Genomic DNA, 275,630 nt, shown 5'->3' with positions numbered 1-275,630 from the left:
CCTCAGTGGGAGCTTCTGCCTCCTCGGGAGGAGCTGGGAAGCCTGGAGGGGTCAGTTTGCAGGAGTGCCCACCCCGGGCTATAGTCTGACCCCAGCTGGCAGGAGAAAGGGCAATCTCTTCCCAAATTTGCCAGGCAAAGACCCTTGGTGATGATGCAACAGATCTCACCATGCAGCATCCCTTGGGCAACCTGGAGTTAAAAATAACTTTCCCTTGTGCGGTGGGAGGCAGCAGAGATGGGGTAATTTTAACTACAGCTGTTACATCTTGTTCTGAGCCTTAATGAGGAAATCATGAAATCCTGCCCACTTCAGAACTTTTTGCTCCTAGTGATGAGGCCGGTGAATGCTGTGTTTGAAAAGTCCAGCCTTTACTGACCCCTTAGTGCCACATTATCTGGATGAAGTGCAGGGATTTCCCAGTTAAAATCATTCCACAGCCAGGAAGTCGCACAGCTTCGCGGGAGCTGGTCCCAAGCCCATGCCTCAGCTCCCACATCCTGGCAGAGGTCTGGCCCAGGCTTCCTCCCAGGTCTCAGCCCTGTGAGTCTGGCTGAGACTCACCATCCTGGGCTAACAGTTCAGAAACAGGGCTGCTCCGGAAACAGAAAAGAGGAAAGGACCACTCTTCTTCAGACAGTGTTAAATAGCTGAGCACAGGGTGTCTTCCCCAGCTGAATTAAATATAACAATTACATAGATACTCAATTAAATATATGAGTGGCTCAGTTGCTGAGCTACAAAGTCAAATCCCTGTCTGTACTGAGGCTGGACTGAAGCCAAGGGGCCTTGCTGCAAGACATATGTGCAGCTGCTGGCACTTGTGGACTACAGCTTTGGAAGGAAAGTATCTTCCCATCAAACAAGAAGGGAATCATAAGCATAACACACGGAAGAGCTGATGACACTTCCATGGGGAGATGCCACTCAGGAGCACGGCACTGGTTTCTCTGCCTTTCCCAACAGCGGTGTAGGCTTGCTGTGCAGCCTTGGGGTGCTGCAGACTTACACTGGTGCTTCCCCATGCAAGATGCAGCTTTGGTACCACCAAATCAGCGAGCAGCGAGTTCTTCCTCACCGTGCATGAGTGCAAGGAGCAGGAGATGCCAGGGCCAGGAGCAGCCCGTGCACCCCTCACACAGATGGCAGGTAGCACTGGCAGTGCCACCCCTTGCTCCTCACCACCCGTCACCGGAGCATCCCAACCCTCGCTGGGTGGTGGGTCAAAGAGGTGCTGTGAACGTGCCCTAAATTTGGCAGTCAGCTGGGGTAGCCTGTGCTCTGACAGCCGGACAGACTGACAGCCTGGAGCAGGCTCACCACCCTCCCCTGCCAGCAGAGCCATGAGGGTGGCGGTGGCAAACACGGGGTCCCAGCTTGGCCTCTGTTACCGGGGACTTCCCCCCACGACCACGCAGAGAGGGACATGCAGTGGCACAGCTGCCATTCTGCAGCTCCCCTGCAGCAGAGGTAGTTGTCTACCACCTTCTACCTTCCAGAGGGCCCCAGGACTTCAGGACTGCCTGGAAAACTGCAGATCAGGCTGCTCTGCTTCCGTAGCCAGAACATGGCGCACTGCGGTGTGCGGGAGGCGTAGGGGTGAGGAGCCTGGTTCAGATGTAGGTTGCTATCTTTAAATAATTTTTGCTAACCCAGTGTTTTGTTTGCTACTGAGTGTGGTTATTTGAAGATGCCTTTTTGTCAGCATCTGTCCTCGATCACAAATGAGTCCCTCTGTCTTTCTGGGGCTCTACCACCATATGAACCTGTCCGCAAGCTCCTCCAGTCATCCTGTCCCCTCCCTTCCCAAGCACAAGGTTGTGTAATTATTTGTGTGATGTGGGACATCTTTAGCAGAAAACCTTGGGAGACCTGTCCTCACCTCCCACATGAGTCCTGGGGAAACAGAGCTCTCCCAAAGTGGGGGTGCTCTGGTTTCACAGCCACACAGCAGGTGGGTCATCCCACCTGCAAACTGGTTGGGATCTGGCTACGGTGCCAAGGAGCTGTGCCCTGGGAGCCACAGCCTCTGCAGCCACCCCAGGCATGTGCAGCCCTCAGCAGGGACTTGGCCCGTCCTCCCTTTGCATTTCTGACAAGCTTCAATGTGCTGGTCCCTGGAGTGTTTGCTCCCCTCACTGCTTACCTCTCCATCAGCATATGGGCTGGGCACTGACAAGGGCTCCTGCCTTTCCCAAGGGAGAAGACGACATAGAAGACTAAAATCCCCCCTCCTGGACTTGCACACATATTCATCCTTGAGCACAACCTTATTTTATTTTCCATCCAGAATCACAAGCTGGGAAGTAACAGGAGCCTGTTCTCCCCCGCCCCAAACACCCCCCAGACCTCACACAAAACCCCCAGAAAGCTTTCAGCTGGAGCTGGGGGTGAAAGTGTTCCCGTCCTCTTTTCTCCCTCTGCTGTGAATGTCAGAGCAGCAGTGTAAAAAAATGTGGTAATATCCGGAGTGATCACTGCAGTGGTATTTCTGACTTTGCCTGGAGCACGACGGACCATAAATCTTGCAAGATAACATGTTGACACAGAGACTTTGAGCCAGTTTTTCAGGCCTTAGGAGTCTGAATGCTGCCGGCACATCTGAACTAGCCCACCCAGGACTGGGCATTGCTAGCACAGAAATCTGCAGGTTTCTGTTGCACCCATGAACACAGGGTGAGTATTCACTTCTTCCCCTATCATGAGATCTTGGAGGTATTGTGGGAAATCCTACTAGGATCCAGTCCACAACACGGTGAAATTGAAGGATTTGTTGTCATGAGACTGAAAGTATAACTGGTCTGAAGGAGAGACCAGGAAAAATTACAGATCATGTCAACAGAAGCTTTGGGTTATTGTGTTACTTCTGGATCTGCAATGAGTTGGAAACCACTGAGAAAGATCTTATTCCCTGATGGATCCCAGCCCAGCTGGGATCCCCTGCCCAGCCCATGGCCCAGGATCCCATTTCAGCCCTGCCTGTGGCTGTTAGTCCCCCCCGGGCTGGGGATGGAGGATGCTGGTCTTCAGCCCCACAGGGCTGGATGGACCCCTGCAACCCTGCCTACCTCTCTCTCCACTGGGCAGAGCCCATGATGCTGCTGAGGACAAGAGCAGCACTCAGGGCCAAGGGGTGGATCTGTTCTGATGGGGAACGCTCCTGGCAGCCCTGATGCTGCTCTCGCTCAACCTGCTGCACTCAGGAGTGGCACCAGGAGGTCACCTCCTCCCTCCTTATCCTGGCTCTGCTTCCTGACGCTGCTGCTGCTCAGTGCTGAGAGGTCCCTGCTGTCCCCCTGTAGGCAGCCGATGTGCCTCTGGCAGGGTGCTGCCATGCAGCAGGGGGTGCTGGGCCAGCAGAAGCGGAGGGAGCTGCTTTCCTCTGGCTCGCCAGCGCTTCCCCTGAAACTCCTCTGGATGACACCCTGCTCCCTGCCTCTCCGAGCCTGCTCCGTGAGGATTAGCCATGCTTGGCAGAGCGCTTTGCAGATGAGGAAATTGCCCTCCACCCCACAGAGACAGGGATTTGCATTCCTTTTGCTGATGCTCTGGGCCAGCTCTGCCTCTCTGTTACTTATGAGTTTTATGTAGCATCAAATCGGAGCAACGTGCTGTTCTTCCAGCTCACCTGCTGTGGAGCAGCACTTCTTACGATCAATGCCTGGAAAGCCAGGCTCTGTGCAGGAGAGAGAGGGCTAAACCCCTGGCACGGCACAGCCTGGCACAACCCAGCCCTGCTTGTACCGCTGCTGCCACAGCAGCGGCTCCCAGGGATGCAGCCCTTCCTCCTCCTCCTCATCCCTTGTTTCCTTCTGAACACTTCCTTTGTTTCTCAGCTCATGGGTTAATTGCTCTGCCAGATCAATGCACTTCCAACTGTGCTCTGGCACTAATGGGCGAGGGGCTCAGAGGGGTGAATGTCCCAGCGGGGCAGAAAGTGGCTCCCAGGCTCCTCTCGGCAGTGCCCCTGGTTTTGTCATGGTACGTGTGGCTTTGTGCCCTGCCAGACTGACCTCCCTCTGTGCCAAGGGGCTCGCCAGCACAGGGGTAACTGGTGTGTGGGAAGCCCTGGTGGGCACAGGATAGAGGCCAGCTCCTCTGCGTGGGGTGACACACTCAGGACTGGGGATTTGGCGGCCCAGGGGTCCCAGGTGCAGGGATGCCCCTGTGTATTGCAGTGCTCTGTGGCTTTGGGGGTGTCGAGTCTTCTTTTTGTTGCTGAAGAGGAGACAGAAGTGCACAGGCAGGTGCACAGGGTCTTTGACAGATTTTTCTCAGCTGTAGTTTGCCATCCAACTCATTTCCATGCCTGGGGGACAGTGACCATCCCTGTCTGAGCTCTCTGAGTGCTCAGCACCAAAGCCCAGGGATGTACCCACAGCTGGGGCTGGTGGCCCTTGCAAGGCAAGGGGAGCCACTGACAGGGACATGAAAGGCACCTCAACAAGTTGTGAGACTTTTTTTTCCCTGTTGTTCTTTAAAGCAAGTTTCCCTTGCAGACTCAGCCGGCCCAGGACCGCAGGGCTGGGTGTGCTGGGAGGGCAGCAAGGCACAGGGATGCTGCAAGGTGAGACAGGCACACAGGGACATGGCAGGGGTGTCACAAGGGACAGTGTGGCATCTTGGAGGCTACAGGGGCACAGGGCAGTCTGCCACGGGATGGGGGTGGGTGTGTGTGGCTGAGCAGTGAGTTGCTGTGTGCTCCCAAGGGGCTTGGAAAGCTAAAGCAGCCCTGCCTGCAGCCCCACCAGTGATGGCAGGGAGCAGGCTCACCCTGAGAACAGCTTTCCCATGTGCAGTGTTTCCCCTCAGCCAGAGCAGCCCTGGGAAGCTCTGGGCCCACGCTGTGCTGACGCCAGAACCTCCCACCCCGGCACTGCCAGAAACCACTCAGCTCTAACCCGCTGCTGAGAACGACACAACAGTGTGACCTGAGCAGATTTGCCGCACCGTCTGCAGCCGGCTCCTGTCCCAGTTGCCGCAGGAGGGCTGTGGGGTGGTGGGTGGGAGGACGGGCTATCCCCAAGGTGCTGTCCCTGGATTGAAACCCCCGGGGCCCTCGAGGGGAGCTGGCAGGGCATCCCCTGTTCCTGGGGTGAGCTGGCAGCAAAGCCCCTCTTGTGCATCAGCTCGGCCCTCTTGTGTGGAGGAGGCTGTGGGGATGAGGTAGGCAGATACCCAGGCTCCTTGGCTTTCGGCATTAGGCCATTGCTCATCCCTTCCCCCGGTGCAGCCCAAGGGTTTTTTTAGCTTGTCTGCAGGCCCAGGCACCCCCTGGAGCCGCAGCATGCAGTGCCTTACAGGTGTCCTGTGCCCTGCAGTCACCCCACAGATGCGATGGGTGTTGGTGCTGTGTGCCACAAGCACTGGGTGTCCTGAGCACTGGGTGGAGGTGAGCAACTGTCCCCAGGCCCTGGAAAGGTCCCTTTCAGCCCTGGCAGATGAGAACAAGGGGTGACACATCCTCCAGAGACAATTCAGCTGCCAGCACAAAGCGCGGACAGAGCCGAGCCGCACGCTGGTGCTGCTGGCCATGCACGGGCTGGTACCCGCCACCGGGCTGAGCCCCAGCCCCCGCCTGCTGCCCTGAAAGGCTCTTTGTGGCCCCAGCTGCTGTGGTCGGACCCTGTGCCATCTGCCTCCACTTCCAGTCCCCTGCTCGTGGCAGGATCCTCCTGCGCACAGATGCTTTTGTGACATTCTGACCCACTGTAGTCGTGCTCTGATTTGCACTGTAACAGAAACCCAAGCCAAAATCCTCCAGAAATTACTCAGGGTCAAGAGTGGAGCCCCAGCAACATGCAGTTTTTTGGGTTTGCTCTAGATGTGGCCACTCTCAAGCTGTGCTAGGCAGAAGGTCTCATTTGCCAGTGTCTGGGGTATGATTCTCTCCCAGGATGTGCATCCCATCCAAACACCACACATCCCACATGGTGCTGGGGGTCACCAGGTCCATTCCCTAAAAAAGATCCATGCCAGAGCTGCTCACGTTGCCCTGAGGTCTGTGTCCAGGAGTCAACCTGGCCCTGGGTGCACACTTGTGCACAGCTCTGCCCAGCAGCACTGGGGCTTTGCTTTGCTGCTCTGTTTGGTGCTCCATGGGATGGAAGATTTGCTGCTAATGCTGTTACTTGTGAGTAAACAGGGCCTTAGGTGTTCCTAGGCTGGGCTTAGTGGTAGTGTGTGCCTGGCACAGGCAGGGGATCGCACCAGGGAAGCAGAAGTTGGGCAGATGTCCTGGTATCTGAGAATAACACCAGGCATTTTTCTTTCCCATTCCAGGGAAATGTTGGTGCCGTGGAGGACTGTATCTTCTGACTGCTATTTCCCTTCTATTCTTTAGAAAAAAAATCCAGGCATGCTAACTCCATCCCAGAGATGGAAAAAATGTACCCAAATTTCCAGCCCAGCTGATAGCCAGGTCTCCCAGGAGGCAGGACACACAATACAGCCTTTGTGCTTGGCATCTCCGGGGGATGCCCACCAGGCTGAGCTCCTGCTCCTGGAAAACACCGCTCTGGCACTGCCTCCCTCCCAGCCACCCACCTCCCAGACAGGGGAGACAGGACTGCTGAGATCGCTGAGATCTTTGAAATGTGCCTTTTGATAGGATTCATCCTGGTTTGATACAGCAGAGAGGAAGGGAATCCACAAGGAATTACCCAGGGGCCTGTAGATGTCTGTTAGACCACAGCGAGGATGAAAGCAGATGAGCTTTTTTTAGGACTGGGCTGAAACACTCGTTAAGATCCGCTCCCAGCAGTGCTTTGAGCTGAGCTGGCAGCTTTGATCCTAAGTGCGGTGGGAGAGCTCGCAGGAGCTCTTGTAGCGCTGCAGCAGGCAGACAGGAGATTTTGAGCTAATAACAGCGTTACCAAAGAAATCACAACTGTTTTGGAGGATTTTTGTAAACAAAGACAGCAAACAGGAAGGGCTGGATTTTTGGCCAGCTGGTACTCAGGTGGTGGTTGTGTCTTAAGCTGCAACTGCACCAGTGCATATAGCAACCCCATGGAAGAATTTTTAAAACATCACATTCCTTAAATGACCTAATTTTGAAAGTGGCATGAGTGCTGTCAGTGGCAAAACCTGGTGAAGCTTCTGCAGCAGCAGCAGCCCCTGAGCAGCCAGGGGGAAATGCAGGCTTGGAGATGCTCCCCCCAGCCTGGGGGTCTGTGCCCTTGGGGCAAGCTGTGGGTCACCTAGCTCAGGCTGTGATCCCTCTGACCGCTGGATCCTTGTCACCTTCCCACCTTTTCGGGTTGAGCCCTTTTCCACCCTGATTACAGGCCTGGCTGGAAATGCAGATGACTCGTGGTTTCGGTGTGAGTCACAGAAGGTTTGGTGGCTTTCCTCTCCTTGCAGCTCCAGGCTGTCGGTGCTGAAGCGGTTAGTTGGCAGCATCAGTCTCCTCGCCCCCAGGAAGCAGATCTGCAGCCCTTGTACTCCCGGAGAGAAGTTTGGATGTGTCTTGAGCAGGGTCAGGGGGAGCAAGTAAGAGTTGTAAGTGTTATTTTGAGGACCTTTCCTCTTTTTAGGGAAAAGAGACCCCTGAAGTGGGTGGTGAGGAGACTGTGCTTTCCAGGGACCCCCGGTATGGGGGGACCTGCTCCTGGGGGCTGGGGCTTGGTGTCTGTCGTGCTCCCTCTGCCAGCCCCATGGCAGGCAGAGCCGCTCACCTCTCCCTGGGGAGCGCAGAGACCAGCCAGACTCGCTCCCCTCCACTGGCAGGAGTTCCTGCCATGGCCGGTTCAGGTTTGCAGGGAGAGGCAGGTTTTTAATTAAGCAGACTGTTAGAGCTGGGGGACACAGACAAGTGCTTGGGTAGGTGAACCCTCCCTGGGGTCTGTCAGGCCAATGCAGGACCTCAGCTCTCCCTGCGAGTGTTGCCTCGTGGCGTTGGGGACAGAAGCAGCAGTTTTGCTAGGCAGTGTTGCCCTGGAGGTCGTGTAACATCTGGGAGGTGGGGGAAGTCTGACACTTTATGACTACAGTCATAAAGCACTTCAGAGAGGAAATGCCTTATCTGTGTGGTATGTGACACCGCCTTTTATTTGGTGTGCTGTGTTTGGGGAGAGTGTGGTGCTGTGCCAAGGCTTGGTCCCCAGCACACAGGCACTGCTCTCAGACGTGTCCTCCGCTCCTGGGTCTCCTGAGCCAAGTGCCCAACCAGCCGCACGTTTGAGCACCAGGTGCCACAGGGCTGGGATGGATGCTGGTGCTCCTGTGCTGGACAGGCTCTCCTGAGCAGTTTTCTCCTGTACCACTGTGTCTGCATCCCACAGTGTTTGCAGCATCTTCCAGCTCTGCAGCTGACAGAGACCATGCAGAACTCCAGAGGTCCCCCCATCCTCTGCTTCGTAGCCCTGTCTTTCCTCTGCCCATCACCTTGCTGCGAGCCTCCTCCCCAGGCTGGAGCCCAGCAGGGATGGGCACCTCGGGCTCAGCTGGTTCTCCCAAGCTCCCTGCTCAGACCCATGCCACTGTCTCCAAGGCTTCCACATCCCCCAAGACTGCTCCCAGCCTTCAAAAATGCTGATAATACCCCTTAGTGCTCAGAGCCTTAAAGAGGTTTGCAGCAGTTGTAAACTGTGGAGCTGTCTTTTGTGTAAAACATTATTTTCTTTTGTTTGTACTAAAAATATCTTGAAAATACTTCCAATGAATAGCTATGAAAACATGTCCCAAAGCAATACAAAATTTCTCAGTATGAACCTCCGCAGGTACCACCGACGTCCTGCCTGGGAGCCCAATGACCCCAGCACCACTTCTCCAGCTTCAGCATCGGTTTGTAATGTCAGGGTAACCCTCTGGTATAATAGCAGCCCTGTCATTCATACTTACTTACCAGTCTATTTATAATATCTCCAAGCAAGCCCATTATTTATTGGGATAAAACTGGCTAACCATACAGGTTGAAGTCTGCAGAGGGTCAGGCAGAACACAAGTACCCATTTTTTAATTCTCTAAGCCTCCCAAAAGTGAAGGCTGTCAGTACTGTTAGCAGACATTACTGGGCAACAGCAAGACAATTACTGCAGGAGAACTGTTTCTCCTGGGCTTAATGGTTGACCCGCACATGTGAGTGCCATTAATCCCCAAGGGAACAGGGACAGGTGGCCTCACGAACATCCTATTCTCCGCTCAAGCCTTGCAGCGATGCTGTAGAGAGGTTCTCCCCTTGCTCTGGGTGTCTCAAAATACTCTGAGAGGGCACAAGGATGCTCTGCAGCTCATGGGGGGCTGGCACTCAAGCTGGACCATAACTGGACAGTGATAACTGCTACCTGCGTTGGGAATCCTTGCCTGCCCAGCAAGGTCTTTGCCGTTGAGCTTTTCCCTGCAGCAACAGCTGTGCCATGCAAAGCCAGGTGAGAAGATCTGCACACTCACTCACCTTTTAGGTGTTCAGGAAGCTCCTAGACCCCCTGTGGTTCCCCAGGGAGGGATCACAGCTACCCTTCATGGACAAAGCATCTCGAGCCCTCCCTTAATGGCAGCACTGGCTGCATTGCAGCCCCTGTGCTGGCTGCTGGGCTTTGCTGGGGGCAATGGCTGGGCAGGGTGGGGATGCTGCTCTCTGCTCTTGCAGCCATGGAGCATCCTGGCTACGGCAGCTGGGTCCTGTACAGGGCTGTTCCACACTGGCAGGTCCAACACACACAACACAACCTGGTGTGGGCTATGGAGTAGTTGGTTTGTAATGGAAATGCTGCCTGCAGAGCTCCCTCTGCTCCTCAGCAACACTTTGAAACTCCTGTGCCTTATATTATATGGTTTGTATGAAATCATAGGTGATTTCTAAGCATAATAGGCACAATTAAAGGTATGATGATACACAGAGGAGCTTACACCAGGACTGCAAACTGAAGACATTCTCCTTCCCAGCAAAGGTTTGTATATTGGATTTACTGGCTGCCTTTGCAGGGGGGAGGTTTGTAAGAGAAAATAAATAAAAGTCATTCTTTTTCCTCAAGCTTAAAAAAGCCTGGTAAAAATCTGTGTTCATTTGTTATTAATTGCCACAAAATATTGGTCTGACAGTTGTAATCACTTCTAGTACCTCCAGTGTGTCTTAATGCTTAACTGCCTGAACTTTTCTGTTAGCAATGAGATAATGCAATGACCTTCTTCTCGCCTCAACAATTAATTTATCCCATAGCAGCTTGTGGTGCCTGCTGCCTTCTCCATCAGCTCTGTGTGCGCAGGAAAGGCCATTTGCCGGCTGTGCTGCACCCCTGCGAGGCTCCACGAGGCAGAGCACGCACTGCGGAGCTGCGGTGTGGGTGGTGATGGAGGTGAGGAAACCCTGGGGACGAGAGGCTGTGGGGACCAGGAGGGCAAGTGGCAACACAGGAGAGACATAAATATGAAGAGTTAAGCCAGCACGAATCCTTCTGCCAGAGTGAGCCACCCAGTGAGTGGAAAAGTGCCCATGGGCTGTTTTTTAGGATTTCCCTGGCAGAGTGCCACTGGGGTGGGTAGGGAGCAAGGTGCTGCTGTCCCTCAACACGGGTCGGCAGGGTGTGGGCACCGTGCTCGCCCTGTTGTGAGAGATGCTCCTGCTCACCTGAACCCACAGGTGACCAGGTGCTCACATGGCCCCTGCAGCAACTCCATCTCAGGGTTCCCTTGCTAACAGCAAAGCCACAGGAAGGAGGAATTGCCCTCCAGCGTCCTCCAAAAGGCAGCATGCTGTAAAATTCATTCCCCTCAGACTAGTTTTAGACCTCCTGTAAAATGCATTTTGTGTCTAATCTTGGTAATGCAATGTCTCTTTGCGAAGCCTGGCAGTGTGTTTCACTGCTGATGAGTAAGAAGAGAAGCCTCACTGCGGCAGCAAGAGCAGCCCTGCTTGGCAGGCACATATGGTACCCTTTTTCTGGAGACATATTTTCCTCCGTCAGGCTGTTTTGAGCTTCTTTATCCTGAAATCACCAGCACTTGTTTTACAACGCATCACGCGCCGGGTGAGATGCCGCCTCCGTGGCTCTGTAGCTGGGTGGATGTGATCTGGGGATAATGTGTGAGGTTGAGCTCAGGGTCCAGCCCTGCCTGCCCACAGACTACGGGTATGTGCGGGGCTTGGGCCCCTTCAGGAAAGCCTTCAGCCTGCGGTCAGAGACTCACTGGCACCTCTGCCCTCCAGAATGAGCTACGAGAGCTGTGTTAGACCAGGACAGGGTTCATTTCTCCTTGTGGGCACTTAAATCTATTTAAAAGACGTCTGCAGGGACGAGCATCCTCCCAGTGCTCTGGTGGCCCCATGTATAGAAAACCACACAATATTAATTTCTTCACCAAAGGAAGGCAGAAGAAATACTGCTTATGGGGAACCTCTGCTGAGCAAGGAAATACAAGCTTTATGGATTGTATCAGGCTAGTGGAATTAGCTAACAAGAAAGCCAACCCCCGAGAGAGCTGCAGAACCAGCAAAACCACTGCTTACGCAGAGCTGCCCGGCAGCGACTGCCTGTGCCCCTATGCCCCACACCAGCTCTGCCTCCAGCCATGCAGCCTCCCCAGCCTCTGAGCCCTGCTGCTGCCTCCTGGGCTCTCCTCGCCAGCTCAGCTCACTGGCCCCTGCCCTGACACGATCCCAACCACAGATTACTATTTTGGTTCACGTTTTGGTATGGGGGGAGGAGGTTGTAGCATCTGCCTTTCACTCCCTCCCGTCCTTGTTCCAGAATGAGTCACGGGGATGAAGGAGCTGAGCAACAGGCAAGAGGATAATTCGCCTTGTGACGGTGATTCAGCCTCTGCGGGGTGGTGACAGAGTGAGCGAAGCTATTGTTTCTCCTTATGAGCTGATGACAAAAGCCTTCCTGCCCCTCTTATGACATTTCATTGTAGAAGAAGAAATATGAACAAAGCAATGCGTAAAATAGTGATGAGTGAAGTCCCTGCTTCAGGGAACACCCTCTGGCCTGGCTGCCAGGGCAGCGTGCTGTGCAAACAGCCAGCCCCTCTCTTGCCCAGCGATGCTGTTGCTGCACTGCCAGTCCTGGGAGCAGCTCAGCGCGCAGGAGGGATGGGAGCCACCCTGGTGCCCAAGGGACAGAGCTAGCTCAGCACACAGCGGGATGGCAGCTGGCTCAGGGCATGGGGATGGGGGAGCACTGGGCTGTGGCAGCCTAGGAGTGCCACACCACCTGCTCGAGCAGACTGCATCAGCAAATTCCTGCATCCGTGTGTCACCCAGCGTCACCTCCATGAAGTGGTTTGTGAGAGACATGGCGTGGTCTTGCACTGCAAAGGTGATCTGGGATTTGAACAGCTTCCCCATGAGGGATGGTTCAGCAGGTTAGGACAGTTCCACAGACTGCAAAAATAAATGACCCAGGGAGAATATTAAAGAAGCCTACTCAATACTGAGTGCTGTAACAAGTAGGGAATGGTTATCCTCCACCTCTTCTCATGTGAGGTTTGGAGGCATCAGGCAAAACTAGCAGAAGCCTGTTCACAACAACAGATGAGGAGATACTCATTGACAAAATTTGTAGCTAAACTGTGAAACTCTTCACTACATGGCATAGAGGCTACTAAAATTTTACAAAGATTCAAAAAATTATTAATTGGATGAATGGAAGACAATACCTGATGGTCACTAAGTCAAATCCAATCCCACTATGAAGTGCCTGAATCAAGTGACAGCAGATGTGGGGAGGACATTCAGGAGTCATTTCTGCAAGCTCCCCTGGACACTTACTCTTCCCTTGGCAAGCAACTGTTTTCACGTCCCTTTGCTCAGCATACGTGTGAAGTTTACAGGGTTCTGCATAAATAATATGTGGACTTTTAACAAAGGCTGCCTGATCAGTTACTACTCCAAAATCCAGAATGAGAAAATGAATATGAAGCTGAACTGGGAAAGCTTAATTCAGCATTTAACTAACTTTAGCATTTTCTTCTCCTGGTTCTTTACATTTTACATATTTTACATTTGCATTTTAGATTAAGTCCTAGGAGCTGTGTGTAAGATTAATGCATGATTGATAGCAGCTTCAGGATATTCAGGCAGCTGTAATAAGTGTATTATTGACAGTGAATATTCATAGGGATAGATCAGCTTGGAGGATTAAAAGACACATCCTAGAGGGGTGGATATAACAAAAACGGAGGCAATCAAGTAAATGAAGCAGAAAAGGTGTAGCTTTATTGGCCCTTTACAGTCACTGTCTCCTTCGGCTCATAATTATTGTTGCTGGAAGATAACAGCTATTAACAGTGGCTGCAGGTCCCTGGGCCCTTTGAAGTCCTGAACAATAGACCACAGGAGGTGCTACGGGACCTTCTTCATCTTCTCCCTAGTCTACACCATCCCTGGGTCATGCAACCATCCATGGCTGTTTCCACCAGCAGTGTTCCCAGTCACCTTCGATCACAGCTGCCCTTGTAATAACTTTGAGGAAAAGGTTTCATTTTGGTAGAATAAAAATAATTTGTTGCCTGATTATATCGAAACAACCGCGAGGAAGGCAGTCCCTGTATCTGCCTGGGCAGAGAGGGGAGATGAGCTGGTTTGGGCAGCGCTGAGATCCTGCAAGGGAACTTTCTCCCCTCCCGAACATCCAGTTCAGCCTAGTGACAGCAGCACCACAAAGTCCAAGCTGGGTTCACCTTGGCCATGGCACTGTGTAAGCACGAAATAAAGCATCGGGCTCATCCTCAGATCCAACAGGCACAGTGAGATACAGAGGGCGCAGGCGGCCAGCACTTATCACTCAATTAAACCTGCAATCTAATAATAAAATCTGAAAATTAAAAGCAACATGTCTCTTTAATTCATGTGTTTTCCTTAATTGCTAGTGACTTACAAAGACATTCCTCCTGTACACAACAAGAGCTATACACACATTATAATTTCTCCACAAGATAAAAACACTATTTAACTGTTAGCCATGTGGTTTTGCTTTAATTTCATACCATTAAGATGTTAGAACATGGCAGCCCTTTTTCCACACACCACATGGGTACAGGCAGATGTTTTGTCAGTTTGCCCACTGCCAGCTGATTTAATCTTTTGTCTAGGGCTTTGCAGCACCGGTAATAAATGACTCACGCTGAGTATGGGGTTTTATGCTTTCCATGTGCAGAAACCACAGAAAGGACAGAGCTCCTCCTTCCTGCATACCTGACACCTGCCAGGTGCTGCTCAGGACTTTCTGCACCATTTTTGCAAAACACCCTTGTTACGGTCCGGGAGCCTGCACGAGTGCCTTTGCGGATGGCGAGTTTGATTTCGTTTCTCCGCAGGTGTTCTCCAAATTAGCCAGCTCTGACCATGAAGGCAAAAACACCCTCTGTTTGGATCACAGAAAATAGGTCAGGAGGAAATTCATGGATCCTCAAATCTAATCGCTTATTATCTCAAGCAACTAGATGATGTAATCTGTTTCTAAACAGCGGGGCTTGGCTTGGGCTATTCCTATATGGAAGCTGCTGCAGACACCCGTGGTTGTAATGGATAGAAACCTTGTTTTAGAACAGAAAGTATCACAGCCTGAGTTTTAATTGTGACCAGATGATATCAGTTTGTTCCTGTGGCAACACCAGCCTAGACAGCTCTTCTCACTCCCAGCTGCTCAGGTACTGGTTAGTATATAATCACTTCTGCTAGCAAGTCCATTTCTATAAGTGAAGCTGTGAGATGCAGTGGGGGAGGGCAGGGTCCTTATCTGCTGTCTGGGTGAGTACATGACAGGGTGACAGCAGGCATCATGTAGTGCTGTAAGTACTATGGAAAGTGGAGAGAGGGCTCTGCAATGGGTGGAGGTGGAACTGCCCTATCTCTCTGTAATGGAGGAGTAGCAAAAGCTGCCTGACTCCCAAAAGAGTGCTTTTCTGCAACCAAAACCAGGTTGCATTTTGAACAGTGTAAATACAGATCTCCTGTGTGAGTGAGTGGGTCTTAGACCTTGTTATTTATCTCCTCTTGCTGTGTCCTGGGGGGTGATAGAAGGCACTTAACTCCAGACTTAACTTTCTATTTCGCTATGTCCTGAAATACTGTAAGAAATTCTGAAACAAGCTCCTTGGGTCTCTAGGAAGGCTCTCCCTTCCTCCATCTCTGGGGCTGGGTTTGGCTCTGTTGTGCGCTACAGTGCCCCTGTGCCTCCCCTGGACCTCCTCCAGCCCCTACCCTGGGCCTGCCTATGTGACAGCTCTGCTCCATTCCTGCTGGGGGAGCAGAGCAGCTAGGGAGGTAGGAAATAAGATCCTCCCTCCCAGCCCCATAGCTCCAAATCTTGAAAACTTCAGGATAATACAAACCTTTTGTTGGAAGCCACTCATCCACCATAGCCTTTTCTTACAAGCTGAAGCCACCTGTGTTTAGCCCGGAAAACCGTTCTGCCATCTGAGATGATGTGAGTTCGTGGCTCTGCTGAAAATCCTTGCTGTCACACTTGTGGTTCAATATGCTGGCTTCTAGCTCTCCAGCATGGCTGTTGCTTGGCCTCCCCTGGTCTAGCATGCCAAACTTCAGATTTTTCCTTTTGCCTCTGATGCAGTTATTTCCTTGTTTAACTGTTCATTCCCAGCAGTCTGTGCCTCTTCCTACACCCACTATTGTTGTTCTAAGGGAAAGTAATTAAAACTGCTTCCTTCTTGTGGACCTGGAAGACCTCTAGTTCTTTCCCAGCGTAGCACAGCCTTCCTTGTTTCCTTGCTGTCGTTTGTTTGTATGGCCAAAAATCCTGGTGTGATTTACTGATTACCTGTCACCTCAAGCCCAGCACAGCCAGCTGCTCCACCTCTCCATCTGGCCCTGGGCTGTGCAACTTTGCAGGGCTCCCTCCCCTGCTAGCTGGAAGTGGCTGTGTGGATTTTTCTTGTGCTACCAGCAAGTCTGTTTTCCTCTTGAATTTTGGGTTCAGTTCTCCCTGGGCTGTGCAGCACAGAGCTGCTTGGTTGCTGTTGGTGCTGCAAACAGCCCCCGTGGTCTGGAGCTGCCTGCAGTTCTGCTGTGTAAGAGGTTTCCTTGTATCTGTGTTACTTTTTCCTGCTGCTGTTGTTTTGCCAAGAGCCTGCCTTCTCTGGGAAAGCAAGAGGTTCCCCTCTTGTCCCGGGAAGGAGGGCATGGCAGGACCCCGGTGGCTGGCTCTGCGCTGGAGCTGGCTTGGGGCATGGGTTGCCCGAGACCTGTGAACTGGCTGAACGGGGGCAGGTCTGCCGGTGGGCGTTTGCTAGGAGGGGCGGTTGGAAGGGGGCTGGGCTGTGGTGTGGTTTATTGCTGGGTAGCAGCCAGGCTGGTCCTGGCAGCTCCTGAACGAGGGCAGGAGCCTGCCCCTTTGGCAGCCCACACTAGTTAGTGTTCCCTTCCTTAGCCTTCTTCATCAACATCTCTAGGTCTTCTCTTTGATTTCTCTGCACTATGCAGACTTGTGCTTCAGTTCTTGATGAGTGGTATAAAGCTGTGTTTTGCTGAAGCGTTTGGAAGTTTTGAGGTGTTGCAAACGCTCCTGCTGCCCAGGGGTGAAGCACTGCTCTGTACCAGCAAGTGGGGGGGCTGCCCCTGGGCTGGTTCTGCGCTGTGGCTCCCTCAGAAGTCTGGCTCACAGGAGGCGGTGTGGAGCATGCTAGGCTGACAGCAAGCATGCTAGAGGATAGAACCAGGGTGCAAAATAATGACAAATGGAAGAAGTTTGCAAACTGCACTTCTTATCTTTGCCTCAGCACTCCTGCATCGCCGTCGATGCGGTCCTGCAGGCAGGGGAACCTGTTCCTGATGGCAGCACAAGAGCTGTCTGGGGGGTAGAGCTGCAGTGGGTGGCTTGTTGTGCAACCACCATGAGATGGCACGTGTGTTGCCTCCTGCACAACTTTTGGTTTAGCTCTTTTCATTGCCTTGGTGAAGAGCCGTGTGTTTCCTGATACTGTTTCGGCTTTGCTACAGCTGTCGCCCTTCAGAATGCCCTCTTCTTTCCAGGTTGCCCATCACCTCCCAGCCCAGTGAATCAGACTCTTGTTAGCTTCAGTTCCCTGCTGCTTTTTCCTACTCTGCTGCTTTAATCCTGTTCTGAGCTGACAAGCAAAGCACATTAAAACACTGTCTAGGATATGCTTTGGAAATAATGCTTCTCTTCCAAATCTTTGGTAATTTTCTTCTCCTTGGTCATGCCTCAAAACTTGTGATTTGCTTTAGTCCAGTTGTGAGACCACAGTCTTCCCTTTATTGACTACTATAATTTTTACCAGAAACCTCCTCATTAAAACCACTGGTGCTTATATCCTCCATGCTGTATAATTTAGGAACACAATGGGAAAAATACATCTGTTTCGACAGCAGTCAGGGTTCAGGGGTATTATGTAGCGTGTATGTCCATGAGCTCCTCAGCACATTTGCTGGCAGGTATGCAACCAGGAAACAGGAGGGTGGTTGTCCTGTGGACATGGGGTGCCGAAGGGCGGCAAATGGCTTTACTACTTGTATACATTGGGTTGTCTTTACTTGCTTCCATTTGAGGGCTTGCAGTTTGGGATTGAGTTTTTTGTAACCCTTCTGGCTTGGCCCCTTTGAGCTAGTGTCCCTCCTGATGGCCCCCAGCAAGGGAACTGCTGGCAAACTTGGTTTTGGCAGAAAAAGTTAACAATAAAATTTCAGCTCAGTGAAGAATTTCCTGGCAGGGTCTGTGGGTGTTTGAACCTAGAGAAGGTTATTAACTCTTCCATGAGTGGAAAAGCGAGGACTATCTGACAAAGGTTGATGTTGGTGTGACAGGCAAGCTGAGCTTGTGTTCACCCAGATGCTATGGAGGGGCCCAAACCAGTGTCCTTAAACTTTAGAAGAACCTTTGTCCATATTAAATCTTTAACTGTCCCCTTTATCAGCCTTGAGTTTACCCTGAACCTCAGATTTAATTGCTTCCACACTTTTGCAGATATTTTTGCTTACAGTTGTGCATTGCTCAGAAAAATTAATTTCAAAAATCAGCATGTGAATTCTTCAGCTCAAAGGCCTTGGCTCGTTCTCATTCAAATGCAGTGTGTGCTGACAAACATCAGTGCACAAACAGAACAGAGACCTGGGGAGTGACAATTCATTACAGATGGGGCTGAGGCAGGAGAGGGGCACTTTTCACAGGAGGGGGTGCTGAATTAGAGCCCTGAAGGGACCAGCCTGGGGGAGGGAGGGGTGAGTGGAGCACTGTGTGTCGACTCAAACGTTGCAGGTTTTTGTAGAATTTTGTAACTCTGATATTCAGTCACAGAATTCGGCTCATTCACTTGATGTCTTAGAAGGTATTGCAAAAAACTGATTATGTGGAGTGCTGCCTTGCTTAAAGAACAATACCAAGTGATGATGTAATAGTCAAAAAATTCTTTTAAAGCATTCCTCTAGCACCTTCTTACTAGTCCAGAAATCTCCCCTGTTACATGGAGGATCCAGCAATGGTGCCTCTGTGCCATGTGGCATCCTGTTCCCGCATTCATTATTCCCATGCTTGTGTGTTCTCATTCTCTTAAATGTCTGATATGTAAGGTAGGAGAGAAGGGGGAGAAATGTATAAATCAGAATAATGAGGAAGAAAACTTGCTTGATTTGCATGCAGACTTTTGAACAGCCTATCCATAAGCCTTTTTGATGAAACGCAGAATGTATGAGCTCTAGTTGTCAGCAACGAACAGTATTAATAGACAGTTGCAAAATATCATTTCCGCAGGAAAGGGCCTTGCAGCCTGAGGCAATATTTCCAGAGTTTTCCAATGGCTCTGGTCACTTATAACGGGTTTTCTCTACTTTATGCAGCTGTGGTCTGGCATGTTGTAGGACAGGGAAAATTTTCAAGTTATGGTTTACAGACACTGTATTATTAAGTCCTGTACAGACAGAATAATAGCTGCCTGTGTCTTTTTTTTTTTTTTTTTCCCCTGAGTTAGAACAATTTCTTTTTCAAAACAGCAGCCCTTGAATGTCTTTTTTTTTTTTTTTTTTAATGCAGGATGATTCTGTCCTCTCTGATGTGTGAAAACATGCAACGTGTCTTTCCACCTCTGCTCTTAGCACCCAGGACAAAGTGTAAAGGCTCCTGGATTTTCAGTTTTCAGTTAACTTCTGCAGAGGTCAGGTAAGTCAAGTCCTCTCATACTTTCTGTGCCTCTACTTATGCCTGGGAGACTTACCTACTTCTCACATGTGTCCTGAAAATAAGCACTGCAGAATTTTGGACTCTTGTGTGGAAGGTATAAAGGGCAAGCAGCTGCTCCTTTCTTGTTGTGCGGGTCTGGGAACAGGCACAGTGCCTGGAAGGATGGGGTTTGGGCAGCAAAGTGGTGTCTCTTCAGATCTGATGCTGGCAATGTGTATCATGCTTGTAAGGTGTTGGTCAGGTACTTCTGGTTCTTCATACTAAGCTTTTGTTTTACAACTTGACGAACAAAACTAACTATACTCAGTGCTGTAGCCAGCAGAAAATAGATGAATAGGTCATGGCCAGACGATGGCCAAGCCCATGAAGAACAGGCATAGTTTGCATAACACCACAGCTTGCACTGATAATTTTATGTGGGACATAACTGCAGCTTCAGAAAATGTCTCATTCCAACAACAAAAAAACCTTAGGCAATAATGCAGAAATAACAGGCCTGTATTGATCCACAGAAGGGAAGCTCACCTGCCAGCAGGCTGCTTTTGTTTGTGCTTTGCTATGGCACACATTTGTTCCTGATCCTCCCTCTCTCCCTCATGTCTGGTTTCTGGATCCTATCCTCAAAGTTGCACAGATGTAAGAGTGAAAAGCCTTGTGTGGAAGAAAAATCCAAGGAATAAATAAGGAAACAGGAATACCACTAAATCTTTATACTAAAAATTTTCTTGGGAATAACTCCCTCTTCCTTAAAGTCACAGGAAAACTCCCCTGGCTGTCACTGGGGCTGGTGTCTGCCACTAGAACTGTCTTGAGCCGTTTCCCCAGGCATGACCCTCACCAAGACGCTGTGTCTTTGCCAGCAGGTTTGGATGTGCAATGGAGGCAGCATCCACCGTCCATCTGTAGGGCCATATTAATATACAGTGAGTGGTGAAACTATGCACTACAACTACTGAAAAGCCAAAGCATAACATCCTCAAAGGTGTCCAGTTTCCCCTGGTGTCAGAAAGGAAGTTCCTGAATCAACGCCAGTGCTGCTTGTCTAGAAAAAAAAAAAAGAGCAAGTTAATTATTCCCTGCCTGACACAGAACTGGTTTTACGTGATTTGCAGATTCTGATCCTTGTCTCCTTAATCTGCCTTTTTTCTCTCTCACCACCCACACAAAGCTTCTCTTTCTACCTACTTCTAGCTCCTGCGTGATGATACTAGTTTACCTCCATTCATGGTGCCAGGCTCAAAATATTCTCTGACATCAGTCTCCTGCCGCAGCTGATGGGAGCAGCCCTGTCACGCTGGGCACCTGGGGAGAACAGCCCGTAACCCAGCCGCTGTCCTGACCTGCTGTGTGACCACAGGCATTGACCACCAGCAAGATCTGACCATCCATCAGCACGGCAATTGCTGCTGTGCCCAGGGCATTACTGAGTGTATTCTGCAGGCAGCGAGGCTGTATTGCCTTAGACAGGCAAAACTGGCAAAAAAATGAAGTTAATTGACTAGCAGCCCAGGAGAAAGCCTTCTTTTGTGGATTCTGTTCAAATCTAGTCCTGGGCAACCTTCCTGACTTCCAGTAAAGACTTATTTTTGTGAAAATTCTTTAAAACACCCCAGTGCATTGCTCCTCTGCGTATCATTACCTGGAGGAGTGTGTTAGTATTTGCACAAACATGCACAGGTACAGCACAAAACAGATTTCAGTATGAATAAGATTCATATGCTTTTGTATATGTGGTTTTTTGCTGACCTTGTTTTTAAGCCCAAGGGGGGTATACTATAGGCTATGGCTTGGGCAAACCAGAAGAAGCCCTTACTGTGTATTACAGATTATGCCAGAGAAGAACACATCTAACAGAGCATTCTGTGATCAGAACAGCAGAGTCTGTTTTATCTACTATGTACACCAGTTCAGAAAATGCATGTCACCTGGGAAACAATCCTAAGGTACAGGATGATCGGGCCAAATTCCAGGAGCAAGGTGCTGGTAGTCCTGTACCAGGTTGTTTTGTTCAAGAGCTGCGTCTACCTCTTTGCTTCCAGAGAAGGCGTGTGATGCTTCTAGATTTACACCTAAGGACACCCTTGTTCAGATACTCTAAACTTTAGAAGAAATTCCTCTAACCTGAAAGTTGCATGGAAAGGGGACTGAGATGGGAAGCAGACAGTCAACAAAGGATATTGCTATAGGAATCCAGATGCACAATCTGTACTGCTGCTGTTGTCCCCAAAGAGACATGTTTAGATGGGAAAGATGATGTTTTGGTGTGAAAAAAATACTGGACTCTGGACTGAAGCCAGGTCTTGACTCAAATTTGTCTGTTTGGAGACTGTGTGCTAATTGCGTGCTAATTGCACAGTCTCCTGACCTGGGTCCCAAGCTGGCTTCATACACCCACTTGGTGGTCTCTAAAACCATCCCTCTTCAGAGGTGATGAACCTCTCAGCTCCTGTTAGCTTTAATGGCTTAGGGTGCTTGGGCTTGGGGGTGTTCTTTTATGGCTGGGACACTGGGCTTCATGTTTCAGATACTGTTACCATGTACTTAACAAAGTGGACTTTCAAGGTGCTACTTTTAATATTTAACCCTCTGAACCAGTATGATCCTGTTCTCTTTTTTAAAATCAGCTGATAGAAAAGCTATTGCATGCAATCATGAGGTCCTCATCTTTGGTTTGTGCTTCTGGTAGGAAGTAAATTGGGAAGCTTTTGGTGATTCAAACCAAAAACAAACCAGACACAGACCAGAGTCAAGTCACACTGATTTTTGCCAAGGAATTGCTGCTTCAGACAAAAATTAAAAGGAGAACTGGGGCTAGGTCTTGAAGTTTATTAGTCTGAATTTACATATGAAAACTTGTTTTTAATAACTTTCCACATCACAAAAATTTCACTGAAGAAATAGTTCAATTCACAGAATCACCTATTTAAACATTTTTCTGGTTCTTTGGGAGACTTAGTAGTTTGACCTTGTATAAATATTTTGATATTAATTCATCTGGCACTGTAGTTGAGTTACAACCATTGTTGGAGTAAGTGCACAAGGAGGGAAATAAAAGAACAAAGATGCCTTGATGAAATCTGCAGTTTTGTGAATACAATTACTAGAGGAGACATAAATATGAAACCAAACTTCTCTATAAAGTGTTTTTTATTATTTTGCAGGATTGTTCTTTTACCGAAAAGGACACATATCGGTTTGTTACCCAGATGTTTCCAGAGGCCTCTGCCAGGGTCATTCCTGCTGAGTGCAAGACAAGTGATGCAAGGAATTAATGGGCAACAGAACAGAAAAATGCTGCGGTGCTTTCAGGGGAACAGGATTACCCTGGGCAAACCCTTGCTCTGCCCCAAATGCTGCCCGTGCATCTGCCTACTGGCTCCTGAAAAAGCAAATGTTTCTCTTCCAAGAAGCATTTATGTAACTGCTGCTCTAAGTGGGAAAAGAACCCCTTGTCATCCGTTTAGAAACAAAGCTGCAATTTCCATTTTTTCCCCCTACCCCAGCCTTCTGTGAGAAAGGTTCAGGCCTGTTTGGGGAGGAGGAGGGCAGCTTGCTCTGGTTTCTGGCACTTGGTGTTGCTGCAGCAATGCTGATCTTCCCCGGACGTGTCCTGTCCCCAGGGAGCCCAGCCAGAGCAGATGGGACCCTCCATCCCCTGTCCCATGACAGGCTGTGACAAGTACAATACAGAAATGCAGAGAGGTGATATCTGCTAAGTTTCCTTGTGTAATTTTTCCCTGTTGAAGCCTTTTGGGACTCTTGAGCTCTTCTGCCTTTGCATTCGGGGGCTCCTCCTGAAGGGTGGGACAGTGATGTCGTTGGGGCTGATGTTTGTCTCTAGAACTGTCTTGAACAGTTTAGCTACCTGGCTAGCACTTTGTCAAGTCTGGATGTAGTGTCACAGCAAAAGCTCATGTTCTTCTGATCTCTGCTGCATCCTTTCCAAAACTGTTGTTTCCCCAGCTGTTTGCCAGTTTCACTGTGACTGTGAGGGATGGAGACTGTTAACCAGCAGGAACTGGGGCATTACCAAGCAACAGGGCTCAGGAGGTGGAAAACTTGTCCAAGATCACTGGGTTTATAGATTGGGAGTAGAATTAATCTATGTATTTCAGTATGACTTCATTCTTTTGCCTGGAAGAGTTAAAGCTATGTGTGGTATCACAGGCATAGCTAGCTCCGCTGGATGGGGGGTGCTATAGGGGATAGAGCTTGGAGTGAAGGGCTTGAAGATGGAATAACTGAGGCTCCAGTCCTACAGGCACACACAGCCTGGTGACAGCACTTCCCACAGTGAGCTGCCCCACTGCAACAGCAAAATGACCTGCTGCTCAGACCCTGCAGATAACCTCTCTTCTTCATACACTGAATTCAGTCTCTCTATTTCTGCCCTGTGCAGTCAAGCCTGGAAGAGACCTGGTGTGGGCAACACCAGAAAGGCTGAGGAAAGGTCAGGTCTCCTTCCTGAGCCTGGTAGTGGTGCCAGTATTACTAGCCAGGCTTTGCCGAGAGGTTGATGAGCTCTGGGCACTGCTAGCTCTTAGTTGCAGGAACAGTGCAAGAGCTCCATGCTGCCTTGACAAAAACCAGACTGGTTGAGCAGTGCTAGGTGTCCTTGTAGCTGCCTAACAGAGCAGAGGTGCTGATTTTTAAATTATTATTTAGCACTGCATTATAATGTTCATCCTCTCTGGTTTTCTCCTTTCTGCTGTCAGAGAAAAAAAAAGGAATGCTCCTGCTCTCACCACCGCTGTGACACTGCAGGGACAGGTGTAGGACCATATGGGGGCACACAAAATGGCCCCATTTAGATCAAATCCCTTTTTGTGTATTAATGTCCTTTGTAGGGCTGTGCTTCTTAGGTTCAGTTCTGTAATTCTGAATTACAAAGGCACGTCCATGATTAACTGCACTTCAATATAAAGCTAAGTTATAATAGTGAAACACTTTTCAGTTACTAGCCTGACACAAAGCACTACACCACTAGCAGGCAGCAGAAGGTTTACACGAGCTCTGCAGAGTTCACAGAGATAAGATGATGGCTACAAAGGGAATACATCTTTAGGATGAGGAGTAGACAGTCTGTATGACCATGTTAGTTAAATAGTGATGGGAGGCAACTGGTGAATGTCTGTTGCAAGCCCTGAGGGAAGGACTAGGTGAGCAAACTTGTTGGGAAGTTTAGTCTCTGAATAAGATGCAGAGATCTGCACAGTTCCCACTCTTGTTCCAAACCAAGGATTGTTAATTTTCTGGCCATACATTTAGCCTCATTGTGAAAGCTCAGTGATGGATATTTTACCATGTGCCTTGGGACCCTGGTTCATTAGTTTATAATTTTAATTAAAGTGTGCTGCTTAATTTCTTTGAACTGTACTAACTTCACTGGAGTTGTGCCATTATCTCTCAGAAGAGAAAGGAAGACCTCAGCTGGCTCTAACTGTTACTGTGCATGGTCCCTAAGGCAAGCCAGAAGGCCCAGGCACTAGTGCTTACAGACACGTGCTACTTCTGGGACCATTTCCCTGATACATAGCCATTGCCACCTCCTGCACCAGACACTACACCTTTGGGTCCTACAGTTACTACATCTTTCTTGTTTCCCACCCTGGTAAATGAGTCATTAGCTTCCTTGGTGCTGCAAGACATTGGACATGTCGTTAGTGGTGGGCAAGGCAGATCAGAGGTGCAAGAGGCAGAATGACAGGCTGGGTGTGTTGCTGGTCGTGGAGATGGGAGAGAAAATGGACATACCAGTAAAGAATTCCCCTGCACCTTAAGTGGTGGGGCCTGGCTGATACCCAGCCACATCAGTCAAAATCTTTGCTGGAGATTAACAGGGGAGAGATGTATTAAGGGCTCTGCAGAGCCTGAACAATGAAATTAACCTACAAGTGAGGAAAGAGCCTGTGCCAAGAGATTTTTATCTTCCATGAATGAGCTGGATACTGAAGGGCTCCTGACTTTCTTATGAAAGGCAGGAAACTCAAGCTACTATTTTATGAGCCAAGAGATTTGACCACCCTGAAGCAATGTCTGTGTCATTAACTTGGCTAGACAGCCCAGAATGTGTCAGGACAAGGGTGGGTGACTAATGCTGCTAGAAATGCTCCCCAATTACTGAGGAGCAACTGCTCCCAGGGCACCCGCTGTCACCGAGGGGTCTGTCCTGGCAGCAACGGGTAGCGGGACACCTCATCCAGCTCCCAGCCTCTCCCTGGCAGTGCTGCAGGTATCGTGGCCCTGCAAGCACTCCCTGGCCGATTTGCTCAATACCTTGGCACAGTTTGAAGTGAAACCCTGCCCAAACACAGGCGGAAAGCAGTAGGCAGTAAGAGAGGAGTGGTGTGTTTCTAGGGAATGGGATGACTTTGCTGGTGTGGGTGTCTCCACATAACTGCACTCACTACCTTGCCCTATCTGCTGCACTTCACAGATGATCCAGAAATGAGTTTGGCTTCTTGCCCCCACTGCCCTGGTGGTGAGAGGGCTGCTGATGCATACCAGGCATACCCTGGCCAGCCTGCGACGCTGCTGTTGGTAGCTGAAACAACTGTTTCTTCTCTTGTGCCTGTTCTCTGATCTGTCTCAGAGAGGAGCAAGGTCTCCTCTGTTTTTCTTTTGCAGCCTGAACCACCCAGCCACTTAATCATTGCTGAAGCAGGCTGGTTTCCTGGTGGAACCTTCTTTCATGTCTGCTGCAATTAATCTAGCCCTTTTGAATATAGGCAGCAAAAGCAAACTTCACTTCTTGTGCCAGAGAAGTAAATGAAATATCAAACTCAATGGCAGACCCTTAAGGACCCGTGGTAGTAATTCTTCTTTAGGCTCATCCTGCCTCTGTCAACACTGGTTTTTACTGCATCCCTTATAGCCAGTTCCCTCCTACTTTGTATCTCGTCTTTTAGCAGAAGCATCTTCAGTCTGCTAATCTCCCTTTGATGACACATCAGCTGCTTCTCTGAAGTCCAAAGGGATGAGCTCTAAAGGGGCTTCCTTTGGCCTTTGAAGGAAGAAAGAATGAAGTCTGACAAGATTTCTCTTTGCAAAATCCACATTTAATATTACTGTATTTTTCATTATCTTGTACTATTTCAGAATTTGTTTTAAGATCTAGCTTTCTATTGCAGCTAGACTACTGGGCTTCAACCTTTCCTCATCACTTCTCCCTTCTTAATTACAGATATTGTTTTGCATTTCTCTAGTCATATGGTAATGTCCCAGATGAGCTTAAATACTGCTATTTCTGCAGCTTTACGTGTCAGTCCACTCTAGTTGACTGTGTGAAACTGCTTTTTTTCTTTCATCTCTAGGCTGAAAAAATGGCCAATTACAGTATTTATTTATCACATTTATCATGTCATCCATCTTGCCTTTTACCTCATATCCAACATTATTGTTTTCCTATTGGAAAGTAAGGCAAAGAGTTAATTTAGCTTGGGGCCATCCTGAGATTAGTGTTTATCCCATTTTCTCTGTAAAAAGACCCTCCCTTCTCCTTTCTTTGATCTACTTTTTCTCATATAGCTGACTAAAATTTTCTATTTGTTTAATAGCTATGAGGTGTTGTTTAGTCCGAGGATTGCCAGAGGTGATAACCAAATGTTTTTGACCTGCATGTATTGATACCTTTGCTTTTATTCCTTATTCCATTCCACTTAGAGCTTCTGCATCCTCCAACAACTCTTCTAAGGTGGTGCAGTGGGGTCTTGGGCTTGCAGTGCTGCTCCAGACCTTACCCCTTTTGCATGAGATACAAGTCCCAGAGCAGTTTAAGAGCTTTTTGTCCACCTTTGGTTCTTGAATTCCTCAGCCTAGCTGGTTGCTCGTTTCCTACAGCTGATCATTTTGCCATTTGGAATTTGGAATCAGACCTATGTTCCTTAGAGGTTTGATGTAAATTAATATGTGCTCAATTGATAGTAATTTATTTTTATCCATTCCCTTTTCACAAGCTCTGTCACTGGCACTATATGCTGGAGCAACTGTCACCATGTGTCCCTCTCGAGGGTTACATATATCTTGTGACACTGCAGTCTCCTGTCTCTGTGCTTCTTCTCACTCCCTTCATGCTGCCTTCATAACTGTCCTCGTCTTTGTCTCTGCTTCCCAGGCAGATAAATCCCTGCTCTACTGTTCACCGGCCTTAGCTGGTGACTGCTTAACTCCTTCACTCTCCTGTCTCCATGGGCCCTGCCCTTTCATTTAGGGCTCAGCAGTTCATGGTCCATGAGCTGAGCCTGAAGCTTAAACAGGAAAAGGCTTATTCACGCGGATCAGGTGATGGGGCACTCCTGCAAAGCTTGGCCTGGGGAACAAAGCATTTTTGGGGATTGCCAAATTGCCTCTAAGGATGCAAAAATCACCTCCTGGGCAATTCCTTCCCTTAACAGAGAGGATTCAGACCTCCCCGCGTAGCCATGGGGTGCATGATTGTGTAGGCACAGTGCAACATTGATGGCTGCCGTGCCCTTGGAGGAACTGGCAGAGGGGATCACAGCTGGTTTTAGCTTCCTCTCTATTAGCTTTAGCTAAAAATTAATAGCATACAAGCTTCCTGCATACCCTCAAACTTGGGCAGCCAAAGCCTTCCCTTGTTGCAGTTTGCAGATATTCACAGTCTGGTTAATTATATAATTGAGATGTTTCCAGTGATTTAAAAGACTTCTGACTAAGCAGTTGGCATAAGGGGGAAAACTGAAAGCCAGAGTCAGGGGGAATCAGAAATTCAACAGAAGCCTTTGAACCAGCTTTTGATTTACATATGAATAACGTTGATCTGCGCAGGGAATTGTGTCCAGCCATCCCCAACAGAGGCACCAGGCAGGAACCGGTTCCTTGCTGGGAGTGCTCCCCCAGTTCCTACTAGGATTATTTTCTTTACCATGCCTTCCTGACCATGTATTTCTGCCTGGTTACAAAGGATCTCATCCAGATATAAATTCCCTTGATGTCAGGGACATTGAACCACAGAGTCCAGAGTGACTGTGGTATGTAGAATAGGGACAGACTGTAGTCCTGGAGGTCTGGGAGGTATCACATGCTGATGTAGAAACAGAGGCAGCAAGGAGATGTTAAAGTGTCTGGGTGCCCGTGCTGGTGGGGGGACAGTCCTGCAGGGACATGTGCTCTGCTGCGTGGGCACAAGGTGGTACCTCTGTGCTGGGTGCTGGCCTTGTGACTTGCATCAGCTCCTTGCGCAGCTGGTTGTCAGTTCCGTTGCTTCTGAAGGTGTTGGAGATGAAGGATTTTGTGGGTTTTTACTTGGAGGAGGCACTCGAGCGTAACATATAGCCTATAAACTGCTTAGGAGACTCTAAGCTTTACTTACCGTTCCTTCTGGGGTAACCGGCGTCATGTGCCTTGTCTGACTAATGCTTTTTAAAATGCAGTAGATTAAAGGCAAATGTGTTGTTTTGGATTTAGCAATGAAGTGACAGCATTTCTCATCGCTGTTCACATACAGCTCGTCAGGGAAGATGAACATTTCCTCTTCCTGAACCCTGCCAGTCATCCCTGAAAGTGACAACAGCAGTTCGGTGATTACATCCCTGCCCACTTCACACGCATCTGTAACACACACCTGTATGCTGTTGCCCTAGCTTTACGTGAGGATATATTAACAAGTCAAAGCTTGAATTTTCATATACGGGTGTTTAAATTTTTCTATGATTTTTCTGAATGTCACCTGGAAGGTGTAGCCAGTAGGTTGGTGGTTTGCAGTGTTACCTGGCTAAATGAAAGGGGGAAGTGGCCAAAGGTGTTTGGAGGAGTGTGTAAGAAAAGAAGGTTTGCAAATAGTCTGTCTGCCTCTCCCTGCACAGGCTGGCGATTCATCCCTAAAGGGGGCTCTGCAGCCACACGCCTTCGCTCCTGGTTGCAGTAATGTTAGTGTGACTTGTGACTGAGGCTGAAACTGTACTTTAATTCCAAAATGGTCTGTGAAAGCCTTGTTTGGATCTGGGTGTCACTCCTGATCCCTTTGATACCATAGAAAGTAGCAACCAGTGCTCTCAGACTGCATTGGGACCCTCCATACTCACTCTTGGCTTCTTTCCTTTCTGATTGTTTTTGCCTGCATTTTGCTGCTCCAAAACTTATCTTTTCCACTTGCCCAAAAATATTTTTGGTACTGATAGCTTTTTAACTGAACTAGGTTTTGATTGGGGATTTCTTGCTTTGGTTGTGGGGAGAAGTGGGGAGGTATTCACAAGCCTTACTTTTCCTTACAAGCACTCTGTGCCCACAGTATGCTGCAGGACATCTCATCCCTGTCTTGCTGGAGCTGGTTTAAACAAACCCCACATCCACAGCAATTTTTATTTAATCTGCTGTCCAGATCTAGTGCTTCTGAGCCACTTCAGTCCACGTGTCTCCTCCTCCTCCCTATTCTGGGCTCCTGGACGTGCTTTGACGCTGCTTCCATGTAGCTCAGCCTTCCAAGCCTCAGCTTACGTGAAATCCCCAAGACAGCCAGTTTATGTCACCATCATCCATCAGGGACAGCCACAAAGAAATCTGCAGCTCAGTAGAGCTGCTCTTGCTCTCATTCCTCTGGGAAGGGGCAATATAAGCTTAGTGAGAAGGCAGGCATGCTTCAGAGTTGCATATGCAACATCATGACATTTGAATGAAAGAAAAGAATGTAAAACTCAGATTTGTTACAAATCCTGCTTTTGTAGGTATTACATTTTGTATGTATTTATATATGTTATATAAAGCAATTATTTGCTGCTGTGTTAGAATAAAAAAATTAAGTCAAGCATCACATACAGATGTGGTGGTTGTTCTCTTAGCAATAGCAAATTAGTTATTCATGAGACGATGTGAAAGAATGTCCCATAGAGCTTGCCTGAGCATATGTCCAGGGCACTGGACACAGACAATGTATGTCTCCTGCCTCTTTCTTCAGTGGACCTTAGCCTCATCCCGTTCGTCTTCTGGCAGAGCCGACAGCCTCTAAGTGAGCAATTGCAGCTCTTCCTCTTGTTCTGGCAGAATTTTGAAGAGTGTCACCTGAAGAACTGTTTGACAGAAAAACTAGCAACTTCTGTGTCCAGCTACAAATGGGCTGTCCCTGCCCCACGGTGAGCTTGGGTCACCATGCCCAGACCACAGTCGATCATTTCAGTGGCACCTCGAGTGTGGCTCTGCTGCTGGTTTGCTGGGTGACCTTGGTCAAGTCACTTTGCCTCTCAGGTCACCTTTTTCCGGCTCCTTGCCCTGCCAGCGTACAGGGACAGGGCTGCTCCCACAGCAGAGGTGAGAGAGCTCAGAGGTTCAGCTGGCTCCGTGGGCTCCATAGCAGGTACCAGCAAGAGTGGAAGGAGGCCACAAGACTGAGGCATTGTACAGCAACTTTTCTGCCTGCACTGCCTAGCACAGCAGAGACACTATCTTCGCAAGAGTAGGCTGCCACCACAAAAGAAGTGATGGAGTGTAACACCTCATGTTACACTAATCAGGTAGCTATTATCTGCTTCTCAATCTCTTCTGGCCCTTACCAGATCTATGTGCTATTTGTTTCCTAACCAGCCTTGTATCATAGCGTGAGATTTTCCTGCTTGAGGAGCTGGATGCAGGGCTGCTCTCTTAAATGGCTGCTGTTGTTCTGTGTTGCAAATTAACAAGATTGCACTGGGTCTGTAATCAACACAATTGACTTGCCAAAGAGCTTGCAAGAGCACAGAAAACCATAGCTGCCAACGCCTTGCACAGACACACTCGCACACACCGCTTTTCCTACACAGGACCATGGCTGGAGGTGTCTGCAGGGCTCTGTCCCCTGAGCCAACATCACCGCTTGGGAGTGGAGGAGGGAACTGCCTGGAGTTGAGTCCCACAGAAACTGTCTTGCCCCCTGCAGTCTTTGTATGTGGACTTGGCTCCTACCACCCCAGTGCCAGGCTGACCTCCCTTCACCGGCCAGAGGATGAGTGGCTACTGGGGCTGCTTCCAGTACCAGTGAGGTGCAGCCAGGCCTGAACTCCCTGCAGATTCCACCCGGAGGATCACAGCATGCCCACTGCCCTTCTACCCAAATCTGACACTTCTTTCACTTTTCCTCATGAATGAAAGAGCACCTAGAGATGCTCCCTGGGCCTGAATCTGCATCTGGAGCCCTACTCAGCTTTCATTGAGTTACTTTTTAAAAAGGCTTGATAACCTTTCTTCCCTCTGATCCTGCCCTTCCTGGACTGTGCTGCTGTAGTGAACCCCCCCTGTTAGCTCCACATTGGCTCAAGGAGGTCTCTGGGACAAAAGTTTCTCAGGCTTGTTGCTTAGGGAATGTGCCATCCCTGGAGCAGGGCTCAGTGCTCTGCCCCTCTGACAATGGCAGGGACCCAGCTGACCAGCCAGCTGCTTGTGCAGATAATTGCAATATCAGTGAGATATAATTAAGTTATGTTTATTTCATGATCACTTATGTTCGAGCTCTTACAGAGACATCTTTATTATGTTAAATTAAAATTAATTAATCACTGATTCTGGGGAAAGATTAGCTTCTAAAAGCTACATAAGGCTTGTCTATTCAGTAGTACTTTGCTTATTTGTAAAGATGTGATCTTGCTAAGTCAAGAATGAAACATGAAGTGCATCAACCACAAGTGAACTGGATGTAGGACCTACACAGGAGTCTGTACTCACTTCACACATTGCTGGTAATTGTCTGCTTTGCTTTTGCTGGTGTGCCAGAAGTGTCCTGGATATAATCTGGCTTAGCTGGCGGATGACTGAGGACACCTGTGATGTACCTGTGAAGGACAAGCAAGAGGCAGTCTTTTTTGGGGCAGGACATTTATTTTCGTACCCATGGCAAGGGGTTCTTGCGCACATGGAAGTGGGGGTATCTCCAGTGTCTCTCTCCCACACAGAAGTACTCCTGCAGATGCGTACTGCCCTCATCCCTCCCTGCCCACCACTGGGAGACACGTTCTGTCCGAGCGGATCTGGCAGATTTCTGGAAGGTGAGAAAATATTTCATTTTTACCTTAAGTGTCCTAAGATATCAAGGTGTTGAGATGTCATAATTGTCCAGGGAGCTGAAAGAGACTCTCTAATCCATATCCTCTACATCCACTAACTAAAAGATGGAGCAAAGACTCTAGCTAAAATTGTACCATCGATGTGTTTGAAAGCAGGTAACATTTCTCCTGCAGAGGCCAACAGAAGATAGTGGATGAGCACCCTAATCAGCTTCTGAACATGGGGTTCACTACTCAGTGTCCATACTTTTCAAATGTCTTTTGGAAGTAAATTTTCATGGTTGATCACTGTTTCTGTAACCTGCTCTTCCTCTGCTATCTTACTGCATGTTTCCATATCAGCATAGATGTTCTGACAGCTCAGAGATTTTCTAGTATTTTATTTGTCATTCCAGTTTTTCTCATGTATTGTTAGATGAGATGGTTGTCTCTGTCTTTTCCTTCATTGAATCTGCTATAATGTAGAAGCAGCACTGACAGAAGGGTATTACTTCATCTACAAGTATTTATCAGCAAAATTCTCATTTATCCCAAAAGCAGAGTAACTCTGTCTATGCTATCCATGGATGTCTCCACTGTGGTGAGAACAGGGTTTTCCATCACTCTGAAAGCCACAGACAACAGAACATGCCCTAGGTCAAGTGCCCCAGAGTAATTATCTCTTTAACTATGGATCTCAAAAGGAGACTTGCAAAACAAGACTTTCTGAAGGATTTTGATGCTTTCAGGCAAAACAATCCCCATTTTTGGTGGAAATTTTCTTTGGAGAAGGACTGCAAGTGACACCTGCACTTTGCAGAGGAAGCGTTACCCCATCTCTGCAGCAGATCAGGTTTGCTGTGAGCACGGGTAAGATCAACTCAGTCCCATCTCCAGACACCCAGCACCCATAAGATCCAAACCCAAAGCAGGATGCAATCCCCATGTCCTAAGGTACCTTTCAGACTTCCTTTGTCCACAGTGGACTGTGGATCTGTGCACCATCCAGTGCCAGGTATTAACAAGTACAGCATGTCAATTCTTTGACTGGAGAAGCTCACCTGAATAGTTAATTACAGTATTTCATAGCACATTTAGATGGGGCTAAGCAGGTACAACTCCTTTGGCTCTGTGGGGTAGGTGTCTTGCTCTGGATCCAATCTTGGCTGTTCATTTTTAAACGCTATTAAGAGTTCAGATGAAATTGCTTCCAGCTGCTTTCACAAAGCCCAAATATTGCCAGGGTCCCACATGATGTCCCTTTTCTGCCAGACTGTGGCCTCCTATAGAGAGTTCTTCAAAAGCCAGTTTCAACAAAACCAAATTGTTTTGGAATATAATTGCTTCTCACTCCCTTAAATTTCATTGTGCTCCGAAGAGTTTCCTGTAAATAGATCCCGTTCTTTAGAGGAGCCATGCTATTCTGCAGTGCTGATGGAAGCCAGCCCTCGCCAGGCTCCGCTCCATTAGCAGTTCTTGGACAGGCAGTGCTTAAGCAGCTTGTTATGTGATAAAACATCACATTTCTTCTCCCCACCACCGCTTGTGCTGATATTCAGCTCCTGCAGGAAACCATATGGCTTCCAGAAGCCTACCCACATACCTGTACATGCCTACGCAGTCCATGAGTCACATTTACTGTTTGGATGCCCCCTGAGTCATGCTGAAAATCTGTGAAATTTCCACATCTATTTTCCATGCAATCTCTTAAGAACTTTAGACAGTTATGCATAACCATTTGCATATGTATGGTTTTTCCTATTCTGCTTTTAGTTTCATGGGTGGTAATGCAATGGCACTTCTTACTTTGAAGAAAATCAAATCTAGATGACTGCAGAGCACTGTCTGCAGCTGTCTCAGGCTATGGGATTGAACTGGTAAAGCAAGAACCTCTTGAAGGTAGGGCTTTGGGAGCAGAAAGTCCAAGACACAAGCCCATGAATGTGGGCAGTTGCTTTAGCCCTTTCTCGCTGCTCTGGCAGAGCCATACTTGCTCACTGTTGACCCTCACTTGGTGGTTTCAGTGTCCAAAGGTAGCTGCTACGCTGCCTTTAGCGGGGTGTGGGCATCCCGGAGCCTTTGATGCTGCTTTGCCGTGCTAAGGCCTGGTGTGGATGGAGCACATGTGGATCATTCCTGCACGTCCTGGGGATGGGCTCGGGGCAGAGGGGCGGATGTCTGTCCTCATGCTGTCAGCTCCTCAGCTGCATGGACTCCAGCCTCAGACAAGTCTACCTGCCCTTTATCAGCCTCATTACATGGCGATTTTGCCACCTCAGCACAGAACAGGCAACGTGTAAACTTTGACTGTTGCTTTTTGCTGATGAAAACAGATAAAAGATAGCTCTTCCTTCTTCCTCTACAAAGGGCCAGCACTGACATTACAGCCCAAATTAAGAACAGTAGCCCTGAGGTTTGCTGCAGCAGCTATGAATGATATAACCAGCCTGCCAGAAACAGAGCTTTTTTTGCAGCTGTACCCCAAATGCTAGCAGCATTAGGTGTTTAGCGGAAAAATCTCACAACCAGTCTAAGGGCAAAGAATGTGTAGATACACTGTTCTGCTGTAGAGGATGTGTGCTGACTGTTTACATTAAAAACATCTATGGCCCCTCATGAGTGTTCCCCAACCTCATTCTGTGGCTTTGTAGAGCCAGAAAGTGTCAGAGGCTACATGTGAGCTTTTTGTATAGCTGGAATAAGCAATGTGAGATTGTAGAGAACTTCTTGCTGTAATTTAGCATAGTAAAATTGCCAGAGAGATTCATTAGGGCAAACAATCTAGCCGCCTCTCCCACTGTGAGAGAATATGTTACTTTACTCATCCGCCCAAAAGCATTGCTCAGTGGAGGCAGGGACTTTCCTAGTATTACTGTACTGTTGTGAATTGTGTCTGACCTGGAAAGCTGCAAATGGGCACACAAAAACATTGCTAATTCAGACCCCTCCCATCTTTCATTCAGATTGGTACTGTTTCAAAAACTTTGCTCTGTGGAATTAAAAACCCAAACAAACTCGCAGATATTTTGAAAAAGTGTGCTAGTAAACCCGACTAACTTACTATATAGTATTTTCTCAAACAATATTGATAATTAGTAGTGACTGAAAAGACTTAGACTGTGATGGCTGCTTTGTAATAAGTTTGTTTCAGCCCATTTCCCAGAGGGCAGGTGTAATGAGGGTAGGCAGTTTTGGTATTTCTTATCAGCAATCTTATCTGAGACAGGATAGAAGAAATGTTTGCACCCTTCCCATGGAAACGTTCCCATACTTTGTAATACAGCTTGAAGAAAGCTTTCCTTTGGCTGCCCCCACAGCATCTGTCCTGGGAGATTACTGAGTTCAGAAATGGCATTACAGAGCCCTTCAAAAACTTTAAGGGTATTTTTATTGATATTAAAAAATCAGTTTTAATATTATTTGTGAGCTGTGAGGTATACTACATACGATAGGACAGGAGAGTAGAGAACAGCGTTAAAGGATCATGGGTGCATGAGATGACAGGAGAGCTTCAAGAGAAAGCTTCAGTGAAAGCTGCTTTGACGCGGAGGCTGCAGGGGTGCTGGAGTGCTGAACCCCTGATACAGCACTGCAGGGGAAGCCTTCTGCCTGCAAGTCATACATCCCCACTGCATAGACAGCTTCTTAAAATACTGGCAATAACATGCTAGCTAATAAGAAAAGAAATAAGAAGCTGAAGTATTAAGTAGAGATGAAATACCCTATCTGAACATATGCTTTTGCACATGCAACAGAAATTAGGTTGCTTTTAGGAAGAGCTGCTCCTCAAGTGCTGCTGAAGGGATCTATGTAACAGGTCTGAGCCCACATAATGTAGCCCTTTAGTAAGAAGAAGGTTTACAGGCTGTTTCTGGCACTGTCTGTGATTGCTTACAGAAAAATAAATCCTTCCTGTGTCCCAGGAAGCCTTCTGGCCATCCCCAAGGGCCTGGCAGCACTCCCTAAGAAAGTGCATGGTGCTTACCGGGCAGGTTCCTATTTCCGAGGGACATTTCTGAAGCTGTCTCTGCTTCAAGCTGAGAGAGTTTAACTAATCTCAGCTGTTCAGGGGAACTTGGTCCCCAGCTGAGCCTCCCAATAACTCCTAGGGAAAGGCGGTGTCCCCCCGCAGCTTTCCAAGATGAAGAGGCCACCAGGAGCAGCAAGCCTGGTACACGTGTGATAAGGCTGGGCACCCCAGATCCTGCGAGCTTGTGCTACTCCATCAACACAAACTAGCAGGGACTCTTGTTTTGCACTTCCCACATGCCACCTCATCTTTCCTTCTAGCTGAGTGTTTTTCCTCAAATGGTCTGTGGGATGGGCTGCTTTTAAGGACACTGTAAAAGTGAACAAAAAAATTAAGCCTATTGTTTAATGAGTCTAGAAGTGACTCCCCGGATCTGCATGGACATTGAAAAGCTTTTAGGGGTCTGTAAAATAAAAACCTGTATTCTGCTTTCAATATATATAATTGTTGAAACTGTTGTGGTACGAGGCCAATGATTTCATTCTGACTGTGGTGGTTGTGGGATGATTTCCTTGGCTTTATCAGTGACACTCTTGTGAGCGGTTGGATTCCGGCTGCCTGGGCTGGCAGTCTGCTTTCCCTTGCAAGCACCAGCAATGAAATGGAGTTGGTCCATGTGTGGGCTGTTAAAATCTGCAAGGTATTTGAAGGAGTTTTATATGTTTTCCACATTTTCAAACGTACTTTCCATCCATCCAAAGAGTTTACAGAAATAACTTGCCGCAAAAATATAAAAAGCAGCAAGTGTTTGTACTGTGTGGAAATGTTAATTTAAACTCACTGGGGCTAGACCACATAGTTTACTTACTAGCACTTACTGCATGGGTAGTGAAATTTCTGAAGCACCATGAGTCAATAAGGGCTGAAAGTCAGCCGAGTCTCCTTTGCTCCCTTGCTGGTATGACTGTGGCCAGCAAGATGCCGTGGCCTGGCATGGAGAGCACAGGGCTGTGTACGCTGGGGCAGCGTGGAGCAGGGTAGGAGCAGAATCAAACACTGCCTGACTAACTGCAGAAACTTAAATGAAGTCCACATAAGGAATCAAGCAAATGAGATCTGAGGGGGCTGCTTTATACTCACACAATGTCCCTTTGATGCTTGCAGTTCTATGGGTCTATATAAAAAACAGACACAGTGGGTATCTAGCAGCTAATTCCAGCCACAGAGAGAAATTAGCACATTTTAGTTGCTAATTTCTTGAAGGTATGAGCTGTTTCTGTTATAAATATAAGCATGTGGCTCAGTGTGCAGGGACTACCCACAAAATTATCATTTTTAGTTACATTAAGACAAAGAAGAGAAAACTGAAATCTGCAGAGGCAAAGATGCATCAGAAATTCACTGGTTCTACACCAAAGATGTACCCTACATAAATAGCCTTAACAAAAAATAATTAACACAGCCAACATGTTTCATTATATTATATTGTTAAGGAGAATAGAAATAGAGTTAGTTAATCCCATCTGAATTGTAGTGCCATAAATAATTATATAGTTCTCTTTCTTTGGACTTCTGGTTTTGTTTTAAATGACGGACCGTCTTCAGAGAGTCTAAATTAAGTGTTCACAATGAAACTGGATGCTTCCTCCATCATGTGATAGAATCATAATCAAATGAAATTTTAATTAATAATTGAGTAAATCCTTGGTGAGTTTCTGAAATGTGAGGCATGCTCTGCATCTGCATGATGCCAGGAGATCTAGGAGAATACTGAGCTGTTTCTGATTAAGAAAGTTAAGTAGGAGTCCTTGAAGCCAGACTAGCGATGGTGGACTGAGCTGTTCTCTGGAATCCACCCTTAGTACACAGGCCTGGAAGTTCATAGCAATCCTAGAGCAGAAATGTAAATTCAGTGCAGCTTTGAGAGGAGTACCACTCTTCCTCACTAGCTGATTTTTGTCCCTTCCTTGACAGGATTAAATATAAAGCAGTAGAGAAAACCCCAAACCCAAAACTAGCAGAGGTTTTAGTCTGTCGCCTCCTGTTCACCTTACAGTAGAGGAGCCTATCTGCTGTTTTACTATGTTAGAGATGTTCTCAGCTACCAGAATAGTCCTCAGGACTCCTGGCTTTCAGCAGCTTGTTTAGATCACCTACCAGAGGGCCCCAGAAATATCAAGAATGAAGGCACAAGAGAAACTGTGCGAGAGGCAACTTACCACAACGAAACAAACCCAAAATCTTTGTACACTGTTTCCCCTCAATATTGAGCAATTTCAATGCAGATGCAGCCCAGATCTGACTAAAATTTACTTTTCTATTTAAATACATGGTGCAGTCTGTGAGTATCTGAGGTGAAAGGCACCAAGCCTCTAGGACATGGAATTGAAAGGACACTGTGTGCACTTTAAAGGCAACATTTTACTGTGTTCAGTTTACCATGATGTGTGGCTTCACCAAGTCCCACCTCAAACCAGCTGCGTGAGCTGTGTGAACTCTTCCAGTTAGAAAGCAGCTCCAAACCTCACTGCTCTTGTCATGGGAAGCTTTCTGGGGGAACCTCATTCTTTTTTGACAGCCTTGCTGACCTGAGTGTCCTCTGAGGCTCTTCACTCCAGTCATTATCCCAGAAGCCCTTCTTGGCTGCCTTCTAGTGAAAATTCACCTTCGTTGAACACAGATGCTCATGGTTGTGTATTACTCTAGGTGAGGTCTCACTAGTGTTTTCTACAGGGCCATTAGGATAACCCTACCTGCTGAAGCCTGGATTAATCATCTTCTCCTTTCATGGTCACGTCTCAGTAAGGGCTCACAGTCATCCTGTGTTGAATAGCCACATTTCTTACTTCTCCTTCCTGCCTTGTATGACTTCGATCTCTACACTATTCACAGCATTTGTTTTGCTGTTGCTCTTCATGTCAGCCCATGTTTCTTCTATAAGTCTGTCTCCAGAGTGTAAAATATTTACTGATGAGAGAGAAGGGAAGACATTTTACCTTTAAGTCCTAGTCCACATGGTCTCTGCAACCAAAAATAAATAAAGGAACTTTGCTGTTTTCAGCATTAAGCAAATACATAAAGGTAAACCATTCCAGAAGAGGAGACTGCACATCACCAAGTTAATGTTTTCTTCTGCCACATTTCTAAATTATTAGGGAAAGGGGACAAGAACTGAAAGCATACACCTGTCTTCCAACTTTTCTTTCCCTTATGAGTCGGTATCAGACAAACTAGTTACTCAATGCACTCTGCTGTTTCAGTAGTGTAGATCTGAAAAGGAATGTGGTACAGCCTCTGATGATACCACTTTTTTACCTTGCAGAGTCATGGTTAGTGGAAGACTTCTTTTTTTCTCCACAATGAATATCTGAAAATAAGAAAGGTTGACAGATTCTTTCCAGAAATGCTGTATTTTGAGGACAGAAAGCAAACAGAAGTAATAGAAACACTGGAATATCAATAGCCTTACGGTGCTGGTTGTAGCTGAGTGTGCATGTTTGATTATTGCAGCCAGCTTCCCCGTAGCACATAGCTAGATCCTTGGACCCAGCTGGAGAAGTTAGCTGTCCATGCAAGCCCTTGCCAGCAGCAGCAGAATGCTTAGGTCAGTATGTTCAGAAGTAGTTCTTATTCTGAGAGTTTAATATAAGTTCTTTGGGAACTTACCATCAGGAACTGTTAAAATTTCTATTGACCTCAACTTGCAGTAGTATTTGATCAGAGAACTGGGCCAAGATAAGTGATGTATAAGCTACAAAGCTTAAATGAACTATCTATCACAGACGTTTTACTGAAAGGACAACCTGGAACTTGCATGTTAATCAGTAACAGATTCCTTTGAACTCCGACAAACTCTTTCATACTCGGTAAGGGTAAACACAATACCACTAGGATTTAAAGGGTGTTTTTTACAAAACGTATATGAGAGCTCTCTGCAAAGTCCTTTCTTAAAAACAGAGAAGGTTTACGAGTACTTTCTTCACCTAAACCAAAATATAACAGAACAGCTGTGTAGGCACTGCAGGATGCTTGCTGTTAACGGGAGCTCAGCAACACCGACTGTTTACTTCATCTGGAGCGAAGGGTAGGTTGCATTAACTGTGGGCAATTTCTGCAGCCCCTATGCAGCAGATACCTGTATAGCTGGACATAGTTTTCTGGGTTTCCTCACTGCTCATCCAGAGTTGATCCAGCTCTGCAGTCATTCAGTGGGACACTCGAGGACTCATCATCCCTCAGTTTCAGTCGCTGACAGCCTTTCCCTCCTAGAATGTAAATTATTCATAAAGTTCTAAGCAAGACAATACTGTATTCTTTTTTAGCACTGCTCTTTTCCTTCACATAGCTGTGGAACATACTCACACTTATCATCCCAAAGCTTCTACACAAACAAGGAGGAAGAAAACCCATTAGAGGGAGGGTGTGCCTGATAATCCAATTACTTGCTCACCACCAGTGGTAGCCCTGAGGGACAGCTGAGCATGCTGTGCTCTAACTCCTGCCCTCAACTGATCTCTTTGCAGAAACTTCTACAATCTCAAGCAGCAGGGGGTGGGGTTTGGGTGCCCATAGCATAGCCTGTAGCTAGTAGCAGGCAGAATGCCACAGATGGAGCTATGGCTCGTGAAGGGTAAACCAAGAGTCTGCTGTCTGTGCTCTTGCTAATAGCTCTCAAATAAGTATTCCTCCAATTATCTGGTTAGCTCAAAAGGTAGGTGTTAGCATAGGAAGAGGGAATTTTAAACAAGCTGGCTGTCATCCCAGGAGAGAGAGGGGTTACTATAAGAGCTCCACATGCTCAGTGTGTTCCTGCAGTGCTTAGAAATACTCAGTGTTTGATGCAAATTAGAATGTCTTAAGACCTTGCAAGAAAACTGTTTATTCAGAGAGAGATTTTTAGCTTTTACAATAAGGTACTTTCTGACAAGTATGATTCTGATTCCTCTAAAAATCACTGCCAAACTCCCTTTCTAGTTTTTCCACTCACATAATCTGGCTATGTGTGTCTGCAGTCCCAAAACACAAAGACTATTTGTTGCTTCAGGTACGTGTGACAGACAACGTGGTGGCAGCAGATGTACGTAGATCTCACCCTTGTGTAAGAGTCATAAGCCTGGGCGCAATCCCATTCTCTCTAGTACAAGTACTACATTGTTTGGGTTGGGAAAACAAAGGTATCTTGATGTGACATGCTGTGATGTCATTTTGCTGTGTGCTATGGATCGCGTGGTTCAGGCACGCCGCTTTCTGTACTCCAGGGGTGGTTAGGCTTGTACAGATGTCTGAGCTGACGCTAGGACAGTGCAAGGACTCTGGCCAAGGCAGCTCCTCCAGAGAGCAGCTGCCTGAAAATTCGCACAGAGTAAAAAGAGCCATGACTAGCCGCTCTGCTTCAAGTCATGCTGTGAACTGTGCCACAGAAATAAGGAAAAAGCACTAGAGTAACAGTGGCTTTTGTGCTTTCTGGGAGAAGGTGCTACTTTACATAGCCCATGTCTGAATCCCACACTGAGGTTTAATAGCACTTTCTTGTGTTTTGTCTGAGTTAGATAACCTTGCTGTTTTGGGGGGATTTGTAATATATTCATATGTATGATGTGAAGAGTTAAATTCATTTTGCATAGATTTTGGTTTACTTCATAACACTTGATCATAGAAAAATTTCCACATTAACTTTCTAAACACACCTGTTAGCATCTGATCAGGCAAAACCCAAAGCCACTGCTGCACTCCTCACAGGAACACACTGGTGAAGAGCATTTAACACACTCTTTGAGGGTTTATTTCTTGGGTCAGGTTTTCACACAGACAAACTCATTCCATACAATACACCAACACCTCTGCTTAACTGGGAAAGTTAAAATAGGCAGGTTATATAATGATGTTTATCTTTACATCAGGAAGTCAACTAAGAAGCTGTTAAGCTGATATTATATAACACGGTCCCGATTATAGAAAGCGTGGAGGAAGATGATCTAGGTTGATCCATGTCATATTGGCAGTAATTATTAATGGTTATAATTAATATTGTTTTGTATGCTTTTGTTTTTGATGTCTTGCAGCCTTCCAGAATGGATTGGAGCATTAGCAGTCAGGCACTGATCCTTGTTTATAGAAACTCCAGTTACACTATTCTGTACATTAGGTAAATACATTTAAAATAAAACATTAAAAATAATGAAATAGAAGTCACATATAATTTCCTATAATGCTCTAGTTCCTGAAGTTGCTGGAATTCCAAAACTCACTCTTTTGCAGGATTGTGAACTGTCCCAAACTGAACAGATATACCTTATTACAAGAGCAAAGGAAAGATGAGATGACTTTATACACATGGCACATATTCCCTAATTGACCAAGAGCTCAAGCAACTTCATACCACACAAGCTACACAATGATAGGGAAAAAACCCCCATTTTTTTCTTCAGATTAAAAAAAAAGGACAGTTCTCTCTTACTCTCTTTGTAAACAGGAATGTGTTCATCTATGGTCATACTCAGCTGGATTCTCTAACCCTAAGAATAAAGGCATCCTTGTATTCTGATCAAGATTGAATTAACATAAAACAAGTTTCAGTTATGAGGACAAACACTGGATATAGAGCTTACAAATTAAAAATATGAAGCTTGTATTACTGGGAAATGGTCTTATCTGTATAAGAAAGATTAAAATCAAACAATGAAAGATGCGTAAGATGATCCCATAAGAATTCTATTGAGTAGACTTAATTAAATAAGCTAGACTGTGATTTTTTAATAAAACTTTTAACAACTGGAATAAGATTGGATCCTTCTGTGTGTGATAGGCAGCAACTTATTTTACCCACAAGAATGAAGATGATAGAAAAGAGTGAGCTGGTATTTTGACTGTTAATAGTGTATATGACAGGCATGCGACTCATTGGGTCGCGTGACACAGTAACTGCACAGCACAATGAAAAGAGTAGCTTTAATCTTTAGTAGTCTCATGAAAATTAGCTATAAGTGTTAGCTCTTGCAGAAAGAAGACATGCCACCATGCCATGCTTTCATTCAAGCAGACTGCTTCTATAAGAAGTTGTTTGCATCTCTTATAACCCACAAAATTACAGATGATAAAGAAAAGACATTAATCTGAAAAGACAGCTCCTGGAAGGTAAGGCTGTGGCACATGATCCAATCTTATCAGACATCAGAGAATCCAGATGAGTGGAGGCATAATGAACAAGCTAACTTCACTCGAAAGGCTGCATTCCTTATTAGCCAGGGGAAGTTAGGCTTCATTAGTTTCATTGCTTCCCCAGTTAGCTGTGAAGCTTTGCACCGAGTTTGCAGGGGAAGTGAAAAGAAAGCTTTTCTGCAGCTGTCAGAGATCCTTTTATGAGTAACAATTCCCAGTTCTGTATGAAAAAGGGAATCATCTGCTTTGTATACTATATGGTGATTTGGGGCATTAAACAGTGACAAACATAAGATAGAATGGATCAATTTTCTAGTTCTTGTGTTTATTAGTAAGCCCAATATAAAAAACTCCCAAGTTTTACTCATTCAACTCTTCAACTCATTTTACTCTTCAACAAGCAGAAATTCTTTTTGCTAAATTTAGTATTATCGATTCTGGTAATATGCCACCTTATACCCCAGTGTCCAGCTTGGAGTGAATATGAATATTCAGTATTTGCCGAGTTAGTCTTCCCCACCTTCTGCTGGAGCAGAGTTTCTCTGAGCTTGTTACTATTGTATTTTCTTGGCCACACTGATAACTGTAAACTCTTGCAATGTGGTGATGTCTGCTGTCCTTTTTGTCTTGGTTCTCAAATGGTTGTTGCTGTTGTGATTGTGGTGTGTTATGTATGGATCTAGTGAATGTTTCTTGAAGTCTCGTGGTCAGTTTATCATACCTCTGCAGTTACTGTGTGGGGCACCAGCTGCAACACTTCTACCTATATTGCCATTTTTAAGCTGCCCACATGGTTCTCAACTTGCTCCAGTGGGACTTAAGGGGTCCACCAGGTAGCTGGCATGAAGTTAGACCCCTCCATGTCATGTTGCCCTGCCTGTGGCCAAAATGTGACTGCTGCAAGGCACAAGAAGCCTGACAGCATTCTTGTTCCCTGTGGTAGGTGTCAGCCATAAAGGTGACATTTCTAGAGCAGAAAGAGCCATTTTCAAAGCGGCAGCTGGCTGGCGTGGAGGAGGTAAGAGCTGGGGTACAATCAGGTACAAATCCCTGGCAGGGGTCACTGCTGTGATCGTTTTCAGAGCAGCAGCTGCCAACACACTCTGGCATAGTTTTTCAAAACGGAAAAGCGCTGTCTCTGTTTCACTATGGGTTTGTAAACTGGGTTGATTGGCCTCGTGCACAGGGCCTGCTTTTCCCCATCTGCACAAATGCCATGGGCTAGGATCAGGTGTCTGTTACGGAAGTTTTTCCACATCTGGGCAACATGCTTGTTCTGTGCTGGCTTCCTTGCTGCCAAAAGCTGCCTGCTCCCCTGTCACACATGCCCCCTAAGCACCATGTCCTTCAACAGGCAGAACAGTACATGTGTTGTAGCAAGCTGCCTGTCCCGGCCAGAGGTACAAGTCCCAGATAGCATCACATGTGGGCTGCTGGCAGCGCTCACAGAAGAAGGGATTTTAACAGGAAAATCTGAAGGCAGGGAGAGGAGACCATCGGTCAGATCCTGAGCCACTGCTGGGGCCAAGAGGGCTGCAATGGCGACAGGCTGCTGCTTCATACGATTGTTCTGGAGTTCCTCTGCCAAGGGTCATTCTGGAGCACAGCCAGGCCATGTTGAGCGCAGCATGATGCTGACTTGTATGCTGACCACACCAGTCACAAGCCTTTCTGTACGCTGCCTGTAATGGTTTGATTTAAATGATACTGCTTAAGCTGTGGCATAAATGATGCTCTGGTTCATACCCAGTTCCTCCAAGGGAACAGCACCATTTCCTGAAAATCAGAGCCTGAAAAACATGATGTGTAATACAGGACAGTTTTGCAACAGTGGCTCTTACTGCACTGTGCTAGTAAAAATGCCATTTTCCATTCATGGAATATTTTCTATGTGTGCTGGAATTTCAAAACTACTTTATATATTGAAGTTTAATACTGTTCTTTCTGGTTCAACCACTTTCAATCAACAAATATACTCCTAGAACTGAAACAGAAGTGCCGGGAACCAACCCTGCTCTCGGAGGTACAATAAGGCTCACCTAATTGCTTCCTGGCCTGCTGACCGCCACCCTGACCCCCTCTTTGATGTTTTCTTTTTTTTTTTTTTTTTTTTTTTTTTCCTGGAGCATTAGTAACAAGCGAGAAATGCTGTCTCAGGGTATTATATATGGGATTATTTCTCCATCGCCAGCACAATGACCATATGTAACAGGATTATCTCTTATTTAAAATAAAAAAGCCTAGGAAACATCAAATCCTTTTCATTAAAAAAATAGCTTCTTTATGTGGTTCCTTTAATTGCAAAAAATTTTCTTTTTTTGCTTTGTAATAATACATTTTTGTCAGTCAGCAAAACCAACCTAACTGCTGCAGATGTCTCCTTTCAGCTAGCTAAATTTAGGCTGTTCTTCCTCTCCTTCTGTGTATATATTCCTCTGACATCAAGAGGACTATGGCCCCTTTAGAGTACATTTATTGCTGTTGTAAACAGTGAAATCTGATGAGGCCAGATGATGGAGGCTTCTGCCAATGTCCCTTCTTAGCAATGCTTTCATTTCAAAATATATGCACTGGTACCAGTTAGTGCCAAAACTCAGAGTATGAAAATACAACTAGAAAGGAGGAAAACGGGAAATGTGTGTCAGTTAGTACTAAATGTATGTTCCGTTTTCTTCAGTGAGGTATGTGAACAATTTCACAGCATGCAGATGTGGGAGGAGGAGAAACTCCTGGTGCAACTCTAAGTACAAAACATGGGAGTATTGGGGAAGGAGATGGAGAGAGAGAGAAGAGAGGCCTTTTCTAGATCTGGGTTAATTTTTTTGCAGTGTAAGTTGGTTTTTTTTTTTTAAGACAAGGACTTTGCCACAGCCAAATCTAATCCTAATTTTTAAACTTCAAATTTGCAAGAGTTGCCAGGTACTTTTTAGGTACCTGGGGTAAACTCATATGCCTTTTCAGTTGTGTTTAAATCAAAAAAAGTGTAAATGGAAATGCAAACTTGGATCAAAAAAATTACATCAGCAGGATTTACTTTGAACTTTCAAGTCTCTCTCTGCCTCTCATATGCATGTACATACAAGGTTTGAAGTTTTTCTGATTTGAGGTTCTGTTTGGTCTTCCATCCGATTGAGAAATAAGTAACATTCCCTCTCAGTTACAGACATTTGAGTTACCCCTAAATTCACCAGTTTTAATACACATTTTCCTCTTTAAGGGGCATCAAGAATGTGCTGCAAAGATCATTTACCTCACACATATTTCTGTCCAAGTCACCCATTTCTATGCTTTGTTTTCCTCTTTGCTATCACACAAAAAGCAAGCTGTTTGTATTGCCTTTGAAGGCACCTCATTACCATTTCCATGCCAGTTTTGAGAAAATAGTTTTCATGATTCTGACCGGTCCATGATATCAGCCTATACCCCCCATTTCTGAATTTTTCAGATGAGTAAGGTTTTTTGTGATTTCTCCCATGCCGTCCTTATGTTGGCCTTACGTCCTTTGTTAACCACAGCAAAGCTGTTTCTCTATCCTCCTTCAGATAAGCCCTTCCTCTCCTTCTCATGCTGTTCTTTGCCAGGATGACTGAGACAAAAGAAACAAACCGAGCAACAGGTGGATGCCAGTCCTCTCTGTATTGCTTATTGTGTCGGCCAGTAAAGGTCTGTAAAGTATCTGTGTCCCCTGCCTGTCCCCTGCCTTCTTGTCGTGTAATTAGGCTATCAGCTTCCTGGAGCAAGGAACATCTCTAGCTGTGTTTTTACAGCAGGCAGCACAACAGGCGCTGATCCATGCCTGGGACTCGTGCAGTATCAGTGCCAGCAGTTATCTAGTCCATTTTTGTCAGTTAACTCCTCTGCCAGCTGCGTGCCCGTTTGGTAACCGGCAGCTAAAGGGGGATAACGGGTACGGCCGGGAGACCGGCGGCACACCTGTCCTGTCCCGCCCTCCCACAGCACACGCCGGCCGCCACCAGCGGTGCGCCCAGCCGAGCGGCCCCGCCGCACCGGGGAGCGCCTCACGCCTACAGCGGGGCGGCAGCGGTCAGCGCCGAGGACGCTCGGGTGCGGGTTTTGTCGGGGGGACGGTCCCGGTCCCGGTCCCGGTCGTGAGACCGCACCGCCTCGGCCGGCGGGAGGGAGAAAGCACGATGCTGCCGGCCCCTGGGGGGCTGGGCGGAGCGCGGAGCCTCGGCGCCGTGTAGCGGACCCAGCCTCGCCTGCCCGCCGCTGCGCTCCGCTGCCCGGCCCGGCCGGTGCCCGGCGGCCGCCTTCAGGCGCGCGGCGGGGCGGGGCGGGCGGGGCGGGGCTGAGGGGCCACCGCCCCCTCGCGCGGGGCTGGGCGGGGCCGGCGGCCGCGCGCCGGCCCCTTTAAGGCGGGCGGCGAGGCGCTCACCTTTCCCCCGCCCCCCGCGCCCCGCCGACTAGGTACCGGCCCCGAGCCGAGCCGAGCCCTGATTGGGCGGCCGCCGGGCCCGGTCACGTGGTGGGGGGGCGCGCTCCCCACAGCCTCCAGGCCGCCATTTTGGCTGGAAAGTTTGGAATTTCCGAGCAGCGCGAGCGGGAGGCGGCGGGCGGCGCGAGCGCCCCGGCCCTGCCCGCCCCGCCACCGGCCCGGCCCTGCCCGCCGTGCTGCACCGCGCCGCCCCGCCCGGCCTGTCCCGTCTCTCGCGGAGGCGCTGCGGCGGGCGCCGGTGGGAGCCCCGAGCGGAGCCGCTCGCTCGCCGGCCGGCCGGCGGGTGCGCGGGTGGGTCGGTCGGACGGGCCGGCCGCCGCCCCGCCCGCGCCCGGCCGGCAGGGGGAGCCGCGCCGCCGCCCCCGCCGCGCCGCTCCGAGTCGGGCTCAAAGTTTGTGAGGCGGAGCCCCGGCCGCCGGGGGAGCGCCGCGGCCCCGGAGCGCCATGCCCGTCAGGAAGCAAGGTGAGCGCCGCACGCCGAGGGGCCCCGGCAGCTGCCCGCGGCCGCCGCCTGACAGCTGCGGCGGCGGGACGGGCGGGGAGGGTCGGCTGCCGGGAGCCGCCGGTCCGCGGGCGGGTGCGAGCCCGCCGAGGGGCACGGTCCCGCCCGCGCTCTGCCGGCTGCAAACAAAGAAGCTGCCGGGTTGGGCTGGGGCCGTCCCGGCCGCGGAGGCTTGTTGCGTCCCCGGCGTGTGCATCCCTGGTCCTCCTACCTGCTGCGCCCGGGTCACCGGTGTGTCTGGTCTCCGGTTGCAGATACCCAGCGAGCCCTGCGCCTCCTGGAGGAATACCGCTCCAAGCTGAGCCAGGCGGAGGACCGGCAGCTGCGAAACTCCATAGAGCGTGTCATCAGCATCTTCCAAAGTAACCTCTTCCAGGCTTTGATAGGTAAAGGCTGATTTCTTTCAGTTCGTGCTCAAGCCGGCTGGTTCTTGCTAGTGCTGTCACTTGCAGTGTTAAGAAGAAACGGTATTTTGCCCTTTTGTTAGAAGCCACGTGCTTTCTGTCCTGGTGTTTTTATTTTGTATAGTAACACGTGCTGTTACCGATCAACAGTTCACTTCTTTCATATACTTACTTTATTTGAGGCTTTTGACTGGCCCAAACTACTTAAAACTGTGGTGCAATTTTTTCTTGTCACAAGTTATTGTAGATTACTTCAAACTGTTTTTCCACATATCTTTATTTACCTGAGCAATTTCTGAGGAGGTGATTTTTTTTTCCTATCCATATGCTATAGGATAATGAATGAGTTGAAATGATTTCAATCTAAGGTATGATTCAGGCAAATGTTCATGCTGAGAAATCTCTGAAAACATCACAAAGTGTGTATTTGAAGTGCAAAGTTAGCTTGAAGTAAATGAGAAGAAACCTCTAATGCTTCAGGGAATACTGCAGTGATCTTTTCTTCTTTGCTTGTTGCATATTAAAGTGTAGTGTAAACACTATTAATTCTTAGCTTTAGCATATTTGTTGTGCTTCACTTAAAATGTTCCCATGTCTTGTTGAACTACTTACATGTGATCTTGGATTTCCTGTATGTGTGTTTGGGAAAAAAGTTGAGCATAAATACGACTTGCTGAATCCTGACTTTATTTGAAACTTCTGAAGGAAAGTAGTGAGATGTGGTTTCCCTTTGATCAATTGTTACTATTTTTGACAGCTAATGAATGAAACGGTTTTGTTAGTTTACTTTCAAGAGTAAAATTTGTGAAGTTCTGCATCCTTGTCTTTTAACAAAGTAACCTGTGTTTGAATGGTATTAATAACAGACACTGTAGCTGAACTTATTTGGCGATTAATAACAGACACTGTAGCTGAATTTATTTGGCGTACTGGAATGGTTGGTGTCCTACAGGTGTGTGTCTTACTTCATAGTATAGTAGCTTCTTTGAATCTGTGTTGTGGTGGAAACACAGGGACAGGCAAAACATAAACATGCCTTGCTGCATGTGGAATATTTTCTTCTGGAGCATTTATTTAATCTGCTTAGGTATTCAGAAGATAATAATCTTGCTGTGGTTTTTTTTATCATGTTAATTCAGAAAAGGTAGTTGTGAAAATAGGTCAGTTACAGAAATCCTTTCCTTACAGGAACTCTGTTTCTCTTCAATACTCAGTTGATGCTAACCAACCCCATGATAAAAAGCTACACAATATTTGTGGGTTATCTATGAACAGGATTCACTTATTGGTGGATCAGAATGTTAAAGTCTTACATCAAAAGCTCAATGTACTGCAGTTGTGCCTTGTATTTTCACCGAGCAGATTTCAGTGTTGACTACCATTTTTCTTGTTCTGGGTGTATGTGTGGTTTTTTTTTTTTAATATGTGTTGAAGACCCATGCGGTTTTCTCCCCTTCATTGAATAAGATACCAGTCTATTAGTCTTTGGTATTCTAACCTGCAAGACATAGTTGCTTCTCATATTCACATACGGATCTTCATTGTTTTAATAACTCTGCACCTAGTAGTAGTAAACTTGAAACAGCAAGCCACCTCATGTCTGCTGGCTTCATTCTGCAGGAGCAGAAAAGGGGAATGTCGTGTTGTCTGGGTGGGTTACATGGCCTGTTTTCTGGTCTTGTAAGACGTTGTATGTTGCAGCCATATGACCCTAATTTTTGTTGAGTTCAATTCATCTGTGCATGCACAGTAGGTGTCATGCTTCTTGGGTGTGTTGCATTAGCTTTGCTTTTATTGGTTCACTATATGATTGTTTATTACAGAGTGTGTATGGTCCCAAACTGTTAGTCTGAAAGGTGTTAACACAGAAGGCTAGTACTTTCCAAGCAACTTATGCTGTCAATTTGAGTCATTCTTCTTTAACGTGCTCCTTTCTGTGCAAATACATCCCGGGAGTTCTTGTTCATGGCAGGCTGCTCCTGGCTGTTGTTTTCCTGGGAACATCTTTTTTTGGTGTGACTACTGCATGATGGAGGTGAAGAGCTGGGGACTCCCTGGAAAAGATGTGATCTGGAGGATGGCTGTGGTTACTGGGAAGACCCTGAGCTTGTTTCTGCCTGTCCTCTTTCCATGAAGGTTTGGGAGCAGGCTGGATGAAGTATTCAGCTGTGTTGCAGGTTAGGCTTACCTGGAATACTGCATTTCACATTGCTTCACGGACAATTTTTAAGTGTGCCTTTTAGAGAAGTTGCGATGTGTTCCCAACTGAAATAGCCCATGCTGTTCTGACAAAGTTTCAAGCTCAACTACCAGATTATTTCTCCTATAGATACTTCTTCCAGAAAGTGTGATGCTTTTTGTTTCTGTTTTTTTTTTTTTTTAATAAAATAATACTAAAAAAGAAAAAGAATTAAGTTTATTTTCTGCTCCTCTGCCAAGTTACTGCACTATATCCAAGACCTGCCTGTCCATGGTAGGTGAGAATGTTTGTGAAGGCTTCAGTCAGGATCTGCTGTCAACTTCATGTATCTTTTTTAGTACAATTTTTAACTTGGCAATCAAATACTGTTCTTCCAAGCAATAAATAGACATTACTTTATGCACAGAAATATATCTTCGGGTTTATAATGGGGAAAATTAAATATTCCCGAAACCTACAGATTTTATTAATATTTCATATTGCAACACATGAAGAAATTAAAGGTTAATTTTTTAAAATTTCTGTTTGGATGCTGAAGAATCTGTGGTATTGTTTTCTCTTTTAAGCCCTTTTTTAATGTTGTCCTCTCTTTTTTTAATTCTATCAATAAAATTTTAGTTCAGCAATCTATGAACTTGACCTAGTTCTTAAATATATCATTATGACTGTAAATGATTTTAATTAGAGCAGTAACTAGTCAGTGTGAACAACCAATGTTACAAAATTGACATCGCAACAGTGTTATGTTAAGTGAAATAACTGTAAGAACTTCAAATTAGTAACAAAATTGGCGACCAAACATGACCTCCTTAAAACAGTCTGTGAAAAAGCCCTTCTTTTGTTTTCTCTGTCTTCTGTAATGTGGTATTTCCCATTGCTGTTGCTGCAACCAGCCAAGTGTAATGATGCTTGGTACTTTAATTAAATGAATACCAATGGTGTTTAATTAAAATCAGCTTGAGAATCATGTCAGTTTTAAGTAAATTTCCTGTTGTACCATCTGAGTTGTGTGGTATCTTTTTCTAGCTTATGAATTCTTGGCTCTAGTTAAAATAGCTTGTTATTGATATTCTGATAATTGGTGAGTCGGTTTATTAAGAGACCATAGTAAGATATCCACATATGGAAGCACAGAATAGACTTAAATATCAAATTCTTTATCAAAGTGAAGTTATCTTCAAATAGTGAAGTAATAATCCTGCAGATAAGTTCTGCTTCTAATTTGGGACTCTATGACCTTCTTGAGAAGGTACAGGTTCTTGTAAAGGTACAGATAGATGATGTATTTGTCTTTTTGAGAATATAGGAGGAACAACACTTAAATGTATAAGTCTAACACTTCTGAGGGGAAACATTTGAAGCTGACCTGTTCATACACTGAATCTTTCTGTGTAATTAAAGACTTTCTAATGGGTTGTGTGCTGCAGTCAACCATATTAAAACAGTCATCTAAAATTAAAAATATTAATAGTTATAGCTAGAAACATGAGGTAGTATACTACTTGAAAAATACTAATTTTCCTGACAATAACTCAGTTTGAACAGGTGTCAGAAAGGGAATTCTAAAAGAGTAGATTGGATCCTCAAAGCTGGTACCCTTTGGAGTAGACTGACCACATTTCTGCTAGATGGCATGCAGCCCTTGTTCTCTGAGCTGCGTGTGACATCTCTGTAGGCATTCTTTGTCTTTTAGCTCCCTTTCAATTAGCCAGCATGGAATTATTTTCTGTACTTGCTGGCTAAATTGAAATCAAACACAGTTAAAGCAGAAGCTCTTCTTTATAACTGAAACCAACAGTATTTTTTCATGGGGAAACTTCAGTATCAGCTTTTATTTCAGTGATATGGGTAGTTAATAGAGCATATGGCATAATGACGCAGTTAACTTTTCAAATCAGCTCAGGCCTTGTAGAGAATTTTAGTTGTGGGTATGTGTCGTTGTGTAAGACTGCTTAACAGTCTTAACTCTTAACTGAAGAGTTAATTTGAGGAAGGCTACTTTGTGAACTGCTTCCCATTTTCTAAATGTTACTGAGACTCTACTACAAGGTCTTTCAGACTCAGTTGAATAATATTTACATTAAGAATCTGAAATTCTTGACAGCAAGCTGAGGCTCTAGTTAGATAATCAGTGAATGTTGTGTTGTTTTTAATTGGAGGAAAGTTTAGAGAGAATTGGATCTTGTTTTATGTTAGATACTACTGAAATTGTTGTAGATGCTAAACAGGGTGTTTTCACATAGAAATCTTACCTGTGTTGCACTTTTCTGAGCTTTTCCCCAGATTGCAACTTCTGAAATACAACATCTTTGCAATGTTTTAGGCTGAAACATCCATGGAATATAATTCTTGCAACTTTGAGGTGTTTGCTTTTTGGACAAGTTTCTGAAGGATATACTATGGTTAGGTTTACTGTAGTCTCCTTCCAAAACTTATGCAAAAGCTGGTCAGTTGCAGAGAGATTTGACTGAGCTTTATGTTTTCAAAGGTAGTTAAGTACTTGGTCATTTTCCTGTATTTTTATTTATCCAGATGGAGGGAGGAGAAAATATTTTAGTTGGTGTCCAGATGTCTGGAGTGTAACAACTCAGTCATTCTTAGTATGCTTCTGCCATGTAGTTTGTCTTTGCTTCAGAATGTCCCATTTTTTAGAAGTTCATGTCTTCCTCTTCAAGGAACCTGAGTGGAACAGTCTTATTGCTCCTGTTTTTTAAAGAACTACTTATTGTTTTGTATGTATGTAGTGCAGTTCGGAAGTGTAGAAAGTTTTGGGGTGGTTGTGTGCTTGCTTTTTAAAGTGTTTACCATGATGTATTACGTGTGCATGTCTGACAGTGCAATGTATTGAATTTTTGGGATTAGGTGCTGCTTTTGGTAGCCTAAAATAGCAAGTAAGACTAGTGTAAGTTGAGTAGCTACTGGTATGCAGATGAATAGTATTGTGGCAAAAGATTATCCTTGTGGTCATTATACTGACTGTATTTTGTGTTGAATAGTTGTACTGTAGAATTATCGATTATGGTATTCTCTTCACAGGAATACCATTAAAAGGGGCTGATGACAAGAAAACTGCCAATAAATCTGCTGTTCATCCAGGGGCTGAAAAGGAAGTCAAAGTTGGGAATAATTGGTATAGTTTCCAGGGTCTGTGAAATTTCTGTTCTTGTTTAACTTTATTTCCTGGGTTCTTTTACCGGTTTTCCCAGATTCTGATGCCTATCTCCTCCCATGCTGATGTGTACCTGGCTTTGCTCCTAATCTCCCTCAACATTTGTTTCAGTACAGTGTAGAGGAAGGGGGAAAGCATGAGAGAGGGTATTTGGTCTTAACCTTAGGCCTGCTTCCATCTTGTTCAGCTCTGCAGCTGGAATGCCACATGGTTCCTGTGCATCTGGTTGCCTGTATTTTGAGGGATGATGCTTGTTTTGGTGCAGGTGGAATGAATCTTCGAGGAAGCTGAACTCTAGCAGCTGACTAGTAGTCTCCTTGCACAGATGGCTTCCTGAATTATAAGTAGGCCAAATTTGCAAGAACGTTAAGAGACCACAGAAGGTGTAGGACAGACACTAGAATAACAGCTTCATGTTCCTTCTCCAATTTAGGGGAGGCTCTAGAGCTCTTTGGTAAAGCTTTTATAGGAATCTTGTTGTGTGCAAGTATCTTCCCAGACATGTCCTCAAAAAAGCTGAGTTATTTTGGCTTGAAATTAAAAGGCCTCTAAGACAGAGGTGCAGTAAGGAAAACTTGTGGACAAATTGCAGAAGTGTTGCAAATTTAAGTCCTGTTTTCAGAAACTTGTGTTAGAATTTGGCTGCAGGAGATGTAGAAGTGCGCTGATGGAGATGCTAGTATGTGGTACCACCCACCCTTGTGTTGCCACTGATGTCAAATAATACCTTGGAGTCTGAGATTTATGTTGATAGAAGAAACCAATGCTTGTGCTGTGTCCTCTAAAGCAGAGCTGTGCACCTGTATGAAAGCTCAGCTTGGAGTGTTGAGTGAACTCATGCCAAAAATAGTTTGATTTTTACGAACTTATTTGGAGAGAAACCTCAGTCCTGGACTGACACTATTTAGGGGACATCCTACAAATAAGCCTTAGTAGTAACACTTCCTTTGTCCCTGACAGGTTATTATTACCATTAAAGACAGTAGTAAATATGTTCTTTTAAGAAAAAGTACATTGTTATACTGGCTGCTGATTTTGCAGCTGGGATTGAAATATTTGGAAAGGGTGGATAACTGGAAGTTAATTTCTAGTTTGGGTTTGGTTGTGTGGGTTTTTCTTTCATATTTAGGCTTAGGTTCATGATGTCTAATTGCGCATGAGGTGGTATTAATTGAAAAGAGTTTGGATAGCATTTGGATGATCTTATGCCATTTTTGTCTGTGTGATGACAACTTTAATTTTTAATTTTTTTCCTACCTTAGTTTTGAACATAAGGAGAAGACCCTGTGGGTTGCTGAAGGAAAATTGGAGAGACAATGTGAGGGTATGGTGAAGGAGTGATTAGTAAGCAAGTAAGCAAAGAGTTAAAATATGAATGCATGGTTTGGAAAGGAGTTCAACATGTCAACTTGTAAAAAACAGCTAGAGGAATAAAAGCAAACAACTAGATCTGAGGTTAGATGAGAATGGTTTCAGTTCAGTGCAAATAAAGGAGCATTTGTTTTAAAGTGAAACTAGCATCTCCTGGAATTTAAGTAAAGAAGCATCTGCAGAGTGGAGATTTAAAGGGTAGGACACAGCTACTGTGGAAAGGCTGAGGATGAGTAGTTGGATGCTCTAGCTTGTAGTAAAGGATCTTGTAGAACAGAACATGAGTGGTGAGAAAGTTGCACTGCAACTTTCAACTTGCATTTTTGTCTTGATTGTGTGCAGCAGTAATAGGTTTAGATTTTTAAAGAAGAAAACCCAAAACCAAACGAAACCAATTAACCCTGAAAGGGGCTTTACATGGGCTATGATGAGGCCAGTTTTTGCTTCCATAGTATGAATGCAAACATTTATTTTTGCCTGAATACACAGAGTATGACACAATGCAACCAGTTAATACACAAAGAGAATACTTAGCTGACTTTAATTGACTTGGTATGGCTATGAAGCTTTTCTTTGTATTCTCTTGTTGATCACTAATCATACACTTTTCAAGTCTTGGTTATACTTGTGTTAAATAGATATTTTTAGCTTGATATAGCAGGTGAAGTAAGCATGCAGGATTGAGATGTCCTTAGAATTAGTAGGAGTTGCTTTACAACTGAAGAAAGTCTGTAGCAGATTCTTTTGTCTGTTCTAACAGTGATCATGACTCTACTTACATTTTGTCTGTACATCCATTGTGTAGAGCTGCTAAGAATTTGGCAGATGCCATACATCTCAAACTGCCCTGAACTGGAATAACATGTTGACCTTTGTTTTCCTTTCTAGTAGTTTTAAGCCTTAAGTTTTTGGTGCTTCAAGTGCTTTGGCAGGAAGCCCTAAGAAAGAAAGATGTCTTTACCACCCCTTCCAACTGCCTCCTTGAATTAGAGAAGTACTGAATTTGTAATAGGATGACACAGTTTCCTGGACAATGTACAGGTAGTCAGATTCTTAACAGACCTGTTTGTTTATGAAGTTACCCATATTAAAAAAAAAGGTATTTGAATGAGTGAATGTCTGAGAAGAGACAGACCATTGAGAGATGACAGGAATTGCTCACATGGCTGGATCTTTCAGTGAAATACTAAATTGAACTAAGTCAGTTTCTGAAAGAATTAATAAACTTCTTGGATGCTTGCAAGTCTGAGGGAGCATGGTCACACTGAAAAAGATTTTCCTGAATGAACCTGGTATTGAAATGCTTTGTGTGGTGAAGTCTGAATGTTGATGCAAATGTATCTAGAGGTTTCCTGGTTTGCTGACTTTAACATTGGCTGAAATCGATTTGTTCTGCTGCTGAATGTCTGTCAGAAAGGAATACCTCTTTGATGTCAGTGCAGAATTAACTGTATAGCTGGAGCATGTAAGTCCTGGTCATGCTGCTGTGCAGAGGAACCTCGTCAGGCTGGAGAAATGGGTTGATGGGAACCTCATGGAGTTCAGCAAAGAGAAGAGCAAAGTCCAGCACCTGGGGAGGAACAATCCCATGTACCAATATATGCTGTGTGCCACCCAGCCGGAAAGCAGTTCTGCAGAGAAGGACCTGGAGGTCCTGGTGGACACCAAGTTGAACATGAACAAGCAGGGTGCCCTTGTGGCAAAGGTGATAAATAGTATCCTGGGCTGTGTTAGACAGAGTATTGCCAGCAGGTTGGGGGAGATGACCCTCCTGCTTTGCACTTTAGAATACAAAATATGGAATTAGAGTTTATAAAAAATGAGCAAACAAAATCAGGATGAATTTCCTAAGCTAACTCTTGCTCATACACAAAACCGTTAAATGCATTAAAAATGAAAGCCTTCAAATGAGATTACAATTAATACAGCATATACAAATGTGGTTGTTAACTGTGTGTATATTGTGGTAGCAGTTTCCAACTTTACGTAGTATGGTGTAAGGGCAATAGTTCAGTTTTACATGCAGTGTCCAGCACAGTCTGTTGTAGTAAATGCGTGTTGATGAAACATTAAGTTTGTGTGGAATTTGCTGGCATTTATTTAAAAAAAAACAACTATAACCCACAAATGGTCAAGATGCTTAAAGTTTAAAAATGCCAAACCTAAACCCAGTAGTGATTGTCAAAGGACTGCTTTTAATTTCTTAAAAAATAATCATATAATCATTTAGGTTGGAAAGGACCTTTAAGATTGAGTCCAACCATTAACCTAGCACTGCCAAGCCCACCACTAAACCATGTCCCTAAGCACCACATCTACACATTTTAAATAACTTCAGGGATGGTCACTCAACTGTTTCCCTGGGCTGTCTGTTCTAATGCTTGACAACTCTTTTGGTGAAGAAATTTTTCCTAATATCTTGTCTAAACCTCCCCTTGTGCAATTTGAGGCGAAGGAAATTGAGGCCATTTCCTGTTGTCCTGTCTCTTGTCACTTGGTAGAAGAGACCAACATCCACCTTGTTACAACCTCCTTTCAGGTTGATAAGTAGTAAATGCCAGTGAAATTTTAGTGAGTCCTGCTATACCATAACATTAAAGGTCCAATATCAGAAACGTAAAGAATGACATGTGAAAAATTAGTGAGTTGCTTAATACTTGTTGGAAAGCTAAAACATATTAAAATATGGGCAGGGAAGAACAGGGAATCCTTCTCATAGAGATGTACAGTGTTGATGGTTTCTTCCTCACTGTTACGTTTTCTTGAAGTTATTTTTGTTTGCTAACATATTCTGTGTTTTGTTCTTTCTTCATTATTTGGCAGTTCCATGTTTCATCTGAATTTTTTGTATATATGGTGTGTTTTACAGATGCTGGATGCTTGTTCTTTGTTCTGTTATCCCCCAAACTGTTTTTGCTCAGTTTTCAAGGTTGGTTTCCTTTGACCAGTAAATAGCAGTTGGCGAGTTGTTTATAGCCTTGAAGCCTTGATTCTGTCCTATGCCTTTATTTTCAAGGCCTCTGCTCTCATTCTGTACTTGTGCTCCTCTGTGGGGCTTTTTATTCTGGGGCCATGGGCAATTAATTCCCTACAGAATAACTACTTGTTATTGATACGTGTTAGCTACAGAAATACACACAGTCTTACTTGTATACACAGTCTCTGTGTGTGCCTGTATTTAAATACAGCTTTTACTTAGCTTCAGACAATTGTGTGATGTAACATATATTTTTATATAATATATAATGGAATACATATAACATATTAAAATTTATATATTGAAATATTTAAGCATAAGATATGTATATTTTATATAGAAATATGTATAAAAATAGAAGTTACATCACACAATTATCTGAAGCTAAGTAAAAGCTATACAAATTAGGTAAGTCTTTAGAAAATTGCTGTTAGAGTTTGACAAGCTGAACAAAGCTACAGGCAGGCCAAGACAAGTCCAGATGCCTGGTTATTAGCTTAATATGAGGCCCGTGGCCTCTTGCAAGTAATGCTAACACCTTGTTTATGGGATTACACTAAAGAAAATGCAATTATAGGTATCCTATCTTTGACTTGTGAAGTTAGAGTTACCAAAAGGTTTATGCATAGAATAATTCTGTTCAGCTTTATTTTACTCTCTGACTATACTAAAATTGCATACCCTTTTCTGCAGGAAAGGCATATGGGGAGAGCTTGGCTTGACAATGGGATTTTTAGAACATACACTGATCTTAAGTTATCCTGATTACAAGTGTACTCCCCAAATATATGGCAGAAAGTATCAGACTCCACGTACCAGGAGAAATGGTAAGCAGAGGCCTGATGTCTGATTTCTAAGGAGCAGGGAACAAATCTGTCTGAAGGAATGGTGTCATGTTGCTGGTTGGAATCCTTGTCCTCGGAGGCAGATCCTCTGGACAAAATTGATGTAGGCTCTTGAAGGGCCATCAAATATACTTAATTTAGGAGATGCTGTAAGAATTTGTTTGCTTTTGCTGTTCTTTTAATTACTGTGTTGTGGTTTTTAGTGAACATGGAACTCCCTTGTGAAGTCAGTTTGGGATTCAGTTTATATTTGGTGGATAATGCTTTCTTCTTTCCTTTAAGAGTGAACAGTTTTAGCTTCTGATGTATCACATTACTGTGAATGAGCCTGTTCAAAGAACAGCACTAAGATGAGTGGAAAACATGAGGGGGGGAGAAAAAGAATACACTGACAAACTGCTTGTAGTTTGTCAACTTCTACTGTAATGAATATTGGAAAAAATACTGTGTCACCACTGCTTAGCTTTTCATATTACTAATAAGAAAAATACTTTTCATGTCTTAAGGGTTCCTTCTTTTCAGAATTGGTGGTCTGTCACTTGCTTTGTATAGGCTTTTATTCTTGTTGCTCTCAAACATATCGCTGATTTGGCTACTTATTGTGATTTTACTTGTAAACTGACATAATTCCACGATGATTTTCTGTGTTGCCTACCATTCATCACTTCTGTCACTTTGGCTTTCCTGAAAGTTTGTGCTCCTGTTTTTTAATTCAGTCAGCTGTTCTTTTAATGTTCTCCCTCTAGTTAGAAATTGTCCCCATCTGTGTTTTCTTTTGCTGTTGTGTGATACCTGATTTGGATTATTTTTCTGTAACTTAGTTTTCTGTAACTTAATTTGAGATATAATCTGTGTTGGAATTAATATGGGAGAAAGGGGCAGGGACATGAAAAAAGCACATCTAACTTGAAGAGGGAATTTAACCATAAATATAGCTTTAAAAATTAATGTTTTACTACCTGCTATTTGTAAGAATTAGGAAAATGTTAGAACTTTTTAGATGCTAATAGTGCATCCACAGATTAATATGACTTCAGTAGATAATTAAGTGTGTTCATGTGATGAAATAGTTTTGTGAGCTGGTACATAGCACTGGACCAGAATAAGAAATTTTTTAGGTTGAATTTTGTATGGCCTGAGTTTATGGCTTTAAAAGAGAAAAATGTCCAGCACTCATTCCTTGTGGACCTAATACGTTCAGGGTGCATGCTCTGCTTGCCTATATTCCAAAGTACTTAATGTTTGTATTCTGAATAGTAAAAATATAAAGAAATAATTTTTTGTTTTGTTTGGTTTTGGTCGTGTGTCCCGTTCCCCCCCCCCCCCCCCCAAGGTAGATAATAGCATTTAGACACCATGTTCATAGAAACTTTTTTTGCATATTTGGAGCAAGTTCATAATAAACATAAACGTAACTCCCATATTAAGTGGTGTATATATTTCTGACATCTTTCAATAGTAAGCCTGTTACAGTGTCATCCATAGACTAAGTGGAGAAGACATATGGGAAATAAAGTGCTTTTTGAAACAAGTCATTCTGCAGTATGAATAAATGGCTACCTCCACTGGCAGGGACTTAAAAGAATGGTAGCAAAATTGAGAATCGGTGCCCTAGATTTCTGTTGCTAAACAGTTGCGCAAATAACCCCTTCCCATAAATAATGTAATGATCTTCCTGGCTTGGTTGCTGTGGATTGCAGCTATAGAATCAACTGAAACCACTGCCTATTTAATATATCAAGTACTCTCTATCAGGGGGAAAAAAAAAAATCTTTAATTGGTGTGCTTGATTGATGTATTAACGTTAATGCAGCTACAAGACAAATTTGCAACTGAAGCAGCTAATGTGAAAGATAGATTTAAAAACAATTTGTATCTCTTAGGCTGGTTTGCTCCTGTATATCTAGGTCACTTAACATCTCCTGGAACCCTCACTGCTATTTCTTCCAATCAGCAGCGCTAAGAGCAAGTATAACTTTAAAAATTAATGTAAGCAGTTGATAGGAATTTGACTCTTGCTCAGAGAAAAGATACAAATGGAGTTTGAGAACTGTGGTTTTCTAAACTGGTAGAGAGCTGGAGTGCAATTTCCATGTAAAAGAAAAAAAATTTAAGACTGGAACACCAGCAACAGTTAGACTTCTCCTATTTCTGTGGTCTCTTTTTTTAATTTGTGGTACAGCTTCATGAAGAAATTAAGTTATTGTGTCTCTGTTGCTGACTCTGGGCAGCCTCTGAAAAGCTACAAGATTCTGCTGATTAAAGTCCTCCTTATTCATGGCTGGATCCTATTTACTTGAGCTGACTGTGTCTGTATGTTTTTCTGTGAAGTTGCTGTAACTAAAAACATGAGTTTACAACTCTGAGCAGATTTTTACTTTGAAGATGATACTAAAAGCTTTAGACAACTTCATTTGTCTGCCCTTCCCTTAGCCCATACCTTTTCAGATTTTTTAAGATGTATTTACAGATGTGATTACAGTAGCAAGTTTCATGTACATATACTTCATAGAAACACCTTTGATGCTTCTCTTAGATTGTGTTGGTTTTATTGGTGCTTCATGTAGTGGATAGGATGTCAATAAAAATACCAATGCAGCTAGAGTCTTCTTCCCTAGAAGTTTCCAACTGAGTTTTCACGGTTATAGAAAAAGCTGTTTAGTCATTCATGACTTGTAATTCATACTGTTAAAAGTTTCATCCTATTTCTGTTACTTAGACTAAAAAAGCGGATGATGACCCCTCCTGATCAATCACCTTTTTCGTTACTTCTAGCAACTTTTATTGATGATTTCATCAGTGTACTTCTTTTTCTGTGGTCATCTAATTAAAACATACCACAAAAAAGACCTTTTGATGTTGCCCTTGAACACTAGATATCAGATAACCAAAGGCTACATTAGATGAAATAATGCATACCATAACTTGAAGCATAGACACCCATCCCTTCTACTATTCCACTGTGGTTATTCCATATGCTTCTGCCATTCCTGCTGCAGATCATGCTACCGGGGTTGGTGGCAGAAGCCAAAAGTGAGTGGGGACACTTAGGCTTCGAGATATGGGACAGAGAGTGAGTTTATCCTGTGGGGAGGTTCATGTGATCTTGGTGATACAGCTTCATCTATAATAGATAGATAAAGTAGTAGGTATCTAATTTGTTTTGCAGGAGGAAGATGGTGTTAAGATCAGAATGTTTTAGTATCTAGAAAGCCTAACTTCCTAATTTTTTTTCACATTTTTAGATATTCAAGAATTTTATGAAGTGACCTTATTGGACAATCCAAAATGCATTGATCACTCTCAGCCATCTGAACCAATACAGCCTGTGAATACCTGGGACTTCTCCAGCCTTCCAAGCACAACAGTGACATCAGAAACACTGCCGAGCAGCCTTAGCCCAAGTGTAGAGGTAGGATATAGAAACTGCTGTTTTATTTTTCTGGTTGAGACTATTAGGTCAACATTGTTTTCTATACTTCCTTCATTTTATAAAATATTTATTTGCATAGAAAACTTACATTATTAAGATCAATAGTCATAGGCGATTTAAATATTGAAATGTTTAGTAACAGATGTGTGCCTTTTGCTTAGTCAAAAATTTATAAACTTGTTTGTCAAGTGTACCACTACGTGACCATTAAATTGGATTTATGCTTTGAATTTGGAACTTTGCAAACAGGCTTGGTATGCTTGTACTCATCCATACTGATGACTCTTCAGTCATTAATCCATTAATAATTTGGGAAATCTGCAGCTATATCTTTCTGATAGTAAAATTTTCCATCTGTTCATAAGAAATTCTCTGCAACTTCCAGCTGTGTTCTGGAAGGACTTTTTTTTGAAAAGTAGATGAATGCAGTTGTCCCTAGTGAGTAGTTTGAAAACTGAGCAGGGAAATGCACGTTGATGTGTATTTTCCTGAATCAGGATTTCCCTGTTCAAGTTACAGTGTTGTTGATTTCTCTTGCATCAGACCTATTGTTTGTCTCCAAAGAGGTGAACTTTGTTTCAAGTGTGCTTTCAGAACAGACAGCATTGGCAAAGGTGTGTGAGCTTTAAGGCGGTGTGCTGTGATGACCCGTTTTAATGAAATGGTAATAGAGCTCAGGATAGCACTGGGGGGAGAACAGCCAGAGGACCAGTGCCGCAGCCTGTAGGGAAGCTTGTAAGCTTGTACTACCCAGCAAGGTAAAGTGGTAAGGATGCTTTACTGAGTGAACACTACTAGAAGCTGCTAGGTCTGTGTAAGAAGTCCTCTTAGCTGCAGAACATAAGTAAGTGTGTGATGTGCTGGGGGGTTTGTGTAGTTTAAGAAAAGTGCTTTTTAAAAATTTGTCATGTTGAAGCTAGTATGAAATGCATCAAAAATGCCTTAAAGGAATCTATAGAGAAAATGCAAGAGCTGTTTTGTGTTCTATTAGAAAGTAGAAAATGGCTAGTAGATAAAAGATGAGTCTAGCCAGGGTTAATATTGCTGAGATCAGTCATTAAAATATCTTTACATGAAAAACCTGAGCAGACTAGGTATACTGTATTTTTAGGTTTGTAAGTATTTGAACACTGAGGGATTAAAAATCTAGTCGAACTTGCAGTGTAGGAATGGATGATTTTCCTTTGACTTGTTTTCTTTAAATCTTATTTATACACTGGAAAACTTAAATTATATGTCTCTTTGGAATCTTGGTTACCTGAAATTGCTTAGAGAAGGCCACTGTCATCATAGTCACCTTAATGAAATTTTTCTCTTAAGAATTACCATCTTTGGACAAAAAGGAGTAATGCTAGGGTGTATGAGAAATAGTATGGAAAACACCATTGTGCTATTTACTTGTATGCCATAATCTAAATCTTAGGCTTCAAGTGTAGAACGTCTCTTTCTGAAGGTATGATGGAAAAAAAGTCTCTTAGAAGCAGGGGCAAAATGGACTGTAGCCAATAAGGTAGGCAAGGATAAGCAAAGTTTATTTTGTCTAATGAGGGGTTTTGAAATAAGCTGATTCTAATGAATTTCATGTTTGCATGTGCAAACAAGTACAGGGAATGATTCTGCAGTCTTTTCATAGCTCCTTGAAGGTGATAAACGAGCCAAATAATAGCCATCATAATTGTTGTAACAGTTTTGTCAAACAGTTTCTTTCTAATGTAGTAATAGTTGTGGTAGGAAGAAACAGTAGATGTGATAAATTCTGACTTCAGTAAAACTTCTGGCACGGTTTAACAGGCTGTCTTTTGAGATAATTTATCAGTTAAAGTTTCTAAAAAATGCATCCTAGTTTGAAATATTAGTAAAAATATCCTGATGAAATTATAAATTAAACCATGGGAGGACAATGGTGTGTTGCTTCAGAAGCCATGGTCAGTTGAAGTCATTAATGGGCAGGCTCTAGTTCAGCAGGACCAAGTACAGTGTCCTGCACTTTGGTTGTGTTAAAGTAGCATAAAGAAGTTGAATAAAGTAGCATAAAGAGGTTGAATAGTTAAAGTGGCTTCTCTGGAAAGATCTGGGTCATTTTTGAATCTTAAGGTGAGTCAGCCATGACATGTTAATACATGAAAAGAAACACCTTATTGACGTAAGTGTGGTGTAAAACTGTTCTGTTCTACTTTATCTGCGTAAGGGTTTTCTGGAGATGTAAAATTTAAGGTACTATGGTGCAAAAAGATATAGAAGAATTTAAGTGCTTAGAGATTGACAGGGAAGTTTGAAAAGCTTAAAAAGAAATGAAGACTGATAGAAAGATTTGGTGCTGCTTAAAAGAATTGAATACTTAATTGGGAAACAGTTTTCCTTTGTAGGCTAATGTAGAAAAAATGAAGATAATATTTTTTTGCCTATATAAGATGTATTAGATTTATACTATAGTAATAGGCTTAGCAAAAACATTTTAAATGTTTTTTCAAAACACCAGAATAGCTGTATGTGGGCAGTCTCCTTTACTGAAGGTCTTTAAAGGCAGTGTAACTGTCTGAAATGGCTGAAATGTTGGAGTTTTTTGTTTTTTTAATACACCTTGGAACAGTGAAATGGACTTGAGGGTTTATTTCCCTACCGAGCCATTTTGTTGTTTTTCCAACCATGGCACAGGTTTTGTGCTTCCACTATAGGGGAAACTTGCTGAAATCTGAAGTACAGAATAGTGCGTGTTGTTTAATTCAGACTTTGTGATTATTCTCCCCCAACCCTTTACGGAAGCTGGAACGCTTATCCTGTAAAAGTTTGCTTAATTTGCGACCATGATGTCCACAATAAGAAAGACTAACTTACCAGCTAAAGGGTAGTGTTGTCCTTGTTTCTTTCCAAATTTTACATAGATGCATGTGAAGGTGCAATTTAGTTATGAAGTTGCATCTTTAGTTTTTATTGCTTTGTGCTAGTAGACTGCCAGTGTCCATGACACTGCACCAATGACAAGAGACAAGGTTACTTACATTATCGTGGCAAGGTTACTAACGTGTTATAAGGAAGAATGGCCTAATTTGGGAATTCTCACCATAGACTTAAGTGTATGTTCTCAGCTGAGCTATTTGCTGGATAATACATCTGCTTCTCCAGTACAGTCTGGTGATCATGGTATATAGTGTTACCCAACAGAACCTGATATAGTGTGAAATACTTGGTCATTTTTCTAAGTGGCCTAGATTTGAACATTTATGAAAAAGCCACCTGTCTTCATTCAGATTTTTTTTGTCTCAAGTATCATGTGAAAGCCAGTTGTTTGACCTTTGGTATATGAGGGTCAGGTTTTACATTTACTGCTAGTATTTAAAAGCATAATTGCATATATTGATGTTGATCCTAGTTTATGTGAAACTGAAACCAAACTTTTCTCAGTCTGTTGCCTAAAGTAAATGTTACCTTGTAGAATACTGCTTCCACATTATAGTTGTAAAGATGGACAGTTTTGAAGAGTGATAGTTCACTGTTGGTTTCATTTGCTTTTTCTAGTATATCTGAATGTCTTGGCTTAGCTTTCAATTATATAAGAAAATTGTTACAGTAAACATATCTTGTACATTTTGTCAGCCTTAATTCTTTCTTCAGTGACTGTTCTTTGATTCATACACTTGAAAGGCAATAACTTTTCCTCAGTATTTCGAAATTTCATAAAAATTATGAGGAAAAACTCTTATTGTATAAGATATTGATAAGAATCAATATCTTTAGTATTGACAGTTTATATTCCACATACTTGGTATGTGTAGTACGTGGAAAAGTAATGTTTTTATCTCGTGGAACTTAATGCATTTTTGTTTCAATAATATCTTGCTTTTCTAGGTACTTATGTTTAATATTTGGTTTTAATCAATCCAAGGGCATAACAATTCCAGTACAGCATGTGTTTAATTCCTTGTTTTGCTTGCTGGAATTTACTAGAGATTGGAAGAAAGTTGAATTCAGTATATCTGATTTTCTTCATAGCAAGCTTTTTTTTTTTAACAGAAACTGTCACTTTTTAGATTTGCAAGGTTGCTGCCCAATTTGGTATTAGTTCATTAACCAGATACAACCTGATCAGCAGACCAGATGCACTTCGAGATTATTTTAGCTCTATTCTGTTGCTTGACAGGCTGGTAGGACTGTAGGTGGTAAGAACGGAACACTTTTTTTTCTTGCTTGCAAATTGTTAGCCTTCAAAGTAATACCTTGCAACCCTGTTTCTTTTACCTTAATGTTATATTTTTGTTGTAGTTATTTTGGGCCAAATGAATATTCTTCCAGCTGACACTTTGATGGTATATGTGAGCGTTTCTTGAGAGTGGGAATATAATGCTCCCGTAAAGTGATTAAGGATTGTATTACAAGAACTTTCTACCCAGCTGACTTTGGGAATGACTTTTTAGCAATGTGTGCTTGTGTATATACATAGAATAGTGGTATACAGGCTTAGGTTGTCTGAGGACTTTTGATGGGACATAGCCTAGTTCTGCTTTTGCCTTCCTGCTTCTGGTTTGAAAGACTGGAGTTTGTAATCCTCTTAGGTTATTATTGTGTTAGAGAAAGTTAGAGCTACAGATTGCAGTTTTCCTGTTCACAGCAATCTGTCATCTTTTCCATGCTTTGTTTCCTGGAACTTGCTTGATGGTTTTATTTGTTTTATTCCCCAGTACAAAAAGATGAAGGGAGGAAAGGAGAAATTTAAGACAGCGATAAGCAGGAAAGGAATGTTAATCTTTTCAGTACTAGAAACTAGCAAAAAAAAATTAAATTTGGAAAGGGTGAAAGGTGCATACCTTTTTCTTACGTGCATTAAATACTGAGTTCTATGTATGTGTTGGCAAAGTGGCTAACAAATCTAGAGATCTCTTAATACTAGTAATCGTGTGAGAAGTATGTGTACAGGAGGGAGCAGTCTCTTAAGCTGTTGGCTGTGATATGTAGTGCCATCTGTAGGTGGGACAGTTTGTGTTTTAGAAATACGACGTGAAACTCAAATCACTGGTAGAAGTCTCATTTGACCTGAGTAGTGCATTGCTAAGGAAATAGTTGACTTGTGTCTTTTTTTAAAAATCTGTAGGGTATGTTTCAATACTGTGATTGATTTAAATCTGAAAAGCTAAGTTAAAAAGTGTTTGCTGTTTAGCTTGAATTAAAAATAGCCACAATAATTTCATTTTAAATGTTGAAAAAAATCCCTACTGAACACTGTCTCAAAATAAATGTTTTGTCTTAGGAGGTGGAACTCGATCTGGAGTGTCTCACTGTTGGGCTAACGGATTGTTGTATTTAGTGAGTAATGGTGGCAGAAGACCTTTGGTCTGATCTGTGGTTTCCTGACGTATCTGCACGTGCCCACATGTTGAGAGTCTGGCTTGTAGAGAGACTGTATGGCATGCTCTCTTTAAGGCCTTTTGCCAATATCTTTTAATAAAAAGAAAGCAAAAGAGCAAGTAAGGAAAATGGCTGAAATTATAGACATGTCTGAAATGCTGGGGTTTCAACCCCAAGCCCCAAATTAAGGTTGACATATGGGTGATTCCCACAGCCCTTCCCAAAGGGGGGGTGAGTTTGCCTTTAGGCTTCCCTCCAGGGTGGGGCCGGCCTGGCAGACAGAGCCATTGGGTAAATGAGCCCAGGTGTCTGCATTCAGTAAGCAAAGGTCAGGTGTCCACTGAGGGATAAAAGCTGGGACCACTTGCAGGCAGGGGCAGTGTCTGTCTGTGGGGTGGAGGCACTCTGCAGAGTTCCCTGTTGGGGAAGGATCTCCTGCCTCCCTGGGACTGGGCTCCAGTCAGGTCTGGCTCTTGTAACACAAGCTCTGTAGGGATTCGTTATGTGGCTTGCTTGGTCTTATGTATTTGGCTTGTTGACCTGGTTGTCTCCCATCCCCTCTATGGGAGACTGTATTTCACTGTTTATTCCACCCATTGTTAGTTGTGTGGTGTCATTGTTGGGATCACTGGGATTGATGGCAATTATGTATAATCTGATTTGTTTGTACCCCCAGCAATCACCCATGTACTGACCCTTTTGTATCAAATACAGTTTGGTTATTGGTTCATCTTTATGCTGGCTGTGTCCTTTATGCTAGGCCTGATAATTGGCAAAACAACGTCAGCTAAATTTGACGCCAAGGTGGGGTGGAAATGAAACTCTAAACATCTTGGAATCATAAAATAATTCACTCACCTGTGAGGTGGATCAGATTGCAAAGGGTTTCAACCAGCTAGGTCTTGAAAACTTCCAATGATGGGAACTGCAAGACTTTTCTGGCTGAGCTGTTCTAGTGCTTGACTGCCCTCATGGTGAAAAAGCTCCTCCTTATTTCTGATTGAAAACTGTTTCAATTTGTTTGGTTCTTCATGTCTTTCCATCATGCACTTGGCTCTGTCTTCTGGGTAACCTCATTGTAGGTACTGGAAGGCTGCTTTTAAAATTCCACTGAACTTTTTTCTCAAAGCTAACCCAAGCCCTGTGCCATCATTCTCTCTTGAAAGGGCAAGTCTTCCAGCCCCCTCACCATCTTAATGGGCCTCTGCATAACTTGCTCCAGGTTATCAATATTCTTGTTATACTGGGGAGCCCAAAACTGAATGCAGTATTCCAGATGCCTTATTAAAAGTGCCAAGCAAAGGGGAATAATAGTTGCTTGATATTACTGACTGTTTTTGCTACTGCCACTCTGTTAGCCTCCTTTGCTGTTAAGGCATACTGCAGGCTCGTGTACGGTTTGCTCAATATCTGTAAAAAGACAATAGTCAACAGGAATGTTTTGAAAAGGGATAGAGTTAAGCTAACCTGATTTTTACCTACAATATGGGAATTGCTTTTTTTTACAAAGCAAGTGGTAATGTCTTTTTAACCTTTAAGACTGACAGCTTTGTGTAACTTCTTGGTAAGATGAGCTGACATAGTGTAAAGAACTTTGGATGTATTGTTTCCAGTGGAATGAAAAAAATCTGTCTGTAATCGGTAGCAGTTTTTGTATTCAAAATGGAATGGTGCATCAAGCAACATCTTAGAGGAAAACTTAGAAAGAGATAACCTGCATATATAGAATACATTATTAAAGTGGCAGGATACTCAAGTTCTGTTTTTCTGTTTCTGAATTTTAACTGCAGTATCCTCACCTGGCCTTTACAAATGTAGTCAGTTGTACCTGTTTTAATAACAGCTGTTCTGGGAAAATCCCACACCTATTGCACTGTCTTCAAATACCTTCTTTGCCTTAATATTTATAAAGATTCAGTACTGGCTAACTTGAAAATATGCTATGTCTGATTGTTGTACTCACTGTTATGATACTGGTCCTTTATGCTTGTACCTGTATGTGTGTATTGCCCCTTATTTGTATCAACTCCTTTTCTGGAGAATTGGTGTGTTTATTTTATTTGAGCACCTTAATAGGGTATAGTCTTGGGTCACTCAGGAGCCTCATTGCTTTCTCTGTGTTGACTAATGGTATTTGGCTTGCTATGTATTTTTGCCTTCAATTCTTGAAATCCAGACTGTTTGTACAAATAAAAGAATGTGAATTTTGAACCAAAGCTAAAAAAGTCTTCCAGGGAAGGCTTCTGGTAAAACTGAATGCAAAACCAAACAAACAAAACCCCAGTGCTCTGTTCAGGATGTGTACACAAGCAATAAAAAAAATCTGCTATTTCTAAAAAACTTACCTTTTTCAATTCCGAACTAAATAGATAATCTTTATATAATAGATAATCAACAAAAAATGATGTGAATTTGGTATCTAATTATGTTGGGGTTTTGTAATAACTATATCTTGCAGCTGGGATCAAAGTTAGCTAGATAAATTAGGTTACAGCATCTTACAATTTCAATGCTTTCTTTACTAAAGTAACTGAGAAAATGCTTGTAGTGATGATAGTGCTTGATCTTTACTGAGTCTTTGAAATGTCTTCTCAAATATGCTGAGGTTGGGCCATTGACATACCCTTAAAAAGCTGAGCTGAGCCTGCTTCTCTGGTTACACCTGTGACAGCTGTGTGTTATGCAGGTTTTCTCACAGAATCTGAGAGAGAATTATCATTTAAATAACCATATGCACTTCTAAATTTTCCAATAAATGAAGAAATAATTTATCTGCAAAATCAGTATTTTCCAAAGCATTGTTTTAGTTTGCATGATTTATTTCTAAGCATGGGTTACCTGTGCATGAATGTTCCTTCAGTTATTTAGTGACTTTGTAGATAGAATCTCTTGCCTTGGAAAAAGAATAAGCCTGTGAAGGCACAAAAAGGGACTTGCCAGACATAACCTGAAAGAATAGGTATATAATTCAAGGCAAGAAAAACCTATCTCATTCCTTTGTGTTTCTCACATGAGAATCATCCTTTGCGTTTTGATGTTAATGCCAAAAATAATGGTGAATGGAAATACACCTTTTTTCTTCTGGCCAAACTGTATAGAATATAGGTGTTGCTGATGATTACTGAGATCACATGGAACTGACAGGACAGAGAGGTTTATTTTCAATAAGTATGAATGACATGAAGAGATTGCAGTGCTTCTCACCAATTCACTAGAATAAGAGTGATTTTAATGGCTAGCAGTACTATGTGGAAATGTCTCTTCAGTGCATGAAAAACCCCATTTTTAATGCATTTCATGATTTTTGATTCAAGTTTTGGTGTGTCCTTTAATAGCTTTTTGTTGCTCCTCACAATACAATTTAAAATAAATAAGGTTTTAAGTTATTTCATTGAATTGTTTAATTCCAGTAGTTTTAGTCTGATGTCTTTACCTAGTTCTCAATTTGAAAAAAACTTTCTTAGCTCCAAAATTAACACATGCTTGCTCATTCAAGGACTTTAAAAATTTGTCTTCAAGAAGCTATGTTATTGTTTCTTGTGACAATGCAGAACTTCATGCATGTTTGAATCTTGGTCAATCTTTCCTTAATATTTATTTTTTTATTTTATGAAGAGTCTGCAGAAAGTGCTTTTGGACTAGAAAATACTTTGTGCAGTGCTCTCTTTTTTTTGAGTGCTTATTCACCTGTGTAGTATATTTATGAAAAATGTGTATTGGTGTTTGCCACAAATTTTTTTGCTTTACCAGTATGGTATATGTGTGGTGTCTTTTTCTTTGTGGACATTCTCTTGTTTGTGCTTAGCTGAAGATGGGTCTTGTGTGAACTGTGCAGTTACCAGAAGGGCTTTTAATGCGTTATAGTGGTGCAGTGATTGGTAAAGGGCTTTAATGTAGCTTGGTTGTACATGCTATTCTGATCTGTGCAGTGAATGTGTTACTACTTCTCAAGCATGCTTGTTAGAGATGACTTTCTGTGCCCTCTGAAGTGTTCAGTGCGCCTGTTCATGTTGAGCAGTCTGACCCACAAATCGTCAGCAAAGAAATGCCTTTTCCCCACCTCTCTGGATAGGTCTCTTTTCTACATCTCATGGTTTGCCTTGGCAACCTGACAGATGTTATGTGCTTTTGATAACAAGGCTAGTGGGCCTCAGGTCTTGTTAAAAGGACCATAGGGAGTGGGAGGGGAAAAAAATGTGATGATGATCCTTAGTTCCTAAAGAGTCCCAAAGATGGCAAGAGAAGAAAAAATTGGGGAAAAAGTGATTGACCCTGAACATAAACTGGTTGTAGCCAGGATTAGTCTGCAGAAGCTTAGTCTTGAACCAAGGTGGCTGAGAAAAATTTGAGTGATGAGGAAGTATCATTGACCTTTCCCTTCACAGACACAGTGTGGGGGACAAGCCCAGTTTGTGTGTGTTATTGAGGCTCCTAAAGTGAAGTTTGTGCAATGTGTAAATGTGGATTGACTGAAAGCCTTGGACTAGTCCAAGATATTTCTGGGGCAGACACCGCACATGTGCTAAGTCACCCAAAAATGCATTTTCTCCATTTCCCTTATTTTTTTGGATGCTTAACACTTTGTTAATTTCTCTGAATTTTACAGTCTTCATGACAGAAGACTTTGGAAATTAAAGGATAATTTTTGTGGTGTACCTTGTGTGCACTCAGCTATGACAGTCATTTTTTTTCTTTTTGATGAAGAGGGAAGTTCCATCAGCTTAACTGGTGCTTTTCTGCTTTCTGAAGTCAGAAGTTTTAGGCATCTGTCTGAGCTGAGAGTTGTCAATCTGGAAGATGTGTATTTTTCCCATTGATGCTTTGCAGCAGTGAAAGCTTCACCTAGGTGTTCACAGTAAAAATTCTTCACAAACTTTATAGACAATGTAAAACTGAAAAGTATCTCTGCCTTGATTTGGTGGACACACAGGGTAAAAATCCTGGCCTTGGTGGCTGAATGTAAGATTTACTTTGAAATTCCATTCAAGCTGAGGGGGGTGTGTTTTTACTAGCATGCAATCAGGCTTTTATTTAACAGTTTAGGATTTTTGTGGTGTGGGTTGGGTGTGTTTTGTTTAGTGTGGTGAGTTTTTTTTAAATTGGAGGATTTTTAATGTTCTCCTTTTCCTGTTTGTTCTGTAAAGGTACCACCTGCCTGCAAAATAAAATGTGTAATTTTAGGAAGAGTACTTCCTTTATTCTTAACTTCTTATTTTCTGCCCTCTCCCCTGCCCTTATTGCCCCCCAGCCTGCCACCCTCCTAGTATATATTGCAGAGCCAGGGAATCAAGTAGAGTAAAGTTGCAGAAAACTTAAAAGGGATAGTGAGAATGCTCTAGATACGTACTTAGGATATTCTAGAGTCGTTTGCTGATGTGAAATATAATGTTTGGCTATCTGTACATCTTCAACTAAAAGCAAAATGATGCAGATGAGATTTAATAGCTTGAAATTATTTACTGAATTTTATCAGTATACTTCATTGTGTTTGTAGCTAAGGTGTTAGTGGGAGACCTAGTGGGACAAGATAGCAGAAACTGAGTTAACTAGTTGCTTTCAATGCCTCTTGTGGGAAATTAATGTAATAAGGTTCATAGCAATGTATAAAACTCTCAGTTTAGTGTTTCATAGGACATAGAAGGGTTTTTTGTGCTCAAGTGTTTGACCTTTCCCAGCTGTGCTAATTAGACAGAGAAGACAATGCCTGTGCATACAAACTTTGCCTTGTCACTGCATTACAGCCTTACAAAAGGAAATGAAATTCTAGGTTAATTCGAGGCTCAAAATAGCGTTTCTCTTGCAATATGCATTACTCTTTCCTTGCCATTTTCTTCTCTCCCTGTTCTACATGGAATATTCCATTCATTACTGCCTAAGAAATCAGTTATTTTGCAGTCTGCAAATGCTGAAATGACGTTAGAGGAGAAATACTTGCTTGCAACCAAAACTATTTTTGAACAAACGCTTCATTTTAGAAATTGTAACCAGCTAAGAAAAGCTGAATTGAGATTTTTTGCTGTAAAATAATTTTGTATTGCATTTCATCAAATGATTCCCTGTGATGCTCATGTGTTAGGTAATCCTGAAAGAGGAGTATATGAAATAGAATACGAGGAGGTACTTAACTGGTATGGAATAGGATTTGACATCTTTTGTAGGATATTTTCCAGGATAAATTTAAGTTTTTCAGACATAGGTAATCAAAGTAGGTTAAGAATCTTTCATGAAACCTAAAGCATTTGTATTTTAGACTCCTTTTTTTTTCTCCACGGTGTTTCTACCTCTGAATGAATGCAAAGGGAAACCTGGCACGCATTCTACTGTTTTGACTATTAAATGTGTGCTATTTCTCGTTCTGTTGAGATGGTGTTTAGCTGTGATTGAAAATAAACCTTTTAAATGTTTGGAAAGATACCTGCTATGCTGAAACGATGGATTGCTTATGCATTGTAACAACAAAGGTAAGATTGCTAAAGCTTTTGATTAATGCCTGCAATTTTGGAAGTTCTTGTTGAATCTTTTTTCCAGATTTTCTCAACCTGTAATGAAAATGTCTTGATGGTTTTCTAGTGTTGATTTTTAACTTTTAACTGTACAGATTGCCAAAATAAATTCTGTAGCTGTTGCTAAGAACAATCATAGATGTTAACTCTTCTAAGAGCCAATTATGCCCATATTGAAAAACTCAAGTGTGGTAGAATGATGAATTTTTTTGTCATTCTGCAGTAAGACTCTCTTCTACAAAAATTCACTCTTTTAAATGTGCTAGAATAATAGTTTGCTTTTTATTCCAGAATGAGGAATTCCAAATGATGTTTTACATGTCCTGATAAAGGTTATGTTTAAAATAATCATCAAAGAGAAGATGAAGAATCTGGGAAGTCCTGTTAGGGATGATATATTTCAGGATGCTTTGTTATTGTGACATTTTGCTACTTTGAGATGAAGATACCCAGATTAGCTTAGTGTTGTTACTTCTGTGCTAGGATAAAGTTTCACATATGATTGTTTTTAATGCAGTTCACTTGTAACTGCTAAAGGTAAAATCTGATGCATAAACAGAATGTATTAGTAGTGTGCTTGTGAAATATTGACTTGGTGGGTTTGGTGTTTTGGAAGCTTTTTATTTTCTTGCAAGTGGTAAACTGTTCTGTATTGCTCCCTTTTCCCTGGATGTTCATATATTTTGCAGGTGTAATTTTTATTTTTATCAAGCTACTTTGACTTGTAGCATTATTCTGGATTATTTGAAACCATAAAACTTGTTCATACAAACACCCTTCCCAAGAAGTATAATAAAATTGAATATCTTTGAGAATATTGTGTAGGTTTAGTAATAGCTTTTATAAAAGAAAAGATCAAGATGCTTATTGGTCTGGTTGACACAAGGAAGCATAGGCTGATTGGAATGGGTAAAGTTGCCTTGTGTCACCATTAAAGGAGTTTTTCTAGTGTTTTTTGGGGAAGTGAAACATACCCTTTAAAATCACATGTGATTTAATAATATTCATTTGTGGCATTTCTCCTTTAGAATATTCTCTTGTATAGTGAGATTAGGATAAAATATTAATTCCTTGACTTTGGTCATATCAATATGTACCTTAATTTTGTTGTATTCCTTTTAAAAAAGGGAAGGACAATGATGTCATTTTCATCATTGAACTGCTCAACTTCAGTTTTATTTTGTGTGCTTGCTTACCTTCCCATATCTACTTGTCTAAGAGCAGAAAGACAACTTATATAGAAAGTTAAGCCAACAGATGTGTTCGGGGGGGGAGGGAGCATTGTTTTTTAGTATGGCTAGCCTAACTCTGAGTGCTAAGCAAGTAAGACTTCTCACAGAACTACTGCTCCGGAGAGGAAGAGATCATCCAGTCTGTACAGCATAGTTTTAGATGGGCTTAGACTGATCATGCATTTCCACCTGGAGTTATCGGCACTTAATCCTGTCTGCCTGTTTCATGTGAAGTTTTGGCCTCATTTAACTAAATGCTGTTGTAGTACCTTGTAGCTTCAACTAAAGCTGTTTGTATAGTGCAGCTTAAAGAATGGTTTGCTTCCCCATGAACATGTATGCATCTGATTTGAAAGTTGTAGTCTGGTGTAAAATACATTGCTTGGTTTTGTACATAAACCTATTTCTGAAACAAAGGAAAATGAATGTTTATAAAGCAATTTTGAAATAGGCGTTAAAGAAATGTGTGGTAGGATTAGTAATAATGTTCCCCTTTCTTCACCTTGAGTGATGGAGTATATGAAACAATTTGTTGTTACTCTTTATTTCTGAATAGAGAGAGAAGAATTTGGTCAGGTGAAATTTCTAATGAATTTAAGAAACCTTTCATAATTTGGTATTTGATAATTCTGAATTAAGTAAATCAGAATTAAGATGTAGCTGTGATGGGTGAACAGGTTGTTAAACTACTTGGTCCTGTCTTCTAAGGTCTAACTGGTTTACTTTGCCCGAATCTAGTGCAAAGAGTACTGATTAATGCAGTATTTTTTTTCTCCTTATGTGGGCACATTTGGTTTGATGTAGGTAGGCAAATTTGCATCACTGCAACCATGGATACTATTAAGAGCAGGCATGTGGGCTGAGCTTACAGTAATGATTTTTATTTAAGTAACAGTTTTAAATGAGTTCATGGCACTTAAATATACAGAATATGAAACATCATTAATTTTTCCAGAAAAACAATTTTTGAGCAGTCATTCTTAGTTTGCTTGTTTGGTAGTATACTTTCAGTAAACCAGCTGAATTTGAAGTGATGTAAAATTTCTTCCAGTAATATTTCTAGTAAGACTAGTGCAAAAGAATGATTCTTCTGTACCATTTTTATTTCAGAATACTAAGCAGCATGCTGCCTGGTCTATACCAGAGCAGTATTGGTCTAGTCCAGTACCTCATTTTGACAGCAGCCTGAACCTGATATCTCAGAGAGGAAGCATGTATGATGTATCAGCCTGTTACCAAGGGAGAAGGATGAAAGTTTTTTTCCAAGTTGTTAAACTTAAGTAATGAATGCTCATAAATTCTGGGTCAGCTCTATTCTGGGTGAGCACAGTGGTGTGGCTGCACAAGATGGGAGGCTGTGTGGTGCCTGACCACAGGAACACAACTACAGCCAGTGTGGCAGAAGTTGGAAAGATGACGCTGAGTTTGTGTGATTCCCACAGATTTCCTCACTTGTTGTGCAGTGTGCTGTAGTTCTGAGTCTCATTGTTGTCAATTTAAAGACTTTTTTTTTTCCTCCTCAATTTAAGTGATTTGTGCCTCTTCACCTACCAGTTGCAACTGTGAAAGGCAATGATAATCTCTTGCAAGAGATTCAATGCAGTACTTAAAGCAGAGTCAGCATCAACTTCAGACCAGGTTACCTAGGGCTTTGATTACGTGTTGTAAACCCCCTTGCCCTGTCCCATTTTAACATTGTCTCTTCTGCTGTGCATAACGAGGGCCAAGCTTTGTTTTCTTGGTAACCCTCTCTTAGACATTGGAAGGCTGCCACTAGCTCTTGCAAAGCTGCCTTTTCTCCAGGGTTGAACAAGCCCAGTTCCCTGAACCATTCTTCATTGTGCTTCAGCTGCTTAACCATCTTGGTGTCTCTCCACTGTACTTGTTCCTGTATTGCAGATATGACCTAACAAGTGTTTAAAAAAGAGTAGGGAGAGATTACAATGCAAGTTTTAACCTTGCAGAGATACTGTGTGCATAAAAACTAAAAACTTCAATGTTGTTAGGAAATAAATTGTGGTAGAGGCAATTGTGTGAAAATGGAAATAGCTAAAATCTAAGCTTTTATGTATAAACTTGATGCAGAAATTACTTGGTGGACTCAAAGGAGGATGCTCTCTTAAAGCAGAGGAACAAAATACAGAATTTTGTGAATTTAAAATTGTAGAAGAGTTGGAAACACAGTTATGTGGGAAATTATTACACTAAAAGCTTAAGAAATACCATGAGTACTAAATAGCCCACAACAGCCTTTCCAAGTTGGCACATGTGAATGATATGTTTTGATGGGTTTTGGCAAGGGATTTCATTTTGCCAACATTCCATGTCCTCACTAAAAAGCCAATTGCTTTCCAAACATATTTGATTGGATTTCATATAAAGCATAGTTATCTGGTGAGCCAGTTGAGTAGTGCTAATAATACACCACTTGGCTTTGATATGCCATCTGGTTATAGTGTTGAAGAAATGCGTGCAGAATCAGTCATCATAAAAACTTTGGGAAGTGGAAAAAAAAATGGTGCATCACTAATGTTGGCAGTGCCAGCAGATGGTATGAAATTGCTCTTGCATGTTATCTTGAAGTATAATGCAATGCCAAAGAAACAGCTGCCTACTAGATAGTTGGTGTCAAAATCAAGGATGGTTGTCTGCAGACTTAAGGATTGCTTAACTTTCATCGGGAATAGGAGGCCAAGTGTGTGAGTAATGTATGACATAGGTGGGGTTTAAAGGGTATTTGACATAAACAATGAGGAATACAAGCAGAAAATACTGATCTTGTGGCCATGCTAGGAGAAATAATGTCCCAAATGTGCGTGTGTGTGTGTGGTTGCAAACAAGCCTTTAAGAAGCTTGAAGTTTTAATACACAGAATGGTCTTGGGTGGGGGGGTCATGCTTTGAACCACTACGTGGCAAAGAAGCTCAAGGCGACACAAGATACCATAAGGTTGGTTAAATCCAGAGGTTGTAGCTAAAAAACTTAAGAAATACTGCATTACAATTCTGTGGGTGGAACTGAAAGTGGTTTGAGTTTTGAAGATAAAAAAGTTTGAAGGTGATAAGCAAGGACACCGAGTGATGAAGATGACAGTGGTGGAAATGATAAAGGAACCTGGTATGTAAAATCTGAAAATTGTACGAAAAGTTGTACTAAGAGAGCATGAGAAAATAGACCAATGTAATGCAAATAATAAGTAAAAGTTTGCATTCTTACTGTATCGATTTCAAGGATATAATAACCTTTCTGCATTTAACTTCTTTTTAAGGGAATTCTATTAAATTCAGAGTTATCTTTCTCTTAAGTGTTACTTGGTATTCTCCCAACCATCCACCAACAGTTTAGGACTCAAGGACTTCCTGGGCCAGGGGCAATTGCTGTAGTAATATTTGGCACTCTCTGATGTGGATTGTCTAGTCTCACCAAAATGCACATAAAATACAAAACAAAGGTATAAATCTGTGGTGTATGTTTCATATGCAGAGCATCTCCAGAGATAATCTCTGTTTACATGTGTTTGATTGCTCTTTCTAAATGACTGCAAGTATCCAGGGTCATTTCACTGGTACACTAAAAATTATTAGAACTGGTGGTTTACTGGACAGAGACATCAGTGAAGTTTGTATTTGTTTGAGCTTGTGTGCTTGAAGAAACTGGATACCATGTACCTGAGATGCTTATATGAGGCTGAATCTTATGTGAAGATCTTGAATCTTTGTGTTTAAGTTCATACTCATTTCCCCATCTGTTTTAAAAGCTGCTAATTAATACTACGAATAAATGATGAATTAGTTACATTTCGTTATTGCACAAGTTCAGAGGGTGTTTTGGTTGGGAATTGACTGTAGAGCAGATAAATCAAATGCCTGTAAAATATCAGTATTTCCAGCAGTTGAATTGAACAACATGTGCACTGACTTTGAGAACATGGTATGGAATATGTTTAGGTTGGAGATGATGAATACTGCAGTGAAAAAGGAGAATAACTTTCTGAAATAAATCCTATAAATAAGACCCCTTTAAAGCATTTTCACAACTCCATTTGCTTGCCTGGAACTGTGTGGGTTTAATTCAGAGGAGCTGATAATTATAACCTGAGTAATTTTCCAGGTAGGATTAATGGGAGCAGAATATTGAAACATTCATTCCTGATCAGTTTTGCTTTGCTGTCCGTGTTTACTAGGGGGAAAGAATTCCATCTGTGGCTTCATGTGACAGTGATCTGATCTATCAGGTTGCTGCTACTGAGTGCTTCTACCTCCTTTTCTTCACTGTTCACCTATTAGGAACCTAGTAGAACCTGGTGTGCTTTTCTGCTGGCTGATGAGGTGAAAGCAGCTCTTGGAAAAGGTAGATGCTGAGTTGGAGAGTATTGAGCAATTAGATTGACTCAGCTGCCTGTGAAAAGGCAGGTAAAATAAGACCATCTCAACACTTAGGAAGGAGAAGGAGAGGAGAGCAGTGATTCTCTCTTCAGCACAATCAAAACGTTTGCTTTGTTTGGCTGCTGCACATGAAACTGGACCCTCAGAATGAACAGCTTTGGCATAGTTTCCTGTTGTAATGAAAACAGTGGGTGAATAAACGTAGGGTTGTTCGTAGTTGGACATATGGTCTCCAACATGATTCCTTCAGTAGGCAGAGGTATTTAGATTTCTTGATGGAAGAAAAACAAAAGGCTTCCTTTCTTGAAATGAGATTTCAGGGTGGCTGAACTCATTGGCTGATTATCTGGTATGCCACTAGTTGCTTTTGTTTTACTAGCTGGCACCATGCTTGATCACTTCTTTTTTTGTGAACGCAGTAGCACCAGGGCTTTGTTAACGTGAGGTGTGTTTTTACACTTTATTCAAGGCTTAATCATACCCACTGACAATAAGTCAGGCTATTACTCATACTTTCATAAGTGGTAATAATGTTACTTGAATCTCATTGCTAGGACTGGTATTTACCAGACCTAAAAAAAGTAAAACAGAAGACATCTTCAGGTGAAGACCATCACTGTTTAAGTGATATTCAGCCTTGTTTTGGTGGTGGCTTTTTTTTTGTGTGTGTGGGGGAGATGCGATGGTTGAGGACTGTATGCTGCCACATATTGTGTTTGGAGGAGGGAAGGACACACTTTAATGAAATTCTGATACATACTAAAAGAGTAACTGAGGGCTGCTGTCTTTAAAGGCCAGTGTGGGCAGGAATCATCTGCATTTTCTGAACTTCTCTAAATGCTCAACTGAGAATGAACAGTCGTTAGGGTGTTTTAGTGACAAACCCATACTTCCTGGAAGAATGATTCCCTCCTCTCCATTGTGTGAAAACATGAAAACAATAATTACTTATTTTGTCTGTGTGTGTACTCTAACAGTGGTTTACTTTGTGCCCACAATATAATATGTTGAGGACATTTTTGCTCCTTTCTTATCCTGGCAAGGCTGAGTGTGCCAGCCACCATTCCAATTTCTTTCAAATGTGCCAATGAGATGGAGCACTCCAGTGCAGTGAATTTTCGTTCCTCTGTGGCCTATTCTTTCCTATTGGAAAAAGTGTGATGGTTGCATTTAGCCATGTGCATTTGGAGTGCCTTTATTACCTATTGAAGACACCACCACTGAGGAATGTTTTGTTTGCATATGAGAGAGATGATGTGCAAGTTGTGTTGCTCAAGCTCCAGAGATTTTTCTCTTAAGCAGACTACAAAGGCTCTTCTGACTCAGGCTCTCACACCTACTGGGGTGGTGGGCTGGCCAAATGAGGGAGCGCTGAATCTGGAACTGAACAGTCACACTTCTTGCATTCTTGTACTTAGTTTTCATTTATTTCCATAATAATTCTGTTGAAGTCCTTGGAGTGTTATAATGAAGAACTTGGTCTGTTTTTCTTTGGTAATTAGAAGATGGCCTTTCACTTTTTGTACACTCATCATTTCTTTGAAAATGTATAGTAATTCAAAATCATGCATGTTTGGCTTCTAGTGTATTCCTGTATCTTTTTGTAAATGTTTTAGCCAGAAAGAGACTTTCTATTCTTCAATTTGTTACTTCTCTATTTAAAAAAAAAAAATCTTTCACATGTGGTAAAATGCAATTATTTACTACAGGACTGAGTCTGAAAATCCACTTTGCTTTAGTTTAGAAAAGTTCAGTAGTTAGATTGAGTACAGTTTTCCTAACATGCACACACCCCCACCCCCAGCCAACCAGCAAAAAACCCAACCCTCCAAAAAACGTAAGAGGAAGCAATGTCTGTTATAATCATGTAATCTAGAGTGATGATGCTGTTGCAGTTTATTAAAAAAAAAAAACAAACCAAACAAAAAATAAAAAGCCCTCTACAAATCCAAACCACCTTTCTGCTGCTATTTGTGTTTAAGTTTGATAATAACTGTAGCTCAAGAAGGCAAAGGTAGGACTACTTTATCACATGAAACTTCTTTTATCTGTGCTTTCATCTTCCTTCAGTCTAAGGAAACAATTAGGGAATACTGGGGTTTAAATTGAAGTTTGACTCTATGGTGTAAAAATTCCAGTTAAGGTGAGGAGGACTGGTTAATTTAGTGACCAATTACTAATAAACACATGTAGAAAATTTCCTAGAAATAAGCATTATCTTTTGTATGGTGAGAAATGCATCCATTTTTCTATTTCCTCACTTCTTAATAGGTAGTTTACAGGATTGGATGTACTCAGCTGGTTTTATGCAAGTAACTGGAATTTAGGTGACTGGAGAGAAGTTTGAGGTTGGGCTAGAAGCAGTGTGGTTTTTTATAACTCCATTCCTGATCTTACTTCGATTGTGACAATGTTAACACTGTTTTATACAGTGTTACATAAGTGCCACTCAAAGCTGTACATACACAGCTGGAAGTACTATTAGAGCAGTGAGGGAAGTGCTGTCTGGCAAGGAGAGAGGGGAAAAAAAAAGCCGGAACAGCTTGTCTTGACAAGGTGGAGTATATGTTTCCGAAATTGAAAGATGGCAGTGACTTTTCAAAAATGTTGAAATGGGAACAATAAGAGTTAAGCCAAAATAAATTAAAGCTGGAAATCAAAAGGTTCCTTGCTGCTAAAGTAATTGGTTCAATAAAAAGCCTTTTATAACAATAATGTAGATAACACAAACTTGTTATGATGTAGCTGGGTGATTTTAAAGATCATATTAAGGTGGTTTTTTTATTAAAGGTTTAGGTTGTTTGAGACACCTAGCAGAAAAATCTGTCTCGTTGCATAATTTTGAAGGAAAAGCATCAGATTGGTTTGGATCCAAAAATGAGGATTGTCAGTCATGTACGTGCTGTTTGTAGCTTATTCTAATGTAACTCTCCTGTCAAAAGATTGTAAAAGTATGTGTCTGGTAATGTTAAACAGGTAAATTAATTTCAGAATAGGATTGTTTCAACTTCCTAAGTACTCACAATCCCAAAACCTTTACTTTTTTTCCTATTAATTGTTTCTTCATGTATTCATTCAGAGAATAAAATCAAAATGAGTTTTTGTGTATCAGTTCAGTGCACTGCAGTTTACAAACAGCATGCTGGAACAACTTCGTAGCAGTTTATAACTATAATGAAGGAAATGAAAAAACTGTCAGAATCAACTTGTAATTTCTCTGGTTTTGTCTTTGCTTCAGTTCTGACACTTGGATATCATAGTGGATTTTCTTGGTTTGTCGTTGTAGGATCTGAAGTGTATTTCTATAAAATGAAGACCTTGGAAAAAATATAAAACAGGAATATATTTTACTATAGATTCTCGTGTTTCACGTACTTATCTTTAAATGCTGCTGTTAGCAAGCGGAGAAACACTTTCGAGTGGAACTGGAGAAATGCTGCCCTCTACTGCTTATAAAGGGTCTTTCTCAGATTAACAAAAGCAGGACAATGCGGGTATCTACACTGTCGAGAACTTGGCAAGGCTTTTTCAGTCCAGTGTGCGAGGAGGTCCTTTTGAAAGGTAGAGGAGGTCTCAGAATTGTAGTATTAGCTTACAGGTTACAGGGCTAGCATTAAGTTGTTGGTTTGATCACGAAGCTGTAAAATCTTTGCTGATGTTATTGTATTTTTTTTGATTCCTACATTATTTTGGTATTCCTATATATAGGTAATATCCTTCCATATCCACCGTAATGTGAGAACTGGCAACAGTAAGCTATTTTTGGTTTGGTGATCTGTTTTTTCTATGAAATATTTTAAAGGGCTTTTGCAAACTCTGGCAAGTACTGTTTCTATCCTTTTCCTTTCTTCATTTAAACTTGTGTGTTTTCAGTGTCTTCAACTCTGTATGATGAATTCCCTTGTAGCCTCAAATAAAGATACTAGAAATCTGAAAGTTTTCTGACTTGCCTTTTGTAGACACTACAGTGCACAAATGCATTAAAACTTTTGTAATTTTCTTTCCTTACCCTTTTTTTGTTGTTCCTGTTTGTTATTGTATTAGCATCTCTTTAACCAATACTTAAGATGCCCAGTGGAAGCCTTGAGTTGATCCAAGTCTCTGATGTGGTGCCAGTAGTAGGTGATGCAAATTGAATCCTTCAGAGTACAAATACTCTTTTAAAAACTGAAGCATTGTCAAATACAGTGAATCAAGAGTGCAGTGAGAGTTAATTGGCAAGGGTTTTTCCTATCTTGAACTTCCTGCTCTCCAGCTGATTTGGTGTTGCTAGAGGAGCTAAGTGTGCTGTTGCCCATAATGTATATAGCAATAATTATGCCATGGTTAATCCCTTCTGTTTTCTTTATGCTGGACTGTTCTCCAGAAACCACTGATGTATCCCATCTCTTTCAGGTGTAGCAACATTTTTCCTCTGCTTTATTGCTTCCTGTTGTTTTAGTTCAGTTGTAGCTTGTGTTAGTTTTGGACCACATGTAACAGAATTTGCAGAAATGAAGTCATAGCTGCTTTCACAACAGATAGCTTCTACATGTTTAAAATATGCTTCAAACAAAACTGCTTTTTTCTAAGATGCACTGCTTTACTTGACAGAGCCCTTCTCACATCTAGGCTTTCATGCTTTTGCTCAAGTGCCAAGCGTTAGTAAGACCACTTTGACTAGAGTTGAAAATATAGTTTGAAAAGAAAATTAAAGAGCTCTATGGACATGGATTTTTTTAGATTCAAAGTTGCTCTTTAAAGATTTTTTTTTTCTTTAAACCTCTTACCTGAAATAAGGAGAGTATCTGAATTATTTGATTGCCTCATGCAGCCTCATCTCAGTGGTGGAAGTGAAGGGAACTGGTTTGCTTTGTTGTGACCTGACTGCTTTATTGATGGATCAGATTGTGATGCTGTGGGGAGAAAGCAAGATAACTCTTCTGCTTCCTGAATAAAGTGTCTGTACTCCTATCAAAAATACCTTCTCTGTTAGGTTAGTGTGAGACAGGGCTCATGTACTCCCTGAAGTCACCTACAGATAGATATCACCTCTGGTTAATGATTAAAAAGGAATTCTTCTGACAAAATAATAATGCAAAATTAATTTCTTCTACACAGTTGGCTCACTTAAACTGAGGAGAGTATAATGTAAGGAAAAACATATGAGACCAGAATTTTCATCTAGCCTAGAATTCTGAGTGTGACTGTTAATTCATCTTAAGAAAAACATTGTAAGTAATGGACAAGCATTCACTTCAGCTGCTGTCCTATTCCAGCGGGCACCATCTTAAAGATTTCCTGAGAGTGATTACACTTGTACATTTTTCTAGACCTTGATTTACATTTATCTACTATTTTGTAGTTTCCTCTTGAACATTTGATGTCCTTGGCAATGAGTTCTACAGTAGTTTCTTCTGTTTACTTTAAAACATCTGCTGGATAATTTAATTGTCTGCTAATGCCTGTGTTGTCTTAAACAGTAATTGCTTTTTATATGCCTTTTCTATGCAATTCATCTTCTTAAAGATCTCATATCATGTTCCCATGCTCAGCTGCTTGCTTTATAAGGTGAAGTGCTTTGTCAGTTTAATCTTCTCAAATGGAAGATACTGAGTATCTTTATCCTTGCTGTTATTCTCTGTACTTTTTTGGGGTTTTTTGTTGCTACTTTTCTCAGATGAGATGATCACAAATGTTTTCAATAGGCAAGATTTGTGAACATCTTAAAATTACATAGAGAAGTAATTTTTCCTGGTTTTCTCCAACTTTGTTTTGAAAATTGGAACTCAGTTGTTTTGAGCTAAGAGCTTTCCTCCACTTAGAGGAGTTTTTAAACCACCAACTTTTAAGGTACTATTTTTCTAGGTGTGTTTCTAGGTAACAGAGGGGAGAGGGAAGGTGAGAACGACCTACATTTGCTATAATATGCTGTTTTGCATTCACTCAGGTATTTGGGTTCTAACTGAAGTAATTTCAAAGCTGAAGCAGGGCACTGTTTTCTATAGCAAGGTACTGCATCTTGTTAAAACATACTAAGAATAAATAGGCACTTTTGAAGAGTTGTGCAATTAGTTTGCCAACAGCTGCTGGTGTTTCTCAAGGACTGGTGTGTATGTTGCCCTAGATTCCTGCTGAAGTACTGTGGTTTAGAAACATGTTTTAATATGCAGAGGCTCTAGGATCCATAAGTAGGATTGATTTTTTACGATCAATATTTCAAAACTTTACTTCATAAACTATGGATACAAATCTAAACCAAAGTTAAGTTTAAGATGCTTATGTTGCATATGATTAATAAACTTAAAAACAGTGATTTAATATTTATATGCTTTAATAGTAAATGTTACCTGTTTCTGAAGACTGCTTTCAGCAGTAGACCTCATTGTCAGCTGAAGTACCTACTGCTATGTTTTTACTCTAGTAAGGGGTATTCCTTGTGCCTTCTCTCAAATGATAAAGTTTTGGAGGGAGGGAGAAGCATTGGTAAGTGAAATATAACTAAGGTGGACAGGAGTAAGTGTGGTCAGGGTAATGGCACTTGGTAATAATAAAGTATGTAAAGCATCACTGAATTCTTGGTGAAGTTTGGCTTTAATCTGACAGCAGTTTTCACTGTAAGAATAAGCATTTTAACTTGTGTTAGCATTAAGATAATTCAACCTGCTATAGGAAAATACAGTTTCAGATACCTTTGTGGAGCTCAAGTTCAGTTTAAGTAACAGTCCCCACACTTCTCATTTAAGATGTTCTGTCATGTTTGTAACTTGCCTTTTCAGTTTTTAAAAGGCATAACACCACCCCCACTCCTTTTTTCAGCTTGCTAATTACTTATTTCGTCCTTATTTGCAAGTTCTGAGATGTTACTGCACTGGCTACCATATTAATGACCACTGCATAAGAGGCTGAATCTATTAACAGTAGAGATACTTGGAAAAATACTGAGAGAATTGCCACTCACTTTTTAGCAGTACTGGCTCTACCCTAAAGTGCTTACAGCTTGTGCTGTCCCCCATAACTATTAGATGCTTCTTAGCACAGCTGTTATTCCCAATACTAGTGTGTGGGTTTGTTTTATCCTTGCTGCAGAAATTGGCACATCTTGTTGAGCTTCACAAACTGTCTTCTGACTCAGTCCTCCAGGTCACAGAGGTCCATGTTAAGGTCCTGCAGTTTCTTGTATTAGCCAGTTTAACTAGTGGAGTGTCCACTGTCAGTTTGCTCTGGGTGTGCTGTGTGTCACCATGCCAGCAACTAGTGAAAATGTTGAGCAGTATGGGCCTCAGTATCTGTCCTGGGGGTGCTCTGCTTGTTACAGCTGCTAGCTGGGTATCATGCTATCTGTTGGTTTTTGATCCAGGTGGTCCATCAGATTTTCAGCCCATGTAACAGTCTGTTTATTCTGCCTGTGAGTCCTTAACTTCTAGATGAGAAAGTTTCTAAGAGACTCTGTCAGAAGCTTTTCAAAGTCTTGTCTCTGCCTGTCCTGTGTTTTCTTGCAACTCTCCTCTTTGCCTTTTAGTTTTCCAGAAAATGGCAGGAGGGTCAGTGGCCTGCAGGCAATTATGTCTTTCTGAGAACAGATGTTACTAGTTAATAATGAAGTGTAAATTGACAGTATCCTTCCATCTGGATTGAGGCTGCAGTGTTAGACCCTTCCTGTAAGAGGCTTTGCATTTCAGATTGGAGAAAGTGATGGAGTTTCACTGAATTGAAACTTGTAGGCTAGCAAATTATTTTATCTGTTGGAGTCAAATAGTAACATTATAGATCTTATTCCTTTTAGAGGAAGGAGTAATCTCTTTTTTAAAATGTTCAAATCTATTTGAAAGACAGAAGAAATATACTATGGGAATTTCCCCTTTAAGCATTGAACCAACTTCTTGTATGAAAAAGTGTTTTTGAAAACAGTTGTTTCTTATAGAACCTAGTGGCAGTCCTCTGTACTCAGAAGTGTATGGCAGATACTTGAGCATCAACAGAACAGTATTTGTCTAAATTCTGTCCTGTTCTCAGCAAACTGTTTTATCATTGAGACGTGATCTGTTTTTCCTGCTTTTAAAGCAGTGGGACTGGAGGACTGATTTGTGTTTGTCTCTACGAACAACCTTCTCACTGTCTGCAGTGGGGGAGAAGAGAAATGCAGTTATTAGCATTGTGGAAGCACTTCATCTCCACTGGCTATGAGAGGCTCTTAGCCTTTACTCTGTTGGTGCTACATCAAAGCAGTAGAGCAGAAACAAGTCAAATTGCAGTCTTTTTTGATGCTGTGTTAAGGAAGCATGAATGGCTATTGAAATGAATCTGGAGTAGTGTGAGGCTTCACCAGTTAAAAGGCATTTTATTAGTATTATTAGCATATTTCCTCTCCCTCTTTTTCACTTTTTACCTGTATGCTGTAATTTTTCCATGGGAGGCACAGATGCTTGATGAACACTTTTGAGTGTTACTCAGCAGCAGAGCTACTTTTCTTGGCTACACTGTAAAAGGTATTCCACTCCTGAAAACTGCTGCTCTAAAAGGAGCTCTTTCAAAAAGATAGCATGGGATGACTCAGATTCCGAGCGGTCCTTCAATAGCTGAAGGATCTTGATATGTTAGCCATTCATGAATAAACCCCAAAGATGTTGCTTCTCTTTCCTCCCATTGCCTTTCCCTCCAATAGTTCCTCCATGACAGGGTGAATCAAACAGGACTTCTGTCTCAGCACAATAGATGCTTAAGGAAAACGATGTTTAGGAGGATGTGTTTAGCCTAGTCAGCCTGCATCCTATAGGGAACAATCCAGAGGGATAAATTAGATCCTTGCTCCACCCTGGTCTTTACACTGGGGAGAGCAGTCTCAGCTAATCACACCATGCTGGATTAAATTTCTCCCACTGAGTATAGCCCTGAAAGTATAACCTGTCTTGGCTAATAATCTTTCTCAGCTGAGTTTAGAGTCTATCTCTAAATACAAGCTAGGTAGAAGCTTTACTGAGGGTGTGAGGTGATGAGACAAGGATGTAAAGCTTTTGGGTCTTTCAGGTCTGTGAAGTAATTGGGCTTTTATAGGTTATCAGTTTTATCTTTGGAATTCAGTCCATTTACTAGAAATCTTTTTGAGATTTGGATGGAACTCTTTAGGGCTAAATACCCTTTTTTTCATCTCGTGGATAGATGGGAACAACACATCAAAGGCAACTTTAGAATAATCACTTTTCTGATTGATTTCAGCAATGTTTTTTGAATACAGAGATCTTGGTTCTTAATTTTAAAGGACTTTTCAGGTCAGACTGGTACTGGCTTGGCAGGGATGGAGTTAATTTTTTTCACAGCAGTCCATATGGTGCTGTGTTTTAGATTGACAAACTGTCTATTAACACACCAATGTTGTAGCTGTTGCTGAATTGTGCTCACACAGTGTCAAGGCCTCCTCTGTTTCTCACTCTACTGCTCTAGCAAGTAGGCTGGGGCTGGGCAAGAGATTGTGAGGGGATGCAGCTGGAGCACCTGCCCCAAACTGACTGAAAAGATACTCCATTTTTTTAACATCATGCTCAGCAATAAAACTGGGGGGGGAAGTCTTTCTGAAGTATAGCTGGTGCTCAGGTTGGCCATGGGTCTACTGGTGGGAGGTGGTTAGTGATCTGGCTGGTATCACTTGCGTGTGTGGTTGATTGTTTTCCCTTCACTTATCTCAACCTATGAGGTTTCTCCCCTTGCTTTTGCCTTTCTGATTCTCTTCCTCATCCCTCTGGCAGGGAGTGTGTGAGTGACTGAGCGGGTATGTACCTGCTATCCAGGGTCAACCTACCACAGACTGTTTGTAGACATGTTAAAAATGTTTGAAGTAATGTACTACTTTGGAGATTTCCTAGTATTCTAATCACAATACTGTCTATTTGGAATACACTCACCTTGTTTGTTTTTTTTTTCCTCAGAGGTGTTACCAGTATAATGAAATGAATTTTTTGCTGTGAATTGTAACAGGTCAGGTAGGCTTCAGTCTATCTGTTGCATTTACATCATCTTCAGTTGATCAAACTTGGAAGTGTTGCAAAAGGAACCATTTATTTTCAGTCATTTCATAATCTGTTTTGAGAACGTTGTCCTGCTTTTAGTGGTTTCCAGTTAGGAAAAAGTAACATTGGATTTTGGATTTCATAGTAGTCATACTAGGCAGTTCTGCACCCTCTCTAATACTCAGGAACTTCTTGTGTGGAAACTAAAGATGTAAAGGCATGTGTTCTGGTAATGCTAAAATACTTTCAAAGCATCAGGAGAAGGGGAAGGGATTCTACTCTCAACCTTTTTAATTATAAAACATGAAATGGTCTCATACCTGCCTTACAAAGCGTGACTTCCTATGACTTTCTCTCAAGGTGTGTTATCATTTCAATCTATTATATAGCATTTCAGTATACTTCTCCCCCCCTTAACATCTTTCTTGTTACATAAATTCTGCCTTTTGTTGCTTAGGCAGCTTTATTCCCTCCCTGCTCCCCCTTCCTTTGGTGGGGATTTTGTGATATTTATTTCTTTGCCTGCTACCTACTTCTAAGGAACTTGCAAATGATTGATATCCTCAGAGACCTCTATCCCTCCAGTTATTTTGGCTGAAATGAACCTATAGTGTTGGAATTACTAAGAGGCAGGGGCTGACAGATGAATGTTATGATTAAGTATCTTTGGAAACCACATGTCCAATACTACAGGACCTCTGTCTGGTGGTAAGTCAGAAAGGTCTGTTTTTACCAAGTTTTGCTTCTGAACACTTTTTAGTCTGTCATGATTTTGCAGCTCGTATTTTGAAGCCTGATTATGTTTGCATATAGAGGACATGATAACACAGACACTTCTGGGTTTTTTCTGTGACAAGGCATTATATTTTCCTCCTCTGTTTTGGACTGAAGAGAACTCCAGATTAAGTTTATAAAAAATACCCATATGGATGGTCACTCAGGAAGGAAAACATTCTCGTCTGGTTTTTGGCTTGACTTATCTAGGCTTATGAAGGACCTCATAGGAGTCATGTCCCAAATCTGTCTTATACATAACAATTTAAGACTTGGAGTAAACTGGGAGAAAAATCACAAACACCCACTGAAAAGTTTCTATTCATAGGACCTGTTCTGGGCTTAAATGCCATTGCAGGGCAAGTTTTAAAAAATGCAACTATTCATCAAATTCCTCTTTCCAGAGTAACATTTCACTTTACTTCTGAAATAATGGGGCTGTCGTATTCTTCAAAATTTTGGCGACTAAAGACATGGACAGCTGTATTCACAATATATTTACAAAAACCAGAAAATATTTTTCTGTTGATGTTATAACAATAGAAAGGATTCTCACTTTCTGAGAGTTCGGTGATGATTTTTTTCAGTATGTATGGGTCAGTGGGCACTGCAGATTTTCTATTTGAGTATTAAGCTTCTTAAGGGCAGATGCACATAAGTGTTCTGAAGTGGAGGTGTAACAGTGGCTGCCAGTTTAACTCCTGAAAACATGTTTACCTGCCAAGCTCACAAAAAGATGCTTCTAAGGTATGGATAGCTGTTAAAAATACCCTTTAGAAGGGGAAACTGGCTTTTAGTGTTTTCTGTAAATAAATCCATTTGTGTGAAAGTACTGTGCAAATATTTTTTTTTTTCTCTGGCAATTTAGTAGCATGCAGGAACAAGCAGTACATTTTTTTGGCTGCTTTCTCAAAATTGCCTTGGATGGTCATCTGATATTTCAGGAAGCAAGAACTGCAAAACCAGAGAGCTTCATGGATGCTGATGGATGCAGTTTGTACGAGGCATCAGTTATGAAACTAGTGGTCAAATTTCATTTATGTTACAGAAAATGCTTATAAAATTACTACTCCTTGAGTAAGGAATTAGTTACAGCCATTACATTAGAGCTCTATGTTAGTATGACGTAGTCTTCAACCAGTATCCAGGCTTTTTTGAAGAGACTAATTCTGGAATTCTATGTGGGTTTTTTTTCAAGACCACAGAGACTAAGATCATGCAGAGCAGAGGCTAAAATAAGTTTTAGATTTAATTAATTCTGATGCTGACAAGCATCTTTTATTTAAAAAAATTTTTTTTTTGATTGTATTAATTATTTTGGAAGTATACTAGTTCAGGCTTCTGGGGAAGAGGGAAGAGGAACCCAAACTAGAGTCCTACCAGCTTGACAGGTGCCTGCAGTGGTACCTAAGGGACATCTCTCTGAAGAAATACGAGGGTTAGTATAGCTTTTTTCCTTTTGGTTTGACAATCTGAACAGTTGGTACATTTGTCAAGTTAGATCTTCACTTACTTGTTTCATTAAAAACTTCAGGTCTTACTGCTTCTGAGATTGCTGTTTCCTAACCTGTGTTGTATTGAGACACACATGGATCGATGAAACAGGTACTATGTGTGTTCAATCAAGAATAGTTGGCAAGTGCTGAACAGAAGCATTAAGTTTCTGTAAGCATAGCGTGGTTTTCTGATGCTGTGTAAGTCTTGTTTCCCTCTGATATTTGTACTGCTCAGGGAGATTTGGAAATAGGAGCTTTCTTATGATAGTAACAAAATTAGTCTAGCTCACTAATTAAAGACCTTAATGCTGTTGATGTTTTTATTGTGCACATGGGAGCTGTGTGTAAAGATGGGTTATTGCTAAGTAAACATTCAAACAGAACTTGAAATAAAGGCAGTTCATTTTATGTAATGTTTTCATAAGGATGAAAACAGTCACTTTTACTAGTAACACTTTTGAGTAAACATGATTTTTGAATTGGTTTCTTTAGATTGTTCTGTTTAAAACTGTCATTTAAAATTTCTATAATGTCAGGTAGAAGCATCCTGTGCAAGAAGAAAAATTAGGTTTTTGTTTTTCTGTGTTCAGTGAATGCTGATGTTATTGACTATATGGCAGCATTCAATTAAGTCCTGTAAACTGTATGTATCTTGCAGTCTCCCAGTTTAAAAATTGTTGCTTTGTATAATCAGCATGGAAATGGGGCTCTGACTCCAGGAGCTCAAGCTTGTATGTGATAACACAAGGTACAGACTGATAAACTGGGAGGGAGTGTTGATAGATTGTTAGGGAGTTAAGGCCATATTCTTCTTATCAACAACTTGGCCATTGTGTTGATAAATTGTTTTTTCTGTTTCAAAAAGTTAATCCAATCTTCAATATCAATCAGAGCAGTAGTTAAATAAGTGTGGATATATGTCTCTTTAGAGCTCAGAAGTAGATTTCCAAATATTCTGTTTCATATGTTTCTCTTTGATAATATACTGTATGTTCATATTTCAGAATTTTATGTTCACAACTGTATTTAAAAAGCCTTTGAGTACAAATAATTATTTTGAACAAGCAAAGCCTTCATTACAGTTAAATCTGGATTTCATCAGCAAAATATGTAAGAATGTGTTTTAATTTTATGAGTTTAAATATTGTGTTTTGAAGCTCATGGGCAGCGTGATGTGTAAAAAGTTCCATGTTTGTATAAAGATCAAGACAGTTTTGCAGTATAACCAGTTTATTTGTTTACAGCCACAAATATATGGCTGAAAGATTTGGATGTTTTATGTAGTTTTCATCAACAATGTCTATAGATGTCATTGCCTGAAGTTACTTAAGCTTTTTCTTCTTTATTATATCTTTCTGATGGAATCCTCTGTAGATGAGTAGACTATATCTTCCTCTTACTGATTCTTCTATGCCCATGGCACATTAGAGCTTATTTTCTGCATCACAAAAAGCTATTTCTGCAACATTGAAGGACTGCTTGGCTTTTGGATCTGACTTTATTTGTTGTCATGAAATTGCCATGCATTTGACTGTATTATTTTAGTGAGAAATTATATTATTATAGTGCGATTAGAGGTATGAAAGTAAGATGGATTGTTGATCTGTGGTGCATAGAAAAGGTGGTTTTGTGGGATAGGAACGTTCTTGTGTTTGGCAAGAGATGAGACTCTGTTTTCCTTCCCCTTGTGCATTTTTTCCTTTTTCATGTGTGGTATTTAAGTATGTGTTCAGTTATGCTCTGCCCTATTTCCTCAGACAAGAGACTGTGTACTGTGACACTGACTGGGGGTCAGCTAAAGGAAAACGAAGGGGTTTTTATGTTCTTCCACCATTCTGTTATACTTAGGGCTACCCTTGGGTTTCAATGTTTTTGCAAGAAAAACCTAACCTAACTTAGCTAAACAAAGAAGCTGTATTCTTCTTTTCTTGTATTTTTTTTTTCTTTTTATAGTCTTTGATGAAGCAGAATGTTAGAGATTTTTCTTTGGTCCTGCCCCTATTGCTGTACTTGCATGCAGAAGATGACCTGTGGCAAATGATGTCAGAGGCCATTTGGTGAAAAATTGTAGGTCATGGCACACAGTGGAAAGAAAACTATGCTTATTAGTATGGAAATGCTGTCATCTGTAGTCCTTGGATATTCTACCAAGAAAGAGGTCCTCATGCAAATGAAGTTTATTTTGAGGTTTACTGTGGGCTGAGTTACACATTTTTCTCCAGACATCTTGCCTTAGTTTTGGTTTCATCAATCTGCACATTTATATCCAGATGACTGTCTCAGTATAATTCATGAAGTTACCCATTTCTGAGCTGTAAGTGTGGATGCCAATTTTACACTACATTAAACTTGCTACCTCAAGGGGTGCTTGTCAGGTAAACCAAAGGAAGTAAAAGGGAGATGATGGAAGACTGCTACAGGTGTAAACTTCAGTGAACAGTCACATCCTAAAGAGGGGAGATCTAACAAGATTTTTCTGGAGGTATTAAATGATTTTTTACAATACTGTTCAGTACAATTAAAAATAGAAGTGATGGCTAACATCATTTCATTGGAGCTTTTTGCGAAGGTTTGTTAGTTTATGGTGCAAGGCATAGATAAGGGCAGAGAAATCACAAAGAATGTGTTTTTGATCAGATTCTGTAATGCAACTTAATAAAATCTATAAATACATGAAGTCTGCAGGGACCCCTGTACTTTTTTTAAAAAAGGAAATAAAGTTTGAATCCTTATAGGGCTCGATTAAAAAAAAAAAAAACAAAAACAAAAAAAACACAACAAAACAACCAACAAACATGAAAACCAAATAATTTAAAAAAGAATTTCATGTTTTAGACTTGTTAGCACACAACAAAGAACAACAAATCTTGAGACCATGACTGTATTTATTCCAGTTTTAATGAAATCATTTTTCTTCAGACAGTGTCGTTAAAGTGTTCATATGTACAGTTGCTTGAAATGCTCTACTGAGGCTCCTCATAACCAAATTGATGCATAGTCCAGATTGTTCATCATTTTCTAGGGATAACTGGGGAAACAATAGCAGCTTCCAATTTCATTGTGTGTTGAAGTTGGAGAATATTCATTTATTTCTGTAGCTGTTTATTGCTTTTGGTAGACCATTAGGAGTTTTACTCAGCAGTTAAAGAACATTTCTTCTAATGTGTCAAATAACCTTGAATTTTTAATGTTTGAAAATGAGGATTAAATATCCCATAGCCATTCATTTTGTGGTCTGCTGACACTTCCTTGAAAAAGCTAGTGTAAACTGCAGATCAGCAAATTCCCTGCTGTTAAGCTTACAACTTCCCTGGGTTTATAATTATGCACAGCTGATTTTAAAATGGGTTTTCACATGCTCATTGGTGCAGTGCGAAAGCACCTTGCAGGAAGTGTTGGGTTTATCTCTATCGGGCCGTGTAATGAGTCCCTTGCTGCAACATCTTGCCCCTCCCCTAAGCAGGCAGCACACACTGAGCATAGTGGCTCTGCTGGAGTTGCTTCTGTTTTCATGGAGGAGATAGCAGCCCTTACACTGCAGCAGGTGGAGCTGCCTTGGTGGATCTAACCCTGGGTTCTGCCTGAGAGGATCCGAGTATTACTTTGGGCCACGAGACAGTTGTCACTTCAAGCTGATGCTAACGTAATTAAATATAAAGCTGACTTGAAAAATTTAAAAATGGACACAGGATTTTTTCTTTGCCTTTTTTTAAAAATCTGGGCTCTTACGTTTCTCAAGCAAAATTCTTCCTGAAGGATTCAACCTATCTATATAAAGGCTTATTTTTGAACACTATGGACCTAGATTAAATGTCAAAGACAGGCAGCAAGCAGCGCTTACAGAGGCATTTTTCTGGAATCTCAGTCACGGATCGATTGAAGTGCACAGGGTCTGAAAAAATGTCTCCTAGCATAAAAAACTTGGATTGTTTTTCTCCGATGCTATGCCACTGTAAAGTAGCATGTACCAACAACACAATATCTTTAATGTTTGGATGTAAGGTGGGTCTATAAAAGGACTTTCCTGGAAATGTAAGCTGCATTTGATGAATGATTGCCATTATGTCTAATGTAACTGTACCTTAAATTTCTGATTAAATAGTGTGCATTTTGTTCCATGCCTTCCTTGATTTTTGGAGCTCTTGATGTGACAGAAGTAATGAATTATCATGCCTACTGTTTAAAGATCCCTTTGAACAACATTTTGGATTTACTGAATGACGCATGTAAAATGTCGTCATTCTCTGTTAATCAGCATTAATCATCATGTAATCAGTTTATTGCACTTGGCTTTTATTTTCTTCAGCTGTAGAGAATTAAATACACAGGAGACTTGCACTGAGATGCAGGGCTGGAAATGCCTCTTGACATCATATTGATGGAAGCAATTGTTAGTGGCAGGTTTGAGTTTAACAGTGCCCTCAGGCATTTAGTCATTTTTAAGACTATATCAACTATTTAGGTAATAAAACATATCTAATTTGGTAATCCTCAGAATAGTAAACAGAACATATTCAGTGTTGTGTCAAAAATATTTTCTTCAGTAGGATTAATGCACGAGGTGAAGTATATGATGAGAACACTAAGTACTGGAAAGCCTCCTTGAAATTAAAGGGATATGTGTGTGAAGTTACTTTGAGACAGATTCAGAAATCTTTCTCTGCAAAACTTATTTTGCATATTTGGTGTTTCCAAGTCAGTGTATGTTATTTTTAACAAAATAATTGAACTAGGTTTTTTAAATTGGGAACAGTTGTGTGTGTGCACACACATGTATACATATATGTATGCATACATATATATGCATGTGTGGTGCATTTTTAGAGAGATATGTATCACAAAATGTTCATGTTGAAGAAATGTCACCGAGGTTGGGAGGGAGGAGTCTAAATTTTTGTGGATCTTTTGATAGTGTGAATGATTCATGATGAAACTTAGTTGAATGCTTCCAGGAGGGAAGAATCTGGCTTGTTTTGAATCCACTTATCTTTCATGTGTCCAAAGCATTTTTCTCTTTAAAGTACATATGTATGTATTTATGCAATTTGGAAACTATTTGCTATGAAATTAAGATTTCTTTCCTTCTTTTTGTGGAGCTGCATACCTCCTTTTTATTTATAAGACATTCTCATGTTTAAATACTAAACTTGGGAAGAAAGCCATAGAACGAAATGGCTATCTTGGTTTTAATTTTGCCGGTTGAACTGCAGGGGAGAGATGCTGTTCACTTTAAGACCGAACTAAAAATATCCCACAAACGGAATTCACTTTGGGCATTTTGTGTCGGATCTGAGCGATGGCGGCATTTTCTGCTGCACTCACGCGTCTGTGGCTCCTTTTGTCTGTCGGAAGGCATGAACGCCAGTTTACCGCGCCCCGGCCCCCTGCGCGGGGCTGCGCGGCTCTGCGCGGGGCCCGCCCGGCGGAGGGCGCTGCTGGGGCCGGGCCGGACGGGGGAGCATCTCCTACAAACCCCCGCCGGCAGAAATTCTTTCTGATTCTCTTTTTTTAATGTCGTCTGGCTGTACAATAGTAAGAAGACCTTGCAGACCAGAGGTTTCTTGAGTGCAATTAATTTAGCAGTGTTGAGTTTTAAAATCTCAGACTATGCAGAGGCTTTAATTATCTTCAAATAAACACATACTGCTGTTAACACAGAGTGGGTGCTCTATACTGTCTACATCCCAAACGAACTGAAGGATTTAGGTTTGAATAGTTGGTGACCTGCTCGTAGTGCAGATAAAATTTGCATCAGGCACTTGTTAATTTTTGAAGAAAAGTTGCAGCGTTGTATTGCACTAAAAATAAAATACTCTTGTCCTCTGATAGTGTTTGAATACTGAAAAAGTCAATATTTAAATGACTGTGGAACAGTAATACAGGATAAAGGTTCTTTACATAAAAAAACAATTCATCTTATACAAGTAATCCTATGAAAGTGTTTTACGTTTTCCTTTATTTTTTGACCACATGAAAAGAACATTCACAATCAGACTGTTCTTCCTTTTGGTTTCTTTTCCTCAGCATTCTGGAACGGGTAAACTTCACTATGAATATTTCTGGTATTTTTGTGAACGTATACATGTATGGGAAATTGTATCATTTCTGGATATTCATGACATGAAGCATTACATAAATACATTTAATACTAGCTGTGCATTTTGACATATGATGGAACACTGTGACCTAAATAAACACATTATAAGCAGTTATATCCAAGAGACAATGTCAAACTGAAGCTGTCCAAGGAGAGTGAAATGCCCTTTTTGTTAGTTCTAATTATTAAAAGAAAACTTGGTGCTTTTATTTAAGAAGGAAGTGGTTAAGTTACTCAAAGTACTGAACTTTGTTTAAAGAAAACAAACCCAAAGATTAAAACACCTGTTCTAATATTTCAAGTCATTCAGTTTGTTATATGTTGAGACCTAAACTGAAAATAATGCTGAATGTCCCATTCCATGATCAGTGAAGAAGTTCTGAAAATACACACACACATACCATCTTTTACATTACTGAAGTTTCACAGGCTTTCAGCTTTTCAGTCTGAACTGCTGTTTGCTTGCAAAGGGACTGTTTGGCTCTTGTAATTTTCTTGTTTTTTACAAAGGAAGGCTTTCAGTGTTTAACTTCAGTACTCCAATAGTGGAGCATACATTTTGTTTTGCATTCTTCTCATTTACTCCATGAAGGCAGTTATTTTTCTAAGCACTAATTTCTAGTTTAGCGCTTTGACTAGACTACCCGGAACTTTTGTACAACATGCATGAGCATCTTAATATACTGTTAGTTATGAATTAGTTCTGCTTTAGCAAGATTATGCAAAACTTGACTGCGTTGTTGCTTTTGTTGTTAAGAGTTGTTGGAGCTTATTTTCTGCTGAATTGTATCTGGATGTCAGAGTTGTGCAAGTTGTTTTTTGGGGAGATGTGAGGAGAACTGTGGGTATTTTGATTTTTCTACTCATCTGCTTTTGACATATTGCATCCTAGTTCTTCTATGTCACAGTGGAGATGTTGAATGTCAGTGTTTCCCAACATTATCAGTTGCTGAAATGATCTTTTGAAGGGTCCTTTCAGATTTAGTTTAACTTCTAAAGTTGGAGCAGTGACTGAACAAGGACAAGTAAACTTGGAGTCGGGTGCAAATGGTCTAAAGCCACTTTGTTTTATTATGCTGCCTGCTCATGCTGCACCAGAGGTCTGACCTTTTGAGCTTCCATACATTGGAATCAAATGATTAGTTTTACTTACTGAAGTCCTCACTTATTCATAGCCTCTTTCAAAACATTGGTTGGACTTTTACATAGAAAATTAAAACTTACTCAGGGACAGAGTGTAAAAGTCAGGCTGTGTGTTTTCTTGGTTTTTTTTTGTAGTTTTTGTTGTTCGAAGTGTGCAGTAATTTGGGAGCATATTGCTGTGTGGGGAGGGTTAGAGGAAATGAGTATAGGAATGTCAACTTGCGAAGGTTATTGTTTTTTAAGCACCCTTTCACTCTTACCTCAAAGCTGGTTAGCAATGATTTTTTTTTTGTGTGTGTAGAGAAGATAAATTACTGTGTTTTCAAATTTGTTTTTACTGAAGATAATGGTTTGGTGTGTATGTCTCTAATATGAATTGCATTGATACACATCCCATTTTGAAGAGAACTGTAGTTACTGCTGCCTTGCATTTTGTCACTAAGTTGTCTGGTAGTTAAGGGCATTTGTGTGCAATTAATTTTCTGTCCATAAACATGGCATTCTGTATGGCTTGAATCTCTGGAATAACAGCACTGCATGCTGTTGTGGATATGGGTCACCAGTTTAGCATGGGATTGCTTAGTGTTCTTTAAATAGTTTCATTTCTGTTTTAGTAAGATTTCTCATTAGAGCATCTTTAAAAAATATATAAACCCACAGTTTACCTCTAGAGGATAGATGACGTATGAGAATATCTTTGAAGCATCTTCTTTTTAAAATACAGATGAGATCTTAGGCAGTCTTAAGTGAGCCTTTTTTTAGAACGAGTTTTCCAAAGCTTTTCTGTGCTTTTTCTGTGAACCAGGTGATCTGTATTCAGAAAAAATGGTGCTATGTCTGTAGAATCCTTGATTGTCCTGCACATTGTTGCAGATACTTTGTTCGTCCTTATTTTTGTTCAGCTCTGCTAGTCCTGGGAACAGAAGCAGGGAGGCTGTGGGCCTGAACAATTAATACAATGAATGATTTCACCATGGTGTATTTGGACCTTCTTCTCAGGTAAACTAACACTAGTTTATTAAAGTTAAATGTGTTTTTCAGTAGTTTTCACCAGTAAATCTTAACTATGTTGCCTCAGAAGAGAAATGTTTTCAATTAATCTTGACCCACCTGTATACCTGCAGTTGAATCCTTTGGGACAGCATCTCCATCAGAACTGTGTTAAATGTTTTGCACTTGGTTGTTTTGGACTTTAAATTATGATTATGATTTATACAGCAGTCCATAAAGCTGCTTAACAAATAGTTAGCTTGGCTACTACCAAAGTGAGTGCTGGAAAAGTTCGAAGATGTGCAGCTGAGGCAGTCTTGTCTGCAAGTTCAGAGCTGCTTTGCCACACCTGCCCTTTTTTCTTTCCTTTGATTTCTCTTGCCCATTGCTTGGCTGGCTCTTCTAAACTAGGGTCTCCTTGGAGCCTAGATTTGGGTGCAGGTTTGGATTCTCTTGGTTGTAAGCAGAGAAATGGTCTTCTGGTAGCCACTATGAGATGGGTTGGTGCTACCTGCTTTTTTCCCTATTAAGCCAGCACTGCTGCATGTCTCATCGTGTTGTGAGATGTTTTAGGGAATTAAAGAAAATTTAATATTGCTGGAAGAGGGAACAAATGTTCTTCTGGATTAGCTTGCTAAGCTTGCTCACCATCTGAAGTCAGGTGTTTGCTAGGGGCAGGGAGGCACAGTTGTACAGCTTGACCAAGAGGAATTGAATGTGTCTTGCTCCTCTGGACGGTAGCTGCCATCTGAGTGAGCCAAGCCGTACTATGAAATTGTATCTTTAGACTCCTACAGAAAGTAATTTGCATGGGATTTTTACTTCATATGTGGCAGCTGAATTAGGTCGGTATGGTGGAAGCAGTTGACTGAATTCTTGTTCAGGGGATGGCAGCTCCTGAGAGAGGAAAGGAATGGACAATTTTGAATGGTGGCGCTCTGGTGCCAGATCACTTGAATGCACTACCTCAGTCAAGAGACATAGTATTTGAGAGGTGATACTCTGTGTGTAGTACAGTAGTACAAAACACTTCAACTTTGGCAGAGAATTAGCAGTTAGAAGATACAGTAATTTGCTTTACTTGAAATACTGTGCTCGAAAGTAATTTCTGCGAGGTAAGGATAGTGTGGTACCTTTCAGAATAAGAAGTATTGTGGATATTATATTTTCATGCATTGCATGTCCTTGTCTTCTGTATGCACTTTGAAACATTATCCTATAAGTATTTCAGTTGGTGTATTTTAAACATGGATTCTGGTGGGGTTTTTTTGTAGTTTCAAGATGAGAAATATTTTGCAAATAATGAAGTTAATCTTTAATTTTGCATCAAAATCCAATTAGTAGTTCACATTTAAGATGTTTTTTTGAGAAGCTTATAGCCCTTGACAGTGCCTCATATGGGAGAGAATCATTTACCACAACATTTTGTTATTTTAATCGAAATAATGGCATACTGATCTATTAAAAACTTCATACACACAACGTTACCATAAGCACTGATAGACTGTATAATGTAAAAGTATGTTTCTTAGTGAAATCTAGGGCCTGTTTACACTCAGGCATGTCCAAATACCTGTTTCTAATTAATGTGTCTAGTTTAAGGAAGAAAATCAAGGTAGTTCTGTGCTTTGCCTAAAGGTACTGACTGTTCTGTAAAGGAAGTTAATTTTAATTGACCTGTGACTTTTTTTTTTTGGTAATTAAACTGGAGTGATCCACTTCTAGATTTCCACAGGGTCTTGTCTGAGGTGATCTGGGAACTTAATCCACTTTCAGGTCCCATTTTCCTGTATTTCATAGTCAAATTGAAGCTTCAGATCTGGCAGGGACAGTTTGGATCACAAGTCCAGCCAAATATTGCTTTTACCAGCAGAGCAGGCTCCTTTTAAGCTAGCAGAATTCCTACTTTCTCTGATGTTGCGAGATTTTCTATGCTTCTTGAAGCTTTAATGTTTGTTTTCCCTAACTTCCAATGTGATCTTATTTATGCTCTGATAATGTTCACTTGTATTTTTGGCCAATACTGTTCTTTAAATGATAATTCTTCCCTGTTTCTGATGTTTAACATGGCTGCTCTAGAGACTTAATGTCAACTCCTTTCAGGGTTTTGTTTTGATAAGTTAAAAACAAGTCAGTCTCAGAAAATAAATGAATGGCAGGAGTCAGCCCAAGCAATCTAGCATCTCACTGCTGCAGGGAAAGGAAAGCAAAAAACCTTTTTTCTTCTGCTAGTACTGAGCTATTAAGTTGGCTTGGTCGTCTTATGAAACCTCACAGATAAAGATGTGAAAAATTAGGGCTTTTTGAGTAATCATTGCAGTTTTTCACAACTACCAACATTCACCTTTTCTTTGCCATCCAGCAAAGGAGAAGGTATGGAAATGTTTGGAGGTTGGTTGTTGTAAAATCAGAAGTCTTAATGCTCTTGCTTTTTTTCTTTGGAGTTATTTTTTCTGCCTTGTGCTTCTCTGCTTATCACTGGTATTTTTAGAGAAAATATACTTGTATTGCTTCTACTCTGTAATTTCTAATACTTCAAAAGTGTAACTTTTATAGTAGATCTTGATCTTGTATGGTCTCAACAATGAACACTTGAGTAGGGCGGATAAAGATTTTTAAGTACAAAAATAAATCAGGGTTATTACTTCAAACCTTTCCGACATCTCACCAGTTACAGGCTAAAAGAAACTGTACATCTGTAGTGTCTGCCTGTATGTGTGTGGTTGGGTGTGGGTTTGTTGCTGTTGCTTGGGGGTTTGGAGGCAGGGGTGGGGATGGTGTACCGTAGGGCAGGCTGTGACTGGGTAAGGTGCAGTGGGGTGATGGAAGTGTAAAGCCACAAGTATTCCTTCTAAGTTAGTAAGGGAACTTAGCTTGTCTCCCAAGGAATCTTACTGTTGGCAGAACAATGTGGCATATGGAAGAGAAGAGCAAACAAATCCTTTATCTTTCAGCACAAGTCAGTTATGTGACTTCAGCTGCCCCACTGAACCACTTCTTTGCTGGCAAAACTGCAGTATTGCTATATGGTGAGTCTACAGAAGGCAGAGTAGCCTGATGTATGGCTTCCAGGAGAGAGGGATCCTGTCCTTGATTTCCTCTCTCCTTTTGCACTGTCTCTGGTATTCTTTGAGTCCCTTCCTGAATCAGGATCAGTAATCCAGTACAAGTATTAACCCCCTACAGGAGAAGAAAGTGGGTAATTTTCTGCTGATTTGAGTGCCAGAACCAAAGAAAGGAAGTGGATATGGTATCATCCTCAAGGTTTGGGAGACAGGGAAGAGCAATATGTTCCTGTTAGGAGTTTAGCTGTCCTGTTTGTCCATGCCTAGAGATTATTTTTTGCTGAACAGACAAAAAATTAAGTCTTTCTGTAAGACAAGCACTCAGAATTGGGTGCGTAGGAAATAAATGGGTTAAGCATTACAGCAGCTGGTAACTGATGGATCATTTCCAGCAGTTACTTTGTAGTTTATCCTGTAGACTTTATAACTTTCTTATATCGTAGGACTTTTCTGTGAAGAGCATGGAACTTTGGTAGCCTGAAATCATACTTGTATGTAACTGTTAAAACAGTTAGTTGTTATACACTCTTTTTCACGTATTGTCTTGGTGTAGTGTTCATGTGCTTATAGACATAGACAGGTGGGTTGCTCGCAGTGATCTACTGGATTGTGATGTATAAATGACTTACCAAGAACATAATTACTTTTTACTTAAATTGTGTTATGTAGATCTTAGAATTCTGTTTAAAAAAACACAAGGACATGCTTTGTAAACTAGTAAAAACTGTGTGTGTGCTCTGAAGTACACTAGTAGTGTGTGAAAGTGAATTTGGTTATAAAATATTGTGATGCATCTTAAGGACACAATAAACCCTGCTAGAAAGAAGTTGCTTGACTTCAGCTTTAGTTTTAACCAGCAATAAAATGCATAGACTACCTAAAATGCCTCAGAACTGGTTGAGACTGCAAAGGTGAAACTGGGGTGAAGCTTATATTTAAGTATGTTTGTAATGTGAGTCCATGTTAGCTTTGGAATTTGGAGGTGCTGGATGAGCAGTTAACTCTTCAGTCTGGAGAACAGGTCAATATTATGTATGCTTCTGATTTCATGAATACCTTTTAGTAGGGATCTGCAGGTGTGGATACAGGACAGTCTGAGTAGAACGCATCCCTGGTGCCTAATAGGTTCTGTTTTTTTAAATTGAATGCAAATTAATAAGACAGAGACTGCATAATGTCTTGTGTATCTGTTGGATGATTTACTTGTTGGGGAAGCTTAATCTGTCTAGTAGCAAAATCACATTGTTTCATAATGAAGTTAGCAGTAGTGAATTGCTATATTGATACCCTAGTATAAAAGCTGAAGCTCTTTAGCTGACAGAAAATGCTTTTGGCAGATGTGTTAAATTGGAAGTATGAAAAAAAGCTTTTGAGGCTGATTGTTTTTAAAGGAAGGACAAAGTGATAAATCCAGTTAGTGCTGAGGGTTTCTGCTATTAGTGAATTATGTAGTGCGAAAATGTTTATAAGAAAAAACAGTCAAGGGAAAAGTTTTTCAGAAAAGGGTTTCAGGACATATTCCTATATGTAAATAGGCAAAAGAGAATTAGGTAACTTTGCAGTAGTTTTAGCTGAGACTAAAAAGGCTGGAATGTTTTTAGACAGGATCAGTCTTCAAAATGAAAATACTAGTTAAAACTTCTATTTATAGATTTCATTACCTTGAAGTCAGCAGAATCAGACAAATAACTATTTCAGTCTGACTTAGGTTTTCTGGATAATCTTTTCATTCTTTGGTGGACTGATCTTTTTCTATAATTGTTTTCTTCAGAAATACCGCTACCAGGATGAAGATACACCTCCACAGGAACACAGCTCTCCACACATTACCAATGAGGTGACGGGTCCAGAGCTGGTTCATGTATCGGAGAAGAATCTGTCACAGATTGAGAATGTCCATGGATTTGTTTCCCATTCTCATATTTCTCCAGTAAAGGTAGGCATTAAAAAATTGAGTGAACTGTTTTGATATACTCTTCAGGGTTATAATCACTGGGGGAAAACAATGCATGTGATACACCTGCTTCTGTTTTATTATGGAACTGCTCATTTGTAGCAGGTCATTTGTAGCCATTAAGGCGTTGATTTACTTCCACACGTTCTTACTAAACATGCATGATAGTAAAATGTCCAGATAACAAATGTAGGGATCTTAAGATCTCAGGTGTTGTTTTGAGGGTCACTACAGTTTCTACTGTCAGTTATGTTTTGGGTTTTCTGTCAGAATCCTGTAGAATCAATTCTGAGTTTGTTTCTAGTAAATATTTTAATTGAGAACATATGTGGAAAATGTAATAAGCCAAGCATAATATATATATATGGAGTTTTTCAACATACAGCACCATTATTTTCAGGACAGGTCTAGTAACTTCAAAACAGATCTAAAAATTAAGAAGGCAAACCAAGTGTGAGATTTGGGAGTGGGTTGTAGCAGGCAGTTTTATTTACTGGGTTAGCAGGGAGATGTAGCTTAATCATTTTCTTAATAGCTTAATATTTTAGTGTACCAGACGAAACGATATTTTTTATAACACCTCTGAGTCTTTATGGCTTGTTTTGAGGAAAAAGGGGAGAAATGATTTGATACTTGTGAATATTTGGGCTTTAGAATGATGAGCTGGGCTTACATTGTGGTAGGCCTATAGCTTGGTATATTTTTAGCATGAATTGTTGGTGTGTCTTAGTATGCTGTGTGACTGAAGTGGCAGTGTACTACACAATAACAAGTGCCACTATATTTTAAGAAACTAAGTTGGTTTGAACCTAGTTACACTCCCAGATTTTTATTATGAAGAAAAATCTTACTAAATGTATCAGCTCTTTATAACTGACTTGTAAGGATTCTATAGTGGAGCCAACTGTAGTGGACAAGTGTGTTTAGTGATTGGGTTCCAGCTTTTCTAGGATTTTTAAAATGTGTATGTTAGTATTGAACACAGTTATTTATTTTTATTTGTAACTCCATAATGAACTCTGTGTGTTTCCATAGTCTTCAGTAGCTAGACAAGCTGAATTGTTTAAGCCCTAATGAATAATCTTTTTCAAGTGGGCTATATTAACCTCTGAAGAGCCTTCTAGAATACTAATATTATAAACCTTCCATTTTGAGAATGGTTAAGACTTTAATCTTTGGTTGCTTATGAAGGTAGACACACAGCGACATACTTTCACGTGTCTGATTGCCTGAATTTATTGGTATTCAGAAAGTAATGCAACATATTTTGTGGGCAACCATTAGGGAAAAAAAATCTTCTGCCTCTGGGGGCTTTGTCAAATCTGTTTATTCACAAGCTTTTCCTAATTCATAATGCAGTTAGTCTTGCGTTTCAGAAAGCATAAAGGGATCAAAAAGGCAGAGGCAAACTGTAAAGCTGTCTGTAGTAAGTCATCAAGTATGATGTATTTCACAATCCATAAATTCATAGAAATAAAAAATAAAATTCTAGAATGGGTAGTGAGACAGAAAGTCTGCTTCTTGGAACTGATGAAGTGTTATTTCATTCTACTTGAGACTGTTCAAAGGGCTGTAATTAGCTTGGTTTCTTTCTGGCTTCCTGCATCTAAGGAAAACCAGACTACTCAGAATATTTCTTGTGTTTGAATTTATTTCAGATTATTTTTGCAAATATCCAACTACAGAAATAAAGAAATGAGGATTTGATATTGATAATGTTAACATTCTGTAGAAGATGACTTAATTTCTTACCTCTCTACAGTGCCAGTGATCTCAACCTTACAGAGATTCTACCAGGCAGTCTTCACAAACAAGTGAGGCTTGTATTTGGAGTGTAATGTGGGACCCTTAATTATCTGTAGCTCTATCAAACTACTGTAACTTTCTGTAAAGATACTGATGTAAAACACAAAATGCTTTTACAGAAATAGATATGAATGATTGTACTGTGGTTTCTTCTGCTCAGATGTCATCTAAGCTGAAAATTTTTAGTTTTCTTGGGGTGTGTTAAGTATACAACTCTTGCACTGTTTTGGAAGAAAGAAACCACTGCTCATTTATGCTGTTCTGGAAATAGAGTTAAGCAGTGTATAATCACAAAATATCATGAGGCCTTTTCACAATACTTGGTATCTTAGGTCTCTGAGGAGGGTTACTAGTCTCTTTTTTAAATTGGTGAGTGCTGGGAAATCACTTGGTAGGAAAGAATGTGTCTAAGAGAAAAACCATCATGCAATTCATGTTGCCATTTATACCATACACCTGATTATTTTCAGGTGACTAATTTCAAAGCAATGTATGGTAGAAGCGAAATTTTTCTGAGCTTTATTCATCTGAAAGCTGGGGTCAGTTCTCCAGGTTTCAGTTGTTTACCAGCATTTTGTGGAACTTGTTGGCTGCTGACTTGTTTCTCTTCAGAAGTTGTTAATTTTTTTGCATAAATTGTTTATAATCAGAGTTTGAGGTATGAAGGTGTTTGGAGAGGAGGGTGCATCCATAGTTTCATAGGCCCTGGGACTCTTTATGGGACATATTAGAGTTAAATGCCTTTGAGCTCATGATTTCTTTTTGGTCAGGAGATGTTTTGCTAAAGTTATTGGAGTAAATGCTGTTAAAACTGGAACTTAAGTATCTTAGAAAAAAGCCATGGTTGCTACTGTATTATTAGCATAGCTGGTCCTCTCTTCTTTTGGCCTGATGACCTGCAAGATGTTCATAGTTTTGGCATAGCTCATGCTGAACATCAGTTTAGCAACAGCAGCTCTGAGTTAGTGCTTTGTGTAACTTATTTGGTAGGTTGGCTTGGTGCTCTGTGTAGAGACCAGGTCTTGGCTAATATACAAGATCTTGATTAGTTTTGTTCAATAATACATTTACTGAAGGAAACTAAATGTAATAGAGGATGTTGTATTTATTACTGTAATAAAATAATAAGTAAAGCTTGTTTTCTTAAAAAATATAAATGTTAAATACTCTTGAAGTTTCAAATACGAATTATTAGTTTGAAGAACAAATGTAGACAGTGCTTTCACGATCATATGCTGCTTTTTAAAAAATACTGCAGAGGGCGGTAGAATCTGATTTTGAGGAATACTTTCGTTATAATAAGCCCTCTGCAATCCAGAGCAATAATAAAGAACATGAGTACAAGATAGTGAAGAAGTGTGATACCTGGCTTTAACTAGTTTGCATTTTGTTCGTGACAGAAGCTTTCAAATTTTCTAGGACTTAAAGTAGCTTTTACAACTTGCTTGGACAGGTGGGTGGCTTTCAAAGAGCAGCTTTCAATGACCAAAAACACAAATGTGTATCCCAGATTTTTAGAGGATGAGTATGTGACTAATATTTACCAAATATCCCACATTAAGTACTGTAGTAACCCAAAGTGGTTTACCTTTTTGACAGAGGGGTGGGCTACCTCAGATTCAGGTTCAATTAAGATGTTGCATGTTTGCAATGACTGATGCTAGCTGTACTGATTTAAACATGAGGCAGGGCTTACAGGTTTTATCTTAGGGCGGAGCTTTGTCAGTATAAGAAGAAATGTCTACTTTATATATGTCTTGAGCATCAAGGTAGTAAACTTGACCCAGGAGATTTCATGTCCTCTGTTCCCTATTTAATACTGTGTAAAGTAGAACTCTAATTCTGTAGAACAGGTTGTTTGTTGGTTTTTTTAATGTTCAGTGTTAGGGAGTCATGAAGAGGTAGTAAAAAATGGCCCAACTTCAAATCCTTCACAAATATTCTGTCCCAAACATTTTAAAGAATATTTTTGGGTAGGTAGGCAGCTTAGTACCAAAAATTCTTCAGTGTGAGGTTTCCAAATTCTTTATAGAAACTCGTGATTAGTGCAACATTCCTCGAGGTATGATATAAAATGGAATCAAACTGAATTGGCTTTGTAGTGGAAGCAAGATACTGCTACCAAGTTTGACCACTAGATGGTGATATTACAAAAGGATTTCAGTTGTAAAACTGAATTTATCTTCCCTATCATATCTTCAGATTGTCGTTTTTTGAATTTAATATTTAGTTTTATTAAATAGCTCCAACGAATTGAAATCTGTCATAGGTGTATGATACGATACCAAACAAGTTTTTAAACTGTGGGGTGGAAGTTGTGGAGTTTTCCATCAAGGAAAAAAGCTTTGAATAATAGATTATTACAAAGCTGTGAAAGAAGAGATATTGATGTAATAAGGCAAAAATAAAATTGAAGTAAAGTACTCTTAATGTAAAGCAAGCTGTGCATGAAAGGGGAATATTTTATTTATAGCTCTATATTTATGATGTAGCATGGCATTTCAGTATTTCAGTGTAGACCCTGATTGGGTTTCTGTATTATATTTGTGTATTATATGTTAGTATTTGGGGCTGTTATTTTTCTGGTAGTACAGAAGTGCCAAAGAAAACATGCAATAATTTGTAAGCTGCTAAATATATCTTATACTGGAAAGATATACCATGACTTGTGTGATGTTAATCTTTATCCTGCCCTGTATAAATTCTTATTCTCACAGTATTCACCACAGTGCCATTATATCCACAATTCCCATAAAAATTTTGCACAAGGCTGTCCTTAGAGTTTTCCAAGTATGTGGTAAGTTTATAAATGATATTACAGTGTGTCTGCCTTAAGTAACAGGAAGCTAGATTTACTGATGCAGCAAAGTCTCTTCAATTCTTCTTTCTTTTCTGCTGATCTGTCTCTGAGGATTTTCATGGTAACACCAGTCTTCAAAGGGCATGAGAAAAATGCTTGCACTTGGTTTGTTCCTTATATAGCTGATATCGACAGCTGAACAAAAATATCTTAGAATGCTATACTAGCTTTGTTAGTCTAGTAAGGTATCTAAAATTGCTTATTCATGCTATTCAGTAAAATTTTAAATTAGTGACTGGCACATCCATAAGGAACTAAAGGTATTCTACTGATTGAGTAGTTGGCATCTTTAGAATAGCTTTGTGCAATCATCAGTGAAGTAGCAGAACAATCGGGAATTGTGAGAAATAGGGTTGGGGTAGTGGGGGGGAATGTATGTTAATCTTCAACATGGTTACATAATTACGGACTCTTATACATACTGCATGCAATACAGTTGGCTACTTCATTGTTCTCCATGTGTTCACAGAAATTATATCTGTACAAGTGATGCTGGGAAAAGACAATACTGAGCAGATAGGGCAGCGCAGTGATTGGTCTTTTTTTATTACCAGCTGCCTGTTTGATCTTATGCAAAGGCCTGTCATTCTGTCTGAGTTCTGTTACATTCTGCTAGAGTATTTGAGCTTCAGATAATGCAGTAAAAATCCCTACTTCCCTATACTGAAGACATTTTAAAAAAGTTTGACATTTGGATTAATGCTGCTTGCCCATTTAAAGCACAGTGGTGGAGACTTTGGTGGTTATATAAACTTATTTCAGTGAAGAAAACTGTGACTTTATAATATTATGACATTAAATGCAAATGAGTTACTGTTTTCCTGCCTTTGAGCAGTGAAGTATTTTGAACTAAGGTGAAATACTGTTCCCCATTGAAAAAACAATGAAAGTTTTTACAAGACTCCTTTTGCCCAAGTGAAGCCTCAGGTGCTGGTCCAAAACTAATCTCACAATGTGTTGAATACCTTTGAATCAGTAGCTTTGCCTCATGTCAGTGTCCCTCTGCTTTATCTGTGTTTACCTAGCTATGTCAGATCTAGGAGGAAATTAACTTATTCTGGCTCAGTTTGCATGACAGTGGAAGTAGTCCTTTATTAGAATAAAAGCAGTAAACTAGAGTTCACTGTCTTTGACTCTATGAATCTCTGAACTGTTGGACCTTGGGATGGTGTAGTGGGGAGGGAAGCATTACTTCATGCTTACACTGTTAGCTACTGAGACAAGCGATAGGTTAATTGGGCATTTTATTTGACCTAGTGCTGTGATTGTGTGTCATGGTTTGAGCTCAGAGGGCAACTGAGCACAATGTGTCTGCTCATTCCCCCACAGCACTGGGAAGGGGAAAGTTAGCAAAGACTGCTCGCTTCCCCCTGCACCCTCCCCCCATCCGAGTGTGGAGGAGGAGGAAAGAAAAAGTTCCAGGAACTTGAGATAAGGACGTGGAAGAATTATGTCATCCTTTAAGGCACAGACAAAACACAGATTCGTTAGGAGGAGAAAAAAAGAACATAAATTCAATACAGACACTAACACCACCACCACTTAACAGATACCACATCTCAAACACCTTCTTCCTGGACTCAGATCTCTACCTGCCCCCAGCAGCGCAGGGGGGCAAGGAATGGGGGGGTGCGGTCAGTGTTACTGCTTCCTCCAGCTTGGGGGTGGGGTGTGGAACTTCTGGAAACCCTCCCCTGCTCCAGCATAGTGTCCCTCTCACATGAGAGAGTCCTCCACAAACCAGCTCCAACGTGAGTCACTCCTACAGGTGTATGGGTTACCCTTGCATGTTACGGTCCTCCGAGTGCCAAACTAGAGCCTTCTTCCCACAGCGTCCCCGCCTTCTGCGGGCACAGTCACCTGTCCTGGCATGGGGCCCCCACAGGCTGCAAATCAGTATCTGTTCCACTGGTGACCCCCATGGGTGGTGGTTGGGGTGAGGGGTGGCCCTGCCCTCTCATCACTGAATATGGGGGAATCTCTGCTCTGGCACACCTCCCCCCCGATCTCCTCTTCCACTACCTCGGTGTTCACTCAGATATTCTCCTTGCAACTTCTCACAGCTTCAACCCCTCCTCCTAGGTTTCTCTTCTTAAATACCTTATTGCAGAGACACAGCTAATTGGCCCAGCCTTGGTGCAAAGGCGGGTCTGACTTGGAGTTGGGGGAGCTTCAAGAAGCTTCTACGGGGGCCACTGCTATAGCCCCCTCCCCTGCTGCCGGAAAACCCCTGCCACTCACTCAAACAGGACAATGTGCTCATTGGGTAAGAAGTATGCTCTCTAGCCTTATCTTTTCTCTTGCTTAGAAGTAGTGGCCCCCTGTTTTTGTGCCAGATGCCCCAGACTTTTGTAGTGTACTTATTGTTTCAGAAAAGATTCTAATAGTATATATCAGTGGTACCCAAACCTACATGATGGGCTTTGTAATCCTAGTACAGCAGTCCGGTTGACTACATGCACTGCAGTTTTACTCTGCGAAATAAATGTCTTGTGCTCACTTAGTGTATGCCTCCTTTTTTCACATGCTTAGGCATATTTGGAAAAGTATTTCTAGGACCTAATGGTATTTAAGCTTAATGGTTTTAAATTAACTCTCATATGAAACTGCTTATCTATTAGTGCTGCAATGCTGTATAACAGTCTACTTAAACTGACTGGTATCACAGGAATGCAATATGGCAAGGTGATACTCGTTCTTAAAATAGCATCCAGAAGGAAAAGGAGAAGTGAGAACTCGCCCTCATTTCTGTACTGGAAAAAACATGGTGTGAAACTATTCTAAAGAGCAGAATCAATGATTATGTGGAGAAATTGCAGATGAGAAAGCAACGAAAGCACTGTGAAGAGAAGTTCTACTGCACTAATCTCTTAGAGCTATGTGCATAAAGAGCACCATGTTGATGTAGGTTTCTAGGTTTTCATAGATGCCAACAGTAGAATTCTTCAAAAAAGCTTACAGAGAAATTTAAGCTGGCATGGAATAAGAAAAAAGTATCTTGAGACTTGTTTTTGAAAAAACAACAAACTACCACCGAAAGGGTAAGAAAAGATCAGTAAATACTGATGGATGGAGGTTACCAGAAGGATCTTGGAAGAATTTGTGTTCTTATTGCATCATCTCAGAGGAATGAGAGTTCAGATTTGTAACAGATTAATGGAATAATCATCTCCAGTACTCAAGTTACAGTCAAAAAGGCAAATGGAGTACAAGGAATATTGGGAGAAGCAAATGGGAATAAAATTGCATTATTTTATCACTCTAGAAATCTGCACTGTTCTGTATCTTGATGAAGAAGGCATAGTAATCTAGAAATGGTTTATTGAAGAGGCATAACAGTTGTTAGACACAGAGGGCAGCTACTGTATAATGAAAAATGAATCAGTTTGACTCCTCAGTTTGGGGAAGAGTTGAGTCAGGAGATAAAACTACAAATAAAACTACAGTCAGTAAGATTGAGTCACTAAAATTATGACTATGACTAGGGAAGGGTTATTTCTTGAAATACCAATTTTTTGAAATATCAATTATCAGGTGATAATCATCTTAGCCCCTAAACACAGCGATCTACAGTCAGTCTCTGACTTTGGAATACTGTTTCAACTGCTGGAAGTATTTAAGTTTCTGGCTACATCAGTAAAGTTATTACAGCATACATTGCTTGTCTCTTCTGCCCTTTTTCTTCAACTGGAAGCAAGCACCTTTATTTAACTCCCATTAATCTATCTGGGAAATAAGTAATTATATAAATGTGCATGTACACATGTGCTTCCTTTGATGCAGGACAACCTCCTTTCTCTGTGAACCAGACTCTTGTGCTGATAAGCTTAACAGGTTCCCTTCTCTTCATCTCTTCGTGTGTCTTCCCACACATCCCCTGCATTCCCTGAAGTGCTTGCTCAGAAGTCTTTTAGAGCTTCTGCTAAAATAGATTTCTCTGTGCCTTAGGAGAGTTTTTCTGCTCTCACAAAGAAGTGATGGTCTTTATCACTTGAACTATGCATGTTCAAGGTTAGTCAACAGCGTGTCATGGTTTGAGCCCAGAGGGCAACTGGGCACCATGCAGCCACTTTCTCACTCCTTCCTCCTCAGGGATGTGGAGGAGAAGACACAACAGAAGGCTCAGAGATCAAGATGAGGACAGAGGGGGATGACTCACCTGGTATGGTCACAGGCAAAAGACAAATTTGATCAGGGAAGAAAAAAGAACATCAGTTTAGTTTGAACACCACCACTAATTTACCAATCATTAGGACAGTGAGAAATACAACCCCACCTTAAAAACACCTTCCTCTCCACCCCTCCCTTCTTCCTGGGCTCAAGCTTTGCTCCTCATTCCTTTACCTACTCCCCTGCAGTGGTGTAGGAGGATGGAGGTTGTGATCAGTTCATCACACACTGTCTCTGCTGTTCCTTCCTCCTCAGGGGGAGGACTCCTTGCAATCTTCCCCTGCTCTTGCATGGGGCCCTCTTATGGGAGACAGACCTCCACTGTGTGTCCTTCCCATGCACCATGGCTCTTCACAAACTGCTCCAGCATGTCTCTCCTGCAGGTTGCAATCCTCCCAGCAACGCACTGCTCCGGTGTGGTCTTCCCTCAGTTCTGACCTTCTCTGGGTGCAGCCACCTGCTCCACTGTGGGGTTCTCCACAGGCTGCCTGTCATGGTCCACTCGGTGGACTTGTGATGGTTCGTTTACTATGATCTCAAAAGTGCAAAATTAAGGTGACCAACCCCAAAGGGGATTACATCAATCAAACAGTGAAACTTTATTGTGTTGCCTGTGAAGCAGCATGTGATAGTTAGAGATAGGTGAAAGAAAGGGGAAAAGTAAAGTTTAGAGAGAAGGAGAGGTTATAGTTACAACTGCTGAGCTCAAGATGTCCTAACCAGTCTGGGGTCCAGCCAGTGCTTTGTTGTTGGTTGTCATTATCCTTGGTGGGGAAGCTTTGAGTTTTCATTGCCCAGATGTTATTTTTTATGCTTAGTAACACACCTTGCTGCTCCTCTGCCTCAGGGATCTCTGCCCTTCTGAAGAGAGGTCACCATGCATGCATGAGGGAGTGTCCAAGGCGTGGTTCATCTTAGAGGCAGGTAGCTTTCAACCAGGAGGTGTGTTTTGGTGTTATAATGAAGTAAAGTCTGTCTAAAGTTCATGATTTCTTCATCGATGTTATGGCAACAGTTGCTATCCATCTTTTTTGACAGTATCTATGTGGTCATCTCTAAGGGCTCTGGATAGGCTCAGGTACCGAACAATAATAGCACAGCACTCTTTGTACCACACAGCTCAGGCACTGAAGAAGAGCACTGCACTCCCTGCACTACACGGTTCAGTACTCAGGAGAATAGCACAGCACTCGTTGCGCCACACAGTTCTGTATTCAGGAGCCTTTGCACCGCATTCCACTCTTAGGATTGGCAGCTGTGTTCCAAACAGGCCCCTGTCGGGTACCTTACTGTCCATGTCCCTGATGACAACGTTGAGAGAATACTGATCCTCTGGCTGACTCTTCTGACTCTCCTCCTCCTTTCTTCAACTGGCCTCAGTGTTGGCATGGGTATTTCCCTCACAACTACACCCCTTCTCAGGTTCCCCTTCTTAAATACGGTATTGCAGAGGCGTGACCACCTTTGCTAATTGGCTTGTCCTTGGCTGGAGGTGGGTCTGACTTGGAGCTGGGAGAGTTTTGAGAAGCTTCTCACAGGAGCCACCTCCGTGGTGTTCCCTCCCCCACTACCAAAACCTTGCCACATGCAAACCTAACACACAGCCAGAGTAACTGCAACTTTTTATTTGCCCTAGTATGTTTTTTTTGTTTATATTATTTCCTGAATCCCGCTCCTGTCTGAGCAGGTAGGCGAGATTACCCTGAAGATGCTGTTTCCATTTAGAAATTAAAGATTGGCTGACATGTAACTGCGAGATCAGTTATGATTGTGAGAAAGTTGCAATCTGCTGCCTTTTTCTAAATGGAGCCCTTTCTAAAGCTTTTTGACATCTTCAGCAGGAAGACAGTACTTTTGGAGTTAGGAACATACCTAGAATAGTGGAAATTATAAAGAAAATCTTGAACATGTACCCCCAGAAATACTCATTCTTGGACTAGCATCATATTCTGGTGGGTCATTCTGGAGAGGAGAGGTGCTCTACAATCTTTAACTAATACACCTTGCCCAGCTTCTTGAGAGGTTACTACTTCTAAACTTCCTGTAAATGAAGAATATAAAAATATGCGCAAAGGTGTCAGTTTGTGCCTTATAGTAAGAAGCAGTTGACTGAATCTGCCCTATTCTCAGTATGGATCTGCTAAACACATTCTTGTCAACGGAGATAAGAAAGAAAAACTGTAGCAGATGGACTGTGGTTTAATCCAAACATTAGAACAACTTAAGATACAGTAATCAACATCAAGTCTTCTTAATTACTGGCTATACTCTTTTTGCCTGAGATTTCCCCTGAGCTTTCAGTGCAGTTGGGTTCATTTTGATGACTGAAGAAAGCCTAAAAAAACTTAAATTAAACACAGGATGTTTTTATCAGTCTGGCATGCCAAAAAGATGGGCAGGAGGTTGATGAACATGGTACGGAAAACCAGGCAGTTTAATCTGCACAGATTGGTAGGTTGTTTGAGGGGTAGTATGAGTAATAACATAATTATCTGTCATATTCAATATTTACACTCAAATGTGTCATTATAAAATAATCATGCTAAGGTATTTACTTATAAGGTAGTTTTAGCTGTAAAATATCTACTTTTTTATTGACTCTGTAAATTACACTTGATCAAGGGTTATCCTTTCAGTCCGGCATCAGTGAAAAGTTACAGTAGGCTTTTTAACATGTTTTAGCAGAAAGTGTTAACGAAATATTTTTCCACATCCAATTTCAGTAGTGTACTTCTGGGCTTTGGCTTACAATATTATATACGCTCAGTAGTGAGACTTAAATTTGTTATGCCAGTAAAAAATTATTAAATGTAGAATGCTGAAAAATCTAAAAAGTAAACATGAATTTATATCTTCATTTTCAGTGGTGTGTTTTATTCCCCTGTCTGGAGTGTTAAAGTTGCACAGTCTTGTTTTGCCAATTATCAGGCCTAGCATAAAGGACACAGCCAGCATAAAGATGAACCAATAACCAAATTGTATTTGATACAAAAGGGTCAGTACATGGGTGAGTGCTGGGGGTACAAACAAGTCAGTCAGATTATACATAATCGACATCAATGCCACTGACCCCAACAACACTGCACGACCAACAAGGGGGGGAATAAATGGTGAAATGCAGTCCCCCATAGAGGGGATGGGAGACAGCCGAGTCATCAAGCCAAACACATAAGACCAAGAAATCCACACACTGAATCTCTACACAGCCCGCGTTTACAAAAGCCAGACCTGACTGGATCCCAGTCCCAGGGAGGCGGGAGGTCCTTCCCCAACAGGGAACTCTGCACAGGGCATCCCCCTCACAGACAGACACTGCCCCTGCCTGCAAGTGGTCCCAGCTTTTATCCCTCAGTGGACACCTGACCTTGGGTTACTGAATGCAGACACCTGGGGTCATTTACCCAATGGCTCTGTCTGCCAGGCCGGCCCCACCCTGGAGGGAAGCCTAAAGGCAAACTCACCCCCCCTTTGGGAAGGGCTGTGGGAATCACCCATATGTCAACCTTAATTTGGGGCTTGGGGTTGAAACCCCAGCATTTCAAGTCTACATTCAGATATTTCAATTGAGTTATGCACATTTCTTTTGTGTCTCTTGTTCAGGTAAATACCTAAGTGATACTGAGAATAAAACAAGTCCCCGACGTTATTTTAGGTGGCTCTTGAATTTTTTCTATTAAGTATTATCAGTTTATTCCTTTTGAGTCTGTGCTTATTTTAGCCAAGACTCTGTTTAACAGGGTGGTAATAAAAGTTAATATAAGACACTTTTCAAATGCTTCAGGGGTTTTGTTGTTATTATTTAAAATGGTAATTGGGATATAACTGTTTTTGCATATACAAACAGTTTTTGTTGCTATGTGTTTTTAATTTCAAGGTATGCTTATAAAGGTATGTTTGGAAAGCTTTATCTTTGAGATTAAAATATGGCATTATGTAATGTTTTCACTTGTCTCAGCGAGCTGATAATAAGAATTGGCTAAGGTACTAAGTCAGAGGAACTTCGTTCCAAGTATTTGATGTTAATTTTTAAATTCTGTAACTGCTGTGATTACTATACCTTGGTAATTAGCCACAGAACAAATATTATTTTGCATCCACTACAAATGCAGATGTATCGCAGTAAATCTGTTAACCTGTAGAAAGGTATGCGTACTAACTTAGAGATCTTAATTATGGGCTGTTTTGTGTGTTTTTTTTGTTTTGTATTTTTTTTTAAATCAGCAAATTCTGAATTCTTACCCCACAGTAAATAGGGGCTTTTTTGTTTTGCTGTGGTGTTTGATTTTGGTGTGTCGTGGTGGTTTTGTGGTTTTTTTTTCAAAATGATTATTATTTTATTCCCATCAGTTCAATATCCAGAATATGAAATAAGGGATGATGGAAGCTCTCAGCTCCCCTGAGGGCTTCCTGAGATTCCCTGGTTTGCCTCCCTGTTCTGCCTCCTGACACGGGAGGCAGTCATTCGCAAATGCAATTTCAGCTACTACCTCTGTGTTGATGATTCTTAGATAGTTTCCTTTCTCTGGATGCTTCTTTTTTGGTCCAAATAGCACTTTCTTTGATTTCTACTCGTAGGTGTTTGACCCTCTGTTGAAATGCTCTTTGACCAAAACAAGCTCTTGTTTTTACTCCCACTCATTGTTTTTTCAACTGTACCATTCTTCTAGTCTGGACTCCTTTGCATTATGATGTTGTACCATCTCTAGAGTTAATGCCATGCCTTTGTCTTCAGGTTGTTTTGTAACTTGTAAAAATAAGGATTTGTCTCATCCCCACAGTACAGGCTCCTTCTACAAATAACTGCAACTGTATCTTCTTAGGCATCAGCAAATCTTGCTCGATATCATTAACATCCATATGGAGTGTAGGTGACACAGATTGCTGTCTTGTATCACCAACATGATTGCATAACGTCTTCCTGAAGTACTTTTCTGGATTTCTGTCTCCATTGAAATCAAATCATCATAGCTTCACTTGCAGGATTTTTTTTATTTTTTTTTGTCTATATGAGCCTTTCTGGAAGTGCTGGTTTCTAAAGTCTCATTATCAGTGACGCCACAGTTGATTGTTGACTGGGTGGGGATCATCCTTGAAAGAAACTGCCTTAAAATACAGCAAACCTGTCTCATCTTTGGACAGATTGATATAATAGCAAGAAAAATAGGTACTCAGTACATTGCTTGTCAATGTATTATGGTGTTTCCTTTCAGAATTTTAAACAGTACTCTCCCATGTGACTCTCAGTTTGGAGCCTATAGAGACATACTATATATGTATATATATATAAAAAAAAAATTCTTACACATTTTTTGGAAAACTATACTGATATTTTTGTGCCCTCAGATCTTTTAAAAACATCCAGCAGTGTTAACATTCAAGGCCATGTAAAGAAAAATGTAAAAAATAATTTCACCTTGACTCTTTATGAAAAGACTCAGAATTCAAAGCATTTCATTTGTAGTTTGTTCCAAACATCTTCAGTCATAGCCAGGGATTAAGTAATTTCTTCAATAATAAATTCATAGTCATTTTTCAGACTAGGTATTTTCTTTGAGTCTGGAATAAGTATGGCTCGGGTAGGATGGCAGTCTACCCATGAAAAGAAAGCACATTATAAAAAGCTTGTCCATTTAAAGGATCATTGCATCTATTATGTGTCAGGCATTTGTTTACCTCCATTATGTATCTTATGAACATGGCTTTGAGGACACTGCACAAGTCAGACTGAGTTTCATGTGACTTACACTGATAAGCGATTGTATTTTATAAATATTAATAAAGTCTCTCTGAAAGATGTACTTAGAATATTTATATTTATTGAACTGTACTAGTGACTAGAAGTAAATGGTGCATTGATCTTATTACTGTAGTTTTAAACCAATGTACTTATTATTTCTGCTTGTGATGTAAGCTGTCAGAAGAAATTTGTTACAAAGAATAGGATAGCTGTCAGTAAGAATGCATTAAGCAGAAGAGTGTATTACACCAAAAATAGTATATGGGGAATTTGGTAATCCCCGCAAACAGGCACGTTATCAATCACTGGATTTGTAGGTTCATGGTGTTGTAAGTTGTGACAGTGTTGTAAAGAACTCTTCTGCCTTTGTTTTCTTCTCTTTGAAAATGTTTGCCCTGGTGTTATGATTATGACAGTGCATTTTGTATAGAAGTAAACCACAAACAGTTTTGATAACTTTGTGCTGTATTTCTGGAGGCAAGCTTGTACTGAAAGCCTTGACCCTTAACTGATTGCCTAAGTAACTTCTGTGATGTGATCTGGAGGATTTTTTTTTTAAAAGTAGTTGTCTATAAAAATTTGGATTATAATTTCTGTAAGGTAACTTGAATTCTATATATTCTTTAAGATAATTATTGTTGCTGAAAATTAATTGGTGTATAATAAGTATTTTTCATTTTTTGCCAATTGTACTTTTGAGAAATAATGTTGGGTCACAAATATATGTTTGTTGTTTTAGTATTATGCTTACAGTAGTCACAGAATTTTGGAAATAGGTGTTACAATCATGACATGTTAATTATAGAATAAGAATAACAGAGTGTTGACGTATAGTGTTTAATCTTAATAGCTCTAATCTTCTTGCTGATTAAAAAATACCGCAGCAAAACAACCCTACCAGACATCCATTGATACGGAACACAAAATGACTGTTTTGTGGCACTGTGATTTCTTCCCTCCGTAGATGTTTTATGCAGTAAGGAAAGGGGGAAAAGAAGAAAAAAACAGAAAACAGTTCTTTCTTGGATATTTTTTCTGAACAGGGTGTTAAGCTCTTTTTGCTCTGTGGAATGTTTTCAGAAAGGCAGAATCGGTGAGCAAGTGCAGTTATGCTGCATGCTCCCTGTTTTGTTCGGTTCAGGTTCATAATTTATGCAAGCTTTGGAACTGAAAAGATGCTATTGGATCTTACTACAGGCAATGATTGAAACTTGGTTATTTTTGATCCATTCTTTCTCCACCCAGTAGCTGTTATCATCCACCACCATCCTCATAGCTGTGAATTTCTAACATTGTACTGTACCTGCTACTCAGTTTCTCTTAAATATCTGTTGTCAGCTAGGAAGAGAGAACAAGCTTTCGATCTGTGGGTTCTGAAAAAAGGAAAAAGAAGAAAAACATTTGCTTGCTGCTTTTTTTTTTTTTTTTGTTAAAAATTTCTCAAGATTATGCTCATCATTGTAATCACAGGTAGAGAAGGGATGTAGGGGGTGGAAAAGCTCGGAAGAAAACTAGCATCAGCTATCAAGAATTTTGTTTTCCTGGTTTGTAAATGATGCTGCTGTAATTCTATCTGCATTTTTTTTTTTTTTTTTCCTGCTCATTCACCACTCAGCAGCTGGTAGGGAAGTAAGACTGCCTGGCAACCACCTGCAGAGCTGCAGAGATGAATTACATTTTCGGAAATAACACACTCCTCTATTCTCGCGCCAATCGAGGCAACACTAGCTCAAGCCACAGTTCTGTAGGCCCAAAGCACAAGCAGTGGGCAAAGAAAGGCTCAACAGATGAGTTACGGAATGAGCCTTCCCGTTGGCAGCAGATAGTTGCATTTTTCACTCGGAGACATGGTTTCATTGACTGCATTTCTGTTGCTGCCAGCTCCACCCAGGTAATATGCCACTTGTTGAAATTACTGTGTCTGCATGTTTTCTGGTTACTTGCTAGTCAGAAATAGCAATTATTTGTATGTGCATGGTTTCATATAATCTCTGATTTATGAATGGTGTTTTCTGTCTGCGTTCATTTTCATATTTTAAAGAGCTCTCTAATTTTTAGCATTAAAGCATGAAAATGGAGACACTGAATGAGGTCTGCTTTTTATTTCAGTTATATTGCAAATGATGAGCCTTCAAGAAGTTTAAATATGAGGTATTATAATGAAATAGTGAAGTACTGAAAAATGTAGTTTGCATTCTACTGCTTAGCTCTGGAGGGGAATAATGTGTTTAAGAAATACTAATTGCATATCTGTAGTAAGATGACAAGTCAATAAAGACTACATATTTCCTGGTTAAAGAATTATATTTAAAGGATTAAATAATTTAAAGTCTTAATTACATGTAGCACGACAAATTCTAGATTGTAACGGTTTTCTGGGGTTTTGGCTGCTAATAATCCCTAAAAAAGATTAAAGAAAGCTTTCCTTACATACAGAATATACATTTAATACTGCAGTCTGTAAGAAAAACAGTAAATAGGAGATCTTAGAGGGGGATTTTCACTTTCTTGTTGCAAATGTACATGAATGCTGAAGAGGGATCCTGTAGTTTCTGTAATGGGTCATTATACAACTCCTCAGTGATGCATTAGATAGACATAATAGATTTTAAATACTGTTTTTTTTTTTAAAGTCAAAACATTAATCTTTTGAATAAGTATTATGGTTGCTCTTATTTGTTTAATGCTTAAACAAGTTATGTTGGAATGCATGAAACTTGTAGCTGGACTAACTAGTCGGGACTAGAAATTTGCTGATAAATAAAATACTGAACAGCCTCTGCTTTGAGCGTGGACCAGATAAAGCTCCTGAGATCACTTCAAACTGAAGCTGAGATTCTGTGACTATGTTTGTTCTGTATTTCTGTTATGAAAAAGATAGCTTACCTCTGTGAAAGCCTGCCAAATTTTTTTGGTAAGTCTGACAGTTATTCTGTTGAAAAGAGCTGCTTATACACGTTCATGGCCAGAAGGAGAGAAAAAACCAAAATATTTTGAAGTGGTTGTAAAAAAACATAGTGAGCATATTCAGAAGTAATGCAAAGAATACATAAGAACTTGTTGAAGCTTCTTCCTCTGGAAAGATGCTGTGCTGTCCTTGTACCTTATCCAGCCATTGCAGCTGTTCTAGCCTCAGGGAGGGAAAAAAGACGTCGTAGATTGCTCATTGTGGTGCAGTTTTGTTTTTCAGTTATCTTCAGTTTTTCTTCTGTGATGTAGTATTCTGAAAATTCTTGATGGCTTTTATTTGTTTGTTTAAGGTACATCCTCATCACTTGAATATAATCAGATTTGCTGAGTCCAAATAAATAATTAGATGTGATGTACTTCTCTAACCTTGTTTGTTAGATCATTCTACTGGTGATGATGATCTTACTGGTGGAATGTCATGATTTTTAGCATATACTAAATCAAACTGATGATTTTTAAAGTACTGGTCCCTTGTGAATCTGCTACATAACACCCATTTTTAGCTGTCCCTTCATTTGCTTGGCTCTCTTGAATCGGGTAGATGCTGTGGAATGGTGATACTTACTTAGTTCCCTCCATTACCAGTGAAAGGGAAACAACTCCTGGAGACTGGGCTGCATGCCCTGGTCATTCTCTGGGGCTTGCAATAGGTCACCTTCTCCCTGGCTTGCAATAGGTCACCTTCTCCCTGGCAAGGTGGTAAGAGGACCTTTGTTAAAGAAGGACTTTGGATTTTGGGGTAGGGCATTTTTTGATTAGAGGGTCTTGTATCCTAAGGAAGCAAGGAAGAAGTTGGTGATGGATATGGTAGCACAGTGTTTTTCTGTAGTTATTGCTAGGTTTATGCCCAAAAGAATACATGTGTGCACAAGTGCGTTGTGGCATGGAGGACTAGTCAGGAGTGAAAGGCCACAGCACCCTGAAGACTACCAATCCACTTTCAAACATTAAAGGTGCCTTATTTACCGGTATTACCCATTTTTAATGTTGTTAGAAGATTCAAATTGCCCATCTCTCATAGGAAAAAGGCAGCAGTGGAAACAGATGGTGTGAACAGGTACAAATGAAGTGAAGTGGTCATTCCCACTCTGTTTGTGGTGTGTTGCTTCCCAAACCCCTGTGTGTGGCTGTAACGTTGGCATGTGCCGTGTGTTACTTCAGTTAATTGCTTGCCACACAGCAGTGGTGATAAGAACTGAACCGGTGTTCTGGCTACCTGCCGGCACTGCTTGCTGCCAGAGGGTTTTAGATTCCACTTCCCCTCACCTGTTCTCTCACAGCTGTTGATCTGTCTCACTCAGAGTTGATAACAGAATTTCTTCATATTTCTGTCCCATTGTGTCTCAGGAAAATTACTTTTTCCAGAATGAGCCAGAAATCTGGTAAGCAAAGGAGAAGGGGACACAGAATGTTTTGCTTTTGGAGTACTACTGGTACTCCAGGGGCTTTCTGTCTACATTGTGCCCAAGACTTTGAACCTTCAGGCAAGGCAGTCACTGGATCCCCTCTGAATCCATTGTTTTCAACTCCAGCTTATAACTCTGGTAGACTAACAGGGTCTTTGCCGTATGAAACTAAATGCATGGCAGTGAAAGAGGTAGGACTCTTTAGGTCTGTTATATAACTTCACTAATTTATTTTATATTGTGATAGTTGCTCTCTCAGTTGAGGCTTGTATTGATTGACAAAGTGTTTGGAAAGTCAAATACAGGCCAGTCTGTCTTTCACCAGCTGTCAGCTTACTAAACAGGTCTAGCATGGTTCCTGTGGTATAGCATTTCTGTTTTGCTGCCAAAGCTGCTGTATATGTTTCAGTTAATACAATTATTAAGTAAATGACTGTCTGACAGAACCACTGAATCTAAAGTGAACACCATCTTCTTCCTGTTCTTCTATTTTGGTCTACAACATCAAGAGCACTCTCAATTATGATTAAGGATGTGCAGGATGTTTTGTTTTAGTTTGAAGAAGCTAATGCAACAGAAATGTTTTAGAAGTTTTTAGAAACTATGACCTTGTCTTTTAGAATGATCTGCATCCATGCTTGAGAGCTGACGTGATACCATATGTTGTGCAACTTAAGAGAGTTTTAGTTCATACTCGGCTTGGAGCCTTGTTAAACTTTGTGTCCACAGCAATTCTGGGACATATGGTAACTCAAGGAGAGTAATTGTTGTCTTGTTAAATGAGATAAATTAAAATCTTAATATGCAGAGTAGCTATGCAGTCTCTTTTGAGAAGAATTTGGTTTTCTTTTCTAGAACCTCTGTTGGGGCCAGTGTTTTTCCCTGTACTCCAAAAGCTGAATTTGTCTTTACAAATAACAATTACTTACTAAAATTTTCAGTGACGCAGGTAGGCTCTTGAGTTCTCTCTTCTTTTTTTTTTTTTTTTCTTCCCCCCTGAAAAGCATTTTCTATAATTCAGTTTGCTGTATGAATGTTTGAGTCATTTTATCTTTGTTGAATTTTTTTTCTAGTTCTTACAAGTGGTCCTACCCTGTGTACACTACTCAGTGTTATGTAAACTCCTAGTCCCTGATAGGTAATTTTTAGTTCTCTATTCCTTCCCTATCATCATATGAGTTTTACAGCATGATTTTTATTGTCACATAATAACCAGTGATTCCCGTTTCATATATATTATTCTACCACCTCTTGAGACCAGTTTTCCTTATTCTACTAATACATTTTGAGACCTACATAGTACTGTGTATTGTTGTTGCTTATACCTGGACACAAAGTCAACCTCCCAAGTATTTCAGTGCATGGAAGCAAGTGCGTATTCTGCAGCTATTGTAAAATGCCAGGTTTGTATTGTCTGTAGAACCCTTTATAAAAGATGCCTTTGCAAGGCATGAACTCTTGACTAAGCCTAACTGTTTGGGCTGTGCACACAACTTTTGGCACTGCAGGGGCAGGACAGTCTGAATGAAGAATGTGTCTTTCACTGCTCTCCCTGGGACTGAGCTCAGACTGGTGTTTGACATGCTACTGTTTGCTGAACTTCAAGCACAAGCATAATGTGAAACATTTCCAGTGCAGTTCATTTTTTGTATTACTTTGGCAGATTCATAAAAGACAAAAATGTCAGGAATACATCCACCTCTTCATGTGATGCATCTCATATGCAATTGGAATGAAGTGCCTCATCCTTGTTTATTTGTATAACCACAGCGTTCACACTTTGCTTGTCATGTAATGGCTCTGTAATAGACAAGTCCCCGTTGATGTTTTTGTCCCTTGGGAAGGATACTTCCTTTGATGCAGTTTCTAATGTGCCTTCCCAAATTTCATTCAAGTGAAGATTGCATAATTATATATATGATTTCAGGAACATTTAACATTCTCCAGTTAGAAGATAACAGAAATCCTTATCAGTTGGGACTGTTCCTGCAATAGATGCTTTGCTAACCACTGTACTGAAATTCTAGCAGGTATAAGTCTGAAAGGGCACCATAGTTGCAATGCTGGTCTCAGGGACACAGGCAAAAATAACAGGAGTATGAAATACATCAGTAGACTTTGAGGAGGATATAACCACCCTGTCAGCTGTCATGTTCGTGTTAAGGCAGCACTCTCAGTTCTTCCATTTTGTTGTTTACAACATTGATAGGAGCATTCCTGTTTCACAACAAAGACTGATAACTTTGTGCCATCTGTCAAAGAAGCTCAGAACACTGTAATACAGAGGCCAAATTCAGTAGCGAGACATGACCTTTTGTTGATACCACCACCACCTAGCAAGTCTTCCCTGAATCCCAAATGTACCCTTTGAGGACCAGCTGTTTCTGGTTTTTGTCCAAAGGAGCAACAGTCATTTCTCTACCAGTCAAAATTAATTAGTTCAGTCTTGTCCCTGAAAGTAGTATGTCATGTCCCCCCCCAAAAAAAATTCTCTGATATATTCAGAAAGCTGCAGTATCTTTTAAACTATACCTTTGTTTACTTGGGATCATCACTGGCCTCTTCAAACAATCGCCTCTTGCTACCAGCTTGAGTTTCTTCCAGGAACTGCTTGGACCCCAAGACAGTCTGCCCAGTAGTGCTTCCTGACGCTCCTGAGCCATGTACATTCTCTGTACCTCACTGATGTTTTACAAGTTACCTATCGGAAGCTGCTAGTAGAGTAGATGCTAAAGTAGTTAAAGTTATGTTCTAATCTCCAGTTTACCAATATGGCTGATTCTTATCTTCTGGTGAGTAGAAGCCACCTGTTCCACATCAATGTGCATTTAAGAAAAACGGTTACATGTTTTTCCTTTGGGCAGCTGGGGTAGGAGGAGGCACTTGTTTCAGTGGACTGTGATCTACTTCTCTTGCCTTTCTTTAAGGTCCTCTCACGTATCAGAACCATAAAGTGGTTTTATTTTCTAAAAAACTGTCAGGGATCACAAAAATTGTACAGTTCTGTCACTTGCTTTTTGAAAGACTTAAGGCTTCCTTCTGTGTACCAGGTTTTTGTGTGCTTGCACACACACGGCTCAATATCAAAAAAGCTTTCTGAAGGACAGTAGTCAGTGTAGAGCAAAGATCCCCTTCTGCGTCTATCTTTCATAATTTTAAAAAATATTTGCCACCAACGAAAGCACTTCTGGACTTATTTTTCCAGTTGGTGTTCCTCAGGGTGTCTCTGTGCTGTTCGTTGCTGTTCATGTGACTTGGGTTGTCAGTATTGAATTTCATCTCGCTGCCTGTAACCCACTTCTCTAATATATCAGGCTTGTTCTACAGCTTGTTTCTGTTGTGCATTTGCTGCCCTTCCTTTTTTGTGTTAGCTGCACATTAGGATGTAGTTGAGCTGATGTGTTCTCCAGACAGATAACAGAGATTTATGATTCATTTTGTCTCTCTTGTAAGCTGATCTTGGCATTTATGAATTTTCAGTCTTTTGCTCCATTAAACTGTTTCCAATGCGTATTCTAGTCCCTTGTAACATCTCAGAAATGATGCATCTAAGCAGTGATTTAAGTAAAATCAGATCACCCTATCCATATTTTTCACAGAAAAGAAGAAAGGTTTAAGTTTAAAGTTTACTAGGACACTGGTAAAATAGAAGTGCTTATCCTTCTTTTTTTTTCATGTCCTTGTAGTCAGCTTGAGAGTATTCTTTTTAATTTACTGTTGTTTTTTTAACTGTTACTTTTATTGGAGACTAGTAGGTATGTAGTTGTGTCAGTCTTATAGCATGATGTCATTTTTTATGGGATGCAGGTATAGTACAGGAATTTTCCTTGACCATGGAATCTTCAATTTCTTCCCACTGCTTTGTGTGATATTTACTGGAAACTGCTGTACCATGGGAATGTTTTGAACGAGTCTTCTATTTGCTTCTCCTCTATTCTCTTTATCGTTGATGCTTCATGGTGTGTATTTTTCCTTATATAAAATCGTTTCTCATAAGACTGATGCCTGTAGAAGTTGAGCAACCTGTATTATGCACCTCCCAGGTAATAGCATTTGGTTTTTCTGACAGAGTAGGGAGCAGAGTAAAGATTGATTGTGCAAAGCAAGTTTAATTTCATAAATAAACTGTAGCAATTTTTCTTAGATAATGAACTATATCTGACTGCACAGTGTGATGTAGCAGGCGAAAAGGGAGTCAGTTTTCCCTCTGGAGAAGAAGAGAGAGGGAACTCTGGATTCTCTCTGTAGCCTGTACAGTATCCAGTCTGAAATCCTGGTCTGAAGAGGGATCCTGGTAAACTGGGAGTGTTCAGAAAAGGGATTATAACTGTAGATTGTGTTCAGGAAGACCTGCTTTAAAATTGGAAACCTAAGAACTTCTGCTTAGTTCATCCAGAGGAATGTCAGGAGTTGATTTGGTCACAGACTATAAATATATAGGGATAGATTTTGGAAACTAGAAAGCTTGTTTATTTAGTAGAAAAAGGCATCTGTATTCCAAATCAGGGAACTGAAGCTAGACAAATTTAGTTAGGAAACTTAATTTTAAAGAATGGTATTAATGTAATAAGCATTTTAAAAGCGTAGTGGGACATGATGTAATTGCCAAATCAGGGTAATAAATTAGTATTTCCTGTGTAAAAAGCATAACAACAAATCAGATTTGTACTTGAAAATGTCAAAATACAGAATCTCTGATTCAACATCTAATGTGATGACTTCAAACTGCTATTTGGAAGCTATAAACTGCTGGAAAGCAGTTTATATTTTTAAAAACCTCTTTTATTACATCCCTTTACTACTGCTTTTAATTTTTATTCTAACTCTAATTTTTGTTACTCTTTTTAAAAAGATGAACACCATGGGGGAAAATTCCATCTACAGCTTTTTAGAATTTGAGCACACTAAGCCTCATTAAAGAGTAACACTTCAGTAGTTAGACGCTAAATCAAGTGATATCAGGTGAATCAAGCGACTCTGAAATACTGATAATCAAGATGGTGAAAGTACAGACCTAAGACTGTATTCCCAGATGACTGTTGAATGCCAAAGCAGATGCGTATCTCAGAGCAAAAAGACCAGTTAGGGCTGTCCTACCTGTGAGCTCGGAGTAGTTCCTATGACTCGTTTTGCTGTATTAAAAATAGTAAGATTCAGGTGCCAGTAGTAGAGAATTTAAATTAATGTGTTAAGAGGCATAGGTGATCAATAGGAGATGACATTTATTCAGGATTTCTTAAGGAACTTGTGTTTAATATGGCTGAACTGTCCGCTATGTTGTGTGTGACCTTTCTGTTTAAACTGTGTGGGTATTCCTAGAATAAAAATGTTTTAAAAAGGCTAATATGCCCTTTTAAAAGGGAGCTAAGCTGCACTTTCTGAGACTGAGCAGGTCTCATTTCCTTATTGTACAATCTTTGAGAAATTCTTTATTATTAAAGTAGTATTAACAGGTAGAGGGATAAACATATTTTGACAAGAAGTCAGCTTGTCTTTGTAAAGGGAAAATAAAGACTTGCAGATCCTCCAGCCTTCTTTGAAAACAGGGTGCATGTAGATAAAAATCTACATGGGAACATGTGGTCATCAGAAGGTTGTTATTACGGAAGTCTTTGAAAATAATGTTTTTTGGATAAAAGTATGTTAAAATTAATGGTGCCGTGAGGTAAAGGGGAAGGATGTTTTGTAGAATTTTTTATCTATTTATTTATTTAAATTAAAACATATCCCTTCAACTGGGGCTGGATTCCCAGAAGGTCGTAGTTGTGAATGGTTGACTAAGGGGGGGGGGGAGAAGCTGTGAGGCAGAGGCATGTGATTTTGTTTTTTCTAAATTATTTTTATTTTCAGGGTAACTAAACTAGCTGCAGACAATAGCAGACAAAAGTGAATGGGCACAAAAATAGCTGTTAACATTCATTGTAGAGTAATGAATGGGGAACAGAAGGATAATCCTGCATGTGTGCATATAGTGATAGGCTACAAATGAAGTATTTCTATTCCAAAAAGAGACTTTGGAGTTGTCATTGATGGTTCTCTGAAAATGTCACCTTAGTCCTCTGCAGTAGTGAAAAGAGTAAATGAAATGTTAGATATTACTAAAGAAGTAGAGAATAAATCAGAACATGACACCGAGCATATTTCCGGTGTATCAATATTTTTTAATTTTTTGTGGAGTTCCATTTGGCTTGTCTTTGGATATAGCATAATTAAAAAGGAAATGGGTAGTAAAGTGTTAAGAGGAATAATCTAGTTATTTACAGGAACAGTTGATTTAAAAATAAACAAAAAAAACCCTGAGGGAGAATATGATAAAGACTTATAAAAATGAAATTAAGGTTCTCAATTAGAAGTTACTGAATAGTTCTCTAATTCTAAATCTGTCAAAACTGTCCTGTAAAACTTCTTCTAAAATTGTGAAAGTCACTGCACAAAATTCTGTGGAGAAGAGAATGTTCAAAAAGAGAATGATTTCACAGTGGAGTTAAATGGATTTGCAAAAGACAGGCAGCTATTACAGATAGTGGTTCAGGAAGACCTTGACTGTCAGGTTCTGAGATGGTTTCCTGGGAAAATTACTGGGCATATGTCTAACTCCTAATTGCCCAACTATCAGTTTTTGCTGTTAGTAAGATTCTTGAGTAGTTAGGCCTTTTCTCTCATCCAGTATGGCAATTTTTACTGTTAGTGTGGAGCACATTTTTTTTAATGGAGAGGGACATGAACTATCAAAATAATTTACCTGTGTCTGTAGTGCATTGTGTTCTTTGATGTTTCTGAATAAATTACACTAGGAAAAAGCCCCTGGATCAATCTCTAGAGGGGATTCTGAAGCTTGGCAATAATGTGAGTTCAATGCAGGGAACAGAATCTCAGTTTCTGGCCTTTGTGTCACTTGGCGATCATATGCTCATTTGATCTAGAAGTCTCTGAGTCTAAGAAAATGTCATCTGACAGGTTCATCCCGAGTGATGCATCAGTCATGAGGTGATCAGAGTGGCAGGAATTAATCTTGAAACGTATCTGGGGAAGACTAGTGGATAGATTAATAGTTTCAGAGAATGTGATAAAGGAAATGAGTAACAGGTGAATTCCTTCCTGTTGTCCTTAGAGCTGTCTAAATGAGAAACATTCTTCTTGTGTCTTGCTATGCTTTCTAAGTACAGTAGATATATTGCTATGGATCTCACAGAATCATAAAATCTTGTTGTGTTCTAATGTAGTTGGGCGCTGGCAGGTTGCTTTTTGTCTGGTGCTTGAGAGGTGGGCCTGTGCAAATCTCATGAAATTCAACAAGGCCAAGAGCAGGGTCCTGCACTTGGGTCGGGGCAATCCCAAGCACAAATACAGGCTGAGCGATGAGTGGATTGAGAGCAGCCCTGCGGAGAAGGACTTTGGGGTGTTGGTGGGGGAAATCTGACTATGAGCCAGCAATGTGTGCTCGTAGCCTGGAAAGCCAACCATGTCCTGGGCTGCATCAAGAGCAGTGTGGCCAGTGGGATGAGGGAGGGGATTCTCCCCCTCTACTCCACTCTCATGAGACCCCCACTGCAGGGCTGTGTCCAGCTCTGGGACCCCCAACATCAGAAGGACATGGACCTGCCTGAGTGGATCCAGAGGAGGATCATGAACATGATGAGGGGGCTGGAGCAGCTCCCTTATGAGGACAGGCTGAGAGAGTTGGGGGTGTTAAGTCTGGAGAAGACTCTGGGGAGACCTTATAGCATCATTCTAGTACTGAAAGGGGGCTACGGGAGAGCTGGGGAGGGACTCTTGATCCGGGAGTGTAGTGATAGGGCAAGGGGTAATGGTTTTAAACTGCAAGAGGGTAGATTTAGATTAGATGTAAGGGAGGAATTCTTCCCTGTGAGGGTGGTGAGGCCCTGGCACAGGCTGCCCAGAGAGGCTGTGGCTGCCCCCTCCCTGGCAGAGTTCAAGGCCAGGTTGGACAGGGCTTTGAGCAACTTGGGCTAGTGGAAGGTGTCTCTGCCCATGGCAGGGGGTTGGAACTAGATGATCTTTGAGGTCCCTTCCAACCCAAACTATTCTGTGATTTTAGGATTATTACTTTCACCTAATTTCTTTTAATGCAAGACTTGAAAAATGTGTTTGACAGCTTCTAATTTGAGTATGAGCCTCACTAACCAGACACATTTTGTTTTCTGATTCCTCAAATTTAAAGCAATTAAGTAGTTATCTATTTATACTATTACCACTTAATAATTTTCAGTATTAATTTTTCATTTGTTTCACCCCTGTTTCTTTATCTGCTCATTTCTACTAATATTGCACTGCTCAGGTTTTATCAGTTGTCCTTCAACTTCAGCAACCATAATCGAATGAAGTAGAATGTACTGTAAAATACAATTTTCTACTTTTAATTTTTGCTTGCTGGGAAAAAAAAACCAAACCCTGCAAAAAAACCCAAACAACCCTGGGATATCTGTCAAGGTCCTTCCAGCAGCAGTGATTGGAGTGTTAGGGAAGAGTTTATAAACCCAGGACAAACAGGTATGATGCTTCCTCTGAGGGCTTTCATAGCTTTCTGTCTGTTCCAGTGTAGGGATTTAAGAGCTGGACATGACTTGTGTGTTTAGTAACCCTGAGTCCCTGAGTTTTCATTGACTTGGCCAGACTTCTTGTAGCGGCAAGGACTCAACAGTGAAAGGAACACGTTCTGCTTGATTGTTGCCTAATTAGGGGAGGAGAGTCAGGGTTATGAGACCTGTTCTTGTGCACTTTGTTGAAAGATTTTTTTACTGCAAACCAGTATTGGAAACAGAATTCAGGTTAAAAAAATACTCTCTCCTTGGACTGAGGAGTCAGATTCTGTCTGTTCTGTTGTTGGCCCTATTTGATTTTAGTTTGATCTTAAAGGCATCTGGGGATTAGACGGGCTGTTGGAGCAGCCTGTGCACTGGCCTGAGAAGCGGAAACTTTTGAACCTCACATGTCAAAGTCAGCCTGAAACCCAGAACTCAGTCATGGTCTGGCCACTGTTATAGAAGTGTGGGTAAAGGTACATTTAGCTTGGTATCTTGTTATTCTGAGGATGTAAGAATGAAGAAAGTTTTTTGAGTAATTGTGGTAGGGAGGTAAATAAATGCTGTGACCTCGCTTCTTTTTTCATTTAAACTGTTTAGTATAGAAATGTTTTATTGATGTCTATTAGCTTCTCAGTGTTTTAAGTGCTTGAATCATTAGTAGAATTGTGTGAATCACTGGTAGAATTGTGTTGTGTAATTAGGGATTATATAAAATGAAACTGCAGAATTTTCTTTAAATAGTTTGTGGTTTTGAGGGACTGAGAAATCCTGTTTAGCTTTTCCTTAGTTGTAAATTCAGAAGTCAGAACCCTTGTCTTAGCCCTTCCTACACATGTTTCTGTAATGAAGAATTTAAAATATTTGTATCCTAAAGACTTCAAATATTTTGTTGTAGATTAGGCATTTCATTTATCGGGACTAAATGGAAATTGTCAAAAATGATTGTGTAAACTAGTTTTCTGTCAAGATTAGACCAAAACCATTAATGGAATCAAAGTCATAAGAAAAGCTGACATTGTTTCATGTTTTCTATAGTATTCTGAGAAACTTAAGCTACTTATTGTAATATTTATTGTTACCCACTTTTTTCAGGTTGGTATGGGTAATATTTCTTTTATTCAGAGTAAATGAGGCAAGGATGTGCCACACAACATATGGCTGATAGACGTTTTGGTCCGTGTAATACCAACACAAAATGCTGACTTTATGTGATCAGGATGACCTGCTTATTGGATGAGGGAAAGGCTGTGGATGTTGTTTACCTTGACTTTAGCAAGGCCTTTGACACCATTTCCCACAGCATTCTCCTGGTGAAACTGGCTCCTCATGGCTTGGATGGGCACACGCTTTGCTGGGTAAAAAACTGGCTGGATGGCCGGGCCCAAAGAGTTGTGGTGAATGGAGTTAAATCCAGTTGGTGGCCGGTCACGAGTGGTGTCCCCCAGGGCTCAGTTTTGGGGCCACTTCTGTTTAACATCTTTATTGATGATCTAGACGAGGGGATCGAGTGCACCCTCAGTAAGTTTGCAGATGACCCCAAGTTGGGTGGGAGTGTTGATCTGCTCGATGGTAGGGAGGCTCTGCAGAGAGACCTGGACAGGCTGGAGCCATGGGCTGAGCCCAACTGGGGGAGTTTCAGTAAGGCCAAATGCCGGGGGCTGCCCTTGGGCCACAACAACCCCCAGCAGCGCTACATGCTTGGGGAGGAGTGGCTGGAGAGCTGCCAGTCAGAGAGGGACCTGGGGGTATTGATTGACAGCCGGCTGAACAGGAGCCAGCAGAGTCCCCAGGTGGCCAAGAAGGCCAATGGCATCCTGGCTTGTGTCAGCAATAGCGTGGCCAGCAGGGACAGGGAAGGGATCTCACCCCTGTACTTGGCACTGGTGAGGCTGCACCTTGATTCTTGTGTTCAGTTTTGGGCCCCTCACTACAAAAAGGACATTGAATGACTCGAGCGTGTCCAGAGAAAGGCAACAAAGCTGGTGCAGGGTCTGGAGCACAGGTCGTACGAAGAGCGGCTGAGGGAACTGGGGGTGTTTAGTCTGGAGAAGAGGAGGCTGAGGGGAGACCTCATCGCCCTCTACAGCTACCTGAAAGGAGGTTGCAGAGAGCTGGGGATGAGCCTCTTTAACCAAGTAACAAGCAATAGAACAAGAGGGAATGGCCTCAAGTTGGCCCAGGGAAGGTTTAGACTGGATATTAGGAAGCATTTCTTTCCAGAAGGGGTTGTTGGGTGTTGGAATGGGCTGCCCAGGGAGGTGGTGGAGTCCCCATCCCTGGAGGGGTTTAAGAGTCGGGTCGACATAGCGCTGAGGGATCTGGTGTAGTTGGGAACTGTCAGTGTGAGGTTAATGGTTGGACTGGATGATCTTCAAGGGCTTTTCCAACCTAGATGATTCTGTGATCCCTGATCTTTACTGGCACTGACACAAAATGGCAAGTCTTGCACATTAGCTCTGACTCCAGCAGAGCCATGAAGTTGTCAATGCAGTGTCTTCTTCCCAGGTGAGGTTGACCATCTGATCTCAGCACTGAACCTCATCCTTCGGCTCCTGTGTGTCTGTCCTGAACAGGTGAGTCCTCGTGGAAACTGCAGGGAACTGTTTACATGGCTTCTGCATTCGGTTTGGATACACAAGGGCTTAGTTTGATCCATTTTAGTTCTAGTTTGAGCTGACTTAGCCTAGTTCCAGTTCATGAGATGGACAGGCTGTTTTTATACAGAACCCAGAACGGCTCAGGTTTTTCCCTGCGCTGCTTGAGAGGTTAAGCAGCTTCTGCACTGCCTGGGTATGGGTGCACCATAGCTGTGTTTGTCCAGCACTGATCATAAACAGATCAAATCTGACTTCTGTTTCTATGGTGCATTTAACCCAAAATCCAGATAAAAATGCCTTCTATGAATAATTACAGACCAGAAAACAGTTTGTATGCCTTGTTTTTAAAACCACATTGGTTTTAGTCAACACTGTAAACTTAAAATTATACATAAATGTTTTTCTATTGCAAGGTTGCATAAGGCTATATTATTTCCAAAGTTATACTGAAAAGTGCTAGAATCTTTAGGAATTTTTAGCAAGTAACATTGTAAGAAAAAAGCCTTTACTTATGGAGTGAAAATTTGCTCAAGTAATGCGAGGCATTAGAACTGTTAAAACTTTTATAGTATTTTAATTTGCTGAAGACAATGAATGTTTGACACTACATAAAAGATGCCTATTTTGCTGAAATGTTGCAAGGCTCCTATGACTCATTCTAGAGCCTGGATGTGTTGTATAATGGTACTTATTTTGAGATTGTATTATAACTGCATGTTGTCATGGAAGCAAGTCTGAGGAGCTTCCAGTGTTTCCATGGTGTAAGAATGAATAAAACCAGATGAGGTACCTATCTAGTAATTGCATGGTAAAGATTTTAGCCTTAGCTCTGAGCAATGAGAAAGCAGAGCATCTGGATAGCAATATAAAGCTATCAGAATTGTAGTGATAATAATAGTTATGTTTGGGAGGAATTCTGCATGTATAAAGTTAAAATGCTAATGCCACTTATATGTACGAAGCCTTTCATAAATGAAATAAGGAGTGACTTCAGCATAAAGCCATTTTATGTGTAAATGTTTCTTACCCTAAAGAAAAAACAGATAGTGCTTTAGATGAGATGAGGCTCATGTCCATGATTTCCATATTTTATAAATAGTGTTTCTTATAGATGTACTCAAAAAAACCTCCAACCCTCAACCAAAAAAACTTTTGGAGAAGAGTAGTGAGGTAGTTTTAAGAGTTAATGGATGTTTCTAGTATTGAGAGAGATGACTGTAGTATTAGAACTAGATAGATACACAACATCTTTGCTATTTGAATGAGTTATAAAGAGCAAAATAAGCATGCTGTCTAGGAGGATTTAATTATTCCCTGAATAATTCAGAAATAATTGGAAATTATGTGTTCTGAGAGCTTATAAGAAGTGTCATATCTACTAAAGCATGTAAACAGTACCAAACCTTTATTGTTGTATTTTGGTTTAATAGAGTTGTCAGGAGGGAACATAGTCTATCACATCTCACTTTACTACCACAGCATAACCTTTCTCCTGTGAATTTCAAAGACTAAAATATTGACACCCTAGAGCTGCCATTATTTTTCTGTAATAAAGTCTTGGAACACATTTTCTCTTTGCTTGGGCTTGTTCTGATGCTGAAACCCTGCTTGGGCTTCTTTGTGGAGTCTTTAGCATTATAATGAAAGCTACTATTCTTAAGGCTGTTATTTAAATAGAGCTTTCTAGGCCTTGCTTTAAGTTGCAAATTATATGCATTAAATTCATTCTCAATAGCACTTATGAACCTAAATGAGGAGCCTTGTAATTCTATTTTGAGTGCAAAGCGCTGGCTTGCATGGTGAATACAGATGCATAGGGTTCAGTGCTAGACATTTCTTTTAGTATTTGAAAAACAAAAGTCACAGATTACCTCTTTTTTAAACCAATATTCTGCGTATATTTTGTGTCTTATCGGTTTGGAATATGACTGAGATTGAACCATTTAAGCAGTTCCTGAGAGTACTAGTTTGAGCTAAGTGAATCTTTCTGAATACCAGACATCAGAAATGGATAGTGGTGGTCTCCTCTGTATGAAACATTGTGATGTCAAGTCTATAAGGGTACATTTTTAGATCCTGACAGAGAGGAGAGGTTGGCTGCTGAAACTGTTCTACTGAGACTATTTTAAGTATTTGCATTAGATTCTTATCATCAAACCACCACTGGATACTGTGTGAGAGTGCTGGTGATCATTTTGTAGTTCCAGGTGCCCCATTTCTGCTTTGCAGGTGTCCATTTATCTTGTATGCAAAGCTCTGCTTTTGCTACAGAGTAGAACTTCATCCCACGAACACCTGGACAATCTGCCTTCTAATATATTATTGCTTATGGTTAATAGTGTTCTGTGGTGGTGTGGTTTTGGTGTATGTTTGTTTTTCCATTTTTTTTTTTTAAATTTTCTGCACTAAAAAAATTGTTTACTAGGCCTCAGCAAGTAAGAGTCTTTCTGTTACTGTCTTTGCTGCTTTACTTCTGTTTGAGTAATCATGGTGCAAATTGTTGATCACTGGGTTCTTTTTGTAATTGAAGATTGCAATAAAGAATTGACAGTAAATAAATTGCTTATTTGTCTTTAAATTAGTTCAGGTCATTGTCACCATCTGTGATTATACTGATATTCTGCTGTGATTGTTTTTCCCCTTCAAAGATATTTATTTATGTTTAAAGTTCAGAATTTTAAGTTCATTTGAGTTCATTGTAAAATGCTGTGGGGTTTGGGGAGGAAACTAGGTTAGAGAATCAATTTGTTGACAGAATTAAAAAAAAAAAAAACAAAACCAAAAACAAACAACAACCAAAACCAAAGAACCAGATAACCCCTACAGTTTAGACATATCTAACATGCTGGCTATGTGCTCACATAGATACATATTCAAGAGCCATGGTTTACTCTGAAAAAAGTGAGACCTAAAATCAAGTCACAGGCATTCAGAGTAGTTCTTTTAATCTACAAGGGCTGGCTGGGTAAATCTTCTCCTTTCTGGGATCCACAAAAACTTTCATATCTTTGTTACAGTACTTATCTGAACTAATGTTACAGCTCCAAGATGGCTTGCCTGCCCTCAAAATCTCTCAGTAAAACCACTGTGTACTAACCAACCCGTCTTCATGTAGACATACCCTGACAGGCTTCAGTCCCAGCTTCTTCATTTCTGTGCTTTCTGCCCAAACTCTCCTTGGAGAGACCTGGATAGCATCCAGGTGGAGATCTAGGTATTTTTATTCTTTGATCCTTGGGAGACCATGGGAATCGGTCTTTGCTCCATCATGGCAAGGAACAGGGAGTGCCCTTGAAGGGGGTAGAAGGGTCAGAAACCTGAATCTGAAGCCAGAAGTTCTTCATGCTTGTATCAGTGCAGAAGGATAGGTAGACTTAATTGTAACCACCTGTGGGTTGAGGCCGTCATAATTAAGCTTATCATTTACTCTCTTAAGGTTTTGTGGTAAATCAACTTACTGTTGAAAAACAGTATGGAGTATGCTGATATGGACAGGAGAATCTAAATGATGCCCCCACCCTCATGAAGTATGTGTGATGTAAATTTGTGACAACATTTGTAAGCATGAGTGGTTAAAAAGCTGAAAAAGTGCATATATTTTAAATAATTTGGGTTTTAGCCACTCTGTATGAAACAGTCAGATATGGTATCTGTATCAAAACTGGAGAATTACTGTACTACATGCTGAGCAAGGTGCACAGGTAAGTTTGAGTTCATCAGATGGTAAGCACATTTTTAAAGCAAAGCAATGGTCCATTGATAAGAGAAAACCTTTCTCGCGTGAAACAAATAACAAACCCGTAGAGAGAGAAAATCTTGAGTCATACTTCTATTAATGGTATTCTTTTTTGTTTTGGTGGTTCTGCTTCCCATCGTATGTATTCAGCGTATTTTAAGCTCTAGACTAGCTTATCAGCAACGGCAGTACTCATGCCTGGGTAGGATTGGATCTTCTGTCTTCACAGTTCTCAAAATTCAGATACGTGCAACGTATTAGCATATCTGATTGTGTTATAGGCTGTTTTGATATATGAACACTGTTTGGAGTTTCAGTACTTAAATGATTGCCTATGTTCAGATAGTTCTACACTTTTTATTTAGCTCTTGTGAATCTTGGTAATTTTTTATTTGATTTTTGTGAAACTTTGTTTGGCAGTAGGGAAATACTTCTGATGTGTCCTTGATGCTACATTTTGTTTAAAGTCCTGGAGAAATACACTCAGGAAAAATATGGGTGTCTTAAATTTATTGCTTAACAGCTTAATTCACTGACACTGTAGAACTAAGGACCTGCCCAGGCCACAGGGATGTCTCTGACTGAGGGAGGTGTATGGGAGTGTTGATGCTAGCTGTGTGCTCAGGTTTAGATGTGCTGGGCAGCATCCAGATAACATGGATTATGGATGAGAATGGATGGGAGTTGTGCTTTATTCTTACCACCGTCAGACCCCACCAAACAGCCTTAAATCCCTGGAGGTATGTTTAGATGACTATTGAGTTTTGTGATTTTGAGGAAGATGGATGCAATGTTCTTAAAATAGCAGACTTCACTAGTGAAATGTCCTGTGGCATTCTAGGATGTAGCTCAAAGAAAAGATATAAAACTACACTGCCAGACCTTGAATTATATATCTATAGAAAGAAAACATGACTTTTATATTAGCTTTGTCACTGGGTAAGGCAATAGGAGTGAAGTACAGAATTATGTTTGGAGGATTCTCTCAGCTATTACAATTGTTTTTTGAAGTATTGGAAGTTGGTTATTGAAGCTTTAAAACAGGCCTTTGCAGTAGACATTGCTGGTCAAATATTTTCCTTTTCCGTGGGTATTGTTGTTATCCAGCTATCTGAGTGGGTGTTATAGAATGTGGAAAGAAAGTGATCCTTGAAGAAATACTACTTGTAAAAATTATTGGTACTTTAACAGTTTACTGCAAAGAAGTGTGCACTGTACATTCAATGCGGTAATTTAAAAGAATGAAATATTGATGATTCAGCTTTGTGTTAGCAACAAATAGCTCAGAGTTAGTATGTAATATGAAAACACAACCTGATCTTGAACCCCTTCTGGTTATGAAAAATCACTTAGCCCTTGATATTAGAGCAGTTTGTGCTAGTAATTAATACAGTCTGCAGAGAACACTTGCAGGTTCAGGCTTTCTGCAGTCAAAAGATGATCTGCCAAACCTGTGCAGCTTTAGTTACATAACTGCTTTTTCTTGCTTTGAATTATGCATATGTCCTCACTGCTTTGCCAGCGATCTGTGTTGTTTTTCTTTTTTCTACCAGTGAGACTGTAAGGCAGGCTCTGCCTTACCTCACATGTGTGAATGTAATTAGGCAGAATGATCCCCGTGACTCTCAACTATCTGATTAATCTGTTTTAATAACATTCTTGTTGCCCTCTCTACTTTCTTTTTTCATTTTTTTCCTGTTGTCTGTTTTCATTTTGTTTACATCATGATTGTTCTAGATAAGCTTTGCTATGTTTTGATTATATATGTCTTTTTTCTCCCTCCTGTGTTTTTTTGACCAAGATTCACTTTCCATAGTTGCATAACACTGCATTTTGATGTGTCCTAAGCTTTTCCACTGGAGATTGCCCTGGAACACCATGCGGCCCTGGATGGGTTAGGTATTCTGCATGTACCTCCTGTTCCTTGGCTGTGTTTTGGTGCTTGGACTGTTGCTCTTGGAACTACAGGTGCTTTTAAGATTTTGTTTTATTTAATTATGGATATCTGACTGATATCATCTTAGGGACCAAAGGCATGAAGACTTACAGAAAAAAAACCTTGTGCTGTTACCAGTTACCTGCTACATCATCTTCATTCTTTTGCCACTGAAGTCAGCGAGTCTGAAAGCACATTGGAGAGATGTGAATTCCTTTGTCTGGTCTCTTGCCTTGTGTCTTCCCCTTTCTTGTTTGGAAGAGAATATAGGAAGCACAACATCTGGGTTTCCAAGAATATAGTATCAAGCATCACCTCCTCTTGCCCTCCCTGTCTCACTTAGTATGCTTCAAAGCTGATTGTCTTCTTAATCAAGAGGCTGTTTGGTCTATGTGTTTTCAACAAAGTTGATGCCTCCAGTAATAAGATGTTCTTTTGAATCTGGAACATCACCTATTTTGGGATTTATTATGTACGCAAGAGAAAAGCCTTATACCCAAAACCCCTTGCTTCTTCCTTTCTACATTTTAGTAATTAGACAATGTCATGCTGGATAGAAAATAGAGAGTACTGATATGCAAGTAAAATGGGTGGTATGAATGCAGCCTGCTAAACCTCCAGCAATCTTGATAAAATCTATGGCAAAAAAAAGTTTGTTTGTGGTCTACAAAAGCATCCCTTTGGCACACTGTTGCCAAAGAGGATACTGGTACAGAGGCTTTGACACAAGACATAGTCTCTGTCCAAATAATCCCTGCAGACTGGCGAACATGCTTAGTATTAATGCATCTGTGGCAGTTTCTCAGAGGAGAAAAAGTTAGTTGTGATGTGCTGGTTTTGAACTGTTTACCTATATGCACATTCACAACGTGCTTGTCTTCGTCTCTGCCTTTGCCCTTCAATAACAAAATCTAGAGATCTTGGGTTTTCCGGAACAGAACAACCTGGGTGCATCTGCCCGATTATGTATTAGTGAACAGAGTCCTCCAGCTCCCTGATGCTTCAGAGGCAAAAGGCACACCTACCATACGCATGCACAAGTCTGTGGATGTTTGTATGACTAACGCATTTCCAGCTTCTGTCACGGGCCAGAAGCCCTTCTGTCTCTGCATTTATGAATATTGCTTTAATGATATGTTATGCAGCTCTTGCTTACATCCATTCTGGGTAGAAGATGAGACATGGCAGCTCTTGGTGATTAGAGGAGCAGCTGTCAGTTCCTATTTATCTCTTAATATCCATGCTATAAATAACTGCAAATGTTTGTACTTAGGTCTATATATCTAGATTTTTATTCTGTGTGCAAAAATTATGCCGACTCATATTATTTAAATATTCAGATTTGCTGTAGGAAGGTTTACATGTATTAATGCTAGGAACTGAGGAAATCTCTCTATTTTATCCAAATACAGTACATCTGACCTAATCAAGCTTTGTTTCCTGTGGGCTGGTGTCCTTCATTCTTATCATACCCAGTGCCAGATACTCAGATTCACAGTATATTCCTAGAACAGCACCATGGGGCAAGAGGCAGATGGTGTGTGCTGTGGCTGGCCCAGAGCTGTGCAACGCTGGTTGTGTGTCCACTGTTGAGAGGGCTACATGACCACTGACTTGAGCCTGCTTCTTCCTTCTGTAAGGCTGTGAACACTGGTGTCTCTAGCTGTCAATTTATGTAGACCCTGGGAAATGAATTTTGGCTCCTTACCTCTTTTTAGAATGATTAATTTAAAAATGGCTTGAAAAGTTAAATATTCAACAGCACAAATAATCAACTCCTCATTGTGTGCTTTTTTTTTTTTTTTTTTTTTTTGAGTAGGGATAGGAGTTGTTTTGGAGCTTTTTTGTTTTGAAAATTGGGGTAAAAATGTAATATAGCGATCACGCATCCTTGGCATTAAAAACTGAATGAATAAAATGTAAATAACTCAGATTCATTTAAATGTCTGGGTTTCTTTTTTTAAAAAATCCTTTAGGTTAAACAATGTGCATCTTAAAATTGTGATCTCACAGTGCTGCTGTATTTCATGGAAATGCAACTCAAAATTATTAACACAAAGTAATTCTTGTTATTGTTATGGTCTGAATAAATTTTCTGTGAAGGAAGTTTAATGTTGAAATCTTGCATGTGTCTGTCCATTCACAATTCATACACTTTTCATCATAAGCTTCTTTAAATTGATTAGTTTTTTGCGCCCATAAAGTGTTCAGAAAAGTAGAGGAATTGGTCTATTTAAAAATTTTCTAGATGTAAACCTTGGAGAAGTTTTGAGATGCTAAAATACAACCAAATTTAGGGATAGTAGGATCTTAGGGGAGAAAGAAAACTATAACCTTTCATAGCTTCTTTTTAATAAAGTCAGATGACTTTTGCCATCTATTCAATAATTTGTGCATTGCATTGATTATTTATGCACAGCAAATTGACTGTTGTGCGGTGGTTCAATGGTGCTCTTTAAATAGAGTGAGAGAGTACGTAACATGCAGTACTAGCAAAAACAGCATTTAGTGTTTCTTCCTATGACCATAATCTAGAAAACAATAATATTTTTAATATTTTTTACTTTCTCAGGAAGCAATATTTTGGTTTATTTTCCCTCCTTTTTTTTTTTGCAAAAAGGACTATCTTTGTTGCTAGTTTCATGACTACTCACTGTCATGACTACAAATACTGTGGTGCTACAGATGACAGTGAAATGGGAACGCTCAAGCTCGCTGATATAACAAGGAGCCCAAGAATGGAAATACGCCAAAATCTTCATATGCAGCCAAAGCAGCCTGTTCAGCATCAGCAGCGGGCACTGAGCTTTTGTACATCTTTTAGTTCATCCATGCTGCCAGTGTCTTCCAAACACAGAGGAAAATTTATAAACCTACGTGATAGTGTAAAAAAGAGTCCTACAAAAAGCACAGCAAAAGTAAAAGCTGCTAGTGGTTGGATGTCTGATGGCTCATGTTCTAGTTGTTCTTTAGAAAAGGTATGTATTGCACTAGGTATTTATAGATGCGCATTTTGGATGCAAACTGTACAAAGTATGTCACACTTTTTTCTTTCCGTAGTGTTATCCCTGCTATTTCTAGAGACTTATTTTTCTATTGTATTTCATAGCTAGAAAACAAAGTAGCAATAATTGAAATTGTGCTAGCAAAAAAGTACTGCTCATTGTTTTCCCATTAAGATTGTTGCACTATATACAGTGTGGGTTTTTACAGTAATTTCTTCAAAGTGACGAAAGTCTGGTTTCTTGATTTCTGTTCTCCAAAATATATCTTTTAGTACATTACAAAGAGCAGCATTATGGAATTTGCTGGTTTAGTTGATCTTCAAGATGTGTATGGTGCCCTGATCTAATTTCAGGTTAGCTGGTATTTCCTCTCAGGAGGAGTTACTGTGTGTTGGTTAAACATGAGAAAATGGGTATGTTCATCCTTTTCAAACATCTGAACTTAGTGTTAGATTGGGAGGCAGTAGTTTTAACTGATCACTTAAGGCATTATTATCTAGCTTTTTTAAACATACCACTTAAATGATTTTTAAAAAAATATAAATATTAAAGTCAGTCCTAACACTTTAAAAAAATTACTTGATATTTATGATACTGTTGTAACAGGATGGCTTTTTGTTGTAGGTGTTAACACATTTATTTAGGATGACAGATTTTGTTAAAGTGAGTTACTGTTCAAGTCATGCATTCCTACGAATAATGGTCTATCATAATTGTGTGCTATAGTTCATATATATTCAAAACAAGGTTTTTAATTGGCCCACTACTTTCTTTGTAGCTAGATTGATTTGTGTCCATTTAAACCAGGATCATTAAATGCTTTGTCAGACATCTTTAAATAAAGTTATTCTGAGGTTAAACTTTTTCAGAATACTTTAGTGTATTTTTTTGAGAATTCCTAAAAATTGCAAATGTTTCTTGAAAATTCCTGGGAAGTGGAACATTGAAAGCAATACTCTGGGCTATTGGAGTTTATTCAGCTGCTCACACAAACACGTGTTTCATATAATAATTTTCTGACTGATTATGTGCTATACTAAAATAAAATTAGTATTTCTCTATTATAAGGAAGTTCCAGGTCTTCTTTGTCTGGTGATTAAAAAAAGTCTTTTAATTTCTTGGATTGTCCTTCCTTGTGGTAGCTGTGGTGCCTGCATCAGTTCACTGTATTCCATGAAACATTCAGGTGAAGACAGTCTTATCTTCATTTGGATTTGCACATCCTTTGAAAGTAGTTGCCAGTGTTGTCACCTCTTTCCTCACCCACATGGTAGTGGAGGAGACTCAGCAGGAACAATGCCAGGATGCTTGGAGGATCAGGGAGCAGCTTTTAAGAGACAGTGAATACTAAACCAACAACACAAAGCGAAAACACGACGATAGTACAGATATCTTGTGAGACTGGAACCTGAGAGAATTGAAGGACTTTGAACAGCGTCAGTTTTAATATAACAAGGATAAAAATTGGAACTGGTTGGAAGGGTTCTTGAAGCGTTTGGGAATGAGTAGCCCAGAGAGATGTGGGAGTTAGGAACTGAGAAAAGGAAGGAAGCAGGAAAATAAAGCTGCCATTTGGTGCTAAGAGAGGGGTACAGATTGTTTGGCCCATAAGGAAATCATCTGCAACTTGGTCAGTTATTTTGCTAAGTCAAAGAGCAGGAAAGTGTATGGTCAGTATCCAAGAGTAAGTTCAGTTTGGTTTTAGCATTCTCTTATTGCAGGAGTTTTAAGTGTAAATATGGAATTTTCCTGATGTGCTAAATGCTTAGCTATTCAGCCTTAATGTTGTGTTATATATATGTAATATGTGTATATCTGAAATTTTGGTTAAGTGGATTTTTACTGTGTACATACATGGGAAGCTGCTTACTTTGGAACAAGGCAGACTTGAAAGGGTGACTTATTTTTTGCATGTGTAGGGGTGGGTGATTGCTTAAGCTATTTAATTTAATCTGCCCTCTAAAGGTTGCATCATTCTTCCAGTATCTGGAGGTTTATTGCACTGAGCATTTCCTGTATCCTTTGCAAAATGCATATGATCATTTTTCTAGACCAATTTAGATTCTTGCCTACCCTCCTTTTTTTAACACTTGAAAGATTGTGCTGTTGTTCGTAGATGTAGGGATGTTTAAATGACATCAGTCATAATCTTTCAAGATATCACATATATCTTGTTCTTACATCCTTCAGTAACTGCAACGTTTTCCACCAGCTGTTCATTTTGGGTAGATTGACTTTGAGCTGAAAAAACCCTATAGAAATACCATATGTACATTTAATAAAAGTTGCTGCTCTGGGGCTGTTTCAGGTTTCTTTAATATTTGCTTTTAGTCTTTAATTTGGTGTATGGTGCCTTGTATTTTAAAAGATCTCAAACTTTAAAAATATGTTTAATACTTTATGTTCTGGGGTTTTGGTTCATTTTCAGGATTTAGTATTTTCTTTTGTTATCATGCTTACTTATATTTAAGAATCACAAGAATGTCTTGGAACAACTAAGTTGCAAGAGCTTTGATCTGCTGTTCAGCTTGTAATTTTGATGACAGTTGCCAGTAGTTTATGTTGCTGACAGCTTGTTGACAACCAGTATGTTAACATCTCAAAATGATTTGAGTCAATGTTTTGCACAAAATGCCATTTGTAATCTTTTTCCCTTGCAGTTTATGTGCCAGTAGCTTTCCTGCTTATTATTATAATCAAAATTCCTGAGACCAAAATTCTACTAGTCTGATGGTGTATGGTAAACCTGTATGAAGATCTTTGAGAGGTGGATTTGGATCTGTTTTAGGATCTTCAGCCCATTTCACTGAAAGATTTTTCTTTGATTTTTGCCCGGTTTAGAAACCTTAATGTACTTCTGATTTTTTACCCTTATCAAAGAGAAATATTAACGTGGTGCAGTGCTATCAACTTTAGCCACTGTTTCTCTTCTTTTGCACACTGTTTTATAATGGTGAAGGGCTTTTGTTGTGAAACCAGCCCACAAAAAGCCTCACTCTTTCCATTTACATGAAGAGGTTTTCTGTTGGACCCCAAAGTCTCAATACTCTGTACTGCAAGGTGAGTAACTTGGTATGAATAAGCAACCCGGATATGCCTTACTACTTTGTGTTCTTTGACGTGAGCACATTGCTGGGGATGCACTGCCATATACAGCATGGTTAAAGGTAGTTGGTTGTCTTCAGTTTTAGTTATAGTCTCCAAATCCATATGCTATTTCAGATTTTTTTTTAAGCTGTTAAATTTTAATCTTGTTTGTTTTAAAAAAGTTTTTCTAGTTTTTGTTATTTTTGACATTTTGTCGGTGATTTTTAGCCCACAGAAGCTGTTCCTTCCTCTCCTCCCACTGTCCCTGTGATCCCTGTCCCACCAGTCCCTGCCGAGACCACTGTCATCCCATCCACCATACCACAGGTTTTTATTCTTTTTTTTTTTTTGTTAAATTTGTTCAACTTTTATTTGTTCAATCTATTTCATCGCTTTGTTTAAATTAATCTTTTGGTACTCTCACACACAGCTTTGAGATGAACTGTGAAATAGCTGAATTAGTAATACAGTAGCGTTTCATACTAATTTTTCTTTGTTTTATAGCAGCTTTTAGTCCATTTAAAATATAAGTATTTTCATAGGGGAGTATATTAGTAAGCTGTGAAATAACTAAAGAATAAACCCCAGAAGAATGGAAAGAAGCAATAGGATATTTTGTGTTCATGTAATAATTTTAGAGTCATTTCATCCTTACTAAAGCATTATTACCTGATTTATTTATACAAAAAATGTTTCTCATCTCATATACAAATACTTAATATATGTCTTCCATTGATTGCACTTGCATGACATTTCTAATGTTCTCTGACCATTTGCTGGTGTTAGTGTCCTTCAGGGCATTTAGGATACTGTCAAGACAAGTGAAAGCAAACATGAGTTGACATTAGTATCTTTCATGTAACTTGGAATATGTGATTTAGGATAGGTAGCAGTTATATTTTTGCATATACAATGGTATTCTGCTTTTATTTTTTTGTAACTTTACTGTAACTTTCAGTGCAAAAATCTGAAATGAAGAGTGCCTGCCTTCTGAAAGATGGGTCACTTTTTGGAATTGTTTGGTGACAGATCTTTATTAACTTTAAAAAGGAATTGAGCAATCCAGAATAATACTAGAATATTTTTGTAGTATTACACATCAGGGTTTTTTTTTGCTTAAGGTCTGCTTTCAAACTGTGTGGCTAAACTCACAACAGGTGGTAGTCTTTTTTTATCTCTGCTACACTGTTAAATTTTACATAATGCAGTAATTACCAAGAGTTTTTCCACTTGGTTATTTTATACTGCAATTTCTAGTGGATGTGCGTTTACATGAATCTGTCACCCATACTTTTCCCAGCAGGCAGACCAGAGATTTGGTTAATTTACTTCTTACAGAGAGATTCTGCCCACATCAGGATTTGAGGCAGACTGTTGCAAGCAGTGGACTTATATCGGCAGCCTTGATGGATAAAGATAACTGAGTCTCCAGTAACATTTACTTTCAGGGAATTGCCAATAGGCTAAACTTAATTTCAGATAAAATAATCAGTGCCATATGTATTTATATGTTCTTTGACTGCCGTTGCTGTGACAGTATTTCTGTCCACTGATGATGCTGGATTACAAGCGGAAGAGTAAGAATTGAGTGGTTTGTGCCTCTGTCTTCCAAGTGCATACCAAGTGTCTATAGGAGTTAGTTATGTAATTCTGCATCGTTTCTTATTCTAAGCAATTAGAAAATACCACAGAAAGTTCTAATGATCTTTGGATTTGGCAGATGCATTTTTGTGCAATAGATAGTCTCTATTTTTGTTAATCACTTTACCCCTTAGGCAAGTCCTTAGTCGGCTTGTAAACAAACTTGTCAAATGTATTTTAAATATCTGAACAAGCCCTGGCACAGAAGTTTGAAAGTGTTAGGTAATTTGGAGAACTTGGGCAAAACAAACCGAAATACAAGTCTTCCTTCCAAAGACATTTGATGTTCTGAGATGTTACCCTTTGTCTTTGCAGTGTCCGGGCGTACCTTTGGAATGCCTGGCACAAAGCTTTTCTCCTTCCTGCTTGGAAATGATGGTAAATTATTGCTTCTTCATGAAGAATTCAGATAAATGTGGAAGGACTATTAGGAACAATCTTTTAATTTAGGAAGATGTTGGCTAATTTGTGTCTCAAACATACTGCTCACGTAGAAACCTCAGCTACTAATAGCAATTTGCTTTTAGCTAGTCTTCCTCTTCTTTTTTTTAAGACATTAAAAGAATACCATTTGTCACCCTGAAGAAAAAAATTTATGAGAAACCAGCTTGCTTTGGCAATGCTTTTGTTGAATATGCTTGGATATTACAGAATCCTAGTGTTATTTAAAATAAATTCCAAAATTGAGTAAAATGTAAAGAACAGGACTGAACTTTCAAAATTAATCGTGTTTTTTTTTCTATTTATAAATTTAAAGTATTCTCATAGTTGATACACAAATATAAAATAAACATATGTATGCTGGTCTCTTGTAGATCAAGTGGAGATGAGACTTCTAATGCCTCATATTCAGTCAGTTTCTTTTTAATACAGTGTATTGTTTTGTTTTTCTTAAAAGTGTGTTAATGGTAAAGCTCTTACGGGGATGGTGATGCATAATTTGATTGGTACAGGATCTTTTTTTAAAATTTAATCTTATTTTAATAGAACTTGCACTTGAATAAGAAGCAGAAATTGCAGTGTAACTTAATGGCAGAAAATGGTTGTGAGGGATAACGTTTGTCAGAGATTTTTATCGTGATACTAGTAACTGGTACTTGATTTCTGTACTGCATAAAGCGTCCCCATGCGTCTACTTGAGAGAATTGCTGGGTGACAAAAGTGTTTGATGGCATCTTGACAGAGCCATAAATGTCATCCTTTTTGTTTCTTTTTTTAAGTCTACTCTGTTAACTTGCGTAGATACCACCTGATTTTAGTACTTATTAAATGTTACAAGCCTAATTTCTGACACAGCAACCTGACAGCAGATTCATGACTCCTGTCTAGTGATGGTAGATTATTCATCTCAGTCTTCCATAAGAAACTTCTGAGTCATTGCTTAGTTCCTAGCTTCTGGGAACTTTTAAAAATTATAAATTCTTCAGAAGTATGTTGTTGTCATGGTAATGAAACTAAAATGCAGAATATGAATAGGTTAATGTAATTGTCATGTAGGTCTTAAGTTTATCTTTGAATGAGTTTAATACTACCTTCTATTGCAGCATGTTAAACTGTCCCTAAATTTACTTCTATGCACACATAAGAGATTAAAAAAAATTCTTAAGTTTAAAGATAATGGATTTTTAGACATATTTTAAAAAAATATCAGCTTTATTAAACCAGTAAGGAGATTTTGTGCCACTGAGTTTGTAGGTCCCACTGAACTTAATGCCTCAACAGTATTTGTAGTGTGCACACTTTTTTGTTTGTTCTTAGGGCAGGCTAAGTGCTGCCTATTTTAAAGGCAGATAATTGATGCAAAAATAGGAAATCTGTTTATTTGGAAGTATTTCAGATAAATGTCACTAGTCTGTACAGATTTTCTTTCAGTTGAAACCACATTTTTCACAGAAAAATTCTCAGTAACATCAGAGAGTAATAGTGTTAGTTTATTCTACCAGTTTCTGGCTAACAAGAATGCCATACCATTTCATATTTCTGTAGCAATAATCCCTGTTTATGGCTTGTGAATCTGTAACAATGCTTTGATGGAATCACATGCTGCTGGGCAGTGGATTAACATCTGCTGTGAATTTGCTTTCACAAGTCAGTTTTGTAGATACTTTCTTCCATAAGTTTACATTTCTGTAAGTTTCCATTTTGCAGGTTGAAAAGAGGAGTGAAAAAAAAGTGTTCCTGGTAGGAAGAAAGAGAAGTCAAATCCACCAAAATTTGGTTTTAAGATACTGGCTGGTAAAGCAATTTCTGAATGTCTTACTACAAGTACTAGGGTAACTGACATCATGTCAGGTGATTGTATGACTCAGTTGTTCTTTTGAAAAATGACAGAACTTGTATATAAAATATGAGCTCAGAGTTCTGGAAGAGTGTGGTTTTATAGCATGAAAGCAATTTGTTCAGGGTAGAAACAAGTGTTTCGGAAGGTGAATTTTTGAGATTCTTAAGCTGAGGCTACCTTTTAGTAGAACTTTGAGAAACGGCCAATTAAATGTTTTATAATTATCATTAGTATTGCTTTCTCTTATGCTGTATAATTTTTTAATTCTTTTGTTAAAGGCAAATCCCCCTCCAGTGCTGGTGAATACAGATTCTTTGGAGACTCCAACATACGTAAGCCTGCATTTGCTTTCAGTTATAACTTCAGATAATGTTTTCTGTATGTGGTTGTGTAGGTCTGTTGTTACTGTTTAATAAAACCTATTTTACCTCTCCGAAGGTGCGTGATTTCATCAGCTGTCCTGATGGTTATTTGAAGTCCTTAAATAGCTGTTTCATGGAGGGGGGAAGTTGTAGATTGCAGGTGAAAGGTTCTGAGTACCACTGTGTGACAGTGCAAAACATATTTGTTTGAGGTTCCAGAGGTTCAGTGTTCAGAGAACAATCTGTTTCTTCAACTGTGCAGACAGACGCTTTAATATTTAATGTGCTATTTCCGTTGCACTTCTCATAAAAACACTTCTTCGTGCAATGGCTATACTTAAGATTTTAGTGCTCTAAATGCTCATAAAAATGTGTTGGTTTTGTTTGAAACATTAAGGTAATAAGTGTAGTTATGTGGAGGCTAAAATTGTGTTTTGTGATAGGAATACCACTGGCAGATAGAGACTTTAGAGGCTTTGGAATGTATGTAAGTTTGGCATAGGTTTCAGGTCTGAATTTTCCTCCTGTACCTTCCTCTTACTACAGTTACTTACATATCTCGCTTGCTTGTTTTACTGAACAGTGTTAATGCCTGTACTAGTTTTTTTATATTTTGTTTATTCTGAGTACTGGTATTGGCAAGTAAATTTTGTCCTTGTCAAAAAGCATTCATAACTTAGCAACTTTGCTAGAAAGCAGCTAGAAGGAGAGACAAAAACATGAATTAACAGTTTAAGCAGAAGACAGAAGGTTAGTACGGTGACATAATTGGCTCATAAATGAGTCCCGAGCAATAATGATGCCTCTGACTAAAAGATCAGAGCAGTAGCCTGTGGTGTGTGGCCCTTTTATTGATGTGATACAGATACTGTTTAGAAATATTGAAGGTAAGTTGTCTCCCTGCGCACAGAAACTAAACCAAGATGAAAAATGATTACTAAATATGTATTCACATTTCAGAAGCCCCCATCTGATAGAGGCAAGTGGAGGACAGTAGATAGTAGAAACAGGAAGAGAAAATACCATTAACAAAACAAACTGGCACTCAAAATTATAAGCCATCTAAATTAGCAGTTTGTAGTAATTGTAAAACAAACAAGCCCATAACTATCTATAATCTAACCTACTCTGGAAGCATAGGAAACTGAGTAAAGGAATACCCTTCTAGGTCCCCAAGTAGCTAATGGAATTGTTAAGTGGTAAGTAATGTAATATCATACTTATGAGTTAACTGCATCATGAATCTACAAAAACATTGACTATTAAAATTTTTTGGTTGAAAGAAGAAAAAAGGCAAAATATGATTCTAGAAAGTCATCAAGGAACAAATGGTCAAGAACACAGCTCTCATCAGAATCATAAAACTGCTGAGGAAGTATTCACTCTTAGGACTGAAACTGGGTTGGAAAAAAAAAAACAGCAAGAAGCGTATTTTTTTATTCTTTGTAAAAGCCCAACGAAATGCAAACAAAATTCCAGTTGGTGGCACATGAAAAGATTAACTATACCAGAGAAATTAACTGTAATACAGCCAAAAGGCTCTACCTAAATTCTGCTGAACTACTAATAGGTTTTCAGATTCCAAGAAGATTGCTGTGGCATAATTACAGCATTTGTGTAGAAACTTCCTTCATCCAGGGGAGGTCCCTGCAAATAAAGCTTGACTTAGTGGATCTAAGATCACTTCAAAACTTGCAAAAAGTAGAATAGGACAGTGATTTATATAATTTGATGTATCCTTGCTCCTGTCTCTACTAATGGTTGTTAGATAAAATCAATTCAAAGGTAAATTAAAAAAAATAAAAGGTATAGAACTGAGCTAAAGCAGAAGACAATATTTGCTCCTCTTTATCTAGATGAAATTTTTTAATTGCTTTACAGAATTTTGCACATGGAAATAAACGAGACTGCTTAAATATATTAGAACCAGCTTTTTTTTGCCTATGAATAGGGAGATGATTAATTGTCCTTGTTATTTATTAAAAAAAAAACAAACAAAAACCACCACCACAACAATAACAAAACCCCAAAAGACACCAAAACCAACTAGAAGAACATGAAAGTGCCACATTCTGATCAGTCATAATGAACTATTTCCCAGGTACTGTAATGCTGGATGCCTGGTTCAGTTAGCACATGTTGTCATTCTTGTAGATGATAGCTCAAGGAGTATGCTACCATAAAAACTTCATCACAGTGCCTTCTTTTGTGTTTGCCTAGTAATAGATACAGTTTCATGTATTCAGAAGGTCAAGACCTCTTTCCTTTTTAATGGAGAAATATCATGTGTTAAAACCACAGTATCTTTTCCACTGAACAGACTACTAAGGACATAATCATTTTTGAGGTCCTGCACAAAGATGATGATAGTAATCTGTTATGTTTGGAATGGACATGGCTTCTATTGTGCTAAGGGGAGGTATCATTAGAGATTGAGAAAAAAATGTAGTGAGGGATATATGAGCTTGATATTAGCCTGTGAAAGTTGTGGCATCTCCAGCTTTTGCAGCTTTTAAATATGTTAAATAAACATATGCAGAATGAAGTAGACATGATCTTAATTTTGTTTGGGGTGAATGTTTCTTAATTCTCTGCTAGAGAACTGTACAGATTTTAATATGTTTTCTTCTGTACATATATTTTGTATCTTTATAAAATCTTGAATAGTATGTAACAGAAGACTACCAGATACAGAATATCTTAACAATAGAAAAGATGCTTTTTAAAATCATAGAATAAATGTTATTTCTTATCTTGTTAAATCTTTCATCCTAAAAGGCTTGAAATAGGGAATTGACTGTAGTCGCATGTTGTATATGCTGCTGTAGGTATCTGTGGAGGAAAGAATTTGAGTTCCGAGATATCTTAGTAATTGGAAAAAAAATATTAATGTTACTTTTATATTGAATATAGTTAAGTATTTGGTATTTAATTCTTTTCACTTAATTTAGATATTTCTTCTGTTACTTGATTCTGTGGTAATTCTGTAGGCAGCAAAGAAAGTGGGTATCTTTTCTAACTTGACAGTGACAAGGCTTCGAGTATTTGGGTTTATCATCTAGCTTTATAAAATATTCTTACAAAGTCTTCTTCTGGTTTTGGTCCTGTTTTAATTTGTTGGTCTTTAGTATATCTGTAACATGATAAATAGTAATCTAAACAGTTGTTAAATGTTGCTTTAGAAGGGTCTTACCCATTTCTGGTGAGAAATGGTATAAAGCATCAGTCTTTGATTTTCCTCTGCTCTGTGAGGAACAGCAATTTGAAAATACTGCTATGTTCTTCTGTACAATTTCTTCCCTACCCCATGACCCCTTCCTTTTTTTTTCCTGTTTCAACTTGCTTACATGGCCTGAGGAACACCTGAGGATCTCAAGAGCATTTTTTTGTTTTCTGGCACTCAGAAGCAGAGGGCCTCTGCTCTACAGTATCTGTGTAGAACAGTCCACCCTCTGAAATCTTGACTTTTAAACTCATACAGAAAGAGTGTCTGATTCATGTACAGAGCAGTGTGAAAATCACACGTCCCCTCTGAGCTCAGTAGTCACTGTGAATCAGCTGAGATTTGATGGGAGTGAACCTCTAACTGAGCAAACTTTATCGACTGAAGTGTAAAAATTCTCTGTAAGTCTGACTCTTCTTTTATTATAGGTCAATGGCACGGATGCAGATTATGAGTATGAAGAAATTACTCTTGAAAGGGTAACATTCTGAATGTCTTTTTCTACTCTGTTTTAGATGGGATTTATGATACATTAGTATGAAAATTTAACCTCTTGATACTACTAAATGGCAATCCAAAACAATCCTCACTGTTTTTTTTTCTCTAGGTAGATTATTTAACCTAAAGGAAAAAAATACACCCAGTTGCTGGAGCAAGAATAGAAGTTTTTATTAATATGCTTGACCATTAAGAGTAAAATGCGGGAAAAATGTCCCTGAGACATACTGCATTTAATGTTGTTATCTAGGTTTGTAGAGAGTAATAACAAATGATGATTTCATTTACTATATTGCCATTTATGATAGGCTTTTATTTGTACCATTAAGCTTTAGATTGATATTCAGGGTTCCAGTTGAGATTACAAGTGACACTTTGTCATACACATTGCTTTGTTAGGTTTACAATATTGAGACCTATCTCAGTTCTTGTTTTTTGAGCTGCACTGTTAACAAAAAGAAAGGGTTGCATTTGATACCTGTGCAGTTCTGGTGGTTACTGAGAGGGTGAAGAGGTCTTGCAGTTGGTAGTAAGGGCAGGCAAACTTTGAAGGGGAAATGTCAGTCTGAATCTCTGCATCTGTGAGGGTATATTACATATGTGACACAAATTACTTGGGGGCTTCTCTGGGAAAAATAATTCATCACTAATATTTTAATGAGGAACAAATATTCATATAAATAATCTCAAAGTTCTAGCTCACTGGAGAGGGAAGTTTATATCTAGTTTATCAGGCTCACTTCAATGAGAAAGCTGTGGTGTTGGAACTATATCTCTTACAGTCACACAATGACTTATGTTCTCCTTCTGTGAAAATAAGTATAATTACATTTTACATATGGTTATATGTAGTATACTGCTTAAAGTGTCTTTTAATATTTTTTTTAATCAGTGAAAATTATATGGATTTGATTCTATATTGAATCAAATAGATATACTAGAATATCTTTTCCCCAAAAAAGAAATGTGTAAATTTTTTTTCCCCTCTACCTTTAGGGAAATTCAGGACTTGGCTTTAGCATTGCAGGTGGTACAGACAACCCACATATTGGGGATGATTCAAGTATTTTCATTACAAAAATTATAGCCGGGGGTGCAGCTGCACAGGATGGAAGATTACGGTATGATGACTTTCTGTGTTGGGTTGCTAAATGTTTATTATTATATTTTCAAACAGTGGATAGAGCACTTTTAGTAGTTTTATCGTGCTACGTGACATTTAAAATAAGTTTTTCTTACAGAAGTATTTTGTAAATAATGAAAAAATGTTTGAGTGGACCATGTGGTGGGTTTTTTTTTCCAACCAATAAAATCTGCAGTTAAGTAAAATTAAGTGAACTTTATCTTTTCTATTCACTGGTATAAAATGATTATGCTGTATGTTCTGTAGTCCTTAATAGACAAAGCTTAGACAGGTAGGATAGGTAACTCTTCATTATCCATGTGCAGATTTTCTGATCTAAGATAGTTGAGCTTAATAACAGCCCTCTCTTATGCTTGGTATAATACTGTGTTTTAATTTTCAAAGATACTACATATCTTCAAAAGCAAATTTTTATTTAAATTGAGTACTCCTTCACCAATATATCCCATTTCCTTATTTAATTGTGGACTGATACTACTACTTAACTCCTAGTGAGGAAATGTTGGCATATTACTAGATAGGTAGCAAGTGATATTTGCAACTTCCTTTGAAGAGTAATGTTTGACGTTAATAACAAATTGCATTAAGAAATGATTTTTCTAATCCAGAACAGTCATTACATATACTCCTGTATCACTGTGTGGAAAAAAACCCACATGAGATGGTAGGACCATTTTTTGTTTCCCTTGTGTTGTCAAGAACATGCCCTGTCATTTTTGGTGCAAATCACTGATGTGTTATGGTTTGTAGTCCTAATAAGCTTATTTTAAAGCTTCATTTTAGCTTGTTGGCCATTGTCAGAGGTACATTTGGCAGAACATGGTGGCAGGTGAGTCAGGCATTGTACTTAGTGTAATGAGAGCTCAGTGTTACTCCAGCAACATCTGAAATGGAGTGGAAGGCCAGCACTTAAATAGCTCGTGTAAAACAGGAATGGAGGTTGACTTGTTCATATCATGGCATTAAACTAGTGTGTTCTCATTGTATGCCGCCTAGTTTCTGGATTTTTAAACTCTTGCCCTAAACAAAAGGTAGTTTGTATGAAGCTGTGTTCAAAATCCTATTTAAATATAAAACACACACAAGACGGTGTCCTCTTTGGCTGTGAACAAAATATTCCCATTAAATGTTTTCTAGTGATCCTTGTTTTATTTTTAAGCACTAGTAATTAATTTTAGAGCATTGTCTTGATTCAGTATAGTTTTGGAAGCAAAATCTATGTATCTTAATGTGTTAACATGAATGTTAGTGTATTGTAGATAAATTATTAGGCTCTTAATGTATCCTCTCTGCTATAACACAACAGCTGAACATGAATGTTGCTGTCTCTAGGGTTAACGATTGTATTCTACGAGTAAATGAGGTGGATGTTCGTGATGTTACACATAGCAAAGCAGTTGAAGCATTGAAAGAAGCGGGATCAATTGTACGATTGTATGTCAAAAGAAGAAAACCAGTCACAGAAAAAATAGTGGAAATCAAACTTGTAAAAGGCCCTAAAGGTATGTAGGAAGTACAAAGCTTCTCTTTCACAAGAAGGATAGACTGGATGATAGATTTCTGCATTTATTTTTCAAAATAAAATAGTACCTTGCATATGAAGTTCTAGGAAACGCAGAATAATGAAAAATAATGGCATTTCAGATGCTTCTGAATTTTGATCCATGTGTCTTGAAACTGTTCTTGTAGAATGCATTCTTTCAAATAAAAGAATTGTGTTTCTGATAGTATTTAGTAATTTTTAAGTACGTTGCAAATGGGAGTAAAATATTTATTTGAATCATCTAGAAGGGATAAGGAATTAAACAACATTTAGAGAAAGTGTTGTTTTGTTTCTGTGTGGGTAAACGTTGGACAATGGTTCTTTAAGTATCAGTGGTGATGCTATATTTCTGCTGTGCGCATCTTTCACAAGACATGAAGTAAAATATTTAGCTTTTGATTTTCAGAATTTCTGTAAATGTTTTATCTCTTCCAGAACTTGCTGAAAAATTATGGAGTTCACTTTGAAAGGCATCCAGTATTGCTTCAGCCAGAGCCCAATATTTTTTTAATATATATATGTGTGTGATACAAATAGCATTATTATTGATGTATGTAATAATCTGAATCTAATGAATGCTAAAAGGTTTCTTGAGTAATGACTTTATCTTCAAGCAGGTCTTGGTTTCAGTATTGCTGGTGGTGTAGGAAATCAGCATATACCTGGAGACAACAGCATCTATGTAACCAAAATCATTGAAGGCGGGGCAGCACATAAAGATGGCAAACTTCAGATTGGAGACAAACTTTTAGCTGTAAGTAAGAGCTGTGGTTTTTTAATGGTCATTCACTTTTAGACCCAGTAAGGGCGTGATTTGCTTTGTGGCTAATCTGCCTGACAGTGGACTGTTATTTCATAGAAATCGGTAAAAAAATTTATATAGCCAGGAAAGCAATGATAGAAATTAAATCTACAGTGTTCAACACCATCTCATCAGGAAATCTGAAATCTGTTTCTCAGCACAATGTTTCATGCAAAACCTGTATTAATCAACGTGTTTATTTCTGACACCTGCTATTATTTTTCTGGCACCTGAGTGACAGGATATAAACCAGCATACAATGGGACTGTTTCTCCTCTCAAAAAAGAGGAATGGAAAGGAACTCTGTGTACTGATGCTAGCCTGTAGTGAAACTGCTGCTTATATTGGATTTCAGTGTTTGTAATGCTTTTAAATAGCTTTTTTTTTAAAGCTTAAAATAATTCGAAGTTGAATTTTCTATGCAAAAAGTAAAAATAACTTCTGGCTTCCTTAAATTCTATCCACAAATGTAGTTGTCCAGGGCCAGGAATTTCTGAATGAATTTCTGAATTGTAAACTCAACTCTTGTAAGGTGTAATTGCTTCACCCACCTACCTCTGTCAGGCAGTACCTGCTTCTGTAAGAGCTCTGAGTACATTTGAGTACATGACAGCAGAATGTGTGCTCTATTGCTCTTCAGACAGTAAGAAATTTGACTCTAAATGTGTAGTGCAGAGTTTCCCTTTTTCGGTAAAAAGAATTTTTGGGTGTTTGTCACTTACAAATACAGAGCTGTGAAAACTGAAGCTGCTTAAAGATGAAGAATCCTGGGATTATTCCTTTATCTAAAGAATCCTGCCTTTTTGAAGCATTAGGAAGGAGATGTTACAATGGATAGTTCTAGGCAAATTGTTGCATGATGGTTGGGAGAAAAAGAGAGAGAGAATGTATTATGTTTACTATGAACTGCACAATAAATATATACCTTCATATATCATGCAAATTCACAAACCCAAAGATCCAGCTGCTTTATGATAATGCTATTAATATTTAATATTTTAAAATTTTAAAATCTGCATCATAGGAAGGTTTGATTATAGGACCTCCCCACAATGGAAGGGCACTGGAAAGCTTCCTGTTAATGGCTAACTGCTTTCCAGTGTTATAATTTGTCACCTGCACAAGAAAATTTCATGCTAACTTGTTCATATATATATATATATATATATAAAAATATATAATTTAAGGATTTTTTGTTAGAAATACCAAACTTTTGCAACAGATTACTTTGTCCAGTATTATTTTATCCATTTAAAAAATTAGCCTGACAAAATTAAAGAAAGTAGTTTTGGATTAATATCAGATACTGTTTCAGGGGATGTAAGGAGCATATACGATATGCTGTTTGATATAGTAAATATAGCGTCTTAATTTATTGTAACTGCAATCATTCCCTTAGTTCCTTAAGTTAGGAAAGAAGTGAGTAAAATGTCATCTATAATATCTTCTGATTAGCTGAATTTCACTTAGAGTTTTAGTCACTAATGTAGGGATAAGCTTCCATGTTTTGCAGATTATAACTTTCTGTGTGTTTAGGTTGTGCTGCAATTACCAATGTACTACAAAATGACTTTTCAGTCACCAGGAGTGGTAGGAATTTAAATCTGTTTGGAAAAAAAAAGTCATTAAGAGGCTTTTGGAAAACTTTTAGGAAAGTTCTAGAAAATGGAAAGAATATATTTTAGTGGTAGAATTTTTCCCCCACAAACAACAATTGACAAGGTCCAGTTGCTTTTACACAGTATATAAAGTTACATAATCAGAAGAAAGTGTCTTTGGTCCCTCAGGTTCAGTGCAGTGCAAACCTTATTTCCCATGTTTCCTGGAATTATCTGCAGAAGTTACTTTCCTCTTCAAAATATGGAAAGATAGGGTCAGCAACTCAATTTAATAAGGCTTTATATGAGATACTAATTGTTAAAGGATTATTATTATTTTTTTAACTCAAGTGCTAGTATTTCACCTTAATAGCAATAGTTTAAAAAGAAATACGTTGCCTGTAAAGTTAAGCTAGTTCTTGTTATGTCGCATGTAAATCAAACACTTTGGGGTCTTCTCCAGTTTTGATCCCTACTTTTGACCTCTTGCAAGAATATGTTGTCCCATTATAATATCTAGAACTTAATTACATCATTACAAGATCATGTAGGATTTATTCTTATTATAAGAAACTTTCTTCTGTTTAATGCTTGCAGTAACATATTGTGTCGGTGCTGTGATTGTGCACGCTTATGGCATTTTGAGTGTCACATTTGTCCTGTTAGTTTTCCAAAGTCTTGTGTGCCTCCTTTACAATGTTATACTCAGTACAGTTTATTGTAACCTTTGGATTATAACTGTATTACATTTCACAGCACTACAAAACATCTCTCATACAACTTTTATATAAGCAATTATATCTGTGGCACATGAATCCTATTAAAGACCCTCAATGCCAGAGTGCTCCAACACCTTTCAGTGAATGTCCTGTGAAAAGTTACGGGGTTTTTTGTGTTGAGAATTCATTTATTTTTTTCTCTTTAGGTGAACAGTGTTTGCTTAGAAGAAGTTACTCATGAAGAAGCAGTGACTGCCTTAAAAAACACATCTGATTTTGTTTATCTGAAAGTTGCAAAACCCACCAGCATGTTCATGAATGACAGTTATGCCCCTCCTGACATCACAAACTGTAAGTTCAGCTGACTTTTGTGATATAATTATTTTTTCCTTTAAGGCTTTAACATACCCTGGTTTTAGTATTTTAACATTTTCAAGCTTTTTAAAATGATACAGTGTGAAAATTTGAAATAGGAAAGTTGATTCATCAGGAAAATTGTATGCTGAACAGAATAACATCCTATAGCTTTTGTACTGAAAACATATAAACAATGGGGTTAGTGTCTTTCCGTGTCTGCTATGGCCTAGTCTTAGTGGCTCCATGTTTCTGGTCACTTGCTGATGAGTACAAGGAGAACATATGCCTCATTCTCCTGAAGCCTGTGAAAGGTAGCAAACAACTACACAGATGTCCTGTGAACTGAGCAAAAACACAATAGTGTTTCAGGTAGACATTAGTGATGTTCTGACATTTTTTTTCTCTTTTCCTGCTTTTTCATGAGCTGCATGTATTTGAATAAAGTGGACTGGGAGGAGAGGGAGGTCTCTGATGCCTGCCTGCAAATGTGTTATGAAATTCCATGTTAATTTATTTGAAAACTTCCTTCAGTTTTGACATAGTTGTTGATAAAAGCAGAAAACCAATGAATGCTACATTGAAAATAAGAATTTCTTGTTGATATGAGGGTACTATTTACAAGAATCTTTTTGAAGTCAGACATCCAAATCTGAAAAGTTCAGGGTTGAACTACAATGTAAAGAAAAATTTGAATTGAATGTACTGTTTCTTCAAGAGGGATATTACTACTTAGTGTTTGGAGAAAGGGATGGGACTAGTATAACTGTATCTTTCCAAGACTGAATAGGTGGGCTTTTCTGGATGACCAGTTTTACTCACCTCATCACATAAAATGGTTCTGGAGACTTATTTTAGGGCTTTTGTTTTGTTTTGTGCTGTTAAATACAAGTAATTGTGATACGTAGCACCATTCTGTTCAGATACTACTTCACACGAGAAAAGAACACTTTTGGACTAAAAAGCCACTTATGTAGTCTAAAACCATATGTAAACTGTTTCTGTGTATTTATGTATTACTGTATGTAAACAGTATCTAAAACTGTATGTAAAGAACAACAAACAGGAGTGCAGCATAACAGGCTGAAGTACCTTAAGCCCATCATTGATTGGCAATAGCTATGGTGTCTTTAAATCTGTTTGTAAGCTTATTGACTTATGATTTGGAGATAATTAGGTTTTATGTCTTCAGTGTCTTATTAGAAGAATGCACTTGAAGGCTCCATTCTTTAACATAAAACTTCTTTTCAGCCTTCACTTCTTCATCCACAGTTTTATATATATGGTTAGAGAGCAGTCATTTTCCCTTGTGTATCTCGTTTGTCCAATAATTCAACGTTTCCCATTGTTTCCTTGGAAGGCAGAATTCTTTTTCTCTCTGTTGTAACTGACCCCTTTATATGTTTCACCTTGAACTCCGATTTCTGGAACAGAGGTAACCTGATTTGTGTGTAGTGTTCCTGGTAGTATTGCAGTAATGCAGTTACACTGCTGTGGATGGTGATGTGACAGCAGAAGGATCTTACCTATTACTACTGTATCTTGACTTGATCACTGGGATACTTACTTTATGAATCTTTCGTGGGGGCAAAGGCAAAGCCTCAAGAAAGTTTGGGAAGAGGAAGGGTAGAGAAGGATAATTTGTCCAGTTCTAATAATCGATACCATGTTATTGTCAAAAGTCACACTTAGAACTCTTGCTCAGTGCCACTAATTATTAAAAAACAACTTGGAATAAGGCTTAGATTGAAAAGAATGAGGCACTCTAGCAATTTAGAGGACAGATAATGTCTTTTGGGAGAAAATCTGAACTGAATCTGTTCAGTTTGTATCAATGGAGGAAGGAACCTGTAGTAGGATTTGAAAAACCTACTTCTTCACTAGGTAACCATGAAGGAATGGTTGGATAGAAATGTAGATTCTCATTTTGAATTTTTATGTGCTTTGATACTGTTTGTTAAATGATACTTTTATCTTAAAAAGACTGTCTGTAGACTTAAAAGAGAAGAACAGGGATACCAAAATCAGCACGGCCAATTCTCAGTACTGTAGTTCAGTAGGTTTTAGGCAGGTGAGATCAGCCTGCTGAGAGTCTAATTCAAAGCAGCAGTCATATTTCCTCTTTGACTACAAGCTGGTGTTTTCCTTTGGGTGATTGTTTTTATATTCACATTATCTGTAGCAATATTTTGGATTCCTCAGCATTATCTGAGGAATATTTGTTCTAGCAAATGCTCTGGCAAGTTACAGTCTGGCATAAGGGCATGCTGCTGGCCTTCTCATGTAACAAATTAATTTCTCTCAAATGGTGGATGAGCTGGAGACTCAGTTCATTAAAGTTAATTGTATCATAACATAGAGCCATAAAAGAGACAGTGGTATCTTCAAGAACACCTTCTTAGCATATCTGTTGGCTGTTGAGGAGAGTTCTCTCAAGGGTAATACCACATGACTGCCATGAGGATATGTACTACCATCTTGCCTTGAGTCCTTAATTTCCCAGTGTCCATGACAGTCTCACATCCATTTTATGGAGGTAAATGACCTGGCCATACATGTAGTCCCTCTTTTGTCCCATTGTAGTCATCCCTCCCAGGTTTCTCTCCATTTGGCTGCTCCTCCTGTAAGTGGGATTGTGCACCCAGTATTCTGTCATCTGTGTGAAGTGGGACTTCTGTCCTCTGAGGAGTGAAAAGCCAATCTCCTGAGCTGTCGTGCCCCTCAAGCTCCAGCAGCTGCTTCTGGGAACCTTTCTCTTCCTGCTGATGGATTTTTGAAAAAAATCACACAAGATTTCTTAGATTCCAGCTGTCTGTCTGTCTTCTGTCCTTTGGTGACCTTTAACAAGGTTTTGAACTAAAGTGCTGTACTTTTGAGTAGATTTTCTGGCTTTTGTTTCATTTAGCTTCAGCTTTAACTTTCAGTTTTCTGTTTGAAGTTACTCTGGGTTTTTTATGCTGTTTCTGGTGGTTTTATCAACTGTTAACCAAAGAACATTCTTCTGCAAAGTGCTGGGTCCTTTGATGAAACTTCAGTCTGTTTCCTTTCCTTACAACAGGAAAACCTTTCCTACCCAAGGCTTCTTATGTTTGTGTCTCTGTTGATCAAAGTGCAGCTGGCTGTTACTGCAGCTGGCATGGAGCCTCTGGATCTACTGCCTGAATTTTGCACACAGAATAGATCCAGAGGTCTTGCCTGAGGTGTTTAATGGCTTAATACAAGGAAATCAGTTTAGCCTTTTCCTAAATCTTTCACTTATAAGAAGCAATTGCATATGGCTAAGATGCTAGATGCTATTTTTCTAATACAGGGCAGAACAAAGCTTTTTCGGTACCCCTCAATATTTTCACATTTACGATGGAAATTTCGAAGGGAGATACCAATTTCCTTGAAGGCTGTTGCTTCTTTATAAAGGAGTACTATAACTTTGCAGCTAGAAAGCCTCCACTTTCTGTAACAGGCTGGTCAATTAGATAGAACTCATAGCAAAAAATGGTGGCTCCTGTGCATAGTGTTTTAGAAGCTGATGTTTTCAGAGCCACCATTCCAAGGTTTGTTTGCACCTTCATTCTCATCTCAGATGAGACCTCCAAAAGTGGTGCTGCATTTATCAGAGCAGTACCTGGCCCAGGAGCTTTAGGTTAGGGACTCTGAAGAAGTTTTCCCAGATGACAGATACTAAAGAGGTATTTTCTAGAATCACCTGGATTGTGAGTGTTAAAACACTTACCAGTCTTCCTTCTTTACTGACTTCCCTGCAGCTGTTCTGAGACATGTATTTGCAATCCTTCTTCGTATTTCTGTCCATCAGAATTCTCTTATCCAAGTTCTTAGGAGTTCAGGCCCATCATAAAGGAGAAGTAATATGTACTGTTTATTTCACTACTGAATCTCTTAAATCCACACAGAGGATGCCTATGGACATGTCCATTACAAATTATGTTAAGGTAGAAACCCTCTTTACTTCTTGAGTGTATACATAGACTGCTCACTGCCCAGAACTTCCTTCATGGTTTTGGGTTTTTTTCGTTTTTTAATGTGGGTTTTTAAATACCCATTTTATCAGAAACATCTAAAAGCACAGTGCACCGTACTTACCAGCTTGGTATCTGTACTGTCTGCAGAACATGGAGTAGGTTGCTCACTGTGCTGACTTTTGTGAGCATGATTGTTCACTCAAAAGTCCACAAAACACCAAATTCAGAGTTTGGTTTCCTTTAAGACTTTCTGGAAGTGGTCTAGTTTAGCTATAGGGCTGCCTCACTTTCCCTGGTGATGGGGATATAAAATACAGAGCTAATGATAATGAAGAACTGTTTAAGAACCAGATTCATAAATTTCAGTAGGTTTTCTGCAAGATCCTTTTTCTTTTAGAACTCCTGTAGTAAGAGTGCCAGCCACACAATAGTACAGTCTTGTTGGGTGGTGTGATGGTGCAAAAGATGGGACAAAGTAAGTTAGTATCCATATAGATAATTAAATCATTTGACATTTCTTTGGGGTTAGTGTCTTTGAATCAAGGGACATTTGATCAAGAGGTTTCTGAGATTCTGATTTATGGCAGAATTTATTGAGAAAAGTACAAATCCTGCCAGCATTGTGCACCTGTGCCTGAAAATTGACCTCCATCATTTAGTATTTATCAGAGGGAGTGAATGATTTCTGGCTGCCCATGGGGGAAGTTAATGTTGAAAATCTTGTTAAAGAGGAGTTGGGGCTGTCTGACACCTAAATAGCAGGGCATGAGTGTGGAAAAAATGGCTCGTGGTTATGTGCTGTAGCTCTAGAGACTGGTATGTGTATGGGCGATGAAAGCTTGACTTCAGAGTCTGGAATAGTTGATTGATATGCCTATTTCTATTGCTTCTGTGAGATTTTTCTTTTAACCCTTGAGGTGTGTATTGGTAGTTTAAACAGTTACTTTACAGTGATCTCTGTTTTCTGGCTCAAGAAGAATGGAATTATGAAACGTTGTTCTGTCTGAGCATGTTGTCATTTGAGTACTGTTCTCCTATGGGGCATCCAGACTCTGAAACACTGAAAGACAAGAGCTTCTGGTACAGGAAACATGGAAATTCAACAACCCCCCCACACACTGATTTTATGCAGAGGAGCAGCAGCACTGTAGGTGGGGTAGTCCTGGGGACCAATGCCACCCAGCTGGCTAGCACCATAGGCAGCTAAACTGATTTGTGTGTTGGATAATCATAGGTACTAGTCTTCTGTAGTAGGTCATATGTTAGTAGGGATTGTAAACTGCCTCAGTGATCTGTATATAAATGTTGGTCATTAAAGGGTTCCTGGAACAAATGTCCAGTAACTTGTTGGTATAAATGCTTTTAAAGTTACTCTGTTGAAATATTAATAAAGTCTAGAACCTGCTATTTAAAAACATCACCATTACATGTACAGTGCATATTGTAGAATATCAGAGTCAGAAAAGTGTCTTTGCAGTTTTTGAGATAGAGGACTTGCTTCCTATCCAGGTCTCCTTTGAAGACATTATTAATGATGCATTTTTGACTCCTGGTCAAATTAAAGTAGTTTTCCTTTGTGTGTGTGTCCATTGGTACAGTATTTCCACTCTGTACTGAGAAATAAAATACTGCAAGGTAGCACATAATCAGTTTTCTCACTAGAGACATGAATCCCTTATCTTTCCTTAAATAGCATAAATATGGGAAGAGAAGAATATGTAGTAACAGTAAATGACAATAAGGTTTTAATTTATTTCCCATTTTTGAGATTGTGCTATGATCGGTGCATTCATTTTGCAGATGATAAGAAAATAATAGGAGATGTTCAATTTCTTTTTGTGTAGAACTGTTACCTCAAGGGGAGGTGGATTTGGAAATGGAATTTCTTCTTAAGAGTCTTTGACTTCTCCTGTCAAAGCAAGCTAATTTTATGCATGTAATTTTCTGTTCATCCAAAACACAGTTCTTTTATCAGTTAACACTGGTGAAAATATTTACTTGGAAATAGACACTTAGACCTGATTTAGGATTCAGAAAGTGATGGCTTGCCTTTTATTTCTGTCATGTTCCTCATGAGTGTTCTTCAGGTGTAATCTTCAGGTAAAACAGTTCTAGGAAAGGCACAGGCACAGTTTTTTGCAGGAACTCCACAAAGAGCTTTTTTATGCCTTGTAGGTTTGCTTCCATAGTGCTGAGAATACCAGCCTTGAGAAAGGACCTTGTTTTTCTAAGCAAGTAGCATATGTGGAACTTTCTTAGTGATGTAGACACTGCTGATGGGGAACAGTCCTCAGCTCTGAAATAATGAACTGTTACATTGCTTGATAGCTGAGTTTTAGTTGCATGGTGAAAGGATACAAATTTTAAAGAGTAAATGTGATAGCATTAGATGATGCGTATGTTTCTGAATACGATGCAGTTAAAGCTTTAGGAACCTTAAAAACAATCAAATGAAAAGTACTGTAAGTCAATGAACATAGAATTTGTTATGAAAAATCTAATTACTCCCTATAAAATATACATCGGTATAGCTGCCACTGACTTGTTAAAAGCAACAGTAAATTCATTTTGTGAAATGAGAAGATTTAGTGCATGAACAGAATGTACACAGCTGCTATACTGTCCTACAGTTGTTTAGGGTTTTTTCAATCAAAACCCATTTTCCACTAATTGAAAAAGTGTGGAGAAGTTTTTGGAAGATAATGGCCACCTGCTCCTTGATACCGACATGAGTAACTCTCTGCTAGCTGCCCCTGTGTAAAGAACTTACTGTTCAATGTTCCTCTCTGGCTTGCCACTGCATAGAGAGCTATTGTTTAGCAAATTCCTTAACTAGAGATATGGAGTGAAGTTGAAACATTGAGTAGGAGGTCCATAGGCTTGTGCTTCTTGCGTGTGCTTCTTGTGTCGTACCAGTGAAATATGAGTTACATTGTGTGGACAGTAGCTTAGAACCGATCACAGTTTGTTTAGCTGTATGCGATCACGCCTTAATAGTATATAAGATGCTCTGTGCTTAATAAAATTGGATCAAGCTGGCAAACCATATTGGTGTTATTCTTGATACCCGGGCTTTATCCGTCGACAGAAAAGAGCTAAAGTCTATATTCCATTTTTTTGTGCTGTAGCTGTAAGATTTCTGAGGAAAACCAAAGCAACTTTATTTATGTAAAGTAATCATTTTTTAAAGTATCGCTTGCTTTAAAAAGTATGTACAGTGACATGGGTATACACTGTTACATTAAAATATGTAATTTCTTCCACTGAAAAGTAAATATTGCTGTATGGTTTGGTAATAATTGTGAAATCTGTTGCCAAAACTCCAGTGTGGCTAAAAAACAAGTTTTGAAATTGAGAGTAAACTGTCTAAATCTGTTACCAGTGCATAGAAGCTACATAGTGTGCGGGGGCAGACAGAATTAAGTAGTGGGATCTACAGTTGTTGAATCCTTGCAGGGAACAGAAGGGTGAAGGTGCAGTGTACATGTGTTACAGCTGTTCTAAAAAATGGTTTTAGGAGTCATATGTCTTGAGTAACTCATAATTATTAGGGAATTCTCAAATATGAATGCTTATGCTGATCATTTGGTTTTAGCAAAAGCAGTGTTCTCTTTGCTGTAGACCTCATGAAGCTAACTTGAAGAAGCTTCCTTTTGTCTGTGTTGTAGAAGGGGACAGGCTACCATGAATCCAGCATTGCAATTCCCAGAAGTCTGCACAGTGCCAGACTAGAGCACACAACTCACTTGAGGGCTGGTGTGTTCCGGTAACACACTTAATTACTTTATCAGCTAGTGCTTTTAAACTACCTAAGCTGTTAATAGTGGATTTTAATGCTTGCTGAAACACATTCTAGAAAATTGAAAGAACTCTTAATACTGTGACAAAGCTTTAAAGAATAAGAAGCAATCCGGTTTATCAGATATGATACCATATGTTATATGCCAAGCATTAAGGTGCTATAGATGGTTCCCTAGCTGGCTTGGTACCTCTTTTATTAGACCATTGATCATCAGGGTAAGACAGTGTTCATGTGATACATACTCAACGTATGGAATTTACTGCACATAGGTTTACTAGGAATCTAGAATAGTACAGAATCAATCCAGTGCAGGTTGGTGGTTTGAAAGCTGGCTATTTAGAAAATCTATCATATAAAAATACTCTTGATGAATTTTGTATATGAACCAAATGTTCTGCCAGTGGTTTAAAAAGAAAAGGACAAAGGAGAATATACAGGTTTCTTCTACAATCTGGCAACTTTAATAACGTTGAATCTGTGAAATGTCCCCACACTCACATGTTTAAGTGTAAAATTTTGAAGCACCTACACCAGAAAAAAGACTTTTCAATTGTAGAATATGCTTTGCAATAGGAGACAGTGGCTTTGACTATGCCTGGTGAATGAACACTTAAAATTGATGGGCCTAACTTGGAAATATAATGCACCCTCTTGATTATTTGTTGGAACAACTCTTCTGTAATTGTAGAATATTTTCCATCATTTGAAGTCATTAAAATGCTAAATTTTTCTAATATGTGTGTTGTGGTTCAGGTAAAACATAGGCACTTCATGCACAGGATGCATGGCCTGTTATGCAAGAGTTTAGACTAAATCCTTTTGATACTCCTTTCTATTTTTAATCAGTCAACTGACCCTTGCAGTATAGTTTAAATAAGCTAGTGCAAAAAATTTATTCCTTTCAGTAAGTTGATGCTGCTTACCTTGAAGAGCAGGAGGTGGAATAATCCTACCTTTGTTTCCTGATATGTGTTGTTGGCTGAGCACATACTAACATCACTACCAGCACTGGTGCTATTAAAGATTCAGTGTATAAGAAAAGTAACATCCCTCCCTGTTCAGACCTATTAATCAGAATGGCCTGGAGTATTCTGGAGATGCTAGGTGCTCCACATCAAAGCACTGAAAGGAAAGAGGTAGGCAGCTTGACAGTTTGGAAGAAGTGTTACATTCAAATGTTGTATATTTCACTGGTGCTCCCAGATTTGAATTTTAAGAAACTGGAATTCTAATTACCTTCAGTCAAGTTAAAGACAACTTTAAAAACAGATAAATCTCCAGACTCATGTCCTCATGGGCTTCAGCTGTCCACAGTGTCTGTTTCTAAAAAGGCTTTTTTGAGACCCAAACTCAAAAATTTGATTACTAATTTAAAGTGTGAGGAGACTGGGGAATCTGTAGATCTGACACAGTATTTTAGAAGTATTGTATTGATTATCATTTGAACCGGTATATTTTGTTTTTTAGAAAAGGTCACTCCTTATAATACTTTGTTTCAGTTCCTCCAGCTCTTTTTCCTTATTGCCTTAATGCTTGCTATTTTTTTTTCTTCTCTTTGAAGCTTATTCTCAGCCAGTGGATAACCATATCAGTCCATCTGCCTACTTGGGACAGTCCCTGCCCCCAGCATCACCAGGGCGATATTCACCAATTCCCAAGGGAATGCTTGGAGATGATGAGATTACCAGGTAATGAATAGTCAAAGCTACATGTCAAATTAGTTAATGAGGGAAGCTCATAAAATGCGTTCATGGGCAAAATACTAGTGAATACTATATTTTATTTCAAGAATAAGTATTGTAAACACTTATTTCAAGAGATAACTTGTAAACACTGTTGTAAGCAGAGTTTTCTCATTTGGTTCCCCTCTTCCCCCATGCCGCCCCCACCCCCCCAAGGGCTTGATTTGATGGATTTGTAAATCCAGAAGGGCTAAAGAGCTCTTAATCCTTTCCCATTAACAGATCATTCATTCCTTCACTGATTCAGTAGATTACATTAATCTTACGTTCATAATCACTGATAAAGGGAAGCTCTTCTAATTTTGTTACCCTTCTGTTCTGCAAATGTAGGGATGTTACACTGTGTTTTCAGTATGTTGTTGCTGAATTGTGTGTCACACCATCATCTGATATGGATAACGTCACTCAGTTTGAGGCAGGGTCTACCTGGGGTTGAAACCTAATGGTATAATAAGTTGAAGAACGAATTTTAGTGTATTGGAAAGTAGGATATGTCTTTGTAGTTATTTTTTACTTCGGATAGGTGGGAATATAAGGCAAAGTGATTCTGTCCTGCTGATAACGTTGCTGAACTTACGGTTTTATAGTGTTTCTTTAAAATAAGCGTAAAAGGAAGTTTTTAGACTTCTTCTGAAACTCAAGAGCTATTCATTGAAGGCTTTAGATGATTTTCTTTAAATTACCTTCCCATCTTCTACTCCCTTCATCCCAAAAAGAGGTTTAAAATTTTTGGTTAATATTTTAAAAGATACTGCATATTTATGTTCTCTAACTGAAGTATTTTTGTTAATGTTCTAGTGCAATCCAGAGCAACAAACATGGGTTTTCACAATGTAATTTATTTGTAATAGAACAGTACTCTGAAAAGAAATGAATATAATAGTTGATGTATAGGATGAAATTTGAGAATTTGATACTAAGTTGATTTAAGAGCTAGTGCAAAAATGGAGTGATTTGTAAAGACTAGACTAGATGATATTTTTTGTTTTGGCAAAATTCAGCTTCTTAGTTTATCCTGTAAATTAATAATTAATGTCTCCAAATACTTAAGAATGTCCATTAATTGTTCTTTAGTGCTCTCTAGTGATTTTTCAAATGCAGTGCACAGTTGCTCTGCTTTATTACAAATATCTGTTTCTGAAATAATCACTTTTCTTGCATTGGGTCAAGTAGCAGTTTAGTATATTTTTGGAAGGAGCTTTTCTGCATTAGAAATTGATTTGCCTTGTCTTAACTTAATCAGTGTTTGTTCTTTCCTTTTCTCATCCAAGTCTGGAGGTGATCCTATAAAAAGAATGCACCAGTTTGGTTTAGATCAAACTTTTTCAATTGCAGTTGCTGCAAATAAATTGCAAATGTGTTTAAGAATGCCCTAAATTCTGATTTTTTTTCAAAAGGGCTTATGCATACTTCTTGAATTGTTCTTTGCTGTATTTATTGCTTGACCAACTGGAGTGAAATTAAAGCAGTAAGGACATATTTTTCATTATTGCTGTTTCCATTAGAATTTGTTCTTTAAATTCCAGAAAGGGAAAACTGTATTTTGTTGTTTGCTATTACCATTAGATAGAATGACTGTGCGCTATATTGAGGCTCTTGAACAATATGGAAGGTGTTAAGTAATGACATTTAGTGCTGAATAGGATTGTAGCATAATAGGAATTTAGGATACATACATACTTCTGGATTTTTCAGTTCACCTAAAAACAGGGAGGGGATTTTGTGTTGTATCTAGAAGCAAAATTGAAAGCATACAAATAACAGAAGATTATTTAAAACTCTTAAGCTCTGGGGGGGAGAACATGTGAGGGGGAGTAAGACACATGACATCGTTGCCTTAAAAAATGTGTGACTTGATATCTAAATTTTCAACACTACTTCTCTGAGAAAATATAGTTTTTCTAATTGTTTATTTTACTTTTATTCACGTCTAGTGACTAAGATTTCTTATTCTTTTCTTCCGTTTAGGGAGCCTAGAAAGGTTGTCCTACATCGAGGATCAACAGGTCTTGGTTTCAACATTGTTGGAGGAGAAGATGGAGAAGGAATTTTCATTTCTTTCATCCTTGCAGGAGGGCCAGCTGACCTGAGTGGAGAGCTTAGGAAAGGAGATCGTATCATTTCTGTAGGATTGCTTGCTTCTTTTATTTAAACAACAAAAGTTTTTCCTTCCCTTGATATTAATGCCAATTGATGATTTATGTGCAAAGGAGAGCTAAATTTGAGACAATGGAACACTTGCCAATATACTTCCAAAGTATCTTTGAGGACTTCACTCTGCCTCAGTTTCTCATTTGTAACCCAATTAAAATAGCACTTTCCTATCTCAGAGATATTCAGTAGCAATATTTGGTGAAGACATTAACTTATCTTAGTCTGATAGCTGAGGGGTATGTGTGTGTTGAAATTGAAAGAATGCAGGTTTCAAAAATATGGCTTCTAATGAGATGGTGACACACTCGGCAGTGTCTAAAATTGGGTGTTTTACTTCCTGGAATAACTACTAAACTTCCTGTTAGTCTTAAATAGATCCATCTCATAACTGTCTAAGGGCTTCTACATTAGTACTGAAGGTCATAAAGATTTTGTGTGTTTCTTTGTAAAATTACTTAATTTATGGGGAATCATTTCTTTGGACAATTACATTATAATTTGGTAGTTATTTAAGAGAATTTTTTTCCTCTTAAATTTTGGCTCTGCTGTTATTAAAATGCTGATACTAAAAAGCATCTTTGTTTTTGTTGAACTATGACAAATGCTTTTGATCTAAAATGTGACACACATTTCTGCTTCAGTTTTTTTCTGACACTATTTTTATACCTGCATCATTGAAAACAAGCCGTGATAGGTGTGGTCTGTCACTGGATGTTAAATGTGATGGTCAGTAGGCACACTTTGGCTAAGGAGATGGCTGAAACCCTGTTTGTAGAAAGGTGAGGTGAACCATCACAGAAAGTAATATTCTCTGTGTCTCCTTAAAAGAAAGAAAAAAGTCTTAAGAAGAAAATGGACCTAGTGAATACAAATTAATGAAATTATATACTATGACAACTAAAATATTTCTTAACAGAGGGGTATACGTGAGAGGGGATTTATTGACTTTGGATTTCAGTAAGGATCAATAATCTTTGTTTGTATTAATTAGCTGGTAGTACTGGAAACCGGGAAGACTCACATGACATGGAAACTAGTTTGTGTCCAGTTAATTTTTTTTTCATGAGTCTGTGTTCTGTGATGATAAACACAAACATTAATTTTGATAAAGAGCTTTTTTGTATTACTCGTAGGTAAATGGAGTAGATCTAAAAGCAGCAACCCATGAACAGGCAGCAGCAGCCCTGAAGAATGCAGGCCAAGCAGTAACTATTGTAGCTCAGTATCGTCCAGAAGGTAAGGGTTGCCTTAAACATTCAAGTTCACTTCTACAATTTGAAACTCAGAGAAGGGTAATCTACAATGTCCTCCCACTTGACCTAACTCTTCTTTTAAGGAGAGGAGAAACAAATAATGCTATAGATGTTGACACATACCTGTTAGCATAACTGCAAGTGACCAGATAGGAATATGTATAAGTGTTGGTGCCACAGCTTGATGTTTCTTGCTCTGATCACGTTCATAATTTTGATTTCTTCAGTGAATGTTAACACTGTCATAACATGAAAATTAAGCTGGTAAATCCAGAATTTAGTAAAAATACCACGTTGTTACTTCTGTATTTCACAGTTCTCTTCACCCTTTAATATATGATGGCTTTATTTTCTTTAATGATAGAAGGATAAAAGACTAATCCCTTCTCTGTTGTGTTGATTTAGATAGCCTGAGGAGACCATCAGGTTTTCATTCTTCTGTTTCATACTGAGCTGGTATTTCTGTTTATCCAACAATTTTGTCTGGTCTGGGTTAGACTGCAGCTGCTGCTGCTAAGCATCCTTGTGTGTTCTACAGAAGCCAAATAATACTACACCACCAAATACACACATTTGTTCTCTTGTATTTCTACAGCACATTTCAAATGTCTTTGTCTATTTGAGACTTTAAAAGTTCAGTAGTCTAAAATTATATGCTTACTGTGAGTTTGTAAACCCATACGTTATTGTTTATATATATAAAATAAGATATTTATTTTTGAGGTCTTATTGTGAACTGTGGTGATCATTGAAAGTCATTGAAACATTAACTTTCACATTCCCCTCTCCTTCCACCCACATCAACGTCATCTATCTCCACTGATCTAGGAACTCTCAGTAATAAGACCAGCTGATTCGTTTGTGACTGGTTCCTGGTCAAATCCCTGCAGCCAGTCCATGTCGTGAATGCCTGTATCTCGAGGGGGAGTTCATCCTGTTCACGTGTTAGATTGCTCTGTTCCAGGATTTGTCTTTTAGCAGTGCTCACTCTCAGACTTCCTTTTAGAAAGAAAAGTAAAGTCAGCATTGGTTCTGGAATACTTGCTTTGGCTTTGTGTTGAAATTGTCAAATATTTCTGTTGATAGACACTTGGCCTATCCTCTGCTTAGCTCTTCAGTGTTGTAACAGGTGGGTCAAATTGTTCCACCTTCCTTGCATAGCGATCCCTCACCTTAGTGAGAAATAGAACTTGTGTTTTTATTTGCCCGTGAGTTGTCATTCTGAGCATCTGGCCACCTTTTTGTTCAAGGAGGTTATTGCTGGTCACTATTTCTACTGCCAGGAAGATATGTTGAGATGTGGCTTCTAGTGGCAGAAGAAATGTTTCTCCAGTAGAATATATCTCAGGACACAAGCAAATTTTTTAATTGCCAAACATGTATCCAGACTTCATGCAAAAGCAGCAGTTTTTCTGTCCTCTCTTTCTGGGATTCAGGCTTTAAAAAGAAAAGAATCCCTTCATACTCGGAAAGTCAGAACTCTCTTCCTTTTAGCATAAGTAAGCATTTTCAATGGTTCCTGCTCATTCTGCATTGGAAATAACATCTTTCCTCATCACCACTTGTTCAAGTAGATAACTTATTTTCTTGAAACGTGTATTGAGGTGCTTGACTGACTGATGGGATTTTGAGTCATTGCACAGAGATTTGCCCAGAGCAATGTACCTTGCCTCTTAGAAATTTTTCAATGACTGTCACTTGTAGACTTCAAACCTAGAGCTGTACTCATTCCTTCATGATTACTGAAGCATTCAGAGCAAGACTGTTTGCAGTTGAGCTGTAATGAAAATGCTGTTCTCAAAGAATTATAGGGCCCATTTGAGAGGATGCATATGGGACATGTGACTTGAACTATCCTAGATTATGGGCAGACATGTGACACATTAATCAAAGAAAGGAATTTTTTTTTTTTGCAAGATGTTTGGTCTGCATGACCGTCTATCTTGCTGAAACAGTGCTTAAAATCTCCATTCAGAGGGAAGATGTTGGATGAATGTTGGGGCTTACTCTACCCTTTTGAAGTATGCCATGAAGGAAAAGTGTAACTAGGAGATTGAAATCATTCATGAATGTCATTCAGAGTCAGAGTATGAATTGACACATGGCCAACCTACCTCAGAGAGCTTTAGTTACTAATATCTGACACCTCTGCTTGCCTTTTTCTTACTCCTCATGAAAAGAGGTTGAATGGAACTCCAGCTGTCAGCTTCTTTCAGGTTTGGTGTGGGAAATAAGTTGGATTAGTAAAGACAATATTTCCTTAAAGGTTACTGTTTGTTTATTATACTAGGAAAGCAGTCTGTTTGAGATTTGATTTTCCAAATAGAAAATATCATCCATATGACTGAGTGTACTTGATAAAAGTGCATATGTTCTTTGATCATCTTCAGATTTCCTAAATTATAGCTGCAGATGGTCTTCTTTTCCCTCACTTGATTCATTTAAGTTGGGAAATTTTATATATCTGTATCTCCACTTTTTGTTTTTGCCATTCAAAAAAAGTTTAAGTATTAAAATGAAGAGTTCATAAAGTTGTTGTTCATCACTGGGGTTTCTCACATGTCTTCATAAAGATGAAGAACATCAGTTACAACTGCTTGTATTGCATATGTATTTTATTTATATTTATCAATCCAGCAGGATTTTATAAAACATGCTGACAACTAGGACAGATCAAGGAGATTTTAGACATCTATCAGGGTTCATTATAACTGAGTAAATAGATTCAGTATGATAGGAGCATTTGGAAGACACTTGGGACCAGCTCATTTCACTCCCTGTAATTGTATATGACAGTTTGTATGTTCATGGATGTCGTCAGGAATTCTAGTTTGTGTTTTTACATCCTACCACATTAGCTCTATCAGAAATTCACCATTTGTATTTCTACTCAGATTTTTGGGAAGAGAGAATTTTTGCAAACAGTTCTCTTGTAGAAAAGTCCAAATAGGCTATAGAAAAAATTATCTTTGAAAAACTCCTGTGATAGAAAGGGTTGAATTTTCCATATCTCTCTCTTCAAATCCATGGTTAATCCAAACACTAGTTCTTGGACTTGTGGTAGGCTAATATGGCTGAGTGATACTGCTTTTATAATATCCATCCTCAAATTGCATAACTGCTGACTTTTTTTCCCTTAAATGTCCCAAAATGTTCCTTGGTTATAGAATCTGGTGAAAACAGATGTAATCTTATTCCTAAAAATATCTGCCTGAGAATTCATTTAGTTTCCAGCAGTGTTCAGTAAATTTGAGGGATGCCTTACAGGAGTTTCCTACGATACTGAATCAGATTTCAGCAACTTATCAGCACTCTTTGGGATAGCTAAAAGCCAAATAGGGAATGTGAAGGTATTCTCCTGTTTACAGAGGTGACTTGTGCATCAGGCATCACGTCTGTAGTACTACAACTGTAGTCAATTGACTTATGCTTTCTTTTTGTAGATTCTGTGCTTTATCTTGCAGCTTACCTAGGAGCTACTTCTCTAAACTGTTGAGTCCTGTATTGGGTTGTACTTGTACATACTTTTGTGGTATGTACACACGCATGTGTGTGTATACAAAATCTCCCTAGCTGCAGAGATCACTGGGTTCGAACCTGCTGGGGCTGGATGCTGTAGAAGAGGTGTCCATGGTAGAAGAAGAGCAGAAGTTTGGGAAATGGCAATTATCTTGTAGAAGTGTGGTGAGGAAGTCAGGATGTCATTCTTGGTTTTCTCTTCATTTGGAAGCTTTTCCTTATTCCCCCATTTGTAGTACAAAGTTCTATCTCCTTTCAAGACATCATTCATCAATCCCTAAAAAGGGCTTTTGCTTTACCATGAGGTTTGCTGGAAACAATGACCTGCATCAGTTTCAAAGAAAGTGATGTTTCTCCAGTACACAAAAGCATTTTGATAAGCCATTTTAATTAGTAGAGGTTTGTGGTGGTTTGACCTTGGCTAAATGCCAGGTACCCACCAAGTCGCTCTGTCACTTCCCCTTGTTTTCTCAACAGGGCAAAGAGGGGAAAGAAAATAAGGTAGACCAACCCTTGTGGGTAAAACAAAAGCAGTTTTTAATATAAGCAAAGCAAAGGTCTGCACACGGGAGCAAAAAACCCCCAACAAAACAAAAACCAGGTTTATTCTCTACTTCCCATGAAGAGGCGCTGTCAGGCCTTCTCAGGAGCAGGGCGCCAATACAATACGTGGAGTGGTTGCCTTGGAGGACCAAGAGTGACCCCACCCCCTTCCTCCTTTCTCCTAGCTTTATACTGAGCAGACGTCACATGGTCTGGAATATCCCTTTGGTCAGTTCGGGTCAGCTGTCCTGGCTGTGTCCCCTCCCAAGATCTTGCCCACCCTGTCCCACTGTGGGGGGGGAAATGTCAGAAAGAGCCTTGGTGCTGTGTAAGCACTGCTCAGCAGTAGCCACAACACCAGGGTGCTATCAACACCTGCCAGCTCCCAACATAAACCACAGCACCGTGAGGGCTGATTGGGGAAAACCAATTCCAGCTCAGCCAGACCCAGTACAAGGTTCACAGAATCATCTAGGTTGGAAAGGACCCTGGAGATCATCTAGTCCAACCATTCGCCTAGCACAGTTCCCACCTACAGCATATCCTTAAGCTCTAAATCGACCCGACTCTTAAACACCTCCAGGGATGGAGCCTGGGCAGCCCATTCCAACGCCTAACAACCCGTTCTGGAAATAAATACTTCCTAATAACTAGTCTAAACCTTCCCTGGCGCAACTTGAGGCCATTCCCTCTTGTCCTGTTGCTTTCTACTAGGCTAAAGAGACTCATCCCCAGCTCTCTGCAGCCTCCTTTCAGGTAGCTGTAGAGGGTGATGAGGTCTCCCCTCAGCCTCCTCTTCTCCAGACTAAACAACCCCAGTTCCCTCAGCCGCTCTTCACAGGACATGTGTTCCAGACCCTTGACCAGCTTTGTAGCCCTTCTCTGGACATGTTCGAGTAACTCTATGTCCTTTTTGCAGGGAGGGGCCCAAAACTGAACACAGGAATCAAGGTGCAGCCTCACCAGTGCCGAGTACAGGGGCAAGATCCCTTCCCTGTCCCTGCTGGCCACGCTATTGCTGACACAAGCCAGGATGCCATTGGCCTTCTTGGCCACCTGGGCACACTGCTGGCTCCTGTTCAGCCGGCTGTCAATCAACACCCCCAGGTCCCTCTCTGACTGGCAGCTCTCCAGCCACTCCTCCCCAAGCCTGTAGCGCTGCTGGGGGTTGTTGTGGCCCAAGGGCAGCCCCCGGCATTTGGCCTTACTGAAACTCCTCTATTTGGCCTCAGCCCATGGCTCCAGCCTGTCCAGGTCTCTCTGCAGAGCCTCCCTACCCTTGAGCAGATAATTCCTGAGCCGTTTCATTTTTCTGTTGCTCCCTGGCTCTGCAGAGACACTGCAGTGCTACACGTCCATCTCCCTTCTTTGGGTTTTCTACAGATGTAGGGTGCCATGGAAGAGTTGTGATATTTTAGTGAAAGAATGAGAGGAAGCTCTAGGCAATTCAGATAGACGAGTATCTCCTGGAGGTGGGGATTCAGAGATGGTCAGAATTACGATCGTGCTATGTAGCTGGGATACAGGAATGTGAGAGTGTCAGTTCTTGAGACTGTTCATTCAAATTAAAAGGTCATTTGAAGCATTCTTAGGTGTTTTGAGTATGACATAATGTTACCACAAAATTCAGAATTTCTGGAAGGTTAGATTTTGTCGTTCTGAAAAGGTATGAGGTGCCAGTAGGCTACCTTAACTGTATTATAGCTTGAGTGCATTTAAGTGTTTAAAAATAAGAAAAGTACCCAAAGAAATACATTATAAGTATGAAAATATATTTGGTTGAAATTGGATAGAATATAATTTTGTGGAGTAAACATTGTTTTTTTGTAGTTACATTCTACTAGATCAGAAGTGGGCAATTAAGTATATCTGTAAAGTTAACTGCAATTAGATATAAATTAACTGTAAAGCCTGCTCTTGGAGGGTCTTGAAAAAAAAAGCTGGCAAAGTGTACTGGCATCAGGAGTCATTCATTAGTCATCTGACCCTTTCCCCAACAGAGGAGCAAAATTCAGATAACCGTGTCATGACAGAAAAGTGTGGCAGCACTTTGTTTCCCAAGGGTCCACCTGAAAAAATAAAATTGTAATTCTAACTAGTATAGCAGTCTTTTTTTTTTTTTTTTTCAGGCGACTTATCAGCTGCCTATTATTTAGAATTTAGTATCTACATTGGTCTTCTCTTTGTAATTCAGTGGCTTGAATCCATCTCTATATATCCACTTTTCTGAAAGAGTAGTAAGATGTAAGTGACCATGTTCTTGGGGGATTGGATGGATCAGTGTAAGAGTAGGAGAAGGTGAAGCCAAAACTTCAAGAGAAGACTTTAAGGTATTTTTTGTAAAATCGCTTCTTTGGAACTTATATTGTTCATATAGGTAGGTAACACACGTTTTTCTTTGAGGTTATTAAAAAAAAATAAATGATTCTTCGTTGCAAAATGTATTCAGGATTCAGAGTTCGATCAAAACTCCTCATACTTGGTTAGCCAGATTTTTAGGTGGATTTTCATGTGTGGTTTTTTTTTTTTTATTTTAAAGCAACATATGCACCTACTGAAAATAAGATCCAAGTATGACAACTTTGTATTTTTTATTCTCTCTTGTCTTTAAAAAAATGAGTCAAAAGGAAAAAAAAAAAAAACAAAAAACAAACAAACAAAAAAATACTTTGTTAGAGCTTATCTTTCAATGGCCAGTATTTGGCCAATTTTTCTGTTTGTGACCATTTCTGTACTGTTTTCTAGTGGAATTTAAAACAAAATAACTAAGGTCTGGGAAATGGAAGCACTTTCATCTTTATAAACTAAGATTATTTTTTGAGCATTTGTCTTTAAATATATTATAAAACTTCTGTTTGTAACAAAGTCCATCTGGAGTTGCAGAAAGCCAGTAATGCTTTTGCAAAATTCAGTTTTCAGTATTTGTTCTGTATCAAGAGGATGTTTCCCTTGCTTTCTAGCTGAAAACATGGATTCTCTTAACCAAAGGTGGTTTAAAAGATCATTTCATAAATGGTCTTTTAAATACAGCCCAATTTAATAAAATTAAAAAATCTTTAAAAATAATTTTTAAAAAGTTTACCCTGTTTTGATTATGTGGTGTCTAGTCTTCTAAACTTTTGTTCCTGCTTGTTTTGTACCTGGTTCTACTCATTTGCAGGTAATCCACATTAGTCAATTAAAGTACCTTTAAAATAGGTCCCGTTAAGATTAGAAGAAGGGTTCTGCCCTGATAGACACTATAAGGCTGCTTATGCATGTTTTAAACATTTAAAACCTCATTCCTGCTCTTTAATATAGTAAATAAAACTATGTTGTCTTTAAGGGCAGTTCAGCCTTTTACAGGTTGTGAATGTGTGGTAAACCTTCCACAACATTTTTGGTGAAATGACTTCAGCAGTGACTGGACCTAGTCTCTTTCTGAGATTTGCAGATTCTGCAGGAGGTGTTCTTAACTAAATACAAATGCAACTTTTCTTGTCTGTTTTGAAATTTCGTGGCCTAGTTTTTCAAGTGATTAATGAGGTACAAGGTCATTACACGTTAAGAATGCGTGAAAGCCACCAATAGCATGTGAAATGCATTGTGTATTATCTCTTCAAAAATTATTTATGATGTTTTTATTGTGGTCCATACATTTTAATAGGTAAGCTCTTTACTAGTGTTTTGAGTGGTTGTACTAAACATGCTGTACTCCGCAACCTCCTCTATCAACTGAAATTTATACTACAGTCTGTAACAAGAAAAGATGTGCAAAACATGAATGGTACCTATGAATTTATCAAATACCAGTATAGATAATCAAGGGATGGTAGTAGTATGTGACTAGAAGTCATAAATACAACTTCAGTCATCTACGTGCTGTGGCAGTCCTGCCTCACAACCTTAGAATTGAAAACAAATGGAAGGTCAATACAAGATCAGCGTGATGGTGGCCATCCTAATTTAACTACCAGGCTCTGTTTCACAGTTTGTTTGAAGGTACCATGAAAAGGAAAAGCAAGTATTCTGAGGGTGGAGGAAAGAATATAAATCAGTGGTTATATAAAACTGTCAGCGCAAGAGTCCTGCTTTGACACATCCAATAGGTCCTGCTAAAGGAGGGCTTTCCACAGACAGATGGGAAGAGGGAAGCAAGGGGCATACTTTTTTTAATCAAAGTGAACTTTTTCAGCTCTTCGTGGGTTCAGTATATGTAAGAATCTTTGCTGCTCAGTGCTGTGCTGCCATCTGTTCCCTGTACATGCATCTATGCTTCTATGAGTTTCTTTTCCTTCTGTGCTGTTTGCTGAATTTTCCATCCCTTGTCATAGTCCTATGTTCTTTTTCCCCATTTGCTAGAACATGTGTTCTAGACCAAATTATTTTTCACTGTGGCCTTTCTTCTCTTCCCCTGCCTTTTCACCTTGTATGTGTGTATCACTGTCCTCTAGTTGCCCACCAGATAGGCAGTCCAGGCACTGCTCAGACCCTTTCTCTGAAGCTTTGATTTCTGTTAATGTAAATGTTGACAGTGTTGACATACTACCTTTTTCTAGGCAAAATCACTTTAAGAGCTTGAGAGCAAAGGAATCTTCCAGGATATCCTAATCTTACCCCCCCCCCCCCCCCCCCTTTTTGTCTGTTGCCGTGCAATACATGGAGACACGAAATAGAGCAGATTTATTCTAGTTTTGCACCATCTGCTTATCCAGTATAATTTTAAAGTTTAAACTTGAGCCCAGATGTATCCATCCAATGTTCTTAACAACTAACTATGTGTAAACCTGAGTAGGCTTTGAGGGTTTTTTTTTTTTTTTGGTGATGGTGGGGTACGGTTGGATAAATGCCATGAACTGAAGCAGCAGATGCTGGCACTTCCTTAAGCTCTGTGTTATAATAGCAGGTACTACTCTCTCCCTGCCCCTAAACTTATTAGAAACTTTGAGAAAATTCTAGCCAAGAACTGATACTGTTATGTTCTCATTTTATTGCATTTCATGTTAGTCTTGCTGCCTGTTACCCTTCATTTGATGTATAGCATCAGCAGCTTTCCTAAAATTCAGGACATTTAGAAGAGATACTGAGTTAAGTCCCATTCACTGCTGTTGCATATATATCAAGTTTCAAATCCTGGTCAGATTCTTATGTGAAAGGATTGAAGGTTTGGATTCTGTGGTTTTGTTTTGTAATTTCATTGGGGGTGTGTGTCTGTGTTTCTTCTGCCACCATAGTTCTAATTACAGTACTATTTCAGAATCTCAGTGTTTTGGTGGCTGTGGAAATTGGAAGCATATTTGTAGATGGAGTTTGTGTGACCAGCCTACTCCGTTCGGGTTAAAGTCAGTTTTGCTTTTTCATTTAATGCCCTTTCTGTTTGGTTACTCTGATTACATTAGACCAATCATATTCCTTCTCAGCCAACCTCTTCATTTCCTCTTAACCAAGAAAGCAGAGTGTCTTTCTGATCATGTTCACTGTGCCTGTTGCAGCTCCAAATTTCTGGAATGTTGAAGTGGCAAAATAAAACTTTTAAGGAAAGTTTTTGTATTTATATGTGCATTGTATGAGCTGGTCACACTTAGCCATGTGGAATTTTATAGTGCTGTTCACTGTGATTTAGGGGGAAAAATATAATCCATTTTGTCATAAATTATAGATCTAATATTGGATATACCCCATAATAAAGAAAAGAATTGTAAAGGAAACAGTTCTCTAGCATTTGGGAGAATCTAGTGATGATAAGCTGAATGATACAGGTAATTTAAACATACAGTGAAATTCTGTAAATATTGAAAATACTTGAAGGGAAGGTATTCTCTGCTTGCCTAGTTCTCATCCCGAAATACTTGCTTTCGTGTCAGTGAGAGAGACAAACATTAAACAAAGATTGTGCTTTTGGTTTTATCTGGTACTTCTGCTTTTATGTTATTTTAGCTAAGGGGTTTCTTACAAAGTCATCTCTGCCTGGTACACCCATTACATGAAGTTTTTCATTAGTGTAAATTCAATGCTATTTCTCTGTAATTTCTTTGCTGCTTTTTGGTGGTTTTTTTTTTGTTGGTTGTGGGTTTGTTTTTGTGTTTTTTTTTTTTTGTTTTTTTTTTTTTTTTTTTGGGGGGGGGGGGGTTTGTGTTTTTTTTTTGGTGTTTTTTTTCCCCTGCAGTTAATAGTAAGGTATTACTACAGGGATTGATTAAAAACTTAGAGGTGTGTATGTAGTTTTTTTGGTGCTTCTGTAATCAAATAAAATTGCATTTTGTATGGATTGCATTTGATACATATGCATCTCAAATATGAGTCTCCAGTACTGCTACCAGCTGTTGGCTATGGTGTTCCCCTCTTGTAGGGCACGTAAGATGGAGGAACTGTGGACAGTCTTCTGACTGCTATCCTGCAATTACTTTTCTACATTTCATAAACTACCAGATGGCATCAGTGTTCTTCAGTTTAATAAGAGATTGAAGGTGCTAAAGACAGTTGATATCCAGCTCTTCATAATGACAGAGATAGAAGTATAACCTCTCCTGGACAGATTAGCAGCACTTACACTTTGCTTTATAATGCTGAAGTTGAATGAAGCCAAGTTAGTCAAACAGGGTATAGGTGCTGATCCTTTGGGTACCAAATAGATACTGCTTTTCTGATGCTATCAAGAGTCCTGCTGTTGTCTTATTTTCTGTCACCAACATTAGTTTCAGTACCACTGTATCAAATACCAGGCTTTCTTTTTTAAAAACCAAAATGCTATCTACTTTTCAGCTCCAAATCCAAATCAAGATTATGAGATTTCTATCCATCCTGTTCCTTCCAGAACCTTCTGTAAGAGAATATAACTCAAATTTTTAACTTGCTTTACATCAACGGAGTTCACCAGATTCCATCTGCCCAGAGTGTTCAAGTTTTTCCGAAATAGGACGTCTCTTGGCACCCCTTCATTTTGAACATAGAGCCTTCTCAATCCCAGCCCATTAGTTTCCTTTCTTGCTTTATTGGAATGGCAGAGCCTCTATGTAGAAATTATCCTTAATCTCCTTCTTACTCCTACAGATGTCCTTGTCACTTATTCAGCACTTCCTGGGAGTTCTGATTGGAAAAATTGAATTACCCCAGGAAACTGCAAGACCAGCAACATGAAGATGATATATAGGATAGAGTTAAGCAATAGTAAGGAATAGCTTTCCCTGATAACTCTCTTACATACTACATGCTACATAGGAGGAAGGCTGATTCTTGCAACAGATGACACATGATATTTTCTTAACAGAAAATTGTAGACTTTTCCAGTAGCTATTGCAAAGAAGTGTGGATATTTTCAGTACTGGATGGGCTGTGACACAAGATTATCTGGTCTTTTCCATGCTTACTTTCCTTTCACACAGGGGGCATAAAAAAATCTCTTATTTTTTTCAGAAATCAAAGCTACCATTCTGATAGAATGTTTGAAGTTTAGAGCTTTAATCTTCCCAAACACCCAAGAGACAGATGAGAGGTATAAATGAGTAAAATGAGGTGACTCACCCAAGGCCATGCAGTGCAGCAGTAGCACATGAGGAGACAGTCCTCTCTCTGCATCTGGGTCCTTCCCCTAAGGGATATTGCTTTCTAAAGAACACAGTTTTATCACATTCCTTTAAGGTTACCATCCTGTCACCTTAAATTCTTTTGCTATTAGTATTGGTAGTGGTGGAAATAATGTTTTTATATCTCTTGTCAAACAACCTCATCAGCCTGATTTAGTGCTTTATTTGTGGACTTTATTTATAAAAAAGGCACTTGAAGCTGTTTTAAAAATTAAGATACTACCTTAAAAACTATTAGCTTGTGGTTTTGAAGGACAAAAGCCAGGGTTATTTAAGAGACTGTTTATATTATCATAAATGGGATAGGGTTAATTATAATTACTATTGCTAGAGCATCAGATTTATAGTAACCTTGATGAACGAAGTGATATACCAGGAACTGGTTCACAGAATGTTCTTCTGTAACGTAGCATTTTCTTCTCTGGTTAGTCTGTGAGCCTCGGTGCTCACCGTCTGATGAGTGTGTGGGGAGAAAGTGCTACAGGCTGTAATATGATAAATCATTCATAGTATTTAGATGACTGTTGAAGGAACCTTAGTTTAGAGATGTTCTCAAGATTTTTGCATTTTAGAGCCCTCTCTATCACTCTCGCATTTCCTGGGTGAATTTGATGCCCGCAGGGAATAAGGGTGCAACTAGGAAGAGCAGCAACACATTACCCAGTTCAGCAGCTGCTTGCACACACCCTGGCTCTCCCAGTGTTAACTTGTTATAGTCTGGCATCATGTGGTCTCCTGGCGAAGGTGGTGGCTGCAGAACGTTTCCTTTAACTAGGGAAGTTTTTTACAAGTGGATCTGTTGATCTTGAAATCCAAACTATTCAACTGAAAGAAAAACTTACTTGCTTTGAGTTTATATATTATTCTGACAGCATGTAAGTACCCTGCTTCAGGAAATGTTTGTCCAGAAGAAGCTATTACTGTTTTACTTTCTGCCTCTGTAGCTAAAATCAAATGCATTTAGCTTAGTTTTATTAGTACACAGTGATGCTTAAGAACACAATCCGTTTTCCCAGGATTAAAATTGTACAGAATTCGTAGAGGTAGTTTGACTCTCTTATGCCGTTTACAAGTGGATCGAGATTCATGCCAGAATTCTGGATTTTTTTTTTTTTTTCCTTTCCTCAGCTTCTATGGGAACACTTGTCTTATTCAGAAGATGTTTTGCATATTTCCCACCTTGTAGTGCTAAATTCTTTATCTAGTTCAAGACCAGTAGTTTAAAAGTACAGATACTTTTCATTCCCATTTCTTAACATTTAAAATTTTAAAGTATTTCACGTGCATGTTCTGAAGGGTTTTTTTGTCATAGGTTAAAATTTATCTCTATCAGTCTCTTTATTACTAGAAAAATAATACTTATTAATAAAAATGTTTCTGTTACTTAGAAAAAAATAGTTACTGTGAACTATAAATTAAAACCCATTAAATTTTTAAGAATAACTTGTTTATTTGTTTTGTCTAATCAGTTATTTCAGATTATATTTATCAATATTCACTGAAATAAAAAGTTTATTGTAGCTTTTAATTACAGAATACAGGGCTTAATAAAAATGTTGGGGGTTGTGAGAGTTCTTTTCTTGTATTGAAATATTTGTAACATGCTTGCTCTCTGATATTTTTAGCATTTTTGTAATTTAATTGTGAAAGTTCAGGGGAAATGAATTGCAATGCCTCCCTTTCTTACAGAATACAGTCGTTTTGAAGCTAAAATACATGATTTACGGGAACAGATGATGAACAGTAGCATTAGTTCAGGATCAGGATCTTTGCGAACCAGCCAGAAGAGATCCCTATATGTCAGGTAATCATCTTTTTCACAGTATTTCTACTGTGTTTTTCTGCTTTTTTATATACTCAATATTTCAGTATTTTCTTTTTTTTGTAATGATTTACTCATTATTAAACTTAACAAATTGATATTTTTATGCAAAGTATATTAAAAATAAAGCTTAATTTTGATTGATTAATTTAATAGAGCTGAAAAAGAAGAACCCTGTGTGAACTTTGGTTCTATTACTTGCTTTTTGTCCTGCCTCTGAGAGATGATAATGCTTCAGCAAAAACATATATTTATTTTTTAAGTCAGTGTATATGAAGTCTTAACAGCTTGCTTAATTCAGTTTGTGTTTCTCTGACCGTAGTCTTCATATTTTCCCTCGTTCAGTTCTTGACTTCAAATTTATAGTCTCCCTTAAGCTTTGACAGATTTCCATCTTACTTCCTTCAGGTTACTTGAGCTGTATTCTCAGCTTATATTAAGAAATCTTATTTCTAGATCCAATAGCATTTGCTATAGAATAATTTCCATGGTAACCAAGAGAGCAAATGCATCAATGCAAATGAACTGAACAGTCTTCATTAATTTATTCACATAGAATTAAACATCAAGGAGGCTAAAAGGAAGTGGAAATATAAAAGAGCATGAAGCATTTAAGCAAAAATAGGTAGTTTCACTGGGAAATTGTGGCAAGGTGCAGCTCATTAATGTGCCAGCTAACTCCCAACATCAGTTATCATATACTGATAAAGCATAATGTTTCAAGAATGGAATGTGAGTAAAAGGATTCCATTTAAAAAATGATTTTGAGTTCTCTGAACCAGTTCATCTCTGGACTGAATAAGGGTCAGCAGTAGCCTCTTGGCAGGGGCCAGAACATCTTAGTAGGGCAGGAAAGACTTCAATAGTGCTGGTGCTTGGGTTAAACTTGATTTAAAATGTTGTGGGACCTCACTGGCATACCTGCTAAAGCCTAGGCTTGGGTGCTATTGATTTTCTCATCCAGAGCAGATACTGTGATGTTGATGGTGCTCTGTCTGTTCAGCTACAGGAAAGGAAGCAAGTCTTGCACAAGGCAGTTACCTGAGTAATTGCATGTATGCTCAGAAAAGTCTCTCTCTACTTTGCAACCTATTTCTGAAGACTTAAATGTAGCAAATTACTCATACAGGGCTTCTGTTAGGTTGACTATAACATGTAGCCCTTATGTTTTGACCAGTTATTTTAGTAGCTTTATCTGAATTCTGGTTTTGCAGAGCTGATCTTGTTCTTTTTTTCTGTACTTTGTCTGCTTTAAATATTTTTTGGGGTCAAAATTTAAATCTCTAAGGATAAATGCCTAAGGGTAAGTACTTGATATCAGTTATCCATGTCTTGGAATTTCCACAGGTAGGTGTACATATGGGTATTGTGGCGACATCTTCCTCTCCATAATCCCAAAACTTATTGCTTTAGTTGTCATCATACAACTAAGCCTAAACAATTCTAAATGCTTTTAGTTTGCTTGGCTAGCTGTACTCTGATTAGGTTCTAAACCACTTATGCTCATGTTCACACATTGGTCTGGTATTTTAAGCTGCTGACAAGCATTTTGTGTTTATGTAGCTTTTATTCCACTGTTGGAAGTTGTTATCTGCAAAGGACTAAGGGTGAGCTTTTGACTTTGCCGGCTGCTGCAGAAAATGCAGCCTTCTCTTGTTGGCGGAAGCCTTGTGGAGACTTTCCAAGAAAGGTTTTGAGACTAGGTAATCAGCTTTGTTAAAAGTCATAACAAAAATCTAAAATGCAAAAATTCCTCAGGAGAAGTACTTTTCCGCCCACATCTCTTAACAGAGGGTGCTGCTAGGGCTTTTGAGATCTGCTCTTGTCATCACACCAAAAGATGCCAAAAGACCGGTAGGCAACTTAGTATACACAGGATGGGTTCACATCTGTTCTGTCTGGTTTCTGATGTAATTTTGACCTCACTGAAGTAAGTTTTATGGAACTTTTCGCATCTTGCTAGATACTGACAGAATGTGTTAGTTATCCGGCTTATTCCTTATTATAAGTCACTCTAGCATGATCATTCTCTACTTTTAATCGTACCAATTCAAAGCTAATTTTAGTAACTGAAGCTCTCTTTTTTGTGTAATGTTTGATTTTGGATATGCCATAAAGGACTCTAGTTACATAACGTAATGCTGAATCGAATGGTAAATCTAACAGTAAAATGTTTATAGGCATTCAACCATAATTGTAGAAAGCCTATCAAATAAAAATACTCTAAAAATAATAATCTCTGGTGATTTCTCAAAATCATGGTAACAAAATAGCAGATTAAAAGAGATACAGCATTGTGTTCCCATAACTGAAGTTTGATATCTTTATGAATAGTCTGCCTGTAAACAGCATTTTGGGCATGTTATGTAATATTAAGGAAAAGACAATTGTGTGCCTCAAAATACAGGGTGAAGTAAAATGGCAGATTTTTCTTCTTAATTGTATGTATATCAATATATGATGAATAGAAATATAGCAGTCCTTGTAGGGCAATACAAATACAGCAGTTCAGAAGCAGCTAATTCTTTGTTTGAACATCTAATTCTCTCTCTCTCTCTCTCTCCTCCCTACTAATTAGGATGTACTGATTTAACGGACTTCTCTTATTTTTGCCTTATATTTCTTTTGTTCATTATTCTAAGAGGAGAGAGGTTCTCTCATACAGTGTTTTTGTTTTTACATCCGAGCTTTATCTATATCTGTATGCTCTTCTCCTTCATCTGTAGATTCAAAAACCACATGTGAATAGGTGAGATGCCTTCATGGTATCAAGTTTCTATGATACTTTGTTGAGAGTGAGTAGATTTTGTTCCGTTTTATCTCATCTTGTATGCCGTCTCAGTCTGTGCAATATGCATAGAATTCAAAAATGAAAATTACTTCTACCTCTGTGCATTTTTCTGACAGCACGATACATTTCAAATTCAAACAATGGTGCTGATTTCTGCTTGAATCAGAGCAGAAAATGATTGCATATCCAAGTGGAAGAAACTTTACAGTTTTGAAATCATTAGGAAGTTTTAACTAAATCCACTCAAAAATAAGATCTGGCATTAGCACTAGGCCTGAAAAGTGTACGTGCCTGCAGGATTTTAATTTGGCATCCCTATGTTATTCTAGTTTGAAACATCTAGTTTCAAACAGCTTTCCCAAAAACTGAGGGAGAGAAAGAGAAGCTCCTTTATGAGCTACCTTCATTCATTCTGAAGTGGTAAGATTAATTCATATTTCATGAAATAAGACATGGAGATGCTTTTGCTGCAGGAATTCCTTGTTGCTTTGTTCAGCAAGAGTACCCTAAAAGAAGAAATGCTTCAGTAAAACTTGATAAGCAGCCTATGATATTGCAAATATTGAGTGTGGCCAGGTAAAAAGACATTCTGCAAAATTTGGCACTGTTGACTGTACAGCAATTAAATTCTTGGCTTTGAAGCATGAACACTCATGAGACATGTGACTTAACTTCAGTCTGTGTAGAGTTGTAAAAGAAGGAACCCAGTTACCTTTTTTAGTGCTGTTTAGTTGCTGAGTAATACAAGGTAAAATGAAAGGGAGGACTTGGTGATTTCTCTGTAAAATACAAGTCTCCATAGAGGGAGTTAATAAAAGAGATTTTTTTATGCACCAGTCTGTAGATAAATATGTCATCTTGGCTGTGAAATGAGTTCTTGTTTGATGACTTGCCAGGCATACAGGAAAAGTCATGTTAATCACTTGGAATCGCAAGAGCTTTTCGTTAGTTCTGTTTGCTTTTTGGCTCATTTGATCATTACCCGTTCCTGGTGTTCCTATAAATTTTAGCAGCATAGTTTTGTCACTACTGTGTGATGCCCTAATTAATTTTATTATAAAAGTGTCTCTATCAGCTTTGATTTTTTTCCCAATAAAATTATTTTTCTTGAAGTGACTTCAACAGAAGAAAAGTATTTGATGAAACTGCTTTTCATTGTGCGAAGCCTATTCTGTGTAACCATTTATCTAGTTGGAAGAGCACATGTCGATAATATATGTTTTTATCCATTTGCGCTTCCATTTCACTCTTGTGTTGTCTGCATGAGAACAAATATACATGTGTTAATGCTGTTAGGCCCAGCTCACTACTCATGTAAGTTTATATTGAAACTAAAACTTAGAAGTTAAAAGTAGTGCTGGTAGAAATCATTGCTTGCATGCTAACAAGAATTCTCAGAAAATACATTTCATTATGCATTTAATTAATTCAGTGAAAATGTATACAACTTGAAACTGCATTGAAAGTGCATAATGGATTATGTGCAGTTTATTTTGAGATATGGAATATTTATCCAGAGTGCTTTGTGAACAAAAATGTGCAGAATAAATATGGAGTAATAAATACTAGGTGTGTATGTTTCTTACCTTCACTATTTGGGTTATTTCAAAGAAAATAAGAATTCTGATCTTTTTAAAAGAATCAGTATTATGAAGTATATTATGGAATTAAATTGAAAGATGTTATAATGGGGGTTGCACTACTGCAGGAAGGTGGTATTTCAACCTTCAAGCTCTTTCAAAATTGAAAGTAAAAATTTTATTATAAACAACAAATTAAAAGCATTGCATAGTTAAATATAGACTTTTTTTATCATGAGAGTAAATATTTCTTAGCCATTTTAAAATTTGTGTCTTGTTCTAGACATTTTAGCAAATATTTATTAAAACCTTTAGCCCTCTATGAAAAGTTTTTGATGCTTTGTATGGCCCAAGAAAGGCATGGTGTCTCAACTCATTTTTCAGTAGACCTTACGTTGAAGATTAATTGATCTGACAGAAAATTTTTGTATTTTTTTCCATGTAAGCAGTTTGTCATTGGTTACAAACAAATAAGATGCAGCTCAAACCAGAAGTAATACACTCAGTGCTTTAGAAAGGCAAAATTAACAAAGCTATAATACATTTTGGAGCAGTTATGACTTAGAGGTGCTTACATGGGTCAAAAACATTTTGAAACATTAAAAATCTAGCAGAAAAAGGTTACGTAAGGCTATTGTTTGGGATGAGTAAATGAACTCAATTTGGACAAGGAAAAGCACACCATTTTAAATCATCACATTGTAATTGATGCTACTTTGTGATGGACAGTATCAAGCCTCTAAATCAGGATAGGGTATCGTTTAGAATGTACATCACTGACAAATGTATGAGCTTGCAGATGAAATAAAGTTGAGAATTTTTTAGCCTGTGTAATACAGGCACATCTCACTTCACATTGGTGAGGTTCATACACCTTTTTCAAATGTAAAATAAGAGTCCTTTAGAAGGCATAATCTTAGGAGTATCTCTTAAAATTTGGTAAGAGGCTTCAGTCATCATTCATTTCCACATCCTCACTAAACCTTTGTTTATGCTGGGTGAAACATACTGCAGGTCTCATAAGTTCCTCAGGGAACCGATCCAGATATAAAATGATCCAACAGGGAGAAAATAAATTAATTTTAACCCAGATCAGCTCTGCAGAATGGTGCACCATGTGCCTTTTCAGACAACTGTGCTTTCATAAGCAATAAAGGGGAAAGGAGTCAGTACAAAGCAGGCGTGAATGTGGGTGTGCATAATAGTGGGCTTGCATAAACTGACCTTGCTGACCAAGGGAATGTTAATAAAACTATAGCCAGCACTGAAGCTGATGTTCAGGTATTGTTAGTGCCTATTTGAAAACAGGACTACCTTAGAAAAAAGGATGACATTCTTTTGAAACAGTTGAGAATTTTCCAAAAAGTATGGACATAAGGTTCTTTGCCTTTGGGTACTACAGTAGCAAAGTTGTTGTCAGATCATATTTCTAAGTTAATTTTTTTCCCCCCCCTGCAACCCTGTGAGCAAGATAGTGTCTTTCATTTTAAAGACAGACAGCAACTTTTATTTACTAAAATAATTTCAATTTATAACTTGATATAAAACAGTGTACATTACAGAACTTTCGACAGTGCTGTATGCTTCAAATACTTGCTTGCCTTTTTTTATCCTTGGCTGATATGTAACTTTCTCTATGCAAAGTACTTTCTGAATTGCAGGAGGCACCTTATGTGCACCTTTTATAAAGCACTAGAGTTTTGCTCTGGATTAAGTTTGTTCTCATTCGTTAAAATTTACAAGTGTATGTGGATACATATGAGAGAGAGAAAAAGTATTCAGCATTCTTGTTTTAAGCAACTGTCAGAATGATGCAATTATTTATGACCAGTGCAGGCTGCTTGCTTCATAGTTTGTGCTTTCGTAGTCTCCTATTTTTTTCTTTTTCTATGTTTAATTTTTTATTTTCAATGTAGAGCTCTTTTTGATTATGACAAGACTAAAGATAGTGGCCTTCCAAGTCAAGGATTGAATTTCAAATTTGGCGATATTCTCCATGTCATTAATGCTTCTGATGATGAATGGTGGCAAGCACGGCAGGTAACTCCAGATGGAGAAAGTGATGAAATTGGAGTTATCCCAAGCAAACGCAGGTATGTCATATTTTATTGACTTTGAGATGCCTGCTGTTAAACATCTGATATGATTAATACATATATTGCATATGCTTTGCTCTTTGTAATTCTGTACCACATCAGCCACTTGTTTGGGATTTTTTTTAAAGAAGTAACCTTTATTGGGATTCTGACTAACTCAGTGAGAAGTTTGTTAAATTCTCTTTAGCCTTAGTTGTGTGCTGAATTTGGTAAAGGTTGTTCAAGTACATTACTCTGTTCTCACTCTAATCAAGTTATCGGTTTAATACTACTTAATATTAATGAATAGTAGAGTATTTAATATTTATTAGATGATTGATTAATTAAAGAGTAATTAAATAATTAATAATCACTCCAATTATCTATGAAAAGATGTAAAGTGAATTTTGTTCAAATCATGACACTGTCATGAATTTCTTCTACCCGGAACCTGGAAAACTGGCAAATATTTCTTTGGTGGCCAGAGTAAATGGAGACAAGGTATTTGTTCGCATACTAGAGACTCCAATCATAGATTGAGTGCTCTGAGTTTTAATATCTGCTGTTGACTCATAATTGAGGCTGTTCACTCATTATATCATGTTTTCTCTTTGCACCCTCTGGATTTATTGAACCTATATAATCACAAATCACTCCAATATCTTCACAGCTCATCACTTGAGAAACAACACCCTACTTACCCAATACACTTTGCCATTAGCAGGCTTCCATTTTCTGCAGGTGTCATCAGCAATAAAAATCTGTACCACAAAAGGTACACCTATATGCTTACATTGTAACAAGTAGTAACTTCAAGTTCTGGAATTTTGCTGATTTTTCCGTTTTTGTGTATGTTTTTGTGGTAGAGTTGAGAAAAAAGAACGAGCCCGTTTAAAGACAGTGAAATTCAATTCCAAAACAAGAGGAGATAAAGGGGTGAGTTAATTAAGTGCTAATTACACCTGACATTGTGAATGGTAATGTTTTTTAGTGGTTTATGTATGCAGACTCAGTTTAAAATTTTAGTGAAAAGATTAAATTCTGTCAAATAGAAAGAAAATAATTCTGAGCACCAAAGCAAAGTTTACTAAACACTGCAAATTGTTTAAAGAATTAGTGTGGAAATATATATCATTAATACTTTAATGTAACAGGAGTTGTAGATACTAGTTAAGTGTTGAGTAATGCCATTTCTAACAGCTCTGCAAGTGCTGTTTATAAAGCAGTTTAGTCCTTTAGTACAGATTGTACACCTCTACACTTTATGGGATGGGGTTTACTACCAAATTTCAGAAGAAGTAAAACTTTTTTTTCCTTTAAGGTTTTCAGCATGAAGTAACTTCTTTGTTACATTTACAGATGTAGAAGCTTTAAAGAATTTCTTGCAAGGGCATAGGGCAACAAAAACTCAAGACCAGAGCTGTTGCTGACCAGAATCAGTCTCCATCTCACAGCTGTTTTTTCTCACCGCCACTCTCCATTACTGCAAATACAGATATGGCTGGACTCAAATAATCTCAAATAGCCAATATAGATGAAAAATAACACAATCCAAAAGAAATCTTGGATTTAGTCAGTCCCTTGGTGCAGTTCACTGCACAATATGCAGTGTCTGACCCAGTACACGTGATGAGAATGAGTGGTGGGAAAGCAGTGTAGTGCTTAAGTAGTGATAGGAATGTTTGTAAGCTGAAATTACAGCAATTTCACAATGGTACAGCAGCCAATTTTTTTTTTTCAATGTTTTGGTTGTTTTGAGAAACAATTTCATAACCTTACTATTTCTACCAATATTATATAACTAGTAATTTCGAGAGTTAGGTATATGTGTTTTAGAAGTAAGAGCCTTCTAAAGTAATAATATAGTGTCATTCTTAAAAATCTGAAACATGCTTTAAGCATCTGAGGGAAGCTGTTTCTTAAATAGTGATTGTTTTTTTCAATAGCACTAAGGTTGCAACATTAGTCATTATTTTAAATCCCAAAGCTTCCTTTTGGTCATTTATTTCAGTTACTATGTTTTTATACCTTCAGAAATCACATATATACAGTATTAAAGCTTCAATACTTTATCCTGATAATGTAGGACTTTAAAGACTGTGAAATGCATATGTATATCTCTCTGCTATATGGCACAGGTTTCAGTTTAGTTTATTAATGAAGAAAATGCCGTGTTTGTTTCCATAAGTATTTGTTTAAAAGGAAATTAGTATCTCTAGTTATTTTCTGATGAACGATTATAGTACTACCTTGAGGATTTACTAGATTTGCAGGTTTTTTTCTGTTTTGGTGCATTCATGTATTGGTATTGGAATAAGATGTTATAAACTGATGTGGTAATTTTTAACCTGATCATTTTTATCATTTGAGCTCACTTTTTAGAAATCACATAAAGAAAATGGCTTCAATAGTTTAGATTATTTTAATTACATGAAATAATTTTTCAATCGTTACCATGTTCTTCGAAAGATAATTGCATGGTTTTGTAGTTTGTCTACCTATAAACTGCAAACAATTAATGATGTATTAGAAGGAGCATTTTGATAATAGCAGAGTTAGTGCACAGTCACTGTGTACTAGCATAGCACCAACAATATGCATGAATTACTGAGTGGAAAAGCAACTACGCTTGCCATTGATATAGAACTGCAGTTCTTTTTCTTTAGTAACATTTCATTTTGCAAACACACTTACATTGTTCACAATGCATCTTTTGCTTCAGCTGTAAATGTGTTAATGTTACAGTTTCTCCTTGAAGTATTCTTCCTGTATTTGTCATGATGATATTTTTCCCAGTAAGTTGTCTGCACCGCACCATACATGTCCTCATGGACTGTGTGCCTTCCTGTGTCTGCATATCATAATACTCCATGGACAGGAGAAATACCAACTTTGTACAATTCTTCAAAAATTCTAGATTAAAAACTTAATAATCCTAGTGATAACAAACATTAAAATCGATGTTCCTTTCATTTTAAGGAACTCTAAAAAATCTGGAGCAGAAATGGTTAGATTTTTTTTCTAATTTGTTCCTTTCATATACACATTTATCTCACTTTCTGTGCTGCTTCTGTTTTAATATATTCTTGCTTTTGATGCCTGTTTATGATTTGCAGTGGGCTTATGAAAAATTTAATACAATTACTATTAATTTTCAACTAATAAGCAATTCTCTCTAGCTTTTTATAATCATGGTATCTTTTAAAAATAATCTTTTGGCTAATCTTTTATGCAAAATCAGTATAATATTACTTTTATTTTCTTTTTTTTTTGGCAATGGAACTGACTCTGACCATTATACATGCAGTATATAAAATTTAATATTAGTTCAGTAAGATGTACTGTACAGAAAGTTAAAATAATCATTGCCGTGAAATATTTTCAAAACTAAAATGAAGAATCTAATTAAATTTTATGAAGTACAATAAATCAGCCACTCATTTTAACTATACACATTGCAGAGTCTCACCACCTCAGTTAAACTGCAACATTTTAGCTTTTATTTCCCCTGTTCTTTTGCCCAAACTGAGGGAGTTGTCTGAAGTGAACAGGTACATAGATGTGAGACTTCCATTTTTAGAAATTAATTTTACAGTATTTTTCAGTATACTCAGCAAAGATCTCCTCTGGGCATATTTCTTTGTTGCCCTTGTTCTGTAGATTACAGTAACCTTTCTGATTATGAGAAATCAATTGCAATGACTTGCTGACTCCAGGTAGAGGTCACAAGGACCATAACTTAAACCTTGCCCATTCCCACTATGGTTCCTGCAAGCATATGATTGGCTTGAAACCAGTTCTTTTGTCCATATGTCAGGTTGATAATTTACCAGTTCTTACAGTGGAATGACAGTTTTACTTGAACACAGATGCCAGCCAATTAAAGGTTTTATGGATTTCCCACTTAACACAGTATTGCTATTTCCAGAGCTCAGTGTTGCTGATTGTGCTCCCTTGGTACCATGTGCCTCTTTAACACCTGGTAATTTAAAGTAATTTTTTTAAACAATGTTAAGGAAAATACCACTGGATGTTTCAGTATCTGATACTGCCAAGCAAGTCTGTAATAAAACAGATGGCCAGAAGGATTGTTAGTAGTGTAGCAGGATGCAGCTTTTTGTGTTGCACTATAGGCATTCACTTTAGGAAGGCCAAATGCTAGTTTTGTAATTGTACCAAAGAAAGTGGCCTACCGTTTGAAAAAACTTTGTCCTGTTCGACCCCTAGTTGTTCCTATATTTCATTCCATACTTAATGTTGGTAGAAAAGATATTTTTGCAACTGTATCGCATATAATAGAGAAAGATGAGCTCACACTGGCTGAAGACAATTACTTAAAAGTTAACATGCTCCAAATTTTAGAAGTAGTAATAGATGAATAGTAGATAGAGATAATAGATAATGTATGAATTGAAATTTTTTTTTTTAAAGTAATTTTAAAAGAATGGTTCCATGGAAGTTTTATTACTTCCTGCTGCGCATGAGCTCTGCTTGGTTTATCTTAGCTTAGAAAGCTTGGCTTAGAAATAAACAGTCCCCCCATGCAGGATCTGAAAATCAAGTTGGGCATTTTCTCACTTTTGCCATCCTTCCCATAATAGTTTGTGCAAACCAAATGACAAACACATGGCAAATTTCATGTCAGATGGTTCACTTTTCAAAAAGAAATTTCAGCTATATTAGCTGAAATTCAAGTTAGCTATATTAGTTCTTGTTCTGGGCATAATTGCACAAAAAAGTTACTGATTTACTTATACATTGAGTTTTTTTATTGACTTAGAACAGTAAATTAAAGGTGCTGTAGTCACATAATGTCTTCAGCAGAAGACATGGCAGATATTACAAAAATCTCTGTTAATTACACCTGTAGACATGCCTATATATATGAATGAAAATACATTGATGCTCTCCATCACTTAGAAAAGGAGCACAACAATAGTTTATATTCAAATGGGTGGATATGTATATGTATATATAGGTAATTCCAGGAATTTTTGTAGCAACTGAGATGCAGAAATTCTTAAGCAACATAAGCAGTTAATGTCAAAAGTTGCTAAACATGATCCTTGGACAAACAGGATTTTTCACGCGGTAATTCTCTATAAATGCACCCTTGAAAAAATAATTGACACAGTAAACAAATTAAATGGAAAGCCTGCCATTTGATAAAAGGCTGAGAGAATTGGGTTTGTTCAGCCTTGAGAAAAGAAAGTTTAGGTGAGACCTTATTGCCATGTCCCAGTATTTAAAGGGTGGCTACAAAGAAGGTGGAGACTCCCTTTTTACAAGGAGTCACATGGAAAAGACAGGTAGTGGGTACAAGTTAATCCTGGGAGATTCCGATTGGACACAAGAAGAAAATTTTTCACAGTGAGAACAATCAGCTATTGGAATTATCTCCCCAGGGAAGTGGTGGATTCCCCAACATTGGACACTTTTCAGATTCAGCTGGACAGGGTGCTGGGCCATCTTGTCTAGACTGTGCTTTTGCCAGGCAAGCTTGGACCAGATGACCCTTGAGGTCCCTTCCAACCTGGTGTTATATGATCTTTTGAAACTTAATCTTGGTATTGGGATGCAAAATTATGTAGACTGAAGTAATCTCTTCCAGTGAACTGGCAATGAATTACAGTTGTGAAAGATTGAAACAAACACAGGTTTGAGGGGTTTGACTGTTTGGATATGTTAACTAGACGCATTTCTTTTTTCCTTTTTTCCTATTTCACTGTTACTTAGTTTTATCATAAGAGCATTCAGTACAACACCAACTTTTAACTTCCATTTCTCTTTGCTGTATGATATGTTATTTAGCAGTTGTCACCGACGTATTTACAGTGTTTGCCTTTGCAAATGGGTAACACTGGCAAATAATTCTGGTGTGCTGTTATGATGTCAGCTGTTTGCAAAAGCAGTGTAAAGCCTCAGCATTTTTTAAAAATACTGTAAACACTATATTAGATAACATCAGTGATTTAATTAAGTTCATTATGGTTTGGCCACGTTATAGCAGCCTAGTTTTTCACATCTTTTTACACTCCCAGCAAGCCTAAATTTATGAAATATACGTCACGCCATATAGGATGAACCGGCCTGACGGTTCTCTCTGTAACAAACTTGTGAAATATGGTGTGAGCAAAGCCATGATCCCAATCTCCCATTTTATAACGAGCCGAGAAGATAGTGTTAAACTGAAATATGCACTGCATAATGTGGTTATAGGAGTCAGCTTCCACAAAGCTGCTGGTCTGGGCCTTTGTTCACACAGACATTAGACATCCTTTGTTTTGCCCCTCCTTCTCTTCTTCAGCAGTCATTCAATGACAAGCGTAAAAAGAACCTCTTTTCCCGAAAATTTCCCTTCTACAAGAACAAGGACCAGAGTGAGCAGGAAACCAGTGATATTGACCGTAAGTATGTGGCATTCAATGGAGAGCAAAGCACACGTAGAAGGGCCTGCTAGATTGCAGTAGGGTGTTACCGTGGAGACAGTTTCATGAGCTGCAACAGGCTAACCAACTTGAGGTGCCAATGACAAACTAATCTACAAAATCTACAAAACTGTTTGTTTACTGTTAAAGTAAAATTTAACGCAAGAGTATCCCAGTTTGGAATAAACTGGGTAATACTGTTGAGTAACAGTGTGTACGTAACTGGAGGAGGTAAAAGCCTTCCAATGCTGTCAGTGATGATTCCTCATTTCTGATGTGGAGGAGAGGGCACAGCAGCAAAGAAAGTATAACGGAGTTACCAGCTTCTTGAATCAGTCTCTTTAGACTGGCTTCTTCAAAGTCATTCATTCTAATTTGGTTTTCCCAATGAAGAGAGTTTACTTTGATTTTCATCGTTGTTGCCAGCACTAAAAAAAAAAAGAAGTGTCTTCTCAAAAAGCAGTTGCATAAGTTTGCTAATTCAGACAAGATCTGCTATAAACTGCATTCTCTGCTATTTGCATCACTGATTACACTTCATGTGCCAGTCAGGTCAAATCCTATAGACTTATCCACCCCTGTGATGTTCTGGGAACTGTCTCCTGTCGTAGCGCCAATTTTATATATTACTGACAATTATTTTCTTTGTGATTGTCTTTTTATTGCTTGCCCTCTGGGGACTACTCTGCAGGAGGTCCCTGACGACATAGGATCAAAAGGCCTGAGTAAGTGATCAAAATACTCCCAAGTTATTTTAACCTCCATCTGAAAAATTACTACTTTTTTTTTTTTTTAACAGATCTCTTTGAGACTGGTGCTCTACTGGCATGAGGAGGTTGACACCAAAAATGTTTCATAAGCTTTTTCTAGTTTGCAGTGTTCTGGGGTTTTTTGCTTTCAGAAACATGTCACTTTAAGTTCATGTGACTATCACATTAGAATTTTTTGTTGTTGTTCAGAAGCTTACCAGCGCTTACTTGTTTGTCCTTAATAGTACCATGTTTTTAAATTTAGTGATTTTTTTTTTTAGTGTCACTTCTATCTTGTCTTTGTATTTTTATTTATTTAAAAATAACCTGTGGCTTTTTACAGTAATAGTACAACCATTGCTGTAATACTTTACAGTTACAATTTTCAATCTTCTCTCTAGGTGACTGATGTTTACACCTACTTAAATAAAAAACTTTGCTTAACAAATGCCATGAGAACTTTTGCTGTCTGCCTTATCTGAACTCTTGTGATTCTTTTAGACGGTGTAGAGGGGTAGCTAATAGAGGAGACACATAAGCATTTATTGTATTTCTTGAAGAAGTGTTAACTAAATACAGTAAGATTCAAAAGTTTCTGAGTACTCTTAACAGATCTGTCTGTGTATACAGATACCACCATTGTACTAAAATGACAAATGAAAAAAAAAAATCAAGACCTTGATATTAAACACATATATTGTTATGCATTTATGGAATAGCAAAATTAGTCAGTAAAGACATGTGACTGGAAATCATAAAGTAACATTTCTTCACAGGGCATAACTGTTACGTACAGTGTTCCTGAAATTACAAGTAAAAAGTGGTGTACTTCCGTACTTGGCTTGAATCATGAAATAAAAATTCTAGTAGCTGTAACATAATTTTCCATTTCTGAAATGGCTAATTTCAGGGAAGTTCTTGGTCTAGAGCAGAAGACCTTAGCAAGCTTTATTGCCTTATGGATTAGAGCAGAAGATCATAAGCAGCCTTTATGGCCTTATGATCATACCTAGTTTAAACTGTGTAATATAGTCCAGAAATGTCCCTAGGTGATTCTGTTAGAAAAACAAATGGCTTCTAGCCTATTTTTCAGCACAGTCAGACTTTTTGAAACTTACTATGGTTAATGCAAGCTGTGTTACTTGGACTCTGCAAGACTGCTGTTCTTGCTGGCATTTTAGGCTTTACATCTTTACAATTGTGCCCATTATCAGACTATCACACTTGTATTGTTAATTAACAATGTTTCCCTTTCACGTTCTACCAAGCTTTTAAACATCACTATTTTCCTTTTCCATGGACATTCTTTTTCCAGGTCAAGAAAATGAAATGGAAGTAGATCCAAATTACTGGTACTTGCAAACATAGCAAGTATTTGGTTTTCCTGCACAGAAATGAAATGAGGGAGTTCAGTCTAGCAGAGATTTGTGGTTTAAAGATATTAGTTCACTCTATCCAAAAACATTTTACAAGGTTAATTAGCTTACCTATGATGACTGACTTTTTTTGATGTTTATTAATTACTAGAAGCATACTTGCTTCATAACTGTATTCTTACCTCTAGAGTAAGAAGTGAAAACCTAAAAATTGCAGGGTTACATGTGAACTATGAATTAGTGTACTTTTTGTAATCTTATTTTGATGTGCTGTTTAATGTTTTTCTTTTTATTAACATCAATTCCTTTCGTATGAAATTAAGCTTGACCCTGAGAGCTATGAGAAGTACCTTAAAACTTTTATATGCAGTATGTATTGATTTCAGCATTTTGATATCAGTATTGTCTTTCATCTGGATTATTTTGTGTCAGTTTGCTTTCTTTTGGACTCATGCCATTAGTGTATGTTCCTTATTTTTTTTTTCCATTGTGTTGCAATTTCAGAGCATGTAACCTCTAATGCCAGCGATAGTGAAAGTAGTTACCGTAAGTGTTTTTAAGTTCTTTGTTTATTTAGAACCTTTCAGTAGCTCTTTCTTTGGGTTTTTTTGTCTGTCTTTTGTGGGTATTTACATGTTAAGTAGAACTTTCCATTCATGTGAAATCCATATGAATGTATTTGGTAGAGTACTGCAAACTGCTGTGTCTTTGTTTTTAAAAAACTGACTAGAGAGAATCATTGCAAACATCCTTTATGGATATTTTTATTGTGATCTATGATTTTCTTAGTTCAGCTTAATTTGAATCTATTTCTGGGTTGTTTTTTTTTTAATTATGCTAGCTAGCTAGACCTCTTAAAACCTAAATGTAAATTTAATGCTGACAAATACAATTATATGTAGTTGAGCATAATACTGGAAGCATAACTAAACTGTGTAACCTTAAATAGTGCAATAACTATCTAAAATAAGCTAACATGTATTTACCCTTGCTTTCAGCTTTCATTTATCTATTTTGTCAAGTGTGAGTGCTTAGTATGAATTGCCTTCAAAGCATACGACACACATTCAGTGCTGGAGTCAGTTATGATAAATTAGCATGCTAGGCACGCATGCACGTTCTCTCTCTCTCTCTCTCTGAAGATGTAGTATCTTTTAAATACTAGTCTGAATAAGCTTTTTTACTAGCCCAAGATACAGTACTATTTACTATTACCCAAGCTACAGTAGTACTACATGTTCACAGTGGGTAATAGGCTGCATGATGCTGCTCTAAAATGCTTTTAAAATGTCTTAAATCGGAGTCAGAACTTCAATCCCACTGGTAATTTCCAGTGAACAACTCCTCAGTAAGGTACACAGTCCAGACCTGGAACCCAGGATAGATCAGAGCAGGAAGATGAAAAAGTTGAAGATTTGAAGAGGAATATGAAAAGCAAGAACAGTAAAAGTCAGGCAGTGTGACACTGCATGGCTCACTGCTCAGCTTCTGATTGCCTGAATAATGGGGACTTCAGAAACGGATATAATGGATGTTAGGGTAATAAGGAGGGTGGTTCATTAACAGATATATTGGTTTGGAAGCTGTTGATTTTCTCAGAGATGGTGATCCACATTTTTTCTACCAGATGATTACACTCAAGGAGAGAATTTATACATGTATATGAAAAGCTAACAGTGTTGTAGATAGTAATTGAAAAGAACCAGTTGGGGAAGGCATTTGTGTTCCCTGAGAATAACACAAAACTGAGCATGTTTGGAAGATGCCTTTGAGAAACTTAGAATTTTTAGCCTCTTTTAATGACACGCTATTAAGACTATTTAACAGTGACTGTTTCTTAAATTTGCTGCTATCCTTCCCCCCCCCCCCCAAGTTTTTCTGAGAGCTTGCTTTATTTATGTTTAAAGCTTGTTATTGGTACTACTAGTTAGTTTTTTACTCTGTTGTTACTTGAGGAGCCCTCATAATATTAGTGTCACAGATTTGCTTATCTGAATGTGTAATTCCAAGCACTTTTTATTAAAATAATTTTTTAATTTCTTCTTACTGCTGTCTAATATGAAAGTTATCTTGATTACAGATGAGTACGGTTGTTCAAAAGGTTCATTCTATTAATATTCATTTTTCCAAAGTATTGAAAAGCAGTGACAATATATACTTTTTGCCCTCAATCAGGGGATGCTTTTTACTTGTTATTTTCTCTTCAGTAGTTTGCTTAACTAATTTTTGACCTTATAGCAATGTGACTTTCCCAAAGAAATACCTAATTATACGAGAGCTGGTTCTTTCACAAATGAGTTGATAGTTGGTGATTCCCTGTTCCTCTCCCTAGCCTAAAAGGGGTTCTGAAAGTATATACTGTCCTTCTAAAATCCATTTGCATGAGTTAATTTTTGAGATATTAAAATATACAGGTTGCATGTTTTCGTGTCTGTCTTAAGGTATTCCTCACTTGCAATAACTTACAAAATTAAAATGTTCAGTCATGTATTGATGTAGTATAGTTTGAATGCAAATTTATTACAAATAAGAGAAGTATTTCTCTTAATGAAATTATAAACTTTAGATTTAAAAGATCAATGATATTTGCTATGAAATAAATAATATATTTATATAAGCAATATATGAATTTGTAAAAGCCTTCATCTGCCATCTGTTTCTAAACAGCTGTGGTATAGCATTGGTATGTTCCTTTGCCTGTTACAAGTATGGCTTATGAACTCCAAAGAATGTTCCAAAATTACACAAGTGAGTTACTGAAGGACTATATTTTATTTGAAGTTCATAGTAATGTCATACAATTTGAGCTTGTATCTTCAGAATTATAAATTCTCTGCTCTCATGGAGTTAATTTTTAGTGATTTCATTGCAAGAAATCTTACTCTGAGAGATCTTGTTAGACTAGAAATAATCTAGAGAGATGGCAACTGAGGTATATTTCGGATGCTTTCACTAACATTTAAAAAGCCTGCAGCTGTCAAAGGTCAAAACTTAGTTATTTTAGTTTCATTCACTGCTGATGTGCTTTCTGGAGCTGAGAACAATACAAAGCATTCTTTCTTTTCAACTTCACCTTTTAAAATTCATTAATACAATATAATTTTTAAGATGTTTATGTAAATGGCACTTAATGATAAAGTTAGTGGAAGATATGTACACCTTAACATACATGATTGTCAGCCCTGTATAAATATAGAAGAGCGTTACTGTAAATGCTGGCTTCAAAGTCTGGAGAATTTTCATGTTGAAGGTGGCATTGCCTCTAGCAGTGAATGATAGCATGCATGCATTTTATTCAGGGAAAAGTGTACAAGAGCATTGTGCTTGATGTCAGTTTGACATGCTAACATAAACCAGGAAATTATACTGTATGTGTCTTATGCTTTAAAATTTTGTGTTTGGCTTATCTTTGTGGTTTTTATAGTTCATCACTCTTGAAAAGTGTCCTTCATCAGTATCATTGTAATGCATATTACTGCGCAATGTCTGTATCATTTTAGTTCATTGGATGACTCAATTTAATTATGTTGGTTTAGAAAAAAATACATAGATATGTCTGCATTTGCATTTTAGGTGGCCAAGAGGAATATGTCTTGTCATATGAACCAGTCAATCAACAAGAAGGTTTGTATCTCTTGCTCACTATAAAGTAAATATAATCTGAATTATCAGAATGTTTCATGTGCCCTTATGTACTGAGCACCATGATAAACTTCTTCACTGTTTTGAACTTGTTACCATTATTCATATGAATAAAGCATAAAGGCATAAATTATTAAATGCAATTGCTAAATTATTTAGTGCAAGAGCCAAAGGTGTGCTAATTAAAATAATATATTATGTGTGGTTTACATTGTATAAAGAAAATAGGGTATGTTTAACAGTTTTGTCAATATGAACCTCAGAAATTATGTTTTTCTTCTGTTTCGTATTGCTTTGGCATTCTCACTGTTGCAGTTCCTTTGTTCTGGTGCAGCAAAAAGTGTGACAATAGATCATTTGTCTATTTAAGCTTTAATTTAAATGTCTCTAAAATGCAGCAGTCTTCCATTTCTGTATGGGCTTCATATATGGCTAATTTTATTAGCAAGTGCCAAGTGAGAAATTTTTGTTTCCTGGAAAAAAAAAATTTTTTTGCATGAAATGGAAGTTGATAGGAGAAGATATTTTTTCACACTTCCATTTAAAACTAAATGTTTTCACTGATTTCCAGTGCAGATGCTATCATTTCCTTTTCACCTTAGTCCTGATCTTACTTCACTGTGTATAATAGATACAGAATTTTTAGTGTTCCCATTCACCAGGACAGGTGCTAATGACTGATTTACATTATCTGATACATAGTTCATATATTTGTAAATTAGTCTGTAAAAGGCATGTCCTTTGGGAATACTTGATACCTATTACCTATCAAATAAGGTGGCAGTTGAAGTAAATACAATCATGTATACATGAATTTTGAGTGTTAAAATTTCATTTTTGGTTTCATGTAGTGAGTGGCATGGCCCAGTTGCTTTTAATTGCATTGTGGAACATGCATGCCTGTATACACTTTCCACTCTGACTTGTTAATAGGGACATCATTTGATCAGTAAGCTTCCAAAAGTAGTAAAAAATGTTGTACAACACTAATACAAAGTACATTATTTATATCACATAATTTATAATTTTCGTAGTGTCCAAATAAAATGATGGATGAGAAATGCATGAGTTAAGACCATGCTAGAAATGGGAAAATGGTAGGCCCTCTTCGATGTGCTAAGTAAGGTGTGCTTAAGCTAGGGAACTGGAGGTTTGTTACCGTCCAGGGAGCAGCTGCCAGGTCTGGTGTGTGTATGCACACCAGAGGGTCTCACAAAATGAAAAAAAGTCTTTTTAACAGGCATTAGCTTCCCGGATTCTGACAGCTTAATGGTTTAGTGAGAACGATAGTAATACCAAGTGAATTAATGTCAAGGTTGAAGAGAAAAGATGTGAATGAGACTTCACACAAGCCAATGGTTTAGTAACTGTCATATTATAAAACTGAAGATTTTAGAAAGCCAAGTGCTTTGGCATTTAAATACACTATGTTAGACTCATAAACGTAGTTACAGTCACATATGAGGAGGGCCATAAAAGAACCAGCACCTCATTCCTTTGCTTAGGAGCAGTAATACATTCCCTGCATATGTTATCTGCCTTTGTCCACTAATTCACTTCCACAGGAATTTTTCTTTTAAGAAGTCCAGAGGAATAAAGAACTGTAATGACCAAAATAGTTTTAAAGGTGCTTGGACTTGAGACACTAGTGGGTCTTGACACACTGGTGGGCCACCCTTAGTCTTTAAGCAAAGATGTTGGTTATTAAATTAATAGGTTAACAGATCTAAGACATTCCTTTTATGAATATATTAATATCCTGGAAACGAAATAGTTCTGAGAGTCAAAATATATTTCATAGGTCATACTTTATTTAATTTGGACTTACTTGTGCAGTAAGATAGACCGAACCTAAAGCTAAAATTTATACAGATGAGATCATATGCTAATGGCAGGATACTTAGGCATTATATTGTCTTGATGGTTCTTTCAGTATAATAAGATATTTTCTGCTTAAGCTTAATTTCCAACCAAAAGCCCTTTGTAACTATAAACAATTAAGCTACTTTTAAAAGATGCTGCACTTTTATAAGGGTGGTAATAGTTACAGAAGCTATATATAGTTGAGCCTTTTCATACACGAGTATTTACTTGTGGTCTTAGAGGAAAAGAAGCTTTTCCCAGCACAGAAGTAGCATTTCATGAACTCTGCTACTGCTTAGGTACCTCTTTGAAGTGGAAAGATTTTCATGCTTTCTCCTTTTGATTTTTTCGTTAGAATGAAGGATTTTACTTTGTGAAAAGATTTTTTTTTTTCCAAATACTTCATAATTTAAGACTCATCTTCAGTTATCCAGGATAGTGATTTGAGAGGGAAGATCTAGCGTGTTACTGTGACTATGGTATTAATTGATTTACATTCTTGAAAATGTTTTTCTTCCCTTTAGGAATAATTTTAGATATTAAAATCATTGCCATGTGATAAAGCTTATTGTGCTGAACTGTAAAAGTTAGCAGTCATACCAAAATATAACTGATGTTATTCCTTTGTGTTTTATAGTCAGTTACACTCGACCTGTGATTGTTTTGGGACCCATGAAAGACAGAATAAATGATGATCTAATCTCAGAATTTCCAGACAAATTTGGCTCATGTGTTCCACGTAAGTCTCAGAAAATCCAAAAACAATTCTAAATTATGTTTTTCCTGTTAATTTTCTTAATAGACATCCTTGGTATGTCGAGTTAAAAAAAAAATTGTCTAAACTTTGTAGACCTATCTTAATTGTCAGTCATCTATTTGCTTGTGAAAATTTTGCAGTATAAATGGGAGACTGTTTTTGGATATTGTAGGGGAAAAAAAGTCACTGTTTTCTGTTTATGCTTTAAAAAATACTGGTTTATATTTAAAGATACTACTAGACCAAAACGAGATTATGAGGTGGATGGACGTGATTACCATTTTGTCACTTCTCGAGAGCAAATGGAGAAGGATATTCAGGATCACAAATTCATTGAAGCTGGCCAGTACAATAATCATCTTTATGGAACAAGTGTCCAATCAGTGCGAGAAGTAGCAGAAAAGGTAAATCAGTGCCAGTTACTTTCATTTATTGAGGTGATTATCTGACTGTGCTCACAGGGGAAAAGAAAAGAATGGCAAGAAGCCATTAGGAACCCTCTGACTTTAAAAGAAATTTGTACAAAACTAGAAACAAAGCTTGTTGTCACAAACGCATTTAGGGAAGTAATGAAGTCTTGGAATAATGAAAGCATCGTGACTAAATTATGGGAAAAAAGTAACTGTACTTTGTGCCCTCTTATAAAAAAGAGAATAAAGAAATAATTGGAATTACAGGCTAATTAGCCTAGCTCACATACATAGATCATTAACTAATTAAGAATAGTGGTGGTGGAGTTGATTAATGTGATGATCCATTTATATAAACCTGTGCAGAAGAAAACTTGTAAAAATTTTATTCTTTGTGCCTTTCATGTATTTAGCTGACAAAGGGAAAAGAGTAAATGCAATAAACGCAATTTTAGAAAGACTTTTTACATAACTACCACTCCATTTTGAAGATTGACCTTACTGATTTTATCCTAAACAACATTTTAGTTGTTTCTTGCAAAATCTAAATATTTCTAAATTCAAACTGAAGTTTACTTGAGCTCTCTGAAAAGGAGTTGGAAGAAGGAAGCATATTTGTTAGTTAGATGCTTGTTTTAAAGAAAATGGTTTTGGTGAAAATTCTTTGCAAATGCTCCATGTTAAGTTGATGAGTGTTGCTCTACTGCTTACAAATACGGTGCATTTAGAGTAGACAGTGTTATCTGATCCATATGAGAGAAGAAACAGCTGTTTTCTAGGTGGGAACTCACAAGCATGAGCACTTTCAGTCTGCAGAGGGTAAGTGTGGTTAACTCGTGTGACACGAGAGTGGTGTTAGTCCTCTGGAAGACAGTGTAGGCCATTCTGCCCAAATGGCTGAGTATTTTTATTTCTGGAAAGTGTAATTTACTGGAATCAAAAACAGGGTGAACATGGTGAGATTCTGGTTCATGTGATGAAGTTTTCTTCTGCTGTCTTTCTCATCCTATGGAATAGAACATGGCTCCATGGTATATAGCAAGAAAAGTGAATAAAATAAAATAAATTACAAAATTGTTGAAGTAAATGAACAGTACTTTGTATGGGAAGCTGAACAAAGTAGTGAAACTATCATGTGATTAAATGATGAAACTATTTATTGAACAACTTAAACATTTTAAACCTGTTGGCAGTTGCTTCACCTGCTGGCACAGATACAATCCTTCATTTCCATCCTAAAACTGAAATCGGCTTTGGTTTTTTGCTCATCTAGTGGGATTAGTAAGGTACAAAGTGATTGTGAATCTTTTATAAACTGACACGAAGAAAAAGTACTACCAGATGTTTCCATGCTATTAAATCTCTTGCACAGGCACTGTGGGACTTAGGATAGATGCAGCAATTTCTCAGTTCCAGTTAATGTTTTTTTTGTGGGAAACAATGGCCTGTCCTTCGGAACTTGACTACAAAATCATGACAGGACTGCCAGCTGGTCAATCTGGGGTTAATCTCCCCTTGTATTTCTCTCCATTTCTCTTAAGAGCTGACTCTCTTCAGAGGGTCTTATTACTGGATACAAAAGATGATTTCCAAACTTTCTATGAGGAATTTAGAGAAAAACACAACAGAAGTGACTGCTACTACTCCAGAAGTACCAGAAATGGTATTCTTGCAACAGCTTTAAATTGTGTTCATTGGCCTGTGCTTCCAGGTGATCCTTATCTCTCTCATTTCCTTACCTACAATGGACCCAGCTAAAGACACTTTTTGATGTCATTGTTTGGTTATTGTACAAGGCACTGTGTGCTCTTGATGTTTCTCAATCAGATGCAGTGCAAGTAAGGAACTGAAAAATAAGTACAATATTGTGGAAAGAGCAAAATAGCTTCCCTGGATGAAAACATGATAATTGTATCGTGAAATTGTATCGTGAAATATTTGCATTTCTTTTCTTTGTCTTCCAAATCTTCACTTGAAAGGAATTTTGATATCCTTTTTACTTTGGAATCACTATCAGCTTGCAGATCTCTGTGTCTGAGGCCCCTGTTAATGCATGTTCATTATTGATCTGGAATAAACCGTCACAGTTATATTCCATAAGGTCCAGCACAGCAACTGTGCTGGCCATCTAGTCCTCCACTCTTTGCCCCAAATCCTTTGACATCTGGCATAAGCTGTTGGGCCAAACACAGCAAATACTAAGTGTGTTATCCCAAAAAGAAAAATGGACCAGGTAATGCTCTTAATTTTCAGTTCCCAGAGCATGTACCACATTTAAAGAGAAACCATTTGAAATATGTGGACAGATCAGCACATGTAGTAAAACACTCTGCTAGAATATACAAACACCTTTCTTAAATGATACCAGTCAGCATCCTTCCGGATCCATGGACTGGATCTGGGAAACAGGTATCATCAGTTGAAAGCAAGCAGATACGTATTGCTCATGTAGGAAGAATAATTCTATCCTCTTCAAGAATTCCTGAAATAAAACCTGTGGTTTTGTTGTGAAAGAAATCAAATGTAAATGATCCTAGTGATCTCTTCTGCCAGGAAGCAGAAACATGTCAGTCATTTCAGACTACAGTCACTTCCTTACTCGTCCATGTGCCCTCCAGGAATGACCTCTCAGGAGTTCAGGAAGTGCATTGTATGATATGAGTAACCTTTGGGTTTATGGTGCTTGTGCGTTTGTATCCTGGGTCACAGAATTCTGCCATTCGTGGTCTCCTGCTAAAGAAAAAGATTTTCTTATTTTAGCCACCAGACAGTGGGTTTCTGTTCCTCTTCCCTCATCGCCTTCTAAAATGGTGGTATGCCACATTACTCCTGTGCTACCTAGAAAGGAAAGAAATAAAAATGTGTGAGGTGGAAATGAACATATCAGAGATGAGAGGAGCTGAGGAACAGGAAGAGCCTTTGAGATGAGATACCCCAGAGATGGAAAATCATTTCTAGTGGGAGAGTACAAGTGGGGAGAAAAGCAGCCCTACCACCTTGTCTTCCAACTGCCCAAGGAATGGTTAAGTTACATTTGTTTCTTAAGAGATGAAAAAATAATCAGCCCAAACAAATTACATTCACCATCTCAGACTTGGTATTCTACTGTGTTGGTACCTGCGGGGAGGAGGAGAGTGCTTGTATTCAGTTCCATCTAACTGTTCCAATGGTGACATATTTCTCTGCCTTTGGGGGTGGTTACTCCCTCAGGTATGCCAGGTAAGTCACCTGGTTCATCTGGCTCCTCTCTCAACTGCATCCATGACATGGCCACCTCCCTAAAGGATCCTCAAATGATTTAAAAAAAAAAAAAAAAAAAAAATCATTTTGGTGGTGTGGTTAAAGTACAGCTGTTCCACTGGATGGAGCTGCATTGTTGATTGGGCTGCAACCTCTGGTGGAGAAAGAAAGGAAGAAGGATTAGGAGCATCTCAAATGATGTCTGTTCCCAGCAGAGGAACATTGTGGGACCTTGTGCCAAAGTGGTGAAGTCATAGTATCATTGATGCAAATACTCTAATTTTGTTGGCTTCAGTGGAAACATGTTCTCTAAATTGTTATGTTATGCATACTTGTGACTTAAACTTTGCTTAGTGCCATTTTCCCTTCTCTTTCACTTTTTAGGGTAAACATTGCATTCTTGATGTTTCTGGTAATGCGATCAAAAGGTTGCAGATTGCCCAGCTGTACCCAATCTCCATTTTTATTAAACCCAAAACAGTGGAAAACATCATGTGAGTAAAAGAAAGTACTTCAGGCTAAATTGTTTGAGACTGTTGTTGTGTTTGAAAAGCCAACTGCAAGTTATGTAAAGACAATTGTAATATTTGCATTTGAAACAATATTTAATTTCCTGAGTTTAATTTCTAGGGACTTTTGGATGGGGTTTTTAATCCAAATTAAAGAGCTTGAGAACAAATGTCATTGTGCTAAATTCCATGCAACATAGTGTCAGAACACTTCATTCCCACTGCAATCTTTGTTTAGGTGTGTCGTTTAGGAGCCTGCCTCTTATTAAGCTTAATACTCAGACAACAGTTTAAAACCTTATTCAAAAGACTCCAATTATTTGATAGTAGTTTTTAAATGTATAATGTTTTCCATTCCAGGGAAATGAATAAACGCTTAACAGAAGAGCAAGCCAGGAAGACATTTGAGAGAGCTATGAAACTGGAGCAAGAGTTTACTGAACACTTCACAGGTGTGTTTTGCTTGGGACTGTTCCCTTACCAGAGTTGAAGTTTTATTGCTTGCCTTAAAGTAGTAATTGCCTCACTGCTGAGATAAGGCTGAACTTTGTTTTCTGGGTGATCTGTGATTGTTTTGAAGCATAGAGCCATCTTAGTACCTCTACACCAATTTCAATTTGATCAATTAATTCAATATATACAGAAATTTTCTGGGAGCTTAATTTAGGCTTTAAAACCTGTGAGACTTTCTACCATTTTCCTACTATTGTAATGCAGATATTTGCTTTATTGATATATTGTACGCTTAAAGCTTTTTATTTGCAGAGCTGAGAGTGTCCAGCAAAGCTCCCTGTAGAAAATTACTCATTTCCATTTTTTATTAAATCAGGAAGTAAAGAATGATGGGAATTAATTAAGTCTTACGCATTATGGTACTTAGCAAATCAAATTTGTGTATGCCACAGACCTAACTGTAACAGCAAGGGATGGGCTGCAAGCACTCAGACTGTGCTAATTGATTGCACTGTGGCTTGCAGTTGGAGGAGATCAAGTCAGGTTCTTCAGGAGGACAGATGAGCCTTCCCTATTCCTGTCCTGGAGAGACACTCACTCCTTTCCTTCCTGTTATGTTCTCTTTTGCAGTGTTTCAGAGTTTGCTGCCCCACTTACCTCTTTCTGTGACATGACTCCTTTGCCCAGTTCCTCCTTCCACAGTTTATGTGGGCAGAGCTGCAAATGCAACGGTCTGCTCCACCTGGTCAGAGACACAGGGAAGGGTTGTGGCTTCATATGAGCAGAAGATAGAGGAACCAGTAGACTCCCTACCCCAGTCTTCCCACTGCCTTGTTCTCTACATTGTGTGCTACCCACACAATACACAACCTGAGTCCATCCCTTTTTGTCTGCCTTCCTCCCTCTCTGCTGCCTCGCAGCTGTCAGTTATCCCAATACTGCATCTAGCTCTCCTATTCTTCCCATAGAGCTCTATCTGTCTGCACCCAGAAAGTTATGGGACCCTCAACATATATTGCGAATTCTTCCTCCTACAGAGTCCCTTACCAAGTGACTTGCAAATGTGTCAGGTTTGTTGTTCAGGAAATGAATTAGTTATTTTTAATAGATATTAATGAAATACTTATTTTGCAGCTGATATTCTCCTAGACTATCTCAGGGCATTATATAGGACACTTTTTCAGGAAATTAAGGGACATAATTCAAGATGTTTCAAAAACCTATTTAAGTGCTCAAGTGCTCACAGCCATGTTTCTTCTCAGAAGTGTAGGACTTGTTGACAAAGGAAGATAGCAGTGGTCGGATTTCTGTCCTTGATAATCCAGTTCAGGCCAGGAATCCTTTTCTAAATCTCTTTGAGACTTGAATACATTACAAATCCCACTTACTACTTACAGTTTGGAGACTGCCACCCATATGAGTCAGGTAGTAAAACAGAATGTGTGAGCATTCCCTAATCTGTTAAAAAATACCACATCATGTGGGGTAACTGAAATCAACTTCATCAGTAGGTTAAGTTTAAAAAGACTTAAACTTTGCACTGAAGCACATGAAGAGTACATCCATCTTCTGGTTTGAGGGTATTGAGCTTTGGCAGAGGTGTGGCTAAGCATAGCTGGAGAGAAGTAAGATGGTGAATTTTATGGTTACTTGCATGCAAAGACATTTCTGAATCTTTTTAATGCACTGTTGTGCTATGAATATTATACTTGACCTATAATAATTGAACAGCCTTCTCCCACGGGCACTATGACAATGGGCTGCAGATGGGGAGAAAGTTTTTAAGAGATGGGAATGATAAGTAGAGATATAAAAGAAGTAATTTACAAGAAAGCAAATCTTGGAAGCAGCAGTAATATATTAATGCACAAGAGTGAGTCTGTCTTGCCTCCAAAACTATTTTTTATGCTAAACCTGTTTCTTGGATTATCAACACTGAGGTGGCGATCCTAATTAAAAAGAAGTTGGTATCTCATGGTGATTGCTTTCAGACTGAAGCGTGGTAAGAACAGCTTAAACTTCATCTTCATTTTTACCAGACCATACTTCACTCTGATATATCAGAACACATCCATATTGGCTCATTTCTAATTATTTTCTAGCCTTGGAGAAAATATATCTAACTTACACCATCTGAATATAAATTGCACTTTTAACTCTATAAGGAAGACTACTGACTATAAAATTTGAATGTATTGACTGGGCAATAAACTCCATGAGTTCCTCCTTTTTTTGGCCAAAAGCAAAGGTAGTGCTAGCAAGTAGAAATCCCAAGGTCAGCTAGCCTTGCTATGAAGTTTCAGGATCCAGCTGAGGACTTCACCAATGTGCATTATACCAAGCCTGATTCAGACTGGCTGCATGAGGACACAGCCCTGTAGTCTGTCTTGCTTTGTTGAGTTGGAAACACACATGAAAGATGGACCAAAAAGAATACTGGAGGATATGAACTGACTCAGGCAAGCTTTAACATGTGGTTAGGAAAAGCGAAAAAACCTTCTCAGTTGTATATGTATACTTACAGTACAGTGAAAACCACTTCCTGACCCCAAGAATCTGAGTGGGAGAGGTGGTGTTTTGTGTGTCCTGCAGTATCATCAACAGTGGGCTTCCTTCCAGCACAGAACCGAGAAATCTCCATGGGTGTCCATTCCTTCAGCAATCTAAAATCCTCTTTCCCTCTCTGAGAGTAAAGAACAGCTTGGTTTGGAACATCTTGGTTTCTGTACAGAGCTAGGAGGGATGATTGCTGATTGCCACATTATGTTTTGCAGCTATTGTCCAAGGAGACACACTGGAAGAAATCTACAACCAAGTGAAACAGATCATAGAGGAACAGTCTGGGCCTTACATCTGGGTTCCAGCAAAGGAAAAATTATGAAAACAGATTTTTATTTTTCATTTTCTAACTGACATCACCTACTACATCTGACGACTCTTAAGCCCTTCCAGTGGAGCCTGCCTCTAGTTCTTTCCAGCGTGGTTCATACCCTAACCATCACATTCTGCAGTTCCCATAATGCTTTACATTTGGTGTCTCTCTTAGTTTAAATAATTTGTATTATTGTGTGTTGTTGGTTTGCCATTTATCAAACATGACAATGGAATGGCCTGACCAGCTATTAGTTTGGGGTGGGGGTGGGAGGGAATTGCTTGGTAAAATTCCTTAATGTTTAAGGGAAAGTAACTTTCAAAGATTTTTCAAAAAAGCTTTATAGACATTCTTTTAAAATTTCATAACAATTGAAAGAAAAGTTGTATTCAAGGAAGCTGTAAATCATGAGTAACTTTGCACGCTTAACTTTAATAGCATGGTTTGGTCAGGGCAATCAATTTCAGGGTTTATTTTCTAAGTTAAATTCTATTCTCACCGTTTTGGGTTGTTTTTTTTGTTTTTTTTTTTCTTTCCAGGCAGTTAGAGAGAAACTTTCAAATTTTGAGTTAACATTTTCATTAAATCCCATTACTATTCCTCAAGGGATATTCATTTTCATAATTTCATATGGATATTCTTATAATCTATTTTTTCATTTTTTGCCAATAAAATTGCTAGGGACAAAGATGTGTAATGTTTTTAATCTTCCTCGTGAAACACTATTTATAGTGTCTTACAGAAATTGTTTATAGATAATGGTCATCACACTTTTTGAGCCTAAAATGTTTAGGTGCTAGGAAACCTTGTATTTTTCAGAGGAATGCCAGATTTCCATTGGCAGTAATACAGAAAACAGCTGCAGAGATGGTCATTAGGGCAATGAGAGAATGATTCATAGCCTAAAAATGTGTGTGTTCTTAGGGGTCAGATTTTAATGAATATTTTACCCACAATAACTGCCTATTTTGTTATAATAAATATATATATATTAAACTTTCTTTAACTAAACTCTGTAACTATGGGAATTATTTTCTTTACATAGTTGCGCACACGTATAAATATATATATATAAAATATATATTTTTCTTTTACCACCTACTCCTAGCTTTTTGTTTTAAATAAAAATACAAATTAGAATTTACCTTCCTTAATCACAAGAAATCAAATGGGCTATGGTGGCTGGGCATAAAGTCCAGGGTATATTAGTTACAAGAAAAAATACATGCAAGTTCTCCTCTTTTCTACAGACTTTCAGGTGTTTGTCTCTTACCCCCCCACACCCCTTGTAATATGCATGTCTTAACCAAAGGGAGAATTCAGAGTCAAGAATACGTTTTATTTTACTGTACGTGTTCATCTTGGTTTGCATAGGCACAAGATCTTCCATTTGAAATGCACAGACTTCAGTGCCGAATGTTATAAATACATTGTACCAAAATGTGGAACTACCTTCAGCAATGAAAATTTCTAATTCCCGTATTATTTGGTACCTGCCATTGCTTGTTTGAAACTTGACTGTTTATAAGAGGGATGTACTTATGGCAGTCATGGGGCAGTCACACAACCAAATCAGCTTTGGTTTGTAAAGAATTATCAACACTATCCATTCCATTTGTTAGAAAGAGGAGAACAGCTAATAAACTTTATTGTACAATATGTTTGTCAAGTGTGTTTTTAATCAAAAGAAATATAGGTGTTGTGGCATTTTAAAGTAATTGACTCAGACTGTAAATGAAAATAATGTGTTAGAGGGACACTGGTGACCAGATGGGTGCCAGTGAAGTTATATTACACTAAAAGCAGGTTTAAACTCAGGACATAAATATTGCTGGTGCTATGTGGAATACTTATAAGACTTACAGTAAGCGTAAGTAGCTGGTGTATTGCCCAAAATAATTTTTCTTTTTAGATTTGGCAGTAGATGTGCTGTCTTTCTGAGACTCCTGTCTATGTAAGTGCAAGGTGTACAAGATTGATGTAACTTTCGATAAATAATGTCAGAATTTTTAAAGGAGCTAAAAGTGTGCTATTGTCTGCCTCTTTGAGAGTGACTGATTATCTGAGGTGTACAGTGAGACATCTTAAAACAGACCAACAACAAAAAAATAGAAGGATCTAAATCTCAGCTATCAAATATGTAAACCATAATAACATCTGAGATCTCTATATTGTATACACTTTTTTTTTCAAAACCTCTTTTTTTTAACCTATCAGAAAGAGTCCTGTTTGGCTGAGTAAATATGTGAGGAATTACTCTTTCATATATTGGAGTGTCTGAATAACTTTCATAGAACTTTTCTCCCAGGTGTTTGTCATGTACTAGCCAGGTGTCACCAAATATTACACTCAGACTGAAGTCCACAGAACTTACCTTGCACGGCTGTTATGCATGAGTGAAAACAAGTCTTGAATCAAGAAAACCCAAAGAACTCTGGGGTGTCTTCTTTGCATTTTTGGTTTTATTTGTTTCAGATGTTGCCCTTGAGTCCTGGCAGAAAAGTTGATCCTCACAGCCCTAAAGCTCCTAGCTGACTTGTTTTATCTTGTAATTTTTAGGATCTTGCATTAATTAGTGTTTCTCTGGATCTCATTTTTCCAGTATTGGGTGCTGATATGTCTTTGTTTCTTGGGAACACTTTGCTTTCTGTATTTTAAAGATATATTTTACAGTATGTGTACTTTTCTTAAGGCTTCCAATTTAACAGCTAGAGTAATTAGGAAGTCTAAATGGTGTCATACAGATGCATTACCACCCTACTTTTGCTGGCCCAGTGATGGCACTGTAGGTTTTCTTCCCTGCCTGCTAACCCAACTGTTTGTAACTGCTATACAGAAGCATGCTTGATGAAGTATATGCTGATCTCTATTATTATTTTAAGTTATAGTAATAATTTCCTTTGTGGAGATTTTTGCTAAATTGTGCTGAAAATTAGGTTAAGAAATTTAATAACTCCTTAAAGCATAGGTATTCATAGAGTTGTGAATAAAATAGGAAAAGAGCTAAATTATCATGAACTGTGCTTGTGTGATGGTTTAGAGGGGGTTGCATTCAGCATAGGCCTCCTGTAGAAAAAGGCTCTCTTCTACCTTCTGAAGATCAGAAGAACCACAGGAGAGGCCTGGTACCAAATTAATTTCTTATTATTCTTGCCCTTGCAGGCTTAAGCAACTGGTGCTAAGACTGTGCATCAGTCTTCTCATCTGTGTGTGTGTGTAAGCCTTGCTGCAGGCATCAGAGGGCTTGAGAGGTTAATCCAGCCATTGGGAAAGGCACAGGAGGGATCCCAATAATGGATCTTTACAGAAATTTGAAGGACTCCAGTATGCCAGGTCATTCTTTAGCACTTTAGACAACAAAGGAACGACTAATTCCAGATGGTCTAGGCAGCCAAGAAGTTTGGCAATAAAAGTTTTGTTTAAGAAGGTCTAGAGGGGTCATAATCTATTTTTTTTTAAGTTCTAAACTTGAAATAGAAATTAATTGACTTAAACTCAGTTGTCTTACAGGTGCTAGTAGTGTTAAAGCTAGTAGCCTGGCCAAATTGCAGTCAAGCAGCGAAGTAACTACCTCCTGAAAGCAACCGTGAAACATTACTGAATGTATAGACTGTCTGAAGGACGCGTACGTAGGGTTGTGTTGTTCCTGCACGCTCTCAGTAGAAGGTGGTAAAGGTGTGCATGGGGCTTCATGGCAGTACTCAGCAGTTCTTTTTCTGGTGGCTGGGTGCTGAGCTGAGAAATGGCAGTCAGCAGAGCAAAGCAAAGCAGCACTAAATGGCTTTTATCTAAACAAAGCGTTACCAGCGGCTACAGTTCATTGACTAATGAGAAATGAAGAAAAGGGCAGCATAAGTGAGTGTTGCTCTGGGAAAGCTACTCTTAAAGTCACCGTAACTTTTAACAGAACTATTGTCAGCAGAGTTTTTACTCTTTTGGGGAGAGAGGAGACTTTCTGACCTTCTCTAAAGACTTAAAAAAATCGAGCTACTTCAGCTGTTTCATAGCACTTGCTATTAAATTTCAGGAGATGAGCACTTTGCATGCACTGTACCACCTGTAGAGTGTCCAGGCTTCACTGTTTTAAAGGCCTGGGTTTCTTGTTATGGCTTATGGAATTCATAACAATGCTGAGAATATGGAAAAAAAAAGTGACTGTCAGCTCTGTCAGATAAAGTGTTTTGCTTGAATCGACTTTTGCTTCCTGAGCCCCAACACATAGGGAATACATAGAACTTAAAATACTTAAAATGAAGATTTCTTTACACAGCCCTGCCTCACCCGTCAGTCAGTGTGTAGGTGCTTATCGAAGTCTATAGGTGGTGCTAAAGCAGTAACAAACTCATTGGTGCCTCAGGTATTTTGCAATGTCCTAGTCTGACTTTTTTTGCAAGTTGTAGAGGCGGTGTGAAGAGAGGGAGGGATTTTTCACTGTAGTCATGAGGTGACGTGGGCCGAGGTAAGCAAGATAAATGGTTGAACAAAGTGCACCTGCAATTGGATGTTGCTGATTCTCACCAGAGAGCAGGCTGGGGAGAGCACATTTGCAGAAGCCTTGATCTCTGGGAGTTCTGAAAGCTGGAAAAAACACAAATCCTAAAATTTTCACCATGAAGAGCTCCAGAAATGTCTTCTATCTTCTCTTCTTTCATGCTGGTAAGTGTCCTCCAGAACCTTTTGCTGTGCCCTGGTGTGTTTGGGGTTGACTTATATGTGATGTGAGAGAGCAGGGGGAAACTTCCACTATTTCAGAACCAGTCTCGTTTGGCCAGAAAAAGAAATAGAAAGAAAGGATAGAAAAAATAGAAAAAGAGTAGAAAAAGCTGGTTTGAACACTACGTACGTGTCTTGACTCATTGGTGTCAAATGTGTTTCCCAGCAATGAATCTGGTTCAGTGGCGTCTGTTTCTCACAAGTGTGAAAAAGTGTTCTATGACACTTATTTTGTAAAAATAGAAATAATTGCCTTATTCCACTTGTCACGCTCTGTGTGACATGTTGGCTTTCTCCTGTCACTCCCAAATTCTAATGGTAGAAGCTTTTAATTTCACCAGAGGTGCAGATACTGTTTCTGAAACGCTCTGCAGTTCTTCAAAAAGAAATTATCCTAGCTTATTCTCTTTTTAAAAAAATTTTTTACATTGTTTCTGTTGAAAGTCCTTGATAGTGTATTAGTATCTGTATTAGCCATTTGATGTTACACAGTGTAGTGCTGTTTCTTTCAGCAAAGGAGTTAATTGGATGTTTGCTAGTGATAAAGTTATATGTATATTTAGGAACCTGAGTGTATTTCAAATGGAAATCGCCAGCTCCTGCCAGTTCATGCTTTATGTATATCTACAGAGGTACAGAAGGGCCAAAATTGTGCATAAACTTGGGTTCAGAGACTGACCTGCTGTTTTAAGGTGTTCTTGGTGGACAGTCGGAAGAGAGGCTAACTACAGACTTTGTCTGTGCCCAAACCCACTTCAGATGGGTTAACTTGGAAGGAATGAAAAGGGAAGTTGCCCAGGACCTGGCTTTCCTGTAACAACAAAGTTCAGCAGTTTGGAAAGGGACAAATTAATGACCTCTTTTAGATGAGTGAGGAAAAAAGCAACAGATTCATGCTGTTTCACTATTTTGGCCAAAATACAGAGCTAAATGACCTTTGTTTCAGGTGTATATGGCTAATGAGTCCGTCCTACAATTCATGCATTTTCCTGTGTGTTTATATCTAAAACCAGACTGCTGAGGCTGAAGAATGGCACTTAGCTATATGTACTGAGATGCTGAGAACCCAACTTAATTTCCATTTGCTTGTGTTTAGGAGAAGAAAAATGCAAACCCCTTTATCAATGAAAACTGAGGTTCTTCCTCCTGCACCAAGCAATTAATGTTGAAAATTTCACCCAGGTAGATGAAGTAGATGTTAAGTTTCTGTGAGGTGCCTTTTTACCATGACCACCTTGTACCTTTTTTCTAATGATCTTGGTTTTCAGAATTCCTGCAACTCAGAGGTCGGCAGTTGTTTATCCCTCTAATAGCACATGCTGCCATCAAAACTTCCTGTAAGCTTTCCAAGTCTGACTTCATGTTTGTTGACAGCAGTAGAGTTGGCTCTTGAGTTGCAGTGGAACAGCACCCAAACCCTCTGTTTCAGTATCGGGTGCAAAACAAGCTTTATGGCATCCATTATTTTGTTTGGTCTGCAGCCACAAAGTCAGAAAACATGCATGGCTACTGCTGAGCACTAGTGGAGTAATTTTAACTTTCAGAGTTAGATGTGGTGTCTCAGCTGCATGACAGTGGTGGGGAAGAAGAGGGCCAGTTAGAGTTTTTAGAAAACCACATGACTAACTTAGAGCAGCTTTCAACTTAAAAATTAGAATTGTAGAAAAGCAATGGATTGTGGTGCCCCCTGCTTACAAAAATGATCTCTGCTTGTTTATCAGCATAAGCCATACTTGCATATGCATTTTATGTACAGCTGCACCATTTGTGCATGATTACATATTCTTGCAAAAGCAACAAAGTGTTTGTAGCTTTGGTGCTCAGTAGGGTAGCATTTGGGCCTGCTGAAAGACACCTTTCTTCACTGATTAATGGAATCTCCACTGCTAACCTTGAGTCTTTTCATTCATGGAACTGCCTTCCCCTTCTGTGACTGTGGAAACAGCCTCTGATGTAAGAGTGTTTTGAAGGGACAAGTTTACTTTTTTAGTTTTCATAATAAGCCTAGTGGGAAGGCTCTTGAGCAACTAAGATCAACTTTTTTTAATCCAGACCAAAAAGGACTGTGGCAGGACTTCAGATACTAACTAGCAATGCTTGAGACAGTATTGTCTTTGGACAGTCTCTTTGGGTTTGTAGCATATAATTTTAAATAGTAATTTTAAACACTTTTGGCTTGAGAAAGATGACGTATTCTGTAAGGTTTTAAGAATAGTCTGGATGCCCTGCCCTATTCTGTGGTCATTTATGTCAGAAATAATGCCGTTGGGCATCCTGTTTCCAGTCCAAAAAACTTCAGTAGTCATGATAATCTGAATGAAGGTGGAACCATTTCTAAAGACTCACTGTTGAAAGAGCCCTGATTTTTTTCTGTTTGGGAGGAGGAGCAGCATAAAAGGTTGGCTCTTTGGGAACCTTTAAATGGTAAGCTCTGTTACAAAGGCACAGATATGTTTTATATTTTCTCTTGGTATTGTGTTTGCAGCTCTCAGCCTGGAACGTATCCGGTGGTGCACTGTCTCTGAGCAAGAACTTGCCAAGTGTAATGACATGAGTAAGGCCTTTGGTAGGGCCGGCATCCTTCCCCCTCTGGAGTGTACAGAGGGGACATCAGCTGCTAACTGTACGCAGATGATCAAGGTGAGTTGTGAGTGACAACAGTGTCATCGATTTAATTTATCCATGTGCCTAATAATAATCCAGCGGCAATGTACACAGCTCTGTGGTGAGTGTTTGATGATCCAGGCAGATGACTGAATGCTTCCTGGCATTCATGTCTCTGAAAGATCAATGCATATATTTTTTTAAAGAGTCATAAAGGTATACATATGAACCTGAATGTCAGAATGTCCCCGTGTCATTTATTTGGCTAGTCATGTGTGGCCAGTCATTAGGAACACAGCAAAAGTCTTGAATATTTCCTTCCAAAAGCTAATCTTTGATTTGGAATTGTTAGATTTATTTAGCAGATATTTAAGAAAGGATGGAGCTATAAGGTGCTCAGCTGTGCTGCTGAGCCTGTAAGTAGATTGTATTTTGATAAACTCTGGATCAAACTCCCGTTTCAGGGTCCCATCATGGAAACTGCTCTGTATACAGATGAGATGAGTGTAAAGCCAATCTTGCTGTGAGCCAGATCTCCCAGTACACAGCAGCAAGTAGGCTGAGCAGCTGCCCAGAGCATGCTCAGTTTTCAAAAGGAGCTTTGGGGGACGTCTCAAAGACTGTAAACATGTGACTTTGCAAAATGATGTTTGGAAAATAATTCCCTCCTTAGGATGGAGTGGGGGGCAACAAGTGGATATTGGAGGAAATGTGGAGGTTTTCGATGACCATATGTATCCTTTGTAGGCATGCCCAGAAAATCAAAGTTTGGGGAGGAGATGCAGCCTGTCAAGGTTCAGAGCCAGGAAATAAGGCCTGGCAGAGTAGTTTGAAGGGAGATGAGTCAGGTGGTTGTATGACCAGAAAAAAAGGAGGAAATTTTAGAAATTGGTATCTTGTAAATGAAGCAGAAGAGCTGTCTGACTGCTAAAACTACCATATTGCCTCTTGATAAATACTGTTCTTGAGCGAAGGAATCAAGAATGTATTGAAGAATGTTAAGAGTGGATATTGATACATATGTGGATCTTACCTTGGGATTAGATAGGGAATAGTTTCTAATGTCAGATCTTCCTGAAGCTGCTAGGCTCATTGCTGCATTCCATAGAGGGGTCGGTTAGACTCTACAGAGGGCTGATGAGTGTCTGTTTCTGAAATACGGTGCACAGAGAATTGCATTTTTAAGCCATTGCAAGCAGCAGGCACCTGTCTGAAGCCTTGGATTCCAATAAAACTTGATTAGCTGAACTCAGAAACCTGCAGGCCGATAGCATGAGTAAGTAGCATTCTGATAAAATGACTCTTCACTTTAAGGCTTCGGATGAGGCTTGGTCCTTGAGACCTCTTTTTTTCTTGTGCTAATAATCTACTAAATGTTCAGGCCAGCCAACTCTGTGTGGAACCCCTGAGTCCACATCCACACTGAACTCTGCTCTCTGAGGCCAAAAAGGGAGCGGGGCACAGTGGCTGAAGAGGCAGAGATACACAGTTTTATAACACTACATAACTTGGACTTAGTCCTGTGAATGTGTTAGCACATGGATAAAGTAAAAAACCTTTTTCTTTGAAGGTGTTTAAAAATTGAGAAATGACTAAATATTAAACTAGGGGACCTGACAATATTTAATGTGACCAGAGCTATTCTTATTTAAACACTTCTGTAGGTAATTCTCAAAGGTTGTGACACACAGGAATGAAGTCCCTCTGAAAATAATTAACCAGGGTATTACCATCACACATATACTTACCAAAAACTCATATGTGGAATAATCCTGTGCTTTTGCTAAATGTATTGGCAAATGCTTGCTACAAAAAAAATTAAAATGCCCACACTGTTGCTGATATGCAACCTCAGCAGTGATTGTATGTGTTTAAAGGAAAGGTCTGTAGCCTGTGAACTACTTCACATCACATACAACAATAGGCATTTTTTCTGTCTTGTTCTGTTAATTTATACACAAGCTATTGATAGGAGGCTCTTCTCCTAAACAGAGCTCAAAGGCTCAGCTTTCCCCTCAGTAAAGTGATGGAAATATGTCCACATAATTCAGTCCTTGTCTTATGTGGCCAGTCCTTCCCATTTTATCTGCTCTGTTTACTGTCCACCACCAATTCTAGAGGCTCATTATCCCTGAGGGTAAGGTCCTTGTAACTCCCACCTCCTCTTCTTCCTCTCAATGTCAGGTGTCCCTTCTAAACAACAGGCTGTATTTGATTCCTTAGCTGTTGTCCTGTGCTTTGGCTCTTGCCAGTGGAATATCAGATCTGGTTATTCCAGAAAGATTGTGTCCATGTTTTAAGATCCAAGTATCTCCCAACCCCAACTCCTCTCCATGTTCCCTTGGAGCTTTGTTCAGCTCTCATTCATGAGAAGGAACTCTCAGGACATCTGTTGTTTCAGTTAATTTCCTCCCTTGAGCCAAATAAATAAAATATTTCAAATTACTTGGCAACTTCAAGTCTGATTTAGGTGTCAACATTGTATTACCTATGCTCTCACATGATCCCTTAAATATTTTTCAAGTTTTTTATGTGGCTCAGCCTGTGGGAAATCGCTGTGCTATATTAGGCAGCATAGTCCTAGCTCTACCCTAACCAGTGCTCAGCAAACTGCCAAGGGATGGAGAAACTAAATTACCTCCTCCAGTGCTGAATGGGAGGTTAAGCAAATTGATAAGAAACCTGAAATCGGCTTAGAAATCCAAAATGTCAAGCTGCTAATTATTTTCTCAGCAGTATCTTGTCTCTTTGCAAGATGCCCTCTCCTGGCTTCCAGTATGTCCAGTACAGAGCCAGGTTCAGCTGATCAGAGGTGCGTGTAGCAGTGCTCTAGTCCTGGCAGCTGTGGGAAGTCCTATCTCGTGCTATCCAGAGCAATCCTGCATCTGTAGCAGGATTCCAGCCACGCTTGACTGTAAAGTCAGCTGAAAAGATACGCTGTTCTTGAACACCTTCCCAGCCATGGATGCCCCAGATTTGCATTCCCCACTTTGGACAGTCTTTTTAGATGCTTTCCCAGAAATGCACTGCCATCTGCTTCCCCTCTCCCAGAATGTGTGGCTGTTTGCTGAGGTACAAGCCAGCATGCTTTAAGGTTGCTTTTGAGTACACTTTGCCATTCAGATTTTGCGGCCTCAGAAGTCATTACTTCAAACTATACATGTATGACCTCAAAAATATATTTACTTTATTTAAATCTTCAAGCTTTTATGAAGCACTAGCTATAAAGATGAATGAAAGTCCAAATTGAATGGCCTTAAGGTTTGTCACAGGGCTGCAGGATTCATTTCTAAGATTCCTTTGGACTATGAAGACTGGTCAGGCCATCATGGTCCAGGGCTGGTTTCTGCATTATTTCTGAATGAAAGTGGTTTTGAAGTTCTAAAATCCCTCTTGGTAATTGTTCTTCAGAAATTTGAGCACCTTTAAAAGAACTTTTTGGCAAAAAGAAAACTCAGAAATGGAGATTAAAGGGCCTCTTCTCCTAAATCCATGGGTACTCTGCCTCTGGCTGTTGAGAAGTACTGATACTTAAGCTTCAACATGTCTTCTGCCCTTGTGTCTGCACAGGATAATTTGGCAGATGCAGTGACGCTGGATGGCCGTTCGATTTACCAGGCTGGAAAAGAGCATGGTCTGAAACCTGTGGTTGGGGAAGTATATGACCAAGGTAAATAATTTTAGGTTACTTAATATGAACTTTTTCTTACGCGTTTTTACTGTTTCCATTTTATTTTGGGGTCCTCCTCTTGAAGATTCTAAACAGTAGGTCATGGTCAGGTTCTCTCTTGGACATTCTTGCTTGTAGCAGGATGTGTGGGGGAAAGAGTCTGTCCTGAAAGTTAGGTCAAAATAGCCACTTCTGTAATGGGTATGTTGGGTTGTTTTTCGTTTCGCCTGCCCCCCCCCCCCCCCTTTTTTTTTTTTTTTTTTTTTGTACTGTCTCACTGCTTACTCTCCTCTCTATTCCATACTTTGCAGATAAATTAATGAATTGCAAAACATAAATTGTGATTAGTTTTATCTCTCAATGCCATAAATTAGAGTAATTAGATTTTATTTTTAATAGTGTATATGATTACCTGCTGGAAGAAAGGAATTGATAGATTCTGCTCCTTATCTAGGTGTCCTTAAGCTTCGAGTTTCTTTCAACATAGAGACGGTAATTCAGTGGTGACTTGTCATCCTGACTAAGGGTCAGCGTCAACATGTTTGTGCAGTTCAGAGCTGGAAGATGGCCCCCATAACTTTCAGAGACCCAAGGGAAGAAACAGCTCTGGAAGCAGTCTGCAGGCACTGGTGCCCCACCACTCTGTTGTGAGATGGAGCTGGATTTTATTTGCAGCTGGGTCTTAGTGTGATCTGGCCGAGGCATCCTTAGAAGCGCCTGTTGGGCTCAGCCTGCAGGGACTTGGATCACCTGCATCAGCCCCCCTGCTCCTCCATTAACCACATCATAACCCTGGCATGGAAAGTGAACTTCAGATTCTCAAAACTAAATGGGCCTCATAATCCAGAGGCTGGCTATCTCCATTAATCAGGTTTTGAGCTCAAATCATAGAAAAGTGAATGAAATGTAATGATTTATAAATAAATAGATAAATCTAAATAATAACTAAAAATAAAGTGAGATTGAATGACCTTATGGTCACTTCAGACCCTAAACTCTTGACTGTATGAGTTAGATGAAACTGTAAAACAAAGAAAATGAAATCACCTATGATGCTCCAGTGACATCAATTTGCTATGCTGTGTCTAAATTAAGATCAAATTAGTAGACAACTGGGGAATAAATTTTTTTTACCATGAATTATAACTACTTATTACTATTAATTATTTTAGTATTAATTATAGTAATCAATCCAAATATATTTAGAGACAGAGAAATTTTCTTCTTGGAAGGAACCTCCTCTGGATGTCTTTCATCCTACCTCCCTTATAAAGCAGGGTGACCTTAAAAGTTAGACCAGATTGCCTGTGGCCTTTAACTAAGACATTTCACACTGAAAAAATAATGGTGGACATTCACTCACAGCCAGCAGGTTCTCACCAAGGATGTGAACAATGTGGCTTGCCTGTGGGTAGGGGAAACAGAAGAGGCCACAAATCAGTGTATCTCACTATAATGCTGCTGTGAGGCTACTTTGGTTGTTTCTCTTTCTTCCTTTCTGTGGTGCAGAGATTGGAACTTCCTATTATGCCGTGGCTGTGGTGAGAAAGAGCTCCAACATCACCATCAACAGCTTGAAGGGTGTCAGTTCATGTCACACAGGCATCAACAGAACTGCAGGTTGGGATGTGCCAGTGGGCTATCTAATTGACAGCGGGCGCCTGGCAGCGATGGGGTGTGACCTTCCGAAAGGTAGGGGTTACAGGGCAAAGATCTGTTCTTCACCAGTGCCTTTCCGTATGGTCTTGTGACCTTGTGTGTGGACAGAAATGTCTGGTTCTAGCTGCTGTTTTGTTCCTTGGTTTTGATGCCCCTTGTGAGATGGAATAGGCCTAATGAAGGCCTCTGATGAAGACTGCAGGGTTTTTTTAAACTTGGAACCCATCTTTTAAGAACAAAATTACTTATCCCGTCTAAACGTTTTTAGAGATGTACTGTGTAGATGTGTTACAGTGAGATTGTAGGATCTTGCTGATGCATTGCTAAAAATTTCTCATTCTTATTTCACATTTAGCTGTAAGTGACTATTTCAATGCAAGCTGTGTTCCTGGGGCAAATGGTGCAAACTATCCCAAATCCCTCTGTCATCTCTGCAAAGGGGATTCGGCTGGGCAGAACAAATGCAAACGAAGTTCTCAAGAGCGATACTATGACTACAGTGGGGCTTTCAGGTAAAAATCATGGCTCTGTCAATTTTTTTATCGCTGTGCTCTGTCCATAGCCTTGTGTCCAGGCCTCACTGACAGGAAATTGAAGCCAGAGAACTTCCAGTTGATCTTGTTAGAAAATCTGCTGTTGTGTTAGGACAACCATGCTTTAAACCTAGAGACTGAACAAAAGTAATTCTAAACCCACTATTTAAGGTATTAATACCTGAGTATTAAAACCAAATGGATAGACAGCACTTACATTGGGCATGGAAATCCCACTGCTGTTTGCTTTGTCCAGCAGGTGTTAACACAAGTCCGAGTGTTTGTTTCTGCAGGTTGTATCTTTCCCAGTAAAACCTGATGACCCTTGGAGTCCGAGAGCTGAACTGCCGCCCCACTCAGCTATTTCAGTCACTCCACCTCAGCTGCACTGAATTACTGAGCTGCTCTGCCCCACATTTTTGCACACCAATCTTTCCTTTATTTTCCTTCCTCCTGTCTGTGTGTTGTGTTACAGCTCCCCATCCCTGGGTAGTAACATTTACCAAGCAAGAGCAGAATTTGCTCGTGTGAAACTCTTGTCCCTCTCTATATATTCCCCAAAGGATTGTGTGACTGCCTTAGATAGAGAACTCTCCTGGACAAAGAAGGTCATGATGTTTGTCCCAGGCAGTACTGAACATGTTGTCCATATTCACCAAATGACAGTGATAGTTTACTTCATGCTCTAACAGCCACTAGTCTCTGCCTTGAGCAAAACTCCCAGCACGAAGAAAGAGGTCAGTGTCTGTGGCCGCTGGATCGTAGCTTACAGCCCTCTGGCTATCAGCTGGCAGAGTCCAGCGCATGGGAGCTGTGCTTTGTTATGTGTCTTCATGGTTGGATTTTATTTATTAGGTGTTTGGCTGAAGGTGCTGGAAAAGTTGCTTTTGTGAAGCACAGCACAGTGCCTGAAAATACAGATGGTGAGTAATCCAGAAGCTTGTCGAACAGTGGCTGCAAGGTCTGAAGTATGGTGTTTATAATGACAGAATAATATCGAATGTTTGATTTATTTTGAATTGAGGAATCAGCAAAAAATGCTCTAATAGTGAAAACAGATGCACTCACAGATGTATGCACGAGGAAACAGAGGAGTCCCTGTGATCCTTTTTTTTGTTTTGTTTTCTTTAAATGCTTGATAGTTTCAGTAAAGATTAGAATTGGAATCTTAATCTTATTCTGGAAAGAGAGCTTAAACAACAGTAAACTCTTAGTTTTATAAAGACCTGGGCTGTTATATTGCTCCTGCCTACCCAGGGATTTCAGCAGAGACTAGCAGGAAGTTAACAAGATGTGGCCTGGCCTATCTGGCACTTAGTGAAATCTACCTTGAGCATAACAATACTTTAATATCATGGGCCTGTCTGACCATCATTTACAGGGAAAAAAACAAAAAAAGAAAAGTGGCATGTGATCCTAGACTTAGGGATGCTCTAGGTCCTGCTGCAGACCCCAGTACAGTTCAGTGCAGTCTCACAAGTGTCTCCTCTCACGAGCTGTTTATTGTCTTTATCAGAGATACAAGACTAAAGGACCACGCAGATGCATGGGATACACTGTCAGGAATAGTTCAGAGATGCTTGGGAGATGCGTGTTCTGCTCCACGTGTGCACGTGACGCTTAGAGCGGAGATGGAGCCAGAAGCGTCAGCCCCACCTGATGTCTGTTCCACAAGCATGTTCTGTCTGATTTCAGGTAGAAGTTCTTCTTCATGGGCCCAGCGGCTTCGCTCCCGAGACTTCCAGCTTCTGTGCCGCAACGGCAACACAGCGGATGTGACAGAGTGGAGAACCTGCCACCTGGCCCGAGTCCCAGCTCGTGCCGTGGTTGTGCGGCCTGACACAGATGGGACAGTTGTCTTCCAGCTGCTGAACCAGGGACAAGTACGACACCATTTTCTCATCGGTGCATTGCGTTTTAGAGGGGCTCTCCCACCTATCTAGCTGAATTGAAGACAGGATATCTAGGCACCTTCAGCTCTGTGGGGTTTGAAGGGGTATGGGATGTCACACATCCCAGGTAGAGGGGTGTGTGACAGGTGCTTTTTTCTTTCTTTAACATGACAGCAAAGATTTAATGGGGTAGGCACCAAGTTTCAGATGTTTGACTCCGCAGCCTACGGTGCCCAGAATCTTCTGTTCAGAGACTCCACCACAGAGCTCGTTGCAATCACAGCTCAGAGTTACCAGGCATGGCTGGGTGATGAGTATCTTCATGCCATGCAAGCCCTGAGCTGCAACCCCAACAGTAAGTTATCTTTAGATTCCTATTCATAACCAAGAACAGAGATATCTGATAACAGAAACCATCTTTATTCTGCTTTATTTTCTTCTGACTCTTTGAGAGTTATGGCAAGATGCCAGCCTAATCTTTGAACATGGAGAAAGGTCTCTTTGACCTAGAAACAGTATCACGTTGCAGAATACTTTTCTGTGCAAATTGGCCCACTTTGTGTTATAAGGTGCGGGCATTTTCCACCCTTTCTGCTAGATGTGAGACATCAGTCTGGTACGTTGCTACTGCTACCTGGTACTCCATTTCTTACCTGCTAACAAGGGGAAGTAGTAATGTGTTGTTGTGTAAATCCTCAGGTAATATGTAAAGACTGGATGAATGGGTTCCTAGCAGAGAATCTCTTCCAGAAGCTGAAGAAACCCTCAGCTGCTCTTTATTGAAGTGTTAACAGTCTTTGGTACTATTGGAAGAATGCAGAAATGACATGATGTGCATTCTGGCAAATCCAGAAACACAAGTTGTAATAATCTCTGCCTTAGAAACGTAATAATCATGGCAACTGAGACTCCCAGAGGCCATGCTCCGTGCTGTGACAAAGCCCCCACCTCCCAGACTTGTCTATTCCGGGCATTGCTCAGTGACTGTCAGCTATGAGAGTGCCTGTGTCAGGGTGGTTTTTTGCTCCACCCAGCTAATACATTACAGCTGCACTAAATGGTCAATAATTGTAGGAGTTCTTGTTCCTTTGCTATGGATAGATTTGCAGTGTGGACATACCACTAATGAGGAGAGCTCTGTGGCTCCTAATCAGGTATAAGTCTGAGATGGAGAGAAACACAGAAGTAATAATTTTTAATAACTTGTATGGTATGTATGTGACAGTGGGCAGTGTGTGTCCCTCCTTGTCTATTAGAAAGAAAGTGAACTGTCATATTTGCTTTCCATTTGTGTGCAGCATTGCCAGAAAGCCTGAACTGGTGTGTTATATCCACTGAGGAGATTTGGAAATGTGGTGAAATGGCCATTGCCTTTAAGAAAAAGAATTTGAAACCAGCAATTCAGTGTACTTCAGCCAAGACAAAGGAGCAGTGCATGGAGCTGATCCAGGTAGGCTGCTATAAGCCTTGTGCAGTAAACCAAATGAACACAAGCTGCTCTCTGCTGGGTAGGTAGGATCAGAGGGATACACCCTTATGTGACCAGCAGAAATACTGGATTTCAAGGAGGTGATTTGTAGCTCACATGATATGGATGGGCCTGAACCCTGATGATATTCAGTTGTGATGAGGGCATTGTTGCCCATCTAGCTCAAGTCTGTATGTGTGAAATCTCCTGTCCTCATTTCACAGATGATGCTTTATGCAGGTTTTGGGGGTTTTCTGTAGCAGTGTGTTGCTCTTTTACTGACAGACTTGCCCTTCAAGATGCAACAGGTATCCTAACTTTTATTTTTCAGAAAAAGGAAAGTGATGCTGTAGTTCTGGGTGGAGCTGATATTTACACAGCTGGGAAGACATATGGCCTTGTACCAGCTGCTGGAGAAAGTTACTCTGGTAAGAAGGTCAGGAAACATAAATATAGACCTTATTTTTCCAGGTTGTTTGAAAATGGCTCTAAAAGCACAACTTTGGTTCCCTAGCCCTGATGGGAAAACTGTTTTCAAAGGAAATGAGAATTACTATCCTCCTGTCATGGATAGAGGAGGAAATAAGTATGGGATGAGTTCCTACAATGAGTTTGTGGCAGTTTTGAGTCTTGTACCTCTTTATTTGTCTTTTCAATTCTGCAAAAAATATTTACAATGGAAAAAACAGTATTCACAAAATCAAAATATTTTTAACATAAACAAAAATACAGAAATTACACAGTAGATTCTAGTTAGAAACAAATTCTTCCTGTCAATGTGGCTGCTTCAGATTCTGATGAAAAAAGGACTTGTGGGCATTGTGTCACTAAGGCAGAATTTCAGTATGCTGCAAAACTCATAGAAATTTTAATACAGGGTTGACTTTTCCCATAAAAATTAACTACTTAAAGCAGTTTTGCCAAGTCACTACTGGCCCAAATGTTGTTTTTCAGGGGATATATATTTATAAGAGCTGTTATTAACAAGAACACTTCCCTGTTCAGCTCTAGGTTATTCAGTTTAAGTGCATAGCAGTACCAGTATATAGGCTATAAGTGAATGCAACATTGTGAAGCAGTAGAAGTGAAGACTAATTACATGTACATTCATAATTCCTGACCAGCTGATTGTTGGTGCAGTTGAAGTTGGCACCATGTAAGTGTAATGATCTGTAGATGATCAGTAAGCAGTAGGAATGCTTAAAGGAAGCTGTAATGCATTTTGTTACTTTTCTGCAAGCGGATGACAACAGCAGTGCATACTATGCTGTGGCACTGGTGAAACGAAGTCTGTCCAATGCCTTCACCATCAGTGACCTGAAAGGGAAGAAGTCCTGCCACACAGGACTGGGGAGAACTGCTGGATGGAATATCCCCATTGGTGTGCTAATAAAGAGGGGCATTATCAAGACCAGAGACTGTAATATTCCTCAAGGTAAGACAACAGTACTACATGTCAAAAATGAAGTAACAGTCTAATCATAAACTTTCATTAGGGAAGTAATTTTGACATTTCATAGCTCTATATTAAGCTCATCTGTTTGTGAAGGGGCGTTGTGTTTTTAATGTAATGATCTGAAATTTTAAGTTTGCCACCAGAGTAGGTTAATGGAGGGGTCATACTGAGAATGTTATATCTAACACGAAACTATTCCTTTGCCTCTTCATCACAAAATCATTGGTTAATTTAGGTTGGAAGGGACCTTTGGAGGTCATCTAGTCCAACCAACTGCTCAAAGCAGGTCCAGTTGGATCAGACTGCCCAGGGCCATGTACAGGCAAGTTTTGAGTAACTCCTAGGATGGAGATTACATACAACCTTGCTGGACCCCTATCCTAGTGCTTGACCATCCTTCGTATAAAGAATATTTTTTGTGTATCTAATCTGAATTTTCCTTCTTGTAACTTCAGTCTGTTGCTCCTCATTCTTTTGCTCTGCATCTGAGAAGGATCTAGCTCTGTCTTCTTGAAAAACCCACTAGGTAAATGAAGACAGCAGTACACAGTCTTATATCCAGGCTGATCAAACTCCCCTCTCAGCGTGGTGCTCCATTCCTCTGAGCATTTTACTCTCCTTCCACCCTGTTTGCTCTAGAATATCAATGTCTTTCCAAACTGGAAGCTCAAAACTTGGCACAGATGTCAGAGGAGAGTAATTTCTTCCCCTGAATGCTTCACTAACACAACCCAGTGTGCTATTAGCCTTCATAGGCACAAAAGCATGCTGCTGACTCTTGGTTAACTTGTTGTCCACCAGGATCCACAGGTCCTCTTCTTACAGAGCTGCTTTTCAGCCTGCCAGTCCCCAGTCTTTCATGGTCCTAAAAGCAGGATTCTGCATTTATGTTTGTTGAACTTTGAGGGTCCTGTCAGCCTGTTTCTTCAGCCTGTCAGGATCCATCTCAGGTGCAGCCCTGGCCTCTGGTGTATCAAACTGCAAAAGTTTATTCCAGTTTTCAGAAATGCATTTGAAGAGTCCATTGCTTTTTGTATTTCATCAACTTTTAGCTTATCATATGATCTTGAAAATTTTGCTTTCACACCTGTCTGTCTCAGCTCTTGCTTGAGGATACTGACCCAAGTCAGATATCAATAATAGGACAGTCACAGAAACTCACATTGTCTATACAGTTGTACACCCTCTAGGTGGTACTTCCAGCTCTGGGATGTCACTGCAGTAAATGATGTATCCCTGTCCTGAATTTCAGTGCATTTGTTTTCAAACTTTATTTAGTAATGGAACAATGTAGCATAACAAGCAAAGGATCTGTGACCATAGGACTCCAGATTAAAATTTTGCTTGCCAGTTTCCTATCTCCCAGGAAACTCTTTGGTGTTATTACATAATTAACCTAGTGTTGCTTTGAAAATATTTTAAAAGTTGTAATTTGTGAATTCCAGTAAGGCAGTTGTAACTCATGTTTCTAGTGTTCTACTGAAACCTGCATTGGTTATAACTTCATTACAGTGTAACTACCTTTATTGTGAAGAGGTCACGCTTTTCACTCCTTATATTGGTTTGTCTGTCTTTCCCCAGCTGTGAGTGAGTTTTTCTCTGCCAGCTGTGTGCCTTCAGCTAAACAGGACAATTACCCATCAAAACTCTGTCAGCTGTGTATTGGAGACGATCGTGGAAACAATAAATGCAGTGCAAGTAGCCAAGAACGTTATTACAGCTACAGTGGAGCCTTCAGGTAATTAATACATAGGGTTGTTATTTAGTCTGTCAGCTTGTCAAAGTGCAAAGAGGAGCTATTTTCCATCCCAGTCAGCAAAAAGCAGTTATTGTGGCTTCAGTTAGATGGCATGTGCCATAAATGAAGTGGGACATGTGTCCCCAGATGTCTTCAGCAATATAGGTGTGTCATAAGGCATTACACTAGATCACGTCAAAGCCTTTTGGCAGCTTCCTGGCCTGCAGCCAAGCAGATGGCCATCAGCCAAATCCATGTCTCTGTTTATAGAGCAATGGGCACCTACCACGTGAGGACCAAGTGGATTGTCATCGGTCTCCAGTCTTGCTTTAATTTTGTGTGACAGACACTCTGCCACTCTGAATGGTTGGGTCATCCATAAAGAGCTTTAGCAGGGAAGCAGGCAAATAGTAGCCGGTATCTGGCTGCTGTGAGTCCATGCTGAGCATGGCAGGCTAGTGAAAGGGAGCCACGAGTGGGTCTTCCCTGTTCCTACTCATCGGTGGCTGTATTTGAAGGCAGGTTTCTGAACAGCACGAACAACTGTGGTCAGTTAAATATAAAATCCTCTTCAAAACAAGATTTCTTAAAGGTACAGAGGGAAGTAGTATAAAATGGAATAAATACTTTGTGTAACAGCAGGCATCTACATATGGGGCCATGCCCAAAGACAGTGAAACTCTTAGTAGTGTAGCACTCCCTTTTCCTGAGGTAAATGCCTTCACCTTGAGGTAGTGGTGCATGTAACAGAGCTGGCAGTGAGCGTCTGTTTCCTTCGGGGGAGGAGACTAATAGCAGCTGCCTGGTAAATATCGAAGTGCTAGACTTAGAGAACTACTTTTTCCAAATCTGTTTTGTTGTGTCCAGCTGCTGCCTTGGTCCATGCCTTGCAGACAAACTCCAGATACTCTGTTGTATTTCATAGCTTAAGAGCTAGCTACCAGTCACCAAAGGAGTAAGCAACAAATGCTGTTACAGGCTGTATGAGTCTTGCTCATATTCTAAGGTTGTGCTTTTGATAATAGTGCTCATACAGCCCAAACTTTATATGGAGATCACTTTTTTTTTTTTTTTTTTTAAATAGGGAAGATGTTTAATTCACTGAGCAATGTGGAAAGTTTTAGGTATTTAAAAGGTTAGGATTTGGGTGAAAAATGGAGGGTCACATTCCTCTGCAAGGTAGGGATGGGTCTGACTGTGATGGTTAGGTGATCTTCTCTGAAAGAAGAATGGCTGACATGAGCTTAAAATGCTGCTTCAGATTTCCATATTCCTTCAGTTCTGCAGATCTTCAGACTAACCTGACTAGAGGTATGACAGGTCATTCAGTTTGTGTATAATTCACTACTTGGGGTAGATTAAACTCTGCAGAGTACCGAAATGTCTGTTGGGAACAGCCTTTTCTGATTGGAAACAACACCTACTGTGCCCTCAGGTCTCTGCATGACAGGCTCAGCCACATGGTGACAAGACCTTTGATTATAACCGTGCATGTTAAACTAGGTACATGTGGAATATATATGTAATTTTGGTAACTGTTAGCAGTAATAACTTCCCCTCACATTTTGTGCTATATAAACCATGCTCAGTTAAAGCTTTAAATTGTCTTCCTTTAGGAAATGCATCTTGAAAACTCTTATTGAATAAACTACAAGTCACCACCACTAAACTCTCTTACCACCCATCCTCTGCAAGTGCACACTACCCAAAATACCTGGGAAGTTAGATCTCTTTGCTAGCTCACCCAGCTCACTGAATTGAGGTTGATTTTATTTGTGTTATTTGCTGTTTGAAGCAAATGCCATACATTTATCTTATCTGCTGACTTCATATTTCAGGCCTAGCAAAAATCTCCTAACACTCTGTGACGCGTGTTGTATCGTGCACTAGACACCACCACGATGTAAGGTGGGAAACAGCAAATGCTGATAAAGGTGTGTTGTTCTACACCTCTGCCCCGAAACCTTCTGGAATGGGATACCACACTTGTAGAAGAGGAGGAGATTTTAGGGTGCCCTTGGCATGTTGGGCCGCTTCTGCTTCAGAAGGTTAGGGGAGACTTAGTTCTTATCCTTAGAAACTGCAGTTAGGTCAGCTGGATGTCTTCAGTGTGCAGGGCTGTAGAAGCAGTGTCTGTGCGAGCACCACGGTCACTCTAACTTGGAAAGAAGAGGAAAAAAAGAAGTATACATATGAGTGTGCACACATGCACATATGCAGAATTTTATAAACTCTTTGGCTATGCACTCAAATGATTTTAGGTGAAAAAGTCTTAATGACATATACTTTGTGTATGGTTTAAAAAGGAGTGAAAGCTGCGGCTAGTCGATGGGGAATACTTCATTGAGTCACATATTTTGTGTTTCTTTGCTCATCTAATACTGGCCTTTTCCTGTCTCACACTGTTTTTAATAAAAAAAATTCCTGCTGTATACCTCTCTTAAAATTCTTAATTCAGAATATTTTTAATAAACTTGCAAAGATGTTGGTTTTCTCTCAAGATGCTTCATTTCTCTGTTTTTGCTTATTGTCTTAGGGTCCAGTGCATTTGTTTGCAGGAATGTATGTAAGAAAAAATGAATTCTAAACCCGTCAGTTATTAGAAAAAATGTGGTTCACATAAAGATGCTTTGAATTGAATTTTTATCTCTCATTTCCCAAAGGTGCCTGGCACAGGACTCTGGGGATGTGGCCTTTGTCAAGCACTCGACAGTGTTTGAGAACACAGATGGTACTTAGTTTTACATATCTCTTTATTATAAACCAGTTACTTTTCTTAAACCTTTTTGCTCTAAAGTATTCAGTGAGTGACCAGTTTCTTTTTCCAGGTAAAAATACTGATAGTTGGGCCCAAAACTTGAAGTCCAGTGATTTCCAGTTACTGTGTCCAAATGGTGCCCGTGCAGAAGTCACCCAGTTTGCTGAATGTCACCTGGCTCAGGTGCCAGCTCAGGCTATTATGGTTCACCCAGATACCAGCGTTTTCGCTCTGTACGGACTGCTGGACAAAGCCCAGGTATTGATAATCCATTTATTCTGTGGGGGAGTTATGTATGGTCTGGCACAGACCAAGGATAAAGACAACAGGACCACACTGCCATACTGTTCCCTGCATCATGGGCCTGGCAGCACATGTGCTGTGCAGAGCCCTGCTGTTGGAGTGGGACAGAGAAGGTGAAATACAACCCGTGTAATTCTCCTAGTAAAACCACCCCGGTGCAAAAGGATTTCAACTTTTTGCCTAGCCACTGGTTTCAGGGGTAATCTTCCTGGAGCTTAAGGTGTTTTCCCAAACTGCATGACTTTGGAGTCTACAAGAAATAGAGTACATGCCAACACTTTTCCATCCTGGAATCTTCCTAGGAGTGCAACAGAATGTTGCTGGGTATATTTATGCTGCAGCCATGTATATGGTAAACCATCTAGGCAGACCATGCCTGGCTGCCACAGCTAGGTTCTTGTTAATACAGAAGTTAACTAGTAAAAGCAATACTGAGTATCTCCATGCTGTCATCTGTGTAACTCCTGTGCAGCCAAACCCTGTATTACACGACAATATTTAGACTGAAATTTTTTTTTTTAAATGCAGCTCTTTCCAAATAGTAACTAAAAAACTCAGAATCACAAATGCTGTTCTTTTAATTGTTAATGGCAGAATCCTGTATCTAATCTACTGGAGTGTCTAAAAGCAAATGCATCAGAGAGATTCTGCAGTTGTGTATGCATCTACATTTCATCTACAGTTGTACATTTGTACATTTCATCTTTTGTACATTTTCATCAGTTTGTACATTTTCATCAGTTTGTACATTTCATCTGCAGTTGTGTATGCATCTACATTTCATCTACAGAACAATTCCTAATGTCTTTCATGTTGCATGAGAGGAATGTGGCACTTAATCTTGCAAAATACTGAAATTTATGTATTGTTTTCAGGATTACTTTGGAAATAGCAGCAATGGAAATGGATTCAAAATGTTTGATTCTTCAACTTTTCAAGGAAAAAACTTGATCTTTAAGGATTCTGCTGTTGAGATTGTGCCAGTAGAAGAGAGGAGGACATATGCAGAATGGCTGGGGAGTGAATATATTGAGTCCCTTGAAGGGATGCAAACACCACAGTGTTCTGGGGCAGGCAATAAGATAAGACAATACCTACTCGTGACTACTGTCATTCCCCTTCTTATTTTATGTCAGATACAAGGTTTGGACTAGCATGGTCCAAATGCCAACTTCCAGGTCACCTCTGCCCTACCACACCTTTTCTTCAGATAAGCTGCTGTTTGGATAACCTTTTGTGCTAACGTTGGAATGCCTCTTCCTGCCTCTTTGCAGGGCAAGTGCTAACAGCACCTGCTCATCGGGGGAGTGGGGTAGGGCTGGAAGCAGCCCCTGTCCTCAGGGATGGGGTGGAATTTGGGGCAGAAGCCAGCAATAGTGTCAGCATGGTTTACAAGATCAGTCCAGAACTGGAGTATCTTTGTCATCTTGCTGATGTTGAACCATCATGGGCGGGAGGATTCCCAGGTACTGTTAGATAGATACTGGGTTTCTGACCTGTAGAAGAATTTCTGTGTCTTGGAAGACAGTGTCAAAAACTGTGTCTAGTGAATCCTCTCTGGCCTCCTGGCTGGTTACATTCAGACTCCTACATCCCTGCTTACCCCATCCTACCCTTGTTGGGAGCACGCTTTTCCTGAGCTCTGCTGCCAGAAGAGGTGAGTGCACAGAGGGTGGATCGAGACACGACCTGCAGTCCAGAATACAGCTTCTGTCACGGGCAAGGTCCTCCACCTTCCAGTATGAGAAACTAAGGGCAATCTCCAAAGTCATTGGACAAAGAAGGTGGCCAGAGGGACTTGGAGGGGAAAAGAACAAAGCCAAATGTGTGTGTCCACTGAGCTTTCCACAACCAGTGCTCTCACTGCTTGAGAGAGATGCCATCTGCCCTGTGATTTTTAATTCGATGAAATCTCCATCAAGAAAGTTGTGGGTGTCCTTCTTCCACATGGGGTTATCTTGAATGCCTGTGCGTGAAACTTGTATTTGCTGCTAGTGAAACAAAGTAGTTCACTTCTGATTAACAGTTTCTCTATCTATTGGCTTGTAGCATTTGTTTTTTATTTTTATCCATATAGCTGCAATAACAACAAATGCTGTGCTGCTGGCAGGCAGCGTCCTCCTGACTGCAGCTACTGCCTCATGATCCTGGGATGAAAAGGCATTCGGTCTAACAAGAAGCTGGTAAAACCAGATAGTCATTCTGTAAATAAGTGAAAATAACAAATAAATATGAGTAATTAGAGTTTATCTAGACTTCGGCCTGATAGCTACACTCCTTTTCTCGCTGTTCTGAGAAGTGAGCGTTCGCCCCTCGCTTCTCTGCCCCCCCGATTCATTCGCGCCAAGGTTACCTGGGCCAAGGGGGAAGGATGCAGATGTGGCGGCTGCGCGTGCCGTAGCGGGCAGCGACACGGGGCCGAGCCCCCCCCGCAGTTACTGGGGAACTGCCGCCCCGCCGCGGTAACGGGTGTTTTCCTTCCCTCTCGGGGCTTCGGCCGGTTACGAAACCGCCCTCACCCGGGGCCGCAGTGCGGCGGGGCGGGGCGGGGCGCGCTGCGCATGCGCGCGGGGCCCCCGCTGCGGCGCGGCGGGCGGGCGCCCCCTGGCGGGGCGGGGCGGGGCGGCGCCGCCATGGGGGCCCGGCGGCTGTGGGCGCTGCTGGCCGCGCTGCGGGCGGGCTGGTGCCTCCTGCCGCAGGCCGGCTACCTGCACCCCGACGAGTTCTTCCAGTCGCCCGAGGTGATGGCAGGTAAGGGCGGCGGGCGGGCGGGGCGGGGCTGGGGCGGGCCGGCCCCGCGGTGCCCACAGGCCCGGCGGGGCGCCGGGCCCCGGCCGCCGCCCCTCAGCGGGCAGCGGCGGCCGAGAGACCCCGAAGGGTCCCTTCCCCTGCGGCCCCCCAGCGCCAGTCCCGTGCACGGATGGACATGTGTCTGCCCTGCAGCCCGGCGCCTCCTCTGCGCCCCAGGACTGCGGGGTCCCGCAGAAACCGGAGCGGCTTTGTGCGGCCTTCGGTCACGGAGCGACTCTCGCACGCAGGGTCGGAGCGGATCCGCCGCCTGGGTATTGCGTTCCTGCTGTGTGTCCACAGCGAGTGGCGCCGGGAACCGCATCGCCATAATAGACTTTTTTTTTTTTCCTTGAAGTTTTGTAAAAATTAATCGGAAAAATTAATGGCATGCTCCTAAACATTTCAAGGTTGACGCCAGTCTCAGGAGTTAAGGGACTGCTCTGCATCGTGATGCCTCTTAATACTAAGTTGTATCCCTAATGCTGAAGTACTGAATAAAATACATTACGTATGTACGGTTTTTTTCTTCTTTTTTTCTTCCTTTATAGGAGATATTTTAAACCTACAGGTCTATTACCCTTGGGAGTTCCTTTCCAGCTCTCCTTGCAGAACAGTTGTTTTCCCATTAATGACATCAGGAGTTACCTACTGGGTGATCAAGTCTTTGAAGCAGCTGGGCATGTGTTCGAGTTGCATCAACAGCTACACTCTTCTTGTATCACCTCGCCTTCTCTTTACAATCTTTTCTTTTATACTCGACTACAGTGTGTATCGTTTAGCTCCTTTCTGGGAAGCGGATCCGTGGAAAGCACTAGTACTTCTTGCCGGATCGTATGTCACTCTGGTATTTTATACAAGAACGTTTACCAACACGCTTGAAGGACTTCTCTTTGCTCTTCTGATGCTATTGGTTTCCTCGAGAAAGTCTGACAGCAGCTTAGCGGAGCCTACAAGCAGCCCTCTCATAGGTATTATAACGACTGCAGGGTTTTTCAACAGGCCAACCTTTTTGGCATTTGCTCTAATGCCCCTGCTTCACTGGGCTGGTTTAATTGTTGACTCTCAAAAGAGCATTAAAACTGTCATAAACCACTTGTTGAAGCTTGTCCTATGTGCATGTTTTACTGCCATTGTTTTTGTAACAGCCGACACCTTCTATTTTACCTCCATAGGCTTAGACAACCTCTACAGCATTAAAAAGAGCAGCCTATTTGATGTAATAGGCCAATTAAATGAGAAAGTGATAGTAACGCCTTTCAATTTTCTCAGCTATAATCTTAATCCTCGTAACCTTGCACTGCATGGAAGTCACCCACGAGTTACACATTTTACAGTCAACGGAATAATGCTCTTTGGGATTTTGCATATTCTGGCCATTGGTGCTGGTTTTAAAATGCTGAAGAAATACATCCACCAATTTATATGGGTCAAATCACATTACCATCGGTCGTCTGGGCTGTTAGTGCATTCTGAGGGCAATCCAACATTACTGCTGTTCTATTTTGTTCCTTTGGCATTTCTCTCACTATTCAGTCACCAAGAACCTCGGTTTCTCATTCCTCTCATCTTGCCTTTAGTCCTGTTCAGCACGTCACAGAATAGAGCTGCGAAGTGGAAACGCATCATTATTATTTTCAACATTCTCGGGGCTTTGCTCTTTGGGTGCTTACACCAGGGAGGACTGATACCATGTTTGCTTCACTTGGAGCAACTCATGCATTCTCCGGACTCCTCAAACCAGCCAAGTCACTATAGACTAGTCTTTGCTCACACCTACATGCCTCCCAGGTCTCTGCTTAATATCAAGAAGAGAGACACACATGTAGAAGTCATTGATATGGCGGGGTCTGAAGAAGAAACCCTCTGCCAAACAGTAGAGCAGCAAGTAAACAATTTTATCTGCAATGACTGTCATGTTTTTGTTATAATCCCTGGTACGGTCAGAGCTACAATTACAAAATGCGGTGTCTCGTTCAAGAACGAGACTTTGATATTTCCACACTTATCAATGGAAGACCCACCACAACTACCCTTCTTATTCAGTGGAAATTGGAGAAGTCAGTTAGGACTGTACATCCTTCAGCTAGACAGGGATCAGCAGAGCCTTTAGATTCTAGAAAAATGGTTTTTCACTTCACTTGGGTGCTGCCCAAGGTGCTGCGAGACCTTCCTCTTCAGCACAAGCAGTGACACCGGGAGCTTCCGAGTCTCTCTGTTCCCTTTCTTCATGCTCTTGCACTCACCAGTATAGCCAGTTGTAGATGGAATCTGCTTAAAATGTGAGTTATTCAGCCCCTATGGTGTTTCGTATGAACTTGTGTAATTTTCCTAATGAGAGAGGATGAAATCAAAGCCTATCAAAACTGTGCTTCAAGCTTAGCTCCTCCCATGTGAGGCTTATTTTTGAAAGTTCTTATAATCTGTGACAGGAGGGTTGAGGATTGTGTGGTAAGATAACGGACATTAACTCAGCTGCTGGAGAGAGGTTACAGGAATAGACAAAAGTTGGTCTTAGTCAGGTTTTATTTTTATACTCTTAAACTTTGGAGCATCCCTGCACTCATTAGACCAGACTGCAGTCACAATATAGGCACCGGCGCCGTGATAGTGTCTGATCTGGCTCTTAGGTGGCTCTGTCTTGAAAAATCCCCACTGTTGATCTGACAGTATCTGATTTAGAACATAGAAGGTGCTTCAGCATCAGTACTTGTGCTAAATCCTAAAATCCAAGGTTTATTTTGCCTATTTAGTCTTTCTTGCCACAGTTCCATTACATCAGCTTGAGAGCGCTGTATTGTGATGGCATTAAGCCTGTCTGTCGTCTAGCTGTGCAAAGGGGGCAGCCCTTCCCTTGCGCGCTGCCACTGCATGTCTCGCAGCTCTCATGGCTCTGCCGTGGCTCTGACACCAGCAGTGGGGCACAGCAGCCCCCACAGTGAGCTACTTCAAGGTGCCACGCAGACAGAAAACAGGTGACTCACAAGGACTTGATCCTTTGTAGGCGTTTGACCAGATGGATTTCCAAACTGGCTTACCACAGGGTCAGAGATCCACCAGTTCTGTTGCAGGGGAGCATGTGAGGATCCGGGGAGGAAGCCACATCCCCTGTGACCCCCTCCCCTTTCAGTAACAGCTCCCCTTAAATCAGCTTAGTCAGAAGGACAGATCCCATCCTCCCTCTCTGTGGGAGAGCAGTCTGCTCTTAAAGTGGGATACAAATAACCCCGAGCTTCAGCTGAGAAAGACATATATGCCTAACAGTGTAGCACAACTAAGAATTTTTGTTTTGCCTGCATGAACTTCTGGATACAAAACATCCCGACAGGGAGGGAGATACTAATTTGCCACATGCACTGTAGGTCAAGTCTCTCTGAAACAAAGCTGACACTTGAGTTCTTTCTGCTTGCAAAGGCAATAATGCTTTTTCCAGTTCTTCATCCACACAACTTTATGTAAGGTCTCATGAGCCAGGTTTTCAACACAGTCAAGAATACTATAGCTTGATGCCAGGCTCTGCAGGGAAGCTAGGAAAAATCCCTGTGTGAAGGATTTGCCTGTCTCTTCCAAACTATATGTACAATCTAGATTTTTAGGAAACATAGCTCTTGTTCTCTTGTAAAGCATTTTGTGTTGTCTCCCCTACATGCTTGTCTCGCATTCTTCACCCCTCATTACTGACAGACCTGTAAATTAAAGGTGCATGGGGGGGGGAGAGGGGGGGGTGTATGTTTGTACTGAGGACCCATGAAGTAGTCATGAAAGGATCATGACACCAAATGTATCTTCCAAGTTGATTTCCTTTCTGCTCTCTCTGGGAAAATAGCCACGTGCACAGTTGGTATTATGTCCTGCTTACTGTTTTCCGCTTTCTTAAACAGGTTAACTTTTTAAAGTTATTTTCACAAACTCAAGATCTCTGGCACTCTCAGTGGGGTAGATCATGAAACTCATCAAGGGTGTGATGGAGCATGATTCCCATGCCACAGTGGCTTCTCCACCGCTGCACAGCTAACCTGTGACAGAGCCAGGAAGAGAACCTGGACTGCAAATACTAACTCAGACTGAAAATACACTGCTTTTGTCTCATCAGCCAGACCTTTATCGTTTTACACCACAGATCCATTTTTTCCATCCATGCACACCTAAGTCTTTGTTGGTGGGAGGTTTAATTTTACCGGCACTGCTGGAAACTGTATCTCAGTTAACATGCAAGGTTCTTTCCACCTGGAGTAATACAGAGATTGGAAATCATTTTTCCCAGTTAACTGAGCTACATTAAATAGTGAAACATGCTATGAAGTAAGGTTCGTTATTTTAGTCTCATCTATGATGTTAGATACAGCACCTTAAGTAAACAGCCCAAGTGCACTACCCATGCTGGATCCATCCTTTTCCGTATTTATATTTAGGATGGCTCTATTGGTTGTTTTTTCCCCCTAAACCCTTCTCACTACCATAGACTTGAGGTGTGCTTTCGGGATAGCTACTGACTCTTACCTACCTGTAAACGGGCTATTATCCTGTCCGTCATCATTGATATTTAGAGCTCTCTGTATCAAAGTTGTATCAAATGTAGAATATTACTGTTGTGTAGACAGAAAATGTTAAAGGAACTCCAGTGAGACATTGGGTTTTATTTCAAGTTTCTCATCGAGCACTTAAAGGGACAATCCTGACCGTATTCTGGACGATGTTTAACGTGAGTCTGTCTGCCTTCTGCCCGTTGCCGAGTACCGCGGAAGGTGCAAGCTGACTCTGAAATGGAAATCCGTCATACCCAGCAGCAGCGCCGCTTCACGTTGTGATGCTCGGGCGCAGGACCCGCTCCCGGCTGCAGGCTGTGGAAACGCAGCGCCCGCCCGCAGCCGGCCTTCCGCCGCGCCGCCGCGGCCCTCCGCGGCCTTCGGGAGAGGCTGAGGGTGTCCGGCTGTCGCCGGGGCCCAGGGGCCCGTTCCGCCGCCGGCTCTAACGCGCCCGTCCTCTTGCGCTTCTCCTCCCCGGCGGGATCCTGCGCCGGCCGCGGCTCCGCAGCTGCCGCCGGCCCGGCGCGGCGGTCAGGGCGCTGCTCCGGGGCGGCCGCCTCGGCCCGGCCCTCGCCCGGGCGGCCGCGGCCAGCCCCGCGCCCGGGCGCCGTCCTTGAGCTCCGCGAGGAAGGTGTCGCGCAGGCGGAGCAGGCGGGGGGCCAAGCCCCGCGCCGCCCGGTGGGCGCCGAGCTGCCCGCGGGTGATGGCGGCGGCCGTGAGGCGGGCGGCGGCGCGGATGGGCCGCGACTGGGCGAGCTGCTCGATCAGCCGCGGGTTGCTGAGGAGCGCGACCAGCACCCGCCGCAGCACCATCCTGCGCCCGCTCTCGCGAGAGCCGCCCGCCCGCCGCCCGCGCCGGGGCCCGGGCCCGCCTCCGCCTCCCGCCATTGGCCGCTGGCGCGGGCCGGGCGCGCCGCCATGCCCGCCGGGGGCCGCCTCAGCCCGTGCCGGGCCAGCGTTCCGCGCGAGCGCGGGCCGCCCGGGCGCGGCTGTGGGCCGGCCGCGGGGTAGCGCTGCGGCCCGGGGACGCCGTGCGGCCCGGAGCGGCCGCTGAGACCGAGCGGCACGCCGCACGTGGGGACCTCGCTACACCGCGGAGGAGCAGATCCACGAGCTCTCCGGCAGGAGCGGCGACATCGGGAAGATCATCGTGGGGCTGGACAAAGTGAAGAAAACCGCCCGCGGCTTCTGCCTCGCGGAGTGTCCCTGAGCGGGCCCGGCCCTGCCGCCCCGCGGCCGCGGGAGCCGGGCAGGGGGGGCGAGCCCCGCGCTGGGGCGGCGGCCGCCGCAGCCGTGGGCAGGAGCGGGCAGGGCGTGGGGGAACTGAAATGCGGGCTCTGAGTCACGGGAAAATCATCCCAGGATGAAATTATTCGGCTGCTGAAGTGTCCGCGGGAGTCCGGGGCGAGGGAGTGCAGTGCGAGATTAACGGTTGGACTCCGTGATCTTAAAGGTCTTTTCCAACCTAAACGAGCGATTTTGTGGCTCTAACACGCTGCACGTCCCGTGGTGCTTATCAGGTTGCTTTCCACTCGGATACTTTAAGCCAGACGCTTTCTAGATAGTTGGCTTCTGCAGTAAAAGCATATTCTCAGTGCCCGAGTAGAGGTGTTCCTGTCCATGCGGGCATGCGCATAGTCTCTGGTGGGTTTCTGCATCCCTGTCACGCGTTGGGTTCATGACCTGCAAGTCTCTCTGAAGATCGTTCTGTCACCGGTTCGAGGGAACTCGCCGGAATGGTGGAAGTCTGCAGCATGAGCCGAACGTGTATAGCGGGGGGGCTTCTCGCTCTCTCTTTAGTAATAGAGCTTTATGCTTTTAAGGGTGGCTGTGTTAAAGAACTTGATCCTATATGTGCATTTTTAATGTGCTTGAATTCCTGCATGTCACGCTGTTTCGCCAGCAGTTTTCTCAGCCCACATAGATACATAAAAGCAGTTGCTTTTAAAAGTAACCAAGCAAGAACCTGATTCAAGCATACTTGAGTTTGTATCCTCTTTGGTACTGTTCTTTTTTCCTTGTGTTGACAGTAGAAGGCCCATTTTATTTCATTAACCTATTCCTAAGGTATTATGCAAGAGGAGATGCTGAAAATGCAATGCGGTACATCAGTGGAACCAGACTTGATGATAGGATCATAAGGACAGACTGGGATGCAGGATTTAAGGAGGGTAGACAGTATGGTCGTGGAAGATCAGGGGGCCGGGTAGGTTGTACAGCCTGGTTTTTAAGGGACTGGTGACTTTGCCAAGCTACTGCTTTTTGAGTGAACACACTCAGAACAACTTCAGGAACTTAGGAATTATTGTTTAATATAGTACCATATGTTAGTCTGTAAGAAATCTGACCAGTGATGACGTTATCCACTAAGTAACTTTTTCATGTATTTCACTGAGAGTATTTTCAGAAACTTTAGCTGCTTGGGGTGATAATGCTTATAAAAAAGCCCAGAAGATGTAAGGCTGTCAAGAGCATAGCGGACGGCACTTAGCTTACCTAAAGTTGAGGAGGTAGCAGATGCTTTTGCTGCTGAAGGATGAGGCTAGCCATCCTCACTTTGGCTGTCTTGGTTAGAGTCCCCCTGGGCATTACTGAAAATGAAGTTAGGTTATGCTGTATTCTGGGCTTATGCACCATGCACTTTGCCTTCTGTTTTGTCAGTCAGCTCCCTGTGGCCACTTGCGTGTTGTGAACTCAGTTTGGCTGTATTCTGATGGTTAATAGTTTTTGATAAATTATTTTTCTTCGTCTTTACTAGACTTCCCATTTTTTCCTTTGTAAGGTCCGAGATGAATATTGGCAAGACAATGATGCTGGAAGAGGTGGCTATGGCAAAACTGTTCAATGCCAGTGAATAGTGAATAAAGCCTCATGGGAGAACTAAATCTGCATTGTAAATGTCACCAGACACAACATAGGTCTGTTGCACACAAATTTATGTAGCTAGAAATTCACAGAAACTACGATCCCTGTTCCTGTGATCACATAGTATGTTCAATAACTCTTCTGTTTTAATCCCAGGATCCAAAGCATTGCAGAGTACCTGAGTACAGAGGATCTGGGAGCGAGGTTATAAGCAATAGTGTGCATGAGGCTTTGGTCTCTAAATGCTGCTGTAACTCTACTGAAAGGAACAAAGCTTCAACACTATGGTGCTTTGTTTCACTGGCGAAAACTTGATTATTCTATCACTGGGTTTTGTTTACATTAGTATCACAGGGTGGAGAGCCACAATAAAGAACGATTGGTGTATGTTTCAGAGAGGAAAGAAAAAGGCAAAGAGCCTGAAAAGGACATGGATTTTCTAGAGAAATTTTTCATTTTTTAGGGAAGATTTAAAGTTGCACATTTTCTGGGGTCACTGGATTGCATCCTTTTACACTGGTGCTGTTCCTAGCACACCTGTGTGGACGGCCACGATCAAACAAGTCAGACTGATGAGCTCAGGAATCACAAAGTCAGAAGCAAGCCTAGCAGAGAGCAGGAGAGACAGACCCTTGCAGTCTTCTACAGAGTATAATGCGGTTGCAGGACTTGGCATGATTCAGAGCCATTTTGCTTTGTGGCATACAGAGAACAGTAAGTGTAAGAATTACAGTTACAGTTGTTTTCACAGTTGCAGTAATAGTATTTTGCTCCTGTCGGGGAGCTCTCTACAGCCTTAATATTTGGGAAACCATACCTTTCCTGTGCCTACAAGTGTTGCATGAAGCCAAGCTATACAGTTACTCCCAAGAATGGGATGTTTCAGGAACTGTGTGTATAATGAGAAAGTTTGTTCTCAAAATAGATTCACTATCTGAGAAACTTGATTTCCGACAAAGGTAAAAGTAAAAAGAGATGGGTTTTAGGAGTAGCTTTACTTTCTACTGAGCATGTGGTAAGAATGGTAAAAGAATTGCAGGACTGTATAGATCCCCCTCCCCGTCCTATGAATACTGCTAGTTTATATAATGGGATTTTGATGTACTGGAGACATAAGAATAAAAATAATTAGTGATCCCAGAATCTGTGAAATTGACCTGCTGAAATGAAATAGTTTAAAAGGAACTGTTACAGGGATTTTGGATTATTTTTTTAAATGGACTTCTGAGTTCTTTGGAAATGGTAATTTGTAAAGTTTTGTCCAAATACCATGTTGTCCATGACTCCTTAAAAACCTTTAAAACACCAGGTATGTGAAAGTTGATCTTTACTCACTGAAGATATTGTTGGGTATCTTGATGTGTTTCTTGTGTACAGTTAGTCACAACGGTTACTGTAAATTTGAAATACAGTGAGGTAGAACAACTGCAATGAGACTTTGCTTAGTTAGGAAACAAGGTTTTGGGTGGGCTTTGGTTTTTTTAGAGTAAAGCTAGCTTTTCAGGATCACTAGGTGTGGTCTGCATCAATACTTTGAACAAAGTTACCTTTTTCTATGTAGTACATTTGATTATGAGTTTACAGCCTGTAATCTGCTCTAGGAAACCTCTGAAGTTTATTTTTCATTGTATTGATTTTGTATAAAAAACGGCGTTACCAAAATTCTAAGTAATTTTCAAATAAAGCTGCAACATTAAAATGGATTGGTTTGTTTTGTTTGGTTTTTTTTTTAACAGAACCAGTGAGAGAAAGAAGCTATATTCAGACTCTTGTCCACATCCTTTATTCTAGTGTCTTTCAAGATGGAGAGAGTGAACATTTCTTCCTTTTGAGTGGATTTTCAGTCTTGTTCAGTTCTTAACTGGGTGCTGAAAGATGTTTGGTAAATGCTTTTTATTCTAGTACTTCTTGGATTTCAGAACAGAAATTAAATTATTTACTGATGCTGAAGTGGACGTGAAAGTCCTTGGTGTGTAACAAGTAGTTTTCAAGATGTACTTCCTTATAAAAATGAGTTTTAAAAATATTTCTTACTGTAAATGCTGCAAGACAGTCATTCTCAAATGAAATGGAGATGATAGTAAGATTTTCCCTGAAAACCATCACTGTCTTTTGCTGCACATGTGATGTGTACAGAAAGATTTTGTTTTAAAGTGAGATTTTCTATTTTGAGAAAAGTTTCAATCAATATGGGATTTAAAAGCACATGATATATCATGTGAAGTCTTAGTATCTCAGAAGTGCATATAAAGGAAAATTGAACATGGTTTGATTTTTGCCTTCCCTAACTCAAACCAGACATGGCTCTGCTGAAGCTAGTACTTAACAAAAGTAACTGAATTAAGTCTTTAAAACTTCACTGGGGGGACGCTTTAGCTTTCTTACATGGCAATTCATTGTGATCAGATTCTCTTGGAAGTGTAGGATCTCCTGTGATTTTTTTTGACATACCAGTTCATTATGATTATATACACTTCCATGGAAGTTTAAGCTCTATATCAATTAGCTTTTCAAAATACTTGTTCCTCATAATTAGATACTTTTATGGAATTGTATCCATAAATAAATACAGCAGCTAAGAATATGAGTGGTAGTTGAGATATGCCGTGGTGGAAGAGAGGCTGTTGCAAATTAAGGAAGTGAGAGCTTCAGTCTCTCCCTCAGAGTGGTGCAGGCCCATGGTGGGTTGGTTCACATGCCTCTCTTTGGCTCCAAGAGCTGCAAACAGGATTTGTATTCACAGCACTTGAGTCTTTGTATTACAGTGTAAAATCAGTAAAGTGTAAATTAAAGACCTTCGTTTTCAGTGTCTGACAAAATAATCCCTGTTACCAGTGTACCCGTGCAGGCTGTTTTCAAGGTGATCTTTATATTAGGTTACTCGCCACCCTGTGCAGCAGCAAAGCTCCTGCTCAGGTTGGTGCCAGTGCAGCCACCAGTGGTGGTCATGGAATGGTTCTTTCTACACAGATGATTCTGAAAGACAAAATTATTAAAGTATTTAAGATAATATCCAGCACCTCATCATCAATATCTTGTAAGATTAGGCTTCTTGTGAAGGTAAAAGTGGATGAAGAACTCTGCTGTAAAAATGATGTGGTCCGTACGAAGGCTTTATCTAGAGTCACAGACAGTACTAGTCCGAGCAGTCCACTGGGACTGAAGATCTCATAAACTGAGTTTCTAAAGCACAGATGGTACCTTATGTTACAGCATATAAACAAAGAAGAGTTAGAGTGGGCATTTTTCTTTGCAGCCTCTGGGACTTCTGCTCCTAGCTGAGTGCATTTGGTACTTTCAGGTAAGTGTAGGGCCTGATATGACTACAGGTGAAGTACCAAAAAATTGCTGAAGACTGCAGAGCAAAGCATCCTGGGCTTCAAAACGTCTTACCGTGTTTGGGAAGTAATGGCATAATTTATTAATTGGCTGCTTTCATATGTCTCCTGCCTGTTCCTGCTGAAATAAGCTTTTGCACAAGGGACATACTCGGAGCTGCGCTGCAGTAATGCACACAACTCCTCTGCTCTCCCTTTTGGGATAACTAGATGGTGTGTGTGTTTCTCCTGGCTTGGGGGAGGAGTCCTTCCTGCCCTTGTCTAGCTAAGACCAGTGTAGAGTTCCAGCTTATGACTGGCAGATGTTATCTCCATTACTGCTTCATCTCTTTCTGTCCCATGTAGGCAGAGGAAGGTTATTCACAGCTGGCTGTGTTTGTATCCCAGGGTTTCAGTAACGGTGCAAACTGAAAAACAGGCCTTGCTCATTTCTCAAAAGTGTGCTCTATCCAGGCTGGATGAGAAGGCAGAGTAAAGAAAAGAGAGGGTTTTTTGTGTGACCATCCACTTAATTTTTAAGAATGAATTTATGATTTGTATGCAGAATTAAAAGGATGCTAGCATAAAGCTCCTTTGAGGCTTATTTTCAGACCTTAAACTGATTGAACTATGGAAATTAAGAGAGCTTACTACTTTCTTCCACCTGCAGACAGCCATCAGCATTGCACAGGAGACACCCTAGAAGTTTCAGCTAAGCAAATTGGTCATGGTCTTGTCTATTCCAGAGCCTTGTGCACCCCCCAAGGGGTACGTACACATGAAGTTAGGACTGTGCACTTCAGGCATCAGTTTCCCAGTATGGTGTCCCATTACAGGCATGACTACTCATGATCAATTCTAGAAAACAGAATTTGAGAGGAAAATGGATCACAGAAGTCTTTCATTATCACCTATGTATATCATTTACTCTAAGCTTGGCCCAGAGAGGTCTTCTGCAGGTCCTACTTTCTTAATGCTTCACAGTTATTTTGTATAGCACGTGGTGGGTCAGGATTGAGGAGTCTTCTGTGTTCTATTCTGTACAAATAATCTAGGTCTGGAGAATCCATAAAAATATAGTAGTTGTATGTCAAGACCATATAACTTCATCCAGTGTCTGCCCCACAAAGGTAGAAAGGGTATATTGCATCCCTGTCAGTTGACAACAGGGTTACATGAAGGAAAAAGTTCACTGACCTTCAGAAACTGCTTTCTGAAAGCAGGAGAAATCCATTCTTGTGTCAGGGTTCCACAGTTTATGAAGACTGCCTTCCTGTCTCTCTGCTTTCCAGCCTGCTTTCAAAGACATATATTTACTGTATTTACATCAGTGAGGCAATATTCTCCAAGATTATTTTAGCTTCAACCTGAAGGTTATTTGAGCGTCTATTAAGGTTCCTTACAGGAAAAAAACCCCAAACATAAATAGGTAGCCAAACTATTTGCAACAGTTACTACTTAATATGTTTAGATCTGACACAAATAATTTTTCCCTTTAGCAGACCCATGAAATTTGAGTTTAAAACAGTTCAGGAGCAGCACATGTAAAATGCCAGATGGCTCCCTCTAGTGACCACAAAATTACCATGCTTTCATATTCTGACAGTGGAGATGGCTGCTGAAAGCTGTTTTGTGCAGCATTGTTGCATGTTGTACTGTCCCAGGATTTTGCTTTGGTTTGTGTTGTGAAAATGGACAGTTTTCATCTGTGGACCATTTTTTAGAGTGAGAAGGATTTGTGGGTTTGTAGCCCATTGCTGTTTCTCTGTTTGGCAACAGCTTAGTTGTCTTCTATACTGAATGTTGTGATATGCTGTGTCTGGGGTGACTTCTTTCCCTGCCCCCAGCAACCTCTTTGGATTTTGTCAGAAGCACACCTGTGATACTGAAGGAGGGCTTGGCTCTTAGATGCCCAATCCATGCTTCACAACCTCCCATTAATTATATTTTGTGTAACTTTGCCAGCAAATCCCCTTGTGCCAAAAATCTGTTATTCAGTCTCTAACAGGTGATGAAATAAAGTTCTGTATTACACACAAAGTAAACGTATGCAGCTTGACAAGACAGTAGGCAGTGTCTGAAATGTCTAATTTGTTTCTGTGGAGTTACAGTAGTCCTTCAGGCGCTTTGCAGACTGGAATAGCTATTGCTTCGGAGTATCTCTGTGGCAAAGTGGTTTTTTTTATTTTACACATTTTTGATCTGGGGCATAACGGGGCTTATGCTGTGTGTGAGACAAGCCTGTGGTGGATGAGGAGTTGAGCCTCTCAGTCTCCTCAATGCTAGCACTGACTAGACTGTGCTAATGTGTTTCATGACACAGTAACATGGGGGTGTAAGGAAGACACACAAGTATGCTTCTCACACATGGTTTGGGAAGATGAGCAGTACTTGCAGAGTATAGATTAGATCTTTTAAATCATTTTTACAAAATAATCTTAAATATCTTAAGAAGAAAGTAAGGATCAAGTGGGATGAATCCTGTCCATGCAGGACTGCTGTTATTTGCTTCATATTAATGCCTTCCAAAGCAGCTGCAGGCATCTTTGCTTGTCTTCCACTAGTCTGATGGTACTGCTGTACCATTTTACAGCTAGGGAACAGTTGAGTGAAGACTATGTTTTAAACTTCCCTTTTTCATTTCCTTCCCAGGAACACCTTTGCCTGGGTTCCAGAGGGTGCTCCTCGATGGGAACAGGACTGCATGGAATGGCTTTTCCTGTGAATCCCTCAGCAGAATGGAGGGTCTTGGCTGTCCATTGCACCTTTGTGCTGGGGCTGAATCTGGCAGAAGCAGTAATCTAAGAGTGCATGACCTGAATGAAATGTAGATTTACTTCTCTTTTCACATTTGAAGGCCAAATATGAGTTACTGCTGGTGTAGGATTTTATTGCTTTGAAGGTGCTACAGCAGACATTTGATCTGAAAACCCTTTTTTGACTGTTCCTAAGAGCAGCAGTTCTGGTCGAGTGTTCCTCCTAGAAGCTTTCTCTTTGTTCTCCAGTGCTCATCTCTGACTACGTAAAACCTGCTGTGTTTTGTTCTGTTACCACCAACAAAGTCTAGACAAAGCCAGTTGCTTCTGCCCTGACAGGAAAATCTACCACTCTTCCAGAAGCTGTATGAGGGGCTGTGTCAGGGTTTCAGACACCAAGTTGCACAGAGAGAAGCTGAAATACCTTCCATCCAAAACCAGTGTGAATTAAGCGTTACTCAGTTAATGACTGGGAAAATATCCTTCTTGAGTGCCTTGAGGATGAGTATGTTTTTGAAAATAAGACTGTATCTTAAGTATTGTTGTTGGCTTTAATTTTATTTCATTAGAACTACTTTTGATTTCCTCTTCAAGGTGGGCTATTTATTGATTCCTCTGGGACTGCTGTTTTTCAATTAGGACAGTATTGTATCACAGTTTGTGTTATTTCAGCTATAATAAAAAGATATTTTTTCTCAGAACACATTTTGTGAACAAATGGGAAATAAAATTTGCTATTTTGATGTTTTTTTCAGTTACAGGCAACATAAATATCAGCATAGACTGGCCTAATTGACTCAGCTTGCAATTAAGTTTCTGGACAATGAAGCTCTTCTCTTCTGTACCAACCTGTCCCTGCAAGCCAGAAGTTGAAAGGAGATTCTGTTTAGTTAGAATAGGTAAGAATATATTGAGTAGTAATAATACAGGCATATTTAGATCTCTAACTTACATGCAGTTCGAATTGCTTCAAACTGAACTTGTTTTGGTTTTCCATTACTTTAAATTAGTGGTCTTATTTTACACTTTGTGTTTTCAAATATTTTTGTGGGGAATTTTTCTGACTTTAAAATGTTGCTACTCTGTTCAGCTTAATTTGATTGTGAGTAGGTGCTTTTTTGTTGTGTGTTTGGGTTTCTGTAATACCAGTTTTTCAACATCTCAAATTACGTTTTGTGAAAACAAACCCCCTGTCGGCTTGTCACGCTGCCACAAGATGTCATGAGAAGCCGTGTCTCGCTTCAAGCCGAGTGTGCTCTGAGAGTCCCCGCGATCAGGCAAGTCGAGGAGTTGTTCTGAAAGCATCCCGCTGCCCGTACAGCTAGTGCAGGGGCTCAGGTTCGTGAAGAAACTCGTTCATATTAGGATTATGCTTGAAACAAAAGTGACTAACGACTGATTAAACTATCTTCAAACGTACCCTGAAGCATCAGAGGTCAAAGCGCCTTAAGGCTGCTGAGATGTAGCATGCCTCCTAACACTGAGCACTGTAGAACTGAAAGGTTCTGTATGTAGGAGCCACGATGCTGACAAAGGACTGGTTTGTAGTTTGGGTTTTGTAGGTTGGGGGTTTTTTTGTTGTTTTTTTTTTTTTTTTTTTCCCCCCCCCCTTCTGAATTTACTCCAGTAAGAGGAGAAATGTATTTCCAGGAACTGGAAAGGACTTTTCCCTATTAAATCCAGGAATGTCCCAAAGTCTCTGCACTTTTGCTTCTTCTTTTAAGTTCCCAGATGAATTTATTCTTTGAAATCTACATATTAGCTTGAAAAAGCCTTCAGGCAGCAATCTTGCAATGTTCCATCCTGCACAACTGTAAGGAGAAGGGATTTGGTGTTGTCTAAGCTCACCAGAGGGAAACTTGGCAGAGATCTGAGTTACTCAGATCTCACAGACACACCTTGACTCATGGTGGACTTTTTGATGAATTGTTTCATAGAGTGTGGTTCTATCAGGAACTTAGTTTTATCTCCTGTTGAGTTCAGTGAGATCTGTGTGCATAGCACTGAAGTGCTGAATGTGCTTTAATGAACTTTATCTAACTTACTTCTCCATAAATTAAACATGTGACGTGCTAACATGGCATGAATTCTTGAAAGGTCATGTGGGAGCAGTATTGACTCCCGAGTGGTATCTCAAAGTGAGTCAGGAAAGCTGAGCAAAGCAGTGTCACAAGTAACCACAGCTTTTTGGTAGGAGAGATTCAAAATCCCTTGGGGTAAGTGTCCAAAATCAGTTGCAGGACAGTATTTTTCTCAGAATCCAAGGCCACGAGGGCCAACAAATATTACTTGGTGTACAGAGTTTGACAGAGAAAGGCTTTGCTCCAGCATAGTGCAGAAAGCTGGCAGGATGTGAAAAGTGAGGGAAGTTTCCAGCTGATTTGTGCTAATCCAGTAATTTGGATGCGAGACACAAAATGGTCACCAAGGCAAAGTTAATAAAACATTGAAAGAGGCTCAGTAGCCTGAATAAATACATGGTGTTCATCAACAGTCCCCAGATACGATGTTGATTCTGTGTTTGATCATGTATTTTCCCCTAACGATACTTAATTGAACTAAGGCTGGTGAGACTGAGTTTGTTATGATTGATTCATTCCCTATTAGAAAACAAAATCACTTTGATGTATGTGAACGAGTGGTGCTCTTTCTTGTTGTGCTCTGAATTGTCTTCCCAGTTGAGCCAAGTACTTCACAGGCTGGAGTACTCCATGAGCAGTGCACGTCTCAGCAGGCACAACAAAATCGTCATCAATATGGAGATGAATAGAACAGATGACTAAATAATTTTAATCTCTTTCTAGGAAAGAATGAGCCAAGTCTCCATTTTCAGACAAATCTGAAGATAATTAACTATTCCCAGACCCAGAGCTGTCCTGAAAGGAGAGAAAACATATCATACAAAGCTGTATTCTTGAAGTACCAAAGCTTGAAGGTGCTCAGGGTTGTGATGGACTCTCAGCCCGTAGAGTTTGACAGGCAGCACAGGAGAGAGCACATTTTCACTGGATATTTGCAGGAGGACGTGTCTATCCCACCTGTTGGAGGACAATCAGTGTTCTATCTGGTAGGGGTTTTAGAGCACGTGGACAGCTGTAGTGTGACTGCCTTCTGTGGAGAGGGTTAGGGTGCTTTTCCCTGCACACGTGGCACTATTACAAAGTTCATAATTTTCCTTTCTTAATGGTTATGGCAGATGCCTACTCTGTTCAGAAAGAGAGTTTCATTACAACTGTTAAGCCCAGGATAGTTTAGGATGTTCTATGGGTGTACAAATACAAACACACAGTTTAGTCTGTCTTGAAGTTGATGTAGGGGTACTGGAATCAAATTTCAGTTTTTGATATTTTAATAAATTTGAAGTGAATATTTTAGTGCACGTAAAATGCAGAATTGCCTCTCAGTCATTACTTTTTCACTGTTAGCCAGAAGTTTATACTAGGCTATGCAATTTAACCTTTTAGAAGGTTAGGTTAGGTTAGGTTAGGTTAAGAACCTTTTTAAATAATTCATTATTTCTAAATGTTTTTTATTGCTGAATATGTTGTTGCCACAACTGCTGTCAGTGACAGTATAACTTAGAGACGTGAGGGACTGAAACTGCAAAGTGATGACAAAAGCTAGAAATAAAGCACCATTCAGCCTTCCTTTTAAATGGAGGGAAGGTATTCCACATTTATAAGGATTATATTGTTGCTTTTCAGATGTGATTCAAAGATACATATCGAAAGAGGGATAGCATAAAACATCATTGTGTCATTAGGAATTCTACTTCCACTGGAATGGGAAAGGTTCTATTTATGATCCTTAAAGAAATCCTTCAGGTCATGAACAGTGTTTCCACTTGTGGAGAAAAATGTAAGAATAGTTTTCTGAAAGTCTGTCTAAAATGAACGTTCCCTTTTGAACCCTTTATTCATACAATTTCTGAGCACATTTTAAAAAAATCATTGAAGAATTACTTGAAGCTATGTGAAAAAATAACAAAAAACCCTCAGTGAAATGCCAATGTTTTTTGCAGTATTCACAGTTTAGATTTTGAGAGAAGTAACCGTTGATTTCAGTAAACCTGAACTCATTACTGAATACACGAGGAGGATCTGCTTTTCCTTTCATTTACTCCGGGGTAGATGAAGAGTGAATTCACAGACCTTGGGGGCAGTACTGTGCATCGACCTGGGAAGAGAACGAGTGAGCAGAGTATCTGCTGTCATCTGTGAGGGATATTTTTTAAGAGAAAATAACCTCATTTTCTGGATTTGAATGTACTATAAACCTGGACATTGAACGTCTAAAACTTTATGTATGTGAGGTTATTATCTCTCTGCACACACATCCTGTGAACACAGACAGGGAAGTATCAGTGAAAGGCAGCCTTTTTCTATCTCCTACTGTCTTTGCAGTTTCATAATCTGAGAATGTTGTGACTTTGCAATGGCAGAAAAGGGACCATGCTGATGAGTGATGATGATGCAACGTACGTGTCAACAATGATGTCAGTGCTGCGTCACAGCATATTTGTCTTTTGAGTTCTTTTTGTCATTTTAAAAATTTACTAACACCTCTTGATTTTTGTAGCAGGTTGATTAGATCATGGACAAACTCTGGCAGGAAGAGAGACACTCTGAACTGTATGCCTTCTGGACACGAACTGGTTGATCACTGTGCCACTGAGCTGTACTCTGTGGCCTCGCTCTCTCATGTCAGCAGCAGCACAGGGATCCACAGGGATGATAGCCATTACTCCTGAACTGTTTTCCTTTTTTCTTCATTACAGTCTTTATGCTGGTTCTTATGGCCTAATGTATCAATGTATTAAAGAGAAACATGAATATTTGATTTTTCCCCATGAAGCCAGGAAATTGGGAGTTGATTTTATATTAAAGCAATGTGATTCATACTTTCCTTGAAGAACTCCAGAATTAAGCACCTTAGGCCTTCTGTTAAATGCAGAAAGAAAACATTTCAGTGTTTGCCAAGAAACTGGGGTGCTTTGTTTAAAAATATTTGAAGGAAAAGTTTTAGATTTTTTGCAACATTCCCCTATTTCTTGGCTAAGTTGTATATATTGATTTATTGATAGCAAATTCCCTGTTTTCTGTGGTTGCAAAGGTCACTGCAAGTAGCCTAGCATCCTTCCTGTAAAGGGCAGGGATGCAATCCCCTCCTCGAAAGCAGCATTCGGTTGTTTCCTCTCCTCTGTGGTAAAAGACTGCATGCAGCTGTAGTGCAGCTGTTCTGAGTGCGGTGGGGAGCACAGAGGCAACCTGCTTCAATGCACAGCCCACATCTGTCCTTGGAAAAATTCAAAGTGACAGGAAGCATGCGGAGGCCATATGTCAGCAAAGCAGAGTTCAAAACAGGCTGCGCTGTAAGCGTAGGTTTAATTTCTAGCACGGTTTTTGAGGCAGTTGAGTCTGGATCATTAAGAACAAAAGTTTCCTTCTCTGAATTACCACTATGTGTCACCAGCTGCTTGAGAACTTTGAGCAAACTTGGAAATATCTTCCCTAGAAGCACGTGTTTAACTCAGTTTAACACAACTGTTGGGACTTACTGTACTTCATTCATTTTTGTGTGTGTTACCTACTTCATATGTTGAAGAGTCAAGAATTTGCAAGTGCTGCCTTTGTCTGGCCTTTGCAGCTGCGATCTGTACTGAAGGGACATTTCCTCTGTGAGTTGTCTGGTATCTCCAGTACCACTCCTGTGAGACCTGGCACATGGACAGTACATTGTCTTTAAAACATTTATCAGTTCTTAACCCCTTTTGAGTTTTGGAGCATTGAGATGAATTGACTGAATGTATTTAGCTAAACAATAGCTTAATATGGGAAAGATGGCAGCTTTTTGATATGATTCTTAATGAAGAAAACAGAATTATAATTTTCTATTTATCTAATTAAAAGGGCAGTATAAATCAAATAGGAAAAGCTGCAATTGTTTGTCTCACAGTCCTTGGTTGACCTGCATCAGGCAGATATTAATTTCACAGGATCACAGAACAGCTGAGGTTGGATGGGACCACTCAAGACCATCCAGTTCAACCTGTTACTCAAAGCCAGGTCACCTAAAGCAGGTTGCCCAGGGCTGTACCCAGCCAAGTTTTGAACCTCTCCAGGGATGGAGACTCCACAACACCTCTGAGAAACCTGTTCCAGTGTTTGGGCACCCGCACAGTAAAAGTCTTTTCTTGTGTTCACATGGAGTCTCATGTGCTTTAATTTGTGCTCATTACCTCTTGTCCTGTCCCTGGCCCTACAGAGAAGAGCCTGGCTCTGTCTTCCTCACACCCACACATCAGATATTTATACATGTATGTCCCCCTGAGCCTTCGCTTCTCCAGGGTGAACAAGTCCCAGGTCTCTCAGCCTCTCCTTGTATGACAGATGCTCCAGGCCCCCAATCATCTTTATGGCCCTTTCATTGAACTCACTCCAGTGTGTCCCTCTCTCTGGTACTGGGGAGCGCAGCACTGGGACCCAGCACTTCCGATTTGGCCTCCCCAGGGCTGAGTGGAGGGGAAGGATCAGCTGCCTTGACCCGTCGGCACCGCTCTGCCTAATGCAGCCCAGGACACCGCTGCCTTTCTTGCTGTGAGTGTGCATTGCTGATATTGCTTTGATAGTCTTCCATTCTTGATAAAATTCCCTGGTATGTCGGGGATGCAGAGTAACTCACCTGTTTTTTTCATGGCTTTTTTTTTTAATTAAAATTATGGTTAAAAATATTCTTAGATGCTGCAAAACTGCAGTGTAGGCTCATAGTGTTCACAGTAAAGACTCAGCTTAAATCAAACCCACAGATTGTTTGCGAGGAGGATTTTATTTGTATTTTCACTTGGGTAAAATATTTACTGTTCTTTTATGGATTTAATTTGTGTTATAAAGCAAGAAAAAGAATCTGTTTGGAGAACACTGGAAATTTTTCTTTAGAATTGTTGAAAAAGCTCACCTTTTACAAATGTACCTCCATCATCCAAATATGTTTTTATTTCTTTTCCTGTGTCTCTCCTGGCTCTCTAACTACTTCATAACTGAGGAACTGGTTACCAACAACTGCAATGGTGTCTTTGAAAATGTGTTATCAATCAGTTTTGCATGTGGATGGATTTTCTGTTTTTTGAAAGCAAAGCCGAAATCTGAAGCATTGTGACTTGTTGCTGAACCTTTGCTTCATTTCTGTATTTTCTTTCAGCGTCTCTGTCCTAACAGTTTACCTGCTAGCAGAATGTCCTTTACTGCTTAAATTTCTCCCACATAGTCTTTATGTTCCAAGTGCATGGATGATATATCACGTTTAATTGCTCTTCTCCTCTGCATCTATGTAATTTGACCAGAGGTGCTAGTGAGTGCCTTCTGCGGAGAAGGCACGGAAAAGCTGCGTATCACTGCCTTGCTGTGATTTGACTTTATGAATGTCAGAGCTACCAGACGTGTGCCATATCCCGCCTTGGAGTCATAGTTTTAAGTTAACTGGGGTAACCCTAACACTGTGGGAGCTGCTGGGTGCTGTGACCTACCCCTCAACTGTATTTGTAACTGGGTTAGGTCTAATTTGGCCTGCGGTGCCACAGAGAGTAATGAATGGTGCTGGGTATCAAAATTCACCTTGCAGTAAGGCCTGTGATATCTTCCCAAATAATACAGTTATAGTCAGAACAGTCCCTGGGTGGTTGTTAATACCTAGTTAAAATTAGTCAAAATAATTTATATTCCGATTAATTTATTTCCTGCCCTCTGTGACATGTTTGGCTCTGGCTGGTATGCTCTTCTTGCATCCTGTGCTATTTTTAGTAGTGTTGATTATCCTTCACCCAACTTCTGTTGCAAAACAGAATGACATGTCTTTTTACTGGTACGTGCTACTTTCACACACGGATTCAGTTTCACCAGTGATCAAAACCAGATGGATCAGTCGTGTGTGAGGACTAGTTTAATCTGAGGCCTGCTGGGCTATTTGGAGTGGGCTAGTGGATGTGTTTCTTTCTTTTTCTTATACATGTAAATGAAAGTGTCATTTTAAATTGGACCTTGTCTTTCTGTTTTCCTCCACAGAGAAGAGGCAAAAAAGGAGAACACATAGTTTTTGAAAGGCCTGAATTTGGCCATTTTCTTGGGAGAACCATTTTCTTTGTAAAGATGCATTTCATGGGCTGTTTTGACCTGCCAGAAATAGTGCTAATTCCAGGAGCATCAATGGACAGCGGAAGTCTCTATTCAGAGTTTCCAGCAATGGCAGGGAGATCAGCCAGGTTCTGTGTTGACATAAGGTTTTTCCCCATCTTTCTGCAGAGTGTGTCCCGTATTAGTCAAGCTCTAAACAGTATTAATAAATGCCAAACACATTTTCTGCAGCTGCACAAGAAAGCTGCCCAGAGTAGCTATTTATCACTCCCACTCACTCTGACCCAATCGGACCCACATTACCTGTACAGAAAATTGATCAGGAGGGGATAATTCTTTACAGCTTCTCATAAAAAAAAACCCAGTTAATCATTTATCACCAGGCTTAGTCTTTATGTCTGTTTGCAAATTTTCCACTCATGACAGTAGGAACATGTGGGACACCAGGAAGTACCGAGACTCAGAATATTTTGAGAGATGCTACTGTAGTGATTGTGAGAGCCTTAAATGCAGGGTAGTTTATAGGATGATTTGTATCAAGTCTTGGTCTTTAAAACTAATAGTAATTATGAGCTTCAGCATTGAGTTCAGATCGGATTAGCAGTGACCTCAGATCCCAAGTAGTTTTCGATGATGAGGCAGATCCAGGGTGGGTTTTGAGAAAATTCACAAGAGCATATCACAACTAACATAATTTTTAAAGTATGTGATATGAACTTTTCCTTGCTACTGTTGCCATTAGGGCAATGAATGGTTGGATCAAACTGCATTTATATGAATCACCTACCTGTTTTCATTCTGTTTAGTATTCAAGCTGTATAAATTCTAATGCTCTGCCCGTCTGCTATTTGTAAAGATAATTTTAATCATTAAGGCATCCTTTAAATTGATTAAGCTTCTTGCGCTCTTTCTTTTTAGACCCTCCTAACTATATCAGTTGCATTAATAAAAGATATAATTTCTCTTGACAAACTTGTAGTTCTATTGACCTATGATGGACTAAGGCTATGACTAAGAACATTAAATAAAGAGAAATAAAAAAATATTGTTAGGAAAGACTAAAAAGGAAGACATCTTTGAATAAAGCCTTCTTTAATAGTTTTTAGAACTCCATTCTAATACAAGTGCTGAAGGACATAATTGGCAATATATTTAACAGCAAGTAAAGTCTCTTCACAGGTTGGCTTTATCTGAGATTCAGGGAGAATAAAACCATATCTACCAGTGTCTCGGAGCTCAAAAGTGAAAGAGTACTTGATGCCTTGATCGTAAGCCCAGTCGTCAGAGCCCCCTGCAGCAGGATCTGTTGATAAAGAAGATGAAGCTTAACTGGAAAAGTGCGGCTATGCATTGAAATGTGATATAGTTTGGAGTCCAGTCATGTAGCCAGAAATGCAGTAAAGACAGATAAAAAGTAATATTCAGTGAATTGACTGATTCCTGCTCATGAAAAAGCTTCTGTGATTTTAGGCCATTTGTGAGCTTTGTTCCAGCTGTTGTGTGCAAGCAAATGTGAACAAGTGAAACGGCTCCCTCCTTGTTAAAATTGTGGGGACACCATGGGAGGAATGTCTAAGGAACAGGAGAATGGCATGCTTGCATGGCGTTGTTTAGAAAGATTTGCTATCAGAAGCAAATACTGTCTCACTGGGTAGCTTTCTGACAGTCATACAGATGTGAAAGACCACAGATCTGGAATATCAGCTCCATCTTTTTCTTCTGGACAAATGGTAGCCTCCCTTTCCAGCACTTTGACACAATGAAGGTAGTCCCTTTTGCTAAGGAAGACACCTCCAGAATTGCTAAGCATCACCAGAACATTTTTAAAAGCAAAATCTCCATAAATATGTAAAAATTGGGAGAATCTATTTTTAAAGGTTTTCTAAATTATTTAAGGAACAGGAAATAGGGAAAAGAGATTAGTTTCCATATCTCAGTAAATTAAGAGATCTTAAATATACGAGACATTAATGTTCTGGAAATCTACATTTGGCAACCTCAGCTCAACTTTTGACACTGCAAAGGCCATATCCTGACAGCCGAGTTCCCAAGAAGGTCGGAAGAATGGAATTGTAATTAGTACGTTTCTCAGACTGTAATGCAAAGTGAAAGAAGTAATTATGTGTTTTGCTGGAGTGGTTGAAGCCATTCTTTAGGATTCACATAATCTTTTCGCTTTCACTTGGAGATACTTGCAATGCAGAAAATCTCAGGTTGAGGTTTTTATGCTTAAATCAAAGGGGTGTATGATTTAGGAATTCATGCTCTGCACATGAATTCTTAAAAACTTTATCACATCACTTTACCTTCCAGGGGGTCAACACACTCCCTGAGATCCTTAAGTATTATATCATCCCATATTTTAGAAATTATAGATTTCATATATACCTCTGAGTATATACATGTGAGGAAAAAAGAGGAGTACTTAGAAGGAGGAACGAGAATCACTAGAAAACTGCATCTGGTAGTGTTAGTAGCATTTAATATAGATGGCTGGTATATTTAGGCCAGTACTTACAGATCGCTGTAGCTCCTGGGCCGTATGTATATTTGGTATTATACAAACTGGCCAGCTCTTTGGATGCAGCACGAGCAATGGAATTCTGTAGGAAAAGAAGAAGAATAAATGTGGATTTTCTGAGTGAATCTAAGCAAATACATTGTTGATTAAACTGAAAAGCCATGCTTGAGAAGTTTTTGTTTGAAAACTGTTGTTTACCTCTCAGAATGACTAGATGTCAGTAGCTGACAAGGCACAGCTTGCCCTGTTGTTGTGAAAAGAGCTTATCAGTAAAGAGCTCTCCTAGCTTTAATGGAGTAGAGACCATTATTGCTCTACTGTGTACTGCTCCACTGATGTACAGCCTGCTGTATAGTCCAGTATAGTTTGGATGGGTAAGGGGACAACAGGTAACAGGATTTTCTGTTCTTAGAAGAAAATTCTACAGGATTAAAACTAAATAAGGAATCTATAATAGATATAAATTTAGAGTCGGCTTAGTGCAGTTGAACACAGATACAAGTGGAAGCAGATTAAGGTCTTATAAATATTAACAGCCAGAAAAGGCATAAATTACCCTGGAACCATATGTAGTCTCATTAATTTCAATTCATTTCCTGTGCACGGAGGGACTCATTCAGCTCCCACTGATTTCAGTGAGGGTTGGATCGGGCCCATCAATAGTACTATGAAGCTTTGTATGTTTGCATTAAGGAAAATTACAGACTTTACTTTGGAACGTGTGGCTTTTCCAGATCTTCATTATACAGCATGTTGGTAATAAAACATGAAAACTATTACTAACAGATGATAAATATGAATGATTTTTGAGAGCAGATGTTCGGTATAAGAATAAGCAATGGGTTGCCATATCTTTATAGCTTGCAGCTGAATGGCTTACTATTCCAGGAATTTCCTCAAGCCCCTTTCTCTGTAGGTTATACTCTGGCTTACTTCCCAGTGGAAGATATATTGTAAAATATTCTCTGTTCATCCTTGTGCTTCAAGTGTTCCTGTGACTTACTTAAAAAGGCATGTTGGACTATGTGTTTAGAAAATCTTAGTTAAGTGAGAGAGAGCTTTCTCAACTTCTACAAAACAGCATCAAAATATGTTTGCATTAGCACTGGCAGCCTCCTTTATTGCAGAATTGCAAGTGTTTCCCCATTCCCAAATGCTGGATTTTGAACATTCTAGAATTACAGGAGTTTGCTGTAGGAATTTGTGGTCATTTATCATGTTAAGAATATTTAAACAAGGCTGACCAAAGAGGATTTGAATCTTGTCCTTCCACCTATGGGCCGTACCTGAATGTGGGGTTTGGTTTCTGGCCTCTCTATTGTCAAAACACAAGCAATTGTGGGAAGAATGCTGTTGCTTTGCATTTCACAATCTTGGATTCAGAGCAATTGGAGTAGCTGAGCTCTCTCCAGTGTTGGGTGGTTTTTTGTTTGGTTGGTTGGTTGGGTTTTTTTAATCCCTTAAGCTGTTTTTTCTAAAATCCATAATAATTTTTAACACCTGTTGAGGGAATTTTAGAGGTTGGAGGCTAATATCTGCTAGTGATACCATGTTTTCTTCAGCCATCTTTGTTTATAATATATACATTTAATCAGTGGCTGAGACTGAGTCAAATCTTCTCTCAATGGTGAATGAATTTTTAAATGTAAACTGATTCTTTCTCTTTTCAAATATATGCAAAGTGGAAATTAAATTTGGAAAGATGGTCTGGTACTATGGATGGACCTGTTGGTTACTAGTACCTGCCGTCTCTTTAGTAAACTGCATGGTAAGGACAATAGAACAGCAGAGCTGCTCTTTGGGAAGAACAGGGCATTCCTTTCACTCAGCTGCAGAATGGTGGCTTTAAATCATACCAGAACAGATATCAGTAAAAGTATGTCAGGAAATCTTTTTACCTGAGGGATTTTTTATTATTGGCCAGGAAGCTGTAAAAAGATTTGTAAAAAGAGCAGCTGAGACTTCCAGCTATTAAGAGCCTGGAATCCAAATAAATAATTTCCTCAAGCTCTCCAGTTTGGAGATCGAGGTGGTGTTTTAAATGACTCTCTCTAAGTTAAAAATATGACTAAGAATTTATGGATTCAGCATGAAATGAAACCTTATCAGTAGTTTTGATATTTGATTTTTTTCCTTTAAGTGACTCTCTACCATTTGCTTTCCTAATAGATTTATAGTCCAAAACCTGAAGGTAAGAAAATAAATTCCAACTTTACAGGAACTAAAGTTACCTCTTAATAATTATAACATAATATAAAACAGCAGGAATAATAAAAGTTAAGTACAAATACAAAGTATTTATAGTTATTATAAATACTTACCAAAATGTGAGTATAAATACAAAACACAAGGAAATTTTTTTCTTTTTTTTCCTAAATAGGACAATTACTTAAAACCATCCGTAAAAGGAAATAACATGGAGTTTTATGCAGAGGTATATAAATAATGCCCAACATTTTCCAAAGGAGGAGGTGATATTTAGCTTCTGAAAAGCAATTTGGATTTGCAAGCCTGCATGTTATTTGGAGTACAGCTGCAAGGAGAAACATTGATATCTTTTTGACCTTTGAGGATACTCTGCTGTTGAGTGATTTTCTAGATCTCATACAACCGGCTTAACTGAATTGTTGTGGTTTGTTTGGAGTTTGTTTGTTTGTTTGTGGTTTTTTTACTGTAAGAATCCCTCTCTTGCAAGGAAAATTTTGCTGAGAGTTATAGTAGCAGAGAAACAACTGGCGCCCTGAAGTCCTGGAAATAACTCCAAATTAATACCTTCTAACTGGGAGCAGAAATGGCTTTTCAGCTTCTGACTTGCAGCTGACCTCGCAGAGCTGGTCCTTTCGGCAGGAGGTAGCATTCCCTGTGCTGAACACCCATCTGTGTTTACACAGCGGTTACTAACATTTTGCTTGATCTTGTGTACAGAGTGCATGGGCCAGTGAGACAGCAGAGTTGTGTTCTCAGTTGCCATTATCTTACATAATTCACAACCTTTAAACCTGGTTTTTCACTTATTAGCTTTTAATGAAAGATATGTTACTGGCCTCTCTTCCTCACCACATCTGGAGTTTTGAACGAAAGATAAATGATCAGGTTAAGCACCTTCTGTGTGTTAATAGGTAATTTTACTGGGAGCATCTCCCTCATTTTACTCTCATATCATCAGGCTAGACTTGCCAGCAAATTGCGACTGTTTAGAAACACTTCAGGGACATTGATTATGCAGCTGCTGAACGTGGACAACTCCCTTTGCCCTCACAGTCTGACAGTGATCTGGAGAAGCCTTTTCACCCATTGACTGGACCTCTTGCCCTCTTCCCTCACTGGGCTGCAAACTGATTTGCCCGAGGCTGAAAAGTGTATTTTCACTCCACCTCGTTCTCATGTGCTGTTTAAGCGACCCTCAACTTCCTTTGTAATGAAAGTCTGAAAATGTGGTATTTGCAAAGTTAGCTTTAGCCAAACTTTAGCTAAACTTCTGAGGCTTCCTGTTTTGCCAATAAAAACAGACTCCCCTCAAAACAGTCCTGACTGATGTGTAATTTAGTTTACTATTCCGCTGTTCCTCATAGTTAAACATGTCCCCCAAGAGTACAGGGAATCCAGCCAAATGGAGGACTTTAGTATGATGCTGCTTTTTTCTTTGCAAGCCTGTTTCTCTGTGGCAGTCTCACAGAGTGCTTATAAAAATCAGTCCCAGGTGAGAGGGTTTCCAGTGTGACTGAGTTAAGGTGAATGTGCCCTACACCTGTTGGACACTCTTGTCTTTCAGCCAGATTCATACATGAGCTTCGGCTGGAAGATGCTGCTACTACACCACGCTTTTCACAGTTGTAAGACTGTCAGTACAGAGCAGTTCTGTTGTGGGACATCTGTTGTGGCAAACTCCGTGGGGGAGCTATGAAGCCTATTCCAAGTATTGCTTTTCTGCCCACTTTCCTGTTTGTTGTGCTTCCCAGTTGACTTTAACAATATTTGCTTGTAACGAGTAGTACAATCACAGGAGTTTGCAACAGCAGAGATACAACAACAGCATAGATTGCAAGTCCTCATTGGTATATCTGAGTCTGTTAGATGATAGGACTTCTGCTGTTCAAAAATTCTCACCCACCGGTCTTCATAAATCTTAAATGCATTTAGAAAATCAGGAGTGAAAATACTTTGCTTCCAGGCATCACGTTAAATAATCGGACTGATGTTCGCGAAGTCATGCAGTATATTTGAAATTCACTCTTCTTGAAGGCTGCACAGACTCTGGGCATATCTCCACTTTCTACTATATCCTATTTTAAGCACTCAAGAGGAAATGAAATGCTAGACCAACCCAATATGGAAGGTGAATTTTGGTGAGCTAAAACACTGACCAACGTGGCCAGTATGCATTCAAGTAATACAAACTGAAATCCTGTGCCTAAAAAATTATCTTGGGTTGTAAATTAGTATAATATTCTGTAGCCTGCCAAACTGTAATAATACACATACATTAATCTGACAATGAGTATGAGCTGGCTGCAGACATGTATTTGGCACTGAGTTTGTTGTTTAACTGAGAGATGGAATTGAACCTGGAAAGGAAAGAAGGGCACAATGCACATTCCTCTGCTCTATCAAATCATAGTTCAGAGCCAATTCAAATACAAGCAAGAACTGATAAAGCTAGATTTGTCTTCTGAAAATGAGGAAAGCGTAGGGTGACTTAATAGGAAGCTAAGGCCAAAATATGAACTGATTAAAAAATATGGGCCGAACTGTTTATGAAATGTGTGATTAAACACAGAGCTCTTCATTGCAAGAGGACAAAAATGTGAATAGTAAAATAAAGATGAAAAGAATCTTTTTGGGGTGTGGAGACATACTGATCTTGCCAAGCACGGTTTTTTTTATTTGTGAAAAGCTAATGCTTCTGTTCTCTGTAGGAGATGTGTTCAAGTGTGTATTCTGTGTGCAGGGTAACACTCCAGGGTGTAGTAAAGAGTGAGTCAAGAGGATTATGAAGCAGGCAAAATGTGATTACCCAAAAGGAGCACATATTTCTTTCAGGGTGTCATCATAAGAATATTGTGTAACTTCTGAGAAATTCCTGACCTAGATTTTCCCATCTTGGGTGTTTTTATTTTTGTTGTTCAAGTATTGTTTGGATAACAGTGAAAGTTCTGTGCAACACCCCAGGAGGTGGAGGTGGGGGGACAAAACAACAACCCTGAATAAAGGGAGAAAAGTTTTGGGGAAATCCTTGTGAGCTTGAGATCCTCAAAAATCCTCTTGCATCTAAGGAGAAGACTGGGAAATTGTGGGAAGAAAGGGACATAGGTGACTTTCATCATATTTTACACCCCAGGGCCAGGGGAGGCTGAGGGACAGTTCTAATACCCAGCTCAGAGTAAGTTACAGTAACTTTGAGGTTGTTCTGGTTTGATACAGCAATGAGACGGAGCATAAAGGATGTCTGGGAATCTCAGAGTGCCCTGTTCTACCTGAGAAAGCCGAACTAGAACATTTCTGGTAGTTCCTTGAAGCTGTGAACAGAAAAAGTTTTCTGAGCATGGAGGACATGCTGTTCAGTACGCTTGAAGGAGAGGAAGGTACAAGCATTCACTAGACCTTTCTCTTCTGCAGACTGAGTGTCTTCAATCTCAAATTACTCAATTTTGTGCCCTTTCATACCTCAGACACCAGAATGCAGCATAAGCCCCATGGTATTATGCTACCTTTAATTACATACAATGGAACAAAATGTTGTTAATGATAAGCAGACATGTGAGGTTTTGTTTAAGCACATGTCCAGTTGCTCACTGAAAGAGATAAGAAAGTGCAACTATATTTCCTTTAATTTATTAGATCTGTCAGAGTAAAAATAACATCTAAGATAAGATAATGGCACTATAAATTTTGCTTCTTTATTTGCAAAATGATTTATGATCCTTTTATTTGCCCAATTTCTATTAAAGGTTGAGATTCTCATTCTTCAGCATTTCTCTAAATTCTAAATCTGGACAGAACTTTTAGACATAAAACACAATTGGCATACAAAATACTACCTCTTTTTGTAGCTGTCTCATTTCAAGCAAGTACAATTGTTGACTGAAAATCTTAAATTTTCTTTAGTCACAGCTTAAATGAATGTGTTTTAGTTATTTGAAGTAACCTGAAAAGCTGCACTTTCGAACCTGACCCAGAGCCTGTTGAAGTCAGTCTTTCTATTTAAGTCACTGATATTGGAGTGAATTAGGCCATTTCTGTTTAATTATCCCAACTGCAGGCAATGTTGATTGGGTGATACTCTGATCTCATTCTCCAAGAGAAGGATTTTTGGCAAGAAGTCTTCCCTTGTTAAAATCAGATACTGCACAAGTCGAACACCTCTGGGATCCTGCTGTCTTTTTGTTGGGATCACCAATAGAGGAAATATTTTCCCTTAATTAAGACGTTAAAAACACTCATAAGGTCACCTTGTCATGGTGGTGAGATTTGTGATTGCTTTGTAGTGGAAAATAATGGAGCTCCCTCTGGGATCAGTGTGCCCGATTTAAAATATAGGATAAAGTGATGTTGGAAAGACTAACTCACAAAATGAAATCAAATGGTTGAAGAGACATATATAGCCTGCATTCCTGAGCTATTTATTTTTCATGCTTAATGGTAATAGCAGAATTGTCCTCTGTGGCAGGAAAGGAGAGCTTTTATTGATAAAAATTGTAGGGGTGATTCATTAAATTTTATTGTGTATTCGAATAAAACATTGCTAATATAAAATTTGAATTTAATGAATTAGAGAACCTAGAAAAGCCCATAGGTTCTTTCTTATTGTTAAGGATTGTTTTAATAATGAACTGTCAATGTAAACTTCTTCCATTTGATGCTGTGAGAAACATGGTGTACGTTTAGTTATGTTTCATCACATTTGCTCTTGATTCAGAAAATTGGGCAGAATGTTGTGCAAACTTTTAACATGTGGGAATTTTGTGATCTTGACAACAAAGCAGCTTCAAGGGGTTTATTTTGTTTTAGTACTTTAGACTAAACTGCAGTGTGTGAAATGTGAAGCTTTTGTAAAAACTGAAGACAATAAATTACTACAGTTCCCTTGAATAATTACAATTTAAAATTTCTGGAATATAAATTAAGAAAACAAAATCTTCATCTTAATTTCATCCTCACTTTTAAGCTGTTAAAAAATGTAGCAAGAAACCACACTGTTGGCCCCAGTTTTCTATTTGTGTTTCAGAGTCATGACATCTATTTGGGAGCATTCATAAATCTGTCAAACCTGCACAGCAGAGCAACACACAGTGTTGTTGCCTTGGACTTTTGGCAGCATGCAGGAAAGAGGGGGAATCAAGATTTGTTTGTTTTGTTTTGCTATGTTGTTTTCCCTGCCAACAGCTTCTAGTTGCTAATATGCCAAAGAACTGAAGTAATTTTATTATTCATGATTGTTGATTTTTTGGCCTTATAAAACGTTTGCAACTCTTATACACATTTAATAGTTTAACCCCTCTCTCTGTTTTTAAGTATAAAAAAATATATATATTCCAGACTGATATTATCTTACTTAAATGGCATTAGGGTGTGACATTTCTCTAGGATGAGTAAAAGAGACATTGTCCTTTAAAACACCACATTCATCTTCTTTTCCAAATAAAAGGTATGTTTGAATCCAGGCCTGTTTAGAAAGGGCTCAGAACTGAAACTTTTTACCAGTTTTGTATCTAACTGGTTTTAATTATACTTCTGACAAAAACTGCCTCGCTGACCTGAACCTGTATCAATGTGAGTTTCACCATTATTTCAGTGAGAACTAAGGTTCAGTAGGAAGTGATGGACAGAGGATCCTTGTGTGCTGTTGATGATACGGGTTCAGTCATTTCTTAGTTACTACAATCTACTAAGCTGTTAGCTTGACTTACAGGGCATAATGTTTCTATGTGATGTATTAAAGCTACATACACAGCAGCCTCTTGAGTCAGGAAGAAGCAGTGCTGCACAGCACAGTGGATTTCTGTATAGCATGACTGGAAGACAAACCTGACCTAGTGGCAAATTCATTGTGTATGTGGAAATTAAATAAGGCTCTTAAGTTTATCCTGTGCTTGAACTATCTTGAAGCCATCATGGTTTCCCTTGTTCTTTCTATGAAAGACTGAAGTATTTTCAAAAACTGGCAGTACAGATACTTTCCAGATGTTAAAGAAACAGCTTGAAGTTAAATGGACCTAAATAGCAAGTGATGATTTCTACTTATTCTTTTCATTATGTTAAAATGACAAAGAGACTTACCAGTTCCTCGTAATTTGATGGTAATTTGTAAGTATATGAGTAGGGAAACAGTAGCAGCTGGGAGTAGGAGTGAACCGTCAAGTATGCCTTGACTGTAGAAAGATGTTCACGAATAAAATCAGCCAAAGCCTTGGTCTCCTTTTCAGACTCAGGTGCAGAGCCACAGTAAGTAGGATCACAGGGTTTTTTTGAGGCCCCAATAGCTGGGAAGAAAGGTGAATTCAATGAAAAAAGTTGATAGGAGAGTTACGTAACACAACTTTTGTAGATAAGCCTTGGAAATCTTACTGACACACATGCCATATCAGAGGACAAAATATTTCATTGCATAGTTAAGACACTGGGCAACATGACATAGCATTAAATAAATGGACCCTGAACAGTGTGCATAGTGGCAAAACGTGAGTATTGATGTAAATCCCTATATTATGTAGTGATTTCAGATATTGATTTGCTTCAGTACTTAACGGTCTCTCCTTGCCTATCTCTTCCATTTCTAGGATCCTTCCAGGAAACAGCCAAGTGAAAACCACTCAAAAGAGACCTCTCTCCACTGAGTGAAACCAAGCAAAAGAAAACGCTTTCTGCTTATGTTCTGAACTCACAGAATTGTGTATATATATATATGTATGTGCCTGTGTACACATGCGTCTAAGTGTATATATATTCACGTGTGCATGTGTATTTATACATTCACAGAAGTAGTTATACTGATGACGCTAGAAACCAAAAACCAAGTCTGGTTTTTGCCCAAAACTGCTCCAAAAATTGAACACAAGCTACTCCACAATGCTGCACCGATGGTCTTCACTCAAGCTTGAGCTGGACCAACCATCAGGTAGGGAAAATCCATAATTAATTATCTTGGCTATTGCACCTCCGTATGATCACTTGCAGCTATTGTTAGGAGACACTTACTGCACCAGCCAGCATTAAAATTCCTGTTGGGATCTGTACCAATGCAACTGCTACCAGCATTTTTAGAGCGTGTCTTTCTCCACATGCGGTCCTGAAA

General features: G+C 39.9%; 5 protein-coding genes and 1 long non-coding RNA gene across 37 annotated transcripts in view; 4 read left to right on the top strand and 2 right to left on the bottom strand.

Moving 5' to 3' along the window:
* Positions 1-35,636: 35,636 nt before the first annotated feature.
* LOC141962926 (uncharacterized) lies at positions 35,637-40,271 on the bottom strand. The gene is made up of 3 exons (XR_012634018.1): positions 40,165-40,271; positions 38,783-38,996; positions 35,637-35,730 (listed from the first exon to the last, which is right to left on the bottom strand). It is a non-coding gene; the product is annotated as an uncharacterized LOC141962926 (long non-coding RNA).
* A 7,679-nt stretch (positions 40,272-47,950) lies between these two features.
* Positions 47,951-218,305, top strand: DLG1 (discs large MAGUK scaffold protein 1). Of its 29 annotated transcripts, none has more exons than XM_074912557.1 (26): positions 47,951-48,106; positions 48,400-48,531; positions 62,357-62,523; positions 105,324-105,488; positions 147,591-147,689; positions 151,563-151,616; positions 155,298-155,348; positions 156,364-156,488; positions 157,844-158,013; positions 158,672-158,808; positions 161,380-161,524; positions 170,868-170,994; positions 173,017-173,173; positions 174,336-174,438; positions 187,769-187,883; positions 194,189-194,365; positions 195,214-195,283; positions 201,467-201,500; positions 203,405-203,446; positions 204,981-205,001; positions 206,474-206,524; positions 209,043-209,144; positions 209,394-209,566; positions 213,197-213,306; positions 213,682-213,773; positions 216,549-218,305. In XM_074912557.1, the coding sequence occupies exons 1-26, from the start codon at positions 48,088-48,090 to the stop codon at positions 216,653-216,655; spliced, it is 2,745 nt and encodes a 914-aa protein (XP_074768658.1). In that variant the 5' UTR covers positions 47,951-48,087; the 3' UTR covers positions 216,656-218,305. The 29 variants fall into 29 exon arrangements, with proteins under 29 accessions (XP_074768658.1, XP_074768655.1, XP_074768652.1 ...); XM_074912554.1 differs by having other exon boundaries at positions 204,966-205,001; XM_074912551.1 differs by lacking the exon at positions 201,467-201,500 and adding an exon at positions 200,655-200,754 and having other exon boundaries at positions 204,966-205,001.
* Positions 218,306-221,256: 2,951 nt separating this feature from the next.
* On the top strand, positions 221,257-241,926 carry MELTF (melanotransferrin). 2 transcript variants are annotated; one of them, XM_074911670.1, is made up of 15 exons: positions 221,257-221,302; positions 223,845-223,999; positions 227,534-227,633; positions 229,143-229,325; positions 229,648-229,804; positions 230,681-230,748; positions 231,521-231,708; positions 231,892-232,072; positions 233,016-233,167; positions 233,517-233,613; positions 234,426-234,620; positions 236,223-236,379; positions 239,043-239,110; positions 239,208-239,395; positions 240,316-241,926. In XM_074911670.1, the coding sequence occupies exons 1-15, from the start codon at positions 221,257-221,259 to the stop codon at positions 240,592-240,594; spliced, it is 2,214 nt and encodes a 737-aa protein (XP_074767771.1). In that variant the 3' UTR covers positions 240,595-241,926. The 2 variants fall into 2 exon arrangements, with proteins under 2 accessions (XP_074767771.1, XP_074767770.1); XM_074911669.1 differs by lacking the exon at positions 221,257-221,302 and having other exon boundaries at positions 223,591-223,999.
* Positions 241,927-242,060: 134 nt separating this feature from the next.
* PIGZ (phosphatidylinositol glycan anchor biosynthesis class Z) lies at positions 242,061-247,287 on the top strand. Of its 3 annotated transcripts, XR_012634025.1 has the most exons (3): positions 242,061-242,191; positions 242,779-244,509; positions 246,109-247,287. XR_012634025.1 is itself a non-coding variant. In XM_074911671.1 (2 exons), the coding sequence occupies exons 1-2, from the start codon at positions 242,074-242,076 to the stop codon at positions 244,338-244,340; spliced, it is 1,680 nt and encodes a 559-aa protein (XP_074767772.1). In that variant the 5' UTR covers positions 242,061-242,073; the 3' UTR covers positions 244,341-247,287. The 3 variants fall into 3 exon arrangements, 2 of the variants coding, with proteins under 2 accessions (XP_074767772.1, XP_074767773.1); XM_074911671.1 differs by having other exon boundaries at positions 242,779-247,287; XM_074911672.1 differs by having other exon boundaries at positions 242,086-242,191; positions 242,799-247,287.
* Positions 246,921-251,396, top strand: LOC141963286 (nuclear cap-binding protein subunit 2-like). Its single transcript, XM_074912479.1, has 4 exons — positions 246,921-246,972; positions 247,809-247,953; positions 248,821-248,959; positions 249,536-251,396. Exons 1-4 carry the CDS (start codon positions 246,921-246,923, stop codon positions 249,605-249,607), a joined length of 408 nt encoding a protein of 135 aa, XP_074768580.1. The 3' UTR covers positions 249,608-251,396.
* A 13,536-nt stretch (positions 251,397-264,932) lies between these two features.
* Positions 264,933-275,630, bottom strand: part of CPB1 (carboxypeptidase B1) — a 20,687-nt gene continuing 9,989 nt past the window's right edge. The window contains exons 8-11 of the mRNA XM_074911674.1: positions 275,534-275,624; positions 274,616-274,818; positions 266,336-266,420; positions 264,933-265,120 (exon numbers count right to left, since the gene is read on the bottom strand). Coding sequence (XP_074767775.1) covers positions 264,933-265,120; positions 266,336-266,420; positions 274,616-274,818; positions 275,534-275,624 — 567 coding nt within the window. The remainder of the gene's footprint in view (positions 265,121-266,335; positions 266,421-274,615; positions 274,819-275,533; positions 275,625-275,630) is intronic.

This window comes from Athene noctua, chromosome 8 (genome assembly GCF_965140245.1).
Source record: "Athene noctua chromosome 8, bAthNoc1.hap1.1, whole genome shotgun sequence".
Classification (NCBI taxonomy): Eukaryota; Metazoa; Chordata; class Aves; order Strigiformes; family Strigidae; genus Athene; species Athene noctua.
The sequence above is the reverse complement of the archived record's forward strand: the minus strand, read 5'-3'. Positions and strand labels throughout refer to the sequence as shown.

Bases quoted from the DNA above. Each gene is read 5' to 3' on its own strand.
- DLG1 (XM_074912551.1), top strand. The intron at 155,349-156,363 runs GTAACATTCTGA...CTCTACCTTTAG, and splicing joins AAGAAATTACTCTTGAAAGG to GGAAATTCAGGACTTGGCTT. The intron at 200,755-203,404 runs GTAAGTATGTGG...TTGCAATTTCAG, and splicing joins GGAAACCAGTGATATTGACC to AGCATGTAACCTCTAATGCC.
- MELTF (XM_074911669.1), top strand. From the start codon at position 223,781: ATGGTAAGCTCTGTTACAAAGGCACAGATATGTTTTATATTTTCTCTT. The intron at 224,000-227,533 runs GTGAGTTGTGAG...GTGTCTGCACAG, and splicing joins ACTGTACGCAGATGATCAAG to GATAATTTGGCAGATGCAGT. The intron at 234,621-236,222 runs GTAAGACAACAG...GTCTTTCCCCAG, and splicing joins AGACTGTAATATTCCTCAAG to CTGTGAGTGAGTTTTTCTCT.
- PIGZ (XM_074911671.1), top strand. From the start codon at position 242,074: ATGGGGGCCCGGCGGCTGTGGGCGCTGCTGGCCGCGCTGCGGGCGGGC. The intron at 242,192-242,778 runs GTAAGGGCGGCG...CTTCCTTTATAG, and splicing joins GTCGCCCGAGGTGATGGCAG to GAGATATTTTAAACCTACAG.
- LOC141963286 (XM_074912479.1), top strand. From the start codon at position 246,921: ATGTTTAACGTGAGTCTGTCTGCCTTCTGCCCGTTGCCGAGTACCGCG. The intron at 246,973-247,808 runs GTGCAAGCTGAC...GCGGCCGCTGAG, and splicing joins GTTGCCGAGTACCGCGGAAG to ACCGAGCGGCACGCCGCACG. The intron at 247,954-248,820 runs GTGTCCCTGAGC...CCTATTCCTAAG, and splicing joins CGCGGCTTCTGCCTCGCGGA to GTATTATGCAAGAGGAGATG.